This window comes from Triturus cristatus, chromosome 3_2 (assembly GCF_964204655.1).
Source record: "Triturus cristatus chromosome 3_2, aTriCri1.1, whole genome shotgun sequence".
Lineage (NCBI taxonomy): Eukaryota > Metazoa > Chordata > Amphibia > Caudata > Salamandridae > Triturus > Triturus cristatus.
Genome location: NC_140584.1, coordinates 1184841158 through 1185129515, shown reverse-complemented (window position 1 = coordinate 1185129515; position 288358 = coordinate 1184841158). Strand labels below are relative to the sequence as shown.

Here is a 288358-nt window from a genome sequence, read left to right as displayed (position 1 = left end):
CGTGCAGGTAAGAGCGGTGGGGCGGGGCAGGGTATGGGGTATTCGTCATGCGATGAGGGAAACAAATTTTTAAAAAACCATGGTTTTCTTTTTTTAATATCTTATTTCTCTCGCCATCATATGCCGAATCCTGCCCTACCACGCCTCACCGCTCTTACCTGCACGTGCCGCGCCTGGGTCGGTTGAGCGTTGCAAGCTGGGGGAAGCTGAATCGCAAAGGTGTGCAGCAACGGTCTCCTCACCTCCAATATGGCCACCATACTTTCACCATTCACCACACCGGCAGCTCACGGCGTCCCAAGACTGGAGAGTCAACAGCAGCCCACCCCACAGTTGGTCCCGGCTCGAGTTCATCCCCTTCCTGTGGGACGGGGACTTGCCTCTCCCCTGGGGGGAAGGAGGAGAGCAGGAGAAGCAGTGCTGGTGGGAGGAGGGTGTCGGCTGGCTCTCCCACTCTTATGGCACCCAGCGGCCCAGGCTACTTCCTGCCTCATTGTTGCAGCATGGTCCTCGCTGTGACCCCCGCCTCGCTCGTTTCGGCCCTGCAGGATCGTGGGGCGGCTGCCCACGGATCAGGAGGGACGGTGGCTTGAAGGGGGGCACACCCTATGGTGTTCCCCACTTTGGGAACTCCTGACGGGAGCTGCCTAGCAGTCAGCCAACTTGAGCATCCGAGGATGTACTTTGTTCAAAGTAGAAAGTTTTGGAACAGCATTTCCAGCTGTGGAAACTAATTTTTCAACCACGTGATTTTTCATATTCATCTTGGCCTTTATTATTATGAATGAAAAACACCAAAGTTGCTGGTAGCAAGAACATGCACCCCTTTTCAGGTGGGGTGCCATTTCTGTGTCACTGACAGCTTTCTTGAATTAAATATCCCCTTTGTAATACTAGCGGCACTGTTAGAAGGTGGTTCTGACACTATGGCCGCCCGGATTTTTCGCTTTTTGAGCACCTAATTGTTGAGATTTTACTGTGGGGGAGCCTCATAAGCTGGGACTCACCCACAGTGAACTCAGGATGTAAGAGACGGCATGGGGACTTCACTGGTGTTCCCCTGGCTTGACCAGGCCACTGCGCAGCAGCTGGAGTAAGGGACACCGGGCTGGTTACATGCAGACACATGTGTACATGCGTGTGCATACGTGTACGGGCTTCGCAGGGGAGATTCCTAGCATGCGCAGTCCACGAGCAGCTACAAAGTGAATGGTGTGGCAGGACTTATGCAGTATTGGGTGGTGACATGGAATAGGCTTTATACACTGAAAAGAAACATGCCAGGGAAAGTCAGTGTGTTTTACTGTGTTTTCACTTCATTATTCCCCTAAGGGAATGTGGGGCCCATGGCTAGATTAACTTCCGTTAGGCCTACAGATTACAGACACGCACTTAAATCCAATGTAGCGAATGTGAAAATAAGTATTCTGCAGAGTCCAAAGTCATATTTGTACTGCTTTTGGGTCATCCAGAACTGTCATATTTCTCTGAGCCAGCCATGACTAGACCCAGGCTGAGGGCTGACCTCAGCTGGATGGATTGATAACCTTTCTTCCACAAGCGAGGGCCTCCTCTCCATGAAGAGAAGGTGGGTGGGGCTACAGACTCATCCATCACTAGGTGCCAGGCACCAGGCTGCACCAAGGAGGGAAGGAGTTGGGTTTCAGAGGCCATGTGGCTAGAGACACTGGACGACGCCATTTTTAACAAACCCAGAGGCTGGACAAGAAGGAGGGAGCAGGGGCAGGAAAGTGATGTGTCGCTGTTTGATAGGACCAACAGGGACTTCCTGCCAGCCCCCTACTCAACTTTTAAAAAGTGCTTGCACAGGAAGAGAAGCTCTCTCTGGGGTGTCGTCTGCTGAGGCTGAAGGTGCTGGAGCCTGGCGCAATGGGCAGTAGGATGGAGAGACCCCCTGACTGCCCCCAGGACCCTAACAGCACCAGAAGAAGAGCCCAGGACCGGTGCGCAGGAGCAGTGGCCTCTGTGCAGGGAGAAGAGAGGCCACGGAGGAGAGCTGGCGCAGGGAGCCAGTGAAGACAGCACCCTGCTGAATCAGAGACCCCGAGGGCGGAGGAGAGTGTTCCCAGTGGTGGGGGCTGGTAAAGAGGAGCATGAAGGGCCCCATAATGCCTCGCTAGGCATTTGAAAATCTGCCGTTTTGGTGCTTTGTGGTCACCAAAGGAGGGGGGTCACCCTCACTTGTGAAAAGGTGCTGGGGGATCTGCTGGAGAAGCGGTCTTCCCCCCCCTTCCCCAGCACGAAGAAATCTGCCGTTTTGGTGCCTGGTGGCCCCCAGAGGAGGGGGTCACCCTCATGTGTGAAAAGGGGTGCAGGGGGGCTGCAGAAGTCGAACAGTCCACCCATAAGTTTCACGGGGCATCTGAAAGAATAACCCCTCAAGGGCTCAGCCAGCCTTTAACACCTTCTAGGCTGGAACTTATGTTCTACAGCTGAGGGTGTAGTTTGAAGTGCATCATGGAGTGAAGGGCTGAGCTGGGGATGTCTGGAGAAGGGCATCCCCTGGAGGTGAAGTGGTGTAATTGCACCGAAATGCATTTACTATTGGTTATTTCTTTTTAGGTGGACTGAAAGTCACATGTGTAAAGTGAAGTACCTGTGTAAGGTGATGTTAAGCTAAATGGAGTTATGTTGCTGGACCTGCCTGCTAGGGGGTCTGGCTGTATTTACGTAATCCCAAGCTTTTTACCTGTGATTCCTTTTAAAGTGAAGAGGCGCACTGCAAGAGAAGTGTAGTTGCCAGGAGTACTTCTTTTGAAGGGACTGTAAGTCACATGTGTAAGGAGATGTCATAAGCCAAGTGGGGCTATGTTGCCAGACAGTCCTGCTAGGGTGTCTGGCTGTATATGCGCAATCCTGTGATTTCATCTGTGATGCCTTTAGGGGCTGTAATTGCAATGCATTCAAATGATCAACCAAGGTGATGAGTACTGTCATTCTAAAGTGTGCGTAAACATGGATTCTTGCTGCTGCGCTTAGGTGAAGACCCCAGACTGCTAGCCCTTAAGATATAGAGGTGCATACTGTATGGTCAGTAGGAGATGCTCAGTCAGGGTCATGTGTCACCAAGGCAGGTTTACCCCTTTTTAGGTCTCGGGACCATCCGGTCGGCAGACCGGAAGTCCGGAGATTTAATGACTTGGGAGAAGAGGGGCTTGAACCCGCCCCTCTTCTGCCCTGTTCTCCATTGGCTGGCCTCGTAAATGCTGGCCAGCCATTGGAGAAGAGGTCCCGTCACTCCAATCATGCCCCGTCCTTTTCGGATCGGGGGGCGTGTTTTTTAAAGAAAGTCTCATTCTCTCCTCCAGCCAATGGCTGGAGGAGAGAAAAGACAAACACGCCCCCGAATCCGAAAAGGACACTGCGTTTCTCCGAGGCATTTCTGCTCTTTAAATGCCTCGGAGAAAGGCAGTGGTGTGCTTGCCTTGTGCGTGAAATGAGGTAAGTTCTCGAAGAGTAGCAGCGAAACAGCAAACCTCTGTAGAGGGCGCAGACCCTGGAGATGATCAGGGCATGTTTCTATCCTGTAAATAGCATCGCGGTACTCTTGGAAACACATTCCCAGTCTGTACAGCTGCTCTGGACGCTAATCACACCCGCTAGCCTTGTGCTCCAAGCCTCGATGTAGAAGTCAGCCTCGCTCACAATCTCCACATACGAACGTTCATTGGTCACCTCACACACATTCTACCAAGATGGCCGTCAGATATGATTAGCGTCTATTCCTTCCACAGGTCGGTCAAGTTAGCTTGACTTTACACTTCTTACAAGCCCCCCTCAAACACGCGGACACGGGTTCCCGATATATTCACACACTCCTGCGCTAGCGTCTATTCCTTCCACAGGTCGGTCAAGTTAGCTTGACTTTACACTTCTTACAAGCCCCCCTCAAACACGCGGACACGGGTTCCCGATATATTCACACACTCCTGCGCTCCAGCCCATAAACTCCAATCTCTGGCAGCCCCCATTCTTGTCAAAGCCACTGCCCCGCCCCTCTTCAGCTGCAGCTCCTACCCTCTTTCAGTCCCTACTAATTCGCTCCTGGAAGGCGTCCACGCCCTCTCTTGCCCGCCCTGCCCCAGCCAGGCAGAGACCCAGGATACTGCTCCGCTGGCCACCCCCCCGCACCCTCCTTCCCTCTGTCCCCTCTTCCCACCACTGTCCCAGGCCCCGGACTCTGCGCCGCCTCTGGGCTTCCACCGCACATGGACTGAGGCTCGACGGATGACAGCGTTTGGTCGTGGCGTGCTTTCATCTTTCCTTAGACTGTCTGGGTTTATTTTCGCCCGTCTTCTCCGCGTTAACAAGCATTTACAATGCAACGGTCTCGGCATTGTTAAAGTTAGAGCTATTGGCATTGCTCATGACAATGCCGTTTCTTTAAATGTTTTAAAAACAAAAACATAAACAAAAATAATGTCATGAGCAATGCCAATAGCTCTAACTTTACCAATGCCGAGACCATTGCATTGTAAATGCTTGTTAATGCTTGTTGAGGTAATGGGGTGGGTCGCCACTGGGATGGTGCCAGTGCGCAGGGCCCTCGCTCCAGGTTATGTTCAACCATCTGCATTGGGGGCAAGTTGATGTGCATACATGGGAGTGGTGGTACTAGACCCCACCCCCCTGAGGGAGGGGTGGAGATGTTATGCAATGTCACAAAGTAATTCCAACAGCTTATGTATATTTGTAAATTGGTGCATGGTATTGAGTGGTGTGTGTGTTTAATAAATGTACTCTTACTTTTATAAAGCAAAGTACAGACTGGACAATCAATTATTGAGTGTTATTTTTGTGCACCTGCAAATGGCGATTACTAGCCCACACCACCTCCCTTGAGTAAGCCTCAGACTGCTCTGCAACGCTACCCTCTGAGAGTCAGGCGCTACAATTGGGTATTTGGTTCCCAGTGAAGGACAAATGTAGTCATGTTATTTGTGCAGGCCTCACAGATGCTGCCTCGTTTTCCAACAGGCACAAATTAAAAAAGATTGTTTTGTCCAAACCAGTAACATGCTGCTCAAAACAAACGTACTCTTGGTGTGTGAACTGTCCAGGATAGAGAGAGGAGGTGAGAGAGGGGGTGAAATGGAGAGAAAAAGAGAAGACGGTCAGAAGTGAGAGGGAAGAACAGGGACAACAGGAGGGGTAAGAGGGAGAGACAAGTGAGCATAGGAGGGAGAGGGGAGAGTCACACGGAGCATGAAAAGGGATGAGAGCTTCAAAGACAGGCTCCAGCCTGAACGGAGTGTTGGAGGAGAGAGGGTGGCACAATGAACAGAGGGTCAAGAGCAGAGGGCAGAGCAGGAAAAGAGACAGTGGGAGAAAGGAGACGAAAGAGGTAAACAAGGGCGGGAAAGGCATAAACAGAAAGTACTGCTTTGGAAGGGGGAAGGGGGGCACCGGAAAGGAGAGAAGAGAGAGATGGGGTGGGGATGAAGATGGGGGAGGGGTACAACGCCAAGTGAGGGGTGTTTATTTTTTTCTAGATACTTCCTTACACATCAGTACAGAACAGCTCACGCACATACAAGTACAGCAACCAGCACGTACGGCGTGCCTCCCGCCACAGCTGTCAATCACGCAGAAAGGGAAACTTTTCCAGAAGAGAAACGGAAGGCGCTAAATCCTGCCCGAAGCGGCCGTCTGCCATCCCGCGCTCCTCCAGTGCCCCCTGCTGGAAAAGAGGCGCTATTGCTTCACTCTGGGATGACGAAGCTGCTTGCAGAATGCAATGGGAAGACATCCTTTCACCCGGGATCACACGTGACGCACAGAGGGGCTGAGGGCTCTCTCCTCTCTTGAGATCTATTCGAGGAAGGGACTCCTCTCACCCGACCGACTGCTGGGCCTCATTCACCGGCTTTTTCTGAAGGGGCCACGCTGCTACCAACTGTTATTTCATTTATATGAACCCGCCTCCCACAGCGCTTCGAGGCCACACTGCAACAATCCTGGATAGAGAAATATCAGCTCGGTGCCTCTAAAAATCCACAGGGCGGGGACAGAGCCTTTCACGTGATCATCTTACACTAATGCGCGTGACATCTCCGCAGGGCCGGTGCAGAGCCCGCCACGTTAGACTGGTGCACGTGAAAGCCGGTGGGGCTGGGGTGAAGCCAGGCACGTTTGCCCAGTGTCTCTGAAAGATGAACAGTTTGGAGTAAAGTTATATATATGTTAAGATAAAAAGGCTGGAGCAAAGTCATACATATGTTAACATAAACAGGATGGAGTAAAGTCACACATATGTTAACATAAACAGGCTGGAGTAAAGTAATACATATGTTAACATAAACAAGCTGGAGTAAAGTCATGCATATATTAACATAAACAGGCTGGAGTAAAGTCATACATATGTTAACATAAACAGGCTGGAGTAAAGTCATCTATAAGTTAGGATGGCCAAGCTGGAGTAAACTCATATGTGTATTAAGATGACCAGTCTGTAGTAAAGCCATGCATATGTTCAGTAAAGCCATACATATGTTAAGTTGACGCGGCTGGAGCAAAGGTAGACATATGTTAAGGTGACCAGCCTGTAGTAAAGTCAAACGTTAATAAGATGAACAGGTTGTAGTAAAGCTATACATATGTTTGGTAAAGTCATACAGATGTTAAGAGGACAAGGCTGGAGTAAAGTTATAAATGTGTTAGGATGAACAGGCTTGAGTAAAGCCGTACTTATGTTCAGTAAAGCCATGCATATGGTAAGATGGCCAGGCTGGAGTAAAGCCAAACATATGTTTAGTGAAATCATACAGATGTTAAGATGACCAGGGTGGAGTAAAGTTATACATATGTTAAGATAAACCAGCTGGAGTAAAGTCATACATATGCAAAAATAAACAGACGGGAGTAAACTCATACGTATGTTAAGACGGCCAGGATGGAGTAAAGTTTTATATATGTTGAGAAGAACAGGCTGGAGTAAAGTCGTACTTATGTTTAGTAAAGTCCTCCATCTGTAAGTTGAGTCTGACACAAACGCTTCTGATTTACCCACCATCTCACTGTTGGGAACGGCCACACTAACGTCCACCGAAGTGCCCCTGTCGCATGTTCCATCTACAGGTAATACTAGCGTATTTTCCAACATCATTTCCATGTTTGGATTTTGAGGCCATTCTTATAGCGCCAAAGGTACAACTGCAAGTCCCAGAAGGCAGCTGGTGTTAAAAGAAAATGTCCCGACTGACTGACAGTCTCGCACCTGATGGGGAGCTTTGGCAGCTGCAGCTGTTTACGGGCCCAGCGCCACTGCTGGACTGGTCATTGAGCCCCTTGGCTTTTCCCAGTTTGCTGCATGCCCAGTGCCAAGGCTGGACTGGGCATTGAGCCCCCCTGGCATTGCCCAGTTGGCTGCATGCCCAGCGCCATGGCTGGACAGGCCATTAAGCCACTCTAGCATTTCCCAGTTGGCTTCAGTCCCAGGGGCTGATTCCTTTGCAAGATGGGCCGCCGTCACGTACCCACATCTTTGTCCCGGCCTCCTGCAGAGCGGGTCTGCTTGGAACATATTGGCCAGGGCGGATGTTGGCGGTCTGGCCAGCACTGCCTGCACCCACTTCCTGGCTGCGCTAGGCTAAAACATCCGTTCTGGGGGTGGCCGAGGTGCTAGTCTTCCACGTGCCAGGGGGCTCATGAGATTAAAGGGATGTGTTCACCCTGCCGAATTAGAGGCCCTGAGTTTGAGTCTCAGCGTCCTTGCTTGACCAAGATGGATAACAAGGACTTTTAATTTTTAGGTCGAGCCTGGGCAGCGCATGCGCTGCTCTGCGAGGCATGCTGTATTCAGGTATGGAATTGAAACTCCGCCCATATTTTTCATTGGCTGGTAACATTGTCCTTTGTAAATGTTGGCTTCCGATTTGTTAATAGGCCTAGTAGTCCCTGTCTTCTATTGTTACCTCCCATGCGGACTGGAAATTTTACATGTGTCCCAACTCAGGAGCTTTCATTAGCAGTTCCGAGAACTATTTACTTAATTATGGACACAGCACACACGGGACGCCAGCTTCAGTAATGGCGGCCGCACTGCCCGTGAAGTGGGCGCTGTCTTAATGACAGAAATCTGCACGGACGCTTCCTCCTTTGTTCTTCTTTCCTCCACCATCTTTACGCTTCGTGTGTTTTTTTTGGTTTTTTTAACTGGAGCGTCGCATAATTTGTAAATACAATCTGTCCCCCCTCCCCTCTCCCGCTGCACTGACGCCCGTGACGCGGGCGCTGTCTTAATTAAAGAAATCTGGTATACGTAAAGTCTGTGAACCAGTAAATAGGTTATGAGTGTCTATAAACTTTAATTATATGATCCAATGGCTGTTTGCTGGCAGCTTTACTGGCCCCCTGTTTCTAATTTGTAACCTGCTGACACAACGAGTTTCTTTTCATCGGCCGACCATGCCCTCGTCAGGGAAGCCGCGCACATCATGGGACGAGCCGAGGATAAACTGTGAGCCATGGGGGGGGCCCTATAACTGACTGAGACCTGATGGGACGCCATTATAATGCAATCTGCCGCCCTGGCCTTCTCGTTCTAATGGACATGCAGCCAGGTGGAGCCTCCTAGTGTGAGGAAAAGTTAGTCCATCATTCAATCCAGGCCGAACTGCATTTCTGCTTTATTCAATATTTATGTTGGCTTCAGGAACATATGAAGTACTGCACGGCACCTGAGGGACAAGTGTAGTAATGCTGCAATTTCAAGGACAGTTTGAGTTGACTTTGATGATTTTCGCAGTAGGTGGGGGGGCAATGTTGTAAATGTAATGTAATGTAAATTGATACTTGTATAGCACACTACTCACCCGCAAGGGTCTCAAGGCACTTGTACGAATACCGCTGTGGAACCCATCCTGGCTTTCCCTGTGAGGCGTCCACTCCTGGGCACCCCCAAGGTGGAGGCCAGGCATCCTTAGCGTTGTGGGGGCCGTTGTGGAGATTAAGCAAGCTATTGCCCAGAGTTGCAGAGTGGGACTCCATGATTGGAATGGCACCGAGGCAAGAATTATCAGGTTATCAGGTCCGTGGAATTTTTGAGCCCAAAACCCACCGAGGCGGGGAATTGAACCCTGGTCCCGGGCTAGATCTCTGCATCAGGGTCTGCCGCTCTAATCATTGAGCCACACTTCTCCACTGTTCTCCACTCCACATGTTCATGACACATCTGTTAAGGTACTCTCTTACTGTCTTCCGTTGTTTGAGGTGTACAACATTTCCTCATTTTACACTTCCGTTAGTCGGTGCGACCCTTGAAAGCGTATTAACGTTATGGTACTTTATTTGCATGAAACATTTAGATTATGGGCGCTGTACTGCTGCTCCGTCCGTTTCCCGCACTTCAAAATAACCAGCTGTGTTCGTGCACAGCCATGTGGAGCATCGATGAGAGAAAGATTTAGCTATTGGGAGTGCTTTAAACGGGCTGGTACTGTCCGGTACTGAGTACCGGCACTTTTTTATTTTGAGAAGGAGAGTACTGGCACTTCTTAAGAGAGATGCAATACTTTTAATTGGAGAGCACCGGCACTTCTCAGAAACAAGCAGGTACTCTGGTACAGAATACCTGCACTTTTATTTTTGCCATTTCAAACACTGGCTATTGGCAAAGTAAATGACAATGCCTTTTATTTATGTCTTGATTTTTAAAACAGGTATATAAAAGGCATTGTAATTCACAATGCCAATAGCTTAAACTCTTGCAACTGCGAGACCTATTACATTGCAAATGCTTGTTAGTTCCAGCTTCGCAGCTTCATTCTGGCCATTGCAGTATTTAGTCCCAGCTCCCTCTCTTCACCATTAGCGCTTAGAAAGAGGCTAAATACCAGTAGTAAGCGCTGTATATAGAAAGGCAAGGCTTACTTTCACAGCCTATTATTTGCACGTTCTGGGCTGGCACTGCCACGGTGAGCTGTGCCGCCCCCCTGCGCGAACTCCGGCCTTGAGACGTCAATACAGCTCATTATGCAGGTTTGCACGTCCCGGTGTCCTCGTGATCAATACTGCACAATTAACAGTTAGCGCGAGGGATCGTTGTCAAAGCAAAGCCTGCAGTTTGCAAATGAGTCCTTGGGCGGGAGGAGAGAGCCTGGGGGTGCAGACAACACCCAAAACTCAGGCGGAGCACTGCAAGGGGGTGAGGAGAGCAGCAGCTAGCAAGGATGCCATGGACCCAGGTGCAAGCAAGGAAAATGACCCCTTTGGGGAATAAAAACACAGCAATTACCAGGGGCCAACTGCCTCTGGTGCACTGCACCTGCTGCACCAATGGTAGCTATGCCTCTGGAAGAAAGACTGGATATCTCTAGTGAGCCACTCAGCCTACACAGTGGTGATGGCTTCACGTCACACGCACCGGTGGCCGGGCTCAGCCAAAGATAAAAAAAGGATATGGGACCGCTCGTGGCCACAGTCCACAACACTAGCGCTGTGTGTCTGTGGCATGTGTGCATTGTACCCAGTCCGCACGTGCTCCTGCAGGCCTTGGACACAACACTGGCGACGAGGATCCAGAGCCTGCACGTGTCAGGCAACTGGTCTCAAGAGCACGGGCACACCCTCACTCGCATGGCTCCACCAGTCTCACCTTCATTTTATAATGTTATCATGGGTTTGTGTAGATAGGCTAACATTCTGATGTATCTAAAATTCCAAGAGTCACCACTGGTTAGTTGATGAACCTGCAAAACGTAGGTTCTAAGGGTAACAGTTAACGGCAGTGCGACGTGAATGCGGTGAGAGAACAATGTGTCTAGGGCTGCATGACTATAGCTACTTATGAGGCTAACTATGGTGTCACGCAGTGCTTCACCACAGAACTGGCGTTGAGCAGTTGTAGCCCTATATGCGGTGAGGAATCCGCATACGAGGTCTGGAGGAGATCTACCGTGATCGAGCGCCATACAGGAGTCTCAGGCCCAGAGTTGGAATCTGAGGTGTAACTAGAGCCAAATTTCGGGGGGCCTACCAAAAATTTCTGGGGGGCTGAGTCTTCTACTAATATGCAGAGTGGAGATGCAGAGGCTCTAAGAAGGGGTGAAAACACAACAAAGCCTCGTTTGCAAGTAAATGGTCTTTTAAAGACCTGTGAAGTGCTCGGGTGCGGCTGTGTGTGTGCCCAGGAAGCTGTCTCAGCCAGGCTGACACACACGATGGGGGGTGGCTGAAGCCCTTTGAGCCCAATGGGTGTTGCGCGCCTGGTTAGAATACAGGCCTTATTGGCGCTCTTCCTGGTGGATGCAGCCAAAGTCCTGCTGGCCTTCCTATGTGCCATGAGGGGAGGCACCAGCTTACCCCCTGCTGCCTCCGAGTAGGTCACCAGGGGACGTTGTTATGAGCAGCGTTCCCTGTAGGGTGCTCGTACGCGCACCCATGATACCCCAAGGGCACAGTGTCTGGTGCGAAGCACGTGCACACTTCACTAGACACCACATCCCGCAAGAGACCGTTTCACATCGGTGCTTTTAAAACACAAGCGGCACAAACACTGTCATTTGCTTGTTGCAGGGGGGCGGGCCCGGCAAGATCTCGGTTGGAGGAGGAGACCACTGTGGAAGAGGAGAACACGAGTGGAAAGTAAGCATCCCTCTTCCACGGCAAGCAGCAAGAGGTTCCTGCACATGGCACTTGCTGCATTTCTTTCAGTAATAGGAGCTCGGCTGAGGGGGCTTGCGTGGCTTATTGAATGCATTAGTGGTCATGGTTTGAGACGTCGCCGTTACTAATATCTCTATCTCTCGTCTCGATCGGACATCTTTGGCTGGGAGTTCTTGGTTTGCTGTGGAAGTTTCTCACCATTGAGCGGCCCTCCAAGAGATTAATACATCTCAGCTTGCATTGAGGGAGTTTTTGCAAGTTTATTTTGTCTTTAAACGCACCTGCGGAGTTTTGTCCAGTTGAGGTTTTGACCGATCATAAAAAAGCACAGCGGGTTAATGTGCCTGATGCAAAGAACGTGCACCACGCACATCAGAAAGTGCATATAATGTGAAAAGGGCAGTGGGTTACTACCTTTCTAAGAGACATCCTTTTGTCACTTGCAGCGTATAAGTTAAAATCCTAATATAGAACAGTGAATTCTTAACTGTCATCAAAGAGCTGTATGTACACTGCGAAGTATAGATTAGTGCATAGATTAATGTTGCAAAAAGGGTTAATTTCAGTACAAATCGATTCTTATTATTAAAGAGAACCCCAACCATGGTGTTCCATTTTCAATTCTGAGTTTGTGCTTCTCCAGGCCAAGTACTCTTAAACTATCCTGCCTACCAGTATGGATGACATGTGAATCCTACACCTTGTAGTTCTCTGTCTTATGTCATGTTTCCTATGCACTGATTTACACACGTATGATTGATTGTGTGTGATGCAAAGTGCTCTGACGCCCTACATTGATATGAGTGGCGCTATATAGTTAATTAAATGCATCTGAAAAGAGTGGTTATGGAGACTTGAGGGGCACTGGTAAAAGGTGGTGGTGAGGGAGTCCTTGGCGGAGGTGGTCACTACCTCCACCATGGATGGGGGGGCACCAACAAACATTGTCACACCTGGCACTGCCCGTGCAGGAAGGCAGAATGGCTCAGCAAATAATTTGAAATGCTAACCCAGATAAAATACAAAAAAATATATAAATTATATGCGCCTTCACAGTGCCTTAGCATGTTTTTTGTCAGATTACTTTTGAAAACATGGATGGTTGGAATGTATACGTGAAGCCTGTAAAAATAGCGCCCTCGAGTGGCATTGCAGTGCAAGTACAGTCCTCATCCAGATGAAATAGCTGTCTGTTGCATAAATAATGTGTGCCCTGTGCCAAGTCCACTATTGTTACACGGGCTGCGTTCATTGTGAGGTGTGCACAATTCATTTACCTTCTTTTGTGATGAAACTGTAGGATTCTTTTCGGGGTTTCCAAGACGGCGTCAGACTCAATAAAGCAGATTTGAATTTTATCTGCACCACTTACACCCTGACCTGTGAAGCCCAAAAGGGAAAGTGCAAACCTGCATGCCCCTGAAGGCATAGTGTGTGTGGAAAACAATGTCAGAACTTGCAATTACCATACATAACATGGGGTCAACTTGGCAGCTACTCTTTGTCTGTAGGACACATTAACCAGGTAGATTTTGCATGCATTCATTTTAAAACTGACTGACTAGGTGTCAAAGCGTGCTACTAAACGTGTGTCATAGGTGCACGTCGACTGTTTCAAGGGGGTCAGTGGCAACGCTGGCTCCTTCAGCCAGATTGGAAGAGATTTTATCTTTGAAAGATTTGATGACATAATATCCATTTATGAAACCTCGAGATTACAGATTTAAAATATAGCAGGGCCTACTCGGCCTTTTATATGTCTCAGGTTAAGCAAAGCTATTGGCCATGTTTATGCATTCCACTGGGAAATATATGCAAAAAGAAAAATTGATGGACAGAATGCAGAACAATGTCATACATTCACCCCAGTACAGAGATCTGGGCCTAAATCCATCATTTTTTTGCTCACCATGCCATTCCAGTTTGAACCCAGCCATATGCAAATCAGTCTTGACCCTGTGCCTCATGGGAACAGTCCAGCCCGGACAGCCAAGCTAGGTCCTCCCTGGACTGGAAACAAGCATCCTAGGACCGGTTTTGGGGTTTCACCCAAACAAGCATCCTAGGACCGGTTTTGGGGTTTCACCCCTCTTCAACCAGGATAGCTTGATTCTCGTGGCAGGGAGAGCACGGGACCCATGTCTGGGCATACCCGTCCCACTCGGGGTGACAAATGCAAAAAGAAAAATTGATGGACAGAATGCAGAACAATGTCATACATTCACCCCAGTACAGAGATTTGGGCCTAAATCCATCGTTTTTTTGCTCACCATGCCATTCCAGTTTGAACCCAGCCATATGCAAATCAGTCTTGACCCTGTGCCTCACAGGAACAGTCCAGCCCGAACTGCCAAGCCAGGTCCTCCCTGGACTGGAACCAAGCATCCTAGGACCGGTTTCGGGCTTTCAGCCCTCGTCAGCCAGGATAGCTTGATTCCCGTGGCAGGGAGAGCACAGGGCCCACGTCTGGGCATACCCGTCCCACTCGGGGTGACAAATGCAAAAAGAAAAGTTGATGGACAGAATGCAGAACAATGTCATACATTCACCCCAGTACAGAGATCTGGACCTAAATCCATCATTTTTTTGCTCACCATGCCATTCCAGTTTGAACCCAGCCTTATGCAAATCAGTCGTCTTGACCCTGTGCCTCATGGGAACAGTCCAGCCCGAACTGCCAAGCCAGGTCCTACCTGGACTGGAAACAAGCATCCTAGGACCGGTTTTGGGGTTTCACCCCTCTTCAGCCAGGATAGCTTGATTGCCATGGCAGTGAGAGCACGGGACCCACGTCTGGGCATACCCGTCCCACTCGGGGTGACAAATGCAAAAAGAAAAATTGATGGACAGAATGCCCAACAATGTCATACATTCACCCCAGTACAGAGGCCCTAGAACTGAGCAAGCTCACCCTACATGTTGAACAGCAAAAAGGACAGCAGCCAAGCAAGCAGCCCTCGCACACGGAACATGCACGTTATTGCCTACAAGAGTGCAAGCTTACCCTACATGTTGAACAGTATTGAGGGCTGCAGCAGAGCCAGCAGCCCTCGCACATGGAACATGCATGTTGTGGGTTACAACAGTGCAAGCTTCCACTACATATTGAACACCATAAAGGACAGCAGCCAAGCAAGCAGCCCTCGCACACAGAACATGCACGTTATTGCCTACAAGAGCGCAAGCTTACCCTATATGTTAAACAGTATAGAGGGCAGCAGCAGAGCAAGCAGCCCTCGCACAAGGAGCATGCATGTTGTGGCTTACAATAGAGCAAGCTTCCACTATATAATAAACAGTATAAAGGACAGCGGCTGATCAAGCAGCCCTCGCACAAGGCACATGCGTGTTATGGCCTACAATAGCGCAAGCTCACCCTACATGTTGAACAGTACTAAGGACAGCAGCGGAGCAAGCAGCCCCGGCACACGGGACATGCGTGTTTTGGCCTACAACAACGCAAGTTTTCCTACATGTTGAACAGTATAGAGGGCAGCAGCAGAGCAACCAGTCCTCGCACATGGAACATGTGTGTTATTGCCTACAACAGTGCAAGCTTCCACTACATATTGAACAGTATAGAGGACAGCAGTAGAGCAAGCAGCCCTCGCACATGGAGCATGCGTGTTATGCCCTACAACAGCATAAGCTTACCCTACATGTTGAACAGCATATAGAGGGCAGCAGCAGATCAAGCAGCCCTCACACACGGAACATGCATGTTGTGGCTTATAACAGTGCAAGTTTCCACTACATATTGACCAGTATAAAGGGCAGTGGCTGAGCAAGCAGCACTCGCACACGGAAAATGCATGTTATGGCCTACTGCAGTGCAAGCTCACCCTACATGTTGAACAGTATTAAGGACAGCAGTGGAGCAAGCATCCCTCGCACACGGGACATGTATGTTATGGCCTACAACAGCGCAAGCTTACCTTACATGTTGAACAGTATAGAGGGCAGCAGCAGAGCAAGCAGTCCTCGCACACAGAACATGTGTGTTATTGCCTACAACAGTGCAAGCTTCCACTACATATTGAACAGTATAGAGGACAGCAGCCGAGCAGGCAGCCCTCGCACACAGATCATGCGCGTTATGCCCTACAACAGCACAAGCTTACCCTACATGTTGAACAGTATAGAGGGCAGCAGCAGAGCAAGCAGCCCTCGCACATGGAACATGCATGTTGTGGCTTACAACAGTGCAAGCTTCCACTACATATTGAACAGTATAAAGGGCAGTGGCTGAGCAAGCAGTCCTTGCACATGGAACATGCGTGTTATGGCCTACAACAGAGCAAGCTTCCACTACATATTGAACAGTTTAAAGGGCAGCGGCTTAGCAAGCAGCCCTTGCACACCGAACATGCGTGTTGCGGCTTACAACAGAGAAAGCTTCCACTACATATTGAACAGTATAAAGGGTAGCAGCTGAGCAAGCAGCCCTCGCACAGAGAACATGCGTGTTAGGGATTACAACAGCGCAAGCTTACCCTACATGTTGATCCGTATTAAGGACAGCAGCCGAGCAAGCAGCCCTCATACATGGAACATGCGTGTTATGGCTAACAAGAGCGCAAGCTTACCCTACATGTTGAACAGTATATAGAGGGAAGCGGCTGAGCAAGCAGCTTTCGCACACGTAACATGTGTTTTTTTTGGCCTTCAACAGCACAAGTTTCCCCTACATGTTAAACAGTATAGAGGGCAGCAGCAGAGAAAGCAGCCCTCGCACACAGAACATGCATGTTGTGGCTTACAACAGAGCAAGCTTCCACTATATAATGAACAGTCTAAAGGACAGCGGCCGAGCAAGGAGCCCTCGCACACGGAACATGCATGTTGTGGCTTACAACAGAGCAAGCTTCCACTGTATAATGAACAGTGTAAAGGACAGCGGCCGAGCAAGGAGCCCTCGCACAAGGAACATGCATGTTGTGGCTTACAGCAGAGCAAGCTTCCACTATATAATGAACAGTATAAAGGACAGCGGCCGAGCAAGGAGCCCTCGCACACGGAACATGCATGTTGTGGCTTACAACAGAGCAAGCTTCCACTGTATAATGAACAGTATAAAGGACAGCGGCCGAGCAAGGAGCCCTCGCACACGGAACATGCATGTTGTGGCTTACAACAGAGCAAGCTTCCACTACATATTGTAGAGTATAAAGGGCAGGACATTGCAAGCTTCACTCATAAGTGCATCAGTAGCTCCCCTCACAGCAGTGCAAGCATCTCTTGCACACAACAGGTACAGCATCGGCAGCAGAACCATAAATTACCCCCACACACAATACCCACGTCACACTTACTCCTCACACAACATGTTCTGCAGAGATAGCAACAGTGCAAACCTTAGAACATGTAAAGAATGGGCAGAAATAGTGTTAGAGTCAATTCAGTTATAGGACAAGGTTCCCTTTAGCCTATAAGTGATACCATGGCAGATAACCAAGCCTCTCCCATACACTGAGCGTGGAGACTTCTCTGCCAGCCTAGCTCATGCTACACCAGAGTAAGCTTCTCTAACACGCAGGACAGGTACTGCACAGGCAGCATCAGGCCCTGGTCCCCTTATGCAAAGGATGTTTACACAAAGAGCAGCAGCAGTTGTGATCACCTCATCTACAAAAGTGTGCACTTCAGCATGCTTCCAGCACAAATGTTACAGGTACCACGTGCCCCAATGCAAACCATCCTCGTATGGGGAGTGCGTGTTGTGTGTGGTGAGGATGCCTTTGCGCATGGAACACGTACCACAACAGTCTGCAGCAAAGTACCCTCGTCTCACACACCAAACGTGACAGCAGCACAGCAAGCTTCCCTCACACATGGAAAAAGTACCATATAGTCTGCAGCAGTGCCAGCTTCACCCACATAGATTGCTTATAGAATGTGCAGCAGCTTTATGCACTTCACTGACACACAGAACAAATATCTAGGGAACAGCAGCAGCTCCTACACGGAGGGGGTGCGACTGGGTTTTCAGCAGTGCAAGCTTCTCTAACATACCGGACAGTTCCAGAATGAACTGCTGCATTATAAACTTCATTTTACACACAGAGCAGGCACAGCAGTGGTAACAAAAGGGAAAATCTCATTCACACAAGGAGGAGGTGCTATGGGGACCTCAGCAGTGCAAGCTTCTCTCACATACAGGATAGTTCCAGAATGAACAGATGTATTACAAACTTCCTTTACACACCGTGTAGGTGCAGCAGTGATAACTAAAGGCAAACTTCATTCACACAAGGAGGAGGTGTGTCACAGGGGTTTCAGTAGTGCAAGCCTCTCTCACATACAGGAAAGTTCTAGAATGAACAGATGTAATACAACTTCATTTACGCACAGAACAGCCACAATGATTGTGACTAAAAGGGAAACCTCATTCACACAAGGAGGAGGTGCAACGGGACCTCAGCAATGCAAGCTTCTCCCACATACAGGACAGTTCCAGAATGAATAGCTATATCACACACAGAGCAGGTCAGGTGATAGTAACTAAAGAGCAAGCCTCATCCACACAAGGAGGAGGTGCCTCGGGGGCTTCAGCAGTGCAAGCTTCTCTCACAGACAGTTCCAGAACAAACAGATGTATTACAAAAGTCCTTTACACACAGAGCAGGTGCAGCGATGTACCATATAGTCTATATTGCACAGCAGAACCTTACTGTACTTCTAACCTGGCATAAACAACCACACCTGTGACATCTCAGGGATCAGCTCTCCCTTGGCAGAAACAGGACTTCAGTAAGGCTGAGGCTGGAGTAGAGACCCCATTATCACAGCCACAAGCTCTCTAAGGAACGCTGCTAAACATGCAAGTGACATCTGTCTGAACCTGATTGGGGTCTTTCCGTTGTGCTGGTGGCAGATTTCCAGAACCCTTGGATTGTCCACTGTGGGTCCGACGCTGGCACTGTAGGACGCACTGCGGAGAGGGCCCAGGTTCTCACTCTCTGCCCACTCACCCACACATTATAAATGGCTCCACTTGTTGCTGTAGAAGGTTTGTTGTGTCCCAAAGTTATCTGTGTGGTCCACCCATTAGCTCACCTCAGATGAACCAGTGGTGGGGGGGCCGCCTGTCTTGGGTTGGGCTGGTTCAATTGGACTCATGGTTCATTTCCAGATGTTTGTTGAAACAGAAGAGGTTAGTTTGGGGTCTCAGTGTTGGGTAGAGGGGCTCAAGAATCGTGGTCCTGGGAACCCTAAAGATCTTCCCCCTCTCCACTCAGTTACGTTTTTGGGATTGAGCTTGTAACGTTTGCTGGTCTGAGAACTCTGCCAGGGATCGACTGCGAAACATTGCCACCGGGAAGTCTGGGCCTCTGCGGAAAGATTTCATAATGTGATCCTGGCCTCTCCCCTTTAGGGCTGGATTCAGATGGCCATGACTCTGGCCATGAAGTCTAATTCATGGACATCATTCAGGGGTCGCAGCTTAGACCCATGGCTTGCCACTTGCGACTCCCTAGCACTGCCGCTGCGACCCATGGTCTCAGAAGTAGCAAAATCAGTGCCAAGAACACAGGGCTGCTCCACATTCTTTACTCTCTGCACATTTTTCATTATACTAATCGTGAATAGAATTTTATTATTGACTATTAGTGTCATAAAAATGGAGCAGACTTAGCTGGAACGGGAACCTACATGCAGTATCTCACCCCCTTCTTTTTGAATCTTATTTGGGGAGATAAACTCCCTAGAAGGGACCTGGCTGTCTTGCTTTGCTCATGCGCTGTGATTCATGGCTAGTATTATGCCCCAGAACATTCTACGGTCAAGCCTGCCCCAGGATGGAGGGAAATGTCCTATAGACGTCTGTCTGTGCGACGCTCTTATACTAATAATGCAGATATTGTTGAGCATCAGCCATGTCGATTGTTGTGATCATAGGGTCAAGTGATGTGTCTTCCTGGGAAAATAATCCGGGTCAAGGATCAAATGATGTCACTTCCTGATATGTCATTAAGATCAAAGGGTATGTGATGTCCCTTATGCCACCCCCGCATTTTGGTGAATTGACGCTCATGAGTCTATGTGGAATCTTTTAGGGCGCGTCAGTGGAACTCGTGTCACGGCTGCCCACCCAGACACCGTCAGGGCCCTGTCAAGTTCTACCCTGGATTGCTTTCCAGGGATGGCAGAGATGCCCTCAGTGTCCCCCGGTGACGAGCAGTGGTGTTGATCCCCTTGTTCATCTGGGTCCTGAAGAGAGATCGGTGCCAACAATTCTGCCCAGGTGTGTCTTTCGTTGTAAAGTTGTGTGCCATCGGTGGAATATGAGGTGGTCGCACGTATAACCCCTGCCAGGGGATACTTGTGTGCATCAAGGCATAGTGACAAGAGGAGGGGTCTCTGTGCCACACTTTAGGGCTCTGTACCTTCGTGGAAGATGTGGGTCTCTTTGTAATGTGAGCCTGTATTTGTTTTTTAAAAGATGCTTCGATTTTCAACCGCAGTGGCCTCTGCTCAGGTGTGCATCTAACAGGATCAGTTTTTGAGATGTTTTGAAGAATCATGCAGTTTGTAACACATTAAGCATTACTGCCAATTTCTAGGTGGCCGACAGTAAATCTGGTTTAAACCAATCTCTTTCAGATCGGAACTCTCAGTCGAGAGAATCAGAACATGTATGCCAAGGACTCTGGGCCAGCGGTAGTCCACCTGTGGCCTGGGACCCGTGGTGGTCCACTACGCCTACTCGGGGGTCTGCAACGGCGTAAAAAATGACATTAAAAAACGAATAAGGTTTATATAAATAAAGAAACAAAAGAAAACTGACATTTGTAAAGCGTTCTGGAAATGTATAGGAATTTGAAGGTTAAGTTAATTGGTGTCTCCTGATTGATTTGTGGAAGCGGAGCAGGGGCATCAAACAATATATACTAAGGACAGTGAAAAGTTTCTGTTAAATTTAGAAATCTCCAACCTTCCCATCTAAATGAGAACAATTTTTTTATATTTGTTTGTGAATAAAATAAAATATTTAGTAATTTGTATATTTATTTGAAGCTTGTTGTATTTTTGTGAATTGTTTTGTGGTTGAAATCATTGAAATAGTTTGGGCCACGGCCCCGAGCTTGGCTTCCAGGAATGACTCAGTAGAGGTCCCCGATTTCCAATGATGGTTCAGTGGATGTCCCTACGGTCCAGTAATGATTAAGTGGGGGGGGCTTGGTTCCAGTAATGATTAAGCGGGGGGGGGGGGGCTTGGTTCCAGTAATGATTAAGCGGGGGTCCTTAGGTTCCAGTAATGATTAATAGGGGTCCACAGAGGTCAAAAGGTTAAGAACCACTGCTCTACGCCAACCATCCAAGCACTGACTAGTGAGGACATCGATTGAGGTGCTGCCATAAAACAGTGGTGGCAAACACAAGATGTAGAAAAGGGGCGCCTGAAAGCAAATGTTTAGAAATTGAAATACTGAAAACATCCCAATAAGATGTGGAAATCATTTAAAGGGGTGTCACATAGAACCTATATGCAACTCACAGGCTTCGAATGGGCTGACATCACAGGAAAGTTAAAAAAAAAAACCACCTTCCTTGGGACTTTATGCTGCTCATACTGGCTGGGCCACAATTATTCTAAATTGTTTTAAACTTCACAACAATTAATTATATTTTAAAATCAGAGATCGCATGCAACCGCTCAAAATATATAGACACCATTCCAAGTACATATTCATGAATAAAAGATATATAGTAAAAAAGTACAACATCTCAACGTCATCACTTGCAATGCCCTCCAAGTAGAAGGAAGGCTCACCTTCTCTATCCATGCTTTTCATGAAGCCCCCTCAGCACTGGTGACCTGCAAGCTGAGAACACGGGAACACACATAATAACATGCAATACGTCATTGGGCACTTGTATCTTTTACTGAATGAAAATTACTGTTAATGCACCCAAAGCTAAATTCTGTGCATGTAAATATATATACATATACATTGAAGCGAAGCAATCCCCTGTGCAGTCCCGCACAAAATGTGGGCACGGACAACGTATATAGCTGGTGCCAAATAATCTCAAGTTTATTTCATCGGTGCTGTCTCTGACGTGCTTCGGCCACAGACGGTGGCCTTGATCACATGACTAGCGCTAATCAGGAACGGAAATTTAAGGGTAAAGCGGAGCTTCCGGTGACGTGAATCGGCACCGACAACCATAGAGAAAATATTATTGCATATATAATAAGGCCTTAGTATAAGCATATGGTGTTGGTGGCATAGAACATAAACATATACATACATCACTGTCACTTTGACTCACATCTTGCTGGAATCCTGTGTCGGGGGTTGGAGCGTCAAGGGGACCCAAGGGAACCTGTGGACATTAATCTTGCCTGAATCGCCCTTCCTAAAACAACGTGCCTTTTCCCTGCAGTCTTCCCCTCGCAACCCGTCACCAGAAACATTGCTTCCTGGGACTTGTAGTTGGCAGTGGACCACAGTGGCAGCGTGGTCATGTGACGAGGGGGCGGCATCTTCCTCCTATGGGGGTATAGCAGGACACATAAAGGCGTGGTCAGAGGAGAATTCAGGTAACAGCGGCGTCTGAAGAAGGCTACAACGCCGAAATGCATTATGCCTATGCTGTTTTCCATTAAAGGTTTCCGTGGTTTCCCCAATGTGGCCTCTTACCTTTTCTTCATTGGAGGGGATTTGCTTATATACATATATATATATATGTGTGTGTGTGTGTGTATAATAATATATATTACCTACTGGCGGTCGCCAGTAGGTAGTTATAGTTAGGACCCCTTTTCCATAGGAAATCCGCAACATTCTATTTTGAATAACTTTGGCGCCGGTCGACGAATCCTCGCGAATTTCTCAAAATAGGTGGGGCGCTCCGCTCCGCTCCTACCCTGAAAGTCTCGGGGGGATTCGTCAAGCGGGGGCTGAAATAAAAGGGGGGTCCCAAAACGCGTTTTTCCCATGCATTTTTCCATAGGACTTTAGACAGGGCTACAGCCCGAACGGCTGAACAGAATTACTAGAAATTTGGCAGAGAGGTAGTCCTCAGGTCAAGGAAGTGCCTTTTTTAGGTTTGGTGTAAATCTTTTCAGTAGATTCTGAGAAAATAGCCTTTAAATCAATATATATATCTGAGCCAGCTTACGGTACGCTTACCGTAAGCTTACCGTACGCGTACGGTGGCGTGCGCGAGCGCGATTCTGATTGGCTCTTAGATCTTAGTAAACATTCGAAACAGCCGAAACCAGGAAGCGGCGGCCGCCATTTTCTCTCTCGCACTGAGAGCTAGGTTGTTAAATAAAACCAATAAACATATAAAGGGGCTGTTTAGACAGCTCCCACACACATAGCCATGTTGAGGGAGTCCCCAAAGACCCCCCAAGGCCAAAAATTCAATTTTTATTTTTTCGCTAATTTCGCCGATTACGCTTACCGTACGCGTACGGTAAAAAATGTAAAAAAAAAAACACTATCCACACTCTCCCCACCCCCTGTGCTTTTGGTGGCCGCATGCCACCAAATGTGCAGGGCTTATTGGAGGTGTGAAAAACCACAATATTTTAAACAAAAATAATAAAAGAAAAAATTAACAACACTCTCTCCACCCCGTGTGCAAATGATGTCCGAAGGGCACCATTTGTGCATGGCTTATAAAAATTACGAAAAATTAAAATATTACCTTTCAAAATGAAGTGCATCATATGTCCTCCATGTGCGCACGGTGCGCGAAGCGCATCTTGCGTACATGGCCCATCTAGCGTAACGTGGGCACGCGGTGCGCGTAGCGCACCGCGTGCCCACCGTGCGTGCACGGCACTAACTGCGTAAAGTGGGCGCGCGGTGCGCGAAGCGCACCGCGTGCTTACTGTGCGGGCACGGTGCGCGAAGCGCACCGTGCGCGCACGGAACGAACTGCGTTAAGTGGGCGCGCACGCCACGAATGGCGTAAAGTAACTTAGCATTTAAGAAAACGTACAAATTCACTGAAAAAACCATAGGTTTCACACACGTTATAGTTAGGAATTAGCATTTAAAAAACCTTGCAAATTCACTGAAAAAACCATAGGTTTCACACATGTTATAGTTAGTGGAAATTTTACTGATAAAAAACCAGTGAAATTCCCCCGTTATAGTTAGTGTAGGCAACTATAACTCACGCGACCGCAATCTTCTGCTGATGACATATGTGTCTTTATGAAAAAAAAATATTTGAAATATATGTATAGCTAAAAATGTATGGAAGAAGACATGGGCAAATAAGTGTCTAAATACAGTATTAGCATCAGCAGAAGATTGCGGTCGCGTGAGTTATAGTTGCCTACACTAACTATAACGGGGGAATTTCACTGGTTTTTTATCAGTAAAATTTCCACTAACTATAACATGTGTGAAACCTATGGTTTTTTCAGTGAATTTGCATATATATATAGATAGATATATAGATAGATATATAGATAGATTAATAGATAGACAGACAGACAGACAGACAGACAGACAGACAGACAGATAGATAGATAGATAGACAGACAGACAGACAGACAGACAGCTAGATAGACAGATAGATAGATAGATAGATAGATAGATAGATAGATAGATAGATAGATAGATAGATAGATAGATAGATAGATAGATAGATAGATAGATAGATAGATAGATAGATAGATAGATAGATAGATAGATAGATAGATAGATAGATAGATAGATAGATAGATAGATAGATAGATAGATAGATAGATAGATAGATAGATAGACAGATATTCAAAACCTGTACCAGAAAGCGACACCGCAGTCCAAGCATCAGGTATATTTTTAATCTACTTTAATCCGGGGTACGACGCGTTTCGGCAGGGTCCTCTGCCTTGATTTTATGTGTGTCTGTGTGTTTATAAAAACACACACACAATAGGCAAACATTACCCCAAACAGTACTCAAGGTTTGGTTGGAAAAAATAATGTAAGCCCCTGTTAAGGGCCGCTCATAGATAAACGGGGTACAGATCACCTACCCTAAAGATTTATCATGAAGGCCAACTAACACCATACATCAAAATCTGCTGCCATTATATGCTAGGTACCTTGAAGGAATGAGTGCTGGCGGGCCGCACCTGCTACCACCGGTTCAAATTAAGCATGGGTTACCATCAACCATGCGTTCAGGATTCACAAAATAATCCCCACCTGTGATTATTCTGCAAGTAACACCTTCCAATGTTCCTTATATTCAAACATGTCCACATTGTACATCACTTGAAGGCCCTCGTTGTCCTATAGCACTGAGCAGAGAATAAACTGTGGGACGGGGAGTCAGAGCGTGGGAGGGACAGGAACGGGCGGGGCCTTGGAAAATGAGGATATAAGATGACGTACTAATAGCCTTTCTGGCGATGAATGTGGTGGTTCAGTCCTCACCCTCGCTGTGTGCACGTCACTGAAGCTAAAGCCCATGTTTTGCTTTAGCACCAATAACTGGAATTGACACGTTTTGTTACTCTTGTGAATCAGAATGCTTCTGGTGATTTCCCTTGGTTTCTTTATCCTTCTTTCCCACCACCGGAGATGTTTTTATACAATGTGAGAAGTTGAGCTTCAGAGACTGGTGAAAATGACGTTGGATTTTGAAGTCTCACGGTCCAGACCTGACTGAATGCAATATATAACTATTCCACCAGGTGGCAGCAGAGCACGCGTAACCACTCTGTGCGAGTTTACCAGCACTTATGAGGTGATAAAATCTCTGAAACCCAAGCTGTCTGCCCATGCATGGTACTGCACACTTCTGGCACACATGAACGTACTGCACACTCATGGCACATGTGCATGTACTGCACAATCCTGGCACACATGCATGTACTGCACACTCCTGGCACACATGCATGTACTGCACACATACATGTGCTGCACATGCCTGGCACAAGTGAATGCACTTTGCACACTCCTATCACACATGTGCACACTGCACACTCCTGGGGAACCTGCACGTACTGCACACTCCTGGCACACATGCATGCAATGCACACTCCTGGCACACATGCATGCACTGCACACTCCTGGCACACATGCAGATACTGCACAGTCCTGGCACACATTCATACATTGCACACTCATGGCACACATTCATGTACTGCGCACTCTTGGCACACATGCAGGCACTGCACACTCCTGGCACACATGCATGTACTGCACAGTCCTGGTATACATGCATGTACTTCACACTCTTGGCACACATGCATGTACTGCACACTTCTGGCACACATGCATGCTCTGCACACTCCTGGTACACATGCATCTACTGCACAGTTCTGGCACACATGTGTGCACTGCACACTCTTGTCACACGTGCATGCACTACACACTCCTGGCACATGTGCATGTACTGCACACTCCTGGCACATGTGCATGCACGTCACACTTTTGTCAGACGTGCATGCAACTCACACTCCAGGCATGCATGCATGCACTGCACACACCTGGCACACATGCATATAATGCACACTGCTGGCACACATGCATGCACTGCACACTCCTGGCACATATGCACATACTACACACTCCTGGCACACATGCATGTACGTCATACTCCCGGCATACATTCATGTATTGCACAGCCCTGGCATACATGCATGTGCTGCACACTCCTGGAACACATGTATGTGTGCCAGGAGTGTACAGTACATGCATGTGTGCCAGGAGTGTGTAGTACATGCATGTATGACAGGAGTGTGCAGTTCATGCATGTATGCCAGGAGTGTGCAGTGCCTGCATGTGTGCCAAGAGTGTGCAGTACATGAATGTGTGCCACGCGTGTGCAATACATGCATGTACACTCCTGGCACACGTGCATGTACTGGACACTTTTGGCACACATGCATGTACTGCACACTTCTGGCACATGTGCATGCACTGCACACTCCTTGCATATACTGCACACTCCTGGCACACATGCATGTACAGCACACTCCTGGCACACATGCAAACACTGCACACTCCTGGCACACATGCATGTACGTCACACTCCTGGCATGCATTCACACACTGCACACTCCTGGCAGACATGCATGTGTTGCACACTCCTGGCACACATGCATGCACTGCCCACTCTTGGCACACATGCATGTACATCACACTCCTGGCATACATTCACATACTGCACACTCCTGGCATATATGCATGTGCTGCACACTCTTGGCACACATGAACGTACTGCACACTTCTGGCACACATGAATGTAATGCACATTCCTGGCACATATGCATGCACTGCACACTCCTGGCAAACATGCATGCACTTCACACTCCTGACACACATGCACGTACTACACACTCTTGACACACATGCATGCACTGCACACTCCTGGCACACAAGCATGTACGTCACACTCCTGGCATACATTCACGTACTGCACACTCCTGGCATACATGCATGTGCTGCACACGTGGCAAACATGAACGTACTGCACACTCTTGGCACACATGCATGTACTGCACACTCCTGATACATGTGCATGCACTACACACTTCTGGCACACTTGCATATACTGTACACTCCTGGCACACATGCATGTACTGCACACTCCTGGGACATGTGCATGCACTGCCCACTCTTGGCACACATGCATTTACTGCACAATCCTGGCATATGTGCATGCGCTGCACACTCTTGTCACATGTGCATGCACTGCACACTCCTGGCACACATGCATGCACTGCACACTCCTGGCACACAGGCATGTACTGAACACTCCAGGCACGCATGCATGGCACACATGAATGTACTGCACACTCCTGGCACATGTGAATGTACTGCACAATCCTGGCACATGTGTATGCACGGCACACTCTTGTCACATGTGCCTGCACTTACATTTTGTTAAGAGAAATATTGCCCGATTGGGGTAGCTTTTCTAATATTAGCTGCAACGGGGTGATATTTTTCTCGACAATATTTGGGACTTAATATTTATATCAGACAATATTCTAGCAACAATATTCTGGTACCACACCTCTTTGGTGTCTGCCCAGGCCTATTTAAATTCATTTTGCGTTTCCTCCTCTCTGCTGGGACATTTATCCCAGTATTCATTACCAGCATTTTGAAAAAATATGTTCTAATATTGCCCCTGACCCTCTGCCTGCTAGATTGATATCATGAGCTCTCAAGCTGTATGTGTGTGTGTGTGTGTGTGTGTACTTATGTAAGTATATATATATATATATATATATATATATATATATATATATATATATGTGTGTTTCTTACATTAGTAACATTATTACATTAGTAATTGTATTTTATTTTAAATTGAAATTAAAATCAGAATTTTAAAATAGAAATAATTTAATTTAAATATGTATATTCTAGGGAGTTAACTTCTAAAGTAAAAATAATGTCTAAAACATTATTTATAAATTCGAATTTTATGTTAATATTTAAATAATATTGTAAAAAATATTCATTTGAAATATAGCAATAGGTTTTAAAGATAAATATGTATTTAATTGGTTATTATTGGTGTTTAGTATTCAGGGACAGGTAGTATATATGCATAGCCAGGGGGTTTTAGGGCCGAGAGATGGGTATTGTGTACCGGTAGTAAGTAGTTTTGAGGCTTCAAGGATGTTAGTGTTTAGAGATAAAAAGGAATTTTCCGGTTTCAGGAATAGGTAGAGTATAAGGGTCGGAAGGAATTTTGAGGGGTCAGCAATGAGTAGCTTATTGGAGTAGGAAGGAAATTTTAGGGGTCAGCAATGAGTAGCGTATAGGGGTAGGAAGGAATTTTTAGGGGTCAGAAATGAGTAGCGTATAGGGGTAGGAAGGAATTTTTAGGGGTCAGCGATGAGTAGTGTATAGGGGTAGGAAGGAATTTTTAGGGGTCAGCAATGAGTAGTGTATAGGGGTAGGAAGGAATTTTTAGGGGTCAGCAATGAGTAGCGTATAGGGGTAGGAAGGAATTTTTAGGGGTCAGCAATGAGTAGCGTATAGGGGTAGGAAGGAATTTTTAGGGGTCAGCAATGAGTAGCGTATAGGGGTAGGAAGGAATTTTTAGGGGTCAGCAATGAGTAGCGTATAGGGGTAGGAAGGAATTTTTAGGGGTCAGCAATGAGTAGCGTATAGGGGTAGGAAGGAATTTTGAGGGGTCAGCAATGAGTAGCGTATAGGGGTAGGAAGGAATTTTTAGGGGTCAGCAATGAGTAGCATATAGGGGTAGGAAGGAATTTTTAGGGGTCAGCAATGAGGAGCGTATAGGGGCAGGAAGGAATTTTTAGGGGTCAGCAATGAGTAGCGTATAGGGGTAGGAAGGAATTTTTAGGGGCCAGCAATGAGTAGCGTATAGGGGTAGGAAGGAATTTTTAGGGGTCAGCAATGAGTAGCGTATAGGGGTAGGAAGGAATTTTTACGGGTCAGCAAGGAGTAGTGTATAGGGGTGCTCAAGAGTTTTGAGGGTTCAGGGATGCGTTGTCGATGGGGGTAGCAAGTAATTTTTATGGTTCAAGCTTGTGTAATATATAATTAATTTATATAAAATAAAGTACATTAAATTCAATTCAATAAGATTTATAAGAAAAATAAAATATATTAATTATATTTTAAGTCGTTATTTGTTATTTTGGACTTTAAATTAAGTAAGTTGAATATTTAACTTACTACAATGTAAAGATACCGCTCGTTGTACTTACCATGTGGTAATAACTCCTGATGTAACAACATGCACAGTAATGACTGATATGCATAGAAAGAACATCCCTAATGTAAATTTGCATTCAGGAAGCGCTCTGAAGAACCTCCATGTCTTAATATATTCGCAACAGGGGCCCGCCTTCAGCACACGGGGGTCATTCGAAAATAATGACGTCCTCACCAGTGTCGAAGAGATGTTCTGTCCGTGTTGGTGAATGGATTCAGCACTCATCACAATCAAAGACAGTCTGGAAACTTGATTTGAGCTTGGCTTAACCCCTGGAGCATCCTTGTTATGGTGTGCATGGTACAAACGCCTTCCTCAGACTTCTCACATGGCTGTACAGGTTGACGCCTGGGGCGGTACGGCGTTTAGACGGAATATCGGAAACAAAAAATATCGTGGGGCAAAGTATTGTGTGAAGAATGTCGAGGACAAAAGTATAGTGAAAGGTTTACTATGTATAACTCCACACGCATGTACCTTGACACTATATATGTATCTTCAAGGTACGCAGATGTGGAGTTAAGAATGGTAAATCTATACTCACCTATTTCCACTTATCTTCTCGAAATGTTAATCCTCCGTATTCTTGGCGCAATATTCTGTCCACACAATATTTTTGTTTCCGATATTACGTCAGTGATTCGGACGGTATCTCACTGCTCCTCTCACAACAAATGCAAGTCTTCCCTCTCTCTCTCTCTCTTTATCTCACCTCGTATTTCACACCTCCTGACCACCACCACCCCTCTCCTGCTCGTCTCCAACCTACACACGATCCCGTCGTACAGCCTTACCTGCTTCACTGCAGACAGCACTCGTATCTCCTTGACTTTTAAACAGTCACTCGACTCCCAGCCTGGTGTCTTGGGGCCTCACCTCTGTGGGTTCAGTGACTGGATACAGCTCGGTTCCTCTGCTCCAGACATACAAACCCTCAAATGCTGCTTGCGCACCATCCAGAGCTCGATGTCCAGCCCCCTCCGGAAGCTCATCCCAACCAAGAAAGAAATCCCATTATTTACCAAGAACAGTAAACGAGATACAAGTACGAACCTGCCTCAATGACATTAACTTTGATGGCTTCGAACCCCAACTCTCACCGAATGCCAAATCATTTGGTTTCATCCTGGATACCCACCTTTCCCTCAAGTAAGACATTGCCAAACTATCGAAGACGTCCTGCTATCAGCTCTCTCTTCCAAAGAAACTTGAACCGTTTCTACCAAAAGCAACTTCAGAATTGATGTTCAAGCCCTCGTACACTTGTATCTGGATGGTGGTAATGCCCTACTCGATGGCCTCCCAGACTCCACACTGGCTCCCTCCAGGGGCATCCTGCATTCCACAGCATCCAGGCCTGGAATAAATAGGATCACATCACCCCCATCCAGATAGACCTCCATTGGCCCCCCTTATCAGCTAGCACAATCGTGAAACCACTACAAAGCCTTCACAGCGTGCACCCCCTCTTACCTTGCAGACAAGCGTGCATCTCTGGAGGTTCTAGGCACAGCTGCAGCCAGGACACCATCAGACTGCAGACTGGCATGTAAAAACAAAAGAAAAAAAACAGGCAAATGGCCGTCTACATCTTTGCATCCAGGGTCTAGAACAGCACCCCTGTATCCATCAGGATCGCCCCAACACTGCTCCAGTTAAGGAAAGAGCTAGAGCCTCGCCTCTTCAAAGAACACCGCATCAGATGCATCAACCATCCGTTCCTCCGCTTCCCCTCCTGTGACTTGCCGGCTTTCACCATGTACAGAGCTCCCTTGCCTTTGGCTAGGTTTACGGTACAGAAATATACATCATACGAATATACAAATATACGGGTATGTACCAGCTCACTTGTACTCATCTAACACACAGTCCACCATTGGCCCCCCAACTGTAGCCGGGTTTATTCTAACCATCTCTGCAGGGAGGCTTTGACTCATCTGGAGTTAGGACTCAGCTTCATCCACGCCAAGACAGGGTTCAAATTATTATTATTGAATACGTTTTATATAGCGCTAGCTAGACTCATAGGTGTCAGAGCGCTTTACATGATCGTGATGCAAAACAGTAATGCAGTCATGCAATGAACATATGAGGCGAGAGTTCAATAGACTAATGGTACCCATCAAAGGTGCTAGTAGAGTGAACAACACTAGAGACACAGTTCGAGAGGATCTAAAAGTCAGAGAGGTAAATGAACCGCCGCTTCAGATAGAGGGTTTAGTTCTGATCAAGTGATACTTTACCAAGATCCATAGACTAGGAGTTAAAGTATTTGTTGAGGAGGAGGAGTCTCAGGCTTCTCTTGAAGCAAGGGTAGGGAGGGTTGCATCGAAGGTCACACAGTAGGGAGTCCCGTATGATTGGAACATTTCTGGAAAAAGAGCGTGACTTGGTTGCTGTCTTTTTTAGAATGGGAGGAGGAGCAGAAGAGGGATGGAGCTTCTCAGGGATCTAGTGGTTACTGCTTTCGTCAGCTTGGTTTCTCAGTAGTTGGGTGCACGAGAGTGAAGGGCTTTGTGGATGATACATGCAGTCTTGTAGGTACATCTTCCTTCACTAGGAAGCCAGTTGCGGCTCTTGAGTGCAGGAGTGATGTGTTCAAACCGTTTATCGTCTGAGATGAGCCGGGCTGCCATGTTAAGAACTGATCTCGGGCGGAGGTGAGTTTTAGGCATCCCAGTGAGAGTGGCATTACCATGGTCTAGTTTAGAGAGAACCAAAGATTGCATCACATTCTTGAAATTATCAGTGGGAATAAATGGTTTAAGTTTCTTGAGGTTTTTGAGTGTGTACAGTGCTCCTGTTGCCGTATTGTTCATGTGCTCTTTCATTGACATGTTTTTGTCCAGGACGAAGCCAAGGGATTTTGCGGAGTTGGATAAAAAGAGCACTTTAAAGCATTTAGGTTGGTGAACCATTTGTGGATTGGTAGGTGGTTACTTTTGGGGGAGAAAAGAATAACTTCTGTCTTGCTGGGTTTGGCTTTAAGTGATTTGCATAAAACCAGGATTGTAACTTGTTCAGTGTGTCGTTGAGATGTCGAATGTCAAAGGGTGTTTTGGTTTTGTAGAAAAGTTGGCTGTCATCAGCATATAGGTGGTATTTGATCTCTGCCTGCTTCAAGATGACCGCTAAGGTTTCCATAGAGAGATTGAAAAGGGAGGGGGATAGAATTGAGCCCTGAGGCACGCCAAGATTGATCCGAGTGGGTTTAGACAGGTAAGAGTTGATTTTGATTTGTTGTGAGTGGTGTTGAAGGTAGGAAGAGAACCATTTTAGTACGGTGCCATTCAAGCAGAAATGCAACTTCAAAGATTCAAGTAGAGCTGGGTGACTAACCGTATCGAACACCGACAATAGGTCAATTAGAATAAGTGAGCAGGTGTCACCCTCGTCTAAGGATGCATGGCCGTTTCAGTACTACAGCCTTTCCTAAAACCGGATTAGAAAGTGACAAGGAGGGAAACATTTCGTATATGATGATTACGTTGCTGTAAGACACATTTTTCCAAAGTCTTGGCAAGGAACGGGAGCTTGGAGATAGGTCTGAGGTTGTTGAGATCGTTGGGGTCAGCCCTGGTATTTTTGGGAATGGATGAGATTTGTCCTAGTTGGAGAGAGATCGGCACACAGCCCGTGGTGATAGATGTGTTGATGATGAGAGTCCAGAACGGGGCGATGATGTGGTTGAGAATTTTCACCATCGTGGATGGGAGGGGATCCTTGGTATGGGTCGTTGGCTTTAGATTCATGATTATATTGAAGACTTTCTAATTAAGTCAAGGCTTGAAGTCCGAACAGTTGGTGTTGTTTTTCAGTTTGGCAAGATTCAGGAAGTCGTCGGTTCTTTTCGTGATCGTTTGGTCTGCAACAGGATCCAGAGGTGGGTCAGCTGCGAGGGGAGGTGGGATGGTGAAGTTGGAAAGTACGGAGGGAGTGAGGACAGGAGACTTGCAAGAAGGTTTGCCCAATTTTTGCGACTTTATCAGCGAAAAAGTTAGCGATTTCTTCATATCGTTGGTTTGTGGCGATTATAGCAAGGGGTGAAGCTGATGTAGTTTGTTGTTTAACAATGTTAAAGAGCTCCCTAGGTCTGTTCTTTCCACGGTCGAGTTGGTTGCGGAAGAAGGTGGCTTTTTCTCTAAAGATGTGTTTTTTGCATGACAGCCCTGTTGTCTTAAGTAGTGCAAGGTGATAAGTTGAGGGGTTTTGTCTCCAATCCCCCTAGAAAGAGAGAGCTGTCCCCTCCTGCGATTCCTGCACTGAGACCAAATCACCACGGACCTTCAGCTCTCTCTGCTGTACCATGTTCATGGGCTCTGCCTCAGAACCTCAGGGATACACACTGTGTCAACTCCAGCCTTTCATCCTTCCAAGGTCGATACAATATGCACCAACGTGGTGGGAAATGATCAGACACATGAAGAAAGAGCAGAGAAACAGTGGTCTGTGTTGTGAACACGGTGAAGGCTCAATATTAGGAAAGTGATGTAACCGACACGTATAGCTCTATGAAAATTCTTCACAAATAGCGAATGAGAAAGATGAGACGAGCACCGAAATCAGGAATAATTTGCATGGGTGAAACTAGAGGCTGAAAGAACAGCATCCTGAAGAGAACACATTCTGGCTTCGAAGACTCTTTTCCTTCTAGGAACTGTTGTGCTGTATAAGTCTATTTCATTCATTCATTCATTCATAATGGAGAAGCGGCGAGGGAGGGGAGCGCTCCAGGCCAGGGTTTAGGGGCATTAGTGGAGGAGCGTGTTCGCTCCCACCCCATGCTGCTGAGGTGCTGCAGGCCACGGCGAAGCCCCAACATTCACCCCAGGTCTAGGGTGAGGTGCAGTGACGGGGTGTAGTGTGCCAGCAGGCTCTGGGTGTGTGTGGGGTGGAGTCGGGTTGAGGTGAATTGGAGGAGCTGTGACGATCGTTGTCTGATCTCGTGGGTCACGGCTGAGGTTCTGTGGCAGAGGATCACACGTTTAGTTGGGGCGCACCTCGACTGCATTACTTGGGAATAACGTACTCGGTTCAGAGTACTGTACATCAGGACTGAGGTGCGTTGACGGAGCTCTTTGTGGGTCTCAGGCTGGTAGGTAGTGTAGCGCTTCGTGTCAGTGTGGAGAATCCTTCGCAGAGCTATGTGTGCGGTCCCAGCCGTGGATTGGTTAGAGATGCTGTAGATGGAAGGGCTCTGGGCCCCAGCTCTGGGCTGCTGCAGGCCAGGCCTCGGTGCATTGAAGCCGCTTTGTGAGGATCACAGCGCTAGGTTTATGTAGAGTCCTACAGGCCGGAGTTGTTCAAAGTGTGTGTGTGAGCGATTGTACCAATGGGTTATTGGCAAAGATGTATGTGCGTGTCAATAGTAGAGGTGTGTTTGTGTGTCATTGGCAGAGATATATGTGTGCGTGTGCGTGTTTGACAGAGATGTGTGTATTTCTGTCTGTGTGTCTGTCTATGCCATTTTCAGAGCCCAGGTCCAACGACAGTTTGAGAACTCCAGTTTTGTGAACCCCATGACTGGGTTCATAAACCCTGTGATATAAACCTTTCTTTAAAAATATTACCCCAGGAGGGGAACCGGTCCCTTTGGGCACCCCCCCCCCCTACCCCCCACCCCTCACCCCCCCCCCCCGCCCATGAGCCAGGGCTATGGGAACCAACCCTCCCCCAACCCTTAAAGCTCCCTCATCCCGCGACTTTTCTCATTCTTTTAACTCGGTCCTTACGTCGTGCTAGGACTGGGTTCGAGGACAGTTTGAGGAAGGAAACGGCCAAAGAAGCTCTAAGGTGTACTTCTTTGGTGCCCACGTGCCATTTTATTCACCCGCTAATATCTCAAAAACGTCTAAACACATTTAGAGCAAATCAAACAAAAGTACATTTTCTGAGCGAATTTCTAATTTTGTTGGACCACACACACATCCAGCGAATGAGAGAGAGGAGAGAGCTGAAGGGATTCAACTCCGGATCGATGCATATGACGATTTTTAGTTTATTTCGGTAATGCGGGATAGAATTGATTTCAAGAAGCTAGTTTTATGGCTTATAATAATCAAGACTTGAGGCCCCTCTGTTGGAAAGGCGTCCGCCGGAAGGGGGGTTCGAACACGTCTTGCCCACCCCTTTGACCCACCTCTCCCAAGTAAGCCGAACCAGGCGCGCACACCCTGAGCTGCACTGTGAACAGAGGGACACCACCCGTATTCTTTGTAGGACGATAAGTTCTTTTATCGATGATTTCAGGGATCTTTATGACCCAAAAGGCAAATAGTACAGCAGTGGCACAACGTACCACAATACAGTCGTGGGGAATGGGGGTAGCGGGACAGTCTTTCAAGATAGTGTCTCTGCGAAATACCCTGCGGAAGCTCACAATCCTCGAGCTGGAGGGTGTCGTGTCTCTGGGCGAGCTCTTATCGAGTCGTCCTCAAGGGGAGCGCCGCGAGTCTCTCAGCAGGCACAGGTGGTCGGAGTTCAGGAGCCGCGATTCCGTCAGCAGGCTCAGATGGTTCAATGCTGGAGGCCGCGAGTCGCTCAGCAGGCCTAGATGGTTCAATGCTGGGGGCCGCGAGTCGCTCAGCAGGCCTAGGTGGTTCAGTGTTCGGGAGCCGCGACCTCGTCCGCAGGGCTCAGATGGTTCATTAGCAAGAGGCCGCGAGTCACTCAGCAGGCCCAGGTGACTTCAGCGTTCAGGAGCCGCGACAGCGTCAGCAGACTCAGATGGTTCCAGGTCTTCTCTGTCCTTGTTCCTCCAGCACCCCTTGTTATACTCCGCTGGTTCTTTGAAGTCCGGAGTGCTCGCAGAGGGGGGGACTGGGGTGACGGAGGGGGATCGGCGGGATTTCCTGCCGCTCACTTCTTGGTCTTTTCAGGTGGGTCTGGGAGGGACCCCAGACGCTCGGTAGGGGAGGCGCCTGCTCCCCAGGGGCCTGGTGGCCGATTGAGTCCTCCCGGGGAAGGCGACCCGAGGTGTGACTGGGCTGGCGCCTCTGGGTCTGGCTCGAAGGTTCCCGCTCCCTCGGTTGGGCATGCGTGGTAGGGTGTTGAGTCTGTCAGGTCTCTGGCCGGCCCGTGGATCGGGGGTGGCTGGGGCGGCCGGAGTCGGGGATGTCGGGTCTTGAGGGTGGCTGCAGGTTGGCGGGATGATGGAGAGGGCCACGCCGTGAGGCCGGTCTCACACGCGTCCCCCCCAGCTGAAAGGCGTGGAGAACTACCCATCCACTGGGGGGTTCTCCTCGCCGAAGCGGAAGAACCGGGACAGGCCGTCGGCGTTGGCATGATCCGTCCCGGGGCGATGTTCGACAGTGAAGTCCATCCCTTGGAGAGAGATGGACCATCGTAGTAGCTTGGGGTTCTCCCCCCTCATCCGCATTAGCCACTGCAAGGGCCGGTGGTCTGTCTGTACTCGAAAATGGGTTCCGAACAAGTAGGGCCGCAGTTTCTTGAGGGCCCAGACTACGGCAAAGGCCTCTCGCTCTATAGTGCTCCATCGCTGCTCTCTCGGCAGCAGCCTTCGGCTGATGAAGGCTATGGGCTGATCAATGCCCTTGTCGTCAAACTGCGAGAGCACGGCCCCGATGCCATGTTCGGATGCATCGGTCTGGACCACGAACTCTCGGGAGTAGTCGGGGGCCTTGAGTACAGGAGCGGTGCACATGGCGGTTTTCAAGGCGTCGAACGCCTGCTGGCACTGGGGGGTCCACTGCACCTTTTGCGGAAGTTTTTTGGAGGTCAACTCTGTGAGGGGCCCTGCGATACTACCATAATTTTTAATGAACCTCCGGTAGTACCCCGTAAGGCCCAGGAAGGCCCGAACCTCTGTCTGCGTGGTGGGGGGCTCCCAGGACTTGATGGCATCGATCTTCGGCTGGAGAGGGGCGACCTGGCCGCTGCCCACCTGATGCCCCAGGTAGACCACGGAGCCTTGTCCGAGCTGGCATTTGCTGGCTTTCACTGTCAGGCCCGCTTGGCGCAGGGCCATAAGTACTTGTCGGAGGTGCTGGAGATGCTCGTGCCATTGAGAGCTGAATACGGCGATGTCGTCAAGGTACGCTGCGCTGAACTCCTCGAGTCCGGCCAGGACCTTGTTCACCAACCGCTGGAACGTGGCTGGGGCGTTTTTCATCCCGAACGGCATGACCCTGAAGCGGTAGTGGCCATCTGGCGTGGAGAAGGCCGAGCGCTCTCTCGCCCCTTCCGTGAGAGCGATCTGCCAGTACCCGTAGGTCAGGTCGAAAGTGCTGAGGAACTGGGCGGCCCCCAGGCGGTCGATGAGCTCGTCGGCTCGGGGAATAGGGTGAGCGTCTGCGCGGGTGACCGCATTGAGCCCCCGATAGTCTACACAGAATCTTAGTTCGGGGGCGACCCCTGGGGAGGCAGCCTTCGGGACCAGAACCACCGGGCTGGCCCAGGGGCTGTCAGAGGGCTTGATGACCCCCAGGTTGAGCATCTTCTGTACCTCGGTCTTGATGCAGGTGCGGACCCGGTCAGGCACCCGGTAGGCTCTGTGTCTCACAGGTGGGCAGTCGCCGGTGTCTACGTCGTGGACACACCAGTCGGTCACCCTTGGAATGAGGGAGAAAAGGTCTGCGAATTGTCCGAGCAGCTGGCGGCAGTCGTCGGCCTGCTGGGGATTGAGGGTGTCCGACAGTTTCACACCCTCCACGGAACCGTCCAGTTCTTTTGTGTACAGGAGATCGGGCAGGGGTTCAGTGTCCTCTTCTGCCCCCTCATCGGTGGCCAGTAGCAAACTCAGTTCTGTCCTTACGAAGTGGGGCTTGAGACGGTTTACGTGGAGGACCCGGAGGGGGTTCCGTGGGGATTGTACGTCGACCAGATACGTGACCTGGCTCTTTCGCTCGACCACCTTGAATGGGCCAGTCCACTTGTCTTGTAGGGCGCAGGGTCTCACCGGAGCCATGACCCAAACCTGCTGGCCCGGCTGGAACTCGACCAAGGTTGCGTTCTGGTCATACCAGCGCTTCATTTCTTCCTGGCTGGCCTCGAGGTTAGCCTCTGCAAGTTACCTAAACTTCCTCGTCTGGTTGCGGAGCGCCAGGATGTAGCGGAACACATCTGGGGGTGTTCCCCGAGGGCTTGTCTCCCAGCCCTCCTTGACCAGGCTTAGGGGCCCCCGAACGGGATGTCCGTACAGCAGTTCGAAGGGGCTGAACCCCAGAGACTTTTGGGGAACCTCCCGGTACGCGAACAGGAGGCAAGGGAGGAGGACGTCCCATTTCCGGCGCAGGGGCTCTTCGAGGCCCAGGATCATTCCCTTCAGAGTTCGGTTGAAGCGTTCCACCAGGCCGTTGCCCTGGGGGTGGTAGGGGGTCGTGAATTTATACGTGACTCCGCACTGCTGCCACAGGGACTTCATGTAGCGGGATATAAAGTTCGTGCCGCGATCACTCACAACCTCGCGGGGAAATCCGACCCGGGAGAAGATCCCCATGAGAGCCCGGCCCACCACGGGAGCCGTCACGGTGCGGAGGGGGATGGCCTCGGGGTAGCTGGTGGCATGGTCCACCAGGACGAGGATGAATCTGTGGCCCTGGGCGGTCTTCGGATCCAGGGGTCCCACGATGTCGATGCCGACCCGCTCGAACGGGGTACTTGCAACGGGGAACGGTTGTAAGGGAGCTTTGCGTTTTCCGCCACTCTTCCCACTGCCCTGGCACGTGAGGCAGGACTTGCAGTGTGTTTCTACATTCTCTCGCATCTTGGGCCAATAGAAGTGGGTCACCAATCGCTGGTATGTCTTGTCCTGGCCTAAGTGTCCTGCCAAGGGTACATCGTGGGCCAGGCCCAGGAGTAGGCTCCGGAACCGCAGGGGTACCACCAGTACTCGTGCTGCGCCTAGCTCGGCGGACTTTTGCTCGCTGTAGAGGAGGCCATTGTCCCAATAGACCCAATGGGTTCCGGTTTGATCACCGGCGACCTGGGCTTCGGCTTGTTGTCTAAGTTCCTCGAGGGAGGGGCAAGTGGTCTGTTCCTGGCAGAACTCTTCGCGGGAGGGCCCCCCTTCGCAGGGCCACTGGGCCAACTCGGGCAGTTCTTCGGGTTCCATCGGGACCTCTGGGGCGGAAGGTTCCGGTCCTTCCCCTGGGTTAGTGTCTCCTACTTCCTCGGAAGGAGGGTTGTCTGCTTCTGGTAGGGGGTCCCCGTTCTCGGGGAAAGTGTTCGGTAAGAGGGCTTCACCGCCCTTGGAGGGGGCCATTCGTGCGGTCATGGAGCGCGTGGTGGCGCAGACCCACTCCGGTAGGCCCATCATCTCTAGGTGGGCTCTTCGTTCCACCTGCCCCCACGGGGAATTTTCCAGGTCGTTGCCCAGGAGGCAGTCTACGGGCTGCGAGGTCCGGACCGCTACCTTTAGTTCTCCGGAGACCCCTCCCCACTCGAAGGGCACCAGGGCCATCTGGCAGAGGCTCTCAGAATTGTCGGAGGATACGACCGGACAGAGGGCCCCGGCTAGGATCTGGTCTTCGGCAATTAGGCTGCGGTGGACCGCGGTGACACTCGCCCCGGTGTCGCGAAGGCCCTCGACTCGGTGGCCGTTGATAGTCACCTGCTGTCGGTATTTCTCTGTGTTGGCGGGCAAGGGTGTCCCGGGGACCATTTCTCGATCCCCAAGGGAGACCAGGGCCATGGCCGCCGGTTCCCATTCCTCGGAGTCTTCCATTTCTTCCCCCAGAGCCACGGAGGCCATCTGCCGGGTCGTGGGGTTGGTCGTTGTGGTTCGCTGATACTGGGGACACTGGGGGTCATTGGCGAAGTGTCCGGACTGCTGGCAGCGGAAGCAGGTGATCCTAGCTCGTGGACCTGGTCGTCCTGGGGCTCCGGTGCTGGCTGGAGACTGGGCCGAACCCGCCGTTGGTGGGCTGCTGGGGGGGCTGGTGGAGGACCCCCCGGCAAAGTCTCTTGGTCGGCCGTGGTTCCCTCCGCCCCTCTGGCGGGGCGGACCCTGACTGTTGCGGCCGTAGTCCCCCACGGGGCCCCGGGTGGCCCGGGTGTTCACCCAACGATCAGCCTCAGCGGCCAGCTTCCGAGGGTCGGTGAGTTTACTGTCTAGGAGATGCTGCCGCAGTTCTATAAAGCAATTGGCCGCTAAATGTTCCCAGGCGATCAGATCGAACAGTTCTTCGAAGGTGGAGACCTTGCTGCCCTTGATCCACCCGTCCAGAGCTCGGCTGTAAAAGTTCACGTATTCGACCCAGGTGGTGCCCGGTATCTTTTTGCAATCTCGGAACCGTTGTCGGTACATTTCGGGGGTGAGTCCGTACCGGCCCACGAGGGCTTCCTTCATGTGGCTGTAGGAGTTCATGACCGCGGAGGGCAGATCGAGCAGAGTGTCTCTTCCTTCGCTTAAGAACCGGCCCCATAGGCCAGCCCCCCAATCCTTCTGCGGGACTCGGTGAGAGGTCATGGCGACTTCGTAGGCTTTAAACCACTGCTGGATATCATAGTTCTTATAATACTCCTTGACCACATCCTTGGGGATGTGGACTTTGGTTTCCCCGGCGGGAGCGGGCTGGGGATTCCCGGGCGGCTGTGACTTTTCGTGTCTAGCCCACCACTCAATTTCCTTCAGGCCTCGTTCATGTCCTAGCTGGAGTTTCTTTTCGTCCTGCTCCCTTTGGAGTCTCTTCTCTTCGAGTTCCCCTTGTAGCCGTAGCTGCTCGACGGCTAACTTCTTCTCTGCCAGTTTTATCTCTCCCTCGATTTTTAGTTTTGCGAGTTCCAGTTCGTGGTTGCGGCTTCTCTCTCGGTCCGCTAGTTCCTCGGCGGACAGGTTTCCCTCTGGCCCGTTGTTTCTCGCCGGGGTGCTTGTTTGTTCATGGGTAGAGTCTCCTTCCGTTTGGGTCGGGGGCGCCCCCGTCTCGACCCAGGCTTTCAGTACTTTCTGGTAGTCTTCCTTTGTGCTCAGTCCGGTGGTAGCGATGCCAAGGTCTTTGCAAAACTGTTTTAGTTCTCTATGTGTGTAATAGTCCAATTGATCTTCTCGGAACGGTGAGCTTATTTCGGTACCTGTGGCACCCAGGGAGGTTTCTCCTTCCATTTCTGTTTGGTAGTGCGTCAGTCGTTTACTGCACGCTCTCCTTCGGTGTCGGCTCGGATCCCGTCGTCTGCCACCAAATGTTGGAAAGGCGTCCGCCGGAAGGGGGGTTCGAACACGTCTTGCCCACCCCTTTGACCCACCTCTCCCAAGTAAGCCGAACCAGGCGCGCACACCCTGAGCTGCACTGTGAACAGAGGGACACCACCCGTATTCTTTGTAGGACGATAAGTTCTTTTATCGATGATTTCAGGGATCTTTATGACCCAAAAGGCAAATAGTACAGCAGTGGCACAACGTACCACAATACAGTCGTGGGGAATGGGGGTAGCGGGACAGTCTTTCAAGATAGTGTCTCTGCGAAATACCCTGCGGAAGCTCACAATCCTCGAGCTGGAGGGTGTCGTGTCTCTGGGCGAGCTCTTATCGAGTCGTCCTCAAGGGGAGCGCCGCGAGTCTCTCAGCAGGCACAGGTGGTCGGAGTTCAGGAGCCGCGATTCCGTCAGCAGGCTCAGATGGTTCAATGCTGGAGGCCGCGAGTCGCTCAGCAGGCCTAGATGGTTCAATGCTGGGGGCCGCGAGTCGCTCAGCAGGCCTAGGTGGTTCAGTGTTCGGGAGCCGCGACCTCGTCCGCAGGGCTCAGATGGTTCATTAGCAAGAGGCCGCGAGTCACTCAGCAGGCCCAGGTGACTTCAGCGTTCAGGAGCCGCGACAGCGTCAGCAGGCTCAGATGGTTCCAGGTCTTCTCTGTCCTTGTTCCTCCGGCACCCCTTGTTATACTCCGCTGGTTCTTTGAAGTCCGGAGTGCTCGCAGAGGGGGGGACTGGGGTGACGGAGGGGGATCGGCGGGATTTCCTGCCGCTCACTTCTTGGTCTTTTCAGGTGGGTCTGGGAGGGACCCCAGACGCTCGGTAGGGGAGGCGCCTGCTCCCCAGGGGCCTGGTGGCCGATTGAGTCCTCCCGGGGAAGGCGATCCGAGGTGTGACTGGGCTGGCGCCTCTGGGTCTGGCTCGAGGGTTCCCGCTCCCTCGGTTGGGCATGCGTGGTAGGGTGTTGAGTCTGTCAGGTCTCTGGCCGGCCCGTGGATCGGGGGTGGCTGGGGCGGCCGGAGTCGGGGATGTCGGGTCTTGAGGGTGGCTGCAGGTGGGCGGGATGATGGAGAGGGCCACGCCGTGAGGCCGGTCTCACACCCTCTCTTCGACAATTACATTTTCAGGTAAAACAGTGGCGCCCAGAGCGCTTCTGACAGGAATATGAGACAGAGTTGACGATGATAAAATCCATTCAAGGCACAAGTATGTGTTCATGGCCAATCTTTAATGAAAAGCAGAAGTAAAGGAGCTTCCCCTGAGGTGCAGTGCCTCTGGAGTTGGTGTCTTTGAACATGAATTATCTTCAGTAATTATAAACCGAAGGATCATCGCCGATAGCCGATCATCGATGAAAGGAGCTTCTGAATGCGCTCACAGGGGGAGAGTTAGAGCTCTTTTTATTTTCCATCCTGAAAGAAAGGTTTTAAGAAGCCTGCTGTAATGCTGCACACTCTGGGGCAGATTTATGAGCCCCTTGCGCCACTTTTGCGTCACTTTTCCCATGTTAAAAGTGACGCAAAAGTGGCGCAAGGGGCTCATAAATCTGCCCCTCTGTGTCTGAAAAATGAAAACCCCAAAGTCTTCCACGCAGAGAGAAAATCCGAAGCATGAAGTGTTTCTTTAGAGATAGGTCCAAGTCATGGAGGTTGTCACACAGGACCAATGAGAACCCAAGGACTGAAGCAGCTCTATAGCGATAGGTCCAAGTCAGGGAGTTTGTCACATAGGACCAATGAGAACCACAGGACTGAAGCAGCTGATAGGTCCAAGCCATGGAGTTTGTCACACAGGACCAATGAAAACCCCAGGACTGAAGCGCCTCTTTAAAAATAGGACCAATCAGACAGGACCAATGAGAACCCCAGGACTGAAGCGCCTCTTTAGAGATAGGTCCAAGGCATGGAGTTTGTCACACAGGACCAATGAGAACCCAAGGAATGAAGCACCTCTGTAGAGATAGGTCCAAACCATGGAGTTTGTCACACAGGACCAATGAGAACCCAAGGACTGAAGCACCTCTTTAGAGATAGGTCCAAGCCATGGAGTTTGTCACACAGAACCAATGAGAACCCAAGGACTGAAGCACCTCTTTAGAGATAGGTCCAAGCCATGGAGTTTATCACACAAGACCAATGGGAACCCGAGCACTGAAGCACCTCTTTAGAGATAGGTCCAAATTATGTATTGGTGACCCAGAACCAATGAGACCCCTAGGAATGAATCATTTCTGTAGAGATAGGTCCAAATCAATGATGTTGTCACCGAGAAGCATCGAAAACCCTAGCAATGCAGCATCTCTTTAGAGATAAACCCAAATCATGGAGTTTGTCAACCAGGACCAATGAGAACCCCATCAATTAAGTGCTTCTTTAGAGATAGGTCAAAATCATGGAGTTTGTCATCCTGGACCAATCAGAACCCTAGGAATGAAGTGCCTCTTTTGACAAAGGCCCTCTCATGAGGTTTGTCATTTTGGACAAATCAGAACCCTAGGAATTAAGTGCTTCTTTAAAGAAGGGTCCAGCCACGTGGTTGGTCATCGAGGACCAATGACAAACCTAGGAATGAAGCGCTTTTTTGGCAACAGGTTCAAATCATAGAGTTTTCAACCAGAACAAATGAGAGCCCTAGGAATGCTCCAAACTGAAATGTCCCTTCTTGGCACATCAGGCACTGGAGGTAGGCAGCAGGCACTGATCTGAAAGGTCCCTTCTTGACACAGCAGGCACTGGATAGAGGCAGCAGGCACTGATCTGAAAGGTCCCTACTTGACACAGCAGGCACTGGATGCAGGCAGCAGGCACTGATCTGAAAGGTCCCTTCTTGTCAAAGCAGGCACTGGATGTAGGCAGCAGGCACTGATCTGAAAGGTCCCTTCTTGACACAGCAGGCACTGGATGCAGGCAGCAGGCACTGATCTGAAAGATCCCTTCTTGGCACAGGAGGCACTGGATGTAGGCAGCAGGCACTGATCTGAAAGGTCCTGTCTTGACACAGCAGGCACTGGATCCAGGCAGCAGGCACTGATCTGAAAGGCCCCTTCTTGGCACAGCAGGCACTGGATGCAGGCAGGGGGCACTGATCTGAAAGGCCCCTTCTTGGCACAGCAGGCACTGGATTCAGGCAGCAGGCACTGATCTGAAAGATCTCTTCTTGACGCAGCAGGCACTGGATGCAGACAGCAGGCACTGATCTGAAAGGTCCCTTCTTGGCACAGCAGGCACTGGATGCAGGCAGCAGGCACTGATCAGAAACGTCCTTATGCAGCACAGCAGGCACTGGATGCAGGCAGCAGCCACTGATCTGAAAGGTCCTTATGCAGCACAGCAGGCACTGGATGCAGGCAGCAGGCACTGATTTGAAAGGTCCTTTAGCGGCACAGCAGGCACTGGATACAGGCAGCAGGCACTGATCTGAAAGGTCCCTTCTTGGCACAGTAGGCACTGGATGCAGGCAGCAGGCACTGATCTGAAAGTTCCCTTCTTGGCACAGCAGGCACTGGATGCAGGCAGCAGGCACTGATCTGAAAGGTCTTTATGCAGCACAGCAGGCACTGGGTGCAGGCAGCAGGCACTGATCTGAAAGGTCCCTTCTTGGCACAGCAGGCACTGGATGCAGGCAGCAGCCACTGATCTGAAAGGTCCTTATGCAGCACAGCAGGCAATGGATGCAGGCAGCAGGCACTGATCTGAAAGGTCCCTTCTTGGCAGAGCAGGCACTGGATGCAGGCAGCAGGCACTGGTCTGACAGGTCCCTTCTTGGCACTGCAGGCAGTGGATGTAGGCAGCAGGCACTGATCTGAAAGGTCCCTTCTTGACACAGCAGGCGCTGGATGCAGGCAGCAGGCACTGATCTGAAAGGTCCCTTCTTGGCAGAGCAGGCACTGGATGCAGGCAGCAGGCACTGATCTGAAAGGTCCCTCCTTCATGGCTGGTAAGGGGCAGTCCACAGTCATGCCCCGGGTACAGCCAAGGCATAGACCTCGAGAGTCCACTGGAGGGAGACACAAAAACAACCATGACTAATGATGTGTAAAGTCCTTTTAGGGGCAACAGAGCAGCAGCCCGAAGGTATGCCCTGGCCAGAGGCAGACGTTTTAAATCCAAAATAAATCTTCATAATCTCAAAGCAAGTTCTGTTATTTATTTTGAATTGGACGATGCGTTATGCAGTCAATGCCTTGGCATTGTTGGTTTCTCTGTACTCTTTTGTAACCACCAGAGGGCAGCAGTGCTCCAGAGATGAACAGAAAATTAGAACTTTACAGGATCTGTCAGGTTTTCTGAAATGTTTAAGAGGGGACTCTGAGGGGCTTATTTATGGGATTTTGGAGTTGGTTCGTCAAAGTGAAGGGGCAGGAATGTACGGTATTTATCCAATACGCCGCATTCCTGTCCTCTCTGCCTGCACTGGAGCTGTTTCGGCAGCCTAGCACCCATGCAGGCACCCTTGCACCTTGGTCGCCTCCGTTGTCGGCAGCATTGTTTTTGTGCACGAAGGGGCCCCTTCCTGCACAGAAACAAGCCTAAGAGGCGTTTTCGTTATGCTGCAGTGCACATAGAAAGAGGAAAAAATGAGGAGAAATAAACATGTTTCTCCTCGTTATGCCTCACCTCAGGAGGCATACGGTTTTAGCGCTTCCCCAGATTCACATCACTCTATAAATCTGGGGCAACCTCAAATTCCATGCGTGTTGCTTGGGAAAACCCACCGCAGCGCAGAGTAAGGTGACACAGCGATTGTGCTGCGTCGTCTTACTCACAATTTATACAAAAAACGGGAACCCCGGCACTCTAATCATTTATATGTACAGTTTTGTATCTGAGTCTCTAGAACAAGGAAACACCATAGTGGGGGGAGATACCTTCTAGCACAGGAATCATCTGAGAGAACAACATTTGGTCATTTATTGCAATGATTTATTTGCTAATAAGTATCAAAAAATATAAATATTGGCACTACATCCAGTTAACTTGCTTTTTCTTCTTCTTTTGAACTATGACTGCTACTTTCTTTAGTCCCTCTTTCACACCACTGTTCTGCTTCAATACAATGAGGTATTTTGTGGCCTTACAATTGCTGATACATGTACCAATTATTGTATTCATGCTTATTTCCGCAGCCTTGAGGAAGTCACGGTGGTGACGAAACGTGCATTGGCTGTTTCCGTTGTTCTACTTGACAAAGGACTGGAATTTTGAGCACATCACAAAACCTATGTTTAATAATGTTGTGATATTGGATGTAGTGCCAATATTTATATTTTTTGATACTTATTAGCAAATAAATCATTGCAATAAATGACCAAATTTTGTTCTCTCAGATGATTCCTGTGCTAGAAGGCATCTCCCCCCACTATGGTGTTTCCTTGTTCTAGAGACTCAGACACAAAATTGTACATATAAATGATTAGAGTGCCGGGGTTCCCGTTTTTTGTACACTTTGAACAAGTCACTTGGTGCCTTGTGTCTACTAATACTCTGGGTAGTGGGGTATCTTACCCTGAGTGGCACCTACTAGACCTTTGATGTAACTATGTTAAATCGATCCAAAGATACCAGTGTCTGATAATACTTTTTTGAAGTGCGACAGTATATCCACCACGACCTTGTGTGGCCTTCTTACTCATGATTTATGATGTCACTCAAAGCCACGCAGGGTGTCTTTGCATGGCTTCATAAATCAAAATGAGAGCCCTGCGTCATGCATGTAGCAGTTTACGGAGTTCCAAAGTGATGCAAGGCTCTCATAATCAAGCCCCTAAGAGTACAGTACCTTACATGTCATGATGGCAGCTCTACTGCACATAGGTAATGGCTGTGGGCTGTGCTCCTTGTAGGTACATGGGCTCATATTTACAAGCCCTAATCGCCACCAAAGCCCCACCTTTTTTGATGCTCTGGCAGTGTAGCACCATTTTCCATATTTACAAGGTGGCACTCAACTACTTGGACTGGCTTCATGCCACCTTGTAAATATGCCTCTTTCCACATCAATCCTCTGCGGCAAAGGGGCGTGCAATGGGTGTTGCTGTGGGCATTCCACCCTAACACCCATTGCTTTTTAACTCTGCCCCAGATTTACAAGGCTGAGGCAGCGCCATAATCTGACGTTTTGGAACACCAGCTGTTAGAATGGCGACACTGGGAGAAGTTATAAATTTCTCCTCATTTTTTGCTCTTTCCATGTGCGCTGCATTTTGCAGCACACATGGAAAGAGCAAATTGATTGTTTATGTGCAGGAAGGTTTCCCTTCCGGGAAAGAACCTTTACAATGCAGTCATTACATCGCAGCATTCTTTACATCGCATGTCATTACAATGCAGCCATTACATCGCATGTCAATACAAAGCATGTCATTATAACGCATGTCACTACAACGCAGGCATTACATCGCAAGTCATTACAATGCATACCATTACAACGCATAGTACCCTTACACTATCCAACACTTACCCTACTCTTGCACTCACTGGACATTGTTAGCAACCTCCTGAGGCGGAAGCCGGGAATATTGACAGTTTGTAACTTTAATTTTTTTTTTACAAACGTCTAGAAATTTGTGTGTTTTAAACTTTGCGAACCCTTCCCTGGGCACTTATCATTTTTTCCCTCTCACCTGTCATCCCCCGCAGAGCGGATTTATCGCTGCCGCGGGTTAGAAACCTCATCTTGCCGCCATTTCCTGGAACTCCCCAGGACATGCCCACTATCGCTGGCCACGCCCCCCCCAACATCCCCACCCGCCTTCACCTGCCTATAAAACCATGTGCACCCATCGGACGCGCAGCGGACGAGCGCAGCGGGCGCGCCGTTTGCGCGTCGAAGGCGCGCCTAAGGCAAGCCCGTCTGCGCCCGTCCGCGACCGAACGGGGCACGGGGCATGTCACTCTGCCCGCATCACCCAATACTCCCCTGCTGACCTACTCGACCTGCACGCCCCCTGGCCTCTAGCCCCAACTGCACGCTCGCAGCTTAACCCTCTGGGCCTGGGTCACACCCGAAACATCTTTCCTGAGCTTGACGCCTGCATAGACTCTACTCCTCTTCAATCCATCTCTCACCACCCACCCCCGGACCTCGCTCCCCAGCCTCGAGCTTAAAGTGTGTTACCTGAACACCCGTTCACTCGTAAAACATCAGACGGAAATCTTTCACTTCCTAGACACCGATAATCCTGACATACTGTTTCTATCCGAAACCTGGCTGCACGACGGATCTTCCCCTGACATCTTGGCTGCCATTCCACCTGGTTATTACATTCTTCAGTCCAATAGGACTTCCGGCAAACCCGGAGGGGGTGTGGCAGCCATCATCAAGCTCTCTATCAGATTTTCCACCCTTACCGTATCGTGTTTCCCTCAGGTTGACTGCCTTGCACTCAGACTGGAATCCCCAGCATCACCCCTTATTTGTGTCTTAGTCTACCGCCCCCCTCAGTCCATGCCAGACTTTCCGTCTATGTTTGGAGATCTTTTTTCCCAGGTAGTCATTAACAACTCTAAAATTTTAGTCCTCGGAGACTTTAACTACTGGCCCCAGGATGAGAAGGAAAGCGCTTGTTCGGTGGCCTTCTCCGGCCTGCTGTGCAGCTTGAACTGCTGCCAACATATTAACACCGCCACGCATACCAAAGCCCACCTACTGGACCAGGTCTGGACCTCCAATTTAGTGATCTCGGCCCCCCTCATACTGCCGTGTGCTTGGTCCGACCATTTCCTTATTTCCTTCTCCCTCAAAACTCCCACCTGTCCCAGCAGGCCCCTCGAAACTAACCTCTTCGCCCGAAACTGGAATAAAGCTGACATCAGCCAATTTATCAACCTACTTAGTACCTCCATTCCCCTGGAATCCGACTCATTAGATATACACGCTTCTAACTTAAGCCATTGGCTTGAGTCTGCCAGCGACGCGGTCGCCCCCCTTAAACGGATCAAAGTCCGACGCCTTCATGACGCTCAGAAATGGTTCTCCGAGGACCTTAAAGTTTTAAAACTCGGTCTCCGACAAGCCGAACGCCGGTGGCGCAAAAACTACGCCTCCAAAGCCAGGGTAGAGTTCCTATCCCTATTTAAAGGGTATAAATCCTCTATTGCGTTAGCCAAAACCACATACTTCTCCAATAAAATTCTGAAGTCAGCCAACAAAACTAAAAGCATCTTCTCGATTGTGGAGGAGCTATCCTACCCCGACAGAGTTTCCATCAAACCCCTCCCTTCCCAGAAGCTCTGCGACTCTCTCAATCACTTCTTTATCGAGAAGATCGCAAAAATCAAAAACAGCATCTCGGTGCTTCCCCTATTGGACCCTTCTGTGCCCCCAGCCAACCCCCACGCTGATCCTTTTTACCCCCAGTCTCTCACTCAGATTCCCCTTATTACGGAGGCGGACTTCCCCACCCTCCTCAGCAAAGTCACCTCAGGATCTCCCACTGATTGCTGCCCCCCCAAGATCTTATGCAAGGCCTTTACTGCCTGCCCCGCCCCCCCCCTTGGCACTGCTGAACAACTCCCTCACCTCCGGCCTAGTCCCTAGTATCTTCAAGTCAGCTGAGGTAGTACCCATCCTAAAAAAACCAACAGCTGATCCCACGATTATGAGCAACTTCCGCCCCATCTCCCTCCTCCCTTACCTCGGTAAGGTGCTTGAGACCCATGTTACCAATATCTTGAGCTCGTTTGTTGAGCAGTCCCACTTTCTTGACTCCCAACAGGCCGGCTTCAGGCCCGCCCACTCTACTGAGATGGTCATACTTTCTGTCATAAACGAACTGTGCAGGGGAGCTGACTCTAACATCAGCCAGGCCCTGGTACTTCTGGACCTCTCGGCCGCCTTTGACACGGTCGACCATGTCATCTTGGTCGACCGTGTCAGGCAGGCTAGGATAGGGGGTACCGCCCTTGACTGGGTACGCTCGTTTCTCACCAGCCGCCAACAAGCGGTCCGGCTATCCCAGTTCTCCACGGACAGGGTTGGGCTGACCTGCGGCGTGCCTCAGGGATCCTCTCTGTCCCCACTCCTTTTTAACCCATACCTAACGCCTCTGATCAGTTGTCTCCGAGATAAAAATGTCTCCGCATTTAATTATGCGGACGACATCCAGTTAGTCTTTAACATCGACTCCTCGGACCAGTCAGTCTCCGACTTTCAAGCCACCCTCTGCCACATCAGCAATTGGATGGGGGCAAATCACTTGAAACTCAACCACGACAAGACCGAATTGGTTCTTGTCGGAGGCCCTTCCAACCCCTGGAACTCCAACTTCTGGCCCATCAGTCTGGGCCGCCCTCCCCGCCCTACTGATTCGGCAAAAAGTCTGGGGGTTATCATCAGCAAAGACCTTTCGATGAAACACCAGATAAATGCCACTGTCTCCTCTTGTTTTTTTCAACTCCGCAAAATCCGGAAAATCGCGGGCTTCCTCACCACCGAAGCCCTTACCTTGGCCCTTTTGGCTTTAGTCATCTCCAGAATTGACTATGCCAACTCCTTGTACGTAGGCATCCCTGACTACCAGCTTAAACGCTTGCAGCTTGTTCAGAACCAGGCGGCTCGCCTCATCTTCCATCAACCGAGGCACCACCACAACCGCCCTCTACTACAATCCCTGCACTGGCTCCCTGTTTCTGAATGCTGCAAATTCAAGTTAGGCTGCCTCGTCTTTAAATCTTTGGTCTGCCTTGGCCCCTCGTTCATTTCCTCTCTTATTCACCCTTATGTCCCCTTCCGCAATCTGCACCCGGCTTATCTGGCTCTTCTCAAAGTCCCTAGAGTCAAGCGCAAGAAATGGGGTGGCTTAAGATTCTCGTTCCTAGCCCCATCTCTCTGGAACACTCTCCCCCTGGACATTAGATCGGCTTCGCCTTACACTAACTTCAGATCCCTCCTCAAGACTCACCTATTCCGCTCGGCGTACAACTAAACCAAATTCCCTTCTTCTCCTTGCTCCCCCCCTCCTCTTCTTCCTCACTTCTGCTTTCACTCTCGCCTCCCTCTCATCCCTCAGGCAGTTGCTTTCCGTTTTTTTTACCTCAGCGCCAAGAAACTGTATAGTGTACGCCGCGCTTTACAAATGCCTTTCACATCACATCACATCACAAAATAGTAATTATTACCCCTATACTATCCAACACTTACCTTAAATGCGATGTAATGGTATACATTGTAATGGTATGCGTTGTAAAGGTATAATGCGATGTAATGGAATGCATTGTAAAGGTAGTTTCTGAAAATGCGATGTAATGGCATGCGATGTAGAAGAATGCATTGTAAAGGATGTTGCGATGTAAAAACTGCGTTGTAAAGGCATGCATTGTAAATGTATGCGTTGTAACGTCATACATTCGTCCCTTCCTGCACATAAACAATCGTCTCCGCAGCACAGGCACCCTTGCAACATAGCAGCAGGTGCCTGCGCTGGTGCAAGGCAGCTTTTTTTGTACCAGCTCTAGGGAAAACACAGGGGTGCCCCGTATTCTTGTGAATATGGTGTATCCCTGACATATAAAATATCGGAGCTGGGCGCTGCCAAATTTGGCGCAGCTCCGCGCTCTGACATTTTTTTGTAAATGTGTCCCATGGTTTGTGCCAGAAGTAGCAGATGATCATTGCAGGGTCATTTGTGCTGACACTGCAGGGCAGAGCCACAGGCCAGCCCTCTGGGTACTGCAGACCTGGGCAAATGTTATGAAAGGTGAGAGCGAAGGTGCCAGTGCAGGAGGCCACTGCAGCGTGCACCACCTATCGCCCAAGCCAGCACTGCTAATGTCAGTATCAACACAACAACTAACCATTACACTTCTACAAAGGTGACCATTCAGACAATTCTAGGCTCCCAAAGGTATAAGAATGGCTTTAGCAGCAGGTATTAATCATTTCTAATGTATATTGATTCAATAAACAACTGTGTTTGTGTTCGTCTGTAAACTAGACAAACAGCACCATCATGTGGCAGACTGTTATAAGTGCCGGCGTTGAAAATAAAGTGCGGTGCCGAGCTCTGGAAACCACTGGCTCAAATTAAGCACTTTCTGGCTGCCCCTGTCATAGCAGTGGTCCATGCAGAACTGTGGCATTCTGGCTACCTCTGGAACAACAGTGCCTATTCTTGACAGATAGTGACTACTCTTTATGACATTCTGGATATGCATAGCAGACTGGGGGCCCATCCTTAACCAATTGTAGCCACTCGAAGTGACATTCCTGCTATCCCTGGCCTAATAGTGGCTTTCCTCAGTCAGTCAGTGAATTATTGGTGACGTTGAAGCCATCCCCGTCATAAACGTGGCACATCCTTGACGTGTAGTCTACATTCTTTGTGAGATCCTGGCTATCCGTGGCCTAATGGAGGCCAAGTCTTAGTATGTTGTCGACATTCATCCTCCCAATCCGGGTAACTCGAACAGGAGAGCGGCCCATTCTTAACTTTTGGGACCTCTCTTGGCATTGTTCTGAGTATGCAACACACTAACCCTGGTGAGTCCCAGGGGACGGAACTAGAGGCACGGGGTATTCAGGGTGAGCTGGCCTCCATACTAAACATCTATACACAAAAGAAGCTTCCCTGAATGTAAAATGACCAAGGGTTAAAAGGTACTTGGTAAATTACCTGGCATCTCACAAAAAGTGCAGGACTGTCCTAACATACCACCAGGTGTCATCAATGGCAGTCCTCGCTCTCTAGAAACTTGATTTGGTAGAGAACGGGCCTACACCTGGAGACAGGGAGGCACTTCTAAATCTACGTGGGGGCCCATGAAAGTGAGTGAATGTTAAAAACCAATTTAATTGCCAAAATGCTGTAATTTTAACAGGCAACTACTTGGTTTTAAAATGGAAAGAATGGTGATTGGGGGAATTAGTATCCCATCACCGTAGTGATTAAAGTCGTCGACATGTTTCTGCCCAAATGGCCCAAGGGGTCAGTGGCTTTCATCAGGACGGGAAAAAGAATGTGGGCTCCTATCTGACCAAAAGTTGCTTCAAAATTACCACTGGGTAGATTGACCCATGCCAGACTCTACCTAAAATATTTTCCTGAAAAACTAATTAAGGTTCCTAAACACCGCATGGGAGGAGGGTGAAGGAGATACTCCTGTAGTCACACTTACATCAAGGTGCATCATCACTAGTTGTGTTCACTCCTCTTCACTTTTTATGAGATACCAGGTACTCTACCAAGTACTTTAAAACTCTCAACATTTTGCATTCTGGGTAGCTTCTTTTGTGTATACATTGTTCTGGGTATCCCTGCCACTATTGTGGTGAATACTCCATGCAATATTCTGGCTCTCACTGGTATTATCGTGGTCCATCCATAACAGACAGATCCACTCTCGGCAGGACCTGGGGGGGATGATTCTCATGGCTGAAGAGAACTATCATCTGGATGAAGCCTTGTGCTCTCTCTCTCTCTATCTCTTTTTTTCTCTTTCTCCCTCTTTCTCTCTCTCTCTCTCTCTCTCTCTCTCTCTCTTTCTTTCTCTTTCTCTCTCTCTTCCTCTCTCTTTCTCTCTCTCTCTCTCTCTTTCTTTCGCTCTCTTTTTCTCTCTCTCTCTCTCTCTCTCTGTCTGAAAGCTCTGTTGTTTTTCGTGGCTAGCATAAAGGCCGGCGACACTGCGCTGATGAGACAGACCTAAAAAATTATACAGATTAGTGTAGACCTGGAAAAACAATCAGCATAGATTATCTACTTATCTAAGACACTAAGAGCATTTCGCCATATAAGTGTGCCTCAGAAAAGAGGAAGTTTGTTACTTTATGCGTGCTAGGGAGCCTTCTGTAGGCAGCCATGCTGATGATGTCTCAATAAGTTACATAAATAAACAAAATAGTCACAGCTGTGTGGAGGGTAGGCACATTTACCTCCACAAGCACACAACATTTGCCCAATCAAAGCATGTACTCCTGTTCAGCAACATTTGGGTGGAATGAAAGCCCCTCTCTGTAGTACTCCTAAAAGGTCCTTTTTAGGATCTTCACATAGGATCTGATCACAGACCCGGTAGGAGTGGGTAGGTCAAGACACAACGTGATACTGGCACGATTTACATGAGGAACCCCTCGTGTACCACCTACCGGGTACTGCTGAAGCCTGGTTAGTTTACAACATTGGGTAGTTCCAGTACTGACAGGTAAACTTATAGGTAGTTGCTTTGCTGAGGTGAGTATGATTCCACGTCACCAATTTTCAGGTGTATCTAGTCTTCACTGTTTTGGTCCTGACGAATCGCCTGTAGACTTTACATTGAGCGAGAAACATGTTGACCTTTTCACCAATAGGTACGCTTAAGTCTAAGACATAAAGTTTAGTTAAGCGCCCTATTTTACTTAGGGTCGGAGACCTATTGTTTAAAGTTTGCTGTCGCTGGTACTCCCAACCCTATTTTAGATTCACTCTCGATCCATACATCTACACATTTCTGGCCCCCCACTTCACCATTCGGCTATTGGAAAAAGATCTCCGCTAAAGTGCCCCTACTAAAGGGAGCCCATTGGGTATTGCACCACCGACCCAACGAGGAGCAGCCCAGATGATAAAGCATGACACCCAACTGGCTGTGTGAGGGCATTACAATCCAATATATGGACTCCCAACTTTGAACCTTTTCGGTCGGGTTGGTTTTGATTTCCCTTGCTCTGACTCCGATCCCTGAGCAACAGCATAACCTTCTTTTGTATGATTTGCTCTGGGACATTTATGCTGGACCTCCCTCTTCTATAGGGTAAAAAGCCCCCTAGTCCCTTCTTTATATATTGATCTGATCATGAGCATCATTTATTGGTCGACAGGGGTCTCAGCTGTGACCCCTGGCTTGCCTCTTGGTACCCTGAGAACTGTTTTTGTGACCCCTGGCATCAGAGATGGCAAAATCATTGCCAAGAACACTGGGGCCGTTGTAGGTGTTGGTCTTTACCCTCCTTTTTGTCACATTATATATTAAGTTAAGAGTGAATCATAGCATTCGATTCACCATTAACATAATAAACAAACATTGGCGTAGCCAATAGGTCTCGCCTTTCGGACCTTATAAGTATTTAATTATGCAGCACAATATCCTTGGTGCAACATCAACTGTTGCATGGCTAAACACTTATAATGTCCCAAAGGCGAGACCTATTGGCTATGCCAATGCTTGTTGGAATGGAAGCCAGTGGAAGTCTTTGAGGTGTGTGGTGATGTGTGTGGGGGTAATCTGAGTGCGAGTTGGGCAGTAGATTTCTGTATGTTCTGGAGTATTCTAGCTAGTTGTGCCTCGATTCCTACATGGAATGCATTACCATAGCCCGCTTGTTGGGGTGACGGTTCTGCGAGTGTTGAGAGGAAGTCACTTAAAAATGTTCTTGAGCATCCTGAGTGTGTAGGCGCAGGAGGAGGCCACTCCATTCATTTGGTTGGTCATAGTGAGCTGGCTGTTGACTACCATTCTGAGGTTCTTCACATGGTTGGATTGGAAGTGGGTACAAGTCCAATTAGCCACCAGGTGGAGTTTTACAGCAAGGTGTATTTTCTGAATAGGTCTACTTCTGTTTTGTCGCTGTTGAGTTTGACGCAGTTGATTTTCATCGATCTAGTGGCTTCAGACATGCAGGTAATGAAGTTGGTCTGGATGTTCGGTGTCCTTTCAGAGAGGAAGAGGATGAGCTGGGTGTTGTCTCCGTAGGAAATAACATTGATCCTGTGGGCACGAATAATGCATCGCAATGTAGGTGTTGAGCAGTGTGGGGCTGAGTGAAGATCCTTGTGGTACTCCGCAGAAGGGGTTAGTGGTGGCCGAGGTTAAAGGAGTCAAGCTGACTGACTGGGTGCAGCATGTAAGAAAAGAGCAGAGCTGCTGAAAGGGAGTCCTTGAATGCCTGCTTTGTGTAGGCATTGAATGAAGATTGGGTGGGAGATAGTGTCGAAGGAGGCAGATAGATTCAGAAGTATTGGGGAAGTGTCCCCTTTTCCATGATCAATCAGATGTTACCCTTGAACGGCAATGAGGTGATTTAGGTGCCTAGGCTGGGTGTGAATCCGGGTTCGACTGGTGCCGAGGAGGTAGTTTTTGTTGAGATGTGCAGCTACACGTTTGTTCGTGATCTTCATGACTTTTGTTGGGAAGGGTATCAGGAAGATGTGTCAGTAGTTGGCTAGATTCCTTGGGTCTACTAAACGTTTTTTGAGGACGAGAAACATGGCGTGATTCCAGTCGCCCGGGAATGTGGCTGTGTTCATAGAATCGTTAAGATCGGAGTGCGGGCGGTGCTGTTGGGTCCAGTACTTTAGTAAAGATGTGATGAGGGCAGGGGTCCCAGGGTGCGCCGGAGTGTTGGACTGCAGGGTCGTGGAGGTTTCCTGAGAGGTGATGGTGTACCAGGTGGTCAATTTGGTGCTTGAAGTGACAAGTGCGAGGGCAGATTGGTCCGGTTGGGTAGGGGGGGGTCAAAGTTGTCATTGATGCTGGTGATTTTGCTGCTGACAAAAAGGGACAGGTAAGTGCACAGGTCCTGTGAGTGAGTGATGTTGGTAAAGCTTGCTGCCTGAGAGGTGAAGTCTTGCACAAGGGAGAAGATTTCCTTGGTGCTGCTTTTGGATGCGCTCATGAGAGTAGAGAGGTTGACAGCTCTGATTGGCTGGTGTTATCGTTTGACACTTGATCGTAGGTGCTCTTGTCTGAGTGATCCTGGCTTAGTCTCCATCTATGTTCTAGTTGCCTGCAGTGGCGTTTTGCAAGTTGTAGCTCTTCTGTTTACCAAAGGCAACGGAACAGTAGTGTGGGCTACATGGACTGCGCCAGTAAATAAGTCCTCAAAATCTGATGTAGCACAAAGGTGCTCTCACTTGACTTGACCCCGCTACTGAGAGGTCAAATTTCAGAGAAAACTAATTTCTCTTCTAATAGCAAACATTTCTTCTGTATACCACCTTGCTTATGGTCTTCGTCTGTTGGCCTTGGTGGTCTTTAGTGGGGCCAAAGTGCCTGCGAAGGAGGGGATCCAGGCATTGAAGTTGGAAATGGCTCTGTGGAGGTTGTTGAGGTGCTGTGGTCGGTGATATAGGAACACTGGGACCCAGCATTGTTCAAAGATCTTTTTCCAGCTTTTCCACTGGGGTTTGTCTGAGGCTGGTGAAGCTGGGGTCCAACGGGTATCCAGTGGCGCGGGTGTGGCCTTCCACTTGCTGGGTGAGTCTGAGATTTGTTGGGTCCTCTAGGAAGTTGGCACTGTAGGTGTTGGTGACGTCTCCCAGGTGGTGGTTGAGGTCATTTAGGAGGATAAATGTACTGAAGCCGAGTATCAAGGGGGCAATGAAAAACGTAAATGTGCTTCTGAGCGGAGTTATATGAGAATGCTGGACAGTGTAGTTGACCGTGATGTGGAGTTTGACAGTCAGGTGTTCCATGTCGCTGTTGCTGTTGGTCAAGGTAGCGGAGCACTGCATGAGCTCTTTGTAGATGATGGAGAGTACCCCTCCGGGACTGGTAATCCTGTCCTGCCTTCTGTTCTTATACCTGGGAGGATAGCTGTGACGATGGTGGGAGCTGATGTGTGGGCCAGCCAAGTGTCTGTCAAGATAAGCAGGTGATGAGAGTCGTCATGCAGCAGGTTCCAGATACCAGGGTCATGTTTGGTGAGGGAGCAGGCGTTGAGGAGGAGGTATGAAATGGGAAGGTTGGGAGCGGGGATGTGGTGGTGGGGGGGAGCATGAAGCCAGAACTAATTCAGTATCTTGAATGTGATTCCCCGATATAGACAGGTGTCTTTTCTACATCTGCAAACTGGGATAGGGCAACGTGGTAACCACTCAGTTCCAAGCTTCTCAATGGCCAACAAAATGCCTCTGGACATAATCACTCTGTATGTATGGTCCTTCTACTGTGCATAGAGTAAAAGGGTTCCAAAGCAACCAGATCTTGCCTCTTTTCACAAACGGCCACGTGCCGTAGGTGCCATAGCTCGTCTTCCAGTATGCAAGATGTTGTGATCGAGAAGAAAGTCTCAATATTGCCAATATTCCACTATCTGTGAGAATGGGATTGAGAGACAGTCACCCTTCTTCCACGGTCCTGGAGGGATGAAGCGGCATTTAAACCAAGGGGTATATCAGCAAGCAGGCGATTAAAAATTAACGCCGCTTTTCCGTCCTTTTTCGTTTATCGCCTTATCAGCAAGGTCACGCTATCGCGTGAAACCTTGCCTTATCGCCATTTCCCTTAACGCCCATCTTTGCATGTCTAATGAGATGCAAAGCGGGCGTTCCTGCCCAGGATAACGGGAGAAATGTCGCTAAGCGACATTTCTCCTATTATCAAGCCTCACGCAAAGCATCATAGCGACAAGAAAAGTAACGATAACCTCTGTTATTGCTACTTTCCTTACGCCTGCTTTGAAACTGACTTAGCCATGATATCCAATGGAAGGTGGATATCATGGCTAAGTATGTGAGGCCCTATCAGCAAGCTATCACCAAAAGTTGTGCGATTATCGCTGGATTTCCAGCGATAATCACACATTTGACAGCTTGCGCTCTGAATTTTATCGCTTTGGAGATAGGCGTTGCTAATAGCACGCTATCTCCGCGATAAAATTCAGAGTTGGCCGGCGATAATTATCCTCACGCTAAGAGCGCTGAGCGATAATTATCGCCGGCCCTTGCTGATCCGCCCCCAAGTATCTTGTTGCACGGTGAATGGATGCCCTGGAAATGACAACACTGTTGCATGATTAAGAATGGTCATCTACAAAGTCAATTTACAGGACTCATTTTGACCGTTTGATAAGTTCAATCACGTTCCTCAGTCCGGAATAATACTGCTAAGGAGAGGTGGGGGGGCTGCACGCCACTGCACCCTACAGACTGCTTTCAAATTAACCAGTATGCACCGGCTCTTCCGCGAATCCAGAGACTGGGGTGTTACTGACTCACTAGAGGTGTTCACTAGCAGCTGTGCTGGAATACAAAAACAGTATATTGTCACAGAAAACCCAAGACAACAAGCACTATCTCGACTGAAGCCCACCTTTGAACTGATTAAAGCAAAGAGTCTTACTCCCGCCACCCCTCCTTCCCCCTCAGTTGTTTTGGACAAACCCAAGTAATTCCACACAACGCCAAAATGGTCAGAAATGTACAATGGTATATTTTTCGCAAATAGCATCTTGCAGTAATGGACACAAAGCTGTTCATCAGCATCACTTAACACCAATACCACAATACAGGATAATAAAGTTCTAAAAAAAATGAGGCATTGTCAAAATTACAAAAATACACAGCACACACTTCGTGGTTTTTCTATGGAGTTCAAGTCTCCTAACGGTGCAGGCAGAACTGAATGGTCTGACGTCCTAATCAGTCCCATATCGCGCATGGAGGACTCTCCCCGCCCACCAGAGGATGGTTTCAAAATAGAGAAAGACGTGGAGACTCTGAAGGTGGAACAAAGTCACCGCCCTCTCTCCTCGGAGATGACATGCGAGCTACATACGTGTAGCCGCGTGCCACTGACATTCCTTGGGCGAAACTGCCAGAGAGGTGGGGCGGAGCGACAGATGACAAATATATCATGGCTGATTGTGCTGCTCTTAACTACAACGAACGTGTTTAACGTTTGAAGTACAGAAGATGCGGTGGGGGTTGGTGCGGCACTTGTGTCACTATGTCCCAAACTGGCCATGAAGTGGGCTGCTAAACGGGCAAAGCATACGCTTAGGCGACACTAATGAGCAATACGAAATTAAAGACGCCGCACTCCCCATTGTGACCAGACAAAACCACTGGAATGCCCAGTTTAGCTTCTGCCTCTTAATTGTCATGTAAACGCAATGGTAAATCCCCATGGCAATCCCAGAAGAGTAAAGAAACTGGTACTATTGTACTGCTGCAAGCCAAGGCTCGATAAGCCATGCTGTGCAGCTAAACTGCACTTTATACACAAAAGCAAGTTACCTCTGACATCATAATTCCAAACTTTCTTTTTACTCAGGTAGGATTTTTTAATTATCCCTGGGTTATAGTTAAATATATGTTACGTTTTTTTACACTTTTTTTTCAAAACATAAACACCCTTCAAGGATTTCCTATGCTCCGCCATGAAAGGTGGAAACATCAATACAGTATTCTAAGTCCTTCTTGAAATAACCATACCCTGATGAAGACCTTCGTATTAAGAAGTGCCCCCCAGAAGGTCGAAACGCGTTGGTTTTAAACTATTGAGAGGGTCTTCTAAGAACCAAGGACACGCTTGGTCCTAAAATTGGACATAATAGAGCCCATTGTGTAGGGCTCTGTACTCAGGTTCTAAACATTGGTTTGACCTCTCTCTGGCTAAAATAGTAGCGTACTTGGAGGATTAAAAGAAAAAAGTCCCGCTACCCCGTTATTTTTTTTAAACGAGTAGGACTATTGTTTACTTGATGTAATGTACAGGTTTAAATGTGTTTGTCGCATTAATATGTTTTATGTTTGTAAATCACACGTCTATGTTTTTTCAATATTGTGTGAATCACTTTTTCGTATAATTTACATGTACAGAAAATAAGGCAAGAACGTCATCTTCTAGCTTGTCCCATGAAGGGTGTTTACGTTTTGAAAATAAAGTGTAAAAAACGTAACATATATTTAAATATAACCGAGGGATAATTAAAAAATCCTACTGGAGTAAAAAGAAAGTTTGGATTTATGGTGTCAGAGGTAACTTGCTTTTGTGTATATATCAGGATTCCCACCTCTGTTCATCCTTAACCGAATCATTCCCCTGTTTTTTACCCGCCAAACTGCACTTTGGCAGCCATCGCCAAGTGGAACCAGTGTGAACACGGACTTGGGCGGGAACTAGTAAAACGGCTGTTTCGCAAGTGGTTTCTCGTCGGTGATGTCTTTGCACTCTCAAAAAGTAACCACACCTCAACCATCAGCAAATGTGACTACCGCCCCCCCAAACTGTGTTTGATCCCACAAGGCAAACGAGAAGTTCAACATCGTCCTCGAAATGCCCGAGCCCGACGATTCATAGAAAGTGCTACATTTCGAGGCTGCGCGTCTACAGGTGACGCTGTACTGCTGCTCTTTGTCGATTGAGGCTCCACGTGTTTGTGCACCACACACAGAAACAAACAAGTACTTCAAGTACTGAATTTATACTCATTTTACTTCTAGAAACCTTTAGCACTACAATCCATCTTACAACTGAGCGAAAGCAAGCCAGACACGTTTCATGCACGGTTTACTTTAGGACTGCAGCTGTAAAAGTTAAGTTGGTAACAAATAAATACATTTAAAAAAATTATTTCTCTGGAGCGACAATACTGGCGAGAAAACAAACGTAATTATGAGAGAATTTAGGGTAAGAATTGTGCCAATGGTCATGTCCGTACTCCTCCTTCTTCCCAATTTCTTTTCTAAGTCAAGAAACCCAGGAAACAAATCACGAACCACACTTATGTTTTTGACCACTTGCTTCGGTAATACGTTGCATCTTAAACTTTGGTAGTACTTTGCATGCAGCTGTCTGTTTGCACAAACTAGGGGGCATATCAACAAGGGCTTCATCTCTGCTTTTTTGGCTTTAAAAGCCAAAAAAGGAGAGATAAAACTAGCGCCCTATCAACAAAAGGGTGCTAACATGCAAATTTGCATGTTAGCACCCTTTTACTCTACGCTTCCCCTTGCATCTCTAATGAGATGCAAAGGGGGCGTTCCAGAGTAAAATAATAGGAGAAATGTCGCTAAGCGACATTTCTCCTATTATCAAGAATGTCGCTAACCCTGTTAGAGACAAAAAAAGCAGCGCTGACCGCGGTTAACGCTGCTTTTTTACGTCTGGTATTTTTCTGACTTAGCCATGATATCCTATGGAAGGAGGATATCATGGCTAAGTTTGCCTGTCCCTATCAACAAGGTAACGTGAGATTATCGCTGGGTTTCCAGCGATAATCTCACATTAGCCTGTTAGCGTGAGGATTTTTATCGCTATTGAGATAAGCGTTGCTAATAGCACGCTATCTCAGCGATAAAAATTCACGCTAGCCGGCGATAATTATCCTAGCGCTAAGTGCGCTTAGAGATAATTATCGCCGGTTGTTGTTGATATGCCCCCAATTTGTTTAACATATGCTTTTATTCTTTCTGGTCAAGGTCCATTCGCAAAAGCACAGTTCACTTGAGTAAGCAGCCTGTGTGCCCAGCGGTAAAAGCATTAATTTCTGTTGATTAATTACTTTTGCATGTTAAAGCAGCAGACCTCCGTCAAAAATATTAAACTTCAGCCTTTGCTCGTAACTGATCTTCCACCAATACTCTACTAGAGGCAGTCAAGATATAGTGCTCATGCACCATCGAAGTGGTCAACTTGGTCGACATTTGGCACCGCAGAGAATATTGCAGGCCTAAAATCACATAGGACACATCATTAGAATTAGACTCAACTTCTTCAGAGGCAAGGCTTCCAGAGACAGCTGGCCAGGACATGGGACCAACAATGCGGCAGATGCAGTTGAAGCAAATCTTTTAGCTTTTAGCAGATGTCTTACTTTTCCACAGTTTTTGGATATTTTGCAATTATTCCTCACACTTTTAAATTGTGGATATTGTTCCCGGAATGTCTACGTAAACCCTAATATATAAGCAGTGAGAAACTGTGCAGAAACACAAGAAAGGACAAGCCCGGGAGTGGTGCGCGCGCGTGCTAAAAGGAATTTTTTTTAAAGCCAGCGAGTGGTGCGTGCGCGTGCACTCAACAGAATTTAAGTTATTCAGCATGCATAGTGTGGGGCCGCTGCTCACTCCCGAGCTCCCTAGGCCAGGGGAGAGAGTAGGCAGGACATGTACCCGTCTTTGGCCAATTGCGTGCTGTCTTTCTTAGAAAGACGCACGCAAAGGCCAATAGTGGGTGATGGAAAAAAAAGCACACGCACAAGCGTGTGGTCGAAGTTTAAAGTCCTAACTAGAAGCCTCGCAGGGCAGCGCATGCGCGCTGGCTCAGGCGAGACCTAAAAATGAAACATCAGGAGCAGGACCTTCTCTGGTAAATTAAAATGCTTTTATATGTATGTTTTGTGGATGCAGTGAGACTGAACGTGGTATGGGTCCACGTTTGTATGTGTGAGCACGTCTGTATGTGTGCGTAAAACTGAGTGAGAATAACTGAGAATGACTGAAATTGAGATGTAGATTTATCAAAGCTGAGTGCTGGTGCAATGTGATGCAAACTGATGCAAAGTCTTGATAAACCATTTACTTTCCAGCGCAAACCGTTTTTTTAACTGGAAAGTAGCTTTAGAGTAGCGCTAATAATGCTCTGTGCTGCTTTGAGCTACTTTGCATCACGGGCCGGCCATGCGTATTATAAGGGCGTTTCCATGCTACAAGCCAGGTTTTTTGATGCAAAGCCCTATCTACTCAAAATGCTAGACAGGGCTTTAGAACCAAAAAGTAACACATTGTTGAGGCAGGCGTTAAGTTGGGGAAATGTTTTAATTTCTTCTAACTTTTTACACATTGCATGTGTGCTGCACTATACAATGCACATGCATGTGTGAAAAGTTTCAAAGTTTGTCTAGGCAATAGTATTTTGTACTGAAGGGTTACCCTTCAAGTACAAAACCTATGCTAGACATCGTGCACACACCGTTGCACCGTGGTGCAAAGGAATATGTGTGCTGCTAGGTTGCCTGTTTGTGTGCCAGCTCTGTGGAAGAGAGCAGCAGTGATACATCTTAGTAGGTATGACTCTACAATCCTCCCTTCCACCTAGTGCACAGTAGAGTAGCAACTTTACTGGTTCGCTGCATTGTGCTATGTTAGATTTTTAGTAAATGCACCCCCAGTGAGTATGAGTGAGTCAGTGAGTAAAAGAGTGACTGCAAAACAGTGAGAGTATGTGGTTGATAATGAATGAGTATGAATGTGAGGGGGTGTGAGCAATAATCAGTGAGTGGCAGTGACAGAGTTTAACTGTGAGTGAAAATAAAGGAGCAAGTGCAAGTGAGTGACAATGAATGAGTGAGAGTGTACTTGTGAATGAGTGAATGTAAGTGACAATGTGTGACAACGTGGTGTTATGCTTACAAGTATGCCCCATAGTACAATCCTGGCACTGGCATTCTGAAGGCAGCTCTTCTCAAGACAGGTATCAGTGGTGAAATGGCAGCAAACAAAGGCACACTAGAGATTACATTCGTATTGGGGTCGGCCCATGACAAAATGCTGGCGCTGGCAAACTCAATGTAATTCTTGGCATGCGGCACCTGTGGAAAATGGCTGGCGCTGTCGTATCGGAGGGAATTCTTGGCATAGGGGACACCCGTGGCAAAATGCTGGTGATGACACATTAAAGGTCATTTTTGGCACACAGGAGGACCCCCATGGTTTAGAGGAGAGGGATATTCATGAAAAAGTGCTGGGTCAGAGATCATTTTTGAAATAAGGGTCACCCACGGGTTTTGGACAGCACTAATGGCAAACTTCTGCCAGTGGCATACTGTATGTAACATTTGGACTAAGGGTCCACCCGTGCCATACGGGGAACACCCATGACAGTATGCTGGGCATGGCACAACCAAGGTTACATTTGACATACGGATGCAACCCTAGCATATTTTGGGGGAAATGTCACCAACCTTTGGGGAGAGTCAAGTTAAATAGACCTGGCACTCCATAAGTGTTTAATTAGTGCTTTTTCAGAGCCTGGGGCTTTTTAGCAAATTTAAAATGTACTATCTCATCTCATTTTCTCAAAACTGTTTAGGAGGGGAGAGTCCTCAGAACTCTCCCTAGAAGAGGTCAGGTTCACTCACTACAATTCAGGGCAAGTTCTACCTTCCACCACTTTCAAAAATAACCAGCGCCCGCATTGTTTACTTTCTGTTGCTGCCACTGCTACTGAGAGAGGTACAATACATGTCAGGTTTTGTAAAATTAATAAATTCAGCAGTGCAATGTGCATTCTTCAGATTAAATTTAAAAATGAACTAAAAACTAACATTTTAAAACAAACTGCTTTTTGTTGTGATTACATGAAAAAAGTAACTATCTAAATAGAACCTTCACCTCTGTGCATCACACGACTGATATAGAAATCAAAATGTACTAACAGGGAGGAATAATGTAGGCCAACAATAAACTTGGTATTCAAACAAATGGTCTACGTCAGGCTTCTCCAAACAGCAGCTTGTGGGCTACGGGTAGCTCTCCAGCTACCTGTAAGTAGCTCTCTCTGATGCCAAGCCTACTGCACTGGAAAACTTTTCTTACTTAAACCATTATATTTATATCACAATTGAAAAGTGTGTACTCAAGATGAAATGTGTGCATTTTAAGATCTCATAAACTGATGTTTGTAGAAACATAGTGTTACCCACATAGAAGCGCTCCACATGGACAAAGCCTTGTTTAGGTCTCGCCTGGCGTTTCAACGCAAAGCGCTGCTGTCGCTGGGCGAGAGATATTGTAAGAGAGTGGATTTGAGAAGTGGACTTGAAGCCCCGCCCCTCATTTTCATTGGCTGGCGTCGCCGTTTATGCTAAACGGTGGCCTGCCATTGGAAATGAGGTTTTTAGGCCAATGTCCTTTCTCCCTTTCGTCCAGCCAATCCGGACAGGGTCGTCTGCTTTGCTGCTGTCACAAAGCAATTTTTTATCTTTATGGGGGTCATCTGTTTTCACTCAGCCTGTGTTTATTTTTGCATGGCGCTTTCACTTAAAGTGAAAGTGAAAGCACAATGCAAATATAAACATGGCTGAGTGAAAACAGATGTTGAGCGCTTGTTATGCTGATTGTTGTGAACATTTCCAGTAACTATGGTTTCAGCATCTTCATCAGGAGGTTCTGCACAATTATACTTTATACAAACGATGCAGGCCAATCCAGGCCCCCTGTGTGATTAAACGTGTGCCAGCTGTTAGAATGTCTCTCTTACCACATCGTGTTGGGATGGTCATCAGAGTCTGTAGGGCGGCTCGACCTCTTAGGTCTACGTCGACTCCCAGGCCACAGCTCACACGTCATTCCGTTTTATCCAGTTCTGTACAGTTCGTAGTTTCCTTCTAGTTGTAGGGTATCTCTTAACACATAATCTTTAAGATAACAGAGACCAACGGCTCCATAAAACATGCTCTAATTTTTATGTGCAGCAGTCACGACTTTAAACGCACTGGTATACAGTAACTTAGAATTAAAATGAAGATGAGAGGTGCACCCCTGAAGCTGTAAATTTACTGGTTTGGCGGCGCTGCTCCTATGTGAAAATGTATCCTCTGTGACAAATTTGAAGTAAAGAATGAGGGTTTTGAAGAGATACATGCACTAAATAATGCCAGGGTACTGTGCTCTGGTGACAGTGTAAAGCAGAAGTTTGTGTCTCCTGAAAATGAAACTTTGACAGCGTGCAGGCAGCAATACGTGGCCGGTGCTGTGTATGCTGTGCCTGTATGCCAGGCTCTGGGCTACCCTCCCCCAGCGTCTGTGTGTGTGCTGCACCTGCCCGTTGTTTTTATTTTATCACACAGTGGACATGATGGGTTGGTAGGCTACTACCAGTGCCTGCCTCTGTTTTTAAAGGGATGCCCGTTGCCACAAGAGCACAGGACCCCTTTATGGACGAATGAGCGGCGGAGGTAAAGGAAGTCACAGGGAAGAGAGAAGCTACTCTCGGTAGATGTTACCGGTGCTTGCATCACTGTGTGCACCAGTGAGTGTTTGCAAACACCACCATGACTCTCACAGTAGGCGCCGGCTGCCGATTTCACTTGTGGTCCAATGGAGAGCCGCGAGGCGCTAAAGCAGTGTCTCAGACTGTGAGCTCTTTCAACGCCACCTATGCCACTGGGCGTACCATTTAGGGGGTGGTCAGGGAGCGCGTCTTGCGTTTTTACTTGCTGATTAGGCGCGATGTGTCCCAAACTCTCTTATGGTGGACGTTTCTTTCACGAGAGAAGTTAGGGCTTAGTCGAATTTAGGAGCCACCGAGGTCGTCTCCGAGGATACACAGCATGCCGTTTACAAACATCTTAGGTCCATGCCGTCCAGCACAACTACCCGCTCTCGAGAACGAGTGTATACAAACTACTAGGCTTTTCTACTTGATTTTCTTACCTCCGACGCCGTATAAAATGCTCACGCACCTTCACTTACACCCCTGGTTACTAACAGGACTTGCATATCCTAACACTTAAGTAATGTCTTAAGGTAATCACATTTATGCGAAGTAAAAAGATGTTACAGTCCATTACTGTTGTTCGCTGGATCCTACAAGCTCCCGGCCAATCAAAAAAACAGTCAGTTTCTCAAGCAGTTATTACATGTTTTCCTTGTTATGCAGTTCGAATTACTGAATTGAATGGATGAATGAAAGAATAATAGGACTTGAGTAGACACTGGCTACTCAAAGAGTGTCCTGGCACTGAACAGACTGGCCATAAAGAGTGACTTCTCAATCGTCATGTAGAATAAACAAAAAAAGTTTTCAAAGCTTTTCGAAAATTTAATTAATCCTGGAGTGTCCCAGAGCTTGAATAGAAAGCTATTCCAAGCTCGCGCAGCCAGGGAGGTGAAAGTGGAAGCGCCTCTCTTTGATCGTTTACATCGAGGAACTACAACCAGGAGAGCGTTGGTGGAACGCCATGCTCTTTCCGGGTGATAAGGTCGAAGCCTCGAGTTAAAGGGCTGGAGTTATGTTTTATTACATTTACATCAGTTTGTTTACCCCCCTTGAGTCGTTTTCTCCACTGATGTTGGAAATGCACATCTAAAAGGCAATGTGGCACCTGAGGAAAAGACCGCTTATTAGACAATTCAGACCCAATGTATGCTTGGACCCTCACACTTGGCGCTCTTTTTGGCGGCTTATGGGCTGCTCGCACGAAATCCGGACTCACTCCGTGGGACGGTGCTGCGTGCCTATGGTTATGTGGAGAGCGGTGAGGAGCTTTGACTGCTTCGGCTATTGTATCTCGCTGGCCACTTTTCAGTGCCACCATCATGGCGGTGTTCATTGGCACTGAAGTGATCGCCACATACACACGATCACACAGAATGTCTGACCATCCGGCAACAGGAAAGCCACCTGCGCCTGAAATTGAACCCCACTATTTGTAAACATTTGTCACCGAATGACTACGTAATTGTAGGCAGGTGTCTCCTCGCGAGCAGGATGTGAAGCGAAATTCTGGTTGCAGGCGTTGAGATGTGGCCTAACAGACAGAGCAGCTGATTTGGCACTGGGGAGCCAGGCACCAGTCCCGCCACGGCTCCCCATACGGGGTTTCTGGCAGCCGCAGCCCGTATAGGGTGTGCTACCGGGGCGGTGACGTGGGGCGGGGGTTGTAAAATGCGGCATACGGCCGACGCCCGGGTAAGTAACGATAGAAAAAAAAACGAATTTTGTTGCGCGCGCTGCATCGCATTTGGTGATGCAGCGCGCGCAACTAAATTCATTTTTTTTTTTTTTTCGTTACTTACCTGAAATCGGCCGTATGCCGCATTTTACAACCCCCCACCGTGCCCCTCCCCTGCCCCACGTCACCGCCCCGGTAGCACGCTCTATACGGGCCGTGGCTGGTTTCTGGGTAAAGCACTTCATCTACCCGTGCCTATAAATTAAAAACAATATATATGCATTAAAAAAATGAATTTGACTTTGTGTGAGGTAAACTGATGCAGTGTAAACCATTCTAATGCCCCTGGCCCTAGTTCGTGTTATATAAAATTGCAAAACAGATGTCGAGGAAGTAAAAACAAGCATTGGCATAACCAGTAGGCCAGGCTTTGGCAAACTGTGATATTTCATGTTTAAAAATATATATATATCTTGCTAATATAACCCATAAAAAGAACAGAAGAGAAAAAAATGCTGCCACATATACAGGCAGCAGGATGCTTGAAATAAACGTTAAAATATTTTTAAAATGCTATTTTTTTTGTTTGTTTTGTACTATTGGATTTGAATTACTGTAACGAGAAAAAACACATTTTGAATAATGAGGGTGATAACAAAGGATAAGGAATAGAAATAAAAAAGTATTAGCAAAGTAAAGTCCTGGCTCACCAATTCTTTATTTCGAGACAGATGTCTGCACACAATCAAGAAACAAGCATTGGCATAGCCAATAGGTCTCGCCTTTGGGACCTTATACGTGTTTTGCCAGACCTATTGGCTTTGCTAATGTGTTTAGGCTACGTTGTAGAGCAGTGTACCTGCTGTGCAGCATGTTGAGAAGTTATAAGAAAGTAATAATCATTTGTGTTGCCTTATATGGCCATCCTGTGAATGATGTCACAATAGTCTCAGACCCATGGCAGACATAATCAAAGATTGTTGGCGATTGCGGGATATGTAGTGCCAGTACTAGGTAAAGAGAACTGTTTTTCCCTTCCCTGGATGGCCCCTTTTAAGTGCTAATGAAGTTAATCTTTTCCCAGCCAGTAGTTATTCTCGCAGATATTGTTTGTAGTAAAGCACTTTCACTCCCCCCTGTGTCTTTTGTGTGCATTTAAAAAAAACTCTTAAATATAAACATAGATGCACAGATAGACACAGACAAACGTGCAAGCGCAGAAACATAGAAACATGCATGCACAGACAGACATGCACACATTTGACACTGACACCTGCAGCCGCTTACAGTAATAGATGCAACCACCCAAGCATATGAGAGGCAAACGCCATTGGGGAAAGGCTGCAACGTAGCAGTGAAAGGTGCCGGTGTTAGAGCCGGGGAACAACGTTTGATGTTTAGCATTGGCCAAACATCCTGTGATCCTGGGCATATCACTTAGTCTCCACTTTTGTACCAGAAATTAATATGCCCTTAAATTATGTTCATAAAAAGAATTCAAATATTTGTAGGTCCAGTTTGCTGTTTAAGTGCCAGTGTTATTATTTAAATGCTATGGTGAGTCCTGGAAACCACAGGCTCAAAAAAGGCACACACCTGCAGCAGTGAGTGTTTTTCGTGTATTGTGAGGCAGACGCTTTTCGCACAGGGACGTTTTGCACTGTAATGTAACCAAACACTGGTATGTTACACAGTAATGCCGTGAGGGTAGCAACAGACGACTGTGTAATATATTGGAAAGGCGGGACCTTCACAGTGCAACATTTGGGAGTAACTTACATATTTTAGCGGGATCTTCTGGTACATGAGGAGACAGGAGAGGGCAGCAGAAGTGAGACACATCTTTAAGTATTCTGCGAGCAGACCCACGCCTGTATATGTCTTGTGAGTAGACCTACGCCAGTGCGTATCCTGTGGATAGACCCACGCATGTGCGCATCCTGTGAACAGCCCTGGATAGTGAGTCTGGAGCTTGCGAACGTCCCGACAGCTGGAGGCAGAAGGCCCGGACTGGAGCTGGAGGTCCGTGGAGCTCGAGCGCCTGGCCTGGGGTGTGTGTTGTATAAACGATATGTTGTTGCAAAGCTCAAGTGGGTGTGGTGATTGGGCCCTCCGGATACTACAGTGGGGACAAGAAGTGCTCTGGCAGCAATGTAGGTGCCTGGACTCCACAGCCTCACAGCACCTCCCACAGCGAGGGCACTGGACAGATTACACGGGGGACATGACTGTCTTGTACTGTGAACTGTCTTCCAAGGCACAAACAGAAGCAAAGAAATCACACCGCAGGTACGAAGGCACAACCTCATGGGTGTCTGTCTGGCGGGGCTGAAGGGTGGCATAGAAACTCAACAAGGCCACAGTGAGAAACAAAACGTAAGAGAGAGGCACATGGAGCAAGAGCGCAAAACAATGGAGGAAGGAATCCAAGCAAGGAAAGAAAGATGAAAGGGAAAGTGAAAGCAGGAGGCAAGGAAGTTTGGAAGGAACAAAGGAAAAACAGAAAGAAGGAAAGAAAAATAGAAAGGAGAAAAAAAAGAAGGAAGGAAACGTTCCTTGGCAGAACAGGAACATTTCCTTCAGTAAAACAAGTGGGAGGGGTGGGAGGAGTGCGGCCGAGAGCAGGGACATGCAGTATTTACCTTGCGGGAGCGAGCGCGATAAATGCTAACACATGGCGCCGCTGCTCGCTCCCGCAAGGGAAACGCCAAACGTGCACGCGTTGCAATACAAAGCAATGCAAAACGTGCACGTTTTTGACCAAAAAGCTGATCGATTCCAAAAAGATCCCCTCCTCTGCAGCGCATGCGTGCTGCGTAGGCGAGACCTAAAAATACCATCGATCCCAGTGAAAGAGAGCCAATAGCTGACATTGGCTGACCCAGAGTCCCACGCTGTATACTGTGATGGGTGAGAGAAGAAATATGGAAGACAGGTGAACAGACCAATAGTTGAAGAGGACTAACCCAAGACCCCTCTACGTCTGTAGTCTGTATATGCGTATGCATGATTTATGATTTCTGTATTACATGGAGCTGGTGAGGCAGCTACATTTGCCTCGATGCCAGACCCAAAAACGGAAGTGACGTGACTCTCGCCGACACCGCGCCTGATCTGTAATCTTCATTTTTCCCCTTATTTTATGCACTGAACTCATTCTCACCCAAGGTTTCAGAACCGGAAGCGTCAGCCCTCGAGAAGCGAGTTCACTCCCTCCCTGCAGCTCAGTCTATCCTGGACCTGGGAGGTTGCCTCGGTGGGTGGTCACAGACTTCAGCACTAGTGAAACAGCTCGGCGGCTCAAAGCACCTGTGGCAGAGATCGGAGTATGCTGCCTCGGTGAATGTAGCGCCTGTTACAGATCTGTGTGTAAGAGACGCTTGGTCACAGGCTCCACCAGTAGTGAGACATCTCAGCGGCTCAAAGCGCCTGTGGCAGAGATTGGAGTGTACCTTGGAGTAAGAGAGCTGGTTGGGCACAGCAGCCTGCTGGGAGATGGGTGTAGCCAACAGGGAAGTGTATCCTACGGGCCACATGTCAGATCGGAATAAGACAGCTCACTCGGTTACTGCACCTGTAGCAGAGACCTGTGTTTGCACAGTTCCCAGTAAGCTGACTCAGTTGGTTAATGCACCCGGGCAGAGGGGGCTCATTGGGTAACACGCATGTGCCGCAATCACGTGCCGAGGTCCTTGTAAGTAACCCAGCTGAGTCGGTTCATGCGCCTCGTGCAGAAAGCTCCATACCACATGCTCCAGTCCTAGAAATAGTTCTCGGTGTTAACGCACCTGCTGCTCTGATCTCTCGCTCTGCCCCTGGTGCTGAGATCTCTTTGTAACAGCAGACACACTACGCTACACCATAGCTTAAACACACTGGCAAAGGCAATAACTCTCCCTAAACACTTATAAGGGGAGAGGAGTTGGCCTAACGTCTAGGGCATCAGGGGAACTGGGTTTGAGTCTCAGCAATGATGCTGAACATCCTGTGATTCTGGGCAAATCACTTAATCTCCCCGTGCCTAACAAAAATGAATGTTTCCTCATGTAATGCAACTGGTGCTATGTAAAACGCTCTGATACCCGATTCGGGTCAAGTTCGCACTATATAAAATTCTGTAAAAAAAAAAAAAAGGTCCCAAAGGTGAGACCTATTGGCCATGCCAATGCTTCTTTACATTACTGCCGGCAGACATTCCTGACGCCCTGAAGTGCTCACAGCTGGGCACCCGGTGTATGGCGCCACTAACGTCACAATTGCAACTCTAACAGTATCAGTAGCTTGGGCTCATTTTCATTGAACATAAGTAGCTCTTATTACAGAAGGGGATGGAGACCCCTGGTCGGCGTCAATTAATACACGTGGACAGAACTACTATTTGTTTAATTTAAATCTTTTTCTCTCCCGTGATTTACCAGCACATTTCTTGTTCAAGTAAACAGAAGGGGAACGATTACATTGTGACCTTTTTGGTATTAAAAAAATGTGGTTCCCAGTGCTGTTGCGTATTTTATGGCACTACCTCCTGTTCAGATGAACACGTCACTAAGAGAAACGATGCCCTTGCATAGCGCGTCAGCACCCTAGCTCAAGTGGTGTCTGAAAGAGACATTTGTCTATGTTGTGTTATTTTATTAATCATGATTTACTGTCAATTATTATGATGTCACCAGGGTTAAGTTCTCGTGACATCACTTCCTAGAAAGACTGGGGGTCAATTGTCATATGATGCCACTTCCTGTGATGTCACCCTTACTGCTTGGTAGCGCGACTCCGTGCGCTATCCTGCTGGTGATAAAACGTCACAGATACCTCACAAGACCAGCACCACCTGAGGTACACAGACGAAGCAACCACTGCCCCCTCTTTGCTGCCTTTTTTGTGAGGTGCAGATGGAGGCCTGTTTCTGACTCCCCCCAGCCCTCCCGGCCTTTCAGAGGCACCAGCCTGTCCGTGTGCCTTCCACATTCCCAGACTGAGCGAGGCCCCTGCGGCTCTCCTAGAGGTCTCAGGGCCCTCATGGGTACCAGGGTAGCTTGGCAGCGCCGGGTGGTGTGCCCGCCCGTGGCACAGTGTACCCAGGGGGCTGCGCGCTCCATCAGCGCTACACCCTTTATGTTTTTTTTAATTTTTGTTCACATAAGTTTTACAAGCAGAGCGGCGAGGCCGCCCGGGGTGACTGCAGGAAATGAAAAGTGAGCTTTTAAAGCCGGGATGGAGCGGCGTAAATCACCCGTCCTAATGGAGCGAGATTTCTGCTGACTCCGAGGTGTAAAGAGGGCTTTGGCAGGGAGGGACGGGCTGTAAATGAAGAGCTGGGGCCGGGGAAGGGGAAGGGGGGAGGTGTCCAGCAGGATGGAGGCTTCTCAGAAGCCAGGTTGGGGTTCAGGAGCGAACCTTCACTGAGTGCCGCTGTTCAGTCATCAGCAAGGCAAAACACTAGCTCTTCTCAGGGGGGCAGTCACACCTTCCATGGGGCAGTCGCCCCTTCCATGGGGCAGCCATACCTTCCACGGGGCAGCCTGACCTTCCATGGGGCAGTCGCCCCTTCCATGGGGCAGCCATACCTTCCATTGGGCAGCCATACCTTCCCTGGGGCAGCCAAACCTTTCACGGGGGCAACCACACCTTCCATTGGGCAATCGCACCTTCCATGGGGCAGTCGCACCTTCTGCTGGTCAGTCACTCCTTCCACGGGGACAGTCACGCCTTTCATGGGGCAGTCACACCTTCCACGGGGCGGTCACACCTTCCATGGGGCGGCCATACCTTCCATTGGGCAGCCACACCTTCTATGTGGCAGCCATACCTTCCATGGGGCGGTCACACCTTCCATGGGGCAGTCACACCTTCTATGTGGCAGTTTCACCTTCCATGGGGCGGCCACACCTTCCATGGGACGGCACCAGCACCTCGTAGGGTGTCTTTTATTGGGGTGGTACCGCCACTTCATGGAAAGGCACCTACACCTCAAGGTGAACCAGTACTGACACTTCTCAGGAAGATGACAGCACCAGCACTTCTCAGGAAATCGCCTACACTTGTGATGGACCGGTACCAGCACTTCCCAGGAAGGCACCTACACCTCAAGGTGAACCAGTACTGACACTTCTCAGGAAGATGACAGCACCAGCTCTTCTCAGGAAGGCACCTACACCTTGTGGTGGTCCAGTACCAGCACTTCTCAGTATAGCGCCCAAACCCTGTAATTACCAAGTACCGGCACTTCTGAGGAAGTCACCTACACCTCGTGATGGACCAGTACCAGCACTTCTCAATAAAGCACCTACACTACGTGATGGACCAGTACTCGCACTTAGCAGGAAGGCACCTACACCTCACGGCGAACCAGTACCGGCACTTCTCAGGAAGTCACCTGCAACTCGTGATGGACCAGTACCGGCACTTTATTGAATGGCTCCTACACCTCGTGATGGACTGGTAAAGGCACTTCTCAGGAGGGCGCCTACACCTTATGATGGTCCAGTACCGGCACATCTCAGGCAGGCGCCTACACGCTGTGATGGACCAGTACCGACACTGCTCATATTGGCTGAAGCACTTTAAATCGAACAGCTGCAGCATTTGCGTGTGAAACTGGTATTCCTTTAAAGGGGTCGGGCCACAACCTCTGGCAGGACTGCCGTACCTTCCCCTCTCAGCAGGATAGCAGTCTTTCAGTTGGACAGCACCGGCACTTCCTCAGAAGGACACCTATAGGGGGTGGTCCCCGCACTTTGCTAGAAGTTTTTCAAACTTTTATTGAGACTGAACTTGGGAGCTGTATTCGAGCACTGTGAGACGTACAGCAGCACCTCTCTACATGCCTTTTATATGCACATGGTGCCATGCTTGGATGGGCTGATGTCGGCGGAGCAAAGCCCCCTGCGTGGAGCGGAAGTTGCCGTGACCTGTGAGTAGCTCTTTCTTCCTTTTTAAACACAACCATTACCACCCTCAGTCTTCGTCCCATTCCTCACTTCATGCGCCGATGCCAAGCAACTATCTTTTATTTCTATGGTAGAACACAACCCCTTTAACTATTAAAGGGAAGAAGGACTCTCGGGGGGATGTTGGCAGGGTGGTGGAGGCCGACATTCTCCCACGAGGGCTATCTGATCATTCGCCTGTGGCCATTACACTGCGTGCTCGCCTTGCACGAGGACCTTTCCGGTGGCGCCTCTCCACATGGAATCTCCAAAAGGCAGAGTATAGGGAACACATGGGGGACGCCATAGACCACTGTTTGTCGCACAATCTGGGAACGGTGTCGGCGGCGGCGTCTCTGTGGGAGGCGATGAAGCCCACACTTCGCAGGGTGGACATCTCCTTCTGTGTGGCGGCCCGCAGGGCCCGCAGGGAATCTCTTATTCGGGCAGAGGCGAAGATCTTGGACCTAGAAGCGTGCAGTGGAGACGAGAGGGGGCGGCTGGTCCACCGCCAGTTGTCACTAGCGCAACAGGATTACTCGTACCTTTTGCTAGACGAAGCCCGCCAGGCGTGGTTGGCAACCCGCAGCAGGATATATCAGTGGGGGCATAAGTCGAGCAAACTCTTACGTAGATTGTGCCAAGGGGCGACGGGCTCCCTGGTCCTCCCGGGTATAGTCGGTCCCGATGGAATACCGATCTCAGATCCACGGCCATCGCAGAAAGTTTCGCGGTCTACTATGCGGACCTCTATGCCCCCCGAGAATGTCTGTCAGCAGAGGTTATTGTCAGATTTTTGGATGATCTTCCGCCCAGAACTCTGACCGACGAGGTAAGCGCAGACCTTGACCGCCCATTCTCTGCAGATGAACTGAATTCTGCTCTCCAGGAGCTGCAGGCTGGTAAGGTGCCGGGTCCTAATGGTTTCCCGAATCAATTCTTTAAACGGTACTTCCAGCAGCTTGGTCCCCATTATTGCAGGGTCGCAGAAGAGGCTAGGGAGGTTGGTCATTTGCCCAGAGATTGGCGGCATGCTGAGGTGGTGGTTTTCCACAAACCCGGCAGGCCTCCTGAACACCATGCATCTTACCATCCCATCTCTCTTCTCAACGTCGAGGCTAAGGTTCTGGCCAAGGCGCTTGCTAATCTCCTCCGTCCCCATGTCTCGTCTATTGTTCATCCGGACCAAGCCGGGTTTATGCCCCAGCGGGTGACCCGTCATAATATTCGTAGAGCTCATACAGCAATTGCGGCAGCCAAGAGCTTGGGGGTACGCGCGACCTTATTGCTTGCTGATATGGATCGAGCTTTTGATTCATTGAGCTGGGAATAGTTATTCGCCCTCCTACGCAGACTGAATCTAGGACCTCGCTTTCTCTCCTATCTGACTTTACTTTACACGGACATAACAGCGTCTGTGCGCGTGGCGGTTTCTGTCTCATCGGTCTTTCCCATTGGTCGAGGCACCAGGCAGGGGTGCCCCCTGTCACCCTATCTGTTTGCCCTGGCAATGGAGCCCCTGGCGGCATGGGTGCATATTGATGCAGGGCTTGAATGGGCCAACGGACTGTCGGATCGTATAGCCTTATATGCGGACGATGTGCTATTCTTTCTTACTCAGCTGGATAGGACTGGCCCGCGGTTGCTGCATATTATGCAGGTGTTTGGGGAGACTACTGGCCTTTATATGAATGAGCGTAAGTCTACCCTGTGGGTCCTGGGTGGAGGGGCTGACCCTGGTGCCTGGGCCGCCGTGGTGCAGGTGGCGCGTGGGGGCTTAAATATTTGGGTGTGTTCCTCTCGGACATGCGGTCGATTTCCTGGGAAAGGAACTTGGTGCCGTTGTGGAACAGGGTGCGTGAAGATCTTAGAGTCTGGTCCCACATGCCCCTATCTATATATGGCCGCTCGGCCATTTTCAAGATGGTCTCTCTTCCTCGCTTGCTGTACCAGCTGCAAAACCATCCATATCCTATCTCCTCGGGTTGGTTCCGCCAGGTCAATGCGGCCTTGGGCCAGTTTCTCTGGGGCGGAGGTGTTGTTAGGGTGGCTCTCCGTACTTGCTTTAAATCCACGTACTGTGGGGGACTCACTACTTCCGACATTCTTTCGTACTATATGGCCTCACACCTGTTGGTTCTTAACGAATGGTGGTATGGCGACAGGTCGGATCCGGCGTATACCCTAGAGCGCCGTTTGATGGGAGATCACTCACTACATACGCTCCTCTATTCTGCGCCCTTGCGGCGTTCTTTGGTGAGTGTGACACAGCTGGTGTTTCAGGTTTGGAGACAGGTGTTGCGGAGGATGGGCTGGTGGAATCGCCTAACTTCAGAGACGCCGCTTTGGCAAAATGGACGTCTGCCGCAGTTGGCGGCCTTGCCCGGCTTCCAAGACTGGGATGTGATTGGGATCTCCACCCTGGGGGATGTCATGAGGGGACCTGTCCTGAAATCATTTCAGGACTTGCAGAAGGACTTTCAAATGCCGCGCACAAAATTTGTTAAATATTTGCAAGTCCGGCATGCTCTCTCTCCTAGCTTGGTGGGCCTGGGGGAGCTGGCCGACTTCAGTCCGTTAGAGGCGAAAGTTTTCATGGGGGACCTGCAGGACCATAAGATATCAAAAATTTACCAGTCCCTGGTTACGTACTGCTCCCCATCACTGCAGCGTCTCCGCGGGGCATGGGAGGAGGATGTGAGCTCACTTGAGGAGGAGGACTGGACGGAGGCCCTGGCCTCCCCACGAGGGGCGGCTATTGCCATGAGCCTTCGACACATCCAGTTTAAATACCTCCATAGAGTATATTTTACTAGAGTCAGACTGTACAGGGCTGGTCTGGTGGCATCTCCGAATTGCCTTCGCTGCTTGCATGAAGAAGGGACTCTGCTGCATACTATATGGGATTGTTCTGCGCTAACTAGGTTTTGGCGGGGTGTACTGGCATGCCTCTCAGAGGTTCTGGGTTGGGATCTCCCTCGGTCCCCTAAATTAGTGCTCCTGCATGTTATGGATGATATAGGGGGCAATGTCTACAAGCGCCACCTGATGCTCCTGGGCTTTACCGTTGCCAAGCGCAACATTGCGAGGGCTTGGAAGGCACCCTCCGTCTCAGTGTGGAAGGCAGGACCGGATTTCTGTATGGGCCTTGAGGCCCCCATTTTTATAGCACGGGGCTGCCCACGTAAACATTATAAAATCTGGAAGCACTGGGCGGATTACAGGGGATTGGAATTGGAGCGCATTCCAGCGTAGGGATTGTGTGGGTCGTAGTCCTCTCCTTCCTTGTCTTGGGGGGGCCTGTATCATACGTGTATCGGGTGGCATGGTGTCTCTTGGACATTTTTCATAGCGAGGGTACAACTGTAGCTCCGATCATACTTGCTGATTTTGCTGGGTTGGTTGTGCGATGGGGTGTGGGGTGGGGGGTGTTATTTGTTTTTTTGTTTAATTGTGTTGTATTTTATATGCATGTCCCTTCTTTATTCCTCTTTTGTTATCACATGAGAAAACTGTCAAAGTCAGGATTTTGTTCATTGAGGCTACGGAAGCCTCTGGGTTACAGAGCTCCGCTGAATGGGCATTGGACAAATAAAATGTGTTTACAAAAAACAAAAAGTGAAGAAGGACTACATCTCTTCCGGTCTTTCATGGTCTGGCTTGAAAGCGCAGCTGTCAACAAACAATGATGTGAGCATCACTAGAGAGGGCTTTGGCTCCGCCCACATGTTGGGAGCCAGGAGCACATGTTTTGATTCAGCAGACGTTTTGTGCTTCCACAAAAAAGTGCCTTCCCTCCACTCAGCTGGGATCATTTTGTTTATTTATTCAGCTGGCTAAGCTTGAGTTTTCAGGGGCACAAAGCTGACATTGGAATGCTGTAGGAGAGTAGGGTCTGCTATCCTATGGTCACCCCAAATATTTGCTTTTTGCTTCACTGGTTTTTGACATATTGAGGCTGTGGGCCTGCTAATCAGACCCCCAGCCTGCTGTTCTCTCTGCTAAATTGACACTATGCACTTTAGGTGCATAACCCATTGGAACTGTATCACCCTGTCAGCCCCTGTACTAGTGTACACTAGGTACCCAGGGCATTGGTGTATCTAAGGCCTACCAGGGGCAGAAGCATGTATTGTGCCACCCCTGGACTGGCCTAGCAAATTTGACACAACTGGCTGATCACTCAGCTGGAGTAAGTTGGTGTATCCACCTCTTACTTAGGTGTAGTATACCTATACCTAACCTTAAATGGGACACATGTTAACCTATAAGTCACTCCTATGGCAGGCCTTAACAATCCTGAAGGCAGAGTGCTTGGTTTCATGTGAGATGGTGCTCTGGCATGAGCTGAGCCTGTCTGCAGTGGTCGGAACAACTTCCTTCTACCGTTTCCAGATATCGCCATACCATATACTCTTAAGTGCATTATGAACCTCGCGGTTAATTGCTATCTTTGGTTTGGCTTTATCAAAACAGGCCGAGTAAGGTGTCATACGAATTGGAATACTAACCCCTCGCCAATTCTGGCGACGGGGTTAGCATACCACCCTTCTAGAGGGACACGACATGTACAGAACCTGAAACCCGGGTAAAATCCGACATAGCCTCATCTCCACAAAATGGACGCTGCCACCACAGACACAAGTCTGCCCTCCTGCTGCTGGGAGTCCTTCCAGCTTGGGAGACGTGGACAAAGGGTTTCCTGCCAGGGGAGGTGCGAGCACCACCCCAGACAGGATTTTGTGTATTGGTCAGGTAGGGCTTGAATAGAATCAGACATGCCTGAGGCTCACAAGGAGCCTCGGTGAATAGGCCAGTTCAAACCGGTCCTGGGGCACACCAGCCCCGGACCTGGGGCGAGCTGGACAAAGGATTGGGGGTGTAACCACCCCCCTTCCTGGTCCTACCCTTAGGGAGGGACCTAGCAGGTAGTCCGGCCCCTAGAATCCGCTTAAAGGTAGGAGCTGTGTCCTAAGACTTCAGACATCCTGGAATCAACTTAACACTAAGAAGAAGACGGGAACTTCGACGTTCTGCTGCACAGAAGACTGAAGGAAATCTCCCCTATGGTCAGGGAGTGACCATCTTGCTAACGCAAGCACCATCCAGCAAATCGACGTCTGCTTTGCCGCCACCTCCCGCCGGAGCCCGAGCCCAGAGACCGACAAGAACTGGACCTTCAGACCTCTCACAGTCCGATCCACAGTCCCTGCAAAGAAGGAACCCGTGGAGGCACCGAGACACGTGGAGCCAGCCATCTTGAAAAGACACTCGACAAGCTGCAAGCGCAACAACAGAGGCTCCCTCCGAGTTGTGCTTTGGGTCCTGAGAAGCCCAACATCCGAGCAGCATCTGCACCAAAGGTGAGCCCTCCAGGATCTCCACGATCTGCGTGGGGCCCCTCTGCACTTTGCGACTTGACGCGCCTGCCCGGTCCCTGGCCCGTTGGCTAGTGGCCATTTTGGCGAACCCTTGTGAAAACTACAATGCTGGTCTGGCTGCTCTAGACTGGCCCCTGCTCCCCTCCAAAGGAGCAGCCCCTCTGACCTTGCTGGTCAGAACCAACAGCTTTCTTCGATTCCTGCGACTCCTGCTTTTGCCAAGGCTTGTTTGCTTCATTTGAGTCATCGACACCACCGACAGCGAGAGCCTGCGTGGGACAGCTCGTGAACTGACTCCTGGACGTCGTCGACCTTCAGGGACCACGTGGCTGACAAGCTACACCTCTTCGCCTGTTTGCACCCGACATCGCCTGGTACCCACCTGGTGCCACGCTGGTCACTGGCTAGTGACTGTGAACACTGTCCCCTCTGCTTTCAGGTCTTCTACAACTCCGATCCACCCTTGGATCCACCGCATCTCTTCTGGACCGACCGCCTGCAGCATCTTTGTTACCAGGCTCCATTGAACAGATAGACGAAACCCGACGCACTTCGAGACCTATGCAGCCGCTTCCTGTGGGTGAGGTAAAGCTGGCACTCCGGTGCACAAGTGTAGAGAAACACCTCTAATGTCTAGGTTTTAAGTCTTAAGTTCGTAGTCCATCCAGAAGACCCTTCTAGCAGTAACTTTTGAACTTTTACGCACCCATTGAAAACCTATGGGCGCCCGCGTGTAACTTTCCTCACTGCACACGCGACCCGTGGACCTCCTGGTCACTAACTGAAGTTAGCTCCTTGTAGGCCCAGCGATTCTATAGGCCTTAGGCCTTTTCCCTTTCCTGTTTGTGGTACTTATACCACTAATTTAGTATATGGTTTGAGCAGCCACCAGGGCCTATCCATATAAAGTGCAACTTCTGTATATTGTAATACTTTCTTGTTTGACGATTTGTGCTCCTGTGCTCATAAAGAGTCTAGGGGATACTTTGAGTAATAAATACATATATATTTTGAATATATATCTGTGTGGTGTCCTTTCATTGGTATAAAGGTGGGTTACTTATGGTAAAACAGCTTGCTTAACATGCCAAAACGAGTTTAGCCTGAAAGACTGCTTAGCCTACGCTACCACTAGGGCAGCTGGTCCGAAAAGGTTGACTTACAACCACACCATAAGGGTTGCTTGGCATGGTACAAGGTGGTCACTTTAACTAGTGAACATCATATACCAGGCCAACTTCTCACAAATGCTATTAAAGTGTCTTAGATAAGTAGTTAATTGTTGCTGTTTGTCTTTCTCTGGCAGCAGCACAAATGAGGGGAGGACAGTCATTAACCTGCATCGGTTAATCATGACAGGCAAACGTCACCTGACCGTTTAACCTACACCAACACTATTCTACAGTTCTTTGCTCCACACAAATACGTATCTATTCCCATGCTATTTACTTGTAAGGCTTCACATTACCATACAACATTCCTTTAAACACATACCTATTGCCATTACCAATGTTTGTTTACTTGTGCAATTGCAACGACATACTTTCATCCATAGAGCTGCAGCCTGTGGTTTCTGAATATTGGACTTCACAACTCGGGAAGAGCCAAGGGTGGCCTCCTGACATTGATTTCTGTTGATGTTCCACTTACTGTAAAGAAACATGTCCTGGTGGGGGCCCATTCCCAGATTCTATGGCTTTGTAAGGAGCAGGATAGAAATATCCTTTTAATTAATTTTTATAATAATGTTTTCGATAATACTAGGCAACAGGTAGCATATGCCTTGGAGGCCGCTTTGGCTAAAATTGTAACGGGTAATGATATTGTTTTTGATTTTATCTGGATGGGGGACTTTAATACTTCTGCCTGTTCATCCTCTGCCCATAGGGTCTGTGGTTTCATAAACTGTCGGGGCAAGGGAGTCGCCCATTTTCCCCACAACCCATACGGGGACTCATTAAATAAAATCCTAATGACATGCGATATGGAGATTTTGGGGAATGGGAGGGGCGCTTCTGGTGAAATTCTCCCCACCTTTAAGGGTAGAAACGCTAACACTGTTATTGACTTTATTTGTACCTCTTCCAGCCTTAACCCATGGTGTTCAGCCCCCTTGGTAGTAGACAACTTAATTAGTGACCATAACTGCCTGACCATGGAGACGGTACTTTGGAGGGCCAATTTAGGCCCTAAACCATGTACTGTTGATAACATTGAACCACATAGATCCAATGGAATCAGAATTAGGTGGAAGGGGGAGAAGGCAGACCTTTTGTCTAATTCAATTATTGTAAATTGTTCAAAGGAAATTGATGCTATTTTAGTGAGTAATGAGCTGACAGATGTAATCTTGTATAAATTTGTTGATATTAATCACTGCATTGAAGCTAAATTCACTAAGCAACTCAAGGGCAATTCAAATCAGCAAAGGGGGTGGTTTGGTTAAGAGCCTTAAAGAGGCATTGGCAGCTAAACAGAGGGATACAAACCTTATCAGGCATCTTAGGGCTATTTACCGGGCAGCAGTATCAGAAAGAAAGGCAGAACTTAAGCGAGAGGCCTGGGATAAGCTAGACCAGGCTGCTGAAACCTCTGATTCCTCTCTATTCTGGGCTACCGTCAATAGCCCTTTTCTAAGGAACGAGGATACACCTGTTCTGTCGGCAAACGTCAGTGCGGAAAGTTGGGTCTCTCACTTTTCTTTGATTTTTGATTCAGCTAAATATATGGACATTGGAGGTGGGGTTTGGCCAATTATTCCCCTAGATATTTCCCCAATCGAGGTCAAGAAATGTATCATTGCAAGCAAAGGAGGGAAGGCTGAGGGGCCAGATGGGGTGCCGGTTGACGTTTATAAAAAAGAACCGGAGATTTGGGGCCCGCTACTGACCAAAGTATTTAATGCTGCCGTAAGTCACGGTGCCCCGCCTACATGGAAGGAATCCATTATTATTCCTATCTATAAGAAGGGGGAGAAGGGGGATGCTAAGAACTATCGCCCAATCTCCCTCTTAGATTCCTCCGTGAAAATCATGAGCCGGGTACTTCTTGTTAGATTAGAAGAATGGGCAGAAACAAATAACATCCTGGCTAATTCCCAATATGGATTTAGGAAGGGCAGAGGCACAGTAGAACAGTGTCTCAACCTAGAACTACTTATAGGGAAATATACCATGGCCAAGAAAGGTTCCCTCTTCCTCTGCTTCGCAGACCTTAGTAGTGCCTTCGATATGGTTAACCATAAGATTCTTTGGGAGATACTACTTGGAATGGGGGCACCGGAGGGTATTGTCTACTTCTTGGCCAGACTCTATGCTAATCTTAGTTCTAGCGTTCGATATGGACCAGGTGGGGAGTGTACCCCAAAGTTTTCTGTTAAGCGTGGTATCAGGCAGGGGTGTGTGCTAGCTCCCCTGCTTTTCACACTTTTTATCAATGAGGTTGACTCTGTTTTAAGGACTGTGGGGGCAGATGCCCCAATTATACTTGACTCCCACATCCCAGTCCTATTATATGCGGACGACGCCGTTCTCCTCTCCAGGACCCCTGTCGGCCTCCAACGCCTCATGGACAGGTTTTCCCTGTTTATTGGGGAAAGGAAGCTGGTCATTAACAAATCAAAGACATTTGTCATGGAATGTGGCAAGGGCCGTAAAAAACCCCATCCCTTCTTTATCGAAGGGCACAGGGTTCAGACGGTTGATACTTTTAACTATCTGGGTATCACCTTTTCCAAGACAGGTAGCTGGTCCAGCGAAGTCACCCACGTTAGAGCAAGAATGGCGAAATGCGCTCACGGGGTCTTTACGTTCGCCTCTAAGATAGGGGACAGGCGGATTGGGGATATGCTGAAAATCTACCAGATGAGGTGTCTTTCAATCGCCCTTTACGGAGCAGGTGTCTGGGGGCATGTTTTGGTTGGGAGTCTACAAGTGGAGGAAAACCTGTTTTTAAAAAGGCTACTCTGCTTGCCTATTTCAGCATCCACGCACCTGGTGCATAGGGAACTTGGAATACACTATCTTTCGGATTCCGTCGCCCATAGACCTCTATTGCTGTGGCGTGCCATTTGGGCAAAGGAGGAGACTTCCTTGAATAGAGCCATTATCAAGGACTGTCTGTCCCTAGATAATCATTTAAAGATCCCTTGGGTAAATTTTGTCATGAGCAGTTATAAGGACATATATGGTCTTAACTTATATGAGGACTGTTATGCTGCCAACAGCTTGACCAAAAGCGAACTGAAATCTGTTTGTTTGTCTCTAAAGTACGAGCAACGTTTGAAGGCCAGTAGCAATTTATCCACCTGTACGCTCTATGACAGCTGTTGTGAGTTGTCAGGTTACCAACCTTATTTGAGCATTGTTACTAGACCCTCCCACAGGTTCGTTCTAACTAGACTGCGCTTTGGGATTGTTCACCATTTAGTGGCGTTTCCCAATATCAAAAAATACCCAATTGGTCCTTGCCCTTGTGATGGCACTACAGCTCAAAGCACTATGCATTTTTTATTGTTCTGCCCACTATATGGTAATTACCGTATTGATCTTTTAAAACCTATCTTCAAGAAATTTGGTGTTAGAACTGTTAAAGATGCCATGAAACTGATATTTAATCCTCCACCCGATGTTTGCTTTTTTACTGCTACATTTCTTCTCAAAGCTATCAAGGCAAGGCCTAGTATTATCTTTTAAATTGCTATTCTGCTGTTTTTATCACTTGTCTGTTTTAACTGTATAGATGAAGCTTTTATGACTTATCTTCTGCTATCTGTCTATGTATATCATTGATGTTTTATCATGTATGATCTGCTTTTATGGACTTTTGTCAAGCTCCGAATAAAGCTTTATGAATTGAATTGGACTTCACAGTGATGCTCAGGCCCATGTGTGTGTACGTGATCTTTCCTAACAGCAGTGCATTGTTTGAACCGCTTTTGTAATGGCGGTGCAATGTAAATTCAGGTAGAGTCGCCTTCGGGCGGTTCTCTGTTTTGCACTTGTTTTCTTTTTCGTGAGCCTGTTGTTTTTATTTTTGTAAACTGCAGCACGTTTTGATCTTTTTAAGGTGGCAGTGGCAGCAGGAAGGCATCAGGGGTGGCCGGGTTTGAAAAAAAAACTAAGTACAAAAAAAAAACACTTATCTCTTCATACCACCGTCTCTCCTCCATCTTTTCTTCCTTTCCTGACGAGTCCAGGAATCACACAGGCTTCCCTAAGGTAATCATGGCGCTGCTGTCACCATGACCCAATAGTGACTCGCACATGCGAAACACAAACGGGTTGCACAGCCTTCTGCACATGAGTATTCATTTAATTCACTTCAACCACAGTAATCCAATTTTTTATCGTTTTTATTTCACAAATTATTTTCCAAGTTCATCCATCACGCCAAAGGAATGAAACTTCTGTATACTTTTGCGTATTATATATTCCAGAATTGCCCATCCAGGCCTATTCATGAACATGAGAAATTTCAGATCCTCCAGACAATTACGAACATATAGCACCCAATGCATTTCGGTCCTTATGTGACCTTCCTCAGGGGTATCTGCAATTTTATATAAAAAAATACATATATCAGTCCCATTTTTTTGTGGTTAACTCACAAAAACTACAACACAAATAATAATAATAAACCAGGCACTCTCACCTCCCATGAACCATGTCACGAACCCCCTTGACAATCACCATAAATCTCCCTTACTTGCCCAACTTCTTCTAAACCAAACCTCAAACACTGTATTAATCTCCCAACATACCAATCTATGATTTAACAAAACATGTGAACTACCCAACCTCTCTGTGTTCTAAATAATATTAGAACGTTATTGAAAACGTGACCCCACCAACCCTATGTTGACAACAATAATCCGTAATTCCCCAGCTGCCCCTGAGTTTCTACCGGCTCTCCCGTTTATGCGTATCACCCCAAATGCATACCTGCTCTGTTCGTTGCCATCCAACAACCTCCTCTCAAGGTGTACGCTCGAGTGTCAATATTACCCGCCTTCACTGAAACCAAAGACTTTTAAATGCGTGTAACCCACCCCACCTGTGAATCAGTGTTTATGCATCACGTGTTTGAATAAACCACCCCTCTCACACCAAACATCCCATTGAAACTTAAAGATACAATACTGCTCTCAAAGTTATCCAAAACAAACCAAGCCAAAATGCCACATATATCAAACCATAAAATAAATAACATTGGTACATGTGATTTCAAAACTTTAAACGGGTCCGATGAATGATATATGTAAAAATGTTCTTCCTGGTCAGTAACTCCGGTAAACTGCCTTTGACGTGAAATTCAAAGCATCAATACGTTTTTGCTCCTTTTATCAATGGGCTGCTGTTACCATGACAGTAGCGTCATGATTGGTCTGGACGCTGTGGTTCAGTGCTCAGACGGGGACTGGGAGCCTGTGGATGTTCTCCACCCAGAGTTTGTATTACAGCCTGGTGGTGAACATGCTAAGTGCGTTTGGCTGTTTGGCTGGCCCAAGACGGACGGTCAAACAGTCATGTGCAGTTAAGTGCATGAACCACTCCTCTCCCTCTGACAACAGCCTCAGCCTGCCCTGACACAGCCCTGTAGCTCCGAAAACTAAAACGATAACGATGTTATTATCATTTTATGTTTCCTTTTTCCACTGCTCTCAGATGAGTGGGACGACGCTCCTCCGCCTTAGTGGAGAGCCGCCCCTGTAAGGTGGCGACAGGTCTTTTATCTGATGGTAGCAGGGCCTGGACCTGTTTGTAAACTTTCTGTGCGCTTGTATTTCAAGACAAGGTGTGGTCACTTTACTGAGCGACTCTCAGGCGGGGCGTTGGCTCGCTCGGGGGAGAACATGAGCGGGGCAAGGGCCCACTTTTTAGCTTCAATGCAAAAAAGCTCTCTTTCTTCTTTGAGTGGCTGGGTTAAGGAAGTTCTTTCACTCCCTAATGTCAAGGCTGGCCTGGAGCCTCCTGGTCCAGTTCAATCTCGCTCAACAAGCGGGGTGGCGGTCCATGGGTGGGATGGGTTGGTGCTTCCATGGCAGATATCTCTGCGGCGGCTTCCTGAGCAAGACACCCTACTTTGTAAATCCTAATAGGTTGAAATTGGCACAGGCATCTGAATTGCAGGTTGATGCAAAGATTCTGAATGTAAGACTGTTAAGCATGAGGCGATTGTCATCTTTCTTATTTGACCACACTTGTTTGGCACAACATTTTTGTCATGTGTCCATATTCTTACCGGTAGAATATATGCTTTGGTGTTCCGGCATTAAGTGAGAGTGGGATATGGGCTGCGGAAGAGTCACTCGCCGTTAATCTTCATTACTCCGACTCCACATTCCTCGTCCGTCTGCTCACATTGGTGTTGGGTGGAAGGCTGTGGAGTGCTTCTTAGAGCAGGAAGTGACGTAGTCCTTCTACCCTTTAGTGTAGTTAAAGGGGTTGTGTTCCTCATAGATTAAAGTTGCTTGGTATGGGTTCAGGAAGAGAGGCGATGCGTCAATGATCGTTACCAGTGGGTATTCCAGACCGTAGCCGAGCTCTATCCATGGTGACGTGAGGCGGCAGTTAAAAGGCGGAGCTCTGAGGTAGTTGTATTCACTACACACAGGGGCGTAGTTTGGTCAGTAAGAGGGGGGCGATGAGGATTTTCCAACAATCACAGTGGCATATAATGTTAAAATACATAACACGACAAGCAGGGTGCATGAGAGGTGCTATAGGGGAAGTGGAAAGGGAGAGAGGTAGGGTATGAAGTAAGAGCAAACGCAATATTTCCTAACATAAACAACATTTTTTAAGACTTTTCGAACAGAGGGGGCAAGAGTGGGTGAGCGTTTTTATCTGTGTACATGGAACAATTCCTGGAGAAGTCTGACAGACACCGCTCGCTACATACCTGACGGACAGCACCTATACCCAACTATTTGCCGGAAAATACATTTACTAAAGGGGGTGTAACACCCCAAACACTCCCCTGAAGCTAGTCCCCGGACGGCACACATGTGAAAGCGAAAGGACCCCCCATGCTCATTGAGGGTAATTCTCTGATTGCTTACCGGTAACCGCCAGTCTCCTGGGTGAGGTGAGGTAAAGACTGGGATGAGGAGGTAATCCGCACTGCACGTAGCCGACCAGGGGCTGTGTAGTGGATAGGGTACAATTTCCCTGTTTGCGCCACTGTGCACCTTAAAAGAGGCATGCTGGGTGCAAACTGGGAAAGTGCCCACTATTACATTGAATGCAACACCCCAGGGCAGCAGTGAAGTCGTGCTGCTCTGGGGGCAGCACATTCAAGTGAAAAACGGAGCGGCTTTGAAGCAGCCGTTCCGTGTTTCACTGTGCAGGCGGCAACTCGCCTGCACTTTTAAGAGGGGAGAGGTCCCCTGCAGGCGGGTGCAGTGAGTGACTGCACCCGCCTGCAGGGGTGCCAAGGGGGTCCATGGGATCCCCGGGCCTTTGCCCCCTCTGGGGGGCTGCAATCAGGGAGCGCACTGACAGTGTGCCATCTTTAAGGTGGTGCACTGTCATTGCGCCTCCTGACACCTTCTTTGCCTCTGTGCCCGCGTCTATAATACGGCATGGGCGCAGAGGCCACGGATTCCCATATCTGCATGAGGGCATGCCCTCTGGTGGTAGCATTGGTGCTGTATGTGTGCCAGCGCTATCTGTATTACAGAAGGAGGCGCTCAATCGTCTGCTGCCCCTTCTGTAAATACCACAGTGCCCCGGGGTGCGCAAAACAGCTGCTAACGCCGGTTGCACCCCCGGGTCACTTCGGTAGCACGTCCCCAGTTCCTTCTAGACTTTGTGGCCTCTGATTACTCCTCCGGGCGGTGGATGAAGCAGGGTGCGCAGACTCCATGCTCCCCGAAGCCTGTGGTCCCCAGCAAAGGCTCCCATCTGTGCGATCTCTCACACGGTACCGTCTCTGCTGTGGGGTCAGGCCTTCTGTCCCCACATACCCTGGCTTATGATGTCCAATGGACATCACGCACCCTGAGGCCCAATGCACACGCTTCTAAGAGCTAGGCGAGCATTCTGCAGCCCTGGCTGTCTGTGCGGGTCTGGTTCTCACAGAGTGTCCGTGGTTTTCACCAAGGACCGCACTTCTGTGAAGGAATCTCTGGAGACCCCCATCCACCCTCAGGGAAGGGGGCATGGGGGCCCCAGGGGAAGCGACCAGAGAGGCCTCCAGTGGGGCAGACATTTCTACCCAGGAGGGAACAGCCACGTACTTGAGACAACTGTTTTTAAAGCCTTAGAGATTAGATACATGATAAGAATGAAACCACATTAAGGATGCGTCTCCCACTGGAAAAAGCTGGTCTGTCTTTCACAGCAATGACGTCATTTCCACAAAATATTTAAAATACTTCCAGGTGTTACATCACCCCTTTGAAATATGGGCGTCTACACCACAGCTGTGTGTCTAATACATAACCACATATGTATTGTAAATTACCGCTCAACTAAATGCTATATAATCCTTTCTTTACAATACCATAGGATGCTCAGCTATGCAACAACATGCAATATAATGTATGTAGGTGGTATTTAAAAAGCAGCGAAGCGCTGCACAGGGTCTCAAAGACAAGCGTAGAGTCAACAAGTGGTAGGAGAGGTACTGGTGCGTGGAGGGTTAAGGTGATACAAAAACAATACCGCACAATTCCACACCAAAGAATCCGCTTTACAAGCACACAACAATGTTTTTGGCTGAGATGCCAAGATTGCCATGGCTGCGAGGCGCGCAGGGTTCTTTTGGGACATGGCTGAGATCTGTCCTTACAGAAGAGGACGCACGTCACACCGGCACTGCTCCAACCCTTCACCATCCACGGGGGGAGGAGGGGGGCTGTCTGATGCCGCGTGGAGCAGCCCCCCCCTTCCCCCCCTGCACGCCCCGGGGCCACGGCTCACAGCTGCCCGGGGTCCTGGAGTCCCTTCCAAGGAGGAGTCGTGATGTGCTTCGAGGAAGGATTTGCATATTTAGGAGCTGGGTTCTCGTCTTCGGATGGAGGGGGCCATCTGCCGCCCCGGGGAAGGGGGGGGACCAGGAACGATTGAAACCGAGCCTTGGAAGGGGAGGGGGCGTCGGGACACCCCCACACTCTGGCTCTCGTGAACGGCTGAGGCTGGCAGATGCCACGGAGTCGCTAGCTGGTTGGCACAGCCCTGGAGCCCCCCAGTGCCTCGGGGAGAGGGACACTTGCCTTGGCACGGAGTCTGTCACAGTTAGTTCTAAAAGCGTGCACCGCTGCGCGAGCTGCCTCAGATCACCGCACGGCTCGCAGTGGCGCCTGCCGAGCCTCTACTGAGGCACCCTCTCTCATGCCTCGGCCTCCGCCTGCCTCTCCGGTACCCTTCCCGGAGGGCCTTCCTCTGCCGGTGAGGATGGCCGCAGCTCGACGCGTGGCCCTCTCTGAACCTCCCAGACAAGATGACTCATTTCTGGACATCACCTGGCACTTCTTGAGAACCACCAAGGTCCATGGGCTTGGCCAGCTGTGTAGTGGCCACCAGTCATGCAAAGGCCGCGTGTTCTGGGCCCTAGCTGTCCTGGCCTCCCTAGGCCTCCTGGGCACCTGGTCCAGCAACCGAGTCAAGTACCTGGCCTCCTTTCCGGTCCACACCAAAGTCCACATGATGTGGGCCCGGGACGCCACCTTCCCGACCGTCACCCTCTGCAACAACAACATGGTCCGCTTCAACCGGCTGACCAAGTCCGACCTCTACTCGGTGGGAAACTGGCTGGGCCTCACCATGGAGAACAGGTCCCTACAGCCCCGGCTTCTGGAGGTCCTGAGGGAGGACCGGCGCCAGTGGTTGACCCAACTGGCAAACTACTCGCGGTTCTTCCCACCACGAATCTCCGAGACGACCATGCTCAGCTTCCTCCACCGCCAGGGCCATCAGATCGAGGACATGCTGCTGGAGTGCATGTTCCAGGGGGCGCCCTGCGGTCCTCAGGACTTCACCCCGGTGAGTATCCCTGGAGTGCATGGTCCAGGGGGCGGCTTGTGGTCCCTAGGACTTCACCCCGGTGGGTATCCTCTCTCCCAATGAGTTCTCTCTGTGATGGTGCTGCTGGAGTGCATGTTCCAGGGGTACCCTGTGGTCCTCAGGACTTCACCCCGGTGAGTATCCCTGGAGTGCATGGTCCAGGGGGCGGCTTGTGGTCCCTAGGACTTCACCCCGGTGGGTATCCGCTCTCCCAATGAGTTCTCTCTATGATGGTGCTGCTGGAGTGCATGTTCCAGGGGTGCCCCGCTGTCCTCAGGACTTCACCCTGGTGGGTATCCCTGAAGTGCATGTTTCAGGGGTACCCTGTGGTTTTCAGGTCTTACCCCCGTGGGTATCCCTGGAGTGCATGTTGTAGGGGGCACCCTGTGGTCCTTAGAACTTCATCCAGGTGGGTATCTGCTCTCCCAATAAGTTCTCTCCGGTGGTCTTCAAGACTTCACCCCCTTTCCCTGGAGTGCATGTTCCAGGAGTACGCTGTGGTCCACAGGACTTACCCCTGTGAGTATGTAAATGTAAATGTGTATGTACTTGTATAGCGCACTGCCACCCCCAACAGGGGTATCCTGGCGCTTTTTACTCATACCGCTGTGGAACCCTTCCTGGCCTTTCCCTGTGAAATGTCCTCTCCTGGGCATCCCCATGGTGAAGCCAGGCATCCCAGCGCTGCTGGGGCCGTTGTGGAGATTAAGCAAGCTATTGCTCAGAGTTGCAGCGTGGGACCCATGATTAGAATAGGCACCGAGGCGAGAATTATCAGGTCCGAGGAAATTGAATCCAAGACCTGCCGAGGCGGGGGATTGAACTCTGGTCCCGGGCCAGAACTCTGCATCAGGGTCTGCCGCTCTAACCATTGAGCCACACTTCTCCACTGGAGTGCATGTTCCAGGAGTACGCTGTGGTCCACAGGACTTACCCCTATGAGTATCCCTGGAGTGCATGTCTGAAGGGGTGGCCTTTGGCCCTCAGGACTTACCCTGGTGATTATCTTTGGAGTGCTTGTCCTAAAAGAGCACCTTGTGGTTCTGAGGACTTCACCCCGGTGTGTATCCCTGGACTCCATGTCCTAGGGGGCTCCCTGTGGTCCTATGGACTTCACCCAGGTGGGTATCTGGTCACCCAATGAGTTCTCTCTGTAATGGTGTTGGTAGAGTGCATGTTCTGGGATACCCTGTGGTCCTAAGGATTTGCCCTATGGTATCCCTGGAGTCCATGTCCTAGGGGACCCCTGTGGTCCTCAGGACTTACCCTGGTGAATATCCCTGGAGTGCATGTCCTAAAAGGGCACCCGGTGGTTCTCAGGACTTCACCCAGGTGGGTATCCCTAGAGTGCATGTTTCAGGGGGCGCTCTGTGGTCCTCAGGACTTCACTCACTTTCCCTGGAGGGCTTGTTCTAAAAGGGCACCCTGTGGTTCTCAGGACTTCACCCAGGTGGGTATCCCTAGACTGCATGTTCCAGGGGGTGCACTGTGGTCCTTAGGACTTAACCCAGTGAGTATCCCTGGAGCGCATGTCCTATGGGGTGGCCTGTGGTCCTCAGGACTTACCCTGGTGATAATTCTCTGGACTGCATGTCCTAGGGGACACCCTGTGGTTCTCAGGACGTCACCCCGGTGGGTATCAGCTCTCCCAATGTGTTCTCTCTGTAATGGTGCTGCTGGAGTGCATGTTCCAGGGGTACCCTGTGGTCCTCAGGACTTGCCCCGGTGGGTATACCTGGAGTGCATGTTCTAAAATGGCACCCTGTGGTTCTCAGGACTTCACCCAGGTGGGTATCCCTAGAGTGCATGTTCCAGGGGGCACCCTGTGGTCCTCAGGACTTGCCCCGGTGGGTACCCCTGGAGTGCATGTCCTAGGGGGCACCCTGTGGTCCACAGGACTTGCCCCGCTGGGTACCCCTGGAGTGCATGTCCTAGAGGGCACCCGGTGGTCCTCAGGACTTGCTCCGCTGGGTACCCCTGGAGTGCATGTCCTAGGGGCCCCCTGTGGTCCTTAGGACTTCACCCAGGTGAGTATCCCTATAGTGCATGTTCCAGGGGGCGCCCTGCAGTCCTCAGGACTTACCCTGGTGATAATTCTCTGGACTGCATGTCCTAGGTGCACCCTGTGGTTGTCAGGACTTCACCCCGGTGGGTATCATCTCTCCCAATGCATTCTCTCTGTAATGGTGCTGCTGGAGTGCATGTTCCAGGGGTACCCTGTGGTCTTCAGCACGTTCCCCGGTGGGTACCCCTGGAGTGCATGTCCTAATGGGCATCCTGTGGTCCTCAGGACTTCACCCAGGTGTGTATCCGTGGAGATCATGTCCTAGGGGCACCCTGTGGTCCTCAGGACTTCACCCCTGTGGGTATCCTCTCTCCCAATGAGTTCTCTCTGTGATGGTGCTGCTGGAGTGCATGTTCCAGGGGTACCCTGTGGTCCTCAGGACTTGCCCCGGTGGGTTCCCCTGGAGTGCATGTCCCTAGGAGGCATCTTGTGGTCTTCAGGACTTCACCCAGGTGTGCATCCCTGGAGTCCATGTCCTAGGGCCACCCTGTGGTCCTCAGGACGTCAACCAGCTGGGTTTCTTTGGAGTGCATGTTCCCGGGGTACACTGTGGGCCTCAGGACCTCATGTTCTCTCTAATGGTACCTTTACTGAGCATTGCAAGAGGTATAACACAAACCCTGAGGCGCCTGAGCAACTAAAAGTAAAGGAATTCATCTTTTCCACCTTAGAAGAGTGTGTCATTCTCTCTTTCTTTCGCTCGCCCTCTAGACTAGTGGTTCTTCACATTTGGACTTCTGTGGACCCCTATTTAATCATTACCACAATGCGGGCACCACCATGGAATCAATATTGGAATTTTGGAAGCTCCACTGAGCAATTACTGGAACCAGGAAGCATTTTCAATTGTTTAACTGCAAAACAAAACAAAACAATACAGAAACACGTATTCATCAAACAATACACAACTGACACAATATTTTATTGAATTCACAAACAAATATAAAAATAACATTTTTAATTTTAATAGGAAGTTTAGAGCTTGTCTAAATTCATTTGGGGCCACTCATCGTCCATACTGTATTGTGTTTGAAGCATTTGCTCTGCTCCCAGGAATCACTCTGACGATACTGTCTTCATTTTTAGCGTCCAATTCCAAATTCCATATATAGAGCGTTTTAACATGTTTTAAATTGTGCTCATTTATTTATATACACTTTATTAATCTGATAACAATATGACATTTTCTAAGCAGTCCTGGACCCCCTTGAATCTGCTTCGTGGACCCCCGTGGACCCCTTCTTTCATCAGCCTCTTTTCATCTCTAGTCAATGTCTCTTCCATCTGCACTCACATTGTCTCTGTTCCTTTCCCTTCCGGCACTTTTCTTTCTTCCTGTGGTGCTCTTTGTCTCTCGCCCTCTTTCTTTCTCTTGACTATTACTCAGTTCTCTTTTCTCTTGTATCTTTTTGTCTCTCCTTCTTTCCTTCTCTCCGCTCTTGTTTACTCTGTGTCTCTCCAGCTTTGCACATCATGCATTAACTCAGAAAAGTGTGAGTTAAAGGTATGCACTTTATACTGTGCCAAGTACAGCTGCACAGCTCTGCTCTAAGCCAATTCTGCAAAGGGAGCATGTAGGGGGTGGGGGTTCCCAGCACCGGTCCAGGAGGGCCTATCCGCCACAGGGTTTTGGGATCATCACAGTCTACGAAAATAAGTCCTATAGATCTTACCTGAACGCAGGTTTATCATACGCAGAAATCCTGAACATCTGGCCTGGATTCGGCCTGTCTGGACCTCCATTGGACACCCCTGGTCCCGGTGGAGTTGATTTCTCTTCGTTTTGGTGTGTGCGGAGGTGATGACGGGAGTGGGGAGGGAGTCCTCGGGCTGGACAGGTGGCCAGGGGCTCCTCACAGTTGAGGGGTGTCAAAGGACCGGGGAAGGAACAGGTGACGGGGGAGTCTAGGGCACCGACGCTCATCACATGTGGACCTCCCGCGTCCGTCCGTTCCTTCCTCTTCACCACATACATTCTCCGTCCCTTCCCTCCACCTACTTCTCCAGACCCACTCTCCTCTGTCTCTCTTTCCTGTGTTTCCCTGTCTCTCTTGAACACCGTCTGTCTCTTTCTTTCTTTCTTTCTTTCTTTCTTTCTTTCTTTCTTTCTTTCTTTCATTCTTTCTTTCGTTTTGATTTTCTTGATTTGATTGTTTTCTTTTCTTTCTTTCCTTTCTTTCTTTCCTTTCTCTCTTTCCTTCCTTCCTTTCTTTCTTTCTTTCATTCTTTCTTTCTTTCTTTCTTTCTTTCTTTCTTTCTTTCTTTCTTTCTTTCTTTTCTCTTTCTTTCTCCCTTCATTTCTTTTTTCTTTCTTTCTTTCCTTCTTTCTTTCTCTCTCGCTCTTTCTGTTTCTCACATTGCTCTCTTATCCCTTGTCCTCCTTCCCCCACCCCTTACAACCTCTAGCCTCTTACTCCCTCTCCGTCGCTCTCTCTGGTTCTAATCTCCCTCTTCTCTCCTTTTCCATTCTACCTTCTCTCTTTGAGTTTTCCCCCTCCTTCTTTCCTATAATCTCTTTCTCTCTTCTCGATGCACACAAGCTCTGTCTTTCACCCCTTGCTCTCTCGCTTCCATTCTCGTACCCAGTAGCGCTTCTCTCTTTACTTTTCTTCCTGTTTCTCTCAGTCTCTCTTTTCCTCATCTCTTTTTTCATCTCACTCTTTTTCTTTCTGCTTTACTTTGTCTTTTTTCTTCTCTTCTTTGTTTCTATTTTCTTCCTTTCTGTCTCAGTCTTTCTGTTTCCTCCTCCCTCTCTCTTTCCCTCCTTTATGCTTCTGCTCTTTCTCTTCTTCATCTGCTCTCATCCCCTTTTTTCTTTCCCTCCTTTCTTTATTCATTCACCCCTTGCTTTTTCCCTTTTCTTTCTTCCCATCCTCATGTAAGCTCTTTTACCTAATTTATTATTTCTCTCTCACCTCATTTTGCTTCTATTGTCCACTTTTTTCTCCTCTCATCCTTTGTTCTTCCCTCGCTCGTGGCACCCTCACGCACCTCTATTATTTGTTGGTTATGCCTCACATGTTTTTTAGAGCATCTCTTCTTCTTTGCTCGATCTATCTCTCTCTCTTTCTTAACTTCATATATGGTCTCACAGCCCTTTTTTCACAATTACCTTTTCATTACTTTCTCCTCTTTATTGTCTTTACTATGGGGTTTATTCATAAATTGCACTTTGTAGCACGTTTGTAGTGCTACAATAGTACCATAAGCGCTACAAAATGCTTTTCACAAACGTACGTGGAGGCCCACGCCTCTGCTTGTCCTATCTTTTTCTGTTCAGACCTCTCTGCCCCTACTACAGAGTCTCCACACACATAGGTATATGTTTTAGTAGTAAATGGTGGCGGATGGGGGGAATGGCTATAAAATGAGGGATATCTACAAATAAAGGGGAAGAGTTTAGGGAGAGGCTAGAAGGGGTTAGGGAGTGGTGTGGGGAGATACACTGACTCATACATAAACAAGTAAGCCCACTCCTCTTGACAATCTGCAGTTGTATAGTTACTACTGGCAGAAAGGCCTAAAACAGTCGTAAATGCACTCCAGATCAGAGCATGGGTATGGCCAGCACACGCCATGGCCACCCACAGGTACTGCAATACTTTCCCATTGAAAATAATGGTGTTTTGAACTTATGATGAAACCCCATAGGTAATAATGTTACATTTAATGAAATTATTTTCAAGAGTTAAAAATATATTTTATATACTTTTTTCTAGACTTCATGGTGCCTCCCTATAGTACAGCGTAAGGAAAGGTAAAAAACAAAGCTTGGCAAACTCGAAATAAATTAGCAAAAATATCTCATGTTAAATATTCTGTAAATTAATTTTACATTTATTTTAAATGTAGAACAAAAGAAAAAATTGCACAGCTTCTATAACCTATTTTAAATCTAAATTGCTTTTTCATAAATTAAATTCAATCAATATAGTTTTCTGATGTTTAAATTTAAAGAAATCCCGCCCAAAGAAATGTTTATTAATATGCATTAATAATTATTTAAAGTGATGTAAAGAATTAATTACAAGTAATTTAGTTATATTTTAATAAAAAATAATGTTACCTTAATTTGTTAATTCAAAAAAGGTTGTTAGAGTTTGTTAAAATAAAAGGTATGTTTTATTTATTGTTTACATTAAAATAAAATTAATGATATTTTCAACTATATTAAGCAGTTACATTTAATTTAACATTATTTCCTAAGGTGTTATATTTTAGTGCCTACCTCCCATTATTTTCTACAGGTGTGTGTTTTGCAGTACTTGTGAGTAGCAATGTTTGGTGCCAGACTTAATACCGCCCCTTTTTGGCAGTAGTAACTTTACATTCGTTAGTTTGGCTCCACCCCTTGTTTCAAGGGGGGAGACAGGTAAGTCTACACTTTTGAGTAACTATTTAGTTGGATTTTGTGTGTTGCCCAGAGTAGTAAAATTACTCAAGAGAGGAAATCTAAATGTGCTATTAATAAATCTACACGGTAGGTTTACCTTTGTGATTAGAGCTCTATAGTTTTATATTCCAACAGTTCTTTCCTCAGACTAAGTACTCTAACATGCATTTTATCATTTCATTAAGATCAATAAATGTCAGTGTAGCCATAAAGAGGGTGTTCAGCATACCTTGCTTCTCTGTTTATTCATTTAGTTTCAGGGCGCCCCCCCTGGCTCCCAGGAGGCCGATATGCAGCTGTGGATTTTATTTTGCTAGTTTCAGGTATTTCATGTGATGGAAAAGTTGCATTATGAGAAGTGACTTTCTGTGATGTGAGAATAAACAGGGCCACTTGGAGAAGCAATTCTCTCTGACACAACTGTCAGAACAGCACAGTTAGTAGTTTTAAAAGATGTAAAATGGTGTGTTTCCTGGTCTTTGACTGACTGGAGTGTACCACAATGCGGGTGTTTCCTGGTCTTTGACTGGCTGGAGTGTACCACAATGCGGATGTTTCCAGGTCTTTAACTGACTGGAGTGTACCATAATGCAGGTGTTTCCAGGTCTTTGACTGGCTGGAGTGTACTACAATGCGGGTGTTTCCAGGTCTGTGACTCTCTGGAATGTACCACAATGCTAGTGTTTCCAGGTCGTTGACTGGCTGGAGTGTACCACAATGTGGGTGTTTCCAGGTCTTTAACTGACTGGAGTGTACCACAATGCAGGTTTTTCCAGGTCTTTGACTGGCTGGAGTGTACCACAATGCAGGTGTTTCCAGGTCTTTGGCTGGCTGGAGTGTACTACAATGCGGGTGTTTCCAGGGACTCTCTGGAATGTACCACAATGCTAGTGTTTCCAGGTCGTTGACTGGCTGGAGTGTACCACAATGTGGGTGTTCCCAGGTCTTTAACTGACGGGAGTGTACCACAATGCAGGTTTTTCCAGGTCTTTGACTGGCTGGAATGTACCACAATGCTAGTGTTTCCAGGTCGTTGACTGGCTGGAGTGTACCACAATGCTAGTGTTTCCAGGTCGTTGACTGGCTGGAGTGTGCCACAATGCGGGTGTTTCTAGGTCTTTAACTGAAGGGAGTGTACCACAATGCGGGTGTTTCCAGGTCTTTAACTGACTGAAGTGTACCACAATGCGGGTGTTTCCAGGTCTTTGACTGGCTGGAGTGTACCAAAATGCGGGTGTTTCCAGGTCGTTGACTGGCAGGGGAGCTCTCCCCCATCGGGTGCTTCCAGATTTTTACTGGCAGGCGCGTACTATCATGCAGCTGTTTTCATGTCTTTGACTGGCTGGAGTGTACCCACATGTTGCTGTCTCCAGGTCTGGCTGGAGCCCTCCCTCTTTGGGTGTTCCCAGGTGTTTGACTATTAAACGTGAATCAAGACTAAACAATCATTGACACGTTGTTCGCTTAGGCACTTGTTTTATATTATTAAATCCACTGCGATACATTACTAATAGAGTAAAGTTCGGTGGAGTAATCTAAAAGTGATTGCGCAATGAAATAACACAGTCTGGCAGGGGGGGGGGGATATTTACAAATGGCAAGTGGAAAAGTTATACGCATATGATCCAAGCATGATTGGAAATGGAGAGGCCACTTAATGGTTTTATAGACTCGTGGTCTATTTTTTTATGTGACACTGACATCTTGATCGCTGAGGATGAATCGGTGCGTCATTATCAGGACTTGAAACAAGTGTCACTTGGGGACTAATCGTAGGGTGGAGTGAATAAGGAGGGATGTGTGTAGTTAATATATGAAAATTAGGGGAACCATTGAGTCTGACAAAATGGTGCAGAACAGCACTAAACGACATACTCCTATACAACCAAAGAGTCAAGGTGGCGTCTTAATTTGAGTTAATATAATCTGGGAAAATATAAGTAGATATAATAAATATAGGTAAAAAGAGAGGACAATTCTGTATCTGGGATTATGTTTAGGAGCATCACATACACTATGTGTATCGCTAACGAACCAGAGCCAATTCTAAAACTGAAATATCAGAATGTAAGAAGCTAAAAGGAGGAAAGTAAATCCATTCCCAGGAGTACGGGAAAGGAAAAGAACAAGGTCAGGACAAAACCTATTGAGTTACATAAGGCTAAGCCGCCATCTTGATGTTACTCAGGGGCTTAAATGGAAAGTTCAGCTGAAGATAACGAACTTACCTGCACTAAAGCAATGGTTCTAGGCCAGCCAGTCGAAGTAAAAGTGTCGGTAACAGAAACAAGCATTGGCATAGCCAATAGGTCTCGCCTTCGGGACCGTGTCAGTGTTTAGCCGTGCAGCACATTATAGAGACAATAAACAAGACCGGCCATGCCTGAAAGGGTATTTACAGTGAAATTGCATTTATGTAGCGCTGATGCCCCCTGACAAGGCGCTGTGGCGCTTTGGCATGCTGATCCAGAACCCGAAATGAGTGGGTAGTGCAGCAGTGAACGGTTCTTTTTGTGCTGTCAAGGAAGCCGCTCCTGGCTCTTACTCCAGTTACTTGGTTGTAACATTCATGATTTCGGTATGATAATTAGTTGGGGGAATGTGGGAAGCAAATCGTGGATGGAGCGACTAAACATATTGTTAGGATGTAGGGGTTTATTTTCACAGCGAGAGATTAAGGCATGCGGTGCACCGTGTACTCAGGGAGCGTGCAGAAGGTGAAGGAGAGGGTTCTTGAAAAAATATATAGGAGGGTTTAACCCCTTCAGTGCCCGCCCCTTTCCCCGCCCTGTGCCGGCTGTTGCATTAGCGGGCGGGGTTTATGACGAGCTGGTCTCGTCATGGGCACAGCGCAACCGCGGCCCATGACGAGACCAGCTCGTCATGGGCATTGAAGAGGTTAAGTCCCGCAGGGTGTACGTACATCGCGGACTGTGATCTGTGGATGTATAAACAGAGTCCGATGTTTCCACTGTCCAGGTCTCTAGGGTCTCTTTTAGAGCAAGGCGGGGGAGGGAAAAAGCGAAAGTCAACAAAAACAAGCATTTACAATGCAATGGTCTCGGCATTGGTAAAGTTAGAGCTATTGGCATTGCTCATGACATTATTTTTGTTTATGTTTTTGTTTTTAAAACATTTAAAGAAACGGCATTGTTATTTACAATGTCAATAGCTTAATCACTCTCAAATGCGAGACCTATTGCAATTGCACCCACACACAGAGCCACCTACACACACACTGATTAAGCTATTGACATTGTAAACAACAATGCCGTTTCTCTACATGTTTTAAAAACAAAAACATAAACAAAAATAATGTCATGAGCAATGCCAATAGCTCTAACTTTAACAATGCCGAGACCGTTGCATTGTAAATGCTTGTTTAAAAGATGCTTCGGATTCGCTGGAAGGCAGAGTAATAGGACGGCGATTCTATGCCCTGGAGCCAAGAACTGCAGAAGAACCTTCACACATCCCCCCTGCCCCCCCTCCCCCCTCGAGATTTCAGTGGAAGGCGGCTTCAGAAGGTTTGCAGTACGATCTGCTCTGGAATACTGGCATGTATGGCTGTGACTGTCATGTGCACAAGGCAGGGGTCATCCCTACAGACATGCTGTGCATGAAAGCAAGCACGCTGCCAAAGTTATGTTAGCAATCTGAGAGGTCCCCTCTAGGTTAAAGGGGCCACAACACCCTCAGCGGCCTCTTCAAAGCACTGAGGGCTCTCCGCCTGCCCCACATTTCGCCTCAGAGACCAATGTAAAGAAACGAAGAGGTAATAAGAAGAAAACTCAACTGCTTTTCACTTGGGATTTTGGCATATACACGCATCCGAAAGAAACACACACACTCGTTTTTGGTTTAAAGTTTTTCAAATTGCCATTTTATAAAATATTGACTTATAAATTCCACTCACAATCCGCACTCCTCTCCCTTCCTACAGCTCGTTAAGACCCCACCCTCACCCTTCCTGGCCTGTTTCTCGTAAAATGTATTTTAACCCTCATGGTTGTTGGGAAATCTGAAGCTCACCCCCTGCCCCCCATCCCCTCCCTCCCACGCTTTTCGATGGGACATTTACAGCTGAACGAAATGGAGAAAATCGAATTAAATGTTCTTTAAATAAAATGGTGAGGAGGATCACACATGTCGATTAGGGAGTTAAGGTTCCCGTTGCGCCAGAACTAATCTGCTCGTATAAAAAAGCATCCACGTCAAAGAGGGGAATGATTAAACGGCCGGATTAAATAAACAATTTGGATTCTGCTAATAATTTAGCACCACATTAGTCATTGCAAAATCAAAAACTGCATATGGCATTGTGTTTCGGATAGGCAGTTATATTTTAAGGTAGAACTATTACAGTTCGTTTTTCTATGTACACGAAATTAGGGACGCTGATTTTCGCCGTCAGAAAGCAGCTCTGATCCCCGGCAGGAACCAATGGAGCTAAGCAGCACAGGGGTGTTGTTTGGCGCTATGTGGGCAGTTTCCGAAATCCGGCTCCAGGCAGAAGTGGCAAGTTCAAAGAGAAGAGGCGCACTTCAAAGTCTGGCGGCATAGCAATGTCTTTAGCGTCCTTGTGTGGAAGCCACACGAAAACGCGGACAGAAACACGCGCACACCCACACACACGGCCCGTACTCACTCCGCATTTATTTATGTGACTAAAAAGGTAGCAAGATTCGTTGCTTTTTCGAGTTTGCCAAATTCAAGGCTCAGTGCAGCGACGCCTATGGCCCCAGCCACAGTGGTCTAAGTGCATTAAACAAAATATGGGAACCGTTGCAGTGTCATAGCATTCCGCCGCCGCCTTTCTCCGAGGCGAAGCAGAAATGCCTCGGAGAAAGGCAGCGGCATTTCCGGATTCGGGGGCGTGTTTTGCTGTTATCTCCTCTTGCCATTGGCTGGAGGAGATAATTAGACTTTCTGAAAAAAACACGCCCCCCGATCCGAAAAGGACGGGGCCTGATTGGAGTGACGGGACCTCTTCTCCAATGGCTGGCCAGCATTGAAGAGGCCAGCCAATGGAGAACAGGGGAGAAGAGGGGCGGGTTCAAGCCCCTCTTCTCCAAGTCATTAAATCTCGGATCGAGACTGCGCAAGCGCAGCCTTCGAGCCGAAACCTAAAAAGCTGTCATGTTCCAGCTGCGCGTGACCGCGCTGTGAGCACTTTCCAGCCTTATCAGGCTACATTTGTCTGAAATTTCATGGCAGAAAAACACTTTCTTTCCGTGCAGCTGTGTTGTGCAGACGGACATCACTTCCAGTGATGTAAAATGGGCTGTTGTGAAATGTCCCGGGTTTTGGCTTTAAGATTCTGGCCACCCCACATGCAGGATCTCAATGAATAACACTTATGAACTCCATGGTTATCATGAAAACCTGGCATGGATATTACCCTCCTGGAACTAATCTGGACACAGACGTTAAGCTTGAGATTGCCAACCCAAAACACGTATCTCCCAAAGACCTTCAACAATCACAGTAGTGGTTCGCCCCTGCCCTCCCCTCCTTGTTGTCTTTAATTACTAGCTGGACGGCCATTATTATCATTACAGATGGCTATGAATGCTCCTCCCCTCCCTGAGCTCGGGTTGATGACAACAGTGGTCTCGTCTCAGTTCCAAGTTTTCAGCGGGAGAAATGGAATAAAAACTCCATTCGATTATGTCCAGGTGAGAATTCACAATCCAGAATGCACTGTCCCCTTGAGCAGCTCTGTGTTTAGTTTACGCAGTCTCCCTGACTGATCACACATTCCGCAGAGGCCGCCTCTGCATTTGGCAGGATGCCGACGAATTAATTGCTCGCCGCTGATATCTGTCCCGTTGTCCGTGCAACATGTTTTCTGCCTTCTTCTGGGACCGTTCCACATGACAGGAAGAGACAAGAGAAACGCATTGAGGGCACCACAAAAATGCAGTGGCACATCATAATCCTCCATGAGCGTGTGGACAGCACTGCACAAAAGAATGCACTGTGGTAGGCAGGCAGCACGCACTAACAGAAGCAGACCGGGGCACAATGAGTGCCACCTGCTCATTGCTATCGGTGAGAGCCTAAATCAGGGCCACTGGAATTATGCAACTGTGTGGCAGTGGCGTTTTCGCACTGCTAAGTCACAAAGGTATGATGGGACTTCACCAGCAGGAGTCCCCCGCGTGAGGCCACTGTGTATTATATGATGCAGGCTGATAATATCACAATTTTAGGTCAGCAAAGTTATTTACCCAAGCGAAGTCTTGCCCAAATTCGTTCCTGGGACGGTGGTACAGTTGTTATCACACAATATTGTAAGGAGCAAGTGCACTGTAAGCAGATGATGGGGGGGTGCAAGAAACGGTGAAAGGGGACGGGAGAGAGGCAGAGGCGGAACACAGGGTGGATCAGATGTTAATGGGAGCCGATTAGAAGAAATGGAGGGTCAGATATGAGGACGCAAGTAGCGAAGAGTCGATGCAGAGAGAAAAAGTGGCCACAAGGAGAAATTAAGAGGCACTGACAGAGTAAGGTGAAAACTGCAAGAAAGTGAGCAGGTTGGGCTAGAGCAGGGAGGAGAATAGGCAGGAGAAGTTAAGATCAGAGAACGAGACCTCGAAGCAAGCCAGATGCAGAATACCAGCTGCGGAGGGTATGACAGCTCGATTGAAATGAGCTGGACGGCACAAGGAGGAGGAGCTTTCAGGGGAGATGGTGAGCGTGAAATTGGACATTGCAGCATTAGGAAGAAGAGGGCAGCATTCTATGCGAGCCATCTGGAGGGGCCATACTTTGAGTGAGGATTGTTGGCAGGCTGAGGCGGACGGTGTCCATCTAAAACAAGCGCTGGTCACACGCCGCTCCCGGCACCCAGAGCATACCGCGCTATTTAACAATCGCGCGCAGGGTGCCATCTGTTTCAAATTAGCGTGGTGAAAGCGACCACGCTAATTCAAGCTTTTCAAGCACTCGTGCTTGTGCTGGCATCCACCTTGCGGGAGCAATCAGCGGCGCGCGTGCTATCTGTTTTCAATTAGTGTGCGCGCCGCTGCTCGCTCCCGCAAGGGGGATGCCAGCACAAGCACGAGTGCTTGAAAAGAGCTGACCAATTTCTAAAGGTCATCTCCTAGTGCAGCGCATGCGTGCTGCCTAGGCAAGACCTAAAAAGCACAGCAGCGGCTTTCAGCAGTCAATTCGAAACGCTTGCAATGGTAGATAATATGGCAAGCGCGTAGTGTGAGATTCCAAGATGGCAGCACCCACAGCGTTCCCACCCATTCTAGTGGGGGATGGTGCAATCTCTGTTGCAGAACCAAATGAAAGGAGCCAGGCAAGCCTTGTATTCAATAATAATTCAGATAACGATCTTTTTAATTTGTGGTGAAAATCAAAACAGTACATATAGGGATGTCATTATTATAGTAAAACATCAATACAGTACTCACATTGATGCTTACAAATACTTACAGCAGAACTCGAGTTATGGTAATCTGCGCAATGCTTTAAAGTCACAAACAGTTGTCGCCATTTTCTATGGTAATTTATGAACATGAAGACATTTGTTTTAAAGCAATTCTCTGCTTTGTAAGATGCCATTCTAAACCTTTAAACTACTGTAACATCCGTTACATGCACATAACATTCTCTCCGGTGATACTAACAATTTTATCTTCGGCGCAACTACCCTTCTTGTAATCTTCAAGGCACTCATAGGTGCTAAACGCAGAGGTGCAGGGGCCTGCAGCACGCCCAGAGTAACCATGCTGGATTTCCAAAGGTGGATGAAAAATAAAGATGCAAAAACAACAGTTGATGGACAGAATGCAGAACAATGTCATACATTCACCCCAGTACAGAGATCTGGGCCTAAATCCATAGTTTTTTTGCTCACCATGCCGTTCCAGTTTGAAACCAGCCCAATATGCAAATCAGTCTTGACCCTGTGCCTCATGGGAACAGTCCAGCCCGAACTGCCAAGCCAAGTCCTCCCTGGACTGGAAACAAGCATCCTAGGACCGGTTTCGGGGTTTCACCCCTCTTCAGCCAGGATAGCTTGATTCCAGTGGCAAGGAGAGCATGGGACCCACGTCTGGGCATACCCTTCCCACTCGGGGTGACAAATGCAAAAACAACAGTTGATGGACAGAATGCAGAACAATGTCATACATTCACCCCAGTACAGAGATGTGGGCCTACTCACATTGATGCTTACAATTATTTACAGCAGAACTCGAGTTATAGTAATCTGCGCAATGCGTTCAAGTCAGAAACAGTTGTCGCCATTTTCTATGGTAATTTATGAACATGAAGATATTTGTTTTAAAGCAATTCTCTGCTTTGTAAGATGCCGTTCTAAACCTTTAAACTACTGTAACATCTGTTACATGCACATAACATTCTCTCCGGTGATACTAACAATTTTATCTTCGGCGCAACTACCCTTCTTGTAATCTTCAAGGCACTCATAGGCGCTAAACGCAGGGGTGCAGGGACCTGCAGCACGCCCAGAGTAACCATGCTGGATTTCCAAAGGTGGATGAAAAATAAAGATGTCTTTAAATGTTAGAATTATCTTATTTATTTATTCAGCACTCTTCTGCTGAGTAGGCGTGACTCATTTGCCATCCATATTCAAAGTGTAACGCTAAGATTGTTCACAATCCCCTAAGGCTTCAGTGATGTAACACTGATGGCAGCACCACCATTCTGAAAATTGTTCCAGCATCACCGAAGATAATATCGCAAATGTATGTTAAACAAATGTTTTGGTAGCATATATTTATCTATGGTTTATCAGAACTCTGCATTGTCAAACCAGAGAGAAGATTCACAAAGGAATATTTTGTGTTCAATCAATGATCGCATACTAGCTGCACAGGTTGTGACATCATGCATTCAAGAAAAAGCTCTTTCGAGTTCCAGCTCTGCGCAGTGAATCAGTTTTCAGTATAATAGCTAGGAAAGAAGGGTGGGTTGGTCATTTCTAGGTATGAGAGAGAGTCATTCTTCTGTGCTGTTATATCCATGTCTAATACAATTAAGGCAAAGTATCCGTCAGCATCAAATGTGTTTAAGACGTTAATGATGTCACCATCCCTAACTGCTGGGTTGCTAATTCAGTGGCTTGTCGCTCCAAATCCTTTTATATGTGGCCCCTTCCACGTCGTAGTTTACAAGAGGTGGATAAGGAGTGCAACATCTAATTCGACTTCGATATTGCAAAAATTCACATTTTACCTGTTGTATGGTTTGACCCTGCAGGGGCACCATATAGCACTTACTACATTCTTGCTGTTACACTTACTTGTTTTTTTCATGGTATATGAGAAGATGGCTCGAATGAAAGCCTTAGGGCTCCTTTACGATACTGGGCACGTAATTAGCTATGGCTGGGGGTATTTCCCTGCGAGATAATCGCCTGGAATTTGCAATAACATGTGGAGCCTGCAATAACAGGTCCAATTCTGCATGTTTTTCCCACTTCTGAGCGAAATAACTGACCCAAATCCACAAGCATTTACTACTAGGGTGAAGTGGATGGTAAATATTGTGGGGTCTTTATTTTATTTACCTCTGGGGGTGCGTGAAAGGTAGTCAGATGCTGCAAGGGGGATGTTCCTTTTTTATTTCAGCCTAGGGGAGCTCCTGCTCCCCCAGCTGAAAGATGAGGGGAGGGGCCAGGCCAGAAGTGGGCTGAAGCCCCTGCATCTCTTTAGGGCAGTCCGGGCCCAGAATCATGGGGTAAAGAATTTGTGGACATGATAATTCTGGGTCTGGGCAATCCTTCCACAAATTCTTTACCCCATGAGTCCAGAGTTTTCATGGTGAGGGCAAATTAACTGTTGGTTTGATTATGATAATTATAAGTGAATTAGAGGGCACTGCAGCTGTTGTTGATCCAATCAAGAAAGTTTCATCAAAGCCACGTTCCCACATTGTGATGTTAATGATAGGATTGAAGTGTAATAGCTGAAATTCTCTTCAAATCTGACACTAATGAAATTTGCTAGGTTTGGTACGAACTTTGCACCTGTTGCAGTGCCCTCAATTGTAAAAAAAATGATAAAAGTATGATAACAGGTTGTCTAGTGTTGCCTGCTCATCGAGCAGTATGATAACAGATCGGCTAGTGCTGTCTGTCCTTTGAGGAGTATGCTAACAGATTGTCTAGTGCGGTCTGTCCATAGAGTAGTGTCACACCAGATTGCTTGGTGCTGTCTGCCCATACAGCAACGTTTTAAGAGATTGTCTAGTGATGTCTGCTCATAGCAAACTGTGATAACAGATTGTCTAGTGCTTTTAATCATGCGTATCCTTTTCTGTGCAATGTATTGGCACACTGCAGCCCATGCACTACAGTTATATCAATCAATCATACATTTACATAGCGCTGCAGTTCGCCCCTAGGGTCCTCGAGGCGCAGGAGCTGTTTGCTGCTGTGTGGAGGTTTGATCATTCAAAGATACAGGTCTTTAGTTCTCTTCTGAATTGCTGGATCCACGGACCGGTCCGGAGGTGTAGGGGGAAGTTGTTCCAGGCCTTGGCAGCCATGTGCGAGAAGGAGCGTCCTCCACTGTGGGCTCAGCAGATCCGTGGGGTGTCTGCGAGGGAAGCTGCGCAAAAGTGTCTGGTCAGTTGGTGAAAGGTCAGGCATTTGTTGATGTCTGCTGGTCCTTCGTTGTGCAGGGCCTTGTATGCGTGGGTCCGCATCTTGAACTGGTATCTCATCTGGATCGGGAGCCAGTGTAGTTTCCCGAGATGGGGAATGATGTGGGTCCCTTTGGGAAGGTCTAAAATGAGTCTGCTGCTGAGTTCTGTATTGTCTGGAGTCTTTTCAGGAGGCGTGCGGTGATTCCTATGTAAAGCGTGTTTCCGTGGTTCAGTCTGCTGGTGGTGAGGGTCTGCGTGATGGTCCGTCTGGCGTTAACCAGAAGCCACTTGAATATCTTGCGTTGCATACGGAGGGTGTGGAAGCGGGTGGATGAGACTGTGTTGACTTGTTTCTTCATAGATAGTTTGCTATCCGGGGTGATGCAGAGGTTGCAGGCGTGGTCTGTTGGGGTTGGGGGTGGTCTGAGATCCACAGTACACCATGTGTTGTTCCATGGCGAGGGGTTATTTCCACAGATGGCGACTTCCGCCTTGTCCTTGTTGAGTTTAAGACAGATGTCCTTCATGAATCTGCAGAAGTTGACTTTAGTGGTGGAGGGGCTTCAGACAGCGAGAATATGAGCTGGGGGTCGTCGGCGTAGGAGATGATGTTGAGTATATGCAATCTGACGGTGTCAGCCAAGGGGATCACATAGGTGTTGAAGAGGGTGGGGCTGAGGGACGATCCTTGGGGACTCTGCAGATGAACTTCTTGGGCTCTGATGTGAGAGACGGATTCTTTGGGTTCTGCCGGTAAGGAACAAGGCGATCCAGTCGAGGGCATCTCCTTGGACCCCGATGTGGTTGAGTTAAACATTACAAGTTCATTCAAATTATTGGTTGTAAGTTATATTATCAACTGTCACTACTTTGCCTGACCGCTACTCCACCAGGCATTACATTGTTTCTAGGCAAGAGCCCCAGACGTGGGTCCCTTGCTCTCCATGCCACTGGAGTCAAGCTATCCTGGATGATGAGGGCTGAAAGCCCAAAACCGGTCCTAGGATGCTTGTTTCCAGTCCAGGGTGGACCTGGCCAGGCAGTTCGGGCTGGACTGTTCCCATGAGGCACATGGTCAAGACTGATTTGCATATGGCTGGGTCCAAACTGGTATGGCATGGTGAGCAAAGAAACAATGGATTTAGGCCCAGATCTCTGTACTGGGGCGAATGTATGACATTGTTCTGCATTCTGTCCATCAACTGTTCTTTTTGCATTAGGCAAGAGCCCCCTACAGTGCGGTCCTGGCCTTCTAGGCAGTGTGGCAGCCTGGCATTGCCAGATGGCCTAGCTTGAAAGGGCCAGTGTGTGGGCTGTGACAGGAACAAAAAAAGAACAGCCGACAACCTGGCCATTTAAAGTTGATTCATCTGACAGTGCCAGACTGTCTGACTGCTCGAAAGGCCAGACCAATACTGTCCCGCACCCACATTAACAAATGTTCCCTGTCTCTGTTTTTAATTAAATAACCCTCACACCTAATTAACTTGCCTAGTTTGCTTGTGTTCCAGTTCAGGGAGGACCTGGATTGGCTGTTCGGGCTGGAATGTTCCCATGAGGCTCAGGGTCTAGACTGATTTGCATATGACTGGGTCCAAACGGAGGTGGCGCTGTGAAGAACAGAACAATGGACGCGGATGTGGCCCCAAGTAATGAGCATGGGAGAGATGAATTCAAGCATTCCATCCATAATTTTTTATTATACTTTAGTCCTGGCCTTTTACGAAGTGTGGCGGCCTGGCTTCGCTGGATGAGTTAGCTTGAAACGGCCAGCGTGTGGGCCTTGACGGGATCTAACACAAGATAAAGGCCCACACACTGGCCATTTTAAGCTGTCTCATCTGACAGTGCCCGACTGGTATCCTGCTCGAGAGGCCGGACCAACACTGGCCCCTGCACCCACATTAACAAATGTTCCCTTAATAAATTTTTAATTAAATAACCCTTACACTTAATTAACTTTCCTGTGATGAGGTAATGACTCATAATTTAGATGGGGCCGTACAGTATTCGGGCGACTCTTGTAGGAGCGATGTAGTGTAAGCTCAGTAGTGGGGGAAAGGTAATGGAGCGATGAAATGTGGGTGAGGTAGCGGCTTGAGGTAGTGGTAGTGGTCAGGAAATGTAGCAGTCTACCAATGCAGTGGGGGTGATGCAGTGAGGGCAATGTACTGATCCAGTCAAGCAGCGGGGGCGACATAGTGAGGACTGTATACTGGTCTGGCGATGTAGCGGGGCGATGTAGCGGGGCAAAGTAGTGAGGCAGTGTAGTGGTGAAGCAATGTAGTGGGGGTGAGGTAGTGTGGATAGGGTTGCCATCTTTGTACGGGAGGAATACCGGCCATCTGTACACGCTTTAAGATTCTGCAAAGGCCTGGACATGATTCTTAAGAAGAACTTTATATGAAATCGTCTGTATTCATTTTTAACGCAGCATTTCTGTTTTTGTTTAAGTTAATTACCAGACAGAGGTCATTAACGCAGATACAGAACATCATTGTATTGAAAATGTTTTCAACTTCAATTTACTGTTTAAACTATGTACTGATAAGGGTAAAAAAATAACCGCTTTATGTGATTTTTCATATGTTTGTCCTGGCCGGGCATTAAGATACTAGTCATGCTGGTGCAAAAACAGCCAAGTGGCAACCCTAAGGGCGAGATTCACTAATCTATCACGCAATGCACTCTAGCAAGGCAACTGGCTGAGCTGTACTGCGTGGAAGGGAGAGGGCCGAAATGTGTCATATCTACTAAGATACAGCGCACTCTGCTCTCTCATGGCGCTGGCGCACTTCAGGTAGCCTAGCACCAATCTTTGCATTCTTGCATCGTGTATGGTGCAAGTGGGCCTGCGTTGCATGCAGAATTTTTTTTGTGCACGGTAGAACACCTTCCTGCACAAAGACAATCGCTTGAGGCGTGTTTCTCTTTCGATGTGTGCTGCAGAGTGCAGCGCACACTGAAACAGGTGAGTAAAAGATGTTTCTCCTCCTTACGCCACCCTTTGGGAGGCGTAGCGGTTTCGTGCAATCCCAGGTTTCACAAATCTTTGTAAATCTATGATCTTGCGAAATCTAAGGGTGGATGCGTTGGAACTCGCATGCTCCACCCATGGAACGCCTCCCAGAACGGAATTTAAGGCAAAGCAGCACGAGCTGCTACCTTGTGTACGCTTTCTTTACAAAGCCACGCAAGATGTAGTAGGAAAGCGATGTAGTGGTGGCGATGTGTCAAGTGCTGTGTAGTAGTGCAGCGCTGTATTGGGTGTGACGTATCAAGGATAATGTAGTGGTGCAGCGATGCAATGTGGTGATGTAGCGAGGACGGTGTAGTAGTGTTACGATGCAGGGGATGTGATGTAGCGAGGATGGTGTAGTAGTGCAGCGATGCAGTGGGGTGATGTAGCGAGGACGGTGTAGTAGTGTTACGATGCAGGGGATGTGATGTAGCGAGGATGGTGTAGTAGTGCAGCGATGCAGTGGGGTGATGTAGTGAGGACGGTGTGGTAGTGTAGCAATGCAGTGGGGTGATGTAGCGAGGACGGTGTAGTAGTGTAGCGATGCAGTGGAGTGATGTAGTGAGGATGGTGTAGTAGTGCAGCGACGCAGTGGATGTGATGTAGCGAGGACGGTGTAGTAGTGTAGTGATGCAGTGGGGTAATGTAGCGAGGACGGTGTAGTAGTGCAGCGATGCAGTGGGGTGATGTAGCGAGGACGGTGTACTGGTGTAGTGATGCAGTGGATGTGATGTAGTGAGGACGGTGTAGTAGTGTAGCGATGCAGTGGGGTGATGTAGCGAGGACGGTGTAGTAGTGTAGCGATGCAGTGGGGTGATGTGTCAAGTGCTGTGTAGTAGTGCAGCGCTGTATTGGGTGTGACGTATCAAGGATAATGTAGTAGTGCAGCGATGCAATGTGGTGATGTAGCGAGGACGGTGTAGTAGTGTAGCGATGCAGTGGTGTGATGTAGCGAGGATGGTGTAGTAGTGTAGCGATGCAGTGGTGTGATGTAGCGAGGACGGTGTAGTAGTGCAGCGATGCAGTGTGGTTTATTTTATTTATTTATTTATTTTATGGAATTTGTAGAGCGCGCAGCTACCCCCGAAGGGGTGTCCCGGCGCTAAAATCCAGGGGTTACTGAGTGGAAAAGGGGAGAGAAGAAAATGTGATGCAAGGGAATCTAAAGTCCGGAGAAGAGCCAGGTTTTGAGTTTGGCTCGGAAGATGGTTTCAGAGGGGCAGAACCTCAGCTCAAGTGGAAGGGAGTTCCAAAGTCTGGCAGCAATGACACCGAAACCTCTGCCTCCGGTTCTGGACAGTCTAAAACGGGGCGAGATCAGGAGGCGGAGGTCATTGGACCTCAAGGATCTGGTGGAGCAGGATATCGAAGCCCGATTTTTCAGGTAAGTAGGGCCGAAGTTGTTGACGGCTCGATATGTAAGGGTGAGAACCTTAAACTGGATGCGGCTAGCCACAGGGAGCCAGTGGAGTTGCCTTCGATATGCAGAGACAGATTGACGGTAAGGGATGTTACCGATCAGTCTGGCTGCAGCATTCTGGACAATCTGCAGTCGACCAATCAGGTACTGCGGAGCCCCTGCATAGAGGCTATTAGCATAGTCATGTGGTGATGAAGCGAGGAAGGTGTAGTGGTGAAGCGATGCAGTGGGGTGATGTAGCGAGGATGGTGTAGTAGTGCAGCGATGCAGTGGGGTGATGTAGCGAGGACGGTGTGGTAGTGTAGCAATGCAGTGGGGTGATGTAGCGAGGACGGTGTAGTAGTGTAGCGATGCAGTGGATGTGATGTAGCGAGGACGGTGTTGTAGTGTAGCGATGCAGTGGGGTAATGTAGCGAGGACAGTGTAGTAGTGCAGCGATGCAGTGGGGTGATGTAGCGAGGACGGTGTACTGGTGTAGTGATGCAGTGGGGTGATGTAGCAAGGACGGTGTAGTAGTGTAGCGATGCAGTGGGTTGATGTAGTGAGGACGTTGTAGTGGTGTAGTAGTGTAGCGATGCAGTGGGGTGATGTAGTGAGGACGGTGTAGTAGTGTAGCGATGCAGTAGATGTGATGTAGCGAGGACGGTGTAGTAGTGTAGCGATGCAGTAGATGTGATGTAGCGAGGATGGTGTAGTAGTGTAGCGATGCAGTGGTGTGATGTAGCGAGGACGGTGTAGTAGTGTAGGGATGCAGTGGGGTGATGTAGCGAGGACGGTGTAGTAGTGTAGCAATGCAGTGGGGTGATGTAGCGAGGATGGTGTAGTGCTGTAGCGATGCAGTGGGGTGATGTAGCGAGGATGGTGTAGTAGTGTAGCGATGCAGTGGTGTGATGTAGCGAGGATGGTGTAGTAGTGTAGGGATGCAGTGGTGTGATGTAGCGAGGATGGTGTAGTGCTGTAGCGATGCAGTGGGGTGATGTAGCGAGGACGGTGTAGTAGTGTAGCGATGCAGTAGATGTGATGTAGCGAGGACGGTGTAGTAGTGTAGGGATGCAGTGGTGTGATGTAGCGAGGATGCTGTCGTGCTGTAGCGATGCAGTGGGGTGATGTAGCGAGGATGGTGTAGTAGTGTAGCGATGCAGTGGTGTGATGTAGCGAGGACGGTGTAGTAGTGTAGGGATGCAGTGGGGTGATGTAGCGAGGACGGTGTAGTAGTGTAGCAATGCAGTGGGGTGATGTAGCGAGGATGGTGTAGTGCTGTAGCGATGCAGTGGGGTGATGTAGCGAGGATGGTGTAGTAGTGTAGCGATGCAGTGGTGTGATGTAGCGAGGACGGTGTAGTAGTGTAGGGATGCAGTGGTGTGATGTAGCGAGGATGGTGTAGTGCTGTAGCGATGCAGTGGGGTGATGTAGCGAGGACGGTGTAGTAGTGTAGCGATGCAGTAGATGTGATGTAGCGAGGATGGTGTAGTAGTGTAGGGATGCAGTGGTGTGATGTAGCGAGGATGGTGTAGTGCTGTAGCGATGCAGTGGGGTGATGTAGCGAGGACGGTGTAGTAGTGTAGCGATGCAGTAGATGTGATGTAGCGAGGATGGTGTAGTAGTGTAGGGATGCAGTGGTGTGATGTAGCGAGGATGCTGTCGTGCTGTAGCGATGCAGTGGGGTGATGTAGCGAGGACGGTGTAGTGGTGAAGTAGTGTAGCGATGCAGTGGGGTGATGTAGCGAGGACGGTGTAGTGGTGAAGTAGTGTAGCGATGCAGTGGGGTGATGTAGCGAGGATGCTGTCGTGCTGTAGCGATGCAGTGGGGTGACGTAGCAAGGACGGTGTAGTGTAGCCATGGGGGTGTATACCAGATTCTTTGCTCCTGCAGGGGATGCGAGCGACGCTGCCTCTCCGAGTTGCCACGAGATTGATGCAGTAGTGTTCACTCCTGTAGCGCCTACAGGATCACAGAGGAGCCATTGAATGATGGCTCCTCACTCAGGTGACAGAGCCGCAGATAAGGCCCAGTGGCGCATGTCTGTCGAGACAGGGGCTGACATGCTGCTGGGGTGTAACTGATGGGCGAGCACTGAGCCCTGCACACAGAGGGGACCTCAGTGCCAACATCCCTCATCCTGTTACTGTAATGGGTGACAAATTGCTCTTCAAACACGCTTCCTGCTTCAAGAGGGAGTGAGTGTGAAATCGCTCACCGGGTGCTACCTGTCTGCAGGCGACCAGCGCCGCCATCAGTCACCTCCTGCTGTCTGGCCAAACACAGCGCGCCACGCAAGAGGCGACCCATTTAGTGCAGCTGTCAATAGAGTGAATACGGTGTCATTCATCAGCGCGCGCCAGTGGGGGCGCTGTGGTGACAGCTCCCTTGTCCTGCATTGACGTGTGATGGGAAATGGCTGTCAAGTGATGTGTCTGTTTGCAGTAAACAGGACTGAAGAACAGTAATTAAGTGCGTGCTATATACAGACATCCATACCCCAACATCATTAACACTCAGGTGTCTGCCCGGCTTTTAGTGCTTCTCTTTCGTGCCCCCCATTGCGCTCTGGGTATTGTAGTTCATCTATATCATATCAATTGCAGGTTTCAATAGCTCGCATTGTCTTTATGTTTAGTGTAATTCTCTATTGGTTCAGTGGCTGGCCATCTAAAAGTCTGTGGTGAAAGGAAACGTCTCCCGTGGAATGCTGCCATTAGCAACGAGGGGGCAACGAACTGGGCCACATATGTCCCTAGCGTCCACAAACAAACCATTATCTATAGCTCTCATGACAACACTTTTCGTGTGGGTACCATGCCTTTAAAAGTCCGTCTCCTCTTTCTGGGATCTTATTGCATTGTGGATCGTACAGGTATGTTTCTTACTTCGTCTGCTACATGCCAAAGGTTCATGCCCAGGTGCATCATGGTCATTGCAGGGATTCATTTGGAGATACAATATCTCACATCTTGCTTCAATGTGATCTGCATTAGGCTATACAGACAGGGGGTAATTTAGGGGTCGCGGTTCCTATCCCATGTCCCATATCCCACAAGAAAACTCAGAGACCTTCTAAGCAAGCCCTGTGGTCTAGCAAAGCTGGCCACTGTGCTTTTGCCTCTAAGTATGCATAGGTAGCGTCAGCAGCTGGCTGCCTGGGCCTCCTAGCAACCACTGTTCATTACAACAGCAGCAGCAGCAGCGTTTATTAGGAAGTGAACCTCAATAAACATGTGCAAAGCCCAGAAGCTGATGAAACCCTCGGTCACCCCCGGCGTAGACTGTCCCTGCCACTCGCGTAGCTTTACTCCGCTAACACCATGTCGTGACTGCCTGGTGTGGGCTGACCCCAGCTGGGAGTGAGCGGGGGTCACTGGGATACCTCTACTTCATCAGGAAGCATGTGGTGGAGAACAAACAAAGGGAACCCAAGCGCCTCGAGCACACAGGACGCCTAAACTGGGACATAAGAACTCTTCCAAGAACTCCTCAGCTAGCCAGCTGGTTGCAGAAAAAAGGAAATGTACAGAGATCATCGAATCAACTGCCAAATGTAGTGAAGCTGATACGAGAGACAAAGAGAGAGAGAGTGAAAGGGAGAGAGAGAGAGAGAGAGAGAGAGAGAGAGAGAGAGAGAGAGAGAGAGAGAGAGAGAGGGAGAGGGAGAGGGAGAGGGAGAGAGAGAAAGAGAAAGAGAAAGAGGGATAGCGGGAGGGAGAGAGAAAGAGGGAGGGAGAGACAGAGAGAGAGAGAGACTGAAAGAGAGAAGGGAATAGAGAGAGAGGGGGGAGAGAAAGAGAGAGAGAGGGAGAGGGAGAGAGAGAGAGAGAGAGGGAGAGAGAGAAAGAGGGATAGAGGGAGAGGGAGGGAGGGAGAGACAGAGAGAGAGAGAGACTGAAAGAGAGGGAGAGAGAGAGAGGAATAGAGAGAGAGAGGGAGAGAAAGAGGGAGAGAGAGACAGAAAGAGAGAGAGGGGAATAGAGAGAGAGAGGGGAATAGAGAGAGAGGGGGGGAGAGAAAGAGAGAGAGACAGAAAGAGAGAGAGGGAGAGAGCGGGGGATAGAGAGAGAGAAGTAAAGAGAGAGAGGGAGAGAGAGAGAAGGAGAGGGGGAGAGAGAGGGAGAGGGAGAAAGAGAGAGGGCAAGAAAGAGGGAGGTAGAGAGAAAGTGGGAGAGAGAGAATGCGAGAGAGGGAGAAAAAGAGAGAAGGAGAGAAGAGAGAGGGACAAAGGGAGAGGGAGACAGAGAGGAAGAGAGAGAGAGAGAGAGAGTAAATGAATGAATGGCCTCCTGGATAAAAGCCAAGATACACTAGGGCTCTGATAGGGTGGTACTGAATAGGAAGGAACTATTTACCCACTCCATCATTCTCTTCCTTCTCAATGACTGTACGAGGAGCAAGTGAGAGCCTCCAACATTCTCTTCCTTCTCAATGACTGCACGAGGAGCGAGTGAGAGCCTCCATCATTCTTTCTCAATGACTGCACGAGGAGCGAGTGAGAGCCTCCATCATTCTCTTCCTTCTCAATGACTGCACGAGGAGCGAGTGAGAGCCTCCAACATTCTCTTCCTTCTCAATGACTGCACAAGGAGTGAGCTAGAGCCTTCATCCTTCTCTTCCTTCCCTGAGACTCTACGAGGAGTGAGTGATAGCCTCCACCATTCGCTTTCTTCTCAATGACTGCACGAGGAGTGAGCGAGAGCCTCCACCCTTCTCTTCCTTCCCTGAGACTCTGAGGAGTGAGAGCCTCCATCATTGTTTTTTTCCCTGAGGCTCTACGAAGAGTGAGTATGAGCCTCCGTTGTTCTCTTTCTTCCGTGAGACTCTACAAGGAGTGAGCAAGAGCCTCCATCATTTTCCTCCTTTTCATTGACTGTGCAAGGAGTGAGTGAGAGACTCCATCTTTCTCTTTCTTCTCAGTGACTGCAAGAGGAGTGAGCAAGAGCCTCCACCCTTCTCTTCCTTCCCTGAGACTCTATGAGAGGTGAGTGAGATTCTCCACCATTCTCTTCCTTCCCTAAGACTCTAGAAGGAATGAGCGAGAGCCTCCTCCATTCTCTTCCTTCTCAGTGACTCTGTGAGGGGTGAGCGAGAGCCTCCACTATTTTCTTCCTTCCCTGAGACACTACAAGGGGTGACTGAGAACCTCCACCATTCTTTTCCTTTCTTCTCCATGACTGCACTAGGAGTGAGCAAGAGCCTCCACCCATATCTTCCTTCCCTGAGACTCTATGAGGGGTGAGCGAGAGCCTCCACCATTTTCTTCCTTCTCAGTGACTCTACGAGGGGTGAGCAAGAACCTCCACTATTTTCTTTCTTTCCTGAGACTCTACGAGGGGTGAGCGAGAGCCTCCACCATTCTTTCTCTTTCTTCTCAATGACTGTACTAGGAGTGAGCAAGAGCCTTCACCATTCTCTTCCTTCTCAATGACTCTAATGAGGTGTGAATGAGGGCCTCCACCCTTCTTTTCCACACTGAGACTCTGAGGGGTGAGCGAGAGCCTCCACTATTCTCTTCCTTCCCTGAGACGCTACAAGGGGTGAGCGTGAGCCTCCACCATTCTTTTTCTTTCTCCTCAATGACTGTACTAGGAGTGAGTGAGAGCCTCCACCATTCTCATCCTTCTCAATGACTCTATAAGGGGTGAGTGAGAATCCACCCTTCTCTTCCTTCTCTGAAACTCTATGAAGGGTGAGTGAGAGCCTCCACCATTCTCTTCCTTCCCTAAGACTCTAGAAAGAGTGAGCGAGAGCCTCCACCATTCTCTTCCTCCTCAGTGACTCTACGAGGGGTGAGCGAGAGCCTCCACTATTTTCTTCCTTCCCTGAGACGCTAGAAGGGGTGAGTGTGAGCCTCCACCGTTGTTTCTCTTTCTTCTCAATGACTGTACTATGAGTGAGTGAGAGCCTCCACCATTCTCTTCCTTCTCAATGACTCTATAAGGGGTGAGTGAGAATCCACCCTTCTCTTCCTTCTCTAAGACTCTTTAAGGGGTGAGCGAGAGCCTCCACCATTCATTCTCTTTCTTCTGAAAGACTGCACGAGGAGTGAGAGAGCCTCCATCATTCATTTTCTTCCTTCTTAGTGACACAGCAAAAGGCGAGCAAGAGCCTCCACCATTCTCTGGCCATGAGATATGAGCAAAGGCCTCGACCATCACTCACACCCACCATCCCAGAGATCAGTTGGCTACAAGACAGAACTTGGGCTGCAGTAAATAAACTTTTCACATGTGCAAACAGAGAGTGAAACTACTGTTGCTCGGATATGAATTTACCTTAAAAAATTAAAATACAGGAGGCATTTGGCAAAACAGGAAGCAAGTTTGTTTCATTAAATGCAGTGGCCAGGATAGTATCGACAGAGTATTGTCTGAAGAAGTTTTGGCTGACCATTCATACCATTTGTGAGGTACAATAAACTGATTTGCCTTTCTTGGTCCAGTCATAAATAACAAGTACAACTATCTGATAAGGGGGGACACAGGTGGCTCTTGACCTTGGTGACAGTTAGTGTGGACCAGTGTGTATGTGTCCAGATTTACGGTGTGGGGAGCACGTGATCACTAAGTGTGGTGTACTTGCTGTGTTCTGATTGGCTGAGTGTTCCTAACTGTATGTGGCATCTATCGGTGTGGTATTTTGGGACCCCTGGCTAAATGTGTTTTGTTGGGGTCAATTTCCTCTGACCTGTTTGGGGTATAGCTTCCTATCTGGTGGATAGATCAGGGTTTTGCCTGGTTGCGCGTTTGTCTTTAGGCTTAGTGTAACCCCACCTGTGACCTGTCAATCGGTAGGCTTGGGTTTGGGTCGCAGGGCCTGTCTGACCACATATCTCTGACTCAGCGTTGATGGGGAGGTCACCTTGGGTGAATCCAACAGCAATTATATGAGTTTACTAAATGGTGTACAATTAAAAAGGTCATTGGTATCATTTTTACCGACATCCTCAGTATTGTGCGTACAGTTGTCATATCATACATTGATATTGTCTTTACTGATATTAACATTATTATGTGTGCATAGATTATGGCATACATTGCCGTTGTGTCTACTGGTATTGACAGTGTTATGAGACCACATTTAATCACCTGCATTGGCATTGCATTTATTGGTATTGCCGTGGTTGGGCCTGCATATATCATGGTGTGTATGTCATTGTATTCACAGATATTAACATTCCCCCCTCTAGTTGAATTTTCAACTACTACATCCCCCTCATATGTCATGACAGTTACATTATTCAAGACTGTGTGTGTTGCTGTAGTGTCTGTTATGCTTTCCCCAGCTATTTGCTTATTAACAGATTCGAGGACTACATTTTTATAGCAGGAAACCTCCATTTGTAGGAAACCACAAAACAGTAGTATACCAACGAAAACTGGAAGTAGCCGCGTGGAGAGTTTGGGCACCCATAGGGAGATCAAAGAAGAAATACTATGAAACCAGTCCTGCTTAGGGGCACCTCCCTCCTTCTTCATGTCAGGTTGTAGACAAGGCAGTGCTTGGATGGCAAGAGCGAGAGTTCCAGTCTCGAGATTGTTTCCAGGGATAAAAGTATAACAGGAATCACTAATCTTGGCACACACCCCACCCTCCATCGCTGTCATCAAGTCCAACACATACCGATGTTGCATAACTATAAGACGGACGCTTTTCAGTTCTTGCTTGATAGCGTGTTTAGGCTAAGCTCAGTGTCGGTAATCATTTTTGGCAATTCCCACCTGGTTATTTGTAACCAGCGAAGGGTATAGACCCTCCTGCATTTACTTGAGTCTCTGAAAACAGTCTAAATGTTTCCGTAATGTCATTGTACTGACCAGTCAAAATAATCAGCAGTTCTTCATCTTCAAGCCTGATGCAACAAAGTTGTTTTCTTCTTTAGCAGATTTTAAGACAACCCAGACATATCTTCACCAGGGATGACCAGTGTTGGGGTGTGTATGGTCACAAGGGTGCAGAGACCCCGCCATCCAGCTACGAGCTGGTTGTAGGCAAGTTCACTACATTGCCAGTAGAAATCCATCAATGTGGAGGTGTTCCATTGAAGTTCAGTAGATGCAATACTACTTCATTGTTCTCGTTATAACCAAGCGGTATCTTTCCTTTGCCTCTGAAACACAAGTAATACAGTGTGGGTTTCCATACAACTAGGGGTTTCACCTTCCCCTCCAACCATGCGTACCTATTAATTTTGGTATCCCAGATTTCCTGGCACGGGCATCTATACTGGCATTTGACCCCCTCCCATGAGTCTCATTTCCCCTAGTATGTACGAGGTGAGCTGCCCTTCACTGGAATTCCATGTCCGGGGCTCGCTTATCATTAAAAAAGGTGGCCCCAAATACGTTAAGGGCCACCCTGGGACCACAGACGGAGGCAGGAGCGGACTCATTTGTGAACTGGTGTGGTGGTATTGCTACCTCCAAGAACCTCTTTTCTAAAAAGTCCCAGGCCCAAACAGTGTCCTCAATAACTCGAACAAAAGTAATGCTCTACCTGTTTAGATAAAGGTGGATCGAATGAATCACACTAATAACTCACCGACAAGGGGTCGCCAACGGCCACACCATTAGGAAGAGAGCACACAAACAACTATAAATTGTGATTGAAGATTATATTTTTCTTTATTCTTTTTGTTCAATAATTTTGTTGATAAATATACAAAAAAAAATAAACGTGTGCTCAAAATAAGCAAAAAGACAGATTTTTTGAAAGGATATATGCAAAAAATCAAGCTGGGCCCCCACAGAGGGGTTGGAGGAGTGTATAAACAGTTAAATCACAGTCATGCTCGTCAAACAACCCATACAATCTTACACAATCAACCCATACATAAAACATACATTTGCTCTACATTAAAATGTTTTTAAATACACAAAAGAACAATCTCCTCACAGTCTTGGAGTGTCTAATTTGTTGGACACCACTAGATCGTACAAAGAGACACGCCAGATCGTACAAAAAGACACGCCGACGCGCGTTTCGGTGCAATCACCCAACCATCAGGGTGCCACCTTCTTCAGGGCGTTTTCTATAATCACAGGGGGCCTGCGGATAGGTAAAATTCAAAGAAATAAACATCTCATTGGGAGTAATGTAATAATTTATCAGTTGTTCACATCACATACATCAATTATAAAATAAAGCACATCAATAAATGATTAATTTTTGTTCACAAATCAATTTTAAACCAAAATGGTGTGGCGAGCAGGCTCTCAAGTTGGGTTTCAATTTAACACAACCAAAAACTTGATAAATAAACATATATAATAAAGATAATAAGGACGTAATAACCAAAGCAACTGCACATTGTAAGCCATCTCTCATAGGATAGGTTGCCCATAGAGGAACCGAAAGAGGGAATACAAGGAACCTGAACATAAATAGTGCTATAATGATGGAGATAACAACAACAAAAAATAGAAAAAAGAGTGAATATATAATATACTATATGGATTTTAGACCTCACCTAAGTTCAAATCCTAAGGAACATCAAATAAGATAGAGAAGCGATTATAGGGAAGGCTGTAAGAGGAACCACTACAATAAGTGTCCTAAAATGGGATAGAATAGGAGAAGAGAAGCACCCATTAAAGAATCATTTAACCCAGGTTGGGCTTGGTTTGTACAAAAAAAGGCAAAACAAAACCTGCTTGCCTTGCAAGTTGTGCGGTAGAGGCTCAGATCAGGAAAGCTTCAAGATCGGTAAGAACTCCTTGTTCTGTTCGTTAAGATGGTTAATACCTTTAACTGCTTGCAAGATAGAGGAAAAATAGAATTACACCAAAATATAAACTAAAAATAAAAATAAATATAGAAAGATCCTGAGCAATGATTGTAAAGAGCTAGTGTCTGATAGCCGAAAAACCTCAAGGGACAGAATCTGAAAGCTAACATTTCATAAGTTATAAATTGTCCTAATAGCGAAAGTGGTGATGAGTAACAGCTATTTGCTAAGATCTAGGATAAGGCGTCATAGTGGAGACGTTATAATGGAGATAAGAAATTAATTTCCTAATGTGTCTGGACAATAAGAGAAGTAATGGCAATTTAGGTAGTCTAGTTGGAGCTTGAGGCGCCCATTCCCAAACTAAATTAAACATGAATGCGACTAAATGGGTACATTTCAAGAAAGCGAAAAATCGCTAATTGCTCGCGGCTTCAAGTTAAATGTCGGGAGATTCAGTCATACCTTAAGATCCATAGCGCGATGATAGGAGGCCGACTGGTCATGTCACGGTATCACAAGGATCTTAGGAACAATATATCCCGAGAACAGCCGCTCATGTGAAAATATTGGTTTTTAATGAGGCAATGAAGTTGAACTGGATGAGAAATGATAAAAGAATATAATCAACAAACCTAATTGCTGTACGAATAACCCAAAAGAAAACACTGGGTTTATTTCAAAGTCATGTAAGTATCTAAACTCCCGTTTCAAGTGCTAGGGTGAAAAAGGAATCTGCGCGTCTAGTTTTTACCTCGTAAATAGGTTCCTGATGTCTCAAGCCGATGCCTGGCAGGGATAGCGAGGTTCCGAATGAATGGTTACCGCTGCAAGAAACCGCGCGAACGGCGGGTGTAAAACTGGGACTTTAAATACAAACGTCAACCAATGAGAAGACAACAAAGCTATGTCGTCAACGAGCACGTGATATTGACTTCAGCATCATAACGCCGATGGGTGCTCAGAGTAAACCGGAAAGATAAGATAAACGATCTATTGGTTCCCTGTATGGCGCGATAGATTCATCAGCCGGGGGAGAGGGAAAACGTAATCTCAGACGTACTCAGAATGCACGCAATGATGAAATAAAATAAAACTGTTTCTCAAAAGACAACACAAAAGATTCATAAGATGGAATCGAATCAGAAGTAAAACAGAATATTAATGTGTAAACAGGAGATCTTTTTTTTATAAAACAAATACAAAAAACGTAATTCAGTTACAAAAGTCAAAAGTGAGACAGAAAAATCTAACCAAGAAAAAATCGATCAAAAAAGTTCACTGCAGTCTGGAGGGTTGCCGAGATAGAATGTAATTGAACAAACTGGGAGAGGATGTAGTTAGAAAGCGTAAAGGGTGTGCCCCACATATAATCCCCAAATGAGTCAACATTAAATGGGCCAATAGAGATGGTTTAAGCCAGGCCAACAGGGTGTAATACCCCCAGAGAACAACTCAAAAAGGTTATAATATCGCGTTCTCCCATGGCAACGATTCGTTCAGGCCATTTTTTTGAGCATCAAGAAGAAATATCCAAAAAACCTCACGTTTTTTACGGATGTTAGTGATGTTAGTGCCCTTATGGCTTTGTATTTTTTCCAAAATGGTGTAACGTAAGTCACTTTCATTATGGTTCGCCTCTTTCCAATGGGAAACGAGTGGGGCTGAGAGATTGTTACGTCTGATGTTTGATTTGTGCTCTCCAATACGTACCCTGCATTCCCTCGCGGTTTCTCCGACATAGGGTAGTCCGTAGGGACATAAGATGACATAGATACAATTCGAGGTACGGCAGTTGGTCATTTCCCCTAGTTCTACCGAACGATGACGAAAATTGATTCTTTCACTTACAATGGCATTGGCACATGCATGGCATGTTCCGCATTTGTGGTGGCCGCGGATAGGTTGGCTGCCAGTGATGGATTTCTGTACAAGTGGGGTCTTAGAGCTTGTGTATTTGGCCTTAACTAACAGGTTCCTCAAGTTTTTGTTGCGTCTGAAGGCAAATAGCGGTTTTGGAATCCTGGGTGCATCAGAGTCAAGGTTTAGTAAATGCCACTGGGAGTTGACAATATGTCGGATTTTGTTGTTAAACGAGGAGTGTTTTGTAATGCATATCAGTTGTTCGGTTTGTTTTTTCTGTTTGGGGATAAACAGAGTGTCCCGATCGTAGTAGCGAGCTCTTTTAAAGGCATCGCGTACCACTTTTTTAGGATACCCCCTTTGAATGAATTTTAGTTTCATAGATTCTGAGTGGTAAAGGTAATCCTGAATTGAGGTGCAATTTCTACGAAGGCGTAGAAATTGGCCAAATGGGATGCTATTTTTCTGGCTGGACGGGTGGAAACTGTCAAAATGAAGGAGAGTGTTTCTCGATGTAGGTTTAGTGAAGAGTGTAACTTTCAATTGAGCATTTTCGTGTTTCACTACCACATCCAAGAATTCCAAACTTATGTTACTAATCCGGGCAGTGAATCTCAGATTGGGGTCTGCCAGATTGATCCATGATAGGAATTCATCGAGATTGTCCCTCTCGCCTTGCCAAACGAAAAAGATGTCATCAATGAAGCGTGCCCAATATCGGATGTTCTCGTAATATGGGGCCACTTCATTGTAGATGTTCTTTTTTTCAAAGTGCCCCATGTATAGGCAGGCCACACTGGGGGCACATGATGCCCCCATGCTGACACCTTTGATTTGATGATAGATGTCTCCGTCAAACTCAAAGTAATTTTCCTCGAGAACAGTTTTAAGACATTCCATGAGGAATTTGCTGTTATGTAATGTCGTCTGGGTGTCCATGATATCCTTAATGACCATGAGGGTATCTTTCTGAGGGATGTTTGAGTATAAGGATTCGATATCCATTGATACTAGGAATTCTTTATGATGGTTAAATTGAAGGCCCTCGATTTTAGATATAAAATGTCCAGTATCTTTGACATAAGATTCCAGGTTGGTCACCATTAGTTGTAAAAATTTGTCAATGTATTTGGACAAAGGTTCTGTAGCTGATCCGATTGTGGAGACAATCGGTCTCATGGGGGGATCAATTTGGTTTTTATGTGTTTTAGGGACCCCATATATGATGGGGAACCTAGTGAATGTAGGGGTAAGGTATTCTGCTTCTTGATGGCAAATTTCGCCCCGTTCAATGGCAGTTTCTACTAAGCGTAGAATTCTCATTTTTAATTTGGGTTCAGGATTGTTCAGAATCTTGGTATAATGTTGGGGGGATTTCAATAAGTTGTCCATCTTTCGTTTATAGTCATCGGTATTAAAGATGACAATCCCTCCTCCTTTGTCGCAGGGTTTTATTGTTACCTCAGGATTCTGTTTCAATTTGGTCAATGCCAATTTTTCTTCTTTGGGTATATTGTCGGAAGCATATGGTATAAATTTGAGGGCGTTTTGGATTTTATTAAGAACCGCCTTCTCAAAGCATTCCACTTCTTTGCCCATCTGTTCAATGTTAGGTGTGAAATTGGATGGTGGTTTCAATCCCGATAAATTATTGTTAGGAGCAGAGTCCATAATATTTTGAAAGAAACTTTTTAGTCGTACTTTGCGGAAGAACACATGTAGGTCCTTCATAAGTTCGAATCTGTTAAGGTTCATAGAAGGGACAAATGAAAGGCCCTTTGTTAGAAGAGTTTCAGTAGAATTGTCCATTTGATAGGACGACAGGTTAAAGACTGGAATTTTGGTTAGGTTCTCCAATATTGGTTGTGACGTGTGCGGATGTATCTCTGTGGTTGTGCTGGTTCCTGGAACCTCTGGGTTGTTTGAGGTTCCTGGAAGTCGCTTCTTGAATATGAATTTTGATACTGACCTCGATATTGGTTTTGGTATTGGTTTTGATATCTGGGGCGAAAACCGCCCCTCCGATTCCCTAAAAAACGGTTTTGTCCCTGGTAATTGTCCGTACCAGACCGAAATTGTGGGTTGTAATGAGGAGATCCCTCACTGTCTGAGTCAGTGGTGTCTGAAAAAGTTACTACTCGTTTATTGTTACGTTGTAAATCAGTGGTATATTCACCTGATGGAGCATAGAAGTTTTCCGATAAGAATGGATAGGCTCTCTCTTGAGAGAATTATCTAATGTCCTTCCTGAGTTTGTCGATTTTTCTTTTAAGGAGATATTCGCTAAATGACTCTAGTTCAGATGTGATTTCCTCTAACTTCTTCTTGCCTTCTTCGAGGCCACTAGAGAGTTTAAGTTTCTCCTCGAGTTCTAATATCTCGATATTTAATAGACGGATAACTTCTCTCGCTGTTTCCACAATGAGGATCATCCAATCCCGTGAGCATCTGTTTGAGATTAGGGCCCACTTTTCTAAGAATAGCCTGATTTCCACAAAGAGACCAGGGATGTTTCTGACTCTAAGGCCGATGGGGATTGTTCCTGCTTTAAGGTATTCTAGAATGAAATTTGCATGTGCTTCAGTGCGTTTGTTTTTTTTCTTTAAATTATAAAGTTTTGTCCATTCCTCATTAGGGCCTTTAGAAAGAGAAAAAAAGTTTATCTGATTCTGTGTTTGAACCTATAAGGCGTGCATAGTCCTCATCCGAGAAACCAAATGTTTTGATACTATCCATAAATAAACTAATAAGATAAATGAAATGCAAAAAATAAATTTAAAAGGACAGACGAAAAAAGAAAAGAAATCCTCATAGCTGAACAAGAACGAATTATATTGGTTAGATTAGTTCGTTCCTTTTGATTATATCTGAGGTCAATGTGATGGAGAAGAAAAAGAGGATGGAATGAAATGTGCAGAAACAAACTGGATATGAAATGAATCAAACCATAAAGCGTAACCCCTCAGCAAACAAGGCTGGAAAGGAATATCCACTAGGAGAAGGGGTACCCCAATTTGAATATAGGGAGAGCAGTAGGGGACAAAGTCAATAACTCGAACAAAAGTAATGCTCTACCTGTTTAGATAAAGGTGGATCGAATGAATCACACTAATAACTCACCCACAAGGGGTCGCCAACGGCCACACCATTAGGAAGAGAGCACACAAACAACTATAAATTGTGATTGAAGATTATATTTTTCTTTATTCTTTTTGTTCAATAATTTTGTTGATAAATATACAAAAAAAAATAAACATGTGCTCAAAATAAGCAAAAAGACAGATTTTTTGAAAGGATATATGCAAAAAATCAAGCTGGGCTCCCACAGAGGGGTTGGAGGAGTGTATAAACAGTTAAATCACAGTCATGCTCGTCAAACAACCCATACAATCTTACACAATCAACCCATACATAAAACATACATTTGCTCTACATTAAAATATTTTTAAATACACAAAAAAACAATCTCCTCACAGTCTTGGAGTGTCTAATTTGTTGAACACCACTAGATCGTACAAAGAGACACGCCAGATCGTACAAAAAGACACGCCGACGCGCGTTTCGGTGCAATCACCCAACCATCAGGGTGCCACCTTCTTCAGGGCGTTTTCTATAATCACAGGGGGCCTGCGGATAGGTAAAATTCAAAGAAATAAACATCTCATTGGGAGTAATGTAATAATTTATCAGTTGTTCACATCACATACATCAATTGTAAAATAAAGCACATCAATAAATGATTAATTTTTGTTCACAAATCAATTTTAAACCAAAATGGTGTGGCGAGCAGGCGCTCAAGTTGGGTTTCAATTTAACACAACCAAAAACTTGATAAATAAACATATATAATAAAGATAATAAGGACGTAATAACCAAAGAACTGCACATTGTAAGCCATCTCTCATAGGATAGGTTGCCCATAGAGGAACAGAAAGAGGGAATACAAGGAACCTGAACATAAATAGTGCTATAATGATGGAGATAACAACAACAAAAAATAGAAAACAAATGAATATATAATATACTATATGGATTTTAGACCTCACCTAAGTTCAAATCCTAAGGAACATCAAATAAGATAGAGAAGCGATCATAGGGAGGGCTGTAAGAGGAACCACTACAATAAGTGTCCTAAAATGGGAAAGAATAGGAGAAGAGAAGCACCCATTAAAGAATCATTTAACCCAGGTTTGGCTTGGTTTGTACAAAAAAAGGCAAAACCTGCAAGTTGTGCGGTAGAGGCTCAGAACAGGAAAGCTTCAAGATCGGTAAGAACCCCTTGTTCTGTTCGTTAAGATGGTTAATTCCTTTAACTGCTTGCAAGCTAGAGGAAAAATAGAATTACACCAAAATATAAACTAAAAATAAAAATAAATATAGAAAGATCCTGAGCAATGATTGTAAAGAGCTAGTGTCTGATAGCCGAAAAACCTCAAGGGACAAAATCTGAAAGCTAACATTTCATAAGTTATAAATTGTCCTAATAGCGAAAGTGGTGATGAGTAACAGCTATTTGCTAAGATCTAGGATAAGGCGTCATAGTGGAGACGTTATAATGGAGATAAGAAATTAATTTCCTAATGTGTCTGGACAATAAGAGAAGTAATGGCAATTTAGGTAGTCTAGTTGGAGCTTGAGGCGCCCATTCCCAAACTAAATTAAACATGAATGCGACTAAATGGGTATATTTCAAGAAAGCGAAAAATCGCTAATTGCTCGCGGCTTCAAGTTAAATGTCGGGAGATTCAGTCATACCTTAAGATCCATAGCGCGATGATAGGAGGCCGACTGGTCATGTCACGGTATCACAAGGATCTTAGGAACAATATATCCCGAGAACAGCCGCTCATGTGAAAATATTGGTTTTTAACGAGGCAATGAAGTTGAACTGGATGAGAAATGATAAAAGAATATAATCAACAAACCTAATTGCTGTACGAATAACCCAAAAGAAAACACTGGGTTTATTTCAAAGTCATGTAAGTATCTAAACTCCCGTTTCAAGTGCTAGGGTGAAAAAGGAATCTGCGCGTCTAGTTTTTACCTCGTAAATAGGTTCCTGATGTCTCAAGCCGATGCGTGGCAGGGATAGCGAGGTTCCGAATGAATGGTTACCGCTGCAAGAAACCGCGCGAACGGCGGGTGTAAAACTGGGACTTTAAATACAAACGTCAACCAATGAGAAGACAACAAAGCTATGTCGTCAACGAGCACGTGATATTGACTTCAGCATCATAACGCCGATGGGTGCTCAGAGTAATCCGGAAAGATAAGTTAAACGATCTATTGGTTCCCTGTATGGCGCGATAGATTCATCAGCCGGGGGAGAGGGAAAACGTAATCTCAGACGTACTCAGAATGCACGCAATGATGAAATAAAATAAAACTGTTTCTCAAAAGACAACACAAAAGATTCATAAGATGGAATCGAATCAGAAGTAAAACAGAATATTAATGTGTAAACAGGAGATCTTTTTTTTATAAAACAAATACAAAAAACGTAATTCAGTTACAAAAGTCAAAAAGTGAGACAGAAAAATCTAACCAAGAAAAAATCGATCAAAAAAGTTCACTGCAGTCTGGAGGGTTGCCGAGATAGAATGTAATTGAACAAACTGGGAGAGGATGTAGTTAGAAAGCGTAAAGGGTGTGCCCCACATATAATCCCCAAATGAGTCAACATTAAATGGGCCAATAGAGATGGTTTAAGCCAGGCCAACAGGGTGTAATACCCCCAGAGAACAACTCAAAAAGGTTATAATATCGCGTTCTCCCATGGCAACGATTCGTTCAGGCCATTTTTTTGAGCATCAAGAAGAAATATCCAAAAAACCTCACGTTTTTTACGGATGTTAGTGATGTTAGTGCCCTTATGGCTTTGTATTTTTTCCAAAATGGTGTAACGTAAGTCACTTTCATTATGGTTCGCCTCTTTCCAATGGGAAACGAGTGGGGCTGAGAGATTGTTACGTCTGATGTTTGATTTGTGCTCTCCAATACGTACCCTGCATTCCCTCGCGGTTTCTCCGACATAGGGTAGTCCGTAGGGACATAAGATGACATAGATACAATTCGAGGTACGGCAGTTGGTCATTTCCCCTAGTTCTACCGAACGATGACGAAAATTGATTCTTTCACTTACAATGGCATTGGCACATGCATGGCATGTTCCGCATTTGTGGTGGCCGCGGATAGGTTGGCTGCCAGTGATGGATTTCTGTACAAGTGGGGTCTTAGAGCTTGTGTATTTGGCCTTAACTAACAGGTTCCTCAAGTTTTTGTTGCGTCTGAAGGCAAATAGCGGTTTTGGAATCCTGGGTGCATCAGAGTCAAGGTTTAGTAAATGCCACTGGGAGTTGACAATATGTCGGATTTTGTTGTTAAACGAGGAGTGTTTTGTAATGCATATCAGTTGTTCGGTTTGTTTTTTCTGTTTGGGGATAAACAGAGTGTCCCGATCGTAGTAGCGAGCTCTTTTAAAGGCATCGCGTACCACTTTTTTAGGATACCCCCTTTGAATGAATTTTAGTTTCATAGATTCTGAGTGGTAAAGGTAATCCTGAATTGAGGTGCAATTTCTACGAAGGCGTAGAAATTGGCCAAATGGGATGCTATTTTTCTGGCTGGACGGGTGGAAACTGTCAAAATGAAGGAGAGTGTTTCTCGATGTAGGTTTAGTGAAGAGTGTAACTTTCAATTGAGCATTTTCGTGTTTCACTACCACATCCAAGAATTCCAAACTTATGTTACTAATCCGGGCAGTGAATCTCAGATTGGGGTCTGCCAGATTGATCCATGATAGGAATTCATCGAGATTGTCCCTCTCGCCTTGCCAAACGAAAAAGATGTCATCAATGAAGCGTGCCCAATATCGGATGTTCTCGTAATATGGGGCCACTTCATTGTAGATGTTCTTTTTTTCAAAGTGCCCCATGTATAGGCAGGCCACACTGGGGGCACATGATGCCCCCATGCTGACACCTTTGATTTGATGATAGATGTCTCCGTCAAACTCAAAGTAATTTTCCTCGAGAACAGTTTTAAGACATTCCATGAGGAATTTGCTGTTATGTAATGTCGTCTGGGTGTCCATGATATCCTTAATGACCATGAGGGTATCTTTCTGAGGGATGTTTGAGTATAAGGATTCGATATCCATTGATACTAGGAATTCTTTATGATGGTTAAATTGAAGGCCCTCGATTTTAGATATAAAATGTCCAGTATCTTTGACATAAGATTCCAGGTTGGTCACCATTGGTTGTAAAAATTTGTCAATGTATTTGGACAAAGGTTCTGTAGCTGATCCGATTGTGGAGACAATCGGTCTCATGGGGGGATCAATTTGGTTTTTATGTGTTTTAGGGACCCCATATATGATGGGGAACCTAGTGAATGTAGGGGTAAGGTATTCTGCTTCTTGATGGCAAATTTCGCCCCGTTCAATGGCAGTTTCTACTAAGCGTAGAATTCTCATTTTTAATTTGGGTTCAGGATTGTTCAGAATCTTGGTATAATGTTGGGGGGATTTCAATAAGTTGTCCATCTTTCGTTTATAGTCATCGGTATTAAAGATGACAATCCCTCCTCCTTTGTCGCAGGGTTTTATTGTTACCTCAGGATTCTGTTTCAATTTGGTCAATGCCAATTTTTCTTCTTTGGGTATATTGTCGGAAGCATATGGTATAAATTCGAGGGCGTTTTGGATTTTATTAAGAACCGCCTTCTCAAAGCATTCCACTTCTTTGCCCACCTGTTCAATGTTAGGTGTGAAATTGGATGGTGGTTTCAATCCCGATAAATTATTGTTAGGAGCAGAGTCCATAATATTTTGAAAGAAACTTTTTAGTCGTACTTTGCGGAAGAACACATGTAGGTCCTTCATAAGTTCGAATCTGTTAAGGTTCATAGAAGGGACAAATGAAAGGCCCTTTGTTAGAAGAGTTTCAGTAGAATTGTCCATTTGATAGGACGACAGGTTAAAGACTGGAATTTTGGTTAGGTTCTCCAATATTGGTTGTGACGTGTGCGGATGTATCTCTGTGGTTGTGCTGGTTCCTGGCACCTCTGGGTTGTTTGAGGTTCCTGGAAGTCGCTTCTTGAATATGAATTTTGATACTGACCTCGATATTGGTTTTGGTATTGGTTTTGATATCTGGGGCGAAAACCGCCCCTCCGATTCCCTAAAAAACGGTTTTGTCCCTGGTAATTGTCCGTACCAGACCGAAATTGTGGGTTGTAATGAGGAGATCCCTCACTGTCTGAGTCAGTGGTGTCTGAAAAAGTTACTACTCGTTTATTGTTACGTTGTAAATCAGTGGTATATTCACCTGATGGAGCATAGAAGTTTTCCGATAAGAATGGATAGGCTCTCTCTTGAGAGAATTATCTAATGTCCTTCCTGAGTTTGTCGGTTTTTCTTTTAAGGAGATATTCGCTAAATGACTCTAGTTCAGATGTGATTTCCTCTAACTTCTTCTTGCCTTCTTCGAGGCCACTAGAGAGTTTAAGTTTCTCCTCGAGTTCTAATATCTCGATATTTAATAGACGGATAACTTCTCTCGCTGTTTCCACAATGAGGATCATCCAATCCCGTGAGCATCTGTTTGAGATTAGGGCCCACTTTTCTAAGAATAGCCTGATTTCCACAAAGAGACCAGGGATGTTTCTGACTCTAAGGCCGATGGGGATTGTTCCTGCTTTAAGGTATTCTAGAATGAAATTTGCATGTGCTTCAGTGCGTTTGTTTTTTTTCTTTAAATTATAAAGTTTTGTCCATTCCTCATTAGGGCCTTTAGAAAGAGAAAAAAAGTTTATCTGATTCTGTGTTTGAACCTATAAGGCGTGCATAGTCCTCATCCGAGAAACCAAATGTTTTGATACTATCCATAAATAAACTAATAAGATAAATGAAATGCAAAAAATTAATTTAAAAGGACAGATGAAAAAAGAAAAGAAATCCTCAGAGCTGAACAAGAACGAATTATATTGGTTAGATTAGTTCGTTCCTTTTGATTATATCTGAGGTCAATGTGATGGAGAAGAAAAAGAGGATGGAATGAAATGTGCAGAAACAAACTGGATATGAAATGAATCAAACCATAAAGCGTAACCCCCCAGCAAACAAGGCTGGAAAGGAATATCCACTAGGAGAAGGGGTACCCCAATTTGAATATAGGGAGAGCAGTAGGGGACAAAGTCAATAACTCGAACAAAAGTAATGCTCTACCTGTTTAGATAAAGGTGGATCGAATGAATCACACTAATAACTCACCCACAAGGGGTCGCCAACGGCCACACCATTAGGAAGAGAGCACACAAACAACTATAAATTGTGATTGAAGATTATATTTTTCTTTATTCTTTTTGTTCAATAATTTTGTTGATAAATATACAAAAAAAAAATAAACATGTGCTCAAAATAAGCAAAAAGACAGATTTTTTGAAAGGATATATGCAAAAAATCAAGCTGGGCTCCCACAGAGGGGTTGGAGGAGTGTATAAACAGTTAAATCACAGTCATGCTCGTCAAACAACCCATACAATCTTACACAATCAACCCATACATAAAACATACATTTGCTCTACATTAAAATATTTTTAAATACACAAAAAAACAATCTCCTCACAGTCTTGGAGTGTCTAATTTGTTGAACACCACTAGATCGTACAAAGAGACACGCCAGATCGTACAAAAAGACACGCCGACGCGCGTTTCGGTGCAATCACCCAACCATCAGGGTGCCACCTTCTTCAGGGCGTTTTCTATAATCACAGGGGGCCTGCGGATAGGTAAAATTCAAAGAAATAAACATCTCATTGGGAGTAATGTAATAATTTATCAGTTGTTCACATCACATACATCAATTGTAAAATAAAGCACATCAATAAATGATAAATTTTTGTTCACAAATCAATTTTAAACCAAAATGGTGTGGCGAGCAGGCGCTCAAGTTGGGTTTCAATTTAACACAACCAAAAACTTGATAAATAAACATATATAATAAAGATAATAAGGACGTAATAACCAAAGAACTGCACATTGTAAGCCATCTCTCATAGGATAGGTTGCCCATAGAGGAACAGAAAGAGGGAATACAAGTAACCTGAACATAAATAGTGCTATAATGATGGAGATAACAACAACAAAAAATAGAAAAAAAATGAATATATAATATACTATATGGATTTTAGACCTCACCTAAGTTCAAATCCTAAGGAAAATCAAATAAGATAGAGAAGCGATCATAGGGAGGGCTGTAAGAGGAACCACTACAATAAGTGTCCTAAAATGGGAAAGAATAGGAGAAGAGAAGCACCCATTAAAGAATCATTTAACCCAGGTTTGGCTTGGTTTGTACAAAAAAAGGCAAAACCTGCAAGTTGTGCGGTAGAGGCTCAGATCAGGAAAGCTTCAAGATCGGTAAGAACCCCTTGTTCTGTTCGTTAAGATGGTTAATTCCTTTAACTGCTTGCAAGCTAGAGGAAAAATAGAATTACACCAAAATATAAACTAAAAATAAAAATAAATATAGAAAGATCCTGAGCAATGATTGTAAAGAGCTAGTGTCTGATAGCCGAAAAACCTCAAGGGACAGAATCTGAAAGCTAACATTTCATAAGTTATAAATTCTAGCGAAAGTGGTGATGAGTAACAGCTATTTGCTAAGATCTAGGATAAGGCGTCATAGTGGAGACGTTATAATGGAGATAAGAAATTAATTTCCTAATGTGTCTGGACAATAAGAGAAGTAATGGCAATTTAGGTAGTCTAGTTGGAGCTTGAGGCGCCCATTCCCAAACTAAATTAAACATGAATGCGACTAAATGGGTACATTTCAAGAAAGCGAAAAATCGCTAATTGCTCGCGGCTTCAAGTTAAATGTCGGGAGATTCAGTCATACCTTAAGATCCATAGTGCGATGATAGGAGGCCGACTGGTCATGTCACGGTATCACAAGGATCTTAGGAACAATATATCCCGAGAACAGCCGCTCATGTGAAAATATTGGTTTTTAACGAGGCAATGAAGTTGAACTGGATGAGAAATGATAAAAGAATATAATCAACAAACCTAATTGCTGTACGAACAGTGTCCTCCCCTATAGCACCCCTTCTGCGCATCCTGTCTACCTTGGTTTAGATGTTGCTAGGTTCGGTAAAAAGGTACCGTGCTGTGGGGTTGGTCTCGCAAGGGTGATGTTTTCTGTTGCTCTACGGGGTTCTACTCTATTGGGTGGAATCTTGGCCCTGATCCTGCATCGGTACAGGTGGATGAGGCATTTTGCATTTTTGGGGGCTATCTCTGTCTGTGCCTATGGTTTTGGGTATCAGTGAATATATGTAACAGGGCCCATGGAGGTCATATGTTGATACCAGGTGTTGTGTAGGAGTGCGCTATGTAGTGCGTGAGGAATGCTAGCATTTGCTCCAGCATAGGTGTGAGGCGTGAGAGGTCCCTGCACAGGCGTGGCAAGACTGTTGAAGTAGATTTAATGAGACTAGGCACACTGGGTGCCAGAGCACACAGGCAACTAGAGTGTGTACAAGAATACATAAAAGCATAACATAAAAAATCATTTATAGGTTGTGGGATGGTCTTCAGGGGAGATGTCTGTCATCTGGGCACCCGGGTGTGTCTTGTCTTGGTGCGGTGCAAAAAGTGTTTTTATAAACAAGGTTGTTGTAAAGTCAATTTGTCGGCTGTGTTCTTGAGCAGCTGGCCTTGCTTAAGTCCTTTTGGAAGTTTGATCAAAGGGATGGAGGACGGCAGCCATGTTGGTGCACGTGAGGCTCGAATGCACACCTGTAGGATAAGAGCTGTGGGTTGTAGGTTAGCTTGATACATAAAAACACAAAATGCAGTTTTCTAGAAAACTCCTGCATTCAGTTTTACTGATACACTCTATGGCTCCACTTTGAGCAAAATTTTCTAGTGGGGTACTGGAAGGAGGCACTAGCATTTTGGTGACTTTAGGCTAGTTCAGGGCTTTTTTTACTTTAGTTTCCCTGCTCTCCTTGCTACGGTGGGGACAGTATTTGTCCTTTGTGGGCTGCTCCATTCGAAGATGTCTTTATTAACTCATGCGTGGGCATCCCTCGGGTCCTGCACGTGGCGTGTAATGAGTTTTTCTCTAATGGGGTTGGGTTGTTGGGTTACGCCCTCCTTCTGGAAAGTTTGTGGATTTTGGACTGGTTTGTGCAGGTTCTTTTGGGCGTTTGCCTGTAGTTTGGGTGATGCTGCTTCTAACGCAGCCTATCAGAGGTAGTCAGGGAGTCATTTGTGACCCGTACGGTCCTGCAGGGGAATGGCTGGAATCGTGTTTGTTTGCTGTGTTTTCGTCGAGTGTCTGGTGTGGCATTGGGGCTCGTGTGCTCGGCCCATTGTGGGTAACGCTAATGGACTTGATTGATTTGACCTCTATGGACTGGGGTCATGTGGTCGCTGGGAAGCTGTTTTGTGGCTCCCGGGATTTGGATGTGGCCATGACTGGGATTGAGCCTGTTGCTTCCTTGGACGATGTTTCATGAGGCCCTGTGTGGGTGCAGTGGTGAGCCTATCTATGCACTTTGTGCGGGGGGGCTTTGATGGTCTTCTATGGAAACCCTTTACCTCCTGTCACTGTCCTCTCCCTCGGATCTAGGATGCTTTTGGGTCTGCTGCCCTCGCTGGGAATCAGGGGCTTTTTACCCGGTGACTAGCTACTCCCGCTACTTTGGAGGGGATAGATCTGATGAGACTTTGGATGTGTTTGGGAGCAGTAGTAGAGAGGAGGAGGCAGAATGTCCTGCTTACGATGGGAGTCAGGTGCGTGGCTGGGACTTGTCGTGCTGCAAGTAATGAACTGAGACGGCTGATTGCCTGGTGAAATTTCTCTAATGGCTTTGCGCCAAATGTGTGCGTGGACTACGAAGTTCTATGAGTCATCTCAACGCCCCAAGTGCACGGAAAACCTGGCTTCTGGCACTGGAGCATCGTCTCATTTTGGAACCAAAAAGGGGGCCTCCATTTGGTAGAGGCCTGAAAAGTGTGGAAGAATGGGGTCCTTTCAATCTGGGGCTCCCCCTAGTGACTTGGGGGAAGGGACCTCGGTGCCTGCTTTTATGCATCAGTTGGAGCCGTCCTGCTCCATCGTCAGACTGTCACTCCCCTGGGGGCATGATCAGCCAACCCCACCCCGGGGATCAATAGCAGTGGGAGCCCAGGCAGTAGGACCCCAGGCCCCTGTGGGCACCTGGATTGTGAACTCTAGTGTGAACACCCAGTCAACAGGGGAAACACCCTTTACAACACAGTCATAAAATCGCACTACATTTACAACACAGTCATTACATCGCAACATCCTTTACAACGCATGTCACTGCAACGCATGACACTAAAATGCATGTCACTACAACGCAGGCATTACATCGCATGTCATTACAACGCATACCATTACAACGCATAGTACCCCTACACTATCCAACACTTACCCTACTGTTGCACCCCCTGGAGTTAGAATAGTAATTTTTACTCCTGCGCTATCCAACGCTTACCTTAAATGCAATGTAATGGTATGCATTGTAATGGTACGCGTTGTAAATGTATAATGCGATGTAATGGATTGCGTTGTAAATGTAGTTTTAAAAAATTTGTTGGAGTGGTATACGATGTAAATGTATGCGTTGTAAAGAATGTTGCGATGTAAAAACTGCATTGCAAAGGCATGCCTTGTAAATGTATGCGTTGCAACGTCATACATTCGTCAACAGAGTATGCCAACCCTGGGGTTTTCCCAAGTAAAGGATTGAGTGTTTCCCTAATGCTGTGTCACTAGTCTTTGTGGTTGTGAGTTTTCTGAAGTGGGTGTCCTACTGGGATTTGGATTTACTGAGTGCTTGGATTGGGAGATATGCGTAAAGGTATTACCTCCCCAGGCAGTTACCCCTCCCTGCCGTGGCTGTGGCCCTGGTGCTTGTTGGGCTGAGTTCCCTGCCTGCTGCAGTTGCCATGTGGTTGGCCAACCATCTTGTCCTTGTCATGGTAGTGTGTTTGCGGGCTGATTTCCTCGTGGCTGAATGTGCTGTGCACTCGGTTTGATCTCGGCTTGGTTTTGTGGATGGGTTTTCTGCTCGTGATATATTTTTAGGCAGCAGTCGTCGATCCTGTGGTTTCTTCGGTAACAATAGTGGCCTTCTCTAGAATTTGGGGGTTGCCAGCCTTTTTGCCCTCTGGTACGGGCACTCTGTTGAGGCCCTCTGGGTTTCCCTGGCTGAGTCTTCCAGTCAGGTGCCACTAGCACGCTCCTGGTCGCTGCAGACCCTTTGGGAGTGCTCTTGTCTGGTTCTTGTTCATTCAAAGGGGGCCCTGCATGGGGTATGTGGATGGAAGCCTGCCCACTCTGGTCCTGGGGATTTTTCTGATGTGACTGATGGGGACATCTCCTTGGGCTGTTGCTCTGATAGTCGGGCATGCAGAGTTGTCTCCAGAGGTCACTCGTCTAGGTACCCCATTTGGTAACAGGTAGGGGTTCCCCTAGTGTCGGGGGGACATCTCTCGGCACAGGGTTACCGTGTCTGTGCAGCTTCCCTACTCTGGAGGTGCCAGTCTGGTGACAGAGTCTGAACCAGGTAACCCCAGGGATGTGCAGGGTCTGGTTGCTACCGCCATTATCTCTATATGCCGTGGGCCTGCTCCCCACTTAGCGTTGGGGGATGCAGTGGGCATGTGTGTGTCATGATCCTGGGTCTCTGGCTCTCTGCGTACCCTACATGCTATCCTTTTGGCTGTCTCTCCCAAGAGGTGGTGTGCATAGCCTGTCCACTGCCGGGCAAGTCTATACAACTTTAAGAGGCTTCCCGTATAGTTCAGAACTACCCTCTTGAAGGGGGCTCAACAAACCAGGATCACCCTGGCTGGCATCCCCATGGCATGGGAGAGTTTTGCTGGTTTGTAATCTAGTGGGGAGGCTTCAGGGGAGGAGCAGGCTATAGTCCCATTCTCAGTAAACTGGATGGACATTCTTAGCTTGGACAGTAGGTCCCGTCCTAGTATATTGGTCGGGGAGAAAGGATAGTGCAATAATTGTTCCATTATCCTATTCTCCCCTATTTCCAGCTCGAGGGGGTTGGGAACATGTGCCTTTGGCCAAACGTGGTTTATTGGGGCCAATTTCCTCAGACCTATTTTTAGTATAATTGTCTATCTGTGGGATCAATCAGGGTGTTCCCTGGGTGCACGTTTGTCTTTGAGCTAAGTGTAGGGACCTGGTTCAAGGGGGCACTGGGACCCTCCACCCGAACATGGGGAGGGGACAGATACCGGACACAACTTCCGGTCAGGGAGCGGGGAGGGCTCAGTACTGGACACAAGGGCAAGAGGAACGGACGTACATGTGGGCACAGCAGAGAAACCAATAAAGAGTGGTGTAAGCACCTACCTGTCTCTGCGTGGGTCATTCCCAGAACACGACAACTGGCGGCGAAGGTGGAATCGGGAATCGACATTAGAAGCGTGCTCCCCTCAACGACGTCCAAACGGAGCCAGGAGCCCACCCTCTTCTGCCGACCGTCGGAACGAAAACCGTGCCGTCGGGAGCTCATCTGCCTGCAAGAAGATGAAATCAGGAGTCTACCCTGGTCCATGTCCCCCCAAAAGAAGAAGACGCGAAATCAGGAGCCCACCCCGATCGCGAGGAAAGTGGAGCCAGGAGCCCACACTGGTCCACGTGCTGGCGCCTGCAGCGACATTGGGAGCCCACCCCGGCCGCATCAAGTGAGGTGGTTGAAGGGGAGGTAAGAAAAGCACCCGACCGCGAAAGAAGCCGACTGCCAAGACAGCCTTGAGCTTCCCGCGTGCAGATTTCAAGAGAAATCTCAGCGGCCATCTTTGAGTCAGGCAGAGCAGCCAATGAGAGGCTGAGGAAGACCCGGCGGCCATCTTAAGGTCAGGCCATACAAGGAATCTCAAATCTCGCCCACCAAAATCTCGGCGGCCATCTTAAGGTCAGGCAGCGGAGCCATTGAGGAGCAAAGAATAGGAAGAGGCCATTTTGAGGTCAGACAAATACTTAAAAGGCCTAAAAAGAAGAAATTGGGTGATATAAAACAAGAAAAAGGGCGAAGTAAAAGGAAAATACAACGGAATAAGAGGAAACACCACCAAATAAAGGTGGAAGGAGAGACATAAAGGAATAATTGAGGAAAAAGAAGAAACTACAAGAAAAGAAGTACGCACGAAAAGACCTACACAAGAGCTGAACAAAAAAATGACTGACCCCGCAAGTGATAAGAACAGTGCACAGGCCCTATTTCATAGACCACTACCATTCAGCCTGTCGGAACTACAGACAAGCATCAGATGGGAACGATGGATTCGGCAATTTGAATGATACATGCACGCCACAGACATCGCTGAGGCCAAACACATTGACATGTTTCTAAGTTTCGTAGGGGATGAAGTGGAGGACCTGCTCATAACATTTCCCAGCGATCAAACAGGGACGTATAAGGGACTGATAAAGTGCCTCACACATAAATTCGACCCGCAAAGAAACATAGACTTCGAGAGGTACACATTTAACACCACGTGTCAACGAGCAGAAGAATCCCTTGACGATTCCGCAACAAGACTGCAAAAACTGGTCACGTGAGTTCAACAAGTTTGACAATGAACAAGCAATACGACTGGGCATCGTTGAGTGTTGCCAGTCTGTGGAGTTCCGCGCACGTATTTTGAAGGAACCAGCGACGCTGGAGAAAATACTGACAATGGCCCGAGCGGAAGCGAGAGCAACCACACACGCCAAACAGATAGAGCTAGGAAAAGAAAGAAGAGCGGAGCAAGAAAACCGCGTAAGGGGAAACAGCAAAAAGAAAGACAGTACACCGCTACTGCCAACGAAGAAGCATGAAAGAACTTGCAATAAGTGCGGACTCGAATTTCCATACGGCGGTGCGTGCCCGGCAATGGGCCTCAAATGCAGGAAATGCAAACACTTTGCAAGCGCCTGCATGAGTAGACAGTTAAAAAGTGAGCGAGGAAGAACGGCGAGACCATGGGCGATAACGAGCAGATATGCCAGGCACATGGAAACGGCAAATCGCAGCTCCTCAGATGAATCAGACGGAACAGTCGCGCCAGAAAGTGTGGAACGACTGTATCTGATGTCAGATGCACCCACGGAAGAACGAAGGCCAGAGCACAATCATCTCGTGGAGAAACATCAGATCAAGAAAACAGCCACAGTGGACATTGAAGTAGGAAGACACAATACACGTTTCGTGCTTGATAGTGGGGTCATGTGCAACATAATGTGCATGTCAGAGTATGAGAGGATGAAAATAAGACCGCCACTATCACCATCCACCGTTGATGTGTTCACCTGGGGCTCGAAGAAGCCAGTGGAAAACATGGGGAAGTTCACAGAGACATTGACGTACAAAGACAGGTCATGCAAAGAGAAGATACATGTGCTACAGGGAGACATCTCAGCACCATGCCTGCTGAGCAACGTCACGGCGCAGATAATGGGCCTCCTGGCAATGACATACCACATGTCAGAGAAACAGAACATTCTACAAGAACATCCAGCCATATTACAAGGTCTAGGAAAACTAAAAGGGAGACAAATTACACTACACATCAACGAGGCGATCAAACAGGTGGCTCAGCATCACCGACGCGTGCCCATACACCTCCAACCTCAAGTCGACGAGGAAATACAAAGTCTACTGGCACAGGACATCATTGAGCCTGCAGAAGGGCCGACTCCCTGAGTGTCTCCAATAGTGGCGGTTCCGAAAAAGAACTCCTCAAAGATTTGCATATGCGTGAACATGAGGGTACCAAATACAGCCATTGAGAGGGAACGACACCCTGGGCCACACCCCAATGACATGATAAGCTGCCTCACTGGCGCATGCCGATTTTCGAAGCTGGACCTGTGCAAAGGGTACCATCAACTGGAGCTTGACCAGCAGTCAAGGTACATCACCACGTTCTCCACGCACATGGGCCTGTTTTGCTACAAGCGACTCAGTTTTGGCATATCATCGGCTGCTGAAATATTTCAGGAGACCATAAGGCAGGTAATAAGGCCAGTAAAGAACAGTTTAAACTACAGCAATGACATCCTGGTGTTTGGTCGCTTAGATGAAGAACATGACAGTGCCCTGCGTGAAGTATGCCTGCAGCTGGAACAAGCTGGACTAACACTGAACGCCGACAAATGTGAGCTGGGGAGAAGCGAACTGGTATTCTTTGGGTACATCTTCTCCAAGAAAGGAATGAGGCTGGACCCCAGCAAGGTAGCGACATTCAAAAAGGTGAGTCCTCCAACAGATGTTGCAGAAGTGAGGTCATTTCTTGGTCTTGCCAGCTACTGTACTCGCTACATAAAAGACTTCGCCACGGTGAGCGCACCACTTCGGAACCTAACAAAGCAGGGTCAGAAGCTCATCTGGTCACAGGAATGCAGTTGGGCATTTGAGGCCATCAGACATGCCGTGATGACCGTGGATCATCTTGCCTATTTCGATCCTTTTCTATGCACTGAGCTGACTGTGGACGTCAGCCCGGTCAAACTAGGAGCCATCCTAGCACAACACCTGCCGGGTAGAGACTCAACAAGAAAAATTGTTGCACATGCAAGCAAAAGCCTGTCTGACATTGAAAGGGCATACTCCCAACCAGAAAAGGATAGCCTGGCAGTGGTATGGGCGTGTGAACACTATCACATGTTCATCTACTGGAAACCATTCACTATCATAACTGACCATCAGGCCCTGGTGATAATATATGGCAATCCGAATGCAAAGATGCCGCCACGCATTGAGCACTGGGGTATAAGACGGACGGACTACGATTTCAAGATAGTGCACAAGCCAGGCAAAGAACACAACCCTGCTGACTACATGTCTCGGCACCCCTTACCGCAGGCACCAGAGAAGACATCAATGGCAGAAGAATATCTCAACTTTGTGCTATGACAGAACACTACGGCGCCAATAACAATAGCAGAACTAGAGCAGGAGGCAGCAAGGGATGCCACAATGCAAGCATCAAAAGTAACGACAAGACAGCAGAGATGGAGACACATCAACAACAACTGCACAATGGGAGAAGGAGTAAACAAGGAAGAAATGTTAGCATTCAAAAAGATTCATGACGAACTATCAGAGACTGAAAAGGGGATATTAATGCGAGGAACAAGGATAGTAATGCCAAGTGTACTACGTCGACGGACTGTTAATTAGGCACATGAGTCACACAGAGGCATGGTCGCAACAAAAAAGATGTTACGGGAACAAGTATGGTTCTCTGGCCTAGATAGAATGGTGGAAGACACCATCATAAATTGTCACATCTGCCAAACAACAGGACAGCCAGCAAAGCCTGAACCATTACAAATGTCGGAACTTCCAAAGGCAGTGTGGGCAACGTTGGCATCAGACTTCTATGGGCCTTTGGACACGAGCAACTACTTGCTCGTGATTATTGATGAATACTCAAGATTTCCCATAGTACGCCACATCTCATCTACATCAGCAACCGCGACACTGCCAAAACTGGATGACATATTTGCGGCCTGGGGTTCCCCAGAGACACTAAGGACAGACAACGGTCCTCTGTTCTCAGGGGAGGAGTTCCGAAAATTCATGACCTACCTAGGCATTCATCAGGAAGATAACGCCTCTGTGGCCACAAACGAATGGCATGGTGGAGAGGTTCATGGGCAACATAAAGAAGGCTGTCCAGAGAGCAAAACTGGCACAGATTTCCATAGGACAAGCACTCTGTCAAGTACTACGAGATTATAGAAACACCCGCCACAGCTCCAAAGGACGATGTCCTGCTGAATTAGTGCTAGGGAGGACGAGCAGGACAAGGCTACCCCAGTTAGAAGCAGAGATGCCACCAGGACACAGCAGCATTTCTGTCCGAGACCAGGAGGCAAAGGAGAAGATGAAAGTGTACACAGACGCCAGGCAACATGCCACTCCGCCGCACCTCAAGCAAGGAGACTCAGTGGTGGTGCGTCAGCGACAACGGAGAAAGTCTGACAAGTCCATTCTCAAAGGACCTGTTAACAATAGAAAACGTCAAGGTGCCAATGATAACGGCAGAGTTGGGCCCCTACCGAATAACAAGAAACAGTTCTCACTTCAAAGGACTGAAGACCATGGATGAAGAGGAAGAGGACACTGTGGCAGAGAACATCGACCTCTCAGGAGAGAAACAGAGCGATGGATGACAAAGGAAGAAGGACGGACAAGATTGAAGGACAAGAAGAGGGATTACAGAAATAAAAGGAAGAGATTTGTCCAAGAAGAGTGAGCAAAGGCCAAAAAGACTGATTGAACAAATGTAGTGATGGGGATGAATAACTGTCTCTCCAGTATTCCTTTTCTCTCTCTCTTTTTCTTTTCCTTCTCCACGCATAGATATATCTTTCTCTTACTTCATCTTTTTCTCTTCTCTCGTTGTTTCTTTTATTGTGACAAAGGAGGAGATGTAGTGACCTTGGTGAAGGGGGCACTAGGACCCTGCACCCGACCATGGGGAAGGGACGAAGACCGGACACGACTTCCGGTCAGGGAGCGGGGAGGGATCAGTACTGGACACAAGGGCAAGAGGAACGGATGTACATATGGGCACAGCAGAGAAACCGATAAAGAGTGGCGTAAGCACCTACCTGTCTCTGCGTTTGTCATTCCCAGAACACGACACTAAGCATAACTCCACTTGTGACCTATCAATCGGTGGGCTCAGGTTTGGGTCTGACCTAGTATCCCTGACTCACGGTTGATGGGGAGGTGACCTTGGGTGAATATGACAACGCTGATTAGTTCACTAAATTGTGTACAATTAAAATGGATGTCAGTGGGATCATTTTTACCAACATCCTCAGTATTGTGCGTACCGATGTCATAGCGTACATTGATATTGTCTTTACTGATATAAACATTGCTATGCATGCATAGATTATGTTATACATTAACATTGTTTCTATTGGTATCAACATTGCACATTTTATGAAGTGGGATACAACACCCCGTTTTGCCCGAGTCATCTAACAGCTAGCTTTTTGCACCAGGCCAATAATTATAAATTGTAACACTCGTTTTTGCTTGTAAATAATTGTTTGAGGTCACAGAGCAGTGAACTAAAAAATGTAGTCCATGAACAGCCCTTAAAAAATAGAATTAACTGAGATTACATAATTTTTGCTGGTAGTCTAATTAAATGGGACAAATGATTTTGATTCAAATACAGTACCATCTTTCACTTTTTATACTGGAGAAAATACTACGAATTTGTCTTCCACGTGTGCCCCAGCGCTGATCCTGTTTGCTCCAATCTCTATTGCACAGGCGGCAAAGGTGATGCCCATGGGTGTGCTCTATTTTGCCTACTACAAAGTTTCTGCAAACCACTCCAGACTTTTACTTGCTCCCACCTTCACAAGAAGATCTACAGAGCAAGAGGGCAGCAGGCCTTTACTTTATCCCTTCTCCCAAGGACCTTACTGGCTGCACGATGGAAACAGACCTTCCCCTGCACCCGCCCCCCAATAACCTTACTGGCTGCATGATTGAAGCAAACCTTGCCCTATTGCACCCTCCCACCCCCAATAACCTTACTGGCTGCACAACGGAAACAGACCTTGCCCTGATGCACACGCCAACCTATCCCCCAATAACCTTACTGGCTGCACAATTGAAACAGACCTTCACCTGCACCCTCCACCCCAATAACTTTACTGGCTGCACGATGGAAACAGACCTTACCCTGATGCACACGCCAACCTATCCCCCAATAACCTTACTGGCTGCACAATTGAGACAGACCTTCACCTGCACCCGCACCCCAATAACCTTACTGGCTGCACAATTGAAACAGACCTTCACCTGCACCCGCCCCCCAATAACCTTACTGGCTGCACAATTGAAACAGACCTTCACCTGCACCCGCCCCCCAATAACCTTACTGGCTGCATGATTGAAGCAAACCTTGCCCTGTTGCACCCTCCCACCCCCAATAACCTTACAGGCTGCACGATGGAAACAGACCTTGTCCTGATGCACACGCCAACCCATCCCCCAATAACCTTACTGGCTGCACAATTGAAACAGACCTTCACCTGCACCCGCCCCCCAATAACCTTACTGGCTGCACAATTGAAACAGACCTTCACCTGCACCCGCCCCCCAATAACCTTACTGGCTGCATGATTGAAGCAAACCTTGCCCTATTGCACCCTCCCACCCCCAATAACCTTACTGGCTGCACAATTGAAACAGACCTTCACCTGCACCCGCCCCCCATTAACCTTACTGGCTGCACAATTGAAACAGACCTTCACCTGCACCCGCCCCCCAATAACCTTACTGGCTGCACAATTGAAACAGACCTTCACCTGCACCCGCCCCCCAATAACCTTACTGGCTGCATGATTGAAGCAAACCTTGCCCTATTGCACCCTCCCACCCCCAATAACCTTACTGGCTGCACAATTGAAACAGACCTTCACCTGCACCCGCCCCCCATTAACCTTACTGGCTGCATGATTGAAGCAAACCTTGCCTTATTGCACCCTCCCACCCCCAATAACCTTACTGGCTGCACAACGGAAACAGACCTTGCCCTGATGCACACGCCAACCTATCCCCCAATAACCTTACTGGCTGCACAATTGAAACAGACCTTCACCTGCACCCTCCACCCCAATAACTTTACTGGCTGCACGATGGAAACAGACCTTGCCCTGATGCACACGCCAACCTATCCCACAATAACCTTACTGGCTGCACAATTGAAACAGACCTTCACCTGCACCCGCACCCCAATAACCTTACTGGCTGCACAATTGAAACAGACCTTCACCTGCACCCGCACCCCAATAACCTTACTGGCTGCACAATTGAAACAGACCTTCACCTGCACCCGCCCCCCAATAACCTTACTGGCTGCATGATTGAAGCAAACCTTCACCTCCAGAGTTCCCAGTATCCCTATTGGCCACAGGAACGGCGCAGACCCTCACCAACCCCCGTCTTCCCAATGACCTTACTGGGTGCAGGAGGGCACTGACATTCACCTTCTTCCATCCTCGTGACAGTATTGACTGCAGAAGGGAAACAGACCTTCACCTGCTCCCATCTCCACAATGACCTTCCTGGGTGCAGGAGGGACACAGACCTTTCCACCTGCTTCCATCTGACCCTATTGGCTGCCGATGGGACACACAAGCAATCACCTGCTGCCACCTTCCCTTTCACCCTATTGGCTGCAGGAACTGCGTAGCCTTCAACTGCTCCCGCCTTCCCTTGACCCTACTGGCTGCAGATGGGACACACACCATCTCCTGCCTTCCCTGGGACCCTAATGGCTGCAGGAACTGCACAGCCCTCACCTGCTCACTTTACCTCACTGTAAGGTAAACACTGTGGCTGGATTTTCTTTTACATAAAAATCCTAATTAATGCTGGCTTCAGGGAGGAGGAACCCCCGGGAGCTGCACCCAGGGATGAGAGGAGGAGAGGGGCGAATGAAAACGTTTTAATGACTACCTCCCAGGCACAATGAAACAGAAGGGCTCTTGATATCTTTTTAATCTGTCTTTCATGACAAGGAAAGTGTCGTGGTCCCGGAGGGTGGGGGGTGGGGGGAGCTGCCTGTCACGTTTTTATTTATTTATTTATTTTTACAATTTCATATAGCACGGACGTGGCCCAAAGGCATGAGAGCGCGTTACATAAGCAGGAGATAAGGGGCGCGGCGGGTTACAGTAATAGTAATTTAACACAGACGGGTACTTTGGTGGGTGTGTGCAGGAGTGACCACAAGAACAGTTACAGCAAAGGGGCAGAGGGGCAAAGGGGCAGAGGGGCAAAGGGGCAGAGGGTACACAGTTAAAGCATCGATTAAGATGGCGGGAACATACGGCGAGGGCAGGTCAGATCGCAATCCGAGAGAGTACTGAAGTCTGATTCGAGGGTGAATGACCCAAGATGTCTTTCAAAAAGGAGGAGCTTGAGGTCTTTTTGAAGGTCACTCGGCAGGTGGTTAGATGGAGGGAGGGAGGGAGGCCGAGAGTTCCAGATTCTAGCGGCGCTACCAGAGAAAGACTGGTTCTTATATCGTTCTCGACTGAAGTGGGGGTTCCGGTAGTAGAGATAGGGCATTTCTGGAACCCCTTTTTGCTCCAGAGATTTCCAGTTTCTATTTAGGTAGGAGGGTGTGGAGGAGTGCAGCGCTCTGTGGGTAATACGAGTGATTTTGGATTGGCCCCGTGCTTCAAGGAGGAGCCAGTGGAAGGATAGCAGAGCCGGGAGATGCGGCCAAATTTCTTGATACCTAAAGCTCAGCACGCTGCAGCATGTGGCGTTGCTTTCACCGGGCCTAGGTGAACTTTGGGAACGGCTGAGAGGAGAGCAATTCCATAATCTGGTCTAGAGCGCACGAGTGACTGCACCACTATTTTCAGGTCTTATTCCGGAATCAGTTGTCTGACGCCCCACAGCTGCATAAGTTGGGAGTCGTGCACTGTTGGCCATGGCTGCGATGTGTCTGCTCAGACCGTGATGATTATAAAGGGTGATACCGAGTGATCTGGCACGCTGGCCAATGAAGGTTAGTCATCCATTTTTGTACTAGAGATTTTGCTCTCGGTTGAGATCAAACGAAATTCGGTTTTAGTTGGGTTGAGTATTATCGGTGGTTGGACATCCAGTTTTGAATCTTTAAGAGAGTTTTTGAAAGCAGGGCAACGTCTTCCGGGGAAGAGATTTTCAAGTATATTTGGGTGTCGTCAGGGTATGGGTGGAAGACAATCTCAGAGTTTCTGAGAATTAAATATAGAGGTTCTAGTTAGAGACTAAAGAGGGTTGGGGAGAGGATCAAACCTTGGGGGCCCTTTGGTGAACGCTGACTTGTCTCGAGAGTGTGGTGCCCAGAGTACAAAGGCGGTCCAGGTGGTTGTAATTACCTAGAGGGAGATGGTCACTCTAGTGTGCACACCTTTGATATGTATAAAGTAGGTATAAAAAAAAAGATGACACAGCGTTTCACATCATAATTCACAAATCGGTAGCATTTGGAGAAAAGATTGCATTTATGCAGCTTGAAGAACGGAAGATATTCAGTAAAATACAATGTCACGAAAGAGAGAGAGTTTCGAACAGGTGTGTGAGAGCTTGAAAAATGTCTGCAACGTTCACTGTTCAAGGAACGTACATACAATGGCCGTCAAAGGGCTGGATACATGGGAGCGCCAGGGTAGACTGGCTGGCGCGGTGCGCTGGTCGGCTGCCAATGTTGGTGCCACAACCCAGCAGTTCACCTGGTAAAGATTGTTCTATCATTAAATGCTTTGGTCTTATAACAACATTAACATGCAAACACACAATTGTATTGACACTGTATTTCTCAGGTTTAAACTGACTCCAGCAATCATAGGCCTGGATTTTAAAATGGCTCATGTTTGTTGCGACTTTGCTTTCTGGAAAGTGAGGATTTATTTTCTAGTCAAAAAGCTGAAGCACCATTGGAAGTGTGTAATGCTTATTTTCTAGTTTCTCATTTAGATAAAAATGTGTTTTTCTTTGAGATTGTGCATGAATTTCTACATTGAACGGAGGGAGGGGTTCTAGCTGCAGCTGGTGTGAAGCAGCCCATGTCTTCTAATGTGAAGGTCACACTCATGGCATGCTTGTGAACACGTTTTGTAAATTATAATGAGACTGAAACTGTATGTTTTAGTTTTCACTTGATCAGTTGACTGTGTGAGAAATGATGTTACTGATAAAATGTTGTCGTTTTAGGAATGTGTTTGCAGCATTTAGGGGCATATGTATCAAGCAAATTTTTAATCGCAAACGCTGCGATTCCAAAATACAGCGTTTGCGATTAAAAATTCGCAAAACGGGATGTATTAGGCAAATTCCCACCGCAAATTTAAGGAATCGCTAATTTAGCGATTTCTTAAGTTTGCGTAAGCATTTAAGAAATCGCAAATTGCGATTTCTTAAATGAAATGTAACACTCACCAAAGGATTGCGATTAATCCTTAGGAAATCGCAAATTACCACCAACTACTAGTTGGTGTTAATTTGCGATTTCTTTTAAAAATGCACGTTTTGCGCCATATGACCACACATGCTAATTTCAGGGGTGTATCAGGGTGTCAAAATGCGATGCAGGGCGCGCAACGAAATTCGTTTTATTTATTTAAATGTGCACTTACCTCCATTCATCCATATTCCGGTGTTTACATTTCCCCACCCCGCCCCTCCCCCGCCCCGCCTCACCGCCCCACGAAACTCCCTCCACGGACCGCTATTGCCCACAAGCATTGGCATAGCCAATAGGTTTCGCCTTTGGGACCTTATAAGTGTTTAGCCATGCAACAGTTGCATAACTAAATACTTATAAGGTCCCAAAAGCGAGATCTATTGGCTATGCCAAGCGGACGTGCGGCCGCGAAAGTGATCGCGCTCAAACATCAAAGCGGCCGTGCGGCTGCGAAAGTGAAAGTAATCGCGGTAAAGTGCGACGCGCGCGCGCCCGCGCACATGCACTGTGGCTCTTGGCTGGCCTGGTAGCACTTTTTGGAGCCCTCTCAAAAAGTCTCACCAGACCAGCGCATGCGCTGGGTCAGGCGAGACCTAATAAATGAGGGCCCATGTCTGTTACTCAGCTAAGGGGGTTGTTCATTGGACAGCTTTGGAAGGTTGAAAGGCCGAGCCAGCCTGATGAGATTCGGCAGACGCCAGCTGCTCTGTTGGCTGCCATGTCCCAGGCTCGGGAGAAATGACCATTATGCAGCTGAAATTAAGCGCTTTGCACTATAATATATCACTAAATGCCGGTTTTCCATTTCACAAAATTTCGCATAACTTTTCTGAATTTCTCATAGTTAAGCAAATGACGTGAATTTCACCGCCCCCTCCCCCCGCACCCCCTCAGCATTTCTCCAGGTTATTGTCCAGGCCAGCACTACGAGCAGCAGTGTTGACCGGTCCATTCTCCACGGTGGCCCAGGGCGCCTGATACTGTTCCTACCAAAGTCTGCCTTATTCTCCTTTCCGCTCCAGGAAGTCAGTGCGGGTCTGGTAGTCAATGTGATATCACTCATGAGTTGTCACACTCACTCAGGGTTAATATTCAGCCAGCCAAAGCGATGTCTACGATTCAAATCTCGATACAGGAACAAGAATACATCAAATTATGAAATATTTATTTATTCACAAACCATAAATATACAAAAATCTAAATCTTTATTTTAGTGGGAAGGTTGGGGCTTTTTCTAAATGTGGTTTTATTTCTAAAAGACGAAGACATCTGCCGGACTCCAGCATTGCACTGTCCTGTTTTGTTACTAATGGAGGCTTTTTTTGTAAGCGCTCAGCAGTCCTTCAAATTGATGTGATTGCCACCAATTGTTGGTGATACATTCTGTTTGCTGTATTTGCGCTTGTACATTGCTTCAGTATGTGTACATAAATGTACTATAATTAATCTACTAATATTATTGAACTTTCTGAACAGCGGCGGAGAGCCCCCGAGTGGTCATTGCAGATCCCAGGTTAAGAACAGTAGTTTCAGTGTAAATGCATCACCCCCTCTGTTGTACCTTGTGCATGTGTATACTAGACGCCATCTTTGAAGAGCTGCCATTGAGATTGTTGGATCCTTTCGGGCCCTGGGGAGGACAGATGCATTGCTTTTTTAGGGGCCCCTATGAAGGGTTGTGTCATGATTTTTCTGAGAGCCCCAGAGTAGAGCATATTCCATGTACGGTCAGGGGCCAGCACACAGGGCGGTGTCTTGTCTCCCTGAGGGGCCCTTGCCAAGGGCGGGCTGCATGCCTCTGGCCAGTGGCCCATGCAGAGTGTCACCACTCTGACACAGGTCACCTTAGTCCTCTGTGTCTCTTGTGAAAGGTGTCTCTGTACGTCACACTCACCTCCACCGTGCCTCTCTTGTAGGTCTACACCAGGTACGGGAAGTGCTACACCTTCAACGCAGACAAGCACCACCCAAAGATGACCCGGCAGGGTGGCATGGGCAACGGCCTGGAGATCATGTTGGACATCCAGCAGGAGGAGTACCTGCCCATCTGGAGGGAGACCAGTAAGTGTGCGCTTCATGTTCACTAGTGAGTGTGTGCTTGCACGTTCACCAGTAACTGTGTGCTTCATGTTCAGCAGTAAGGGTGTGCTAGCATGTTCACCAGTAACTGTGTGCCTCATTTTCATTAGTAAGAGTGTAATTGCACGTTCACCTGAAACTGTGTGCTTCATGTTCAGCAGTAAGGGTGTGCTTGCACTATCACCAGTAACTGTGTGCTTCATGCTCATTAGCAAGGGTGTGCTAGCATGTTCACTAGTAACTATGTGCCTCATGTTCATTAGTAAGAGTGTGATTGCACGTTCACCTGAAACTGTGTGCTTCATGTTCAGCAGTAAGGGTGTGCTTGCACTATCACCAGTAACTGTGTGCTTCATGCTCATTAGCAAGGGTGTGCTAGCATGTTCACTAGTAACTGTGTGCCTCTTGTTAATTAGTAAGAGTGTGATTGCACGTTCACCTGAAACTGTGTGCTTTATGTTCAGCAGTAAGGGTGTGCTAGCATGTTCACTAGTAACTGTGTGCCTCATGTTCATTAGTAAGAGTGTGATTGCACGTTCACCTGAAACTGTGTGCTTCATGTTCAGCAGTAAGGGTGTGCTTGCATGTTCACCAGTAACTGTGTGCTTCATGTTCAGCAGTAAGGGTGTGCTAGCATGTTCACTAGTAACTGTGTGCCTCTTGTTAATTAGTAAGAGTGTGATTGCACGTTCACCTGAAACTGTGTGCTTTATGTTCAGCAGTAAGGGTGTGCTTGCACTATCACCAGTAACTGTGTGCTTCATGCTCATTAGCAAGGGTGTGCTAGCATGTTCACTAGTAACTGTGTGCCTCATGTTCATTAGTAAGAGTGTGATTGCACGTTCACCTGAAACTGTGTGCTTTATGTTCAGCAGTAAGGGTGTGCTAGCATGTTCACCAGTAACTGTGTGCCTCATGTTCATTAGTAAGAGTGTGATTGCACGTTCACCTGAAACTGTGTGCTTCATGTTCAGCAGTAAGGGTGTGCTTGCACTATCACCAGTAACTGTGTGCTTCATGTACACTAGCAAGGGTGTGCTAGCATGTTCACTAGTAACTGTGTGCCTCATGTTCATTAGTAAGAGTGTGATTGCACGTTCACCTGAAACTGTGTGCTTCATGTTCAGCAGTAAGGGTGTGCTTGCACGTTCACCAGTAACTGTGTGCTTCATGCTCATTAGCAAGGGTGTCATTGCATGTTCACCAGTAACTGTGTGCTTCATGTTCATTAGTAAGAGTGTGAATGCACGTTCACCTGAAACTGTGTGCTTCATGTTCAGCAGTAAGGGTGTGCTTGCATGTTCACCAGTAACTGTGTGCTACATGCTGATTAGCAAGGGTGTGCTTGCACAGTTACCAGTAATGTGTGCTTCATGTTCACTAGCAAGGGTGTGCTAGCATGTTCACCTGAAACTGTGTGCTTCATATTCATTAGTAAGAGTATGAATGCACGTTCACCTGAAACTGTGCTTCATGTTCAGCAGTAAGTGTGTGCTTGCACGTTCACCAGTAACTGTGTTCTACATGCTCATTAGCAAGGGTGTGCTTGCACACTTACCAGTAATGTGTGCTTCATGTTTACTAGCAAGGCGGGTGTGCTTGCATGTTCACCTGAAACTGTGTGCTTCATGTTCAACAGTAAGGGTGTGCTTGCACGTTCACCAGTTACTGTGCTTCATGTTAATTAGCAAGGGTGTGCTTGCACACTTGCCATTAATTGTATGCTCCATGTTCATTAGTAAGGTTATGCTTGCATGTTCACAAGTAACTTTGTGCTTCATTTTCCCTAGTAAGGGTGTGCTTGCACGGTCATTAGTAACCGCTCGTTTTATGTTCACTAGCAAGGGTGTGCTTTCATGCTCCACAGTAACTTTGTGCTTCATTTTCCGTAGTAAGGGTGCACTTGTACGGTCATTAGTAACTGCACGCTTCATGTTCACTAGCAAGGGTGTGCTTGCATGTTCACAAGTAACTTTGTGCTTCATTTTCCCTAGTAAGAGTGTGCTTGCACGGTCATTAGTAACCGCTCGCTTCATGTCCACTAGTGAGGGTGTGCTTGCACGGTCATTAGTAACCGCTCGCTTCATGTCCTCTACTGAGGGTGTGATTGCACGGTCATTAGTAACTGCTCGCTTCATGTCCACTAGTGAGGGTGTGCTTGCACGGTCATTAGTAACCGCTCGCTTCATGTCCTCTAGTGAGGGTGTGATTGCACGTTCATTAGTAACCGCTCGCTTCATGTCCTCTAGTGAGGGTGTGATTGCACGGTCATTAGTAACCGCTCGCTTCATGTCCACTAGTGAGGGTGTGCTTGCACGGTCATTAGTAACCGCTCGCTTCATGTCCTCTAGTGAGGGTGTGATTGCACGGTCATTAGTAACCGCTCGCTTCATGTCCTCTAGTGAGGGTGTGATTGCACGGTCATTAGTAATCGCTCGCTTCATGTCCACTAGTGAGGGTGTGCTTGCACGGTCATTAGTAGCCGCTCGCTTCATGTCCTCTAGTGAGGGTGTGATTGCACGGTCATTAGTAACCGATCGCTTCATGTCCACTAGTCAGGGTGTGTTTGCACGGTCATTAGTAACCGGTCACTTCATGTCCACTAGTGAGGGTGTGCTTGCACGGTCATTATTAGCCGCTCGCTTCATGTCCTCTAGTGAGGGTGTGATTGCATGGTCATTAGTAGCCGCTCGCTTCATGTCCACTAGTGAGGGTGTGCTTTCATGCTCCACAGTAACTTTGTGCTTCATTTTCCGTAGTAAGGGTGCGCTTGTACGGTCATCAGTAACTGCACGCTTCATGTTCACTAGCACGGGTGTGCTTGCATGTTCACAAGTAACTTTGTGCTTCATTTTCCCTAGTAAGGGTGTGCTTGCACGGTCATTAGTAACCGCTCGCTTCATGTCCACTAGTGAGGGTGTGCTTGCACGGTCATTAGTAACCGCTCGCTTCATGTCCTCTAGTTAGGGTGTGATTGCACGGTGTTTAGTAACCGCTCGCTTCATGCCCACTAGTGAGGGTGTGCTTGCACGGTCATTAGTAACCGCTCGCTTCATGTCCTCTAGTGAGGGTGTGATTGCACCTTCATTAGTAACCGCTCGCTTCATGTCCTCTAGTGAGGGTGTGATTGCACGGTCATCAGTAACCGCTCGCTTCATGTCCACTAGTGAGGGTGTGCTTGCACGGTCATTAGTAACCGCTCACTTCATGTCCTCTAGTGAGGGTGTGATTGCACGGTCATTAGTAACCGCTCACTTCATGTCCTCTAGTGAGGGTGTGATTGCACGGTCATTAGTAATCGCTCGCTTCATGTCCACTAGTGAGGGTGTGCTTCCACGGTCATTAGTAGCCGCTCGCTTCATGTCCTCTAGTGAGGGTGTGATTGCACGGTCATTAGTAACCGCTCGCTTCATGTCCACCAGTCAGGGTGTTTTTGCACGGTCATTAGTAACCGCTCGCTTCATGTCCACTAGTGAGGGTGTGCTTGCACGGTCATTAGTAGCCGCTCGCTTCATGTCCTCTAGTGAGGGTGTGATTGCACGGTCATTAGTAGCCGCTCGCTTCATGTCCTCTAGTGAGGGTGTGATTGCACGGTCATTAGTAACCGCTCACTTCATGTCTACTAGTGAGGGTGTGATTGCACGGTCATTAGTAACCACTCGCTTCATGTCCTCTAGTGAGGGTGTGATTGCACGGTCATTAGTAACCGCTCGCTTCATGTCCACTAGTGAGGGTGTGCTTGCACGGTCATTAGTAACCGCTCGCTTCATGTCCTCTAGTGAGGGTGTGATTGCACGGTCATTAGTAACCGCTCGCTTCATGTCCTCTAGTGAGGGTGTGATTGCACGGTCATTAGTAACCGCTCGCTTCATGTCCACTAGTGAGGGTGTGCTTGCACGGTCATTAGTAACCGCTCGCTTCATGTCCTCTAGTGAGGGTGTGATTGCACGGTCATTAGTAACCACTCGCTTCATGTCCTCTAGTGAGGGTGTGATTGCACGGTCATTAGTAACCGCTCGCTTCATGTCCACTAGTGAGGGTGTGCTTGCACGGTCATTAGTAACCGCTCGCTTCATGTCCTCTAGTGAGGGTGTGATTGCACGGTCATTAGTAACCGCTCGCTTCATGTCCTCTAGTGAGGGTGTGATTGCACGGTCATTAGTAACCGCTCGCTTCATGTCCACTAGTGAGGGTGTGCTTGCACGGTCATTAGTAACCGCTCGCTTCATGTCCTCTAGTGAGGGTGTGATTGCACGGTCATTAGTAACCGCTCGCTTCATGTCCTCTAGTGAGGGTGTGCTTGCACGGTCATTAGTAACCGCTCGCTTCATGTCCACTAGTGAGGGTGTGTTTGCACGGTCATTAGTAACCGCTCGCTTCATGTCCACTAGTGAGGGTGTGCCTGCACGGTCATTAGTAACCGCTCGCTTCATGTCCACTAGTGAGGGTGTGCTTGCACGGTCATTAGTAACCGCTCGCTTCATGTCCACTAGTGAGGGTGTGCTTTCATGCTCCACAGTAACTTTGAGCTTCATGATCACTAGTAGGGGCATGGCTGCATGTTCACCAGTAACTGAGTGCTTCATGTGCAGTGGTAAGGGTGTGCTTCCATGTTCATGCATGTATTTCTACCTGACCATGGAAGATTCTCGAAGGTGCTATTAATGATAGAGCTTGAATTTCTTCTTAACATTCCAGAAATCTTACATTGTATTATGATTTTGTGTCTCCTTTCAATAGCCCTTATATAAATTAATGCACCCTTATCGAAATGAATGCATTTTAATTTGAAAGTCACAAAAAGGGTGAAATATATAGATTATTTCTGGACTTACTAGCTGTAAAGTTGGATTTTTACTAGCTGTTAAGTTATTGATGCCACTCAGTTTTATCGATAGAAGTATTGTTGGGAAAGAAAACAGAGCAATATGTCCAAGGTCACTCACTATAGTCAAGTGAGCCAGGCTGAGCGTGCTGTGTGCTGCCCTCTGAGGCCTCAGTCTATAGTCAAGTGAGCCAGGCTGAGCATGCTGTGTCCTGCCCTCTGAGGCCTCAGTCTATAGTCCAGTGAGCCAGGCTGAGCGTGCTGTGTGCTGCCCTCTGAGGCCTCAGTCTATAGTCCAGTGAGCCAGGCTGAGCGTGCTGTGTGCTGCCCTCTGAGGCCTCAGTCTATAGTCCAGTGAGCCAGGCTGAGCATGCTGTGTGCTGCCCTCTGAGGCCTCAGTCTATAGTCCAGTGAGCCAGGCTGAGCGTGCTGTGTGCTGCCCTCTGAGGCCTCAGTCTATAGTCCAGTGAGCCAGGCTGAGCGTGCTGTGTGCTGCCCTCTGAGGCCTGAGTCTATAGTCCAGTGAGCCAGGCTGAGCGTGCTGTGTGCTGCCCTCTGAGGCCTCAGTCTATAGTCCAGGGAGCCAGGCTGAGCGTGCTGTGTGCTGCCCTCTGAGGCCTCAGTCTATAGTCCAGTGAGCCAGGCTGAGCATGCTGTGTCCTGCCCTCTGAGGCCTCAGTCTATAGTCCAGTGAGCCAGGCTGAGCATGCTGTGTCCTGCCCTCTGAGGCCTCAGTCTATAGTCAAGTGAGCCAGGCTGAGCGTGCTGTGTGCTGCCCTCTGAGGCCTCAGTCTATAGTCCAGTGAGCCAGGCTGAGCGTGCTGTGTTCTGCCCTCTGAGGCCTCAGTCTATAGTCAAGTGAGCCAGGCTGAGCGTGCTGTGTCCTGCCCTCTGAGGCCTCAGTCTATAGTCCAGTGAGCCAGGCTGAGCGTGCTGTGTGCAGCCCTCTGAGGCCTCAGTCTATAGTCCAGTGAGCCAGGCTGAGCGTGCGGTGTCCTGCCCTCTGAGGCCTCAGTCTATAGTCCAGTGAGCCAGGCTGAGCGTGCTGTGTCCTGCCCTCTGAGGCCTCAGTCTATAGTCCAGTGAGCCAGGCTGAGCGTGCTGTGTGCTGCCCTCTGAGGCCTCAGTCTATAGTCAAGTGAGCCAGGCTGAGCATGCTGTGTCCTGCCCTCTGAGGCCTCAGTCTATAGTCCAGTGAGCCAGGCTGAGCGTGCTGTGTGCTGCCCTCTGAGGCCTCAGTCTATAGTCCAGTGAGCCAGGCTGAGCGTGCTGTGTGCTGCCCTCTGAGGCCTCAGTCTATAGTCCAGTGAGCCAGGCTGAGCGTGCTGTGTGCTGCCCTCTGAGGCCTCAGTCTATAGTCCAGTGAGCCAGGCTGAGCATGCTGTGTGCTGCCCTCTGAGGCCTCAGTCTATAGTCCAGTGAGCCAGGCTGAGCGTGCTGTGTGCTGCCCTCTGAGGCCTCAGTCTATAGTCCAGTGAGCCAGGCTGAGCGTGCTGTGTGCTGCCCTCTGAGGCCTGAGTCTATAGTCCAGTGAGCCAGGCTGAGCGTGCTGTGTGCTGCCCTCTGAGGCCTCAGTCTATAGTCAAGTGAGCCAGGCTGAGCGTGCTGTGTGCTGCCCTCTGAGGCCTCAGTCTATAGTCCAGTGAGCCAGGCTGAGCATGCTGTGTCCTGCCCTCTGAGGCCTCAGTCTATAGTCCAGTGAGCCAGGCTGAGCGTGCTGTGTCCTGCCCTCTGAGGCCTCAGTCTATAGTCCAGTGAGCCAGGCTGAGCGTGCTGTGTGCTGCCCTCTGAGGCCTCAGTCTATAGTCAAGTGAGCCAGGCTGAGCATGCTGTGTCCTGCCCTCTGAGGCCTCAGTCTATAGTCCAGTGAGCCAGGCTGAGCATGCTGTGTCCTGCCCTCTGAGGCCTCAGTCTATAGTCCAGTGAGCCAGGCTGAGCGTGCTGTGTGCTGCCCTCTGAGGCCTCAGTCTATAGTCAAGTGAGCCAGGCTGAGCGTGCTGTGTGCTGCCCTCTGAGGCCTCAGTCTATAGTCAAGTGAGCCAGGCTGAGCATGCTGTGTCCTGCCCTCTGAGGCCTCAGTCTATAGTCCAGTGAGCCAGGTTGAGCATGCTGTGTCCTGCCCTCTGAGGCCTCAGTCTATAGTCCAGTGAGCCAGGCTGAGCATGCTGTGTCCTGCCCTCTGAGGCCTCAGTCTATAGTCCAGTGAGCCAGGCTGAGCGTGCTGTGTGCTGCCCTCTGTGGCCTCAGTCTATAGTCGCCTCCAAACAGTGAGCCCCTATGAAATGATTTGTAAGGAGTAGCCCATGTTTACAGAACCTTTCGCTGTCATAAACCCTGCGACGCACAAAATCACACGGTTTGTGATCACAAAACGGTTGTTCGATAGACACAGTCTGCCTTTTTGAACAAGCATTGGCATAGCCAATAGGTCTCGCCTTTGAGACCTTATAAGTGTTTAGTTATCCAGCACAATATCCTTGGTGCAACAACATTAACTGTTGCATGGCTAAACACTTATAAGTAGCCGCGGTGGGTAGTGGGAGTAGCTGCCGGGCAGTGACATGGGGAGGGGCAGGGTGGAGGGTAGTAAACTATGGATTACGGAGGTTTACAGGTAAGTAAACATATAAATTAATAAAACTAATTTCATTGCTTGTACTGCATCGCATTTGGGGATGCAGTGTGTGCAACGAAATTCGTTTTATTAATTTATATGTTTACTTACCTGTAAACCTCCGTAATCCATAGTTTACTACCCCCCAACCCTGCCCTCCCCCTCCCCACGTCACCGCCCGGTAGCTACTCCCACTACCGACCGTGGCTGCTTATAAGGTCCCAAAGGCGAGACCTATTGGCTATGCCAATGCTTGTTGTCATCTTAGTGTCATTTTGTTAATTAAATCATTCTTTATTGTTAGAATTTAAGGTGGGATTATTATTGTGTTGTGTTTTTGACCTTTAAACTGGTTTGCAGCTTATAAATGCTTTACATATTCTCTATAAATTGAACCTATCTGCTCTGTGACATAGCTACAAAGGGGTTGAACACATTTATGTTACTGAAACCTTTAACTGGATTTAACAAGATAGTGCCTTTAGTACTTCTGGTGGACCTCTAACCCCACCAGCTAGTAAGCCAATTTCTGACAGCGGGTTAAAAATTAAAAAATAAAACCCAGGTGGAAAGGGGCGTAAGAAGTTACGGTATAGCTCAAGGTAGAGCAGAGCTGCACAGACAGCGAGGGCAGTGACGGCCGGCACTGATCGGAGGAAGGGGGGCAGAGGTGGGAGGAATCGGGAGATAAGGGCGGAAGGAGTGTACGCGGGGGAAGCGAGAATAGGAAAAAAAAAGGACCTTCTCGCCACTTCTTCACCTCCATAGTCCTCCATCGCTCGACTTTACTAGAAGCACACACAGGTGACCAGTCAGCCAATCACAACGCTGCTTTAGCAGCGTTATGATTGGTCTGAGTGCCGTATTTCGCTGCTCAGCCACTGACTGGGGGCCTGAGCATGTTCTCCATGCAGGCTGCAATGCAGCACAAGCGACGTGCGCAAGACTGTTTTGGGCGGCTCGAGAGGGCTGGACAAGCAGTCACTGCGCACATTAGGAGGATGCTACTACTCCTCCCTTTGTGTCGCTGCAAAAATGCAGTGGGGTGACGCACCTCCGCCCTAGCGGAGGAGCCACCACTAAGCGAGGGGGGGAATTTGAGGAGGAAAGATGAAGACAATAGAGAAAGCAAGGAAACACATGCACCGGCGGAGAATCGCCGCCCCCCTCCCCCCCCCCATGCAGGCACAGAAAGCGAGCAAAATAAAATGATTTATTTACAATTTTATTTTGAGACCATGGACTGGAAAGTATTGAGGACGTGACACAGGCTGCTAATGGGTCATTAAACACTTAGTTTTTCTTTTAAAAAAAAGATGTGTATATTGTATTGTAACTCATGCTCATGTTAAGCCCTCCAATACCTGTGGGTCGACTGTGCGCGGCGCACGCGCTAAATGAGAAAAAACTGCTTCCATATTGCCCAGATTGTAAGCAGTGGAAGAATGCAAGTCACTCAATGAAAAGGATGGTAAAGAAGCTGTGCTCCAGGGGAGGGACAACCAAAAGTAGAGAAGAAACATTATTGAATAAGAAGCAAGCACATAGGTCTGACAAGAAAGCTCACTATATGCATATTTGTTCATGCATTGCAGAAAATAGATCTGTCTGTAGCTTTCTGTAGGCGAAACCCAAAAAAGGAACAAAAGGGACTGCAGCAGAATAAACACTCTCATCACCGGAAAAACAACCAACTGTACAAAGAAGAAATGAATGTACAAAGTGGATTTTGTTCAATGGGTTCCAACAAGAGAGCAAGACGTGCACAAGCACCAGCCCTGCTCATCTGCTGAAAGATGCAACCCCATCAACTCTATTTATTCCCATATGTGAATATTGGTATCTGCAGCATGCCCACCCTCTGGTATTTCCATCAGTGTGCATGTGGCTACCCTCTTGAGTCTCTCCTCAAGGATTGTGTGGCTTAAAGCGTGCTCTCTTGAATGCCGGTTCCAATCTTTTTCTTTCCTCCAGAAGTGGACACAATATGCCTGATGGTTGTCCAGACCTTCCACTGGATTCGAGATGTAGCCTTCAGGACTCGAAACAATGCACCACATGTAGCTTCCGACAATACATATTGTCTCAGATATGGCCTTCAGAACGAGGCATAATATGCTATATGTGATGTCTAAACATTACACAGCGCTCCAGGTGTGACCTTCAGCACTGGACACAATAATCTGCAGTGTATTCCAGAACTGGGCACAACGCTCACCTGAAACCCTCTTATTTGGTCGAGATACTCAAACGTGCCCAAAAGAGCTGGATATATTTTGGTAGCTTCTGCTTTTGAATTTGGACAGATAAAATCTATCACTTTTGATGAACCAAGGCAGAAAATTGGGGCACTATTAATCAAAACACGTCTCTTTACTCGTGTTCCTCCTCAAGGGCCTTTTGTACATTGAAATACAATTATTTTCTTATTAATTGACCGTCAAAACCTTTGGTACTTATCTTTCTATTACATGGACAGAATGATTGAGTAATACATACAGTAACATAATGCACAGAAATTATATATGATATGGGTCATTTCATCCTCAGTATGTGTTACTTTTATTTCGTGAAATATATGCAAATTTATGAGTTTTCCTTTTGCAAACTGTTACTATTTTTAGGACCTAAATAGAGGGAGTGTGAGAAAGTAGGCAAGGCAGGAAGCTAGAGAAGAAGAAGACAGAGCGAGAGCCAAAGAATACATGAGAGAGTGAGTGGCGGATGGACAGAGAGAGGGCAGCAGAGGGATGTGCAGACAAATATGGAGGAGAACGCACGATAGAAAGGAGAGGGACATTCAGATTTTGGGAGAGAGGCAAAGATACTTAGACAGTGAAAGTTAAGGGAGAATTGGACATGGGTATATCTCCTGTGATAGAAAAAAAGAGAGAGGCAGTGACAGAACTTGAAAAGGGGATAGAAAGAGCAAAGGGGGGAAGAAACAGAGTGGGTGATCTAGAAAAGGAGAGACAATGTACATAAATAAGAGAGCGAGCTAGTAATGGTGGAAGAGAGCACGAGGGTAGCGAAGGAAGTCGGGCAAATAGAAATGAATAGCTGTTTGTGGTCCTCGCGCACTGTGTGATTGTCCCGGGATGCCTATGATCAGCACAGGCCACCAGCGCGAGCCAAGAATGGGCGGCTGGGCCTGGGCCACGGAAAAGGCTGAAAACATCCCTGACCCAAGGCCAGGGGCTCTGTGAGGGTGAGAGGGCGCGGTGTGTGGAGAACAGGGTCACATGTGTGAAGAAGGAGAACTGTATGAACCAAAAAACAGGGTGCTGTGTGTGAAAAAAAAGAATGCTGTTCAATAAAACTGCGTGTTAGGGTAGAACAGGATGCTGTATGCGAAGGGCAGGGTGCTGTGTGAAACAAAGTAATGGGTGTGAAGGTGCGGCTTGACGAGAAAGTGCAGCATTTGAAGAACGGGGTGCTGTGTGAATTTTAGACACGCACACGCAGGCACAGTACACAGACGTGAAAATGGGGATGGACAGAAGCATAGACAAAGCATGAGAGATGGCAGAAAGATCAGTAAAGCAAGAAAAAAGAAGCAGAGAGATAGATAAGGCGAAGGGATGCGTTATAGAAAGGATCCAAGCGAGCACATGCAAGGGTACCAAGAGGGATGAGAGGAGATGTAAACAAGGTGAGAGAGAGAGAAGGGCTCCACGAAGTATCATTCTGCCGAGGCGCGCCCAGGAAGAGCCTCTGATTGCTGTCTTACCTCTAGCCTCCCGCTACCTGCAATCTGAGGCTGCAAACTGTAGAAAGAAGCAGCATTATTTGAATGTGAACAAGCATTGGCCGCGCGGCCGTGAAAGTGACACAGTCGCGTGGCAGCGAAAGTGAAAGTGAGCGTGATCAAGCGCGGCTAGCAATGCGCTTAATGAGCATGACGAGGAAAGCCATATGGCGCCTCTGCTCGTAAGCGTGCGCCCGCGCACATGCACACAAGCTGTAGGCCGGCCATGGTAGCATTTTCTGAAGCCCTTACTAAAAGTCTCGCCAGTCCAGCGCATGCGCTGGGTCAGGCGAGGCCTAAAAATCGTTCCCATTGGGAGAGGAAATGTGGGACTGGAGGTCTGATGTCCCTTCCAGGCCTCCGTCCATGAATTCACAGTCCAACACAGAAAGAATTAGAAGCATTGTCAGAGGAGCGCCACCCCCCCACCCCCCCTAATTCCAATTCACAGTGGCATGTTGCAGTGGTTGTTGACTGCAGTTGTGGTCGCCAATCATTGATCAGCTACCAACCCCTGAGATGAGGTGAGAAGTGACACGCAGAGGGCAGGCTGCACCAGGGGGAGCAGGCAGTGGTCCGGAGGAAAGCAGCCGGATCCCCAACATGTTTGCGTGAACGGGAATCACTTTTTTTTAAAGTAGTACCTGTGACTTTAATGAACATGGCTGGGTTGATTGTAGGTGAATATGGCAAGGACACGAGGGGTTCCATCATCTTGTGTTTATGAACCTCTCCTGTGCCCTTGACATGGTGGAGAGAGCAGCGCTTTGGCACATTGTGGCAAGGATGGGAGCCAACCAGGCTTCAATTGGACTAGTTCAAAGGATGCTCTGGGTACCATAGCGAGGGTTGGATCTGGAACAGATGGTGAGCTCGCCCCATCATCAATTCTTCATCAGGGGTCCGGCAAGGATGGGAGCCAGCCAGGCTTCAATTGGACTAGTTCAAAGGATGCTCTGGGTACCATAGCGAGGGTTGGATCTGGGACAGATGGTGAGCTCGCCCCATCATCAATTCTTCATCAGGGGTCCGGCAAGGATGGGAGCCAACCAGGCTTCAATTGGACTAGTTCAAAGGATGCTCTGGGTACCAGAGCTAGAGTTGGACCTGGGACAGATGGTGAGCTCAACCCATCATCAATTCCTCATTAGGTGTCCGGCAAGGATGGGAGCCAACCAGGCTTCAATTGGACTAGTTCAAAGGATGCTCTGGGTACCATAGCGAGGGTTGGATCTGGAACAGATGGTGAGCACGCCCCATCATCAATTCTTCATCAGGGGTCCGGCGAGGATGTGTGATGGCCCCTTTACTGTTCCTCATTTATACCAGCGGTCTATAGCATCATTTATGCAAAATAGGGGAAGACCTTCCCAAAAGGAAATCCTGTGTTTTACCCGTTTCACTTGACGTGGATGATGCAATGTTCATTTTGAGAAGCGCGAATGGTCCGCAACTTCTTTTTTCCCCATAGTTGTATGGGGGGTCTGGATCATAAAACTAGCCTAAACCAATCTTTCGCGATCAGCATAGGTCTCAAGTATGTCAAAACAACATTATTTCATTTTGGAGGGACAGAAAAAACCTTTACTTCTGTAGGTCTCCCCCTTGATTCCAATCTAACCTGAAATTTGTTTACCATCAGGGCTTCTCAGCGCCAAAGCGCCATAGAGGCGGTCTTCCGTTGTGCATGCAGACTCGGCCATCAGCCCGTACCTGAGATGATCAGCATGTATAAATGCAAGTGTATCTCTATGGGGATTGATGGAGCAGGTGTCTGGGGGTACAAGGGTGCAGGACATCTGCAGCAGGATGAGAACACATTTCTGCGTAGGCTCCTGGCGGTCCCTCAATCCACACCTTCTTTCATGTTCCACTCTGAGGTAGGTCTGGCCCCTATGTTGGACAGAATCAAGCTAGAGCCCAGGGCCAGACTGGCCATAGCGGGCATCGGGCATTTCCCTGGTGGGCCGCCAGGGTGGGGGCAGGTTTTGGACTCCTGGCGGTCCCTCAATCCACACCATCTTTCATGTTCCACTCTGAGGTAGGTCTGGCCCCTTTGTTGGACAGAATCAAGCTAGAGCCCAGGGCCAGACTGGCCATAGCGGGCATCGGGCGTTTCCCTGGTGGGCCACCAGGGTGGGGGCAGGTTTTGGACTCCTGGCGGTCCCTCAATCCACACCATCTTTCATGTTCCACTCTGAGGTAGGTCTGGCCCCTTTGTTGGACAGAATCAAGCTAGAGCCCAGGGCCAGACTGGCCATAGCGGGCATCGGGCGTTTCCCTGGTGGGCCACCAGGGTGGGGGCAGGTTTTGGACTCCTGGCGGTCCCTCAATCCACACCATCTTACATGTTCCACTCTGAGGTAGGTCTGGCCCCTTTGTTGGACAGAATCAAGCTAGAGCCCAGGGCCAGACTGGCCATAGCGGACATCGGGCGTTTCCCTGGTGGGCCACCAGGGTGGGGGCAGGTTTTGGACTCCTGGCGGTCCCTCAATCCACACCATCTTTCATGTGCCTCTCTGAGGTGGGTCTGGCCCCTGTGGTGGACTGAATCAAGCTGCGACTTTACTGCTATGACTTGGAATTTGGGGAAACCCGGAAGCACAGCTCTCCTGGGAAGTGCTGGCAGATTGTCTTTCCTTGGACAATGCCACAGCAATGCCCTGGATTAGATATGTCAGAAGGGTTTTATAGACTTGGGCCTCCGGAGGTAGAGGCCAGAAAGAGGCCCCAGGTGGAAGAGGTGTTTATGGAAAGGCCACGAGCTCTCCATTAGGCTGACTTTGATTAACTATGTTCCAGCACAAATTACAATCTAATCAAATTGTCTCTGGGGTGTGAGTTTTGCCTCTCATTGGTTCCTAATGTAAATCTCAGCTTTTATCTTACAAGATTCTGGTTTCATGTGTTACACTTCTTCGTGGCATTCCCCAGGAAGGCTCATTGGACCTCAATACTGCCAAAGTGCGCATGCGTTAATGTTTCCTCTCAAAGCGCATCGCACCTTGTCCGTTTCTGTCAATGATATTCCGTGCGCGGAGACACGACTTGGTACCAGTTCTGCGCTCATCCAGAATCAGATTACGCAAGGGGGCTTCGGTCATCTTGCAACAATGAAGTGGTTTGGAACTGGGCGTTGCTGTGGCAAATGCTGTTCACTGTGCTCTGGGGATAAGAAATAGATATGGGACAATTTACATTTTTTTGTATTTTGATTTTATCGGCTCTGTTTTATCGCTTAATTTATGAGATTTCTTTTTAGACATTTTTGCAGACTGCAAAGCTTTGTGATCTATGTCTATGAATCGATGTTTTTATTATATGCTTTTATAGCTTTATTTTAATGAGCAAAATAAAGTTTATTAACTGACCGAACGTGGGCTGCTTTGAAAAGCAATGTTTTTGTTTGGGAAGAAGATGCCGGAGCTGTGCTTTCCCTCACAGGTCTACCTCCCCGCGCGCGCAGCCCGTCCCAGGGACACGCCCACTGCAGCCTTTCTCATTCATATTCATGAAGCAGGTCATTTTGTGACCCCTGTGCAGTGACACTGAAGCAACTTATTATTTACCTAGTTTGCAATGCACATGTGTTACCCTTGGTAACCAGTCAATGTACACACACCACTCTCCAACTCTGTGCACACGGCACTCTCCTGGTTTGTGCACATGGCACTCTCCTGGTCTGTGCACACAGCACTCTCCTGGTTTGTGCACACGGCACTCTCCTGGTTTGTACACACAGCGCTCTCCTGGTTTGTGCACACAGCACTCTCCTGGTTTGTGCACATGGCACTCTCCTGGTCTGTGCCAGGCCCGGGCGTAGTGGGCGTAGTGGGGCTACGTGGCGCAGCGCGTAGTGTGGCAAAATCTACACACACTCGCGCGCTCCGCATAGCCCCACTACGCGCCGCCCGCCCTAATTTTAAAATAAGTTAAAGAAGGTTAAAAGAAGTAAATAAACATCCTTACCTTCAGCGCGGCGTCCCGGGGCTCCCTCTTCTTGCTGACGGTAACTTCTTCATGCTAATGCGCATGCGCGGAAGCCCGCGCATGCGCATTTCTCACGAGAAATGCGCATGCCCGGGCGTCTGCGCATTTGCGTGAAGAAGTTACCATCAGCAAGAAGAGGGAACCCCGGGACGCCGCGCTGAAGGTAAGGTGGTTTATTTACCTTTAACCTTCTTTAAATTATTTTTAAATTAGGGCGGGCGGGAGTAGGGTGGCGGGCAGCTCTGCTTCGCTACGGTGTGTGCGTAGCGCTGCCTGCTACGCCTACTTCGTAAACAGCGAAGCAGGCAGCGCTACGTGCACTCCGTGGGGGAAGCGGCGCACGACGCGCAGGGTTAGTCTGTGCACACGGCACTCTCCTGGTTAGTGCGCATGGCACTCTTCTTGTTTGTGCGCATGGCACTCTCCCGGTTAGTGCACACGGCACTCTCCTGGTTTGGGCACACAGCACTCTCCTTGTTTCTGCACAAGGCACTCTCCTGGTTTGTGCACACGGCACTCTCCTGGTTTATGCACATGGCACTCTCCTGGGTTGGGCACACGGCACTCTCCTGGTTTGGTTACGCGGCACTCTCCTGGTTTGGGCACGCGGAACTCTCCTGGTTTGTGCACGCGGCACTCTCCTGGTTCATGCACACGGCACTCTCCTGGTTTGTGCACACGGCACTCACCTGGTTTGTGCACACGGTACTCTCCTGATTTGTGCACACATGTTAGAAATGGGATTTCTGGTTGGCTAGGGCTTGCGCCAAAGCCAGACAGAAACCACCACTCTAGTCAGGGCTGGGGAGTTATACGCCAAAGATAACCCCTGCTCACCCCCTTGGTAGCTTGGCACGAGCAGTCAGGCTTATCCCGGAGGCGATGTGTAAAGCGTTTGCGCGCGCACCCAGCAACAACACCCAAGGCCCACCACAAAGGAAACTCCACACAAGGTATTATATAAAAATAGCCTGTGTATTACCAAAACACATTAGATAAAAACACACACTTTACAATGTGCCAACAGGCACGGGCAGAGTTTACAAGGGATTATATGTACAGGGGACAGGGCCACATGGACCACTGTCAGGAATTAGCACTTTGTAGAAATTAGCACTTAGAACATAGGAATAATGCTTTAGAACATAGCACATACAATCACTGTAGCACTAAATAATACAATCACTGTAGCACTAAATAACACATGTAGCACACAACCAGTAACTACTGGTAACCGGTAAGTACCACCTACGCAACCCTAACCACCTTAGGAAAATATCGCGCAGGGAACCAAGACCTCACTAGCACCACCTGTACTAGGAGAAAACAACCACCTAAGTATCACAATACCTGTAGGGGTAAACGCACATTACACATGATGCATCACATTCAGAGGTGTAAACACAAGGCACATGACGCATAAAAACATTCAGAGGTGCAGGTGTAGGAACACTAGCGCAAAAACTCACATTAGCCACCACCTGTGGCAGTCCCTAGGCCAACTGGCCTTGTCGGGGCTAGGACACCCTGTGTCCAGCAGAGTCAGGGCGCGCCTGCGCAGGCTGCGCAAACCAGGCGCACAAGGCACAACCTACACGTTGCAGCTGCCCACTAAGTGCTGGGCAGCTGGGACAATGAGCATGGACACCACAAATATCGCCGTCACGTGGGGCCTCTCTGGGCTCTAAAACAATAATGCCCCCGTAACGTTGGAGCCCTCTAGGCTCGAGAAATAATGCGAAATGCCCCCAAGAGCCTCCGTGGCTCAGGAACAACGTGCCCCGTCGTTGGAGTCCTGGTCATGGACTCGAGGAATAATGCCCCCAGACGTTGGAGTCCTGGTCGGGGGACTCTAAGCCAATGAATTGCCCAATCGTGGGAGCCTCGTGGGCTCGAGCAATGTGCTTTCTTGGAGCCTTCAGGCTCTGAAACCAAGAGTGGGGGCCCACGTTGGAGCGGCCCGCTGCCTTCCGGGGCCGCTCTGCTTAGCCAAACAACTGCCCCTGTCTGGTGGAGTGCTACTAGCGCTCTCCGCTACTACGGCCTCTCCGGGGGGCGGACGGGCGCTCTCTTCAGTGTCCCCCCCCCCCCGTCGGAGCAGTCCGCAACTGCGGCGCCGCTGTGGGGGACAGGGAGCGGAGACCACTCTCACATGGAGTCCCGCTTACCTGGGACTCCCGCGGCGTCTTCCTCGCTGCCGGTCTCCTCCCTCCGGAGAAGCGCGGGGTAGGCTCCCGTCCGCTTCTCTTCCGGGCAGAGTGCCCCGGGTGGCAGGGTAGGCTCCTGCTTGCTCCGGGGCTCAGAACAGCCGCGATGCTTCGGTGGGAGGCGGGGTAGGCTCCCGCCCTCCTTGTTCAAGTTCCGGTTGTCCCGGAGGCCCGCCCTCGGCCTGCCTGACTTCCGGTAAGCCCGGCCGCGGCGGTGATTTCTCCGGCGATAAGAGGGGTGGGCTCCCTCGTGATACTGGATGTACGGCGGGGTGGGCTCCCGCCGTAAAATAAACAAATAAGCGGGGTGGGCACCCGCAAGCACACCACAATGCGGGGTGGGCACCCGCCAATTAAATAATTAAATAAGCGGGGTGGGCTCCCGCTCGATCGGCAAAGACGGGGCAAACGCCGGGTGGGCACCGGCTTGCAGCGATAAAGCGCTCCTGAGCGCTAAAGGCAAATCAAAGCGCTCCCAGGCGCTTAGGGACACAATAAACACAAAGTCCAGCAAAGTTCTCCCCTGCACACAGCAAGGCAGGGGTGGGGGGCAAGGCTGGACCCAGAGCCAGCTCACTGGGCCTCCAGGCAGGGAGGTAGTCCAAGTGGCGGTCCTCTGGTCCAGCAGCAGCAACAGCCCCCCTCAGGTAGGATCCTGGAAGAGAACAACATGTAAGGGGACACAGCCCCTTTTTATACAGTGAAACCCTTTGTCTCAAGGTGCAGGGAAGGGGCGAACCAGTTACAACTGGTTCCTGGGCACTTTGTTTTGCTCAGCCCCTCTCCCTATTCAGAGAACAGGCCAGGGTCATCAGTCGCACCACAGGGGGCGGAGCCAGCATTGTGTGGGGAAAACCCAGCCCTATTCAGGACCCAGGTGTACTCCTCCCACCCATCTAGATGCTGATCTCCCTATTCACCACTGGGTGACTCCTCCTGACTCTGGGGATTCCCTAACCCGTCACATGACCTCAACCAGCCAATCGCCAGACAAGGTACACATTTCATACTGCACACAGAAGTGCCCACTTCTAGAAGTGGCACTTCCACACTAGGTACATGCACCCCGCACATATCATCACGCAGCATTTCATCACACGAGTCCGTACATACCAAACTCGCACCTGCACTCCCCACGCATCAGGAACTACCAGGGACCCATACATTCCCCATGCATTCCTATGGGAGGGCAGGCCTATCTCACCACATGCACTCAGAGTGCGCACGCACTTTACTCTGGGACACAGGGAAAGTGCGCAGAAACCAAAAATCACTAACACAAGTCACAGTTAAAAAGCAATAAGTTTCAGGGGTGAACCTGCCAGAAGGGCCAAGTCCAACAACACAGCATTCTTCTTTGTGCACACGACACTCTCCTGGTTCGTGCACACGGCACTCTCCTGGTTCGTGCACACGGCACTCTCCTGGTTTGTGCGCACGGCACTGTCCTTGTTTGTGCGCAAGGCACTCTTCTTGTTTGTGCACACGGCACTCTCGTGGCTTGTGCGCACGGCACTCTTCTGGTTCGTGCACATGGCTGTTGGTCTTGGCCCTTCTGGCAGGTTCACCCCTGAACTTTTTTTGCTTTTATGGGTGACTTGGTGATAGTGGTTTTTAGTTTCTGCGCACTTTCCCTGTGTCCCAGGGTAAAGTGCTTGCGCCCTCTGAGTGCATGTGGTGAGATAGGCCTGCCCTCCCATAGGAATGCATGGGGAATGTATGTGTCCCTGGTAGTTCCTGATGCGTGGGGTGTGCAGGCTCGAGTTTGGTATGTGCGGACTCGTGTGATTGAATGCTTCGCAATGGTGTATGATGCGTGATTATGTCATGTGCGGAAGTGCCACTTCTAGGAGTTGGCATATTAGTGTAAAGTGTGTCTGGCGTGTTATTGGCTGGAGCTGGCTGGTGAGCCTGGCTCCAGGAGTCTGGTTGGGTCTGCCCCAGTGGTGAGTGTGAGATTAGCATGCTGATGGCTGGGGAGGAGTGCACCTTGGACCTGAATAGGGCAGGGCTTTCCCCACACAATGCTGGCTCCGCCCCCTGTGGTGCGACTGACGACCCTAGCCCTGCCAGTGAATAGAGTGAGGGGCTGAGCACATCAAGGGTGCTCCCCAACCAGCTGCGACTGGTTTTCCCCCTCACCCTGAACCAAGAACAAAGGGTTTTACTGTATAAAAATGGGGCTGTGTCCCCACAGAAACTGTTCTCTGCCAGGATCCTACCTGAGGGGGGCTGCTGCTGCTGCTGCTGGACCAGAGGACCGCCACTTGGACTACTTCCCTGCCTGGAGGCCCAGTGAGCTGGCTCTGGGTCCAGCATTGCCCCCCACCCCTGCCCTGCTGCATGCAGGGGAGAACTTTGCTGGATTGGGTTGGAATCCTCCTTTAGGCGCTGGGAGCGCTTTATTTTCCCTCTCTAAGCGCCTGAGAGCGCTGGACTTGTCCTCAGCGCTGAAAGCGCTTTCACTTTTGGCCGTAGCGCTAGGAGCGCTTTGTTTCTGCCCCGCGCTGGGCCGAACGTCGGACCAAGTCCCCGGTGCCCAGGAGAGTGGTGCCGGAGAAGGAGGAAGGCCCCGAGGAGGATCCTCACCGCGCTGGAGAGTCCCGGTGAGTGGGGGCCGCATGGGGATAGAGCGCCTGAGCTCTAACGGGGCCCGCATTATTTTCCTTGAGCGCTGGTGCGCTCCAACGGGCCCACAGTGTGTCTAGAGTCCCGTGTGGCTCCAACGTGGTGGCAGTGTTTTGTCGAGCCCCGTGAGGCTCCCACGAGTGGTCGAGTACTTGTTTAGAGCCCCGAGGCTCCATCCATACGGGGGCATTTCCTGACCAGCGGAGCGGCCCCGGAAGGCAGCGGGCCGCTCCCACATACACGGGCACATTGCTTGGTTCAGATGCGAGGCTCAGGGGGGCCACGAGTGTTTTCTCAGAGCCCAGCGAGGCTCCAACGGAGGCCATAATTGTTCTAAGGGCCCAGAGGTGCCCAGGCCTCAGCCCCTCCAGCTGCCCAGCACTTAGTGGGCAGCTGCCACGTTTAGGCCCCCCCCCCTGACATTGGGACACAGGGCATCCTTGCCCCTACAAGGCCAGTTGGCCTAGGGACTGCCACAGGTGGTGGCGAATGTGAAGTTTTGCGCTATTGTTCCTAACCTGCACCTCTGAATGTGTTTTTATGCGTCATGTGCCTTGTTTTACACCGCTGAATGTATTTTATGCATCATGTGTTTTCCTTCCCTACACCTCTGAATGTGATGCATCATGTGTAATGTGCTTAGACCCCTACAGGTATTGTGATACTTGGGTGGTTGTTTTCTCCCTAGTACAGGTGGTCCTAGTTCCCTGCGCAATATATTCCTAAGGTGGTTAGGGTTGCGTAGGTGGTACTTACCTGATACCAGTAGTTACTGGTTGTGTGCTACATTTGCTATTTTGTACTACAGTATTATTCCTATGTTCTAAGTGCTATTTCTACTAAGTGCTAATTCCTGACAGTGGTCCATGTGGCCCTGTCCCCTGTACATATAATCCCTTGTAAATTCTGCCCGTGCCTGTAGGCACATTGTAAAGTGTGTGTTCTTATCTAGTGTGTTTTCGGTATAATACAAATAATACAAAGGTTATTTTTATATAATACCTTGTGTGGAGTTTCTTTTGTGGTGGGCCTTGGGTGTTGTTGCTAGGTGCGCGCGCAAACGCTTTACACATCGCCTCCGGGATAAGCCTGACTGCTCGTGCCAAGCTACCACGGGGGTGAGCAGGGGTTATCTTTGGCGTGTAACTCCCCAGCCCTGACTAGAGTGGTGGTTTCTGTCTGGCTTTGGCGCAAGCCCTAGCCAACCAGAAATCGCCATTTCTAACAATGGCACTCTCCTGGTTTGTGCACACGGCACTCTCCTGGTTCGTGCACACGGTACTCTCCTAGTTTTTACAAACAGCACTCTCCTTGTTTGTGCAAACGGCATTCTCCTGGTTCGTGCACAGGGCACTCTCCTGGTTTGTGCACACAGCACTCTCCTGGTTCGTGCACATGGCACTCTCCTGGTTTGTGCATGCGGCACTCTCCTGGTTTGTGCATGGGGCACTCTCCTGGTTTGTGCACACAGCACACTCCTGGTTTGTGCACACAGCACTCTCCTGGTTTGTGCACACAGTATTCTCGTTTGTGCACACGGCACTCTCCTGGTTTGAGCACATGGCACTCTCCTGGTTTGTGCACACGGCACTCTCCTGGTTTGTGCACACGGCACTCTCCTTGTTTATGCACACGGCACTCTCCTTGTTTATGCACACGGCACTCTCCTTGTTTGTGCACACGGCACTCTCCTTGTTTGTGCACACGGCACTCTCCTGGTTCGTGCACACGGCACTCTCCTTGTTTGTGCACATGGCACTCTCCTGGTTTGTGCACACGGCACTCTCCTGGTTCGTGCACATGGCACTCTCCCGGTTCGTGCACACAGCAATCTCCTTGTTTGTGCACATGACACTCTCCTGGTTCGTGCACAGGGCACTCTCCTGGTTTGTGCACACGGCACTCTCCTGGTTTGTGGAGCCCCGGGACTCTCCTGGTTTGTGCACATGGCACTTGTTGGACTTGGCCCTTCTGGCAGGTTCACCCCTGAACTTTTTGCTTTTTATTGGTGACTTGGTGTGGTGATTTGTTTGGTTCCTGCGCACTTTCCCTGTGTCCCAGGGTAAAGTGCGTGCGTGCTCTGAGTGCATGTGGTGAGATAGGCCTGCCCTCCCATAGGAATGCATGGGGAATGTATGTGTCCCTAGTAGTTCCTGATGCGTGGGGTGTGCAGGCCCGAGTTTGGTATGTGCGGACTCGTGGGAGTGAATGCTGCGCGATGATGTGTGCGGCGTGCATGTACCTAGTGTGGAAGTGCCACTTCTAGAAGTGGGCACTTCTGTGTGCAGTGCGTCTGGCGTGTGATTGGCTGGAGCTGGCTGGTGAGCCTGGCTCCAGGAGTCTGGTTGGGTCTGCCCCAGTGGTGAGTGTGAGATTAGCATGCTGATGGCTGGGGAGGAGTGCACCTTGGACCTGAATAGGGCAGGGTTTTCCCCACACACTGCTGGCTCCGCCCCCTGTGGTGCGACTGACGACCCCAGCCCTGACTAGAGTGGTGGTTTCTGCCTGGCTTTGGCGCAAGCCTTAGCCAACCAGAAATCGCTATTTCTAACATTGGTGGCAGCGGTGGGATTTGGACTTGCGTTTGCGCTGTACCGCAGCAGCAACTGGCCGCACTACAAAACTCTGCATTTAGATAAATCACATGGTATAGGGATTATTGTTCTTAAGTGTCATTTCTGTGGAAATGTGTTTCTTGTGCACTGTGAGTTAGGTGTCCCTAGCTCGGGAGGGTAGATCATCCCCCTTAAGTGCATTGTGTTTTCTGGATTCACCAGAGGGTGGGATCCAGTGGTGGCAGCAGATGTGTGTCCAGTGCATGTATTCCCATTCCCAGTTCCCGGGGTAGTGGTACCTGTGTCACGTGGTGGTCAGGTTGAGAAATCAGGGGCGGTAGAAACTGTCTTACCAGTCTTGGGAGGGGTTTGGGGATGAATGTGTAATGCGCTGGATGAATGTGAATGTCCCATTCCCAGTTCCCAGAGTAATAGTACCTGTGTCACGTGGTGGTCAGGTTGAGAAATCAGGGGCGGTAGAAACTGTCTTACTAGTCTGGGGGGTGTGTGTGTGGATGAATGGTGTGAGTTCTCTGAAATAAGGAGCTTGCTGGTTGATTGGGTGTGAGTTCTCTGGGATAGGGAGCTTGCATTGGGGAGTGATTCCAAAAGTAGTGGCTGAGGTGTCTTCCAGCCCAGCGTGGTGGAAGAGGTTCAGAGTAGCCCAGCTAGGTCTCGGTGTAGGGGCTCACGGCCTGTCTCTGCGGAGAAGGAGTGGGTGGGACTGCGTGTCTCCAGGTGCCCGAAACCCAGTGTCAGGGCCTGGATGGTTTCTTTAGGGAACATCAGGTCGGGGGCCTAGGCTGTACCAATAGGTCACTTGAGGAGGATCTCCCAGTGTCTAGAGGACGTGGAGCGTCTGTAATCAGAGCTCCAGTAGTCCTGGTGTCTGGCGGTACCGCTCCAGTTGGGAGGGTGCAGAAGTCCAGAGGGAGGGGTGAGAGGGGGAGGGATTCCCCAGTGGGAACCAGTAGGTCAGGGACCAGCCGGGAGGGCTGTGTCGCCACTGAGTGACCGTGGTGTCGCCACTTCTGTCCTGGGGGGTCTGCACGCACTGTCAGATGGACAGGAGGTAGTGAGATCAGCGCCAGGCAGACTGTCACACGACCCATTAGTTATGTGTCACCCTCGTTAAGTCCTGGTTCGCCAGGCATCTGACCAAAGGGTACGTCCCTCGGTTGGGGAGCCAGTAGTCGGTGTTTCCGGATCTGGACGTAAGGGCGGCTGTAGTCCTGAGGGCAGGTGGGGCTCATCTTAAGTGAAGAGACCCTGCTCTACAGTGGAAGGGGGTGCAGAGGGAGGGAGTCCTCGCCTCTGACCCCTTGGATCCCAGGTGGTAGACCAGTTGGTGGAGAGAGGTCCTAAACTGGTGGGAGAGTTGTGTTCTGGTGGGTGCTTCCCTGGGAGGGTGCGGAACCCCAGAAGTAGAGGTAGGGTGGGGCATTCTTGCCCGTGACCTCTGGTCAGCCTGAGGGTGCGGACCCTAGGTTGAAGGATCAGTGGTAGTTGGGAACTACACTGAGAGGGAGAGTGGAGAATGGCTTGTATGCCAGGGGTTACTACCCCCCACTCTGGGTTTGGCAAGGACCAGTGGTATCTGGGTGGCCTAGGGCCTGGTCCTGGCCGTGGACAACTAGGTAGTACCAGTGGGGTAGCCTAGTTGGGCCTGAGTTCTTTGCGGTTGTTTTTTTTTCAGATGGAACCATGTTGATTGAGAATGGCGTAGAACCGGAGAGTGTCCCTGCAGTGCGGGCCTGCGTCCGTGTTCTATCGCCCCAAGCAGGGAAGACCATCACGGTGGTGATTGGTCTGCCCTGCGTTTTGGCTGGAAGGGGGTTGTGTTGGACTTGGCCCTTCTGGCAGGTTCACCCCTGAACTTTTTGCTTTTTATTGGTGACTTGGTGTGGTGATTTGTTTGGTTCCTGCGCACTTTCCCTGTGTCCCAGGGTAAAGTGCGTGCGTGCTCTGAGTGCATGTGGTGAGATAGGCCTGCCCTCCCATAGGAATGCATGGGGAATGTATGTGTCCCTAGTAGTTCCTGATGCGTGGGGTGTGCAGGCCCGAGTTTGGTATGTGCGGACTCGTGGGAGTGAATGCTGCGCGATGATGTGTGCGGCGTGCATGTACCTAGTGTGGAAGTGCCACTTCTAGAAGTGGGCACTTATGTGTGCAGTGCGTCTGGCGTGTGATTGGCTGGAGCTGGCTGGTGAGCCTGGCTCCAGGAGTCTGGTTGGGTCTGCCCAAGTGGTGAGTGTGAGATTAGCATGCTGATGGCTGGGGAGGAGTGCACCTTGGACCTGAATAGGGCAGGGTTTTCCCCACACACTGCTGGCTCCGCCCCCTGTGGTGCGACTGACGACCCTAGCCCTGCCAATGAATAGAGTGAGGGGCTGAGCACATCAAGGGTGCTCCCCAACCAGCTGCGACTGGTTTTCCCCCTCACCCTGAACCCCGACAAAGGGATTTGGTGTATAAAAAGGGGCTGTGTCCCCTTACAAAATGTTCTTGCTCTGTCTTGAATCTACCAGGGGCGTGCTGCTGGTGGGGCCCAGGAGGGACCGCCAAGGGGGCAACCTCCCTGCTGGAGGGCCCTGTGTGCTGGCCCCTGGGCCCTACCTTGCCCCTTGGATGCCTTCAGGACCTTCTGGACCCTTGTGACTTTCCTTTTACCTTGCCAAGGCTTGATGCTGGCCTAGCGCCCTGGGAGCGCTTTATTTTTCTTGCAGCAAGGTGCTTTTCTGGTCCTGAACATAGCGCCTGGAGAGCGCTTTATTCCCCCAGAGAGAGGAGCTGGAGCTGTGCAGCGTTGCGCTGCTACGAGCGAGAGAGGGAATCCCCAGCGTAGGGATTCCCCCATGATGCGTGCCTTGCGGGTGCCCACCCCGCTTATCTGGTTGCCTGGGGTGCGCAGGTGCCCACCCTGCGTCTTCGTTTGATATTCAGGAGTGATGCGGGTGCCTACCCCGCTTATTTAGTTATTTAAAATTGCGGGTGCCCACCCCGCATTTTGCCCGCGAAAGAAATCACCGCCGCGGCCCGAGCCGCCTTCAAAATTGCCGCTGAGCCCGTGGCCCGCCTGGTTGTGGGCGGGGCCACGGGACGGAAGCGGAAGTGCCGCCATTCCCGGGAGAGGAGGCCCGGGTGAAGTTTGAGCGCAGCGCGAGGCTCCCATCTGCAAGGGAAGCCCCGCGCTGCATGAGGAGTGCTGCCGCTGAGAAGCAAAGTCCCGGTCCCAGAAGAGGGACCGGGCAGAGCCAGAGATCGCCACACGCCGAGAGCCGGTAAGAGGCGGGCTCCAGTGTGTGCCCGTTTAAGTTGCTTTCCGAGCGGTCCCGCCGTTGCGGGCCGCTCCAATGAGAAGGGGGGCTCCCTGTGTGCCTGTTCGAGGCACCAGCGCCCGTGCGCTCCAGTGGGGGAGGTGAGATCCGTGCCTATCTTCAGAGCGGCCCCGTCTGGCAGCGGGCCGCTCCAACGCTGGGGCATGATGATTGCAGGAGCCAGTGTGCTCCAGGGGGACATGTGTATCTTTTGAGCCGCCGAGGCTCCAACGTACGGGGGCATTATTTTCTCTGAGCCCACGAGGCTCCAACGTTATTCAGGGGCATTTCCTTGGTGTTCTCGTGCCCCGTGAGGCTCCAACGTTCTGGATATTGTTTTGAGGGGCTAATGAGAGCCCCCTGCCGCTATTTGCCTTCCCCAGCTGCGCAGCACTTAGTGCCAGCTGCAGCGTTTAGGCCCTGCTTTGTCCCCAGCTGCCCAGCAAGTAGTGGGCAGCTGCTACGTTTAGGTTCTGGCGCAACCTGGACTCTGATGTGATTTGGGTGCTAGGAAATGTACGGTGTAGTATGTTTTGCGCACCCTGTGTTCATGCTTTTGGTGCTAGGAAATGTACGGTGTAGTATGTTTTGCGCACCTTGTGTTCATGCTTATGGGGTTGGGAAATGTACTGTGTATAGTATATTTTGCGCTCCCTGTATTTCATACCTCTAGATAGGATTTCTGCCTAGGAGGTTGTTTTACCTTGTTTAGGTTGATGGTAGGGAGAATGTACTTCCCTGTGTTATGTACGCCCCTAGTGTAGGTATACTTAGGTGGCTAGGTCTAAGGCGTTAGACTTGCGAGAATTGCATAATGTGATTTATGCCCCTGTGATAGATGCAGGATAGGTTTTATACCTGATGCTAGTGTGATGACGCTGAGGTCATTATTGCGCCAGTGGATACTGGTTATGTTCTACATGTACACTTGGTAATTTGTGTTATGTTCTAAGAGTGCTAATTCCTGACAGTGGTCCATGTGGCCCTGTCCCCTGTATATATAATCCCTTGTAAATTCTGCCCGTGCCTGTTGGCACATTGTAGAGTGTGTGTTTTTATCTAATGTGTTGTGTATAATACAAAGGCTATTTTTATAGAATACCCTGTGTGGAGTTTCCTTTGTGGTGGGCTTTGGGTGTTGTTGCTGGGTGCGCGCGCAAACGCTTTACACATCGCCTCAGGGATAAGCCTGTCTGCTCGTGCCAAGCTACCAAGGGGGTGAGCAGGGGTTATCTTTGGCGTGTAACTTCCTTGCCCTGACTAGAGTGGTGGTTTCTGCCTGGCTTTGGCGCAAGCCCTAGCCAACCAGAAATCGCCATTTCTAACAGCACTCTCCTGGTTTGTGCACACGGCACTCTCCTGGTTCGTGCACACGGCACTCACCTGGTTTGTGCACACAGCACTCTCCTGATTTGTGCACACAGTATTCTCGTTTGTGCAAACAGCACTCTCCTTGTTTCTGCACACGGCACTCTCCTTGTTTCTGCACACTGCACTCTCCTGGTTTGTGCACACGGCACTCTCCTGGTTTGGGCACACTGCACTCTCCTGGTTTGGGCATGCGGCACTGTGAGACCGGCCTCACGGCGTGGCCCTCTCCATCACCCCGCCAACCTGCAACCACCCTCAAGACACGACATCCCCGACTCCGGCCGCCCCAGCCACCCCCGATCCACGGGCCGGCCAGAGACCTGACAGACTCAACACCCTACCACGCATGCCCAACCGAGGGAGCGGGAAGCCTCGAGCCAGACCCAGAGGCGCCAGCCCAGTCACACCTCGGGTCGCCTTCCCCGGGAGGACTCAATCGGCCACCAGGCCCCTGGGGAGCAGGCGCCTCCCCTACCGAGCGTCTGGGGTCCCTCCCAGACCCACCTGAAAAGACCAAAGAAGTGAGCGGCAGGAAATCCCGCCGAACCCCCTCCGTCACCCCAGTCCCCCCTCTGCGAGCACTCCGGACTTCAAAGAACCAGCGGAGTATAACAAGGGGTGCCGGAGGAACAAGGACAGAGAAGACCTGGAACCATCTGAGCCTGCTGACGCTATCGCGGCTCCTGAACGCTGAAGTCACCTGGGCCTGCTGAGTGACTCGCGGCCTCTTGCTATTGAACTATCTGAGCCCTGCGGACGAGGTCGCGGCTCCCGAACACTGATCCACCTAGGCCTGCTGAGTGACTCGCGGCCCCCCAGCTATTGAACCATCTGAGCCCTGCGGACGGAATCGCGGCTCCTGAACTCCGACCACCTGTGCCTGCTGAGAGACTCGCGGCGCTCCCCTTGAGGACGACTCGATAAGAGATCGCCCAGAGACACGACACCCTCCAGCTCGAGGATTGTGAGCTTCCGCAGGGTATTTCGCAGAGACACTATCTTGAAAGACTGTCCCGCTACCCCCATTCCCCACGACTGATTTGTGGTACGTTGTGCCACTGCTGTACTATTTGCCTTTTGGGTCATAAAGATCCCTTGAAATCATCGATAAAAGAACTTATCGTCCTACAAAGAATACGTGTGGTGTCCCTCTGTTCACAGTGCAGATCAGGGTGTGCGCGCCTGGTTCGGCTTACTTGGGAGAGGTGGGTCAAAGGGGTGGGCAAGACTTGTATCGAACCCCCTTCCGGCGGACGCCTTTCCAACAGGCACTCTCCTGGTTTGGGCATGCGGCACTCTCCAGGTTTGTGCATGCGGCACTCTCCTGGTTTGTGCACGCAGCACTCTCCTGGTTCGTGCACACGGCACTCTCCTGGTTCGTGCACACGGCACGCTCCTGGTTTGTGCACACAGCACTCTCCTGGTTCGTGCACATGACACTCACCTGGTTTGTGCACACGGCACTCACCTGGTTTGTGCACACAGCATTCTCGTTTGTGCACACGACACTCTCCTGGTTCGTGCACACAACACTCTCCTGGTTCGTGCACACGGCACTCTCCTGGTTTGTGCGCATGGCACTGTTCTTGTTTGTGCGCAAGGCACTCTTCTTGTTTGTGTGCACGGCACTCTCCTGGCTTGTGCGCACGGCACTCTTCTGGTTTGTGCACACGGCACTCTCCTGGTTTGTGCACACGGCACTCTCCTTGTTCGTTCACATGGCACTCTCCTGGTTCGTGTGCACGGCACTCTCCTGGTACGTACACACGGTACTCTCCTGGTTTGTACACACAGCACTCTCCTTGTTTGTGCACACGGCACTCTGCTGGTTTGTGCACAGGGCACTCTGCTGGTTTGTGCACACGGCACTCTCCTGGTTTGTGCACACGGCACTCTCCTGGTTTGTGCACACGGCACACTCCTGGTTTGTGCACACAGCAGTCTCCTGGTTTGTGCACACAGCACTCTCCTGATTTGTGCACACAGTATTTTCGTTTGTGCACACGGCACTCTCCTGGTTTGAGCACATGGCACTCTCCTGATTTGTGCACATGGCACTCTCCTTGTTTGTGCACACGGCACTCTCCTTGTTTGTGCACACGGCACTCTCCTTGTTTGTGCACACGGCACTCTCCTTGGTTGTGCACACAGCACTCTCCTGGTTCGTGCACACGGCACTCTCCTTGTTTGTGCACACGGCACTCTCCTGGTTTGTGCACATGGCACTCCTGGTTCGTGCACACAGCACTCTCCTGGTTCGTGCACACGGCACTCTCCTTGTTTGTGCAGTCAACACTCTCCTGGTTCGTGCACACGGCACTCTCCTGGTTCGTGCACAGGGCACTCTCCTGATTCATGCACATGGCACTCTCCTAGTTTGTGCACATGGCACTCTCCTGGTTGGTGCACAAGGCACTCTCCTGGTTGGTGCACACGGCACTCTCCTGGTTCGTGCACACGGCACTCTCCTTGTTTGTGCACACAGCACTCTCCTGGTTCGTGCACACGGCGCTGTCCTGGTTCGTGCACACGGCACTCTCCTGGTTTGTGCACACGGCACTCTCCTGGTTTGTGCACATGCACTCTCCCGGTTTGTGCACACGTCACTCTCCTTGTTTGTGCACACGTCACTCTCCTTGTTTGTGCACATGGCACTCTCCTGGTTTGTGCACACAGCACTCCTGGTTCGTGAATGGGGATAGTACATCAGGCCCTAATTTGTTTCCTGCCGAAGTCCAGTACCAATTGCTCACACCTGAGAGATTCTTTTTTGGGGAGCTTTGTATAGTGCGTACTCGACCCAAAGGTATCACAGCACTTTACATGAGCACCAGTTGACTTACAGATGGACACATTCATTTTGTTAGGCACAGGGAGATTAAGTGATTCGCCCGGAATCACACGATGTTGAGCGTCCCTGCCGAGACTCGAGCACGGTTGCCCAGCTTCGAGGTCGACCCTCTAGGCTTCGGCCACAGCTAGCGGATAGGTTATAGTCCCTCTCTGGTGAAAGCTGGTGAAGGCTGAAGCAGACACTTGGACACTAGCACAGGGCTGATCTCAGGCACGACCCTCGTCACGCCAGCTGAACGGTGCAGCTATGCTGTGCAGACCTCCTTTTGTACAACAGTGCAGAACGCAGACTTTCTGCTGTGTCTATATGACCCATATACCATTGCATATTGAGGAAGTAGGGTTTGTGCAATGCTCACAAGAGAGAGGTAATGACCCTGGAAGAGGCACTCAAACAGAGCACAGTGGGTCTAATGTGCCCTGCGCTGCCCACAGAGCCCCTGGCAAGCACGCGACTGCCTACTCCTGCACCTTTACCCTAGGAAGAACAGCCACATGGCTACATCCATCATCCAATGAACCATGGGGGCCATCACCCCTTTTCACTCACCGTGCATAGGCAAAGATGTCACCAAGGCCTGACTGGCTGTAGTGGTCACAGGGTGTATCCCCGATGTGCCGCCAGGGTGGGGGCCTGTTTTGGGCCCCTGGGGGCCGTTTTTGTTACAGGGCCATTTTTGCAGCACAGCTGCAATATCAGCCCTTGTAACAAAATGGCCGAAACTGGCCCTGGCAAACAGCTCGGCCGCACCCCAAGTCCCCAGGGGGCCGGATAAGCACTTTGCCAGGGCCAGTTTTGGTTCCCAGTCCAGACCTGGATGTCACCACTCAAGTTAGTGCCACACTGGAGTGTGGCACCAACCGGTAGTGCCGCATGTGGGGGGTGGTCTCGCCTACGCCGCACTCTCTGCTGAGAAGCCTGCCCTGGCTCCTCTGTGGTAGTCTGGGTACCACTGAGTTAAACTGAGGGCGTCCATGCTACGATCGACTCACACTCTTACTGTGGCTAGGAATGAAGTCACAGATGGAAGCAGGACTTCAAAGTGCTGGCCCAAAAAGGTCAGCCTCGCTGAGGAAGATTGCTGTGTCCAATAAACGTAGGACAGCCTTGCTGAGGCCTGGAGGTGCTCCAATCAGAGAAGGATGGACTTGCTGAGAAGTGTTCAAGCTGGTAGTTAGTGGCTGCCACAGACCACTAACGGTTGTTCATACAGACAGGTGTGAGAATGTGTGCACGTATGTATATTTTAAATGTATAGCGCCCACCTCGCCAAAAGGCAGAGGAGCGCTGTACAGGGTCATAGGCAAAGAAAGCCAGCACATAGTACCCCCAGGGGCACCCCGCTGTCCCCCCTCCCCCATAATAGGTACCCAAATGACACACACAAGACAGTTGGTGTTGGGTAACAATGCTGCAGGTTTATTAGATAATTCCAGAATATGTAATGAGTGGGTTATCTTACGGGCGATCCAAGGGCAGGCAACCAACTGGGTCGCCCGCCCGCCTGATGAGCCGGGCAGTGCGGGAGCGATGCCCGCCGTTGCTGCCCTCCCGGTGATTCTTTCTACGATCACGTGCCGTTGGTAATTCTACTCACGCCCCCCCTCTCGGGGCGGAGCGTCGCATAGCAAGCCCCCGGTTGTTCAGGCCCACAACTACCCGCAGGACTAGCGGGGCGCCGACACGGCTTCCGGGACCTCCCTTGAGGCTCCTCGGTTTTGGCTCAGGCACCCCCTATGGTGCCGCGCAGAGGTACCCTTTGTACCGGCCTGCTTCCAGATCGCCCTGTAACTCCACCTGCAACGAAAAAGAAAAAATTACAATGCTCAGAAACCACCCCCCACCCAACGCCTACGCCGGGTAAGCGGTAGGGAGGGAAATGGCGAGGTGGGTGACAAAGAGGTCGCCAGGTGGGTTGGGGAAGGCTAAATAGCCTCCCCTTCACACCAGGGCCAGGAAGTGACACGCATTGCGCGTCACTTCCGGCCAGCCCGAGGAGGGGGGCTCCGGTCTGCGTCCCCGCCCCCCCCCCCCCCAGTGGGAGGGGGTGTGGAGGGGTGACCGGTGCCCTGGGGGCACTAAGGCGCCGACCGCCGATTGGCCCCCTGCGGGGGCCGCGGACAGCGGCATAGTACCCCCAGGGGCACCCCGCTGTCCCCCCTCCCCCATAATAGGTACCCAAATGACACACACAAGACAGTTGGTGTTGGGTAACAATGCTGCAGGTTTATTACATAATTCCAGAATATTTAATGAGTGGGTTATCTTACGGGTGATCCAAGGGCAGGCAACCAACTGGGTCGCCCGCCCGCCTGATGAGCCGGGCAGCGCGGGAGCGATGCCCGCCGTTGCTGCCCTCCCGGTGATTCTTTCTACGATCACGTGCCGTTGGTAATTCTACTCACGCCCCCCCTCTCGGGGCGGAGCGTCTCATAGCAAGCCCCCGGTTGTTCAGGCCCACAACCGCCCGCAGGACTAGCGGGGCGCCGACACGGCTTCCGGGACCTCCCTTGAGGCTCCTCGGTTTTGGCTCAGGCACCCCCTATGGTGCAGCGCAGAGGTACCCTTTGTACCGGCCTGCTTCCAGATCGCCCTGTAACTCCACCACAGCCCTGGAGGCGGCTAACCGTCACAGCCAGGGCCCCCCACCAACCCGCTATAGTCTTACCTGCACCTCTCCTATCTAGGGCTTCCTGCAACTAGCTGGAAGGGAACCATCCCTGCAGAAAGAAGAGTTTGACATTCTGCCACCTCATGACAGTTTGACAGTGCTAGCGGGACTCAAACCCTGTGAGATCCCTTATAACCACAGGCCCAAGACTTGTAGATGGCCCCATCTATGTCCCCAGGCCCTAGACACTATCCTAATCGGATAGGGTCTGCTGAAATAAAGGGCCTGTGAAGATGTGCAATAACAATTCGCCCCCCCAGCGGGAAGGTTACACCTATTCACAATTCTGGGCCTGCCCGCTTTGGCTATTATGACGAGAAGGGTTTTACTTAACATTTGTACAGTCCCCTCTGATAGCTAACCTGGGGCACGGGAGTGCACCTAACTGCCAGCGCGTGACCATGGGCAAGGGGCGACTCTTGCCCCTGCCCACCATCCCTTATACCTTATAGGAATTATGCTCCTACAGATCCCTCAGTGATGATCCCCTAGGCATACCAGCTTCGGGAATCTGTTTGGCTTAAGCATTGCGCGCTGTCAGTAAAGTTCAAGCATTGAGGATTGACTAAGTCCTACTTTGCCCCTCCCATCATGCTCCCCAGTGGGAGGGTGGCAGGGGGGTGCCCCCCCACAAACCCAGAGCACCACGAGCGGTGCCAAATTCCTGCTCCGTTGAAGTAGAGATTCAATGCACCTCGGGCGTGACAAATGTTCTATTGCCATAATGTCCCCTTGTGTTTGCCCCGCTGACACCCCAGTTATTGGGACAGCAGCACCCATATGTTGGCGGCGGCGCCCCCTGAGCGCGGTAAAAGTGTCCGTAAACCAGGATCCCAGTCTCCTGCAGCTGCAGTACGCGACCAGTGATTCCGGTGGGGGGTGCCACCAACCGCAATGGTCCTCTAGGCATTACGGAAAGCCCTGTTTTACCTGGGCCTATCTCCAAATGATGTTGATTACACCCAGCTGAAGGCCAGAGGCTCGCCTATGGAGCCTATTCACTTGTTTTGCTACTCGGCCCCCCTTCTGGGTGGGCCTCAGAATTAGGGCAACGCGCGTGCTCCCAGGGCACGGTGCTGCTGGAAAGCAGCTATCTGATACCCACACGCTGGTACCTTATCTGTTGCTAAATGCCCTACCGCTGGAAGGTTCCCAGGAACGGTAGACTTAGTGATCCCACCTAAATTGATCCCATCACCTGGGGGGAACCCAGTGGTGGCAGGACCTGCATGGTAACTCCATCCCAGCGTAGCTATCGCTTATTCGTGCCGCCGAAGCAGGAAATGCCCCCTTAGTCTCAAGTTCTACCCCTAGAGGATAACCTTGGGGGCAGACAAATCTGTGGGAACCAACCGGTAACCTAGTGCCATGATTTAGGCCCCAGTGATGCGCTATGTGGTGACCACTTATTCTTTTGCCGCTAAGTCAGTGCGTCCCCGTATTCAATGCGATTGGGGCACTGAGCTGCAGCCATATCTACACCCATCTAGTGGCTCAATCCAGACTTCCTTTAGCATTAGATAATAACTACCATTCTATCTCGGTTGCGTTGCCCTGCCCGACTAGGCACCCGCCCGGGTGTCTAGGTTACAGTTAGATATGTGTGAGTTCCCCATATCAGTGACCGTTGAAGGCAGCCCACATAAGCATGTTGGCGGGGCCGAGTTGCGGGCTTAAGCATACCTCTTTTAGACTGTCGGCAGCGACCCGTGTTTAACTGTCACTAACATGGCAATGACCGTTCTACGTTAGGACTATCCCCACACTGGTCCGCCCTGCCCAAGGACTGATGCACTTGGGAGCGCGAGGCCGTAAGCAATGGGGTTGGGTGTCAAGACAACAACAACAATGACAAACGACCCAAGCCCTCTTTCAGCAAAAGGTCGGAGACGAGCGACACGTGGTCACGTGTGGTCAGGATCGGACTGCGCGACCCTTGCTGTAATTAGCACTTTTATGTCGCACGAACTCGACCCGAAGGTATGGCAACGCTGTGCATGAGCAACATATTTACACACATATTCGGGCACGGTAGTGAGATCATGAGCTGCCAGGTCCGCGACCCTCGGGTACCCGGGCATACCAGGTCCAGCAGCTCGCATACATATTCGGGCACGGCGATATTCATTGATTTACCCAGCGTCACACACCCAGCGCGACTCGATCCGAAGGTATAGGCGCGCAGTTCATGAGCACCGTATTCACATACATAATCGGGCACGGAGAGATTAAGTGATCTGCCTGCAGACACAGCGCGACTCGCCCGACGGTATATGGAGCGCAGTCCATGCGCCCCGTATCTACATACATATTCGGGCACGGAAGTGAGATCATGAGCCGCCAAGATTTGCGACCCTCGGGGGTCCAGGTGGACCAGGCCCAGCAGCACACATGCATATCTGGGCATGGGGTGATCAGTGATTTGCCCGGAGTCACAACCACAGCGCGAACTCGATCCGAAGGTAATGGCGCGCCGTTCATGAGCACCGTATATACATACATCATCAGGCACGTGGATAATAATTATCTGGCCAGAGTCACAGCGTGACCCGCCTGAAGGTGTTGGAGTGCAGTACATGAGCCCCGTATTTACATACCTATTCGGGCACGGTCGAATAGTGATTAGCTCAAACCGTAATGCGCGCTAAATTATTAGAGCGCCGGACACAAGCACCGACCAAATAACCCATTCAGGTGCAGGAGGGGTCGTAATGCCCGGAATCACCTAATGCGCGTGAATGTGTGCACAAGCAAATTCTTGTGAGTAATACATGCACTTGTATCATGTGTCTGCATCATAGGAAGCCAGCCACTACATGTTGCATATTTATCTAGCGCGAACTCGACCGGAAGGTATTGGAGCAAAATCTTGTGAACAATGCCTGCACTTGTATCAAGTATCTGCCTTATAGGAAGCCAGCACATACATGTTGCATATTTGTATAGCGCGAACTCGACGCCAAAGGTATTGGAGCGCTTTATATGAGCACCGTATTTACATTACACAAGCCGGCACGGAGAGCGTAGGGGATTCGTACCACATAACACGATCCCCGTGCCAGGTCACGCGAGCACCGCACCAGATTAACCCTTGAGGTGCGGGGGGGATTAGTAATACCCGTAATCGCGTGATGTGGACAGTGCATGTACTGGTATCATGTATCTGCCTTATAGGAAGCCTGCAATTACATGATGAATATTTATATAGCGCGAACTCGACCGGAAGGCATTGGAGCACTTTACATGAGCACCGTATTTACATTACATCTTCACGCAGGGGGTGCTTAAGACATTCGTACCATATTACCCGCTCCCCGAACCGGATCGCGCGAGTACCGCACCAGATTCTCCATTGAGGTGCGGGGGGTTTATTAATGCCCGTAATCGCGTATGTGAAAATTGCATGCACTATGTATCATTTATCTGCCTTATAGGAAGCCAGCAATACATGTTGCATAATTATATAGCGCGACCTGAAGGTGTTGGAGTGCTTTACCTGAGCACCTTATTTACATTACACATTCAAGCACAGGGAGCTTACAAGATTCGTATCATACTAAACGATCCCCGTGCCAGGTCCATTGCGCCTGCCGCACGCAGCTCACTGCATGCCCCCCCACCCTCAACGGCAGCATAGCCGACGGGAGGGGGGGCGATAACCTTAACCAGGGAGCGCCACAGGTGTTGCACCACCCACGATCAGCGGGGACCCAGGCAGCTCCCAGCCGTGCAGTGCTGGTGTATTGGGGCCGTGAACCCACGCTAGTCTCCTACCGGCTCCCACGGCATAGGGTATGCGGCTTCTTAGCCGGCCGCCCCTCCCTTAATTTACTTTGCTCGCGAGGCCGTCTGCCATTGCGAAGTATGCCCCGCGGGCGAAAGGCCGACGGACACGCGATCACTAAAATGTGTGCTCTGCCGGACGGTAATTGATCCTTTACACCGCACTATAGCTCCCGCGTGCGACGCGTGAGCAGGGGGTGACTTAAACCGTGCCCACGAGACCCCCGAAACCTAGGATGCACGGAGGGGTGAAAGGTACGCCAACGGAAAACAGAATCAATGTAAATTGATCCTGCGACCTTGCAAGCAAGCGTCCCAGGGCCGAGGACCCACGCACGCTCATGCCCGCTCCCACCGTGCGCCGGGTGCGCGGCTTATTGGCTGGCCGCTCCCATACCAACTAACGTGCGCGAGGTCCACCGCCATCAAGCAATACACCCCAGGACCTTAATGGAGCTTTCAAGAATCAATGGGACTTAAACCGGTAACCTTGAGAGCAAAAGTCTCCGACCTTAACCGAATACGAACTATTCCCCCCTTACGGGTCTCAAGGCGCCGGGGGCCACTGTGGAATTGGAGGCCTTGTCCAAAGTCACATGGGGCTGAGGGTGTCACCGGGGATCGAACCGTGAGCTTTGTGCTCCAAAGTCGGGTGCCAAGGCCGCCGCACCACACCGCTCCACATTAGGCCACAGTGACTGTCAGCATCACGCTGCTGCGACGCTTGGGCAGGGGATAGTTTAATCGAGCCCGCGAAACCCCCCCCCGATGCCCAGTTCAATGTGGCAGGGGTGGGATGAAGGGATGGCCCCGGCTGGCAAGAGTTCCATTCCCTCATTCCAAACCGGGAATAAAACACATATATCACAGGCAGCGTAGGGAGAGCACGCCTAGGGTTCCCGCCTAGCTCCAACCCGTGAAGATACATAGTTCAAGTCCTGCCCTTCCCTGTGACACGCTAACAGCAGTGTTCTTATTGTGCATTTTTCAATAACGCGAACGCAACCCAAAGGTATAGGTAATTTGCCCCCTGCGCCACTTACACCCTTGTCCAGTGACGAGCGGGTCCCGTCGGTCAACCGGACACCAGGCACGATCTAGGAGAGAGAATGGAGAGATGAGTACACATTTTTTTTGTTTTTTTTTTGTAAATTAATTAATTGATTAGATGCGCCACCCGGGCGCAATTGAAACAAGGTATAGGAAGCGCTCGACCTGGTTCTCTGGCAAGCGTGTCCAGATTGCCGTGCAAACATACTCTCTTAGGTATACAATCATGCACTAATGGCCCCGATTCACCGGGAGTCCCCACAATGCATTTCCAACACCCCGCGAGGGTCTCACGCCGCTGGGCACCTACGGGGAGATTAAGCAAGCCATCCCCCGGGACACGTGGTGCCGGGCAGAAACGTAACCGGCGCTGGGCGAGCGACACATTTCTGACGGAGTTCCCGCACCCCCCCCCCCCGTGGCGGGGCTCGTAAATGAAGGGGAGGAAGCGGACGTGCCTATGTGGAGACGTATCCTGCCCCCCCCCGCAACCTCAGCAGTCGCGTCGAGTGCACGAGAGTGTCGATGGGGATGGGGGCATGCACGGCGCTCTAATACCTTTGAGGGCGTGTCACGCTGGGACTCGGGGCAAAACATAAGCTAGAGTTGCGCAGGGACTCGGCAATACTATCACCACCATGCCGGGATGTTATGTAATTACGGGGCTTATGTATTCCTCTCCGGAACTGCGCGCCAATGCATTAGGACCCTGCTCTCCTGCACCGAGTCGGCGGTGCAGGCGACGGAGCACAACGCCCGCGGGATGTCGACCCGCGGGTCCTGGGGCACAGGCATGGCATTGTAACTCACACGTATTCCGTCCCGGGGAGGTAGGTGATTTGCCTAGAGTCACCGTGTATGTATGCGGCCACGAGGCTCAAACCCTGAAACCTGTTTTCCTGCACCGAGTCGGCGGTGCAGTCCGCGGACCCCATTGCCCCCGTGATGGCGACAGCAGGTCCTGGGGCGCTGGACATAGCGTCGACAACATTATTTCTCATGACCGGGGAGATAAGTGATTTGCCCAGATTCGCCGGATGTGGACGCGGCCACGGGGCTTGACCCTGGCAAGCGTGCCCGCGAACCCTGAGTCGGTGCGGCGGGGTGAGGAGATGCCACGACGGGCAGACACGGTCCCGCACAGGAGGACACACCATGGGACTGGGATGCTCCCACCGCTCCCTTCCATTCTCCAAGCCTCAGGGAACTGGCACCGCTCCTAGCGTGCCCGGGCTGCGCCCACCGCTCCCAACTCTCCCTTAGGCCACACTGACATGAGACAAAAAATTTCCATACTGAATACGATAGTGCCTTGTAAATTGCCATCTCACATCTAGGCCATGTCTTTTCATATGTTCATTAAACCGCAGCGGGGGGGAAGCTAAAGCTAACACCCCGCATTGCGCTGGCACCCGCAAACGCGTGGGCCTCTGTGAAGCATCTAGCCCCCCCCCCCCACCCAGTGTAGCCTTAATGCCGTGGCTGGTGCCTAGAACGCAAGGGGGGGCGCTGTCCCACCCCCCCACTTGATGAAGTCACCAGCATCGCGGGGGGTTTGCGGTTGGGCCGGGACACGAACCCGAGAACGCATCCTATTCAGCGGATGTACCCGCTGCCGGGGAGGGAGGGGGGCAGGGTGGCACCCCGCACACCCAGTAGGGCAAGCAAGGGCGGGTCCCCAAGATTGAAACCTTGCGCCCACCACAACCCACGCAACCGCAAGGCCAACACCTCGATCCTAGCTTCGAGCACGGTCCCCCCCCCCCGCCCGTGGTACTCCGAGCACAGGGCCCCGTCTCCTGGTACAGCCCAGGGACAGTGCGGGGGCGAGGGGGTCAAACCGGCAAACTCACCGCCGAATATTCCGGGCAGCTGGACGGTCGACGGTCGACGATCGAGCTGCTACGCATGGCGAGGTGGGCCAAATGGCGAGGTGGGCGACAAAGAGGTCGCCAGGTGGGTTGGGGAAGGCTAAATAGCCTCCCCCTCACACCAGGGCCAGGAAGTGACACGCATTGGGCGTCACTTCCGGCCAGCCCGAGGAGGGGGGCTCCGGTCTGCGTCCCCGCCCCCCCCCCCCCAGTGGGAGGGGGTGTGGAGGGGTGGCCGGTGCCCCGGGGGCACTAAGGCGCCGACCGCCGATTGGCCCCCTGCAGGGGCTGCGGTCAGCGGCAGGATTGGGGAAGGTGCAGGTTTCTTGCAGCTGAATTGGGCTGTTACTGTGCCTTGATGTGGTGTTCATCCTCAACTCTGTCTGATTGGAGCAGCGATGGGGCGGTCCTGATGGAGGAGGGACAGGGTTCCACATCCTGGGTGGATAGGCGGAAACGGCTGGATACCTTTGTTCTTTTCTTTTGCATTTCTTCGACTGCAGTCTGATGGTGCGCAGAGAGAGCCCAGAGGGGTGAGCTCGTCACACACACAGGTGGGGGCTGGTTGTGATGGTCTGTAGCTGATGCCGCTGGTTTTGAATATGAGGCGTCTCAGGCAGTAAGTGGAGGTCACACTAGGCCACACTGATGTCCTCCCGTCTTCACTGATTTCACTGCTTCTTCTCGATAAGCCCGTCGGACACGCTCATTACTTGCCTAGAGTAAGAGAGAACACATCGCCATGAGCTGAAATAGCAGTATTGAGAAAGAGGAGATAAGTGCTGCGGGAATAGGGGTGTTAATTACAAGGCTTAACGCCGGCTTGTAAATAAGGCAAAGTAATTACCGCCACCAGGACGCCGGAAAAAGTGACGCTCTGGTGGCGTTAACTCCTTGTAAACGTGCCCCATAGTTTTCTGTCTATTAAAGGACCGCCAACAGCGGGGAATTTCTTGGCGAGAATAGAAAAAAAAGTATCAACGAGCCTTGACAAAAACAAATGTGGAAGTGATTGTTGTGGGAACTGAGGGCTCTGTGACGCTGTCATCGGAGGCAATGAAGATACACACTTTACTCAGGACACAGGTATCGATTGAAGTACGACACAGCGTCGATTCATTGAGTTACATTTACCAACTGAAATGACTGGCATCAAATGTATATAGGAAAGTCAGAACAAAAAATCAAAAATAAAAGCAGCAAATGTAGCACAACCGTTAATCACCTAAAGCACAATGCCAGCAACATGTTTATGAAAGGAACACTGGAGGAGCGCTCCCTTTGCCAACTTCATGAGATCTTCCACGACCAGTTACCAGATGTGGAAGCGGCTGCATCCGTGCCGCATGGACACCGGTTACTCACAGGTGCCCATGTGTAGCCTTGCACATGTGGTCTTGTACATCCTGCCTGAGAATGGCTGGTACATGATTCCAGTATGTCTTATGCGGCACAGGTGATGGCAAGCACAGTGTGAATCCAGTGAGCTGCATCAGTGCCGCAGTGACACCAGTTACTCTAAAGTGCCCATGTGTAGCCCGGCACAGGTGATGGTGCACAGTGTGAATCGTGTGAGCTGCATCCGTGCTGCACTGACACCGGTTACTCACAGGTGCACGTGTGGTCTTGTACCTCCTTCCTGAGAATGGCTGGTACATGATTCAAGTATGTCTTATGCGGCACAGGTGAGGGCGCACAGTGTGAATCCAGTGAGCTGCATCCCTGCTGCAGTGACACCAGTTACACAGAGGTGCCCATGTGTAGCCTTGCACATGTGGTCTTGTACCTCCTTCCTGAGAATAGCCGGGTACGTGATTCAAGTACGTCTTATGCAGCACAAGTGATGGCGCACCGTGTGAATCGTGTGAGCTACATCCGTGCTGCACTGACATCAGTTACTCTAAAGTGCCCATGTGTCGCCTTGCAATTGTGGTCTTCTTGTACGTACTTCCTGAGAATGCCTGGCTACGTGATGCAAGTATGTCCTATTCGGCACAGGTGAGGGCGCACAGTGTGAATCCAGTGAGCTGCATCCCTGCTGCAGTGACACCAGTTACACAGAGGTGCCCATGTGTAGCCTTGCACATGTGGTCTTGTACCTCCTTCCTGAGAATAGCCGGGTACGTGATTCAAGTACGTCTTATGCAGCACAAGTGATGGCGCACCGTGTGAATCGTGTGAGCTACATCCGTGCTGCACTGACATCAGTTACTCTAAAGTGCCCATGTGTCGCCTTGCAATTGTGGTCTTCTTGTACGTACTTCCTGAGAATGCCTGGCTACGTGATGCAAGTATGTCCTATTCGGCACAGGTGATGGCGCACAGTGTGAATCGAATGAACTACATCAATGCGGCAGTCACACCAGATACTCTGAGGTGCCCATGTGCAGTCTTTCACATGTGGTCTTTTTGTACCTCCTTCCGTTGAATGGCTGGCTGCATTATTCCAGTCTGCCTTATGCGACACAAGTGAAGGCGCACAGTGTGAATCGAGGGAGCTGAATCAATGTTGCAGTCACACCAGATACTCTGAGGTGCCCATGTGTAGCCTTGCACATGTGGTCTCCTTGTACCTCCTTCCTGACAATTGCTAGCTACATTATTCGAGTATGTCTTATGCGGCACAGGTGAAGGGGCACAGTGTGAATTGAGTGAGCTGCATCCATGCCACACTGACATCAGTCACTCGAGGGTGCCCATGTGTAGCCCTGCATATGTGGCCTTCTTGGACCGCCTTCCTGAGAACGGCTGGCTGCATTATTCCAGTATGTCTTATGCGGCTCAGGTGACGGCGCACAGTGTGAATTGAGTGAGCCGCAGTCCTTCTCCTGCGCTCCAGTTCAGACACGCATACTTGCTGATACCTTCACTTTGAATATTTGCAAACACTGACTTCAAAAACATATTTTGCAACATCTCCAAAACATAGAGTACCAGAGTTCTATGCTGCACACAGATCTCCCTAGAGAAATATTAACAGGCAATACTAGCCCCAAAATATGCCCGAAATAATACCTAAACTCAATATGTAGAAATGGAGGTAGGTTGAATTCAGAAATGTAATACAGGTCGAAAGTTCAGTTATCAAATAATTTTTTAAGGCCTATTTTTGGCAGTCTATGTTTTAGATTATTTGGTTTTGCATAATCAGTTCCCCCCTTATGCCTTCCCAGGACAGCTGCTCATATTGCACGTGGGCGTTCCTTTGAGCTATAGTGGATTCCAGTCTTGTGGGCGCAGGTCGTACCTTGGTGCTCTTGCAGGCGCGGTCACAGTGGTAACTGGCAGGGATGTTTTGCTGCTCCGATGCCAGCTTTGTCCACCACCTACTAGTGCCTTTACCTCTAGCCCATGGATCGCCATCCACACCTGGGGTGACCCCTTCTCAATCCATCGAGGAGTGAGGGCCAGACATGTGCCTCCTCCTCGGAGTCTGTGGACCTCAGGTTTTGGAGATTGTCGTCTTTACCCCTCACCCTCACAAGAGGGCCCGTCCTCACGGGCGTACCCCGTGTCATCTTTACCCCTCACCCTCACAAGAGAGCCCCTCCTCACGGGTGCACCTCGTGTCGTCTTTACCCCTCACCCTCACAAGAGGGCCCCTCCTCACGGGCACACCTCGTGTCATCATTACCCCTCACAAGAAGGCCCCTCCTCACGGGCGCACCCCGTGTCATCTTTACCCCTCACAAGAGAGCCCCTCCTCACGGGCGCACCTCGTGTCGTCTTTACCACTCACAAGAGAGCCTCTCCTCACGGGCGCACCTCGTGTCGTCTTTACCGCTCACAAGAGAGCTCCTCCTCACGGGCGCACCTTGTGTCGTCTTTACCACTCACAATAGAGCTCCTCCTCACGGGCGCACCTTGTTACAGGAGGTGGTAGTCCAGCGCCACCAGAGGAGCTGAAGGAAACCCAGGCCACAGTCATCAGTGTGGAGACGGTGCAAGGAGTAAGGAGTACAGACACAGCTCGAGAGGACCTGACACAACATCAACAGGGAATGGGGGCACGGGGGGAGTGGGCACAATGGCATACAGGCACAACGAGGTGTAGCACACTGCACACCCACAGTCACCCAGGTCCATGGGTCCGATCCCCTTGGCACACTGAAGCACACACACATAGCACGAACAGCACACCCACATTGACGACAACGAGGAACAACACGCATAGCCGACACTGCAGAACAGAGGCCACAACTGGCTCCGCACATGCACAGAAACATGGCTACTACATCTGACAGAGCCGGAAACTGTGAAATGGAAATGTACGCGTACAACATCATATCCGTCATGTAGACCAAATGTACACTGTCCCGCAGAAGAATCCAGCACCCCCCAAACAGTCACAATGTACATTGCCATACAGTCAGCATGCAAACCTGCACAATGCACCAACATATATGTCAACGCAAAGTCAATACGCACCTCCCCTTCACATCGCAGGGGGGCACACAACACCTTCAGCAGAGCACGGAATACAACACATCAGTGATGCCGGGGAGGACCACCACACCGTCGACACCAACACCCTACAACAGCACATCTATATCCCACGCAACCCCCCACCAGGACCCGGACAGCCAAGCTACTCAGAGGGGAACACCCAACCTGCAACAGCCCACACAGCAGGAAGCACCCGCAAGCACAGCTGGCTCACGACACTTCACCCACCCACACACCGCACCCCCAATGCCATGTACCTGCACGCCAAAAGGAGGTGGCCAAACAGGTGTGGGTGGGGGCTGAACCCATGGAATGCGTGCCAGGACACATACGTAGGTGTCCATCAGCCTTCAGGGGACACCAACACCCCACTAAGGAGACCCACACTGCCATAGAGACACATGCAGTTGCACATTCACAGTACAGAACCACGGGTAGGGGCGCTCAAATTCCAGTCACGCACCCATTTTGGCTCTGCGTACGACGGCCCTGGCCACTCCCCTTACAAATTGAGTGGGAGATTACAAAGCTACATGTCCAAGCTCCAACCTGCTGCCTGCGGTGACACGTCAGCATTCGATGTACACAGCACAATGTAATGGCGTTGGGCCCGGGGTTCGCATGCATACAACAAGACCACAGGGACACACGCAGATACCATGTTCAACTGGCTACGGGCACATGTGCCTGGCCCCTTTATGGGCAGGGCCACATGTACAGTGACGCCTGTGCTGGATGTGTGTGGGGTGAGTGTAAGCCATTCTGCACGGAATGCCTAGTGCTGGCAACATCTTGAACATTAGACACCAGTGCAACGGAAACAGGAAACACATGCATAAAAGAGTCAACTGCTGAGCAACATGGAGGAAGCTGGAGAAAGTCCAGAGGACAGCCAACATGCAAACAGAAGTGTCTGTGAGTTGCAGTGCACTGGGGATGGGACACTAGAGATGAGCGCGCCCATGTGAAGAAAAAGTTTCGGATCGTGTCCCTCAGACAGACACCTGATGCAGATGCAGTGGGGTGTGTCATACCTGCATTATCTTCCCCATCAACGTCTCAGGGCCCCCACACTGTTTGAGGTGACATAGCTGCGCAACCTCTCCATAGCTCATAACTCAATCAGTAACGGACAATGGCCTGCGGTGCACTGAGTCACTGGCACCTGGAGTGCTGAGCAGGGTATCAGGCCGATGATGGCATCCATGACAGGTCTGAGCAACTCCGCAAGTCTGTCAGGACCACCATTTCGACTCTGGCAGATGGCTGTTGGAGGTGGTCCTTGCGGTGGTGGCATGTGCTTCCTACAGTGATGCAACGTCCGGGCTGGTCAGGACTCGATTTGGTGTGTGAGCCCTTGTGGGACGCTGTTGTTGCAGAGAAATGGCGTCGATGACCCCAAGGCCAACGCTTCAGGGGCCATCCAATATCTTAGAAGAAGGGGTCCCGGACCTGACTAGCACAGAGTTAGTGGCCCCGGATGGACATCGGCCGACACAGGCATCCACCCACGGGACGGTGAGTTGCGGTGCAGTCAGATGGGCCATGCGACCTGAGTGGGTCACCATCTATGTCTGAGGTGTATGTTGCGGAAGGTATCGGGGGACAGTGGAAGGTGTCCTCCAGGGAATGACGCTGAAAGGTTTGATTTTATCCGGAAGCAGCAAATGGAGGAGTGGAATGCGACAGCCTCGTTACCACCACCAAAGTTCGACCAGAGAGTGTCCATGATTGTCAGGGAACAGACTTAGTGGCATGGGGGCTGAGAGGGGATGCTGCCTACAATGACGCTGATACGAACTCAGCCATTGCAAAATGAAGGCTCTGTGACCTACTGGACGGTAGTGTAGGCTGGAGGCAGCGGTCAGCAGTGGCCCACAGCCAAGTGTCATTGGCTGGCACGGTACAAAGTTAGTGACACAAGGGCAGTTGTCGGTAGTGTTTGAACACATCCGTAACGATGATCTTGTTCCCTCCGGACTGCAACGCATCATCCTCTTACGCCTCTCCGTGCGTGCGATAACATGTATTCTGCCTTTTTAATGACCGATGTTCAGTTCCAAATGTCTGACCTACCTGGCCGTGGTGTAGGCCTGAGGCAGCGGTCAGCACAGCCCATTTACGGAGTATCGCCGGCATAGGTTGGATGGCCCCACCGGCCTGCATAGTTAAGGTTCAGTGGCACCACGTGTCGCCGGCTGGCGTTGAACAGGGTTAGTGACACCACGTGTCGCCGGCTGGTGTTGAACAGGGTTAGTGGCACCACATGTCGTTGGCTGGCGTTGAACAGGGTTAGTGGCACCACGTGTCGCTGGCTGGCATTGAACAGGGTTAGTGGCGCCACAAGTCACAAGAAGCCCATATGGAACTATGCCTCACTGATCTAAGGGAGTCTGGCGCTGTTGCCGGTGGCCCAGATTTGGGGTCACTGCCATTCATGACTCAGGACACAGTTTCACACATGGGACCTACTGGGCCGAGGAGTAGGTCTGAGGCGGCAGTAAAGTACGTCAACGAAAAAGGACTCAAGCGGGCCCATGTCATGGAGGCCGTGATGGTCTGAGGAGGCTGCCAAGGTCGCGGGACTCGGGCCTGGAGCTTGAGCCGTAACGTGGTGGGCCCTCCTTGACACACCCCGGTGTCGGCAGGTGATCAGTGAGGCATGGCTGCTCAGGGGCAGGCCTGACGGGTTCGTGGTCCGGCAGGCGCCCAGCTTCACAGGCAACTCCACTCTAGAGGACGGCGTCAGCCTCGTGGTGGGGTGAGAGGCGTTGCCCTGGCAGAGATGTTGGGCTTTCCGGAAGAGGACCACGCCCAGAGCTACGTGCTACTTATTCACACCCCTAGGCTGGCGTGGCGTACGCCTGGCCATCCCACTCCAGTCACGCTTGGGGGGGGGGCGTAACAGGCAAGATTTCCTTGAGGTCCCCCACTGGCTGTGGTGACATGGTTGCGTCCACTGTCCACTACACTCCATACACCTGAGGTGTATGTCACCATGGATATGGGTGGGTGCTGCATACTGCGGTCTGTCAAGCACACATCTCTGCCAGCTGTTGTGTGGCTGACGTGCCATGCCATTGACGGCTCATGTTCACGGCTTGGCCAGGTAACCATTGTGCGTTGTTCTGTTGTGTTTGGTGGGTGGGCATGTTTTTGTGCATGTTGGTTGTGATTTTGTGACGTGTGTATTGCCAGAGTTGTGATTTGCATGGTTGTGGAGTTGAGGTGAGTGGGGTGTTCATTTGGAACTTGCCAAGGGGCTGTGCATTTCCCTTTGTGCCATCCTGGGAACGCTTGTTGCTGATGGACTGTCGGAGGATGGAGTCATCATGCAGATTGGCTGTGTATTTGAAGGCGACATTGTTGGAGGTTCCACAGTGTTCTGTTGTTGGCTGCACATTGGGGTGGGATGTGTGCTTTCTGTTACAGTTATTGTGTGCTGTGTCACCAGGGGGCACAGGTCGGACATTTGTGCTGTGGATTGCACCCAATATGTGCGTGCATCCTGCTATGGCGTATGATCCTTGCTTGGTCTCCAGCGTGACCTGTGCATTGTGTTGGATGGATGGGGACTGGGGTACCAGGGTGATGGTGATGTCCAGGACAGGTGTGAGAGACTTGGATGTGGCTGGCAGTGAGACTCCTCCGACTCTGGCGGGTGTTGGTTGGGGGTGTCAGGGGCCAACAGGTGCAGCCAAGCCCGCAGCTTGGTGTGGGGTGGGATGTTGGTTGTCCGCTGTGTTGGTGCCGTGGGCATGTTGGGCGATGATGGTCGGGATGCATGGGGTGGTTGTCCCTTTCAGCCTGTGGTGGACGGTGACATTGTCAGAGGTTGGATCTGGGTGGCTGGTACGCTTCCTGGGGTTCCGCTGTCTTTGTCTGCACTGCCTCTGTGGTTGTCCGGGGGGGGGGGCAGGTGTTCCGGGTGTGGGGTGGGGTCCTGGGGTAGTGTTGGTGGGTGTTGTGGCCCTCTTGGGTGTCCGGGCCGCATGATGGGTGGCTCCTTGACATCTGTTGCACTTCCGATGTGGCCCTGGGCTGGTCTCCCTTTTGTGGGGCTGGCTGCCGTCCGACTTAACACCAGGTCAGAGCAGGTGTAGATTTCCTGGTGCTAATGCGCCTTATCGCCTGTTTTGTGTTTTTATCGCAGATCTGTCTGGTCGTTGAGAATGTTGAGGAGTGGTGTGGTTGCGGCTTTTGGCACGGGAATGCCCACTCTGCACCTCATTAGCGATAGTTGTGGGGGGCCTCGGTGGCGATGTTTTTTGCGGCTGCTTTCGCAGGTAAACTGGTGCTGTGGGCTGTTAACACCAGCTTGTGAATGGGGAGGTAAATTTATCACGACTTTGGCCGCGATAAAGTGCCGTAAATTCGACGATAGCTCCTTGTAAATATGGCCCTCTGTTTCCAATCCCGCTTTTTTAATAATTAGTTTGATATTAAGGCAGTCAAACAGAGTAGAGTGCAATTTAATCACATATTCAGCTTACAAATCCGTCCTTAAAGGGATGGACGTGGAGGCAGCTTCTGAGACGTATATATCTCAGCTCCATGCTTTCTAGAGACCTTAGAAGGGCACCTCAGGGTAGTCATCAAAACCCAACTCTCCATTTTGTTCAAGCAATGGCAGGCATTCCATCCGGGGTGTTAACTTACTTCTGGGTCCAGGGGCCTTCCTAACCATCTCGCCAACCACATACTATCTCCAGGGACAAACAAATGTCATCTTTATCTCTGATCACCCCGAATGTAGCAGTGAAATGCAACATGTGTTTCAGCCCATTTGTGAGGACCCTCCATTTCACAGCTTCAAAAGATCTTTGTCTGCTCTTGACCAGCTGGGCACAGTCTGGAATATTTGAACCTTGAGACCCTCATCCTGTCCCGAGCTCCTGTTCCAGGTCTGCTGCAGAACAAGCAATGATGTCCCTAGGCAAGACAGCAGGTTTAGGAGAAAGCGCCAACGCTCTATGGATCCTTTCAGTAGAAAGCAGCCTGGACCATTCTCCTGGCTTTAATGACTCAAGCATCCATTGTTCAGAGGACACTTCCAAAGATGGGGCTTCCGCTCACCCCATGAAACCGTAAGTTGTTACAGCAGGATCTTTCTTCTGCATTTTCTACTCTTCCTTCAAGGACCCCCATGGATTACAAATATACTTGTGTGGCACATCTTTCTATAGCTATCTTTGTACCCTGCATCCTCTGAACAACCTTTTGTAGGTCTTCTTTGAGCAAACCTACTCCCCTGGCACAGAATCCGTCTTATGTTCAAGTGTCGCTCCTGAATCTATAGTTACCTTCACGATATCTGTCGCCATGGTCAGGTCTGCTTCTCCCTACTTGCCCCATTAGCCCATCACAGCTCAGGGTCCATCTCCATCGGGCCTGATGTATGTTTTAAGATCTCGTTGGCCTGTTAAGAATAACAAAACCTATCTCTCACCATTCTCCCTTAAGACCTCCAAAATGTTTGAGCGGCATAGGACAGAGGCAGAAAACCACACAGATCACCGCAGTTGAAGTAATCCAGTGATCTAGGGGGAATCGATTCCTTTCAACCAGGGTCATGTGTCTACTCCGCTTAGCTCAGGGACCCGAAGGGAACACCTCCAGTTCAATGAACGCTGCCACAGCAGCAGGTGGCCTCTCCTTTCATTACCAAAGAACCAAGAGTGAAAAGGAGTCTGCATGTGTGTGATATCTGTAGAGCATGAGCCCACCCAAAAGGCAGAGGAGGGCTACCCAGGGTCAGGGCACAGATACAGTCAGAGGGTGAATGAAGAAGTCACTGCATTCTTGAAGAAGAAGTCGACTGTTACTGTATGATGATGTGGTGTTCTGTGTAGAGGTGCATCTGCAGTCCTTTCCTAAACTGGAGTTGGGTTGGGCAGTCCTGATGGATACAGGAATGCTGTTCCAGATCCAGAGTACAAGGATGCAGAAGGTCTGGTATCTTGTTTTCATCTTTATTGCAATTCTTTGCCTTAAGTCTGATGGTGTCCTCACTGCACGTGTGCTGAAAGCCACAGGGCATGGTGAGCTTGTCAGCCAGCTATGCATAGATGCTGGTCGTGATGGCTTGTAAATGATGCATCTGGTTTTGAAGATGGTGCGAGCGGCAATGGGAGGCAGTTCGTTCCATCGGATGTTGATGATGTGGTCACATCTCTTCAGGCTCTAGATAAGTAATGTTGCAGGGTTTAGTACGTCCTTCCTGGGGACCAGTGGAGTCTAGAGGCCCTTGGAGCTGAGAGCCGGCGCCAACCAGATGCAAAAGTACAAGGGCTTGAACAGCAGATCGAAGTTACTTTGTGGGTGGAATGGTTTCACTTTTCAGCAGCGACTTAGCATCAGGCTGCCTTGGTTTCCTTGGCAATGTGTTCCTTCAGGGTGAGGTTGGTGTCCAGGATGTATCCAAGTTACTTAGCGTTGTGTGAAAGTTGAGCTCAAATCCATCCATGTCCATTTCAATGAACCAGATTTGGATTTGTTTCTGTTTGTTGTACCTGGCTAATAACAGGAATTCAGTCTAGATGGGGCAATGCTTCATGAAGGTTCTGGACATCCAGGTGTTAATAAGATGCATTTCCTGAGCCGTAGGATGTCTGAAATTCAAGACACTTTCATGTAAAGTTGTGTACTGTCAACACATTGGTGAATTGTGGGAGTTATCGGTGAGTAGAGCTTCCAGAGACTCCCTATAGCGGTTAAAATGATATGGGCCAAAATGCAGCTGTTGGGGATTCTGCAGATGGAGGTGATCTTCTGGAACCTGGAGGTGCCCATGCGAACCACCTGGTGCTGAGTAGATAGGTTCAAGGGGAACCAGTGTAGGAGGAGGAGAACACGTGAAGGACGTTGGTAGTGAATCCCATTTAAGGTGCCTGTGGATGACCAGGGGATGATTGACGGCCCTGAAGGTGCTGAAAGGTCCATGAACATTAGGAGGCAGGAGTGATCTTTATCTGTGGTCAGGAAGACTTTCCATCTTAAACAATGAACTGTCTATTGTGGTCACTAGTCCTGCAGAAGGAGAAATACCACTGTCACTTTACAGAGGTGCCTCTCATGTCCTCCCACACAGGTTCAACCAGGGGATCCTGCCTCCAATGCAGCAGACCAACAGAGTCTGTGGCCTCTCAGTCATCCACCCCCACCACCTGTCTGCCCTCAGAAACAAGGAAAGGGTGCCCACGACAAGGCTTGTCTCCACTTAGCAGCGCTTCTACCTACGTAGCTCTTAGTTCCTGACATGACACGTTTCATGTAGGCTTTGGTTTTGTGATTCATTCTGGCTTCCACTGGCACCATTCTTCCTGCATCTGCAAATCAAACAGGTCAAAATCAAAGTCCATCCCAGCCTAGCTTAGCACCCTACCACTCTCCTGCAGCATATAGCTGTGGGGTCAACTACATCTCCCTGCCCAGGTGAGCAACAGGCTTGCAAACTCCAATGCCATCTCTGCTTCATGTGCGCATCTAGGGTGCACACTTACTATGACCCCAGGAGGGCACCTGCACAGGCACTCAGCCCCAGCACAGGACTTTATACATCGGATTGCACTGGGTGCAGCACTTGTACCCATGCCTGTGTGCGATCAGGATATTCATCAATATTACTGGACGGCCGATGGAGCGCCCAGAAATTAGCCCCAATTGGTCAAGATCTTCCCGGCCATGCCCCCGCTTGGCTCTCTTTCAACAGTGATGTTGGCAGAGTCCTCTGCCACATGAAATTTGTACTCACCTCTTCCTCAGCATGGGTTGGCATTCTCATGCCTGTCGCTTGACGCCAGATGAAACACTCACATTAAGTGTTGACTTGGAGGTCAAAATGCATGCTCACGACAGGTATTAGAGAACCTCCTCATCTGAGTGCTGTATCTGAGCAGGACCCTTTGTTGCATCATTTGTTTCTGTAGGTACCCTGGAGTGGTAGTCAAGTCCAGCTGTCATCTGTTCCCAGCATGAGTTGGAGGACTAGAAGGGTATAGCATGTGAGTACAGGATGTGAGCAGCATCCTCTTCCTATGTCATGGCAGCAAAGAGGACAAAACTTCTCTTTTTAGATATGACTTAGAGACATCTTGAGTTGTCTCGCCAACCTCATGTAATCAAAGAAATCATGAATAAAACGTCATACTTACACGCCGGGTCTGGTGGCTCCATAGGCTGATGCACCCACTGCAGGGGTCTGGATTTGACCTCATGGTCACAGGTTCAAGTCTTGGCTGGTCACTCAACCTTTCTTCCTTCTGAGGTCAACAAAATAAGGGCCATTGAGTACAACACGCATCTGTTATCTGGCTAGAACACCCAGTGCCTGCTATGTTGCATATACACGAGTAGAGGGGCTTTTAATCAGTTCTCTTCATTAACTGGTTTGTTCAAGTGTCATTCACATTTTGCTGCCACCCACCACAGCTTATGGCATTGGCCAGTGTGTCAGCCTTCTTCAGCCATTGGCTCTCTTCCCTGTGAGTGGCCACTCACTGTCATCTCAGTGGTGCATATCTGCTAAGAACACAGTGCTCTTGAGGGCCAGGGCTAGTGGGATGATACTTTGTCAATGCTTTATTTTATTCCTTGATCTTTTTGAAATTTTTTAGGCTTTCTTGTTGTTTAAATTATGTCTTCAGATTACAGTAATTCAAATCAAAAGCTACATATTCTTTATGTAGCAGTTTTTTTCTGCAAAGTACATGTATCGAACAGTATTTAGCAAACACTAATGCTATACATGCGTGGTGGCCTCAAAACTCCATCTGCTCGGAGCCCATTTCAACATGTACGTGGATGACTCCCAGCTCATGTGTATTTGTCCAACCCAACGGACATGGGCCCTGATCTAAGCACCCTGGCCAGCTGCTTGGCTGCCACCTGGTGGTGGATGTGCACCAACTTTCTTAAATGAAAAAATCCCAACAAGATCCATCTTACCCTGAAAGGCACCACTGCCTCAGCAAACATCCACTGGAAATGGAGCCTGAGACCAGCTGCATCATCACTGGAAGATGCAGTAACTTCGGTATCTTGATGGATTCCAGCCTGACTCTTGACTGACAGGTGGCAGGATATTCAAACATCTGCCGTGATCAACTTAGGACACTCAAAAAGATCCCGCCCTTTATTGATTCCAATTTGTATTTATCAACCCAGACAAGCCCCCCTGGGTCGAACTAGTAACGGCGGAGTGCAGGGGGGTCCCTTTTTAAAGGACAAATTTCCTCACCCACCCGCAGGTGGCATGCTTCATCATCGGGAATCTCCTCGCACTGCGAACTTGGTTGCAGTGAGGGCTACGACCCCCTCACTGTGAGGGAGGAGCTCAGGGATGGTTTTTATTTGTGATGGTAAGGAGGTATGCTAAAACATTCAGATGAGCTGGGTGGGAAGGGAGTTTATAAAGAGAGTGATTGTGTGAATAAAACTGGCTCCCTGGTGTGTTAAAGATTACGTTTAATAGATCACCCAGGGGTCAGGATTAAAAACTAAGAGTGTGGGCCATGGCAGGAAAATTCAACCTAACATGGTCAATCGGTCGACATGTTTCAGCCTCAATGCCCTCCGCTGAGGTGCCGTGGCTTTCTTCAGGACCAGGTGAGAAGTGAGATAGTGTAGGTGTATAAGTCTGGCCACCAATCCAAGTGTGGTGGTGGAAAAAAGGATACAGCCAACTAATGAGTTGGTGCATTAATCAAAGGATACTGCCGTACAGCGGCGTCCCTGTGACGAGACAAGTGTAGTCAACAATGATTTAGTACACGTATCTAAATGCACTACTTAGAAATTACGCCACATGGAATTTTTATGTAGTGACACTGTGATGTGGCAATAAAAAATGATCAACAAATCATCCTTTAGGTGCTTACCCGTATTATCGGGAGCGCAATTGGCTGACTCACCATCCGCGCACGCACTCGAGGTGGTTTCCAAAACCTAAGTACAGAAAAAAGGGAAATAAAAAGGGGGGTAGACTATGAGGTACAGTCTTACAAAAGCAAATCACACAGTTGACTTTGTTATAGGTTAGTAGTGACCATTATGGAAGTGTTTTACCAAGTCTCCAATTTGTATTTGCAGTTGTCAACTTGAAATTCAAGATAGGTTCAGCTGTGCTAATTCCATCCAACTCCCAACGCTGGTAAAGCTTCTCCTTCACCTCCAAATGGTACAAGATGGCGCAGCCCGGGTTTATGTGGGTGCATCAAGACGCGACAGAATCTCACTCGTCTTAAGATCCCGCCCCTGGCTCACGTCACACAGTCAAGTCTCCTTCAAACCACTGACTGCAAAGTGATGCATGAGGGCCCCTCTGATTTCTTAGCATCTAAGTTTGCTCTTTGTCGTCCCAACAAGTCTTACACTTCCCCTATTAGTTATTCTTTGATGCTCCTAGAGACAGGACAGTCACCTTTGAAGATTGAGCTTTCTCTAATACTGCTGCCAGCTGTGGCCCTCTCTTGCCACAGAGGTACATTCAGAACCAAGCTTATCCACCTTTAAAACATCTCTTGAAACCCACCTTTTTTAATAAGCAAGGTATGTCTTCCTCTTGTTTACTTCCTTCTGATTTAGGTTTCTCTTGTTGTGTTGCCCATTAGCACCAAGAGGCTCCGTTAAGTGTCATTTGGCTCTATTAGTAAAATAGCAAAACATAATTTACATTTTGTTTTAATTCTAAAGAGTATCTAGCAAACAGACTCAGCTATTTATAAAATGATCGAGGTGTTTGTAGAGTTTGGCAAAGAGCATCTTTTAACAAAAAGCTGCAAAATGTATAAAGGAGTTCAAAAAAGTTTGAATGGTTCCCTAAAATGTTTTTAAAGTTAGGTAGAAGTTAATAACACATTTTGGTAAAAGCCTCACCTTTCATTATGAATTACAGATTCTGCTGGGAAAAGCCTACACAATTTTGTGTTTCCAAAAGCTAGCAAGCATTGGCAAAGCTAAAAAAGTTTCAGCTCAGTCAAGTATGGGAGAGGGGAGTGAAAAGATCATGGAAGGAGAGCAAGGAAGCATTCACTCTGGTGGAGTGCTGAAAGTAAAATAAAATCAAAGATCCCTCGGTTAAGCAGTGGAAGGATTCAACTCATCCAATCAGAACACAGAGAGACCAAAATGCTCCTGGGCAGAACAAACACAAGAATTAGGACCAGGAGCACACAAATGAGATAGACAAGATGACCGAGGATCTGATCCAATCATGACCGAAGGTCTGATCCAATCATGACCGAAGGTCTGATCCAATCATGACCGAAGATCTGATCCAATCTGGACCAAAGATCTGATGTAATCATGACCAAAGGTCTGATCCAATCATGCCTGAAGGTCTGACCCAATCATAACCAAGGATCTGATCCAATCATGACCGAAGGTCTGATCCAATCATGACTGAGGTTCTGATTCCAATCATGACGAAAGGTCTGATTCTAAGTATATTGGAAACACAAGGTCTGCTTACAGACAGCTGAAGTTGTCTGTAGCTGAGACCTAAAAATGAAAGCATATTCACAGTTGTCAGAAACATACACCTTTGTGAGAATGTTCTCAGTGTGAAAGTTAGACGAGGAAAATGTTCCTAGCCATTCCCTTTTTTCTATGAAACGAAGGATACATGTAAAACACAAAACAATATTTGTAGCATTGAGAAATTTCAAGGGTAATCGGATGTCCACCTTGAGACAAGAAACACCATTTTCCCGCCTGAGATTTCTTTTACATGCCATTGCAACCTGTCCTTGAGTCCACTAAACTGAACCAAGACTACAATTCCCAGAGTGCTTTAGGTTGTTTAATGAAAGTTCAGGACTGAATAGATTGTGTCCTGGTGCCTTGCAGGTACCTAGTGAGGCTACTTGGCTGTCCACTATTACAAACGTATCTGTGGTAAAGAATCAGATGCCGCATTAACTGCGATTCGTCTCTATGCAGGACGGGCCGTGCTCCATAATACGCCTCATCCTCTTGTTTCTCTTTTCAGATGAGACTTCCTTCGAGGCCGGGATCCGGGTACAGATCCACAGCCAGGATGAGCCACCATACATCCACCAGCTGGGCTTCGGCGTCTCTCCCGGTTTCCAGACCTTTGTCTCCTGCCAAGAACAACGGGTAACCCTCTGTGACCCACTACACTGATGAACTGATGCCAATGGATGAGGAGGGAGGGGTCTAAGAGGGGAAATGTGTGATTCTCTCTAAGTATCTTGGAAACCAAGATGGCGTCCCCATAGTCACGTGTCCTGACAGGCCGAGCTGGAACAGAGGCGGTAATTGGTCTGGGTACCACCTCACCTGCCTGCCAAGGGCTCAGGGTCATGTGAATGTCTCTGCCCAGCCTCTTTGCCTTTCACCGGAACTACACTCCCTGGGAGTGAGCGGGGTCACGTGACCTGGTTCCCATGACTGGCTTAGCCTCAGTTGGCTAAACTACCACAGTCAGGCACCCCAAAGACCAGGACCATGTCACACACACTTCACAGATCAGGGCCTTGACAAGGAAGAGAGGACATGTTGGTGTACATTCCCTACAGAGAGGCACCAGCTAACACTGGTGTAAGTGCTTAATTTGTAAAATCATAAGTGCCAGGGTCCTGTCAGGAGTCCACTTCCACTTGCAGCGCCCATTGCTGCTGTCAGCATTGATAATTACTAACTCTCGCACTCCTACAAGTGTGACAATTCTTACTATTCCAGACCCCCATCGCCTAAGAATGGCTTTGGCAGCAGCTATTAGTCATGTTTAATGTATATTGAATTAATGAACTACTGTTGTTATGTTTGGCTCTAAATTATACAGACAGTGCCACCATGTGGCAGCCTGTCATTAGTGCTGGTGTTAACAATTAAATGCCAGTGCTGAGCACCGGAAACCACAAGTTCAAATTGAGCACTGCTGGTGTTGCAGGGACTGGTGATAGAGGTACAGACAGGTTTAGGATATTAAAGGGATTCAGGCTGAGGCCACCAGAGCCATTTCAGGTACATTCATGGAAGACTCATTGGCGGAGGTCAGGCTTGAACCCATGCACCTGGAGGTGAACATCGCATTACGGTTCTAGCTTATGTATGATGAGCCACGTCTACACATCTAGTTGGGTGAAATATCTTCCTACTGATGATTTCTGTTGGGTGGGGATTGTTGTATCTGTCTTTATTATTGCGCCTTCCAGTTAATGTATCCCCTTAACACTGTAGGCATCTCTGCTTTAGCCAATCTCTTTGGGGCCGATTCACAGAACTAACTTAAGACAAAATCCTAAACTTACTACTTTTGGTATTCACAGAAGGCATTTAGTAGTAGTAAGTTAGTATTTTGTCTTAAGTTTGACTTAAGAGAAACTTAAGACAGACTTAAGACAGACTTAAGACAAACTTAAGACAAAATCCTAACTTAAGTCTGTCTTAAGTCTGTCTTAAGTTTGTCTTAAGTTTGTCTTAAGTCTGTCTTAAGTCTGTCTTAAGTTTGTCTTAAGTTTGTCTTAAGTTTGTCTTAAGTCTGTCTTAAGTCTGTCTTAAGTTTGTATTAAGTCAAACTTAAGTCAAACTTAAGACAAAATCCTAACTTTACTACTACTAAATGCCTTCTGTGAATACCAAAAGTAGTAAGTTTAGGATTTTGTCTCAAGTTAGTTCTGTGAATCGGGCCCTGTGTCTTTGTGTAGAGTGGAGGTGCTGAGCACTGTTTCCAGAGCCCTCCTGGCCAGGGACACAGAACTGGTGGTCAAAGTGACCGGCTTCTCTGAAATTTTCTTTGCAGCTGAAGTACCTGCCGCAGCCGTGGGGGAGCTGTCGGGCCAGTGTCCAGGGAGAACAGATCCTGCAAGGGTACGAGACATACAGCATCTCCGCCTGCCGGCTGCAATGCGAGAAGGAGGCCGTGGTGAAGAACTGCGAATGCCGCATGGTGCACATGCCAGGTAAGGTCTCACCTGTGGTGCTGGGAGGAGCAACAATCATCCTATCAGAGGGCCTGGTGTGAGAAGTAGATTCTGCATCTTAGGGCCCTAGTGCATATCACCCCAGTGCGAGAAGGAGGCCATGGAGAAGACGTGCGACTGCCGCACGGTACACATGCCAGGTAAGGGGTCACCTGGACTGTTGTTAGGGACAACGATAATATCAGAGGCTCTGGTGTGAGAACTAGATTCAGAATCTGAGGGCCTCAGCGCATATACCCCCAGTGCAAGGAGGCTCTGGTGATGAACTGTGACTGCTGCATGGCGCACATGCCAGGTAAGGGTTCACCTGGACTGTTGTTAGGGGCAACAATCATACCAGAAGGCTCTGGTGTGAGAACTAGATTCAGAATCTAAGGGCCCTAGTGCATATCACACCAATATATCAGGGGGCTTGTATAGAGTGTCTACTCACCCATGAGGGTCTCAAGGCACTGGGGGCTGGGGGAGTTGGCTGCTGGGTGGACTTGGTGGAGGATCATTCGAAGAGCCAGGTCATGAGGTCCTTCCGGAAATGGGTTAGTGGCGCTGATTGCCTGAGGTGCAGGGGCAGGGTGTTCTAGGTCTTGGCGGCGAGGTAGGAGAACAATCTTTCTCCGGTTCTGGTCTTGTGGATCTTGGGGAAGGAGGCAAGAGCGAGTTGGGAGAATTGGAGTTGTCTGGTGGGTACGTTGAATGTGAGGCGGTGGTTCAGGTGTGCTGGTCCTTCATTGTGTAGGGCTTTGTCGGCATGAGTGAGGAGCTTGAAGGTGACTCTCTTGTTGAGTGGAAGTCATTGGAGTTGTTGGAGGTGTTGTGTGATGTGGCTGTGCCAGAGAATGTTGAGGACCATTCTGGCAGCGGCGTTTTGGATGTTCTTTAGTTTCTTGATCTGTTTCTGGGTGATGCCGGCGTAGAGTGCGTTGCCATAGTCGAGTCTACTGGTGATGAGTGAGTGGGTGACCGTCCTTCTGGATTCTGTGTGGATCCATCTGAAAGTCTTTTGGAGCAAGCCGAGCGTATAGAAGCAGGCTAAGGAGATTGCGTTGATTTCCCGGTTCATTGTGAGCGAAGATTCCAGTATAATGCCAAGGTTGCGTGCGTGGTCTGTCTGGGTGGGTGGACCAACCCCAGTGGCTGGCCACCAGGTGTCGTCCCAGGCTGAGGGGGCAGGTCCTAGGATCAGTACTTCGGTCTTGTCTGAGTTGAGCTTGAGGCAGCGGTCTTTCATCCATGTAGTGACAGCCTCCACTCCACTGTGGAAGTTGGTTCTGGCGGTTGAGGGTTCGTTGGTGTGGGAGAGGATCAGCTGGGTGTGGTCAGTGTAGGAGACGATGTTGAGTCCGTGGCCTATGATGATGGCTACGAGGGGGGCCATGTAGATGTTGAAGATGTTGAAATGACTTGAATCACTTGACTGATTCAATGCTTGTCTGTTTGGATTTTAAAATGTCAAAGTAGTGCGAATTGATTTATTTCACTTCACTGCAATTAAAGCAAGAAGGGTTGGATTTGTAAATAGATGAATAGTGTAGCAGTGGTTTCTGTGGTTGTGTTTATTTTTGCATGTGTTGCCAATGATATATATGGGTTCTGTGTCTGGGCTTTGTATAAACGTGACTGCAGGAGTAACTATGGTTGGAGTGTGTAAGGGGCTTTCCAGAATTACTCTGCATATATGTCTGATTCTGATATACTATTGAACGTCAAGCATTCACACACTATATAGCATGTATGGGCCTCGCATGTCTAGTCATTGCAAACAAGCATGAGGCTTCGGTCTTACGCCCACGTGTTTCTTCGGTATTCATTAGTGCATCACACGCCATCATTTTACCGGGTACAAACACATGCACACACACTCGTGTACATACATGCACTTGCATGTACACTCACATACATTCCCACATTTATAAAGACTAACACAAGCATGCAGGCAGTCAGAATGACACAGGAGGTACACAAATGCAGACTAACACAGAATACAGACATGCTCTCTCGCACACCTGCATATGACACAACCAGCTTCTCTCATATTTAGTGCAAGTGCAGACTCACATGAATACTGAGGGAGGACACGCACACAAGCATGTCCTGAAAAACACATCCATGCACGGACGAGCACATATATCCAATCGCGGACATACACGCCTCCCATCCATTGGCAGTGAGAAACATTAATATATACATACATAAACACACACATGTTTTGTCACACAGAACATTGAGTAGTGACTGGTGCCACTCCTCAAGTATTCAGCATCTGGGTATCAGTGGTGCATGTGAGGCGAGATGTGCAGGAAGTGGTTGACATTTCACAGGTCAGGAGAGGCAAGAAGCGGCCGCCATGTTGCATGTGGGCACGGGTGTATTCTGCTTGTCAGGCTTTGGTCTTGGGGTGAAAGGGCCCTCTGCTGTTCTTGAACCATTGGGAACCCTTATTCAATCCGTCTTTGCACGCATGCAGGTAAGAGAGAGGAAAAGACTCGATAATTGCGCGCACTGTCTCTGACAGGAAGTGACCTCTGCCTGTGGGTGCTCTGCTTCCGGCAGGCAGCAGGAAGTGCACTCAGTGCTCTCACCTCCTTCCTTCATGCTTGCATGGTCTGCTATGTCCTGTGCTGGGTTAAACCCTGTGTAGACCCCTAGGCAGTGGAAATATCTGCCCCTACCACCCCCCACCCCCCTCAAATTATCTCCTAATGCCCAGTGCACCGTATTTTTTTACAAACTGACAGCAGCCAGATGAACTTTTAAGAGACAAACTGTTTTGTGAATCTGATGTCTCTGGTTTAGGTACTCTAGTTGTGAATGGGTACATTACATTGATACAGTCTTTTCTCAATAGTGTCTTTAATGTAAACTTTTCGTTTATTTGACTTGGTTCATTTTTTCGATCCTTTGGAAACAATAGTTAAGAAAGCTTGATTGTAATTTTCTTTCAAGATCAAATCAAATTTTTTTTGGTCCATTGTCATGGGCCCCTAAAAGGAGCAGGGCCCAAAGGCCGGTGCCTACTTTACCTATTTGGTTATCCGGCACTGACTGTGTCACCTGGAAGGTGAGGGGGGTGTGCCTCATGGGTCTGATGGGCACACACCCCCCCTTATCTCTCCTGGTGAAGATGATGTGCCTCAGCTTGGCGAGGGGGGCTCGTGAGGCTGGTGCCAGTCTCGGGCTCACAAGCAGCGGGTGGGGATGCTGGGCTAGTGAATAGGTGATTACCGGTCGTTCTGCTGGTCAGGGTTCTAATATCTCCCATTTGACAGTGGATGGGTCTGGAAGTGGCCACAAGGCTGATCCACCGAAGAGGTGCATGGAGGGGGTGGCATGCTGTAGGCTGGGGGAGGCACCTGGAGTGATCTTCATGAGGCACGTCCATTGAGAAGAGGGCATATCATGCAGACGCCATGATGGATGCCAGGGGATGTTACAGGGGCACAGAAAGAGGCCACTTGTGTGCTGGAGGGGTGACAAAGTTGATGCACAGTCAATTCCTATCTAATGTTTTGGTATAAAGACTAGTTCTAAAATGTCCACCAAAGTGCTGTCAGTCAAAGTGCCTGACCTCCGCGTTGCCATGACAACGGACGTAGACTTCTGGCGGTGAGGTGGATTCACGTACCGAGCAACTTCAAATCAGACCCGGTAGAAAGATATCCACCAGAATAATGCAGAGCATATGTAAAGCAATCATTATAGCAAGAAAGGAGAGCCCTCAGTTTGTTCGAAGTCAGGCGTCAGTGGCACAATCAGTCCTTGTCTCTGCTTTTCATTCTGGCACGTGTAGCTTTACTTTTCCCAATATGAAGACCTCTACAAGTACCAGCATGCATCCGAAAAGCAGGGCTGGATAAAATGCTCTCCTGTCACACAGGACAATTTGAGAGTTCTGTGAAAAGCCTCTTGTGTCTCACTGAGGGGGGAGTTCTGCTAAAGTTCTTGAAATTGCATTCCCTCTTGAAGAAAGCTAAAACCCTCTGTACTCAGACATAACAATGAAGAGATCAATTGTCTAACTAAACTGCAGGCAGTTCTTATGAGTTGCCATGTTGAGTGTTCCATAGGTAAGTCCCAAGGCGGTGGGGATCTGAAGATATCGCTGTATTAGGAATGATATATGGCGTCTGTGCTAGGGATGAAAACGGTCTCTCTTTTCTTCTGTAGGATCAGCTGGGCCATAGGAGGTGACAGTGCACATTTATGAACAAATTCTGAAGCCTGACGGTCCAAGGACCAAGGCTCAATTTACTTCCTCTTTGGGCCTGATGAAGAATTACGCAAAGAGTATTTTCACAGCACAGCTCAGTCTCCTGTGATGAGGCTGCATCTCTGCAGCAGACAGTACCAAGGACTTTTGAAGTGCTTGAAAAACAGCATCACAATAGGACCAGCTTACAAGTCTTTGGCGTTACGTGTGGATGGTAGCACGCATGCGTGCATGACTACACGGGCCTTGTCGGACCAAAGGATAAGTCCTAAGGATGCACAGACTATTAACAGCTCAGCTCACTCCTGTGAATGTGCCTGGAGGGCGTTGACTGAAACGTGCAATGAACCTCAACAGAGACAAGTGCGATGGTTGTGCCAAGGATAATGCGACATCATTGTAGGGGTAAATTGAGTAAAATAACCAAGGGTGAAGGGACATCTACTACATGGACTATAAAGGAGAGTTTTTCTAAGGGAAGGCACGAGCTTGTGACAGACAATGGCGTCCACTCTCCAACACTATTTTCTGTAAACAAAGCCTTTTAATAAGGATAATTTGGAAGAATGTCCCCTCACTCATTCACCCTGCGAGTGCCTGCTTGAAAGAGCGAGTACAGTGGCAAAGGGCAGGCAGCAGTTTGATTGTTAGCGAAACACAGGAAGACCTGACACAGTTGCAGGACCATGCCTGCCTCCCGCGTGAGTCGCGAGTGGTCATAGACCAACGATTGTTGTTGAGTCGGGGATAGACGAGGGAGGGTGAACACTTTATACCAGACCATGCCATGATCCATTTTCCTAGTCATTGCAGACTCTCTCCGATCACCTCCACATTGCTTGTGTGACCAGATCCCCTTTGCTCCACCCGATACTTCCCCCCTTTGTAGTTGTCTCACTCTGTCTCTTGTCCTTCTTTCTCAGGAAACGAGACAATCTGTGCTCCCAACACGTATATGGAGTGTGCAGACCACACTCTAGGTAAGTGCTTCTCCTCCACTCACTCACTATATATGGAGTTCTGCCCTGACCCCGTTCCAAGGAGAGTGTAAGTGTGTGCATTTGGACTCAATTGAATAGAAACTGTGGGCATATGGTGTACTCCACAGTAAATCAGTGTGTGTGTGTGTGATTTTTTGTTTTGTATTTGTGTCAGCTCTAAGAGCGATATAAACATTTGTGAGCAAGTAGCTGTATTTTACTGTCTTCCAGTGATTACCTGTGACCGTGTGTGTGTGCATGCATGTGTATGTGTGTGTGTGTGTGTGTGTGTGTGTGCATGCGTGTGTACATGTGTGTGTGTGCACGAGCCAGAAGGAGCAGGTATAGCACACACTATAGGATGTATCACTTTGTATGTTCAACCATGTGGGGGAGAATTGCTCTGTGTGAAGAGTGTGTGTGCATATGCATATGTGTGTATCAATGTGTATGATAGAAGGGAGCATGTTCAGGCCACCGTGATCGCCATGTGTTGTATGTGTCTGGTGGGCACGTACAGTCCACATTATGGCACAAGAAAGAGAGCGCTAGAGAGAGAATGTGTGAGTGTGTGTCTCCATATCTGTATCTGTGGTAGGCATACATACTTCATACTAATGTACATTTGTGTCTTTTCATCTGTGTGTGTTTCTACCTTCTATACATGTGCTTGTTTGCGTGTAGATGTCCATCTATCTGAGGTTGTTTGTATATGTGCATGTGTTACCCTCATTAATTTTACATGCATTCACTTACCATGAAACATGTTGGGGCCTTTTGTCCAGTGACGTACACATGATAGGCGTGTGCTTCGTTTGTTGAGTAAGTGTCCCTCTCCTTTTCTGATGGAGTTGTAGGTTTGCGGTCTTCCTGAAAGCCGCCCATGGCCTTCTTACGCATCATTCACACCAGTCCACCCAGTGGCTCCTCAGTCACTCTGTCTTTTGATCTTCCCAGATGCCATGGTGGAGGACACGACAGAAAGGTGCTCTTGCCCCACGCCCTGCAACATGACCCGCTACGGGAAGGAGATCTCCATGGTGCGCATTCCCAACAAGGGGTCCGCCCGCTACCTGGCCAAGAAGTACCAGAGGAACGAGACCTACATCAAGTGAGTCCTGGGCAGGGAAGATCGTGAGCTGGGCACCGCCGCCCGGGCTCCTGCCTGGGAGAAGTACAAAGCAGACATGGCAGATATGACTCAAATCAATGGGTCGGCATGTGGGCAAGAGGGCTTCTAGCTACTAAAAGAACCCATATTTAGACCAGTGCGGAAGAAGGAAATGGGAGATAGTCCTTGCAGAATTGTAATCAAAGCATTGATTTTGGTAGTAGCATTGGAGGGGCCAGAAGCCTTCTTTGTTGCCTCTCGTTGGCTTTAATAGTTTGACTGGAACCTGTGAGGCACCAATATAATAATATCTCTCACAATGATAAATAAATTATGACTGGCTGTTCCAAGGTGTTTATAATTAGTTTTGAATTCTCATATCCCATGGAAGATGTCCTGAAGTGCTCTGTGTGTGGGATCCTTCTGTGGTTGACTAGACCTAAGAAGGTGTCCTGGAAGGGTGTGCTTCCGGGACAGATCTGATGCCAGCCAGGGCACACTCACCTCGACTACGCTGTGTGTTAGAAATGGGATTTCTGGTTGGCTGAGGCTTGCGCCAAAGCCAGGCAGAAACCACCACTCTAGTCAGGGCTGGGGAGTTACACGTCAAAGATAACCCCTGCTCACCCCCTTGGTAGCTTGGCACGAGCAGTCAGGCTTATCCCTGAGGCGATGTGTAAAGCGTTTGCGCGCGCACCCAGCAACAACACCCAAGGCCCACCACAAAGGAAACTCCACACAAGGTATTCTATAAAAATAGCCTTTGTATTATACCAAACACATTAGATAAAAACACACACTTTACAATGTGCCAACAGGCACGGGCAGAATTTACAAGGGATTATATATACAGGGGACAGGGCCACATGGACCACTGTCAGGAATTAGCACTTTTAGAACTTAGCACAAATCACCAATAGTAACTGTAGAACATAACACAAAGTAACTGTAGAGCACAACCAGTAACTACTGGCGCACTAATGACCTCAGCGTCATCACACTAGCATCAGGTGTAAAACCTATCCTGCATCTATCACAGGGGCATAAATCATTATGCAATTTCTCATCAGTCTAGCATTAGACCTAACCACCTAAGTATAACTATACTAGGGGCGCACATTGCACAGGGAAGTACAATCTCCCTAACATCCACCTAAACAGGTAAAACAACCTCCTAGGCAGAACTAACCACATTTAGAGGTACAAGACACAGGGTGCGCAAAACATGCTATATACAGTACATTTCCTAGCACCAAAAGCATATTATAGTCCAGGTTGCGCCAGAACCTAAATGTAGCAGCTGCCCACTACATGCTGGGCAGCTGGGGACAAGCACAGGGCCTACACGCTGCAGCTGGCACTAAGTGCTGCGCAGCTGGGGGAGGCAAATAGGCGTAGGGGGGCTCTCATTAGCCCTTCAGAACACACTGAACAACCTGCGCCAATCCTTGGAGCCCTCTAGGCTCTTGAAATACTGTCCAAACGTTGGAGCCACCTAGGCTCTAAAACGACATGTCCCCCTGGAGCACACTGGCTCCTGAAATTATTATGCCCCAGCGTTGGAGCCTCGTGGGCTCAGAACACCCAGGAAATGCCCCCGAAGCCGAGCGCACTAGCGCTCTAACAACAAACACTGGCCCAACCGTTGGAGCCTTCTCTGGCTCTAGAAATAACACGTTCCCACACGAGGAACTGGCACCCAGCGTTGGAGCCACGTAGGCTCTGTAAACCATAGTGCCCGTCGTTGGAGCGGCCCGCTGCCAGGCGGGGCCGCTCTTACTCTGCCTCTCCCCACCCGGACTCCTTCGTACCACTCACCGGCTGGGGGGGGGGGGGGCGGAGGCAGGACTCCTCCGGTTGTTGCCCTGCGTCTCTTCACTCGGGGCTCGGGCTTCTCCCTCGCTGCATGCACTGGAGAGCCCCCGCTCCTCGGGGGACTCTCGTGCTCTCGGTGCATGGCGGGGACAGCCTCTTCAGCCGCGATCCTCTTCTCACTCGCGGGGCTTCCTTCCTCCTTCATGGAAGCCCCGCCCACTGGAAGCCGAGCCTTGATCCTCTTCCGGGTCGCGCTGGGCAGTGGCCCGGACAACTTCCTCTGGCGGCTCGGGCCGCGATTTCTTTCTCCACCAATAGAATGCGGGGTGGGCACCCGCCTAAACTAGAATATAAAGCGGGGTGGCACCCGTAAATTAAAGTAAACAGGAGCGGGGTGGCACCCGCAATTTTAGAATAAAGATGGAGCGGGGTGGGCTCTCGCTCTGCAGCCCTTACGGGGGAATCCCTACGATGGGGATTCCCTCTACACAGATGGCAGCCCAGCGCTGCGGAGCTCCAGCGCTCCTCCGGCTCGCAATAAATCATTATAACGCTCCCAGGGCGCTAGAAGAAGCAATGAAGCGCTCACCAGGTGCTAGCAGGCTGCACCAAGCCTGGGCAGAGACCAAGGACCAGCAAAGAGGTCCAAAAGGTCCTGAAGCCATCCAGGGGGCAAGGTAGGGCCCAGGGGCCAACACACAGGGCCCTCCAGCGGGGAGGTAGCCCCTATGGCGGTCCCTCCTGGGCCCCCACCAGCAGCAAGCCCCCCTCTGTCAGGATCCAAAAAGCGAACATTTTCATGGGGTCACAGCCCCTCTTTTATACACCAAATCCCTTTGTTCTGGGTTCAGGGTGAGGGGGAAAACCAGTCGCAGCTGGTTGGGGAGCACCCTTGATGTGCTCAGCCCCTCACTCTATTCACTGGCAGGGCTAGGGTCGTCAGTCGCACCACAGGGGGCGGAGCCAGCATTGTGTGGGGAAAACCCTGCCCTATTCAGGACCCAGGTGTACTCCTCCCACCCATCTAGCTGCTGATCTCCCCATTCACCACTGGGTGACTCATCCTGACTCTGGGGAATCCCTAGCCCGTCACATGGCCTCAACCAGCCAATCATGCGACAAGGCACACATTTTACACTGCACACCGAAGTGCCCACTTCTAGAAGTGGCACTTCCATACTAGGTACATGCACGCCGCACACATCAAAGCGCAGCATTCAATCACACAAGTCCGCACATACCAAACTCGGGCCTGCACACCCCACGCATCAGGAACTACTATGGACACATACATTCCCCATGCATTCCTATGGGAGGGCAGGCCTATCTCACCACATGCACTCAGAGCGCGCAGGCACTTTACCCTGGGACACAGGGAAAGTGCGCAGAAACCAAAAATCACCACACCAAGTCACCAATAAAAAGCAAAAAGTTCAGGGGTGAACCTGCCAGAAGGGCCAAGTCCAACACTGTGCCTCGTGCAAGGACCAGGAGCGGGGATGACAGCGGCAGCAATCCAATATGAATAAATATGGCTCGACGCCATGCAATGCAGGAGCTTTGCGGCGGTGCCTGAAAATTGATTAAATCCTGACCAATATCTTCTTATTCTTTTGACTGGAGAGAGAATGAGGCCATGATGTGTGGAAACACCTGGGCTGAGTGAATGAATTAATCTTTATTATATGAACATATTAAAATATCCATTACAATAATAAGACATGAGTTGTAAAAACACCAAGAGCATAAAACTTTCGTAAAAATATACGTTTTATTTACTTTCCTTAAAAAAGTGATAAGAAACATCAAATAATCTAGTCAATTTCCCAATAATCTCACCAAGTGATCTCACCGAGGGGCTAAACACCCCTAATACGCTCGAGAACAATCGTTTTGAAGACCTAAAAAAGCAATAGCGACATTATTCACACGTCATTGTGTACTTGCTGTGTGACTGTGTTTTGCCATAACTATTGATTTTTCAGAGGTCCAGTCCTTTTGGGAAATCCGCATTAGGCCGGTCTGTATTTAATTGGACAGTCTGCTTGTTCGACCCTATGTCCTTTTGACCTTGAGCTGTCATTGGATAAGGAGGATGCATTGTGCAGTGAGCGTGATCCCTGTGTGTGCACGTCACACAAGCATTAGGAAAGAGCAGATCATAACCTTCCGCACCTTCACCCCAGTGCCACAACCTTTCTCAACCTGCCACCTTGACTAACCCAACCTGCAATTGAAAATAGACCCCTTATTGATCCACTGAGATTTTATGTTTTTTCTTCTCACCCACAGAGAAAACTTCCTGGTTTTGGACATTTTCTTCGAGGCTCTGAATTTTGAAACCATTGAGCAGAAGAAGGCCTACGACCTTGCGGGATTGTTAGGTATGCAGGTCGAAACGTGTTGGTTTCCACACCTCTGTTGCTATTGTGTGTTCTCTGTCCAAACGCATTTCCATGTTTCAAATAACAATATATGGTGTCAGTATGCTTTACCTGATTGAAATACCATAACATAAAAAAATAACTCATATCTGCTATTACATATTATGCCAGTTTCCATAAATATTGCTTGAGTATGGATTTGAAGTATTTGCCACAGAATGCATCAACTGCTGAACCCTCACCAGATTAAAAAAAAATATTTTTTAGCTCCCACGGTTACTGGGAATGCTGCATATTAAAAGCAGAAATAAGCTGGCCACTTCTCAGCAGTAGGCTTCTGTAATGAGGGATTTGGGGGAGGGGGGAATCACCACAAGGCCCTTGATTCTGCCAGCATGAATTCTGACCAAGCTGGTGGCCGTATATCACATACTTGATTGCCCGCTACAGGCCGCTCTTGAAGATATTATGTCTGTCACATCCCAGAGAGGTGCACTTGTGGTGCCAATCACATGTTTAGAAGCAAAAGGAACAAATGGTGGACGGAATGCTGAACAATGAAACATTCACACCCGGTCACAAGAATCTGGGTTTAATCCATTGTTCTTTTGCTCACTTCCCCACCCAGTTTGGACCCAGCCATATGCAAATCAGTCTTTACCCTGCCCCTCTTGCGAACAGTCCAGCCCGAACTGCCAAGCCAGGTCCTCCCTGGACCGGAAACAAGCATCCTAGGACCGGTTTCAGGGTATCACCCCTCATCAACCAGGCCAATCTGGAGACACTTAAGAACTTATGTCCGGCTGTGCAACAAGATGGAGAAGAGCGTTCAGACTTAGGCCAGGTCACCGGCAAGCCACCCATACTGTTGCCTACCCTGTAAGAAAAGTGTGTAACAAACCTTATGCAAATTCTGCATAATTTATGTAGGAACAAAATTAGAAGGTTCGGGTCAATACAAGGCCGTAGGCCTGCCTACTAGTCTGTGCTCGAAAACATCCCTGAAAGAGTTCATAAAGAACCACAAACAGGATCTCATCAGGTGGCAACCACTGGCATATCTCCAACGTGCCCCGATTACTTTGGGAATTCACTGTGACCTGACGAACAGCCAAGGTAGACTGCCACATCTCCATTTTCTGTCGCTGAGAAAGATGCTGGTGCACTAGAACCAGCCCATTCATGATTGCCATTCACACGTCAGACCCGTGCAAGTGACAGTGACCAGTGTCAGAGAGGGTCCCCACCCCTTCTAACTACTTATCCTATTTTACATGTCTACCTACAGCAACTAACCAGATTTAATAAAACCCATCACTGGATCTTCCAATTCTATGGGATTGACACCACGATACACTTCCATGTGTAAGGACCACGTGACTCAAGGAAACATTTCAAACTTTCTCTACCACCTCTGACACTGCAGAAAGATACTCAGATATTATTTAAATTAATCCAATGAGGAGGTGCTGGTGGTAGCTGAAGCAGATGGCCTAGCCGTGACCCAAGAGACGCAGCAACACAGTTGAAAACTCCAGAATCCACAGTGACTCCTTGTTCACCCTTCAGGTGAAGGCTCTGAGCTGGGAGTGACGTGTTACGGAAAGTGCCCATGCATGACCAAGAGATGTATGTGTACCAACAACTGCAGCAAAGATGGGAGTGGTCAATTAGCATTTTCATGGACCTGAAGTAATTCTTTCACGCCACTCCTGTCTTCGAAGCACAGCACTGGATTCAGTGGGGTGTAGGGTCAAACCCGTCGCACAGACACCATTCTAGGGCAAAGCTGGTGGCCCCAGAGTGTGGCAGAGCACTGTAACCTGGCAAGAAGTTTACAACCAAGAGACCATATTCCAGAAGTTCAAATATCGAGGCCAGTCCATCGGGGATCAAGGGTGTGAGAAGTTGGCCTGGTATATGCTGTCCATTAGTTCTAGTGGGCACCTTGCACCAGTCCAAAAAACCCTTATTGATGAACAGGTTTAAGACAACCTTTATTGAAAGCTATCCTAGTGGTAGCTATGGAGAGCAGCCTTCAGGCTAAGTCTCGAAGGAATGTAAAGCAGCTTGGTTTACCAGATTATAACCTCCTGAATGACCAAATGAAAGGAGAACCACACAAGGTATATATATAAAATATATGTACTTATTACTAAACACTCTCTACTAACCTCTTTATGAGATTAGAGAGCCAGGCACACAATAATACAGTTCTAAAACGACAATAAATAGCACAATATACAATTGGCCCCCGGGGGAGACCAAACCATATATTAAGAAAGGTGGTATAAGAACCACAACTTGACTAGACAAAGTGCATAGAGCACATGGAATCGCTGGGACCCCAAGGAACCACCCAAGATAGTGACACAGGGGACCCACGGGGGACGTGTGTAGTGGGAGAACACAGCCGTGAGCTACGTACAATTCTATGGGAAAGTCGCGGTTGGAATTTTAAAGTTTAAGGACACTTAGGAGAGCACTTTGAGCAAACCCTTTCAGACTTAGAGGTTTCTAGGGCCAGTACCCACGGGAGCACCGGAGTACGCGTGTTACCTCACCCAGGGAAGTCGGGTGCATAGGTGTCAAATGGTGTCGGGAATCGTCGTCGTTTTCAATGGCGATGTGCTGCAAAGTGCTGCTGCTGTGGAAAGGAGAAGTGCCCGGTGTGATCCAAGCCTAGATCGAAGATGTGAAGAACCTAAAAGCAGAGGGGACAGAGTCTGGGTCACTTGCCAGTGACCAGGGGCATGATAGACGAATGCCCACCGATGTCGGGTGTTTCAGGTGCGAAGAGGTGAAGCTTGACTCCACTGCCACGGGGACCAGGAGGCGTCGACGACAACCACAGTCCACAGGCGAGCTGTCCCACGAAGGATGTCTAATGCTGGGGGGTCAGTGTTCGGATTGGAGACCAACAAGCCTTGGCAACGGCAACCCACGCGGTGAGATTAAAAAGGCTTTGGTGTGGACCAGCAAGGTCCTGTGGACTTCCCAAGCGATGGAGAGTCAGGGCACGTCTGGAGCAACCAGGTAAGCCCATTGAAAGTTAAAGTACCCTTCTCAGGGACCCACAAGTCGACGGACAAGGGATCGCGAAGGGACCTCGAGAGAAAACACAAAGGGCCAGCTCACGGAACACTCGTGGAGTGTAGGCCAGCAATCTTCAGGGAAATTGCTGCTCGGTGCAGGGCCGGCTTTAGAACTGGCGGCGCCCTGTGGGAAAATGCTTGCTGCCCCCCCCCATGACCACCTTGCCACGGCTTCCCTCACTACCACCATTTGACAATCCCCCCAAGTCTCCATAATCACTGTCTCCTAGATTCATTTAGTTATATAGCGCCACTCATACCAGTTTAAGGTGTCAGAACACTTAACATCACACATATGTTGCACGGAGACAATCATGGGGGTATAAATCAGTGCATAGGATATGTTACATATGATAGAGGCCTTCAAGGTGTCGGAGTCACATGGCATCCATACTGGTAGGCGCTATAGTTTAAGAGTCCTTGGTCTGAAAAAGCAAAAATTCTGAATTTAAAATGTAACACCATTGTTAGGGGTTTTCTTTAATAAGAAGAATTGATTTCTACCCAAATGAACCCTTTTTGCAATATTTGGATAAGGAAAGACTGGGTTAAAAACACATGTAGCTGTAATATATTCCTTGCTATTGACAGTTAATAGCTCACTGCTCTATATTAGGATTTTAACTTTTAAACTGCAAGTAATATAAGGCTCTCTCTGACAAAAGCGATAACCCAATGACCTATTTATATTATATGCACTTTGTGATGTGAATGGGATACGTTCTTTGCAGCAGGCATATTAACCTTCTGCGCTATGATGAGTCAAACCAGACAAAGCTCCGGGCTGTCTCCAGGAAGAACATTAATCACCGGAGTTATGGTGACATTTTTATTAATGCTTGAAAATTGCTGGGACAAGGAACGTGGCATCTGGTGTTTTTAAAACAATAAACATGACGCCCCCACCCCAAGTCAGCGCCCGGTGCGTTGGCACCGATTGCACCCCCCTAGAGCCGGCCCTGGCTCAGGGTCAGGGCTACAAGAAACCGAAAGCTCAGCCTCAGAGGTCGCCTCAAAGCTGATGCTTCTGCAAATGGTCACGGTGTCCAGGGGTTCGGGTTGCACGGTCTCCACGAGGGATACAGGTCTCAGAGTTGCTGAGCGCGCAGATCGACCTCAGAGACCACTGGAACCCACCTCCTGTGTTGCAATTTTCTTTGGAATCCTCAGGAGCTATGGAGATGCAAACCGGACAGATGCGTCTTTGGTGCCTGCCAAGCAGGGGAGTAACTCCTTTACTCCAAGGGAGATTCTTCGGTCATCCAACATCGTGTAGATAGTAGAAGTTCTGGGATTCTGTAGCAGAGATTCGTCCAGGTAAATCTAAAGTCCTGTAGTCAGGGGTTCCTACTTTATACCCACGGAAGGGGTGGGACAAACTCTGGGGACCCACCTATGGGAGGGTCAGGAGAGAGGGGCGGCTACACCCATATCCTTTGTCCAATTTCGTGCCAGAGCAGAGGCTGGCAGCCTCTGCAACCGGTTTGAGCTGGGCTATGCACAGGGACACCAAATGTGCCCCCAGTGCAGACTTCAAAGCACTCTCAGAGTGCACCCACCCAGCCCCAATACACTAAAGCCTGTCTGGGAGGTGGTCACACCTCCCTGTGACAGGAAACCTACTGTCCAGGACTCCCCTGCTGGAGTTTCGTCCAGCAGCAGGAGGGAAGACTCGTGTCTGTGGCTGGCAGCATCCATTTTGTGATGCCAGGGCTTGCAAAGCTGGTACCGGGTATACCGGTGGTGCCATGTTTCTCCCTCTAGTAGGGTGGAATCATACCTCCACACCAGTTTCTGGTGTGGGAGGTATGATTCCAAGGTGTATTTTACAAGGTACTTTGAATATTGGACTTTTGTAGGTAGGGAGGACTCAGGCAGGAGGGGAGGCCATTCCTGGTGTGAGTTAAGATGAGAGAAAGAAGTGAGAAAGGGGGTGCAATGTTTACCATGACACAACTGAGGGATGGCAAACAGACACCCATGAAAGTGCCAGTGCCATGTTGCACAGAGCCAGTAGGAAGAACGGGTCAAACCTCTCCAGGGGTGCTTAGGTGGGTCGCCACCATTTTACAGCACATTTTCTGAATTGTTTTACAATTTATAGGTTTTACCAGCATTTCTCTAGACAAATTAGACATTTAATATCCTGGGTCTGGTACATTAGCCAGAAACATTACAGCTCAGCAGCAGCATGCCTATTGAAAGAGTCATGCTGGCACCTCGCTGCTACTTTGGATCGCTCAGCCCTCCCAGACTATTGTGCCCAGCCTTCAGTTGGTGTTGGGGACCCGAGCCAGTCCATTTGTGTATATTGGGGAAGGACACAGGGAGAATAAATCGATCAGCATTTGCATAGCACAGCACTGTCACCCCTAGAGGTATTTGGGAGCTGTGTCTCCGTAAGCCAGGTCTTGAGTTTCTTTCTGAAGTCCTCCAGGGAAGGTGCTGTTCGAAGGTGGCAGACAGGTCATTCCAGGTCTTGGCAGCGATGTAGGAGAAGGAACAGCCCCCACAGCAGCTACGACGGATGCAGGGTGTGTGGCGGGGTGTGGGGAAATGGAGTGCAGATGGAAATAGACTTGATGTTTGATGTAGGACAGTCCTTGATCGTGAAGAGCTTTGTAGGCATACGTGAGGATCTTGAACTGACAGCTCTTCTGGATGGGGAGCCAGTGGGGTTTCTGAAATGGGGGATGATGTGGGTCAATTTGGGGAGGTCTAGGATGAGCCTGGCTGCCTAGCTGCCTGGCTGCTGTGTTCTGTCTAGTATGGAGTCTTCTGAGGAGCTGGGCGGAGATGCTGGCGTTGCCGTAGTTAAGGCAGCTGGTGAAGAGGGCCTGAGTGACGGTCTTTCGGGTGTTGATTGGGATCCATCTGAAAAGTCCGCAGAGCATGTGAAGGGTGTGGAAGCAGGGGGAGGCGACTGCATGACCTGACATTTCATGGTCAGTTGGCTGTCGAGGACGATGCCAACATTGCATGCGTGGTCTGTTGGTCTGAGTTCTGCTGGCCACCAGCTGTGGTGCCACAGAATGGAGAATAAACAACTTTTTTTTTCAGTTAAAATGTTTATTCTGACCTACGCACAGTCCATGAAACTATCTGCATAAATTTGAAAAACATACCATAGTGACACCAATTGTTTCATTAATTTTATAGTAGTGTCACATTTAAGAAGAAATTCAATAAGCTAGCTGGTGAAATGTCATCGTGAGGTAAGCGCTCGTCCTTGCTATCTGTTGTAGGCTGTAGGTCACACCTTCAAACCCAAGCAAGGCCAACACAGGCGTCCTCCCTTCTGAGGTCCGGTAATTGAGGAATAATGGTATGGGTATCAGTAACAACTGTGTGTGCAATGCCTATAAAGCACTGTATAAAAACAAGCTATTATTTTAAAATAAAAGCTTGCATAACAGTGTCCTTTAATGCAGTGTATCTCTCCTTCTTGGTCTTCATGCCAAGGTCCCTTCTAAGCACCGTGGACCCCCTGTCCACGTAGACGTTAAACCAAGGACAACAACATGATCCTAATGTGTCAACTTGCAAAGACCAGTTCATACAAGAAACATGGCGGTGTATCGACACTACGATCAAGTTTGTAATCTGGCCCCAACTTCTTCCCCAACAAAGCCTCAATGTCAGGGATCCTGGATCATTGACGAACTTCAAATTGAAAGAAAGATCCAAAGATCCACCAATTGATGCATTATGATCTGTTGGTCTATAACCACCCGTCCCCATTAGATGAAGGTCAAGGGGAGAAAGCCATGGACAGATAAAAGCCAGATTACACAACAGTGAAAATGTTTTACTTCTGATGCTGAACAATATAATAACAGGATATAACTCTATAATCAATTGTGGCCTGAGAACAAAGCAATGGAGCGGCTTTACGAGGAGTGACTGGGTGCTGGGAACTGATCAAGAGTTCACTGGATAAAATTCAAGTTTAGAAACTACTGAGATAAAGGTTTTGGAAGAGCCAGAATCCAATATTGTTTGTTTTTAGGACACTTCCATGTGCACGAAAACTTTTTACCAAACTGAAAATTGAATTAACCAAAAGTTAACTTCCACCAACTCATCTAAACTTTAATACACATCTGTTTGCACTGAAAATGTCCTTGTTGGATAAATGCCCTTAACCAGAGCTGCACCTTGCACTATTTAATAAGAAGTATTGACATCTTGTGTCGATAGGATACCCAGTGTCCTCTGGACGAGCCCTTGTCCTGTGGGTAGTTGTAGAGTTATATGAGAAGGATCAGTCTAGTGCAGTAGACCTTGTCAACACTTTAGTAGGCCAGTTTTCGTAAGGAAAGAGCGGTGCGAAAGGAAGGCATATACACTCCGCCCACACAGTGGGAAAGAGTTTTGTGGGAGGATTGCAACGCAAAGATGTGAAATTAACTAGACCTGCAAGAAAAAGCTTTTTTTGATTCCTATGACACGATTTTTGTGAATAGAATCGTCATATACCGTATTTAAGGTGTTATGTCTAATGACAAATCTTGATGTAGAATCTTCACTTAGATTAATACACACTATTAGTTAGGAAGACACAACACAGCAATCAGTACCTTTAGACCTGTGTCACCCTTTGAAGCCGCGGCTCTACTGTCACCCCCTGTGAGCGCATTGACATGATAGGCAGAGCCTGGTGTCAGGGCAGCTTCCAGCCATGACTGTTGTTCTGACCTCAATGTCTCATTTCCCCTCTGCCAGGTGACATCGGGGGACAGATGGGTCTGTTCATTGGAGCCAGCATCCTGACCATACTGGAGATCCTGGACTACATCTACGAGGTGAGACCGATGTGTCCTGCTGGGGGTGGGGCGGGCGTGTAAGCACCGGGAGGTGCCTCTTCAGAGTCCTTCATGGACCACCTCCCAGCATCTTGGAGTGTCCGCTTGTCTACTAGGGTCTCAGTCACTCTCCAGTAGCTGCACCACTGTTGCTATCTCGAGGTGCAATAAATACATTCATTATCAGTTTATTTATTAATCATAGAGCGCTGTTACACATTAGTGGTGATCGATGCTGTTCATTATAAAACAAAAGCAATGGAACAAGTGGCATTGACTTTAGACATAAACTGCTCATGAGGACATCAGGGTTCTGGGTTCAAGCCTCGGGTGTGCATCATGAGCGCTGATGTACTTTAGCCTGAGATGGACTCTTGTGTAGATCACACAGGTGTTGCAGCCTCAGATGACGTTTTGCATATATCATGAGGGCTGGCTCTTGTAGCCTCAGATGAAGACTCATGTAGATAACAAGGGTTGGGTGTTACATCCTCAGATGAAATTTCATGTGCATCTTTATAATTGGTTGTTGTAGCTTCATTTAAAGCTTCATGTACATCTTGAGGGTTAGGAATTGTGGACATTATAATGGTTGGGTTTTGTGGTTGGGTTTCATGTACCTTATAAGGGTTGGGCTTTGTAGCCCCAGATGAAGTTTCATGCACGCACCTCATGAGGGGCGGATGTTGTAGTCTCAGGTGAAGTTTCATGTGCATCCTGAGGGCTGGTACTATAGACCTAGATGAAGTTTCATGTTCATCATTAGGGTTGGGTACTATAGGCCTAGATGAAGTTTCATGTTCATAATGAGGGTGGTGTGCTATATGCCTAGATGAATTTTCATATTTATCATGAGGGTTGGGTGCTATGGGCAAAGACAAAGTTTAATGTACCTCATGAGGTTTGGATGCTGTAGCCTCAGATTGTTGTGTGTCACTTTAGATACCCGTATATAGGTCTATTGAATCATGTCCTTATATAGGCACAATTCGACTTGTCCTTATTTAGGCATAATATTCCAGTCCTTATTTAGGCATTGGCCATGCAGATCCAAATACAGGCATGGTCACCTACATCCGTCCATCCCACGTCACAACGAGTTCTTAGAAACCAGACCCTTGAGCCGGTGGGATTTTCCCTGCTTGGATTATTGATTTCTCCAAGAACTCCTCTATTATGCATGAACTACTATTCCTTAGGGGTTCGTTCATGACATCTTCCTCTGCCCGACTTTACATCCATGCTATCATTCCTAGACACCTTCCAGGTATAAATATACCTTCACTTGCCCTGGCAAATCACGGCACGGCACAGCTCGGCTATACGGCTCGTCACGGCAAGTCCTGAAGGAGTTTGAGTGCCCGCCTGACGCACTGAACAGACGCTGTCTTCCCTGCACGCAGAGATTCCAGCTTCCAGTGTTCCAACTCCCCTTGCGGGGTGTTAGAGTTCAAGATCTGGAAAGAGATTCCCACCTCTCTCATTCTAAGGTACGGAGCTGACTAGAACCTAAGGAAATTCTTGGCATCTCATATAAAATACTAACTTAAGCTCAGACCAACTATAGCTTAAATCAGCACATACTTCCTACCTCGCACTACATTCAAGTTGGGTACACTGGGGTAGAATTATTTAGAAGCACCAGATGAGTATCCACTTTTAGCCTGTGTATTTATGTGTATGTATATAGATATAGGTCATAGCTAAAAGACAATGCTGTTGCAGTTTTACTTCTTCTTACTGCTGACGCTGTGCATATTATATCTTGCTGACTGTCTAATGATCGTGACAGCTCATATCTCTTACGCGAGAACTAAGACTGTTCAATAAATCCTTTTTTTATTGAAAATGCCGGTCTTCCTATTTTCTGTGTAACTCTGTAGAAGAGAAGCATGCACGATTGACTCAGTGAAACTGTTATCTATTATTTCCACGATTCTGAGACACGTTCCGATTCTGAAAGGAAACAAAGTTGTCATGTTTATGCGGCAGGTCGCTCCCCACGCCGCCGCAACAGCTCCACCTGTTGTGACCGTCCCCCCCAGCTCGCTGCTGCTGCCCGACGCGAGTTTGAGGTTGCTCTGTAATTGTATTGTCTCGTTTTGACTGTGCTGCCATCTGTTTCTGCTTTTATTTCCCTTTGTACTGTACTATTTCTAACTGTTTCTGCTTTATTTCCTTTTGTCCCCCCTGTGATTCTGTGCCCTGTTTACCTTCGGTTTACCTATTGTTTCCTCCGCCGTTCCTCACCCGTTTTTTCCCGCCGCTGCATCCCTGCGGCCCCGCCCCCCAGCTCGCCCATTCGCAACCCCACTCCCGCCTCCCAGCTGCTCCTCCCTCCCACCTCCCCTTATATGGCGGCCGCGCCTGGACCGCGCCCAGCGCCAGAACCCCTGGCCCCCGCAAATGCCACGACGCACGACACCGCTACGATGCCAGCACCCTCCACGCACTCAACATCGGACAATCACACACCGGCTTCCTGGCCACCCCGAAACGCACGGAAGGACCCTTCACCTGCCGTAACTGCAGCTTCACCAGCATCCGACCCGCAAATCCACCCACCGGGAAAGAACCCGACCACCTCAGATGTATCCTTCTCAACACCCGCTCCGCCCGCAAACACGCCGTTGAACTCTAGGACCTACTCGACTCAACCTCCCCAGACGTGGCCTTCCTGATGGAGACCTGGCTGAACCCCTCCCCGGCACCCGACATCGCCATAGCCATCCCGGACAGCTACAAGATCACCCGCAGGGACCGCACCAACGGAGTAGGAGGAGGAATCACCATCGTCCACAGGAATACTCTCAGAGTCTCCACCAACACAGACAACACCCTCAGCCCCACCGAACACCTGCACTTCCAGATCCACACCAATCCCAACACCACCCTCAGAGGAACCCTCATCTACAGACCCCCCGGACCCTGACCACAGTCCAGAGACTCCATCGCCAACTTCGTCAGTACACACGCCCTCGCCACCACAGACTACATCCTTCTCAGGGACCTGAACTTCCAACTCGAGAACAACAACGACCGCAACTCCACCACCCTGATAGCCAACCTCGCCAACCTCGGACTCAGACAACTCGTCACAACGCCCACCCACTCCACCGGTCACATGCTTGACCCCATCTTCTCCGCAAGCTCCCACATCTCCTTCAACCACACCACTGAACTCCATTGGACCGACCATTGCTGCATTCACTTCACGTTCCGGAAACCTACCACGCACCACTGCACCCAACAGATCCCCCCTCGCTGCTGGAGCAAAATCACCGAACACCAGCTAACCACCACCCTCGCCCGGAGCCCACCCGCCGACCCCACCGATTCCGACACCGCCGCCCGCAACCTCAGTCAATGTATCGATGACTGCGCCAACACCCTCGCCCCGTTCAAGAAACCCTCCAACAGACACACCAGCAAGAAAGCCAGCTGGTTCACTGAAGACCTCCAGGCCTCCAAGCAAACCTGCCGAAAGCTAGAGAAGAAATGGCACCGTGAACAGACTCCGGACAGCTACGCAGCCCACAAGAACGCCACCCGCAGACACCACCACCTCATCAGATCTGCCAAAAGGGCCTCCTTCAAAGACCGCCTAGACAACAACACACACAACAGCAAAGAGCTCTTCAACATCGTGGAGGAACTCTCCAACCCCAGCTCCAACACCAACGACATCCCACCTTCGCAAGACCTGTGCGACTCCCTAGCCACCACCTTCCATCGCAAGATCGCTGACATCCACAACAGTCTCAACGTCACGACCGCCCCGACAACCACCGAGACCACCATCCACACTGACCCCCTGCTCGCCTGGACCAACATAAAACGACGACGACACCATCAAAATCATGAACACCATCCACTCCGGATCTCCATCAGACCCATGCCCACACCACATCTTCAAAAAAGCCAGCACCACCATCGCACCCCATCTCCGGAAAGCCATCAACATCTCCTTCGAGAAAGCAACCTTCCCGGAGAGCTGGAAGCACGCCGAGATCAACGCCTTACTCAAGAAACCCTAGGCTGACCCCAAGGACCTCAAGAACTTCCGGCTCATCTCCCTGCTCCCATTTCCGGTGAAGGTCATCGAAAAGACCGTCAACAGACAAGTGACCCGCTACCTCGAGGAGAACAGCATCCTGGACCCATCCCAGTTCGGGATCCGCAGCAACCACAGCACCGAAACTGCCCTCATCGCCGCCACCGATGATATCCGGGCCCTACTGGACAACGGAGAAACCGCAGCCCTCATCCTCCTGAACCTGTCAGCTGCCTTCGACACTGTCTGCCACCGTACCCTACGCACAAGCCTCTACGACGCTGGGATCCAAGACAAGGCTCTGGACTGGACCACCTCCTTCCTCTCCGACAGAACCCAGGGCGTCCGCCTCCCCCTTTCCGCTCTGAAGCCACCAAGATCATCTGCTGCGTACCCCAGGGCTCATCCCTCAGCCCAACATTGTTCAACATCTACATGGCACCGCTCGCCCACGTCGCCCGACTGCATGACCTCAACATCATCTCCTATGCCGACGACACCCATCTGATCCTCTCCCTCACCAAGGACCCCCTCACTGCCTCCACGAAGGAATGAAAGCCGTCGCTGAGTGGATGAAGAACAGCCAACTGAAGCTAAACTCGGACAAGACTGAAGCCCTCATCCTCGGCTCCACCCCCTCGGCCTGGGACGATTCCTGGTGGCCGACCGCACTGGGAACAGCTCCAACACTCACCGACCATGCACGCAACCTAGGGTTCATCCTCGACTCTACTCTCTCCATGACAAAGCAGGTCAACGCCGTCTCGTCCTCCTGCTTCAACACCCTCCACATGCTCTGCAAGATCTACAGGTGGATCCCCACCGAAACAAGAACGGTCACCCAGGCCCTCATCAGCAGCAGGTTGGACTACGGAAACGCCCTCTACGCAGGAGCCTCGGACAAACTCCTGAAATGACTCCAGCACATTCAAAACGCCTCTGCTCGCTTGATCCTCGACATCCCTCGCTGCAGCCATATCACACCCCACCTGAGAGACCTAAACTGGCTCCCCGTCAACAAGAGCATCACCTTCAAGCTCCTCACCCATGCACACAAGGCACTCCACAACACCGGACCAGCATACCTCAACAGACAAATCAGCTTCTACACCCTCAACCGCCAGCTCTGCCGACCTCGCCCTCGCCACAGTCCCCCACATCCGAAGAACAACCTCTGGTGGCAGATCATTCTCCCACCATGCCACCAAGACCTGGAACACCCTCCCCATCCTCCTACGGCAGACCCAGGACCTGCTAACCTTCAGAAGACTCCTCAAGACCTGGCTATTCGAGCATTAGCAGCAGCCCCCCCCCCCCAGTGCCTTGAGACCCTCACGGGTAAGTAGTGCACTTTACAAATGTCCTGACTGATTGATGGATTGTTGTCAGAAACTAATCCCTTCTTGTTCATTCAAGAAGTTTCTAGTGACCTCTGAGTTAGCTGGCACACAAGTTATTAAGTTTAATATACTCGATAGGAGCATACTGACCTCAGTCCTATGCACAGAACTATAGTGTATATTATTCCAATGTGCAGAGCCTATAAGGGAAATAGGAACTACACTACAAGATGAAATTACATGTAACACATGAGGTTGGGTGAAGTTTCATGTACATCATGAGGGTTGGGTTAGATAGCTCAAGATGAAGTTGTGTGTGCCTCATGAGTGTTGGGTGTTGTAACTCCAGATGAAGAGTCATGTACATCATGAGGAGTGGGGTGGTGTAGCCCCAGATAATATTTCATACACTCCGTTAGGGCTGGGTGTTGTCACATCAGATGAAGGTGTGTCTACACTAGTTGGTTTGGGTGTGTATCTTCAGATGAATGTGTGTCTACATTAGTAGGTTGGGTGTGTTGCATCAGATGAAGGTGTGTCTACATTTGTAGGTTTGGGTGTGTAGCTTCAGAGGAAAGTATGTCTACATTAGTAGGTTTGGGTGTGTAGCTTCTGACGAAGGTGTGTCTACATTAGTAGGTTTAGGTGTGAAGCTTCAGAGGAAGGTGTGTCTATATTAGTAAGTTTGGGTGTGTAGCTTCAGATGAAGGTGTGTCTACACTAGTTGCTTTGGGTTTGTATCTTCAGATGAATGTGTGTCTACATTATTAGGGTTGGGTCTGTAGCCTCAGATGGAGTATTGTGTAGATCATATGTTTGCTGCAGCTTCAGATAAAGGTTTCTATACATCATACGTTTAGAGTATTGTAACATCACGAAAATAGTTCTAGATTTTTGTGTAGCACACACATGCCATTGCTTGGGCTCCATCACCCAGTTACCTGATCTTCTGTATGTTGAGTAGTAGTTTACCTGTTTGGTTGGAAGGTGTGTGGGCAGAGGGTGTCCAGTATGGGAAGGGTAGGGTTAAAGGAGTGTTCCAGTCATTTTGTAAAGGCTTTTTCAGTTTAAATAATTTTTATCAGCTTTATTAAATAGACCTTTGTGCAATAGTTACAGGCATATAATACAGATCATAAATGATCTACACATATAGAGTAAGGTACACAGATACTTATAATAATAGATTAAAATATAGGTTAAAAAGGAGAAATACTCAGATAACTATAATTTACAGATTAAAAGTGATATGAAACTATATCTTATGACATGCATCCACAAGCATTCAAGCACATTCCAACTACTGAGTATTTCATTCATATCTTTGATCTACTAAAATTAGTGCAGTGAAACTATAACATCAATCTCGCACCCACAGTTACCCCTAATCAAGAAAAGCAGTCATAAATAAAGGGACAAAATATTCCTCATGGACAAGTATATCACAGTAGTACTCATTATCACCCAATTTATCGGTATTAAACTAGATTTCCCTTCCCTTACCCACAAGGACTCAGGGAGCTATGAATCTGTGTCTGCTTTCAGGGCCAACAAACTATCCACCGGGTGTTCCTACTCTTTAACCCTTTCAATTTTCCCCGTCCTCTTTTTATCTCATGAAACAACCCAACACTCTCTAAACTTGCCCATGTAACCATGAGCTGTGAACAATATTGTCCTGCTAAAAGTGCCCATGTCTCAGAAAAGCACATAAGACTCAGAGTTGTGGCTCATGCATGTTTGGTAGTTGCATGGGCGGAGGATGTCTCATATGGGAGGTGTTAGTGTTGTGTGAGGGATCAAAGCTGTGCTCCATTTCTGACCCTGTGAGGTTGCTGGTCCAGCTGAGCATGGCAGTGCCTCCGGAGGATGGTCCAGCAGGATGAGAAGTTACTCATCACTCATGTCTCTGTGACTCCTAGAGGCTGCATTTTGGACAAGGAGTGCGAGCTCACTGGATCAACTATGGACTTGGTCACGTTGACCGACTAGGATAAACAGTGCCACTGCTGGCCCTTCCTGGCCCAGTAACATGGAGACAGAAACCAACAGTAAAGCATCAGATAGTTCCAAGTCTTATAAGTGATAGTACAAGTATCACACCGGTTACTGCTCCTTCCTGTAATGGATATCATACCATTCTACAATGAGGATCTAGGGCTCTGTGGAGAACATGAGCACAACCTAGATGGATGGGAAACAACGTTTACATCGCCGATTTTACTCTGCGATGCAAACACAACGCGGTCGTTACAACGACTGCGTTGTCACAACGCACTACCTTTACAACGCAAGTAGTTACAACGAATTGCACTAGACGGCGCTCTAGGATAAGGAATAGTATGATTTACTACTCCAACACTTTCCCTAGTATTGCACACACTGGAGTTGGAATAGTAAATCATACTATTCCTAAGTCCAGCGCGCCATCTAGCGCAAGTCGTTGTAACGACTTGCGTTGTAAAGGTAGTACATTGTGACAACGCGGTCATAAAATCTGCGATGTAAAGAGATATATTCAGATGGATCTGCTGAGAACACGCCCTGTAAATACGCTAGACTGTCCCACTGCAGACGGTGCCCCCCTATAAGGGGGGATGATGTAGCCTGAAACGGAGTGCCATGTAAATCGAAGGAGGTTTGGAGTCTTAAATAAAGTATCACGTACATCATGATGGTGAGTTAGTTGCATGAGATGGAGAGGGGTAGGTCTTGTCGTCTTTGATGACGTCACATTTGAGTCACGAACGGAAGTGATGCAGCTTGAGGTGGAGTTTCATGGACATTACAATGGTTGATGTACTCGGCCTTTCGTAACCTCATGTACCTTTTGACGGTCTGATGTTTTCATCGTGTGGACAGCATGAGGCCTCAGGCAGGTGCGTCAATTCATCAAAACAGCATCACAGGGATGACCTCATGTCCCACATGAATTATTTTCATTGAAAGTTTTTTTGATTTTTTTTCAAACAAATTGTAAACATTAATTTATTGAATATTACTTTTAATGTGTGTGTGTAATTTTGAAATCATGTATTTTATTTAACTCTAGGATGTTGCCACCATTATTTTTTATGCAAGCGTCTCGCAATACCTGCGAGTGGCCATGTGGGGTGCTGCATTTACCCCAAAGCTGGGGTACATTTCCAACTGTTTGGGGTCGTTTATGGCTCTAGTTTGCTGTGGTTGTAGCTGCAGGGCAGTTTGTGAAAAGCAGCATGCTTTCCCTTTTGTGGGGTGTTTGTATTTGCATGTCCCTCCGTAAATCTTTCCTTACTCCTCCTCAAACCCTCCCTTCCCTTTCATAATCCCCTCCCATTTGTAGTAAGTGTTCCCAATTTTCTAGCCACTCCCACAGGTTCCTCCCACATTTACTACTAAAACATATACCTATGTGTGCCCAGACCTCCCTAAACAGGAAGGAGACCTCAGCATGGAAAAGATTAGAGAAGCCGAGCTCTTTCAACATGTAGCATTTGCAGTATGTACGTACCACTATTGGAGAACTATTAAATGTACTACAAAGTGCAGTCTGTGAATAGGCTTCTATTGGTCTTACAGTGGTATATTGACCTGAAGTTAGATGTACTTAATGACCCTTGGCATCTTAAAGTCGGATGTAGTTTTATGTCCAGTTTCATGGTTGGTGCTGTGATCTGAGGCGTGGTTTTATGTAGTCCTTCGTGTGGTATCCTCAGATGGAGTTTTATGCGCCCTGTAAGGCTTGTTCTTGTAAACTCAAATGGAGTTTTATGTGCTGTAAGGGACTTTGTGTTATAATCACAGGTGGAGTTTTACATACACTGTGGAGTGCGGTGTAGTAACCTTAGATGTATTTTGTACAGAGTCCGAGCAGTATAAGGCTTGGTGTGGAATTATCACCCCATTTTTTCAAGACTGTTTGTCCTCCACACATGAATGGCCCAGCGAACTACAGACCCATCCCAAACCCTCCCTGCAACAGTATAATGGCGGAGATGAGGTGTGCACCTAAACACAAAATAACCTCCATGAAGGAGAATGAGGGTTTAGTCCATGGAGAGGAACTGGGACAGCAGAGGGTCAGCAAGAAGAAATCCTATGGTCTCCCGGACACTTACAATACAGTGCACCACAGCGCTGCTGGAATGCCCGGAAAATTGGACCGGGGTCACATTTAAATGACGACAACCAACATTGTCGAAGAGAAGCAAGCAAATTGTCATCATCGCCCATGAAACACATCCTTTCGGGGGTCCGCAGGGATCTCCTTTGACGCTGCCACTGTACAAATACTCTACTTCCACAATACTCTGTTCATGTCCTTGTTGTCATTACATATATCTGGAAGTCTCTTAAGATGGGTATTTCTCAATCTTTGACTCTCATCAAAAGTGCTTACCTCACTTTCTTCATTTCATGTTCCTTCTACAAAACACTAGCAAGCCGACACGTGTTTTGCCCTGTAGAGGACTTTTGCAAGGCAATGACCTCATTCCATGTTTCAAAGCACGGATGTGAGATGCAGAATCTTATTGTAGGCGTGCAAAAGTTCTTCACAAGATGAGATATCAGTCTGCTGGTTGGTGGTGTTACTGAGAACCTGAAATAAAGATGAATGGCTTTTATCTGATCCTCCATCTGATTTTACGTGTCTCTCATCTTCATGTGCTATTTTTCAGGTGATAATTTGAGAAGGAGTATTAAGATAAAATACCGCTTTCAGGGGTGGTTTTGTTTACAGTCTATGACATATAATACATCTCTTTCTCTCACAAATCTACAAGTGTGTGCAGTGGTGTGTGCCTCCAGACAGCACAGCTGCCTCCCTTCTGAAGAAGGTCTCCCTTGAGCTAGTTCAACCTCTGGAAGCCTTTGCTGCACACCCAAGAGGAGGAAATACATTTACTTTCAGAGTTTACCCAGAGTAATGTCAGAGCTGCTCCCTCGGAGAGTGTGGGCAGACCAGAGAGAGGGGTCTTTTTGATTAAGTCTTTATTGATTAACAAAAATCACTGCACTTAAAATTTCTAAAACTTATGTAAAGAAACACTGTTCCAGTTCCATTAGATAATAAATGCTGATTTGAGAAAAATACATTAAAGGTTGCATACCAATCCTTTACATTGGGGCCATTTGAAATACTCTTTTTAACAAGTGCAATAAAATCTTTGAACAAATTATAATGGCACCTAAAAATAAATAATAAGAACAGTTAATTTTAGATAACACTGTGCAAGTATGCTACAAAATACATATGCCGCCGGCTATACCATTTTCATTATAATTCTAAGCGCAAATGAGCGGAGTGGTATCGCTATATATCCTAAACCTATTATCTGTGACCAGCCCGATTCATAGAATGTATACACAATAGATCGCATTGTACAAACAAGCTATGATAGCCACAATGTGCAAATAAGCTGTGAAGGTACAACAGAGTTTTAACAATCACATTTGGAGGTAAGTGCCATATCAGCAGAATTAACCCCTATTATCTACAACTGGCCCAATTCATGACATTTTTACGAAAGAAATGCAAACAGGCAATAAAAGTGCGTTTTCAAGATGTCGCTTGAGTCAGAATACCATAGCCGCATAGACACGGAGTCATACACGATATCTACATTGTGCAAATAAACTGTAAACATGCTTCAAAGTTTCACAATAACTTCTGCTATAAAATACATAAAACACCACCTGCATCATTATAATGCAAAATGCAGAATAAGCAGGGGAGGGTCTCAGTATAATCTAAAGCCGATAGTCGAAGACTAACCCATTTCATAGGATTTATGCACAAAAAATCCATTTTGCAAACAAGCTACGATATCCACATTGTGCGAATAATCAGAGAAAAAACATCAGGGTTTTCACAATCGCATTTGAAACTGATGGCAGTAAAAGCAATATTAACACTGTGGCATGCAGAGTGTCCAAAACCTTAAAAACGCCCTTATTAATACTTTCATTAAGGAGACCCCTAGACTGTCGACCCCAAGTATTTTTCAGCAATGTCTAAAAACTTTATAAATTGGCGAAGCGGGGGTATCGACTGGCCCGATAGGCATGAAATCAGGGCCTGACGAGCCGATCTTTCCCCGGCTTTAAGAAATAGGGGGTTTAAAAAGGTGTGACGTATGTTGAGCAGTTTAGGACACGCACACACAATGTGTAATAGGGTTTAATGTTACCACCCACACTGTCTGCAATTAGTGCTTGGCCATTGCTGAATCCAGGATGGCATACCTTCCATAGCTGGGTTTATACTCATTCAAATTTTTAGAAATGTGTTTTTTATTTGGGCCGAGAAATAGTCATTCAAATATGGCTGAATTCGAAGAGACTGATGTGTGTTGATCACAGACCAAGCATGGGTTTTTGCCACTAAAGCTATTTTATCCGCATTAAGGGAGTTAACTTTAATTTGTTTTTTAAAGATTTGTTTAAAAGTGGGCACTGTCCAGTCAATCAGCCCTATATGCAGACAAAAACTCTGAAGGCAGGATGAGATATAGGATTGTCAGGAAACAGTATAGGCAGAATTGATTATTTCAAGCCAACAGATGTGCTTTACAGAAACAGGGTCAGATGTAAACATACTATACATACATTTCAATAAAAACCCTTGTGACACCATAGACTGTCTTTGGAGACCAAACTCCAGTCTTATTTCAGCTTGGCAAACTGACCTGGGGATCCCAAAAATAGCTTTTTATGACTTAAACTAATAAATCCAATAGTTTTGCCTCTTTTTCCCTGGTAGTAGGGGAGCCGTATGTAATCGTTGGCTGAAGTTTTGCTCTCATAACCTTAAGAATGTAATCATATGATTGGCATCTCATCGATTTATATAAACATTTAAAAGCATGAACTATAGTTGCAGTTTTTGCCCTTAAATCTTTAAAATGATTTGTGAACGAAACTCTATTATCAAATAAGATGCCTAAATGGTTATACATTTTTACCACTTCAATTGGCCCTCTAGCGCTCCATGAATTGATCTTTCGTTTAGCCGGACCGATTTGCATAATTTTAGTTTTTTTAACATTAATTTCCAAGCCATTCATTAGAATATAATCATCAAAAGCATTTATTAATCTTTGTGACCCTATTGGGGTTTGACTCGGCAGAATAGCATCATCTGCCTATTGTAGATAACTCACCTCACCTAGTTTTAGGGAACGGGCGTTGACCGGTTCCAGATGCTAACAAAGGTCTGACAAAAATCGGTTAAAAAGGACACGTCCTTGAATAAGACCATTATCGGTATTAATTTTTTGTGATAGCGTATCACCAATAACTAGCTTAAACTGAACCCAGGTATTGGTGTAAAGAAGAAGAACAGTATCTTACAAATTCCGTGGAATGGGTCAGCCGACGGCTCGAGGAACCGAATCAAAGGCTGCCTTTAAATCGATAAAAGCAATATACAGATTTTGGTTTTTTAAACTGCCCATTCAGCTAATGACGTAAGGCCTAACGAGTTGGTGATAATCGATTTGCCTTTGCCGAAACCTGTTTGATTCCAGGTCAATCAAGAGACATGAGGCAAAGACCTTAGCGTCAGCGTCAGTTAAAGTGATCAACCGATAGTTGGCAGGATTGGCAACTGGGCCACTCTTACAGATAGGCTGCAGGATGCTAGCTTGCCATGTAACTGGTACAAGTTTCCATGCCAGTAACCCTTTGTACACTGGGGTCATAACATCAGCCCACATATCAATATTAGCACGGAATAAGCCATTGGGAAGGCCATTTGGACCAGGAGCATCATTTGATTGAGAAGACGTAAAAGGGTAGCTACTTCATTAGTACTTAGACAAACTAAAGCAATGTTCAGATCAGAGCTGGTGGCTTGCCCAGTGTGTGGCTCACTAGGGTTCACACCATTGTTTATACCCAGCCTCATGCCACTCACTATCACTGAATTGGATTAGCTAATTTTATCACCATTAAAACTCAGGTCTTTTTTAGCCTGATCGCCCATGTCATACAGATTTGTAATAAAGTTTGCCCATTCAGCTTCAGTAATGTTAATAGTGTAGGCCCTATTACCGCCCCTTTCAAGTTCGTTAATTATTTCCCAAAACATTCTTGTGTTATGTAGTCTTGAAGCATGAGGTAATCTGTGCCAAAGACCAGACTGATATCTTGAATTAGCCACTCACACTTCTCGTCTATAGGAACTTCTTAATGTCCTTGTTTAAGCCTTAAAAAAATGATCTGATTGCTGGTACCTGTGAGAGCAGGCAACCCGCACCGCTCTATTAAGGGATCATTTTGATTTAAATAACTCAAAGGTATACCATTTATTCTGGGAAATTGTTGTAAAATGTATTTTCTTTCGAATTTGTATTGGAAATCTTCCCACCAAGGATGATGTAATATAGGTCCATTGATCAATCATGGAGCCTTTCCCCACCTGGCGCTGTTCACTCTCCTTTATTATTACATTGGCAGCATTTATAATTTCTTCATGTTAATCCGTGTGTCATACCAGTCTCTTCAGATTGTAAGAAAAATGGACCATATTAAGGCGATCCTTAGATCTAGGATTACTATTTATTGGCAATTGTAATATAAATGTCTGAGGATTGTGCTCACTCTCAAGCCGAGGGATCACCATATATTCAACAAATTTTGAACTTCAATTTCCTGAAATAAAACTATAGTCAATAATTGAGCCTTGTTTAAAAGATTCAAAAGAGGGGACTGGCCTGGATTTGCTCTAGGAGTTTTCTTCAACCCGAGCTTGTGCATATTATCACAACACTTTTGCAACACTGCTACCCTTTCGGATTAAGGAGTCTAAGGCGCGCAGAAGCAAGTTAAAATCACAAGAAATTATAAAACCAGCGTCTGGGTGCCGGATTAATAATGAATTTAATTTATTCCATAGAGTGTACAACTGGGTCACCTTATTTGCCCACGCACTTAAATAAACATAAAGTATTATTACTTTAAGGCTCTTCCACTGTAGTAATAGGCATTGAGACCAATCGATCTGCAAATCAACTACTTTGACCACTATGTTTAATCCGGCCACGATATAACGTGAGAGACCGCACTTCACACGTCCTGATTTATTAGTGCGTGCTGCCAGGAGATGGGACTCATGGAACCCAAGCAGCGGCGTGGCTTCTTCTCTCCATCTTTCTTGGAACAATAAAATTGCTAAAGAATTTTAAAATGACATAGTCTCTGGGTCGGCCAATCAATGGGCCAGGAACAGATCCTCCTTTGCAGATCCTCCATCTACAACTGGCAGGATCCAGCTCTCACCACCAGTTGGCACGTTTGCGAGGGTAGCTGGAAGCCAAGACCAGTCCATAATCACACTTTGTTTTTAGGTAGCGATTCACGGGTACGGACTCCTTTTAGAGCGTTGGTAATGGGCAGACCTGCGTTGGATGCTGGTTTTTGGGATGGACCAGTGGCTCCTCTGGTAGAGGATTTAACTTTTTACCTTCAACCTTATTTCTATCTTTTTTCACTTTTGGGGCTGATGCCTCTAGAATGGAGGGATATTTTAATCGGGTGCAATTAATAACCTCAATGCCACATTCCTCAAAGTAGGAGCTTAAATCTAAAATTCTATTCATGAGTAGAGCAGGTTGTTATGGTAGACTCACGAGTCGAGTTAAAGTGTATTTGTTTGACCTGAACTGAAAGGAGATCAGTCTAAAGGAAAGATAAACTAGGGATGGTGGAAATAAGTTTTAGGATTCGGCTCCTATTTAGACGATTGTGACTGCCCCTAGATCCATACAAAGGATAAAAGACGGATCTCACACTGCTTGAGGTTTCTTTTTCCGACATAACCCTTAACAATGATGATGGGCCTGCTTAACTATCATTCGCTAAGTAATTCATTTGATGTTGTGTGCAAAGCTGCAGGCTTGAGGATAAACGGGGCTTAATCATGTCGGCTCTGCAATCCACATGCATGAACTGGGTGACATGGCCTTGAGGCAGAAGCATAGCCTCATTAGGAGCTATGAGTTCAGTATTGGGCTGCGGGTTATAGACTATATAACTACTAACATTTCCAAGGCTCTGCTTTCTTCCATTCCCACGCAGAGACATACTAACTCGCTTAAACTCAACTCCATTGTTATGGGTGACAATATCAGAAACTGCTGTTTCAGAGCGAAGGGTCTTGTCTGGCTGTGACAGCAATGAATGTCACTCATCAGTCACTCTCTGACATGCCTTCCCTCTCTGTCCTGCTCCCTCTTTTCAGTTACTAGCACTCCCATGTCTCTGTCACTGCTTCCCACTCTTTCTTGGTGCTAGATTCTCACTTCTTTGTTATGTTATGTTAATGAATTTTATAAAGCGCGACAGCTGCCCCAGCAAAGAGGCGTCCCGGTGCTGACAGCAATGAGGTGGACAAGATCAAGGAAGGGCCCCAGGGAGGCCTACGAAGTGGGAAAGAGAAAGGCTTTGATGGCTTTCCTGAATTCTAGGTAATTGTTAAGGCCACGAATGTGGGCAGGCAGCGTGTTACAAAGAATGGCCGCCCTGTGCCGGAAAGAACGATCTCCGGCGCGAACCCTCCTAACCCGGGGAACCACCACCAGGTGCTGTCCCATGGAACGGAACTGGCGAGAGGGAACATAGGGTAGAAGCAGGTCGCCAGAATACCAGGAGAGGCAGATTTCAGGACTTTGAAGGCTATACAGAGAGCCTTGAACTCAATCCGCCTGGCCACCGGCAGCCAGTGGAGACGGTGAATAGTGTTAGTCACCGAGCAGGCTCTGCGCAAACTGAGGAGAGATCTTGCGGCCGCATTCTGTACTCTCTGTAGCCTATGTATTTCTGTCTAGCTTGCTCCCAGATACAGTGAGCTAGCGTAATCAAGTCTAGACATGATCAAGGCCTGAATGATGATCTGCCTGGTGGGGGCATCAAAGAAGCCCAGGATGGGTTTGAGTCCTAGCAACAGCCCGAAACAGGTTCCAGCCACCTTTTTAGTTTGGGACTGGAAGTAGAGGGAAGCATCCATCCAAACCCCTAAGTTCTTCACTGCCTGCTTGGGGTAGGGGGCAGTGCCTAGGCTCTTAGGACACCAGAGCTCGTTCCATAGATCATGGTCCTTTCCCACCAACAACACCTCCGACTTGTTAGCGTTCAGTTGGAGATAGTTGGCAGTCAGCCACTCGGCGACTGCCGCAAGATCACTTTGAAACTTAAGAGCGTCCTGCTTAGAGTCGCTCGAGAGAGCCACCACCAGCTGTGTGTCATCAGCGTAGGAGACCATGGTCAGCCCTCTGCTCTTGGCTACTACAGCCAGAGGTTGTACGTATAAATTGAAAAGCAGAGGGCTCAGGGAGGAGTCCTGTGGCACCCCTTGCTTGATGGGAAAGATGCCAGAGGCGAAGGGGGGAGCTATCACCTGAAACATCCTATCAGCAAGGAATGAGGCGAGCCACTTAAGGGCTGAGCCTACAATTCCAGCCTCCTCCAGGTGTCGCAACAGAATGGCGTGGGACACAGTATCAAACGCGGCACTGAGATCCAGAAGGATCAGTGCCGACATCTGCCCTTCATCCAAAGCTGTCCAAAGGTGTTCTGTCACAGGCAGGAGCGCCGCGTCTGTGCTGTGGCCAGGGCGAAAGCCATTTTAGGAGGAGTCTAAACTGTTGTTGGTCCATGGGTTGGATTTTGATTTGCGATTCGTAGACAACCGAGAGAGGAGTTGGCCTAACGGCTAGGGCGCTCGACCTCGGACCTGGGGGAACTAGGTTCGAGTCTCGGTAACGACACCAAACCTCCTGTGATTCTGGGCAAATCACTTAATCTCCCCGTGCCCAAAAAAATAAAAAAAATAATGAATGTGTGTCCTCATGTAACATAACTGGTGCTATGTAAAGCGCTCCGATACCTGATTGGATTCGGGTCAAGTTTGCGCTATATAAAACTCGGCTAAAAAAAAAAAAAAAATTATCAGGAATCAGGCTATCCGACGGCTGGTTAATCCAATCGGTAAAGACCGAATTAGCTTCATTGGGGCCAGCTGGTAGAACTGGGATGGTGGCAAAGAGGTGGGTTTGGAATTGGTCCAGTTCAGTTTATGCCAAGGGCGTTTGAGGAAGGGCGTTTTGTCTAAATTACGCGCTGGTACGAGGCCCTGAATGGACATGGGGACCAGATAGTGATCAGACCATCCCATCGGGACAGGGGGTCGGACATTAAGGGAAGGTATATTTGTGAAAACTGGGTCCAACAGGTGGCCAGCCACATGTGTAGGTCCTGAGACCCGTTGATCGAGCTGACAAGCGGCAAGATCGGCCACAAAATTAGCCACATCGGAGTCAGAGTGGTTATCCAAATGCAGGATAAGATCTCCTGTGACTGTAAAATTCGAGGCATTAACCGCCAGGGCACTAACTGTCTCGATAAAGACTTTTGATGGACCCAGAGGTCAGTAAACTAGCAAGCCTTTCATAGTGTAATTAGGATTAAGGGTAATTTTAAAACGAGCGCATTCGCAGCCGGTGATGGGTTGCTTTATGAAGGTGCAAAGGTAGCCGGTTTTAACAATTACCGCAATACCCCCGCCTCTCGTTTCCGTATTGAGGGTGTATATGTTATAACCCTCCGGGAGTGCGAGCCCTGGCTCAGCGACCATGTCCTCCGAGAGCCAGGTCTCTGTGAGAAACCGGACATCGGGGGACTCTGCTTCCAGAAGATTATGGACGTCGGCAAATTGTTTGGCTAGGGAACGGCAGTTAAGGTGGAGAATGGTTGTGTTTTTACTGGGGGGGGCAGCGAGGAGTTGCCGGGATGACAGACATGAAGCCACAACATTTGCAGCTGAAAGGACCCTCTAAGCCACCCATGCCAGATTGTTTGCACCTGCCAACCCACATCCTGATTGCTAGCAGCTCGTTCCGGGCATAGGTGTATCTCATTTTATCAGAATTGGCAGCACGTCTGGCGAAGGACTGGGGCGGAAGGGCGCAGACGGGCTTGCCTTTGGCGTAACAGCGGCGTGCCCGCTGCGCGTGTCCGCTGCGCGCGTCCGGGCTATCATGTAGTTTAAATATGCCCCCGATAGCGGAAGTGAGGGAAAAACGGCGGAGCCACGTCCCTCCACTCAATCAGCACAGGCTGCGGTGGACCGGGGACCGGCAGGGGGAAAGTGCAAATATGCAGTGAGTATTTACAAAAGTTAAAAGAAATGGTTTATGAGTTTAAAAACATAGTCAAAACACGTAGCAGCACAACAATCAAAGGCTAAAAAGCACAGTGGTGACCTTGCCGTGCAGGCGCACTTTCACCTATCGCTGCGCGGCCGGGCTATCATGTAGTTTAAATAAGCCCCCGGTAGCGGAAGTGAGGGAAAAAGGGCGGCACTACGTCCCTCCACTCAATCAGCACAGGTTGCGGTGGACCAGGGATCAGCGGGGAAAAAGTGCAGATATGCAGTGAGTAGTTCCAAAAGTTGAAAGAAATGGTTTACGAGTTTAAAAACATAGTCAAAACACGTAGCAGCACAACAATCAAAGGCTAAAAAGCACAGTGGTGACCTTGCCGTGCAGGCGCACTTTCACCTATCGCCTTTCTGTCTCTTTCTGTGCCCTTACTGTCAGTCTGCCATTCTTTCTTAAACAAAACTTTCTTTCAGGATCTCACCCCTTACCTGATAGTGCCCAATTTTATTCATAATCCCCTTTTTAAAACGACCCTATTTTTTTATCCTTCGCTCTCTGCCCTCTCTCATTCCCTCACTTATTTTTTTCTCTCCTCTCTTTCACATGTTATCTTCTTGTATTCTCCTAGGTGATGAAAGCGAGGGTGAATCGCATCTTCAGGACTAAGAGCCCCCCCAGCCAGAAGCCATCCGAGAGTATTTCAACCCTGGGAATGGACGACTTGAAGGAGCAGGTACTCATGAGAGATACTCTGGCCTCAGACACTCCACTGGAGTCTGGCCCGTTCCCCAGCACTGGCCTTATACACCAGCTATGTGTCACTCATTACTCGATAAATAATCTCAGGCACTTTATTGGAGTGTCTTTCACTTCCTGTCATTAACCCCATATACATCAGTGGTGTGTCACTCTTTCCCCCATCAATTACCTCTTTTACTACTTTAGAATTCAGTTGATTATTTCATGACTGGACGTGTGCAGTTCAATGAAGTCTGACTGATTGTCAAAGCAATGGCCTCATTAACGTCAAAGGAATCTCATGTCCTTGTTTTGATTCAATGTAGTCTTAACCATTCGTCATCTTCAATAGATTCTCACTCATTCATACACTTCAAGAGATTCTCACTGTCATTCTATTGAATAGATTCTTATTCATTCATACACGTCAATAAACTCTCACTCATTCATACACTTCAACAGATTTTCACTCAGTCATACACTTCAATAGATTCTTATTCATTCATACACGTCAATAAATTCTCACTCATTCATACACTTCAACAGATTCTCACTCATTCATATACTTCAATAGATTCTCACTCATTCATATACTTTAATAGATTCTTACTCATTCATATACTTCAACAGATTCTTACTAATTCATACACATCAATAAATTCTCACTCATTCATACACTTCAACAGATTCTCACTCATTCATATACTTCAATAGATTCTCACTCATTCTTATACTTTAATAGGTTCTCACTCATTCATACACTTCAATAGATTCTCACTCATTCATCCACTTCAATAGATTCTCACTCATCCATATACGTCAACAGATTCTCACTCATTCATATACTTCAACAGATTCTCACTTATTCATATACTTCAATACATTCTTACTCATTCATATACTTCAACAGATTCTTACTCATTGACACATGTCAATAGATTCCCACTCACTCATACACTTCAATAGATTCTCATTCATACACTTCAATAGATTCTCTCTCATCCATATACTTCAACAGATTCTCAGTCATTCATATTCTCCAAAAGATTCTCACTTGTTCATACATTTCTCTACAGTATTACACATTCATGCACTTCAACAGAGGTTTACTCTCTCACACAACTCAATGTACTTTCACTCATTCATACACTTCTATAATTTAACTCATTCATACAATTCAATGTAGTCTTGGTCGTAACCATTCGTACCCTTCAACAGATTCTCACTCATTCATCCACTTCAATAGATTCTCACTCATGCATATACGTCACTAGATTCTCACTCATTCATATACTTCAATAGATACTTACTCATTCATATACTTCAACAGATTCTTACTCATTCATACATGTCAACACAGTGAGCCAGTTGTACGACCTGTTTTTGCATACGTAAACGGGTTAGCGACCCGTTTGTGCAAGCAAAAACCTACTTAGCCATGCATAAAGACTATTTTGTGAGTCACAAAAAATTGCGACTCGCAAAAAAGTGTTTTGTGACTCGCTATTAGGAAAGGGCGTTCTCTTCCAAATAGCAACTCTCTACCCATGTATGAATGTTTTGCGACCGCAATTGCAGTCGCAAAACACTCGCAATTTACCGCCCTCTTCAAGAGGGTGGTAGTGGAGTCGCAAATGGGAAAGGGTTCCCAGGGGACTCCTTCCCCTTGGTGACTGACGTTATAAATATTTTTTAAGGGCAGGCAGTGGTCCCAGGGAGCACTAACTGCCCTTAAAAAATGAAACAAAAACGTTTCATTTTTTTTTTTTTAAATGCATCCCGTTTTCCTTTAAGTAAAACGGGCTGCATTTAAAGAAAAAAACACTACTTTATTGACAAGCAGTCACAGAGATGGAGGTCTGCTGAGCCCAGAAGGCCACCATCCCTTTGGGGTCGCACATTGCGAATGGCTCATTAATATTCATGAGCCTCGTATTTTGCGACACCCGTGGGAATTGCAATCAGTGTCTCTGACACTGTTGTACATTCCAAAGTGCCACTCGTAATTTGTGATTCGCAATTAAGTGCATATTGCGAGTCGCAATTTGGAATGGTCGTGCATCTGGCCCAGTATCACTCATTAAAGCACTTCAATGTAGTTTCACTCTTTCATCCAATTCTACAGTTTAATTCATTCATACATTTCATTGGAATTTCACTCATTCAATCACTTCAAGGGACTTTCACTCATTCATGCACTTCAGTAGAGTTCCCCTTATTCGTACACTTCAGTGGAGTTTCATTAATTCATGCACTTCCGTAGGGGTTCACTCTTTTCCACAGTACTGGCCTCATAAACTTTACTGATGTATCACTCATTCCGTGGTTCGTGGGAGGTGCACCTCACAGGGACCCTCTCATTCTCATATTAGGGACCTACAGCACTCTAAGGGATGGAGTGTCTCTCTCCCCCCTTGTCACCCGCACCATTGCGGTGTGGTCTATTCACTCCACCCCCAGCACTGCCTGTCTGCCTCCATGTCATGCTACATTCTCCTAAAGTGGCTGTGTCAGGGAGGCCAACATGTGCTCCTTGCTGCAAGGGTTGACCACTTCTAGCCACTATCATTGCAGAAGGATGCTGGTTACTTGGTCTGAGTTGAAAAGGTAGGCCTAGCTTAGGGTAGCTTCAATGAACATTTGTCACCTAGCTCAGAAGAGGTGTTATGGAGCAGACAGCCCACATTAGTAAACACAGCTTACTTCATCCCACTCAATCTGGCTTTCGGGCATCCTACTCCACCGAATCGGCTCTGCTCCTTTCCACGGAAATCATCTGCAAATATGTAGATGAGGGACAGACGGCGGCCTAAATTTTATTAGACCTAAGTGCCGCATTTGACACTGTGGCCCATCATACCCTACTCCACTGCCTTAGGAAAGGAGGTTTGGCAGGCCAAGCTTTGGAATGGTTGGAGTCCTTTTTGCGTGATCGTAGTTTCCAGGTGTCGCAGGTACCTTACTACTGTAAAAGTATTAAGCTGAAACAAGGGGTCCCACAGGGCACCACTCTCAGCCCCACTTTGTTTAATCTCTACGTCATGCCTTTGGCAGAGATTACTGAACAATTTGGGGTTAGTGTTGTGTCCTATGCTGACGACACACAATTGGTGGTGTCCCTAACACAAGCACATGAAAAGGCAGCCATCAGTTTTTCGACGTGCCGTCAAGAACTGGCGTCCTGGATGGCTAACAACTGCCTTAAATTGAATGGTAATAAAACTGAAGTGCTGGTGATAGGCAAAGCGTCATCGGTCTGGTCGTCAGCATGGTGGCCTCAGACACTGGGACCAACCCCCTCTCCCTGCGAGCAACCTAGGGATGTGGCTGGACACCAAGCTCTCTCTTGAGAACCACACTAGGCGAGTGTCAGGAACATGTTTTGGAGTTTTGTGCAGACTCCGAAAGACTTTAGATGTGCTGCCAATTACAGCAAGGAAAACTATGGTTCACGCTCTGGTGAAATCACGCTTGGATTATGGGAACGCACTTTATCTGGGAGCCAATACCAAATGTATACAGAGACTCCAACGCATTCAGAATGCAGCAGCGCGCCTCGTTCTGATGTTACCTAAGAGATCCCCTTCTAACAAGGCCTTGGCTTCCCTTCACTGGCTTCCGGTAAGGGAGCGAATTCTGTTTAAAGCTCTATGTGTGAGCCATCGTATCCTACAAAGAAAGGGGCCCACCTACCTGCACAACTTACTAACCCCTTATTCCCCGACCTGTCAACTGAGATCAAGCGGGAAGGGGCAGGTTAGCATTCCATCTATCAGGAGAGCAAGGATGGGTGGTCGCTCCTTTCGTTTTTTAGCAGCCAAGCACTGGAATAAACTCCCCCCTGGGCTCTGACTGGAGGCTTCGGAGACTATCTTCCGAAAGGAGTTAAAAACTTGGGGGCATATTATCAAGCACAGCATTAAAATAATCGCGACTTTAGCGGCAGAAAACTGCCGCTAAAGCGGCGATAATGGGCTTGATAATATGCCACAGAGAATTCCAATAGAAGCCCATGTTCACACCAGAACATGTGCTTCTATGGGAATTCACAAGGACATATTATCAAGCCCATTATCGCCGCTTTAGCAGCAGTTTTCTGTCGCTAAAGCGGCGATAATTTTAACGCCGGTTCTTGATAATATGCCCCTTGGCTCTTTCCCTCTTTAAGCCCTCCTGTCTAACCGCTTTCTGCTTTCTCTGCCCTGTCCGGAATACGATCTTTCTGTACCGCAGCGCGGGGACACACTAGTCAGTGTAGCTAGGCGCTTTATAAATTTGTTTATTATTATTATTATTATTTAATGCATATCATTATATAGACAGGGTTATCATGTTAAAAGAAAACAGTACTTTATTTAATATATCTAGAGTACAGAACAGCGTAAATTAGGATGAATGATGTGTAACCCTAATCATTTGAAAGTAATTAAAATGTTCTGAGGGTTTGTTCCTTGCTCATGGACTGGTTGTGGGTACAAGAGTCCCCCTTGGTGGAGAAGGTAGTGGAAGGTCTGACTCATCGCCTAACAGGGGAGTAGAGGTCAGATGAGGTCCAACCCACAACCTTTATAGGCAGGAGCACAGTGGTCAGTCAGTTACTGAACCTATTCAGAGCCTCCCAACTCGAGGAGGCTTATGCACTTCTTGGGGGCATTCTTCCAGTGTTGAAGCTTAGCACTATTGGGGGCCACTGCTCCAGCCATAACAGCCATGAAAGGATGGAGGCGCCCACATTATGGATGGAGGCGCCCACATTAAGGATAGAGGTACCCACATCAAGGATGGAGACGCCCACATTAAGGATGGAGGCGCGTCCATTAAGGATGGAGGCGCCCACATTAAGGATGGAGACGCCCACATTAAGGATGGAGGCACCCCCATTAAGGATGGAGGCGCCCACATTAAGGATGTAGACCCCCACATTAAGGATGGAGGCGCCCACATTAAGGATGGAGCCCACATTAAGGATGAGGCGCCCACATTAAGGATGGAGGCACCCCCATTAAGGATGGAGGGGCCCACATTAAGGATGTAGACCCCCACATTAAGATTGAGGCGCTCCCATTAAGGATTGAGGCGCCCACATTAAATATGGAGGCACCCACATTAAGAATGGAGGCGCCCCCATTAAGGATGGGTGCGTCCACATTAAATATGGTGGCACCCCCATTAAGGATTAAGGATGGAGGTGCCCACATTAGGGATGGAGATGCCCACATTAAGGATGGAGACGCCCACATTAAGGAAGGAGGCGCCCCCATTAAGGATGGGGGCGTCCACATTAAATATGGAGGCACCCCCATTAAGGATTAAGGATGGAGGTGCCCACATTAAGGATGGAGATGCCCACATTAAATATGGAGGCGCCCACATTAAAAATGGAGGCACCCCCATTAAGGATGGGGCGCCCACATTAAATATGGAGGCACTCAATTTAAGGATGGAGGCGCCCCCATTAAGGATGGATGTGCCCACATTAAGGATGGAGATGCCCACATTAAGGATGGAGACGCCCACATTAAGGATGGAGGCACCCCCATTAAGGATGGATGTGCCCACATTAAGGATGGAGGCTCATCAAGGAGTTCATTCAACCATGCAGGGATATCATTTGCTCCAAGGAAGGACCTGCACACCTGGAAAGTCAGCTCATTTGTGCTTTGTTGCTGTTGCTCTTCACTGCCTCTTGTGAGGGGTCACTGGAGGGCTTAGAGGTGCTCTACACTGATCACGTTGTGCTCTGGCTCCTGTGGGTCTTCTTCAAAAGCTCCTGCAAGTTGTAGATGGTGCAGGCAGATAGGAATAGTGCAGCAGGGAGGAATCCAGGATTCGCTACCAGCTTTCTGAGATATGCAGAGAGTAGCCTATCACTTAGACAGACCAAAGGTCTACACAGAGCAGGTTGGTGCAAATCTTCAACATACTGTAGTCAAGCTCCAGCAAATAGCCTACTTTCGTAAGAGTTGGGCCATCAATCTACTGCCAGCCTGATGGCATGAAGTGTTGTGTGTCAATCAGGCAGAATGTATCTTTCAAGGCTTTCTTCCAGAGTACAGTATCAGAGGCTGGCTTAAATTGGATTTCCTTAGTGTATTCTAGATCCAGGCCAGACAGGAAAAATACAACATCTAATAAGGAGTCTTGATTTGCTGTTAGTTGGCAAATTTCTGTATTTTTCTCGCTCTCCCTTTGTGTAGCCTCAGGGGCTGAAGACTGTGAATTGTCCCCAGATAGTAGAGAAAGAGAAGGAGTGAAGGTGGCTTCAGCACGGATCTTTAAAATAGCTGTTCTCTGAAACAAGGAGACATCATGGCATTTTGAGCCACTTGGAACACAAACCCGGAAGGGAGAGACGTCCTAGAGAAGGATGGAACTACTTTCTCTCACATTGTTCATCTTCATGTCACAGATACACCGTGATTTACAGGGCACATCCCACCACACAGTCACGGTCCTTACACACTCCAGGTGGGCCCCCTGACTGGAACTGGTGAACATTTACATGCAGAGTAATAAGACCTCGCCCTGCTGCACTCTCAGTTACAAGCAAGGTGTACCATGAAAAACTAGATTACCAGGGGAGAATACCAGCTGCTCACAAAAAAATGAGTGTCTGCAAGCAGCCAGGAACCTTCACTAAATGGGGCTGGGGGAAGATGCCCCCTCGCGGACAACAGTGAGGGATCCTTTTTGGCCCACCCTGCCCAGCAGCAGCTTTGGCCTTTCCTATGGAACACTGGAGATGGTGAACAGGTGATGCCTTAGAATAGGGATCACATGAACTACTAAGGAGGAAGCACAGATGGCCTAGCACTTAGAGCTGCCCCCTTTGGATCCTTAGAACAGGTTTGAATCCCTCAGCACTTCACTCAACTTTGTGTGATTCTGGGCAAATCATAAGGGGTCGATTTATTTCCTTGCGGATAGTCCGCTCTCCCACTAGAGCCACTTAGTGAGTTACTCTGTCGCCCTGGTGGAAGGACCGCCCGCCATATTTATAAAGCTTTGCCAGCAACTGCTTTCACAGCGGTCCCTGGCAATGCGTTTCACGGTTTGGTGCCGGGCTCCATCGACATGACGGATCCCTGCACCAAAGAGATTTCTTTTTTTTATTTTCAAAATGAAAATCTTAAAACAGGATTTTCTTTTCATGTGGGGAGCAGAATTACAGGTCTGCCTCTGACGACTCTTACTCCACAGGCCGGTCAGAGGGGTTCAATCACGACTGAGATCGATTTGTTTCCGCCATGAGTACACCATTGGTCTGCTCGCATCTAAATCGGGTGGGCTGAGCATTATCTTGGAGGGAAGCATACTCCGTCGCAGGCCCTTAAAGTCCCTAAGCCCACAAATGTGAAATGCAATGAGTATTGGTGTGATCCGCACTTGATGGACATGAACCTGTAGATCGTCTCCTAACCCCTCGGGTAATGTACAGTTCTATGCTGCTTCTGAGCTAGGTTTGCGCTATTTAAATACAAACTCATACATACATACATACATACATACATACATACATACATACATACATACATACATAGAGGAACTCAAGGGCAAAAAGCCAAAAACCTGCAGGATGGCATAGCCAGAGCAAGCAGCTGTAGCCATTCTTCCCAACACATGACTTCCATGGGTGACCAGGCTGCTGCCGCTCTTCATGGCCGTGTCCAGGGCTTTCATCAGGCAGCTGGGTTACTGAAGCCATACATGTGCCGGCACCTGCAGCGTGTTTTCCATTATCAAACAATATTTGATTCTGAAGTACTTGCTTGACACTCATCTAGAGCTTGTTGCGAAGCAATCAAGGACAGGAAAGCCAAAAAGGGCAGTCAGGTTCCATAAGTGCATTCCCAATTCCAATTATGCAAATTGAAATTTACATCAAAAGTTTTTGCTGTGAATTTTCAAAGTCATGTGCATATCTTAAGTCCTGTGAATTGATGGATCATTTGTGCAGTTGGTCATAGATAAGGATATGATTGAGTCTGAATATATATGCCCTTTGCAAATGAGCACTCTGTATTTATGTCGCTTTATCCTTCGTCTCTTCCAGAGTTCCTGTGAGGCACTGGGAAGACATCCAGAAGGACCTTACGCTACTACCATGCTACCGAATCACCACCACCATCACCACTACACCCGTCAGGGAGTTTTCGAGGACTTTGCTTGCTAGTAATGAAGTGGAGCAGATACGAAGGCCTGATCTCTGGTGTGTCTTGGCCTCAGCTCCTGACACAGGCTTATGGATGCTCAAGAACCAAAAGCAACCCTGTCTACAGACAACCATCCACCCTGAAAACCAGAGTCAGGCACCAGCCTTCCAACTGAGAGGTCCCACGGGTCGTGTGAACATGGCACCCGCAGGCAACTGGGCTCAGAGATCTTCCAAACTGAGAAAAGAAGACTCACAACTTGAGTGGCAAGACTCAAGGGGTGGAGAACATCCTACCACCAGTACATAGACAATGGGTAGATGTTACTCCAGGAGCAGGACTGTCGGCATTTTTTAAAAGGGGCACCAACCTGCATCCCGCACCTCTGGTATGTTTTTCAAAAAACGCCAAAGACTCCACCCCCAGAGAAGGATGGTTCACCCCTCGCCCGCTCAGAGGTCACCCAGCCTCATCTTGAAGCACACAAACTACAGAGCCTCTCGCCCTTAAAGAAACTGGAACTTAGACGAAGGCACTGGTTGGACCATCCGGTATCCTTGCAGCTGGTCTTGTACAGTAGCAGGCTCTTCCCAATATAAACTTCCTTTGTAAAAAATAAATATCTTTCTTCTAGTATGTAACATAACATTAACCGTTGAGAATGTGCTCCTTATTTCAAAGTTGCATCACCCAAATAACAAGGGTTGGCATGAGGATGAGTTGGTGTGGGCTATTCGATGGGAGGGAGGTGAGTGGTTTCTGTAAATGGGAAGCCCTCTAAGAAAAGCTGTGAGGAGATACTACTAATTATGAAAGATAGCGCTGGCTGCCAGGACTTCATCTACTGGGGTTGGGATCTTCATATGCTGAACAAGTTTGCAGAAGACACACATTTCAGACCTCCGTGGAGCACATATAAGAGACAGATGGAAGCTGCTCCAGAACACAGTGTCAATGTTCATGATGTTATAATGGACTTAGAACAGGGAAAACAGAATTCAACCGGGATTTAAAAAAAACTAGTAATGCAGATTCATCCTTTGTCTTGAAGATAGACCTTTGGCTATAAGGTCTGCTCTTCTATGCCCAGCTTGAGAAAGGGGACCAAGGTGTTTGATTAAACTTAGAGTCCTCCCTCTGATGCCCACAAACTTGTGTCCTTCCACTAAGCCACTGCAGTTCATATAGGGCCCTCCTTTTGAACTCGCCACTTCTCAGGTTCATCTTATACAGAGCAGTAAAAAATATTACACATTACTATTCTAGGGAGTGTTATTCCCAAAAGGGTTTTTGGCAACTGGAAGCCCAGAGTTGTGAGAGTTGTGAGATTCCACGATCAGTGAATTAACAGAATGAGAGCGCAGCTCACCACAGAGGTTGGCATGCGTCTGGGTTGGGCACCGGAAAGAGATGAGTACAGGTCCTGCAGTGGGGGCAGAACCTTGCTTGACTTCTTAGAGAAAACATGGTGTTCTGGGTACACACCTTGCTTGCTAATTGCTTGGTTTTAAAGTGTATCTTCTGAAGTAATAGGAAACACATAGTGGCCTGTGGTGGGGTGGGGACGAGGTGGCATTCCATAGCATTTCCCTACACCTTGAAGGTGGTTCTCTTGTCCACCTGGAGCAGGTGAAGGTGTATCAGGTGGTAGTATCTTCAAGACAAGGGCCTGATGATGGCTGAAACACAAAATCTTTATGCCGAAACATGGCTGCCAGGAGCGGGGTAGTTTATGACTATACATCACTGTGGTTACTGCCACATTAGACTATATCTGTATGTGTTGTAAAAGTAATAGGAGCAAGCAGCTCTAGCACTGGGAATAAATGTTCTTGTGTGCAACCAGAATGCCAAGCAGTGATGCTCCACTTCATCACCACTATATATAGAGTGCACACCTAGCTATATGTTATGCTATGTTAGTTTAACTTATATAGCGCCCGAATCACCCCGGGAGGGGTATCTCGGTGCAGTAAGTGCAGAAATGTGAGCACAACGTTAGAAGGGAGAGACGAAGCATGGAGAGCTGCAGAGAGAGAAGAGGCATACGGAGAATGAGGGCGAAGGGCACGAATGTCAGAAGAAGTAGGGCCCAGGGATGCGGGGAATGGTGAATTGGCAAATGGGCAGGAAACATCAGCATGTTTTAAGGCTGTGGACAGACGGATAGCATCAGAGAACAGGAAAAGAAGGATACACTGATTTACAGGGTGAAGGGACAGAAGGAAGTGGAGGTACAGAGCCCCAGTGTCCAAAAACAGCAGAAATAAGCTCTCATTACAGGGCACATGAAAAGAAGGATGGGACGCAGATTCTTGAAGTACAGGAACAGAGGAAGGAGGCACTGATGTTCATGGCACAGAAACAGGGGGAAGCACTGATTCAAACTGTGCAAGAACAGAAGTATGAGGTACAGATTAACATAGAAGAGGACCACAAGCATAAGGAAGAGATTTACAGGACACAGGCTCAAAAAGAGGAGGCACACCGGTTCACGTGTAACAGGACCTGCAGGAGGGCACACAGGTTCACATGTAAAAGAAACTGGGGGAGAGGACACAGGTTCACATGTAAAAGAAACTGCGGGAGAGGACACAGGTTCAAGAGTAACAGGATCAGCAGGAGTGGGCACAGGTTCACATGTAACAGGAACTGCAGGAGGGGGCACAGTTTCAAGAGTAACAGGAACAGCAGGAGGGGACACAGGTTCAAGAGTAACAGGAGCAGCAGGAGGGGACACAGGTTCACGATAAACAGCAGGAGGGAACACAGGTTCAAGAGTAACAGGATCAGCAGGAGGGGGTGATGCAGCGTGAAATTTTAAATCCTCCCTTCGTCATAGACCAAATATCACACTAACGCATTCACTCAATACATTCATTGGTGGGGCCCATAACACCAACACTCACACTTCATTAGTCTGCTCTTACGGGAGAGATGAGTGTTCCAAACGCTGACATGAAAGGAATACCTTATAACCTAAACGAAAAATTATTTACATAAACATATACTAAATATCCTTAATCCAGCACATCTTAATTCTGAACCTCGAGATATTCCTTCCACAATGCCGATGGATCAATTAGTTGAATTTGGATAAAGGTGACTCAATCCTCTTTAAATTAAATTCAAATCTTAATCTATACTCTTTCAATATATAACCCAACACATTTTCTTGTTAATCAATAATATTGTTTATCTAAATAATGCAAATTTTAATAGATCGTTATTCAAACCACAGAACACCATATTTACCTAATCTGGCTATTAATCGTCCTCTAAGTCAATCGAGTGGTCATGCAGCACGCTACAGTCCCAAAGATTGGGTCTGGACCATAAGCGTGTACGCATCAATCAATGCTCATTAGTTCAAGAGTCTTCAGTTCATCAGGAAATTGGGCAGCAATTTAGTCTGTCAAAGATTCAGGGAAAACAGCTGTCCAGCAGTGTCACCGTCCTCTCCGTCAGCATAACGTCAGGCAAAGGAAAAGGTCCGCAACGCACTACAACTCACTAGTCTACCATCATTTTATAATAAAATTGATACCAAATTGTAACATTTGCTTAATTTGGGTACTTCTGATTGGTTGGTTAAGATCGTTCGTTTCGGTTTCTCAGAGTCTGTGATGTCACACTGTCAGACATGATCCATCCGGTTCTAAAAGTTTGTCCATTGTTAAAGCTCTTGGCAAAAGTCCAGTCGCGACCTTGCTCGGGTACAGGCTGTGTAGGTCATCTTGAGGCCACTTGTTCAGGAGCCTGGACATGCGCACTTGGTCTGGAACCTCGTGGAATGGTAGCTGTCTTGTCGGGTACGTTAGTCAGCCATTTTGTCGAAAGGCCCAATCGGTCAACTTAAGCAAAACAAACACAAAAAAGTAATTAAAACATGGAAATAACAAATAAAATGTTTAACCCTCACTAATTCCCCTATGTGTATGTAATTATCTAGCATAATAGCGACATTTAAAGCGTTCATATTCACCCAATGATGTCATCTGGTGCAACTTACAATTACATCACAAAAGCAACATATATCATGCAATATTCTATTTTTCTAGTATTATTATGCATACGTATATTAGTTTACAGATTATTTTAGCCATGCAAAATGCAAATCCCCCGTGTAATTCATACATTAGTAAGGTTGATTAAATACCACTCAAAACACATTAATATTATTATAATTAATAGATTATTTTAATTAGTATGAACATGCAGAAATGGGGGGGTATACAAAATTTTGTATTACCCGCTCCATCAATCCCCCCTTTGGTGATAATATCACCACACCATCAACATTTTGTATTTCTTTTATGGAGTTTCAAAGTGATTTCTTGCTTTTATTTATAACTCAGTTTCCCCTGTCTCTTCTCTTCTCGCTGACTTATACATATTCTCCTTAACTTCCTCTAATTCTATTTCTTCAAATTCTCTCTCTTGTTTCTCATCTTTTCTCCTTAAATTTTCTCTTTTTAACTTTTTCTGACTCTCACTCTTTTACGACAGATACACCCTAATCTTATTATTAATACTATGAAAATCACACATGTTAATGGAAATAAGATTTTACCTAAAAAGGTACTACCTAAGTTTACTAAGAAGTTTTTAATACCTGATATTTTCTTCCCAATCTTTTCCTAAACACCTTCAACCTCCAGTGGTGCAATTTCGTCATGCAGTTCAGTTATATTTTTAATATAAATTTTTAAATCTTTACTTTCATCTGGAATGTAAGTACAACAATGTTGGACTTTCAGCATTCCACAGACTCCACCCTCTTTTGTCACTAATATATCAAGGGCAAGTCGATTTTGCATTACCATGGCACGCATGGCAACCATTTCAGTGTTTACCAATAGAAATCCTCCAGCGGTGCTTGTTGACAAGCGATCCACTACTGTTGAAAGCCTTCTAATTTGGTTTGCATTCAGAGATATTCCCACTGCTGGTATCAATGCTCCAAAGATGTCACCCACAATTTCTGACCAAGATTCTCTCTTACTACGTGCTAAATAACTGCCTAAACTATGTACACCATCTTCTCTTCTATCCATATGAAAAATCTTCGGGAAAACCAGGCCCACATAACATGTACCATACCAATGGTCTGGCAAACGATAATACGCCCTGTTCCCACAAATTAAATATAACCCAGGAAAAACTGGATCTTTTCCACCTTTAAATCCCCATCCTCCCATGATTCGGTATGTATCATGGCACTCATTATTCCCTACAAAATAATGATCATATGCAGTTTGATTCCTTCTAATACACAATTTCCCTTTCTGAGGCCAATTTAAAGCTATAGTTGGACTAGCTTCACCTTTCAAGTTTTTCCATTTCTACATCCCAGACTGTCTTTTCCACCTTTCCTTCAGATGCCTTTCTTTGCATTTTCAGTCTCCTTTCTTCAACCATATCTAAAAATGTATTTTCCTCTTTCTTTAAACTGCAAGTCAAATTGTTTTTAAATATACACTCTAATGTTAGTTATTTAGTCTCTAAGACAAATTCACCTAATACCTTTGCAGGTTTTACCTTGTTTAGCTTGTTAATTGGTGGTACTTGTGAAAATATGCTATCTACATCTGAAAAATAATACTCTAATGTCCCTGTTTGGTAAAATAAACTAGCTATTACACTACATGTTATTCCATAAGTTACTGGAAGGTGGTGATAAGTCACTCCCTCCGATACAGAGGCAGGTAACTGCATACAAACGTAGCAGTCCCTTACGTCCATTGTCTTTACATATTCATACAACAATTTTGAAAACACATTATTAGAAAAATCTGTTATAGACCTATCTTTATGTAAATAGTTTTTATCTATTCTAGTCGGAACCACCTTTTGAATCTTTTCTATATTCGATTTGTTTTCACTATGTCCTTCTATCGTATCTATAGTAACTCTAAATGAGATCAGAAGAGCAAGTATGCGCCACAGAAGCATTAGTAATCCTGTACAACAAAAACACATTTTACACCATCTTCTCAAAAATATACATCTACCTTTTCTATCATCTGTGTTTGCCATTTTTGCTAAAATGGACAGTGTCTTTTGACTTAGCCTCTTCTACTTCACAACTAGTTTTTCTAGCCCAAGGCTCTAAGCACCTACTTGGTTCTACCAGGTTTTGTCTTTTTCCGTATTTTATTGTCTTTCCATTAACAGCTTTCTTGTCTCATTCAGTTTGGCATCTCATCATTTTTCACTTTTCCTTCGTGATCTGAATACAGAATGTCCTGAACATCCGCTTCTTCTCCAATATCGGACAAGATAACTCTCAAGATTTCCGATTCTTCGTCCTCCTCAACCACTTCTGGTACAATCACCTCTGAATTTCCTTGGCTATCCGCCTCTTCTTTTACTTCCGGCAGGGCCACATACATCCATTCTGGTGACTTATACTTCTGGTTAGGTTTTCTTGTTCTTTTGCATTCTTTAATTACAATGGTGTCTTCGTCTTTTAATTTCTCCTGACTCGTCACTTCATTCACCTGCTCAGCCCTTGGTGAATTTACTTGTGTCAGTCGATATCTCAATATTTTTATTTTATTCGGCCAAGCGTCGTTCTTTGCTGCTCTTTTCAATTTACTTCCTTTATCATTCTTTTCAGTTCTCCAAGCTCTCTTTCTTAGAACTCGACCTTCAGGTACTTCATCTTCGCTTTCCTCTGACTCTGTTTCAACTTGCCTTTTACTCTCAACAGCTTCTTTTTCCACCACTTCTTTTGTTTTCCCTACTTCTGTCCCTCCTCGAATCTCCGTCCCGCAATCTTCATGCTGACTACTTGTCCCTACTTCTAACTGGATGTTGGAGTTCCCTACACCTCCTTGGGGGTCTTCCGCAATGATCTTTCCCTCTCTCTCTGTATCTGGCACCTGTCCATCTAAATGTGTTATTTCAGGTGGAATTTCTCTCAATCTTTCATCTGGAACTTTTCTTTCAGTAATTTCTTTTATTGTCTCTTCACTGTCTTTTCATTGTCTTTTCCTTGTCTTTTTCTAGGACCTTTAGTTCCTTGTTCAGTCTCTGAGTCTGAGCTGGTATCAGAAATCTGTAACCTTCTCCTCAGGGAAATACTTCTGGGGACAAATGTCAGACTTGGTTCTGATTCCCCCCTTTCAGGGTTTTCTTTTGCTTTTGGCTCTCCGTCATCCGATTCAGTACTGGATTCTGATTCATGAAAATACTCCTTTTCTGTGCTATCCACTGGATTTGGAATTCTCAATGTATGACTCGCATGAATCCAGTTTTTCAGTCCAGCACACTTCACAGCTGTTGTTGTGGTCAAGATGACTTGTCGTGGTTTTCCCCACCTTGAAACCAAACAGTTTCTTCTTCTGTGTACTTTTATTCTCACCCAGTCCCCTGGGCTCAGATCATGGGCTTGCTTCCTTTCAAGGGTGGTGGCATCCGCTCCAACCTGATGAAACACAGAATGATCTGCTTCAGCCAGGCTTTTACAGTATTCCAACACCATGTCATCAGTTATAGTCATCAGCTTGTTGACTGGTATGAACACATGTCGCATCGCCCGTCCCATGATAATTTCATGGGGGCTCAACCCTGTAGTTCTGTCTGGAATTGATCTAATAGTCATGAGTACCAGAGGCAAGACATCAGGCCATTTCATACCTGTGGCTAAACCCATTTTCCCTATTCTGTTTTTGATAGTACCATTCATCTGTTCCACCACACCAGAAGCTTCTAGGCGGTAGGCACAATGTAGTTTTTGCCATGCATTCAATGCTTCACAAATCAATTTTATGATCTCATTATGGAAATGTCCTCCTCGGTCTGATTCAATTGTTACTGGGAATCCGAATCTAGGGATAAATTCCCTCAAAAGTAATTTTGCCACTGTCTTTCCATCATTTCTTCTTGTTGGGAATAATTCTACACATCTAGAAAACAGACAGACCATAACTAGAACATACCTCAACCTGTTACAGGGAGGCATCTCAATGAAATCCACTTGCATTCTGGTAAAATGCCCTCCTTCTCGACCTATTGTTCCTAGGCTCACTACCGTCTTTCTTCCAGGATTGTATTGCTGACATATTAGGCATCTCTGACAAAGACTTTCTGCTATAAGTCTGAATTTTGCAATTGTGCCAGGTCTGCTTAAATGACCTGATCATGGCATCTCTCCCTATGTGTCCCTGACCATGATACATCCGTGCCATGGCAGACATCATGCTATCAGGCATAACTGGTCTTCCATCTCGATAGACCCACACATGATCCTTCTCTCTTGGTGCACATCCTGCTTTTACCCACTGCTTAATTTCCTCATCTCCTGCTTCTTCCTGTCATTGTCTCACTTGTTCCCAGGTACCCACAATGTTAGTAAACATCAAAGAGCAAGAATTCACCTCTTTCTCCTTGGCCCTGTTAATGGAATTCTGATTACGTGCACAGTATTGAGCCATGTCGTTAGCATATTTATTGCCAGTGGCAATGTAATCGCCACTTTGACTATGGGCTGCACACTTCATAACAGCCAATTGCCTAGGCAGCTGTATCGCCTCAAGCAATTTATCAACCACTTCGGCATTCTTAATGGGAATTCCACTTGATGTCAAAAATCCTCTCTGCAGCCATATCTGACCGAAGTCGTGTACAACTCCGAAGCCATACTGGCTGTCAGTTATCACAGTCACTCTCACACTTTTCCCAATCTTGCATGCTCTAGTCAAAGCAACAAGTTAGGCTACTTGGGCCGATTTCACTCCTTTCAGGTAGGACGCTTCCATAACTGCTGCAACTGTGCATACTGCATATGCTGCACTCAACACTCCATCATCTGTTCTCAAACAAGACTGTAGGAGAGTAGGGTCTGCTATCCTATGGTCACCCCAAATTTTTGCTTTTTGCTTCACTGGTTTTTGACATATTGAGGCTGTGGGCCTGCCAATCAGACCCCCAGCCTGCTGTTCTCTCTACTAAATTTACACTATGCACCCTAGGTGCATAACCAATTGGAAGTGGATCACCCTGTGAGCCCCTGTACCAGTGTACACTAGGTACCCAGGGCATTGGTGTATCTAAGGCCTGCCAGGGGTTGCAGCATGTAGTATGCCACCCCAGGCCTGGCCTAACAAATTTGACACAACTGGCTGATCACTCAGCTGGGGTAAGTTGGTGTAACCACCTCTTACTTAGGTGTAGTATACCTATACCTAACCTTAAATGGGACACATGTTAACCTATAAGTCACTCCTATGGCAGGCCTTAACAATCCTGAAGGCAGAGTGCTTGGTTCCATGTGAGATGGTGCTCTGGCATGAGCTGAGCCTGTCTGCAGTGGTCGGAACAACTTCCTTCCACTGTTTCCAGATATCGTCATGCCATATACTCTTAAGTGCATTATGAACCTCGCGGTTAAATGCTATCTTTGGTTTGGCTTTATCAAAACATGTCGAGTAAGGTGTCATACGAATTGGAATACTAACCCCTCGCCAATTCTGGCGACGGGGTTAGCATTCCACCCTTCTAGAGGGACACGACATGTACAGTACCAGAAACCCGGGTAAAATCAGACATAGCCTCAGCTCCACAAAATGGATGCTGCCACCACAGACACAAGTCTGCCCTCCTGCTGCTGGGAGTCCTTCCAGCTTGGGAGGTGTGGACAAAGGGTTTCCTGCCAGGGGAGGTGCGTGCACCACCCCAGACAGGATTTTGTGTATTGGTCAGGTAGGGCTTGAAAGGAACCAGACATGCCTGAGGCTCACAAGGGGCCTTGGTACATATGCCAGTTCAAACCGGTCCTGGGGCACACCAGCCCTGTACCTGGGGCGAGCTGGACAAAGAATTGGGGGTGTAACCACCCCCCTTCCTGGTCCCACCCTTAGGGAGGGACCTAGCAGGTAGTCCGTCCCCTAGAATCCGAATAAAGGTAGGAGCTGTGTCCTAAGACTTTAGACATCCTGGAATCAACTTAACTACAAGAAGAAGACAGGAACTTTGACGCTCTGCCGCACAGAGGACTGAAGCCAATCTCCCCTGTGGTCAGGGAGTGACCACCTTGCTAACGCAAGCACCATCCAGCGAATCAACGTCTGCTTTGTCGCCGCCTCCCGCCGGAGCCCGAGCCCAGAGGCTGACAAGACCTGGACCTCCAGACCTCTCACCGCCCGATCCACAGTCCCTGAAAAAGAGGAACCCGTGGAGGCACCGAGACACGTGGAGCCAGCCATCTTGAAAAGACCACGACAAGCTGCAAGCGCAACAACCGAGGCTCCCTCCAAGTTGTGCTTTGGGATCTGAGAAGCCCAACACCCGAGCAGCATCTGCACCAAAGGTGAGCCCTCCAGCATCTCCACGATCTGCGTGGGGCCCTTCGGCATTTTGCCACTCGACGCGCCTAACCGGTTGCTGGCCCGCTGGCTAGTGGCCATCTTGGCGATGAACTTCAAGAACTACGCCACTGGTCTGGTTGCTCCAGACTGGCCCTTGCTCCCCTCCAAAGGAGCAGTCCCTCTGACCTTGCTGGTCAGAACCATCAGCTTATTTCGTTTTCCACAACAATTGCTTTTGCCAAGGCTTGTTTGCTTCGATCAAGTCGCTGACACCGCCGACAGCGAGAGCCTGCGTGGTACAGCTCGTGAACCGACTCCTGGATGTCGGCGACCTTCAGGGACCACGTGGCTGCAGAGACAAGCTGCACCTTTCCTCCTGTTTGCACCCGACATCGCCTGGTACCCACCTGGTTCCACGCTGGTCACTGGCTAGTGACTGTGAACACTGTCCCCTCTGCTTACAGGTCTTCTACAACTCCGATCCACTCTGGGATCCACCGCATCTCTTCCGGACCGACCGCCTGCAGCATCTTTGTCTTCAGGCTCCATTGAACAGATAGAAGAAACCCGACACACTTTGAGACCTATGCACCCGCTTCCTGTGGGTGAGGTAAAGCTGGCACTCCGGTGCCCAAGTGTAGAGTAACATCTCTAGTGTCTGTGTTTCCAATCTTGAGTTCATAGTCCATCCGGAAGATCCTTTTTGCAGTAACTTTGTAACTTTTACGCACCCATTGAAAACCTATGGGAGCCCGCGTGTGACTGTTTGCTCTGCACACGCAACCCGTGGACCTCCTGGTCACTAACTAAAGTTAGCTCCTTGTAGGCCCAGCGATTCTAGAGGCCCTAGGCCTTTTCCCTTTTCTGTTCGTGGTACTTATACCACTATTTTAGTATATGGTTCGAGTGGCCACCAGGGCCTATCCATATAAAGTGCAACTTCTGTGTATTCTAACGTATTCTTGTTTAACGATTTGTGCTCCTGTGCTCATAAAGAGTCTAGGGGATACTTTGAGAAACAAATACATATATATTTTCAATATATATCTGTGTGGTGTCCTTTCATTGGTATAAAGGGGGGTTACATTTGGTAAAACAGCCTGCTTAACACGTTTCACGAGTTTAGCCTCAAAGACTGCTTAGCCTACGCTACCACTAGGGCAGCTGGTCCGAAAAGGTTGACTTACAATCACACCATAAGGGTTGCTTGGCATGGGACAAGGTGGTCACTTTAACTAGTGAACATCATATACCAGGCCAACTTCTCACATTGGTGGCAGCGGTGGGATTTGAGCTTGCTGTGTTTTACCTCTGTAATCTCTTTGTTACCAATTGAAAGATCATACAGGTACCTTTAGGTACATATAAAACAAGAATAGATATACTTAAGTTCTACTGAACTTAGTTGTTGTAGAGCAAAGGGAGTAGCACACCCTGACTACAACTACTAGATAGGTTTAGTAGGCAAACCCAAGTGTAGGTAGATTGCAACACATCCACCCACACTTAAGAGCAATGGCTGGGGCAGAGGGGTCCAATGTACCCATCTCTGTTGAGAGTGACCCCCAGAGGGCACCATCCATCTTTGCTACCCTAAATCAAAATGAGCTCAGGCAGTTGGCAAATATCAGGGGCCTTAAACAGCCCAAGAATCCTACTTCTGCTGAACTCAGAGAGCTTTTACAGGCTGATGAAGATCAGAAAGCTCTCAGGAAAGCCTCCCAGTTAGGCCCCTTAGGGACTGGAACAGGAGGCCCCCCTTCTGAAAATGCTACTGAGGTACCCCTTTCCAATAGTCACCCCTTAGATGAGATTCATACTACAGAGGATGAAAGTGAGAAGGGTACTGATACAGAAGGTAGTGAGGATGAAGGGAGAACTAGCCCAGTGCCAAGTGTTATACGTGGCCCAGCTAACTTAAGGCTACTGGGGACTGACAATGGGATCACCCCATTGGATCTCCCTAGTGGACTTAACCAGGGGCTTGGGAGGCAAAGGAATCACTCAGGTGACTCTAATGCTTCTCATGCCTCTAGAGGCTCTCAAGGTCACTCCAGGAGGGGGATGACCACCCCTCAGAGGAGGGAGCATGAGGCCAGAATGCAAGAAGCCCAGCTGAGGATCAGGAAGCAGGAGCTAGAAGTAGCTCTGATGGAAGAGAAACTGAGCAAGGCTAGGCCGCATAAAGAGAGTGGGTCTATACCCACTGGTGGCAGCATTGTCCCTAAGGACAAAGATAGGGTCTTTGATAATAGGAACCTGTCTAAGGATGTGCCCCCCTACAAAAGTGGGGATGACATCCACAAATGGATGACTGCTCTTGAGAGAGCCTGCAAAGTACAGCAGGTTCCTGAAGACCAGTGGGCAGCAATCCTCTGGCTCTCCTTTGAAGGAAGAGGCAGAGACAGACTCCTCACTGTTAGGGAGGAGGATGTCAGAAACTACAGAGTCCTGAAGAGTGTCCTAGTTGATGGGTTAGGCTTAACCACTGAACAGTACAGGTTAATGTTCAGAGACACCCAGAAGACACAGACTCAGGACTGGTCTGAATACATTGAAGGTGCCACTAAGGCTTTGGAGGGTTGGTTGCTGGGAAGTAAGGTATCTGATTATACAGGATTGTACAATTTGATGATGAGAGAACAGATTTTAAATAACTGTCAAAACCAGCAACTGCATCAACACTTGGTTGACTCTGATCTGACCTCTCCCCAAGAATTGGGAAAGAAGGCAAACAAATGGGTCAGAACCAGGGTTAAGCAAAATAACCAGAACCAGGGCCAAGGGGGTGATCAGAAGAAAACAGACCAAAAGGGTGGAGATCAGAAATCTAAAGACCAGAAGTCTTCAACAGGGCCCCAAACTACTGCTAAGGAGGGTGGGTCCCAACAACAATCCAAGGGAAAGAGGAAAGAAGGTCAAAAGAAACCCTGGTGCAATCATTGCAAGAATACAACTCACTGGACTAGTGATTGTAAAAAGGGTGGAGCCCCCAACACTGTTGCCCCTAAGGCACCTGCTCCCAGTACTACTGTTAGCAGTGTTGGTCCCCAGACAAAGGGTGTAGTGGGAATCACTATGGGAACTGAAGGAGATTCTGACTTAGACAGAACCCTGACACAGGCAGTCCTGATCTGTGATGGGGACATAGATTTGTCCCTGACTGTGAGCCCCAGTAACCTGGGCAAGTACAGACAGACTCCTTTAATTAATGAAAAAGTGGCTCAAGCCTACAGGGACACATGTGCCAGTGTCACTATGGTGACACCAGGCTTTGTGGACCGTGGACAGTACATACCAGGTGAGAATTACCTGGTGACCAATGCCAGCAATGCCACTACTTCACACAGTGTGGCAGTTGTTAACTTCTCATGGGGAGGGGTAACTGGCCTCAAAAGGGTTGTGGTTAGTGCAGACCTCCCAGTAGAATGTTTGTTGGGCAATGACCTAGAGAGTTCTCTATGGTCTGACGTGGAGTACAGGACACATGCAGAGATGTTAGGTATATCACCACATGTCCTTGCTGTGACCAGGTCACAGGCCAAAAAGTGCCTTACTGAACCTCAGGTCTTGGATCCTGGAACAATGGACCAAGCACCTACCAAGAAGAAGAACAGGAGGGTCAAGGCTGTGCCTTCCCCCCTGCCTCAGAAGCTGAACCTTCCCAGGAAGCTGATCTAGAGGACCCTGAAGGAACTGTCCCTGAAGAGCTTGAACCTGATCAGGTTGAGTTTCTGGGGACAGGGGGACCTTCAAGGGCTGACTTGAGGCAGGCTCAGTTATCCTGTCCCTCTCTTGAACCCCTCAGACAGCTGGCTGCTGCTGAGGCTGCTGGGAATGCTCAAGGTACCCATAAAGTGTATTGGGATGAAGGGCTCCTTTATTCAGAGGCTAGAGACCCCAAGCCTGGTGCAACCAGGAGGTTGGTTATACCTCTGCAATTTAGGGGCTTCCTTCTTACCTTGGCCCATGATATTCCTTTAGCAGGACACTTAGGCCAGAACAAGACTTGGGACAGGCTTGTCCCTCACTTTCACTGGCCTCACATGAATGAAGATACCAAGGAGTTTTGTCGCTCCTGTGTGACCTGCCAAGCCAGTGGCAAATCAGGTGGCACAACAAAGGCCCCCCTAATACCACTACCTGTGGTGGGGGTCCCCTTTGAAAGAGTGGGAATAGATATAGTGGGTCCCATGGATCCTCCCACTGCATCTGGGCACAGATTTATACTGGTGGTAGTGGATCATGCCACCAGGTATCCAGAGGCAATTCCCCTTAGGACCACTACAGCACCTGTTGTGGCCAGGGCCCTGCTGGGAGTATTCTCCAGAGTGGGGTTTCCTAAGGAGGTGGTTTCTGACAGAGGGACCAACTTCATGTCAGGATACTTGACAGCTATGTGGAAGGAATGTGGTGTCAACTACAAGTTCACCACTCCTTATCACCCACAATGCAATGGGCTTGTTGAGAGATTCAACAAGACCCTAAAGGGTATGATCAAAGGATTACCTGAAAAGCTCAGGCGAAGATGGGACATCCTTCTACCCTGCCTTCTGTTTGCTTACAGAGAGGTCCCACAAAAGGGGGTTGGCTACAGCCCCTTTGAATTGTTGTTTGGGCACCCTGTAAGAGGCCCACTGTGTTTAGTGAAGGAAGGATGGGAGTTACCTCTCAAAAAGCCTAAACAAGACATAGTGGACTATGTACTTGGTCTCCGCTCCAGGATGGCTGAGTATATGGAGAAGGCATCCAAAAACCTTGAGGCAAGCCAGGCCTTACAGAAAGCTTGGCATGACCAAAAGGCTGTCTTGGTTGAGTTTCAGCCAGGACAGAAGGTATGGGTGTTGGAGTCAGTGGCCCCAGCAGCACTACAAGACAAATGGTCTGGACCCCATACAATCCTGGAAAAGAAGGGAGAGGTCACCTACTTGGTGGACCTAGGAACTCCCAGGAGTCCCCACAGGGTACTCCATGTTAACAGGTTAAAAGCATATGTTGACAGGGCAGACATGGGCTTGCTCATGGCTACAGATGAGGGACAGGAGGAAGAGAGTGACCCTCTCCCAGACCTGTTGTCTCAGAACCCTGAGGATGGCTCAGTTGAAGGAGTGACCCTTGGAGGCAACCTCACTGATCATCAACAGACTGAATGTAGACAAGTTCTACAATCATTTCAACACATGTTTTCCTTGATACCTAGCCAAACTGACTGGTGTACCCATGTGGTGGACACTGGTGACAGTCTGCCTGTAAAGAACAAGCTTTACAGACAACCTGACCACGTGAGGGACTGTATAAAGGCTGAGGTACACAAAATGCTGGAATTGGGTGTCATTGAACCCTCGGAGAGCCCCTGGGCTAGCCCAATGGTTCTGGTCTCCAAACCTCACACCAAAGATGGCAAGAGAGAGATGAGGTTCTGTGTGGATTACATTGGACTCAATGCTGTCACCAGGACAGATGCACATCCTATTCCAAGGGCAGATGAGCTCATAGACAAACTAGCTTCTGCTAAGTTTTTGAGCACATTTGACTTGACAGCTGGCTATTGGCAAATCAGATTAGCTGAGGAGTCTAAGGCCAAAACAGCATTCTCAACCCCAGGTGGGCACTACCAATTTGTGGTGATGCCCTTTGGTCTGAAGAATGCACCTGCCACCTTCCAAAGGTTGGTGAATCAAGTCCTTACTGGGTTGGATGACTTTTGCGCAGCATATCTGGATGACATTGCTGTCTTTAGCTCCACCTGGGAGGATCACCTGATCCACCTGAAGAAGGCTCTTGAGGCTCTGCAAAGGGCAGGCCTCACTATCAAGGCCACTAAGTGCCAGATAGGGCAGAGTAAGGTTGTGTATTTGGGCCACCTTGTAGGTGGGGGCCAAGTTTAACCACTGGAGAGTAAGATACAATCCATCAAGGACTGGTCTCCTCCAACCACCCAGACTCAAGTTCGAGCTTTCTTGGGCTTGACTGGGTACTACAGGAAGTTTGTTAAGAACTATGGGTCCATTGTGACTCCTCTTAATGATCTGACATCCAAGAAGATGCCCAAAAAGGTTCAGTGGACAGTAAGCTGTCAAAAGGCATTTGATGACCTGAAGGAGGCCATGTGCTCTGCACCTATCCTGAAAAGTCCTGACTACTCCAAAGAGTTTATTGTCCAAACAGATGCTTCTGAGTTGGGTGTGGGAGCTGTGCTGTTACAACTTAATGTAGATGGTCAAGACCAACCCATTGCTTTTATTAGCAGAAGGTTGACCCCCAGAGAGAAGAATTGGTCAGCTATTGAGAGGGAGGCCTTTGCTGTGGTGTGGGCCCTGAAGAAGCTGAGGCCATACTTGTTTGGCACTCACTTCAAGATTCAGACCGACCATAAGCCCCTCTTGTGGCTAAATCAGATGAAGGGTGAAAACCCCAAACTGCTTAGGTGGTCCATTTCCCTACAGGGGATGGACTTTACAGTGGAGCACCGGCCAGGTACTGACCATGGGAATGCAGATGGTCTCTCCAGGTACTTCCACTTAGGACATGAAGACGAGACTGGTCAAGGCTAGTTTAATGTCCCTGCGTTTGGGGGGGGTTTGTGTAGGAGAGTAGGGTCTGCTATCCTATGGTCACCCCAAATTGTTGCTTTTTGCTTCACTGGTTTTTGACATATTGAGGCTGTGGGCCTGCCAATCAGACCCCCAGCCTGCTGTTCTCTCTACTAAATTTACACTATGCACCCTAGGTGCATAACCAATTGGAAGTGGATCACCCTGTGAGCCCCTGTACCAGTGTACACTAGGTACCCAGGGCATTGGTGTATCTAAGGCCTGCCAGGGGCTGCAGCATGTATTATGCCACCCCAGGCCTGGCCTAACAAATTTGACACAACTGGCTGATCACTGAGCTGGGGTAAGTTGGTGTAACCACCTCTTACTTAGGTGTAGTATACCTATACCTAACCTTAAATGGGACACATGTTAACCTATAAGTCACTCCTATGGCAGGCCTTAACAATCCTGAAGGCAGAGTGCTTGGTTCCATGTGAGATGGTGCTCTGGCATGAGCTGAGCCTGTCTGCAGTGGTCGGAACAACTTCCTTCCACTGTTTCCAGATATCGTCATACCATATACTCTTAAGTGCATTATGAACCTCGCGGTTAAATGCTATCTTTGGTTTGGCTTTATCAAAACATGTCGAGTAAGGTGTCATACGAATTGGAATACTAACCCCTCGCCAATTCTGGCGACGGGGTTAGCATTCCACCCTTCTAGAGGGACACGACATGTACAGTACCAGAAACCCGGATAAAATCAGACATAGCCTCAGCTCCACAAAATGGATGCTGCCACCACAGACACAAGTCTGCCCTCCTGCTGCTGGGAGTCCTTCCAGCTTGGGAGGTGTGGACAAAGGGTTTCCTGCCAGGGGAGGTGCGTGCACCACCCCAGACAGGATTTTGTGTATTGGTCAGGTAGGGCTTGAAAGGAACCAGACATGCCTGAGGCACACAAGGGGCCTCGGTGCATATGCCAGTTCAAACCGGTCCTGGGGCACACCAGCCCTGGACCTGGGGCGAGCTGGACAAAGGATTGGGGGTGTAACCACCCCCCTTCCTGGTCCCACCCTTAGGGAGGGACCTAGCAGGTAGTCCGGCCCCTAGAATCCGAATAAAGGTAGGAGCTGTGTCCTAAGACTTTAGACATCCTGGAATCAACTTAACTACAAGAAGAAGACGGGAACTTCGACGCTCTGCCGCACAGAGGACTGAAGCCAATCTCCCCTGTGGTCAGGGAGTGACCACCTTGCTAACGCAAGCACCATCCAGCGAATCAACGTCTGCTTTGCCGCCGCCTCCCGCCGGAGCCCGAGCCCAGAGACTGACAAGACCTGGACCTCCAGACCTCTCACCGCCCGATCCACAGTCCCTGAAAAAGAGGAACCCGTGGAGGCACCGAGACACGTGGAGCCAGCCATCTTGAAAAGACCACGACAAGCTGCAAGCGCAACAACTGAGGCTCCCTCCAAGTTGTGCTTTGGGAACTGAGAAACCCAACACCCGAGCAGCATCTGCACCAAAGGTGAGCCCTCCAGCATCTCCACGATCTGCGTGGGGCCCTTCTGCATTATGCCACTCGACGCGCCTAACCGGTTGCTGGCCCGCTGGCTAGTGGCCACCTTGGCGACGAACTTCGAGAACTACGCCACTGGTCTGGTTGCTCCAGACTGGCCCTTGCTCCCCTCCAAAGGAGCAGTCCCTCTGACCTTGCTGGTCAGAACCAGCAGCTTATTTCGTTTTCCACAGCAATTGCTTTTGCCAAGGCTTGTTTGCTTCGATCAAGTCGCCGACACCGCCGACAGCGAGAGCCTACATGGGACAGCTCGTGAACTGACTCCTGGACGTCGTCGACCTTCAGGGACCACGTGGCTGCAGAGACAAGCTGCACCTTTCCTCCTGTTTGCACCCGACATCGCCTGGTACCCACCTAGTGCCACGCTGGTCACTGGCTAGTGACTGTGAACACTGTCCCCTCTGCTTACAGGTCTTCTACAACTCCGATCCACTCTGGGATCCACTGCATCTCTTCCGGACCGACCGCCTGCAGCATCTTTGTCTTCAGGCTCCATTGAACAGATAGAAGAAACCCGACGCACTTCGAGACCTATGCACCCGCTTCCTGTGGGTGAGGTAAAGCTGGCACTCCGGTGCCCAAGTGTAGAGTAACATCTCTAGTGTCTGTGTTTCCAATCTTGAGTTCATAGTCCATCCGAAAGATCCTTTTTGCAGTAACTTTGTAACTTTTACGCACCCATTGAAAACCTATGGGAGCCCGCGTGTGACTATTTGCTCTGCACACGCAACCCGTGGACCTCCTGGTCACTAACTAAAGTTAGCTCCTTGTAGGCCCAGCGATTCTAGAGGCCCTAGGCCTTTTCCCTTTTCTGTTCGTGTTACTTATACCACTATTTTAGTATATGGTTCGAGTGGCCACCAGGGCCTATCCATATAAAGTGCAACTTCTGTGTATTCTAACGTATTCTTGTTTAACGATTTGTGCTCCTGTGCTCATAAAGAGTCTAGGGGATACTTTGAGAAATAAATACATATATATTTTCAATATATATCTGTGTGGTGTCCTTTCATTGGTATAAAGGGGGGTTACATTTGGTAAAACAGCCTGCTTAACACGTTTCACGAGTTTAGCCTCAAAGACTGCTTAGCCTACGCTACCACTAGGGCAGCTGGTCCGAAAAGGTTGACTTACAACCACACCATAAGGATTGCTTGGCATGGTACAAGGTGGTCACTTTAACTAGTGAACATCATATACCAGGCCAACTTCTCACAAGGACCCATCTACAAACATGACAAAATCACTTTCTGGCAAAGGTACATCTTTTATGTCAGGTCGTGGTTTTGTACAAAAATCAAGTACATCCAGACAGTCGTGATCTGCTTCATCTCTGACTTCTACATTCTCAGCATCAGGCAGCAATGTTGAAGGATTCACATTCAAACATCTCACAAGACTTACATTCTTTACACCTAATATGACTTTTTCATACTTAGTCAGCTGACTATGTGTCATATACTGAGTGCGACTCCTTGTTAAAAGGATCGCCACATCATGAGGTACAAACATTTTCACAGGATATCCCATTACAATTCCTTCACTCTGTTCCAAACTCCGGCAGGTAGCAGCCACTGCTTTCAAACACCCAGGTAGGTCTACAGGTACTGGGTCCAACATTGATGAGAAATATGCAATTGGTCTCCTCAGTTTTCCATGCTTCTGTATTAGAACAGAGAGTGCACATCCATTCCTCTCACTGCAGTACAATTCAAATTCTTTCTCATAATCAGGCATACCTAATGCAGGTGCTTTACATAACCCATCTCTCAGTCGTTTAAAAGCTGCCAACTCTTCTTTGTTCAAATAAATGGGATCTCTCACATCACTTCTTGTCAGTCGTACCAAAAGTTTTGCAATCAACGAAAAGTTGCTGATCCACTGACAACAGTATCCAACCATTCCAAGAAACATTCTCACCTCTCTTTGGGTCATGGGTGCTCTCATTCCTTTTATGATCTTGATTCTGTCTATTGTTATGTTTCTCAGTCCTTTTTCAATATTGTGGCCTGAATATTGTACTTCTTTCTTGCAAAATTGTAATTTTGATGGTGACACTTTAAGTCCTCCATCTGCCAGATGATTCAGCAAGGCTATAGTGTCTATCTCACAAGCTTCACGGGCTTTCGACGCCACAAGAAGGTCATCGATGTATTGAACTAACACTGAATTTTCGGGCATTTCTAGACTTTCCAAAGACTTCTTCAATAGCTGATTAAATATTGAGGGGGTTTCTGTATATCCCTGTGGAATTCGGCACCAAGCCAAAATACGCTCGCCAAAACGAAACGCAAAACGTTGCTGGCTGTCATGGTGCAATGGGATGGAAAAGAAAGCATGGCATAGATCAATCACTGTATACCATTCTGCATCATGGGGAATTTGATACAAAATCACAGATGGATTTGGTACAATAGGACAGCAAGACACAACAATTTTGTTTATCTTTCTCAGATCTTGTACTATCCTGAACTTCCCATTAGGATTTTTCAGTCCCATTATTGGTGAATTACATGGACTACTCATTATTTCTTTCAGAATGCCTTGTTTTATCATTTTCTCAATCACAGGAGTAACTCTTTCAATTATTTCAGGAGTCAATTTATATTGAGGGACATATGGGTAGCTTACTCCTTCCTTAACGGTTATTTTTACTGGATCTACATTTCTCATTAATCCCACATCTTCTCCTGTGAAATCCCAAACTTCTGCTTTTACAGACTGTTTCAATTGTTTAGGTAATTCATCAGGGTTAAATACAGCATAGGCTTCAGTAACCTCCTTTTCCCTGTTTGCCATTGTCATTTTATACAACACATCTTCATCCGGCGTCTCAAAGGCTATCCCGTCAGGGGTACAGAATATAGTGCAATTCATCTTACACAGCAAATCCCTACCTAACAAATTCACAGGACTTGTATCGCACACGACAAAGCGGTGCATTTCGGAAAATTTCCCTATGCTAACTTTCACTGGTTCTGTAAGATAAGTTTTAATCTGTCTGTTGGATACACCAACTACTTGGATCGTTTCATCTGAGAGAGGAAGGTTCTTAACATCAGCTGATCTGACAGTTGATCGAGTAGCACCAGCATCCACTAGGAAAGTAATACTTTCATTATTTATCTTCCCATTTACAAATGGGCCTGTCTGGTCTACTTCTAGAGTTGCGCCAAGTACGCACTCTTCTTCCTCCCTTCTGCACCGTCAATAACCCTCTTCTGAATCACTCTCATCGTGTTGTAGCCAATACTGCGAAACAGCGCTAGTGCGAGGCAGCTTATTTACCTGTTCTTCGTTGTAGAATCCCGTTTCCTTACTATATTTCTGTGAGTTTTTTCTCTGTGGAAAAGGCGGTTTTGGCACCTGATTCTGTTGGGTTACAACCTGCTGCTGTCGCTGTGGTTGACCACTCACCTCATTCTGCACCTGTGGATTCAATGATGCATTTTCATTGTTAGTACTTGGGGGAAATTTACACTCAGATTTCCAATGCCCTATTCTACCGCAATTATGACATGGAAATTTCTTTTTAGCTTCTTTTATATTAAAATTTCCCTTACCTTTCCCAGGAATAAATTTGTCTTAGGCCTGTATTATTGGCTTGTTCCGCTAATTGAGCTTCCTGCCTCTCTGCTACCTTTACTTGTGCCCACATAGCCTTTTCTTTTAAATTTGGCCGTTTTGCTTCAATCTCATCACTGAAATATTTAGCATGTCTCAATACTTCGTCTATTTTCTTATTTTGCCAGTCTACAGTATGTTGTTTTATCATTTCACTAATCTCTGGACGTAGACAATATACAAATCTGTATACAAAATGACTCAAATCTTTTTCACTCAGATTTTCATCACCACTGAACTGTTTAAAGGCTATAATCAGCCTTTCGTAATATGCATGTACTGACTCTTTGCTTTCCTGATGCGTTCTGTCAATTTTCACCCAATCTGTCTCTTCAGGAGGTACTTTGTTTTTCAGAAAGGCAATAACCTGTTCATATTTCTTCATTACCTCGGGATCAGGAGCTCCAGTTTTTGGATCTCTAGGGTATTCCTGAGTTGGCCAATTTATCATGAGCTTGCACTCTGTCCATAAATCTGCTGGTACTATTATGTCAAATAGACTATTCCGATCAATCCATAGTACTTTCGACAACTTCACAAACCTGTCCACTTGCATATACCACTCGACAGGCTTTTCGCGTAGTCGAGGGAAATCATTTGTAAGTGGCAAAATAGCCTGCCTTGTCCCTGGAACACGTACATATCCTCCTCCTGGAATTTCTCTCATTGGGCATTCTGCTACTACTTTTTCTTTTTCTCTTACAGGGAATGCTGCAAACGTTTTATCTGGGGCATCATCTCGTTTTTGGTACCACCTGCTTCTCCATTTATCCACAACTCCCTATTTTCTTAACAAGATAATTATTTCCTTAATCTGACTTATCCGTCCTGTGGTGTTCAAATTTTCAATATCTTTTTCAGTAAACTCTATTCGATATGGTTTTTGTAAAGCCTTTACCTTTTCAATATCTATACCCATTTCATTTGCTACTTCTTTGGTGCAGATTTTTCGCTCTCCATGTTAGACTTTTGCACAAAACTAGTAATTCCTCATCTTGATAAGTTTTTATTTCTCTGTGGGGATAGTTCCTACTATTAACTCTTCCAGTACCATTCGTAATTTGGCCACATCTATTGATTGGGATTCTTTGTCTTTTCTCTGCAAGCTTCTCAACCATTCACTTAATTCATCTGTAGATGGACATACTGGTTTGTTTTTAGGTCTTACCTGGCTAGCGAGACTTATGAATGGGCTTCCAAAAATGCTCCCAAAGGCTTCCCAGGCGGATCGGGTGGCGGTTACGCGCACATCCACGCGCATTCCATTTGCCACCATCTACTTCCTGCGCGTGCGCCGCCTCACGCATTCAGAGAGATTTAGTAAGGTGCACAAGACCTTAGGAATGCGGTTTAATGCCAGTGCATGTGAGGCATTCAAGCGCAAAGCTGGCATCTGGCATCGGACTTGAAAGTAGCAGACTGCTTTCGCCAGAACTTTCGTTATAACTCACACCCCATATGCTCGTTCCCTCCCACCCTTCTTTTGATGTCCGCTTTTCTTGTTGTTTACAAACCACGCCACACACTGCTGCACGCCACACACTGCTGCACGCCACACACTGCTGCAGGCCGCACACTGCTGCACGCCACACTACCGCACGCCACACACTGCTGCATTACACACTGCTGCATTACACACTGCTGCATTACACACAGCTGCACGCCACACACTGCTGCACGCCACACACTGCTGCACGCCGCACACTGCTGCACGCCACACTACCGCACGCCACACACTGCTGCATTACACACTGCTGCATTACACACTGCTGCATTACACACTGCTGCACGCCGCACACTGCTGCACGCCACACACTGCTGCACACTGCACACTGCTGCACGCCGCACACTGCTGCACGCCGCACACTGCTGCACGCCACACACTGCTGCATGCCACACACTGCTGCACGCCACGCACTGCTGCACGCCGCACAATGCTACACGAAACACTGCTGCACGCCACACACTGCTGCACGCCACACACTGCTGCATTACTCACTGCTGCATGCTGCACGACACTGCTGCACACAGCACACTGCTGCACGCCACACACTGCTGCACGCCGCTGCATGCTACACAGTGCTGCATGCCTCACACTGCTACACGAAACACTGCTGCACGCCACACACTGCTGCATGCCACACACTGCTGCACGCCACACACTGCTGCACGCCGCACACTGCTGCGCACACTGCTGCATTACACACTGCTGCACGCCGCACACTGCTGCACGCCGCACACTGCTGCACGCCTCACACTGCTACACGAAACCCCGCTGCACGCCTCACACAGCTGCACACCTCACACTGCTGCACGCCACACACTGCTGCACGCCTCACACTGCTGCTCGCCGCACACTGCTGCACGGCTCACACTGCTGCACGCCGCACACTGCTGCATGCCGCACACTGCTACACGCCACACACTGCTGCACGCCACACACTGCTGCATGCCGCTGCACGCCACACACTGCTGCATGCCGCACACTGCTGCATGCCGCACACTGCTGCACGCCACACACTGCTGCACGCCACACACTGCTGCACGCCGCACACTGCTACACGCTGCACAATGCTACACGAAACACTGCTGCACGCCACACACTGCTGCACGGCACACACTGCTGCACGCCGCACACTGCTGCACGCCACACACTGCTGCACACTGCTGCATTACTCACTGCTGCATGCTGCACGACACTGCTGCACGCAGCACACTGCTGCATGCCGCACACTGCTACACGCCGCACAATGCTACACGAAACACTGCTGCACGCCACACACTGCTGCACGGCACACACTGCTGCACGCCGCACACTGCTGCACGCCACACACTGCTGCACACTGCTGCATTACTCACTGCTGCATGCTGCACGACACTGCTGCATGCCGCACGCTGTTGCATGCCGCACACTGCTGCACGCTGCACACTGCTGCACGCCGCTGCACGCCACACAGTGCTGCATGCCTTACACTGCTACACGAAACACTGCTGCAAGCCACACACCGCTGCACGCCACACACTGCTGCACGCCACACACTGCTGCACACCACACACTGCTGCACGCCGCACACTGCTGCACGCCTCACACTGCTGCACGCCTCACACTGCTGCACGGAGCACACTACCGCACGCCAGACACTGCTGCGCACACTGCTGCATTACACACTGCTGCATTAACACTGCTGCATGCCGAACACTGCTGCACACCGCACACTGCTGCACGCCTCACACTGCTGCACGCCTCACACTGCTGCATGCCTCACACTGCTGCACGCCACACACTGCTGCACGCCATACACTGCTGCATGCCGCTGCATGCCACACACTGCTGCACGCCACACACTGCTGCACACAGCACACTGCTGCACGCCGCACACTGCTGCACACTGCTACACGAAACACTGCTGCACGCCACACACTGCTGCACGCCACACACTGCTGCACGCCACACACTGCTGCACGCCACACACTGCTGTACACTGCTGCATGCTGCACGGCACTGCTGCACGCCGCACACTGCTGCACGCCGCACACTGCTGCACGCCGCTGCACGCCACAGTGCTGCATGCCTCACACTGCTACACAAAACACTGCTGCATGCCACACACTGCTGCACGCCGCACACTGCTGCACACCACACACTGCTACATGCCGCACACTGCTGCACGCCGCACACTACCGCATGCCACACACTGCTGCGCACACTGCTGCATTACACACTGCTGCATTACACACTGCTGCACGCCGCACACTGCTGCATGCCGCACACTGCTGCACGCCTCACACTGCTACATGAAACACTGCTGCACGCCACACACTGCTGCACGCCACACACTGCTGCACGCCACACACTGCTGCACGCCTCACACTGCTGCATGCCTCACACTGCTGCACGCCGCACACTGCTGCACGCCGCACACTGCTGCATGCCACACACTGCTGCATGCCGCTGCACGCCACACACTGCTGCACGCCACACACTGCTGCACGCAGCGCACTGCTGCACGCCGCACATGGCTGCACGCCGCACACTGCTGCACGCCACACACTGCTGCACGCCACACACTGCTGCACGCCACACACTGCTGCACGCCGCACAATGGTACAAGAAACACTGCTGCACGCCACACACTGCTGCATGGCACACACTGCTGCACGCTGCACACTGCTGCATGCCACACACTGCTGCACACTGCTGCAGTACTCACTGCTGCATGCTGCACGACACTGCTGCACACAGCACACTGCTGCACGCTTCACACTGCTGCACGTCGCACACTGCTGCACGCCGCACACTGCTGCACGCCGCACACTGCTGCACGCCGCTGCACGCCGCTGCACGCCACACAGTGCTGCATGCCTCACACTGCAACACGAAACACTGCTGCACGCCACACACTGCTGCACACCACACACTGCTGCACGCCGCCGCACGCCACACACTTCTGCACGCCGCACACTGCTGCACCCCACACACTGCTTTTATGCGAGTTTATGCTACTGACATTGTAAATGACAATGCCTTTTATTTGTTTTAAAACCAAAACATAAATAAAAGGCATTGTAATTTTACAATGCCAATAGCTCAAACTCTTATAAATGCGAGACCCATTGCATTGCAAATGCTTGTTCTACATTACCTCGTTCTGAATCCTTTTGCGTTTCTAATATTGATTCCACTGTCATTGTATGTCTCGCCGCAAAATTTTGGCCTGTAAAAACTCCGTCATTTTTAGTGTATTTTACCCAATTGTCTAACCAAATACAAGTATGATATCCATATTTCGCAACCATAATGGATACGGGAGTTTTCGGAGGAGGAAGTAATTGTCCTTCCCTAGTCACAATCGGTTTGTCCTTTTTAAACCACTTCTTGATTCTCCCAAACCAGGACTTTTTCTCCTTTTCTGGTGGATCGTAATACATCTTTTCTGTCTTTCCGTGTATCGCTAGTCTCTCCCTACGACTGTACTGTTACTCTGACCAATCGGAGCGCGACTCACACTAATGCACCAATCCGGAGCGTCTATGTCACCTTTGCAATTCTCCAATTCTAGCGCGGCGTATACTAACGCACCAATCAGGAGCATCTACGTTTCTAACTGACTGGCCAATCCCAGTGCGGTCTCTCTGACGTCAGCAGCCGCTGCCGCAGCTCCTGCTCCTGTTGACCCCTCCTTTACAAAATCCTCTTGGTAAGCTTTTTACGTTTTTCAAATTTACAAACCTGTTAGTAACAACACAAAAACACCACCATTGTCCGCTTCGCTAACCAAAGAATGGCAAAGACCTTTCTCGCAAGAATTCCGTCTTTCCCGAGAGCAGCGCTTACCTCTGCCCCACTACGGAATCGTTACTTCCGTCGATAAAGTAGCACATCCCTCTACCTTACCCTTCTAGCAAGCATTATCTAACTGTTTCTCCAGAATTAAGACACCTAGTTGGAGACCCAATGCTCCTGAGAAATAAAACCAGAGTTTCGCAATTAACCGGAATGCCTTTCTCATTCACGCACTTTCACACGGAAAAATTTAATACATTCACACAGAATTCTGTCTTTCCCGAGAGCAGCGAACAGTCTGCCCTACTACAGAATTATAACACTCGTTAACAAAGTAGTACTTCCCTCTACTTCGTCCTTCTAACAAGCTTAGAGAACACCTGCTACCTTTCCAGTGATAAGCATTATCAGACCAAAGTACCCAAGACCAAAATTTCACCGGTAACCTTCGCTATCATGCAAACTTCCCTGATACAGAAAATGTCTCTAATGGTAACACACAATGATGCTACCGAATCGAACCCAGACAATGCGTCGTGCAATTTCAATTGTTACACGTTTCCCCCGTGTACCTACAGGGTAACAACAATTCCGTCTTTTCCGAGAGCAGCGCTTACCTCTGCTCTACTACGGAACTGTTACAAACTTCCAACTTCCTACATCCCAGAAGCCGTGCAGACAACATAAAACTCAACGCAACTCAACATAGAGTGTTAATACATAAAACAATACCAATCAATAATCAATATCAATAAGCAATTTACAAGCCATAATCACCTAAGCCAAAACAATAATAACCATCATCCTGCTACCAGAAAAACTGATGCAGCTTAGAATTTTAAATCCTCCCTTCGTCACAGACCAAATATCACACTAACGCATTCACTCAATACATTCATTGGTGAGGCCCATAACACCAACACTCACACTTCATTAGTCTGCTCTTACGGGAGAGATGAGTGTTCCAAACGCTGACATGAAAGGAATACCTTATAACCTAAACGAAAAATTATTTACGTAAACATATACTAAATATCCTTAATCCAGCACATCTTAATTCTGAACCTCGAGATATTCCTTCCACTATGCCGATGGATCAATTAGTTGAATTTGGATAAAGGTGACTCAATCCTCTTTAAATTAAATTAAAATCTTAATCTATACTTTTTCAATAAATAACCAGACACATTTTCTTGTTAATCAATAATATTGTTTATCTAAATAATGCAAATTTTAATAGATCGTTATTCAAACCACAGAACACCATATTTACCTAATCTGGCTATTAATCGTCCTCTAAGTCAATCGAGTCGCCATGCAGCACGCTACAGTCCCAAAGATTGGATCTGGACCATAAGTGTGTACGCATCAATAAATGCCCATTAGTTCAAGAGTCTTCAGTTCATCAGGAAATTGGGCAGCAATTTAGTCTGTCAAAGATTCAGGTCACCGTCCTCTCCGTCAGCATAACGTCAGGCAAAGGAAAAGGTCCGCAACGCACTACAACTCACTAGTCTACCATCATTTTATAATAAAATTGATACCAAATTGTAACATTTGCTTAATTTGGGTACTTCTGATTGGTTGGTTAAGATCGTTCGTTTCGGTTTCTCAGAGTCTGTGATGTCACACTGTCAGACATGATCCATCCGGTTCTAAAAGTTTGTCCATTGTTAAAGCTCTTGGCAAAAGTCCAGTCGCGACCTTGCTCGGGTACAGGCTGTGTAGGTCATCTTGAGGCCACTTGTTCAGGAGCCTGGACATGCGCACTTGGTCTGGAACCTCGTGGAATGGTAGCTGTCTCGTCGGGTACGTTAGTCAGCCATTTTGTCGAAAGGCCCAATCGGTCAACCTAAGCAAAATAAACACAAAATGTAATTAAAACATGGAAATAACGAATAAAATGTTTAACCCTCACTAATTCCCCTATGTGTATGTAATTATTTAGCATAATAGCGACATTTAAAGCGTTTATATTCACCCAATGATGTCATCTGGTGCAACTTACAATTACATCACAAAAGCAACATATATCATGCAATATTCTATTTTTCTAGTATTAGTATGCATACATATATTAGTTTACAGATTATTTTAGCCATGCAAAATGCAAATCCCACGTGTAATTCATACATTAGTAAGGTTGGTTAAATACCACTCAAAACACATTAATATTATTATAATTAATAGATTATTCTAATTAGTATGAACATGCAGAAATGGGGGGGTATACAAAATGTTGTATTACCCGCTCCATCAGGCGCACAGGTTCCCATGTAACAGGAACTGCAGGAGGGGGCACAGGTTCACATGTAACACGAACTGCAGGAGGGCGCACAGATTAAAGAGTAACAGGAACAGCAGGAGGGGACACAGGTTCAAGAGTAACAGGATCAGCAGGAGGGGGCACAGGTTCACATGTAACAGGAACTGCAGGAGGGGACACAGGTTCAAGAGTAACAGAAGCAGCAGGTGGGGATGCAGGTTCACGAGGAACAGCAGAAGCGGACACAGGTTCAAGAGTAACAGGATCAGCAAGAGGGGGCACAGGTTCACATGTGACAGGAACTGCTGGAGGGGACACAGGTTCAAGAGTAACAGGATCAGCAGGAGGGGGCACAGGTTTACATGTAACAGGAACTGCAGGAGTGGACACAGGTTCATGAGTAGCAGGAACAGCAGGAGGGGACACAGGTTCAAAAGTAACAGGATCAGCAAGAGGGGCCACAGGATCACATGTAACAGGAACTGCAGGAGGGGACACAGGTTCAAGAGTAACAGGAACAGCAGGAGGGGATACAGGTTCAAGAATAACAGGAGCAGCAGGAGAGGACACAGGTTCACGTGTAACAGGAACTGCAGGAGGGGATACAGGTTCATGTGTAACAGGACCTGCAGGAGAGGACACAGGTTCAAGAGTAACAGGAACTGCAGGAGCGGACATAGGTTCACGTGTAACAGGAACTGTAGGAGGGGGCACAAGTTCACGAGGAACAGGAGCAGCAGGAGGGGAAACAGGTTCACGTGTAACAGGAACTGCAGGAGGGGACACAGGTTCACGTGGAACAGGAACAGCAGGAGGGGACACAGGTTCACAAGTAACAGGTACAGCAGCTGCGGACACATGTTCACTATTAACAATAGGATAGGACACGCGTTCAAGAGGAACACGAACAGCAAGTGGGACACAGGTTCAAGTGTAACAGGAACAGCAGGAGGGGACACAGGTTCAAGAGTAACAGGAACAGCAAGAGGGACTAGAGGTTCAAGGGTAATAGGAGCTGAAGGAAGGGGCCCATGTTCACGAGGAACTGCAGGAGGGGACACATGTTCACTGGCTTCAGGAGGATGTAATGATTCACAATGTAGAGAAACAGGACGGCACGGGTTCACGAGTAACAGGAACAGCAGGAGGGGACACAGGTTCATGAGGAACAGCAGGAGGGGACACTGGTGTACGAGGAACAGCAGGAGGGAACACTGGTTTACGAGGAACAGCAGGAGGGGACACATGTTGATGAGGAACAGCAGGAGGGCACACAGTTTCACGAGGAATAGCAGGAGGGGACACATGTTCACAGGTTTCAGGAGGATGTAATGATTCACAATGTAGAGAAACAACAGGACGGCACGGGTTCACGAGTAACAGGAACAGCAGGAGGGGACACAGGTTCACGAGGACCAGCAGGAGGGGACAAAAGTTCATGAGGAACAGCAGGAGGGGACACAGGTTTGCAAGTAACAGGAACAGCAGGCGGGAACACATGTTCACAGGCTTCAAGAGGATGTAATGATTCACAATGTAGAGAAACAACAGGAGAGAGCACAGGTTCATGAGTTACAGGAACAGCAGGAGGGGCACATGTTCACGAGGAACAGCAGGAGGGGGCACATTTTCAAGAGTAACAGGAACAGCAGGAGGGTACACAGGTTCAAGAGTAACAGGAACAGCAGGAGGGAGCACAGGTTCACGTGTAACAGGAACTGCAGGAGGGGGCACAGGTTC

General features: G+C 48.4%; 1 protein-coding gene across 1 annotated transcript; it reads left to right on the top strand.

Moving 5' to 3' along the window:
- The first annotated feature begins 91232 nt into the window (after window positions 1-91232).
- Window positions 91233-257663, top strand: LOC146859403 (acid-sensing ion channel 4-like). The gene is made up of 10 exons (XM_085650101.1): window positions 91233-92052; window positions 153151-153295; window positions 209233-209360; window positions 211009-211168; window positions 216320-216376; window positions 217334-217487; window positions 221595-221686; window positions 229507-229586; window positions 248751-248855; window positions 256914-257663. Exons 1-10 carry the CDS (start codon window positions 91402-91404, stop codon window positions 257031-257033), a joined length of 1692 nt encoding a protein of 563 aa, XP_085506227.1. The 5' UTR covers window positions 91233-91401; the 3' UTR covers window positions 257034-257663.
- Window positions 257664-288358: the final 30695 nt, after the last annotated feature.

What these genes read in the sequence shown, in the direction of transcription:
- LOC146859403 (XM_085650101.1), top strand. Translation starts at nt 91,402, where the DNA reads ATGCCTCGGCCTCCGCCTGCCTCTCCGGTACCCTTCCCGGAGGGCCTT. An exon ending in GTCCTCAGGACTTCACCCCG is followed by an intron (nt 92,053 to 153,150) that starts GTGAGTATCCCT and finishes CCTCTCTTGTAG; the next exon opens with GTCTACACCAGGTACGGGAA. An exon ending in TGGACGACTTGAAGGAGCAG is followed by an intron (nt 248,856 to 256,913) that starts GTACTCATGAGA and finishes CGTCTCTTCCAG; the next exon opens with AGTTCCTGTGAGGCACTGGG.